Below are 288,358 nucleotides of genomic sequence, written 5' to 3'. Positions count from 1 at the left end.
CCCTTAACAAATTGAATAAATAAAATCATGAAATTTATGCTCTTAGGTCACAATGAAATTTAACTAGAAATCAACAACAGAAAGATAGCTGGAAAATCCCCTAATACATGGAGATTAAACAAGAATTAAAAATTTCAAGAAAAATTTAAAAAATTTGTGACTTCGTTCTTTAAATTGAAATATATTTGACATATAACATTGTCTAAATTTAAAGACTACACATATTAATTTGATAAATTTATATATTGTAACATGAATGCCATTTTAATGATAATTAGCACCTGAATCGTGTTACATAATTAGCATTTCTTTTTAGTGGTTAGAATAATTAAGTTCTAGTTTCTTAGCAGGTCTGAGGATTATAACACTATAGTGTTGTTTATATTCACTATCCGATGCCTCACATATCTAGGGCTTATTTACTACTTGTTGCAAGTTTATATCCGTAAACAACATCTATCCTGTCCCCTAGTCTCTCATCCCCAGTAACACCTTCATCATGTCACAAAATCCATTTTTTTTTTCATGGTGAGAACATTTAAGATCTACTGTCTTAGCAACCTTCAAGTATATATACAGTATTATAACTACTATTTTCATGTCATATTTTAGATACGTAGAACTTATTGGTCTTGTTTTACTCCTTGTTTTTATGAGTTTGGCGTCTTTAGATTCCATGTATAAGTGATATCAGAGGTTACTTGTCTTTTTCTCTCTGACAATTCATTTAGCATAATGTGCTTAACGTCCATCTGTACGGTAAATAGCAGTATAATAATTTCTCACAGCTGAATAACATTTCAGACATATATACACATATATGTGTATATATATAGTATCTTATTTATCCATTCATCCCCTAATGGGCACTTAGGTTGTTTCCCTATCTTGGTTATTGTGAATAATGATGCAATAAACACGTGAGTGCATACATCTCTTTGATATCCTGTTTTCATTTCCTTTAGGTATATACCCAGTCTTGGTATTGCTGAATCATCTGCTAATTCTATTATTATTATCATTTTATTTATTTTTTGTGTGTATGGAGCTAACATCCATTGCCAGTTTTCCTCTTTTTACTGAGAAAGATTTGCCCTGAGCTAACATCCATGCCCATCTTCTACCTTATATGGGACACCACCACAGAACAGCTTGACAAGCGGTGTATTGGTGCACACCTGAGATCCAAATCTGTGAACACTGGGCCACCAAAGTGCAGCATGCAAACTTAACAACTACACCACAGGGCCAGCCCCTTATTATTATTTTTTGACGAAACTCCATTTTGTTTTCCAAAGAAGTTGAACCAATTTCCCCTCTACAGTGTATAAAAGTTTCATTTTCTCCATGTCCAGGCTAGCATTTACCTCTTTTCTTTCTTTTTTTTTTGTGAGGAAGATCAGCCCTGTGCTAACATCTGCCAATCCTCTTTTTTTTTTTGCTGAGGAAGACCAGCCCTGGGCCAATGTCCATGCCCATCTTCTTCTACTTTATTTGGGACGCCCCCAGAGCTTGGCTTGCCAAGAGGTGCGTTGGTGCGTGCCCGGGATCCCAACCCGCGAACCCTGGGCCACCGAAGAGGACTGCGTGCACTTAACCGCTTGTGCGACCAGGCTAGCCTCTGCCTCTTGTCTTTTTGTTGACACCCATTCTAAGAGGTGTGAGGTTGTGATATCTCATTGTGGTTTTGATTTGCATTTTCTTATGATTAATCATGTTGAACACCTTTTAATGAACCCATTGTCCATTTGGATGTCTTCTTTGGATAGATGTTTATTTATTTCCTTCGCCCATTTTTAATTAAGATTGTTGGGTTTTTATTGTTGTTGAGTTGTATCTGTCTTTCTAATATTTTTTTAGATATTAACCCCTTATCCAATACACGGTTTCAAAAATTTTCTCCCAATACGTGTATTGCCTTTTCATTTTTTCAATTGTTTCTTTTGCTCTGCAGAAGCTTTTAAGTTTCCTGTAGACCCATGTATTGATATTTACTTTTGTCACTTTTTCTTTTGGTGTCATATTCAAAAAATCATTGCCAAGAACAATGAGAACTTTCTTCTGTACACTTCCTTTTAGGAGTTTTATGGTATCACTTCTTATATTTAAGTCTCTGATCCATTTTGGATTAATTTTTGTGAGTGCTGCAAAGTAGGGGTCCAATTTCATTATTGTACATGTGTTTATCCAGTTTTCCCAACATCGTTTGTTGAACAGATTATCTTTTCCCCATTGAGTATTCTTGGATTCCTTTTGAATATTAGTTGACTGTATATGTGGGGGTTTAATTCTGGGCTATTTTGTACCATTGGTCTGTGTGTCTATTTCTTTATTCCAGGCCCATACTGTTTTAATTACTATATATTTGTAGTATAGTTTGATATCAGAAAGTGTGATACCTCTCGCATTTTTCTTCTTCTTCAGAATTATGTTCGCTATTTGTGGTCTTTTGTGGTTTTGTATAGATTTTAGGGTTATTTTTTCAAAGAATGCCGTTGGTGTTTTGATGCGAATTGCACTGAACCTATAGACAGCTTTGGTAGTATGGACATTTTAGTAATACTACTTCTTCTGATACATGAACACAGGATTTCTTCCTTTTTGATTTCTTTCAGCAAAGTCCTGTAGCCTTTTTGGTACAGAAGTTTTACCAACTTGGCTTAATTTATTCCTAAGTATTTTATTGTTTTTATGCTTTATTTTATTTTCAGATGTCATTATTAGTGTACAGAAAATGCAACTGATTTCTTTCTGTTGATTTCATTTCCTAAAACTTGACTGAAATTGTTGATTAGTTCCAACAGTTTTTTTTTTTTTTTTTTTGGTTCAGTCATTGGGATTTTTTATATGGAGAATCATACCGTCTGCAAATAGCAACAATTTTACTTCTTTCCCAATTTGGATGATTTTTATTTCTTTTTCTTGACTAATTGTTCTAGGTAGGACTTCCAGTACTATGATGAATAAAAGTGGTTAAAGTGGACATCCTGATCTTGTTCTGGATATTAGATGAAAAGCTTTAAATTTTTCTCCATTGAGTATAATGTTAACTGTGAGGATTTTTTGTATATGACATTTATTATATAGAAGTATGTTTCTTCTATAGCCGATCTGTTTAGGGTTTTTTCCTATAAAAGTGTGTCATATATTTTTAATGCTTTTTCTGCATATATTGCAATGATCATATGCCTTTTATCTTTTATTCAATTAGTATGATGTATTACATTTACTGATTTGTGTATGTTGAATCATCCTTGTATCCTTGGGTTAAATCTCACTTGGTCATAGTTTATGATCTTTTTAATGTATTCTTCAATTAAGTTTTTTGAGAATTTTATTGAAAATTTCTGCATCAATGTTCATCAAGGATATTGGTGTAGTTTCTTCTTTGCAGTTTCCTTATATGCTTTGGTATTAGAATAATACTGTTCTTGTAGAATGAGTTTGGGACTGTTTTCTCCTATATAATTTTTTTGGGAGAAGTTGGGAAGGGTTGGCATTAGTTCTTAAAATGTTTGGTATAATTTGCCAGTGAAGCTGTGTGACACTGTCTTTTTCTGTGTTAGGTGGCTTTTAATTATTGATTCAGTTTCTTTACTCATTATTTCTTCCATTTAAGATTCTTTTATTTCTTCCTGATTCAGTTTTGATAGGTTGTGTTTCTAGAAGTTTATCTATTCTTCTAGACTTTATAAATTATTGGCATACAGTTTTTCAGAGTAGTGTCTTATGATTGTATATAGTTCTGTAGTGTCAGTTGTAATGGCTCTTCTTTCATTTCTGATTTTATTTATTTGAGTTTTCTCTTTTTTTCTTACTTAGTCTATGTAAAATTTGTCATTTTTAAAAATCTTTTCAGAAAAAGCTTAGTTTTCTCAATCTTTCTATTGTTTTTCTGAACTCTAATTAATTTATTTCTGCTCTAATCTTTATTATCTCCTTCTGCTAACTTTGGGTTTATTTGTTCTTCTTTTTCTACTTTCTTGAATTGTAACAATAAGTTGTGTATTTGAGATCTAATTCCATAGTAGATGCATTTGTTTTTATAAACATTCTCCTCAGAATGGCTTTTGCAGTATCCCATATGATATTTATATTTTATTTGCTTCAATGTAATTCTTATATCCCTTTTGAATTCTTTTTTGACTCACTGTTTTCTCAGAAGTTTGTTGTTTAGTTTCTACATATTTATAGATTTTTCAGCTTTCTCCTTGTTGTTGATTTCTAGTTTCATAACATTGTGGTTTGAAAATATAGTTAGTATGATTTCAATCTTTTTAATTTTTCTAAGACTTGTTTAGTTCCCTGTGCTATGATCTATCCTGGTGATCATGTGTGTTTGAAAAGAATGTGAATTCTGCTCTTGTTGAATGTACTGTTCTATATCTGTCTGTTAAGACCATTTGGCCTACAGTAGGTTCTATTCCAACATTTTCTTGTTGATTTTCGGTCTGGATTATCTATGCATTGCTGACAGTTGGGATTGAAGTTCCCTATATTATTGCATTACAATAATATTTCTATTTCTATTTCTTCCTTCAAATCTATAAGTATTTGCTTAATATATTTAGGTGCTCCAATGTTGGTTGCATAAATATTTATGATTGTCATAACTTTTTGAGGTATTAACCCCTTTACTATTGTGTAAAGACCTGCTTTGTCTCTTATTACTATTTTTTCCTTTAGTCTATTTTTTTCTGATATAACTATGATTATCCTTGTTTTCTTTTGGTTTCCACTTCCATTGAATAAAAATGACTATCCCTAATTTCTTTTGGTTTCTCTTTCCTTCCACTTCTTCTATCACTTCACTTTGATTATATGTGTGTTTTTAGAGATGAACTGAGTCTTCTTTAGGCAGCAAATAGTTAGGTATTTTTTATTGATTCATCCAGCTACTCTGTGCCTTTTGGCAGGCAAATTCAATCCATTTATATTTAGAGTGATTATTCATATGCAAGGACTTACTACCGCCATCTTTTTACTTGTCTTTTGGTTGTTTTTTATGTTTATTTATTCTTTTTCCTTCAGTTTCTACCTACCTTTGTACTTGTTGGTTTCCCAAAATGATTTGCTCTGTTTTTCCTTTTTTTATGTTTCGTGAACCTACTCTAGAGTTTTCTTGTGTCTTACATAAAAATCTCATAAATAAAACACTCCATTTCCTGCTGAGAGCAATTTATTTTCATTCACTTATAAAATCTTCATCCTTTCACTCCTCTTTTTATATTTTTGACTTTACAACTTACCTCTTTTTATGTTTGTTAATAAATTATAGTAGCTATATTTATTTTAAATATAATTTTCCTTTAACCTTTCTCCTGTAGTTAAGTGGTTAACACACCATTCTAAAATAGAATTTTAAGATAGAATTTTGGAAATAGAGTTTTCTAAATCTGACTACTTATTTTTCATCTTCACTAGATGATGTGTACTTCTTTATGTTTTCTTGTCACTGATTTGAATCTTTGCATTTCAGCTTGAAGAACAATTGTCAGCTATTCCTTTCCTGAAAGGCAGGGATAGTGGTGGTGAATCCCCTCAGCTTCTGCTTGTATGGGAAATCTCTTATTTCTCCTTTATATCTAAAAGATAACTTTGCTAGACAAAGTATTCTTGGCTGGCAAATTTTATCTTTCAACACTTTGAATATGTCATTCCATGCTCTCCTTGTGCCCAAAGTTTCTGCTGAGAAATCTACTGATAGCATGATGGGTGTTCCTTTGTAGGTTACTTTCTTTATTTTCCCTGGCTTCCTTTAAGATTCTATCTTTATCATTGATTTTTACAGCTTCATTATAACGTGATTTGGAGGTGGTCTTTCCGTATTGAAACAATAGAGTGTTATGTTATTTTTGTGAACTTGTATTCCAAGTTCTTCCCCAAGTTTTGGATGATATAGATAATATATTTTAAATAAACTCTTTCCCTGTTTGTCCCCCACTTGTTCTTCTGGTACACCAGTTATTCTTATACTTGCCTTTCTGTTAGAATCCAATAGCTCTGCAGGTGATGCGGGAGAGAAACAGACCCCTCCAGTCACAACTTGCACAATGAGGCAGTTGAAACATGCACAACTTGGCAACTTGCACACTTTCATTTTCCATCTTCTCCATTGAGAGGCCACTGCTTTCCTTCTCCTCTGCAAGAGAAGTTCCCACTAATGTCTTCATAAGCCCAGTACTTTGCAGCGTCACCTTGGGGAGGGCATAGCCTTGGTGACTTCCTCCCTCTCTGCTGCTTCCAAACTCATTTCTGTCCCACTCCAATGGCATGCCAGATTCTCCTGTCTTGCAGGATGGACCTACACAAATTCTCTATTACCCGTGGGTATCTACATAATTTTGCATTCTCCAGGTTTCCCCCAGGCAAAAGGGAGTGGGGCAGGCCCACTGAATTTCTTGGCTCTGCCTTCCCCTACTATTTATTCACCCACTATTTAATGCACAGCTGTAATGTGCAGTGGCACTTTAGTTCAGTTATAGATGTCCAATTAGTTGTTAATCAAAGGAGAGATAAAAAAGAAGGACTCATGCTGCCATGTTGCAGACATTACTCCTAAATATTTTGAATTAAATGAAAATTAAAAATATAACCTAGCAAAACCTGTGTGAATCAATGAAATCAGGAATTAGAGGCAAATTTGTAGTATTGAATGTGTAATTAAAAAAGAAGAAATATGTAGTATCAATCAAACTTTCACCTTAAAAAACTAGAAAAAGAGAGCCAATTAAATTTCAAGTAAGCAGAAGAAAAAATAATAACATTTATAAGAAAAAAAATTTAAAACAGGATATCAATAAAGAGAAATCAATAAGCCAAAATATTGTTCTTTAAAAAGACTTATAATATCAATAAGCCTCTAGTAAAAGTAGCTCAGGAAAAAGAGAGAAGACAAAGTTAGCAAATTGCTAACTCGTAAATAAAATATGGAACATTACTACAGATCTCATGGACATTAAAAGAATAATAAAGCAATGTCATGAATGACCTCACAACCACAACTTTAATATTCTAAATAAAATGGACCAATTCATTGAAAGGCACAATCTGACAAAAATTGCACAGGAAGAAATAGATAATCTAAATAGGGTACATCTATTAAATAAATTGATTTAATATTTTATAACCTTCCAAAACAGAATGCACCTGGCCTATATAGTTATGCTGTGAATTCTACCAAACATTTAAGGAAGAAATTACACAAATTCTCTACAATCTCTTTCATGGGATAAAAGCTGACAGAATACTTTCTAACTCATTCTATAGGGCCAGCATCTCTCTAATACCAAAACCAGAAAAAGATATTACAAGGGAAAAATGCCAATATCTCTCATTAACATAGATAAAAATATCCTCTACAAAAGATTAACAAGTTGAAATTAACAATATAAAAAGTATACAACATGACCAAGTAGGATTTATCCCAGATGTACAAGGCTGGTTCAATATTCAAATATTAATGAATGTAATCCTTCACATTAATAGGCTAAAGATGAAAGATCATAGGGTATTATCAATATACACAGAAAAATTATTTGACAAAATCCAGCCTCATTTATGATAAAAACGCTCAGCCAACTGGAATACATAGGAACTCCCCCAACTTAATAAACATCTACAAAAAACCTCTAGTTAACATTATACTTAATGATGAGAAAATCAAAACTTCCCCGCTAAGATTAGGAACAAGGTAAGGATGTGCTCTGTCATTGTTTTTCAACAGCATATTGAAAGTCCCAGTTAAAGCAATAAGAAAAGAAAAAAAAATACAAGACCTACTGATTAGGAAAAAAGAAAGAAAACTGTTTTTATTTGCAAATTATACGATTATCTATGTAGAAAATTATCTATGTAGAAAGAATATACAAAAAAATCTCCTGGAACTAATAAACAATAATAACAAAGTTTCAAGATATGTGGTTAATATACAAAAGTCAATTACTTTCCTATATACCAGCAATAAACAATCTTTAATATGAAATTTGAAACTCAATACTAGTTACATTGGCAACCCCCCAAATGAAATACTTAGCTACAAATCTAACAAGTATTTACAAGATATATATGAGGAAAATACAAAACCCCTATGAAAGATATCAAAGTAGAAGTAAATTAATGAAGAGATAGTTCATGTTCATGGATAAGAAGTCTCAATATATTTTAGATGTCAGTTCTCCCTAAATTGATCTATAAATTTAATGCAAACTCAACCAAAATCCCAGGAAATCATTTTGTGGACATTAATAACTGATTCTATAGATTATATGGGAAGGGAAAAACTCAGAATAGCTGACGAAATACTGAAGGAGAACAGTGAGAAGACTAACTGTACTTAGTTTCAAGAGGTACCGGAAAGATTATCATCAAGTGTGGTCTTGGTAAAAGATAGACCAATAGATTAATAGAACAAAATAGAGAGTCTAGAAATAGACTAACATAAATACAGTCAACTGATCTTTGACAAAGGAACAAAGCATTAATATAGGGCAAAGATAGTCTTTTCAAGATATGTTGCTGAAACAACTAGGCATCCATCTGCAAAAAATAAATCTAGACCCAGATCTTACAGCTTTCACTAAAATTAGGTAAAAAATAGGTTATAGACCTAAATATAAAACTCAAGACTATAAAACGACTAGAAGATATAACAGAAGAAAATGTAGATGAACTTGAGTATGGCACTGACTTTTACTTTTTTTCAAGTTAATACTTTTTTATTATTTATTGAAGAATATTGGTTTATAACATTATATAAATTTCAGGTGTACATCATTATATTTCAACTTCTGTATAGACTACAACATGTTCACCACCCAAAGACTAATTACCTTACATCACCATACACATGTGCACTATAACTCCTTTCCTCTTCCTTCCTCCCTCTCTCTTTTTAGGGAAAACCAAAGGCAAAATCTGTGGAAGAAATAATTCTCAAGAAGACTTTATTAAAATATAAACCTATTGCTCTGTGAAAGACAGTGAAGAGAATGAGAACATAAGTCATACACTGGGCAAAATATTTGCAAAAGATATATCTGAGAATATGGAGAAAAGAAAACCTTCCACACTGTCAGTGGGGATGTAAATTGGTGCAGTCACTGTTGAAAACAGTACGAAGATTCCTCAAATAACTAAAAGTAAAACTACCATATGATCCAGTAATCCTACTTCTGCGCATATATCCAAAGAAAATGAAATTAGTGTCTTGAAAAGATATATGCATCCCCATGTTTATTTCAGCATTGTTCACAGTATCCAAGATATGGAAACAACCTATGTCCATCAATTCACAAATAGGTAAAAAATATGGTATATAATTCAGCTATAAAATATGAAATTCTGCCACATGCCATGATACATAGTAATCTTTAGGTCATTATGGAAGGTAAAATAAATGTCAGAAAGAAACAAATATTGTATGTTCTCATTTATATATGGAATGTAAAAAAAGTCAAACTCATAGAAACAGAGAGAAGAATGGCGGTTGCCAGGGGCTGGGGGTTCACAAAATGGGGAAATGTTGATAAAAGTGTACAAATTTCTTGTTATACGATGAGTAAGTTCTGAAGGTCTCATATATAGCTTGTTTACTATAGTTAACATATTGTATTGTATATTTTAAAGTTGCTAATAGGTTTGGTCTTAAATAATCTCACTACAGAAAATAGTAGTCATGTGATGTGATGAATGTATTAAATAGCATGATTGTGGTAATCATCTCACAATATTTACCTGTAGCAAATCATCACATTGTACACTTTAAACTTACATAATATGTCGAATATATCTCAGTGAAGCTAGGGGAATTAAAAGAAAGAATGAAAAAACTAAACATCCTACTGCCATACACTGTAAGAATCACACCCCTGGTATTTACCTAAATGAATTGAAAACTTACATCCACATAAAGACTGGAATCTGAATGATTATACTAGCACTAGTAACCATTGCCAGAAATTGGAAGTAACCAAGCTGTTATTCAATAAGTGAATGAATGAACAAGCTATGTACATCTATACAATGAACTCTCATTCAATGCTTAAAAAAAGATATCAAGCCATGAAAAAACATGGAAGAGATCCAAATGCATATGACTAAGTGAAAGGAGCCAATCTGAAAGGACTACACGCTGCATGGTTCCATATGGTAAAAACATCAGTGGTTGCCAGGGTTTGGGGGTGAGAGGGATGAGTAGGTGGAACACAGAAGATGTCTAAGGCAGTGAAACTCTTCCATATGATCCTACAGTATGTATACATGTCATTGTACATTTGTTACAACACATAGAATGCATAATACAAAGATTGAACCCTTATGTAAATTATGAATTTGGGTGATAATATGTCAATATAGTTTTATCAATTATATCTATTTTAAGGATATTTATAATGGGGAAATTGTGTGTGTGTAGGGACTGGAGTATAAAGAAACTTTCTGCTTAATTTTGCTGTGAGTCTAAAACTTTTCTAAAACTAAAATTTATTTATTGAAAAAATTGTAAGGATAGGTTGCTGAGTTTGTAAACATTTTTTTTATTTGTGAGGAAGATTGGCCCTGAGCTAACATCTGCCAATCCTCCTCTTTTTGCTGAGGAAGACTGGCCCTGGGCTAACATCTGTGCCCATCTTCTTCTACTTTCTATGGGACGTCACCACAGCATGGCTTGACAAGCAGTGCATCAGGGCACACCCGGGATCCGAAGCAGTGAACTGGGCCACTGCAGTGAAGCACAAGCATTTAAACACTTGTGCCACTGGGCCGGCCCCGATGTAAACATTTTTAGATATAATATATGGAACATTAATATCATGAAAATAGAAAAAGAAATAGAACTATTTAGGAGTAACATTTTCAGCTATAGCTGGAATTAAGCTAGTATAAGTCTGGAGCTGATTTTATAAAGTTGATATATACGGTAAATCTAAAAGCAATGACAAAATTCTTCAAAAATATATCACAATGTTGTAATGGATTAAAATGCCACACTAGAAAATATTTCTTACTTCAAATGTGCTATAAATGAAGAATAACTGAACAGATGTAGAGAAAAAAAAGTTAACCTGGTAGAAAAAAATCCAAATATATCAATAGTAACATTAATTGTCAATGGATTAAACAACTAAATCAAAAGTTGGAGACTGTCAGGTTTAATAAAAAACATGAATTGATTATAACAGATTTCAAGAGATGTGGTGTAGATTCATCTACAAATAGTCTGAAAACAAAAGTATGGAAAAAGATGTATCACATAAACCATAACAATAAGAATGCTGGGGGGCTGGCCTGGTAGCACAGGGATTAGGTGCGTGCACTCCTCTGCAGCAGCTTGGGGTTCGCAGGTTTGGATCCCGGGCGCGCACCGATGCACCACTTGTCAAGCCATGCTGTGGCCGCATCCCATATAAAGTGGAGGAAGATGGGCACGAATGTTAGCCCAGGGCCAGTCTTCCTCATGAAAAATGTGAGGATTGGCAAATGTTAGCTCAGGGCTAGTCCTCCTCACAAAGGAAAAAAAAGAATGCTGGAGTGGCTATATTAATATCAGATAAACTAGATTTTAAAATAAAATGTGTTCCTAGTGATATAATGGAATATTGCATGATGATTAAAGGGTCAACTACATACTATTTACAATAGCATGAAAATAATGAAATATCTTTGAGTAAATTTAACAAGAGTGCTAACATACTCTGAAAATATGAAATAATGTTGAAAGAAGTTAAAGAAGATTTGATGATTTGAAAACATTCCATGTTCATGGATCAAACTTAACTTTTTAAAGATTATAATACTCCCCAAATTAGTCTACAGATTCAATGCAATTTCTATGAGAATACCAGCTGACTTTCTTTTGGAACTGACAAACTGTTCTTAACTTCATATAACATTGCAAGGGACCCAGCATAGCCAAAACTATTTTGAAAATAAACAGAAGAATATTTTATGACGTTAAAACTTACTATAATGAAGACCTGTGGTACTGTGATAGCACAATGCAAATGGGGATGGGGATGGAGACAGGGACGATGATAAGGAATTAATGGAATAGGATGGAGAGTCAAGAAATAAACCCATGTGTTCATGGCTAACTGTTTATCAGTGGAGGTACCAAGACTACTCAATTTTTTTTTTTTTTTTTTTGTGAGGAGGACCAGCCCTGAGCTAACATCCAATGCCAATCCTCCTCTTTTTTTGCTGAGGAAGACTGGCCCTGGGCTAACATCCATGCCCATCTTCCTCTACTTTATATGGGACGCCACCGCAGCATGGCTTAACAAGCGGTGTGTTGGTGCGCACCCGGGATCCGAACCGGCGAACCCCGGGCCACCGCAGCAGAACGTGCGCACTTAACCGCTTGCGCCACCGGGCTGGCCCTGTGGACTACTCAATTTTTAATTGTCTTTTCATCAAATGGTTCTGGAGCAATTGATAATGACATGCAAAAGAAAGAAGTTGAACTCTTACTTCACACTACATACAATGATTCACTCAAAAGAAATTAAAGACCTAAATTTAAAAGCTGAAACTATAAAATTCTTAGGAAACATTTGGAAAATCTTCATGGTGTGATCCTTAATAAAAGATTCTTACATATGGCACCAAAAGTACAAAAAACAGTGAAAGAAATAGATGATTTGGACTTCAAAAACTAGAGGACTTCAAAAATTTGGACTGTTAAGTTTTTCAAAATGAAAAAACGTTTGCATTTTAAGAGACAATATTAACTACATAAAGAGAAGATCCACATATTGGGAGGAAATGTTATCAAATTATGTCTCTGTTAATGTACCCAAAATATATAAGGAATACTTATAAGTTAATACTAAAAATGTAAAATACTAAAAATGTAAAATACCAATAAAAAATAGGCAGGGGTCTAAATAGTCATGCCTCCTATGAAGATATATAAATAGCCAATAAGCACATAAAAATATGTCGAACAGCATTAGTAATCACAGGGATGAAATTCAAAATCACTTTGAGATACCTGCTAGCATAGCTATAATCAAAAAGGTGGACAAGAAGTGTTGGCAAAGAGATGAAGAAACACTAATCCATCTATACTGCTAGTGGGAATGTAAAATAAAGCAGCTGCTTTGGAATACAGTCTGCCAGCTATTCAAATGATTAAATATAGAGGTATCATATGATCCAGCAATTCCACTCATTGGTAAATATTGAAGGGAAATGAAAATATTTTCATACAAAAACTTGTACATGAATGTTTATATCTCAATTATATATAATAATCAAAAGGTATAAACAACTCAAATGTCATCAACTGATAAAAAGATTAACAAAATGTAGTGTAACCAAGTAATAAAATATTATTTAGCAATAAAAAGAGATTAAATCCTGATATATGCCACAATATGGATAAACCTTAAATACAACACAAAGTGAAAAAAACTAGTCAAAAGGATCATATATATTTTAATTCTATTTCTATAAAATGCTCAAAATATGGAAATCTATAGAGACAAAGTACCTTAAATGGTTGCTTAAGGCTAGAGAGTGGTGGGTAGAGAGATATGATATGGGGTATGGGGTGTCTTTTTGAGGTTATAAAATATTCTAAAATTAACCATGGCAATGATTGATGTCTGTGAATATGAAAAAACCATTAAATTTTATATTATAAATGGATGAATTGTATAATACATGCATTATATTTTACTAAATATGTTAAAAATATGCATGCTACATCACGTATTTGTTTGGTGGCCAACACAGTATTATTTGTTGTTCCACATACTGAGAGTTGAGGGAAATGATGTTAAGCATGATTTAATGATTGAGATGTTCTTTTCTCCTCTTTCTGCAATTTAGTCTTATACTATATTGTTTTCAGTAAAATAAAAAGCAAGTGAATAGAGAGTTTGGAAGATGGTGGCATCAGAGGATCCTTAGCTCACCTCGTCTCATACACAAAACAAACCTACAAATACCAGTGGAACAATTTCCTCTGAGAAAGATCTGCACAGATCTCTGTATAAAAAGAACCTCCACAACAAGGGGCAAAACAAAGACGGGTGAAAAAGACAGAGACAAAGTCCTGCTGAGGAAAAAAAATACACCCTAGCTACAGCATTTCCCATTTGAGAGCAATCTCAAAGGTACAGAGCTTTTCTTGGAGGAGTGGGGGATTTGAGCTTCACATTAGGAATGAGAGGCATTAGATCTAGAGCAAAAGAGACAAGATCCTGAAACACTTGACTTTGAAAACCTTCAGGAATATACCCATGAAAACTGCAGAACTCCAGAAAAAGGAAAATCTGCTCTTAAATGGCCCACACACAGACTCACTTGATCTGGACAACAGCACAAAACACTAGATAGAAAAGTGCATAGTCAATTGGTAAAAGAGACTCGTTTACTAAGCCCATAGCTCATCTCAAAACTCAGGAGGAAACTAGGCCCATCCTCCCATTGAGTCACCAGTGGCAGATATTTTCATGACCTACTTTAGCAATGCTGGTAAAACAATGACAGGTGCCATTTGGAATCCTCCCTCTACCTTATTAGCATAGGGCCTCCCCCAACTCGCTACAGCAACTGAGGCAATGTGACACTTCCAGGCAGAGCTGGCAGCCTGCCCTAGAGACCTATTCCACTCAACAGTGAGCCCATGACAGATTTATGAAGCTGTCTCACAAATAGCCACACAGGGGACTGCCCCACCTACCAATGTGCCTGAAACACTAACTCACTGCCTCACTCACCAGCATATCTGAAGCAGTTGTGTACCACCTAGTCGGATAACCAGCCCACACCTGTTGTCTACCCAGTCCAAGAGTGAGATATCAACAGCTGCATACTCCCACAGCCCATCTGACTGGGGGCTAGCCCCAGTCACCAGTGCAGCAGAGGCAGCTAACTGCCACCAGGCCATGCAGCCAGCCACACTGGGTGACTTCAGTAGTTGCATGCCACTGGGCCTAGAAACCAGACATACCAGGGGCCTTCCCGCATACCAGTGAACTTGCAGCAGTTATGTGTTGCTGGACCCACAATCAGCCACACCAGGGGTCTGATTCACTCACAAGTGAACAAGTACTTCTAAGCTTCTAGGCCTCATAGCTTGCTATACTAGAGGCTTATTCCACCCAATAATGTGTGCATTCAGCCACATCTGTCTGGGCCTTGCAACAAGCTGGCCTGGGTCCAGACTGGCCTACACAAGTAGCTGCAGTAATCGCAGGCCCACCATACAGATGGAAGCACACAGCCTACACAGGGGACACCTTTGGAGTAATTGACATAGATAATGAGAGGGGAGCATTCTGCTGGGGTCCATAAGACATCTACATAAGGCCATAACTCCAAGATCAGGAGATATAACTGATCTATCTAATTCATAGAAATAAGCACAGAGAAGTAGGTAAAACGAGGAGACAAAGGAATATGTTCCAAAATAAAGAACTGAACAAACCCTCAAAAAAAGAACTAAAAAAAAAAAGCAAACAGAAATAAATAATCCACCTGATGAAGAGTACACACTATTAGTTATAAGGATGCTCACTGAACTTAAGAGAAAAATAGATGAACATAGCAAGAACTTCAACAAAGAATTAGCAAATATAAAAATGAAGCAACCAGAGCTGAAGAACACAATAATGGAAGTGAAAAATTCGCTGGAGGGAATATAGAGCAGAGCAGATGACACAGAAGAACATACCAGTGATCTGGATAAAAGAGTAGAGGAAATCACCCAAGCTGAACAAAAGAAAGAAAGAAAATTAATGAAAACAGTTTAACTGATTTCTGAAACAAATCAAGCATACTAACATTTGCATTATAGGTGTCCTAGAAGGTGAAGACAGAGAGAATTTGTCAGAGAACTTACCCGAAGAAGTAATAGCTGAAAACTTCCTATCATGTGAAAGGAAACAGACATCCAGGTAGCAGAAGCAAATAAAGCACCAAACAAGATGAACCCAAAGAGAGAGACACCAAGAGGTAGTATAATTAAAATGTCAAGAATTAAAGATAAAGAGAATCTTAAAATCTGTAAGAGAAAAGCAAGAAGTTACATAAAAGGGAAACTCCAAGATTATCAGCTGCATTTTCAGCAGAAACCTTGCAGACTAGAAAGGAGCGGCATGGTATATTCAAAGTGTTGAATGGAAAAAACCTGCAACCAAGAATACCCTATATGGCAAGGTTATCATTCATATGGAAGGTTTCCAGACAATCAAAAGCTAAAGGAATTCATCACTACCAAATCAGCCTTACAAGAAACATTAAGGGAACTTCAAGTGGAAAGAAAAGGCCACAAATAGGAATAGGAAAATTCTGAAAGAAAAAATATCACTGGTAAAGGCAAATATACAGTAAGGTAGTAGATCAACTACCTGTACAGCTAGTATGAGATCAAAAGACAAAATACTAAAATCATCTACATGTATAATAGGAGGTTAAGGGATATACAAAATTAAAATATGCAAAAAATGACGTCAAAAATATAAAACTTGGGAGGGTAGAGTAAAAGTGTAGGGCTTTTAGTATGAGGTTGAACTTAAGAGGCCATCAAATTGATCTAGATTTCTGTATACATAGGTTAGTATACATGAACGTCATGTTAACCACAAACCAAAAAACTATGATAAATGAAGAAAAAATAAAGAGAAAAAACCCAAACATAACAGTAAACAAATTCATCAAATCACAAGAGAAGAGAGGAACAGAAGAAAGAAACAGAGAAGAACTAAAAAAAACTCCGAAGAAAACATAACAAAAGGCAATAAGTACATACCTATCAATAACTACTTAAATGTAAATAGACTAAATACTCCAATAAAAAGACAGAAGATGGCTAAATGGATTAAAAACCAAGACTTAGGTACATGTTGCATACAACAGACAAAAATGCAGATCTATAGGCACTCACAGACTGAATTTGAAGGGATGAAAAAAGATATTCCATGCAAATGGAAACAGAAAGCTTGGTTAGCAATACTTATATCAGAAAAAATAGATTTTAGAACAAAAATTTTAACAAGACAAAAAGTAGGACTTTACATAATAATAAACGGAACAATCCAACAAGAGGATATAACACTTGTAAATACCTATGCACCCACCATAGGAGTGCCTAAATACATACCTAAAGCAAACATTAACAGACATAAGAGGAGCAATTGAGAGTAACACTATGTTAGTAGGGGACTTTAACACCCCATTTACATCAATGGATAAATCATTCACAGAATATCAATAAAAAGTCATTGGCATTGGGCCAGACCCAGTAGGCTAGTGGTTAAGTTTGGTATGCTTTGCTTTGCCCACGTTCAGTTCCCGGGCGTGGACCCACACCACACGTCTCTCCATGCTGTGCCAGTGGCTCACATAAACAATAGAGGAATATTGGCAACAGATGTTAGCTCAGGGCCAATATTCCTCAGGGGGGAAAAATCATTGGTCTTAAATGACACAATCAACCAGATGGACTTAAGAGATATACACAAAGCATTCCATGCAAAATCTGCAAAATACACTTTATTTTTATGCACATGAAGCATTCTCCAGGATAGATTGCATATTAGGCCACAAAACAAGTCTTAATAAATTTTAAAAGATTGAAATAATATCAAGCATCTTTTCCGATCACAATGGTATGAAACTAGAAATCAACTACAAGAAGAAAACTAGAAAAGTCACAATATGTGGAGATGAAACGTAATGCCACCAAACAACTACTGCATCAACAAATAATCAAAGAAGAATAAAAAATACCTGGAGACAAATGAAAATGAAAATGTGACATACCAAAATCTGTGGGATGCAGCAAAACTATTACTAGGAGGGAAGTTTATAGAATACAGGCCTACCTCAAGAAACAAGAAAAATCTAAGGTAAAAAATACAACATTGCACCTAAAGAAACAAAAAAAAAATAAATAAAGGACAAAGCCCAAAATCAGTAGAAAGAAAGAAATAATAACAATGAGAACAGAAATAAATGAAACAGAGAATAAAAAGACGATAGAAAAGATCAATGGAACTGAGAGCTTTTTCTCTGAAAAGATAAAAAAGATAGACAGACCTTCAGCTAGAATACTAAGAATAGAAAGAGAAGGCTCAAATAAATAAAATGAGAAATGAAAGAGGAGAAATTACAACTTACCACAGAATACAGCAGAAATACAAAATTATTGATAGGTAGGTACTTATTGTCTCAGAGAATACTGTGAAAATCTATAGAACAAAAAATTGAATAACCTAGAAAAAATGAATAAATTCTAAATTATACAACTTTCCAAAGCTGAATCAACAAGAAATAAATAATCTGAACAGACCAATCACTAGTAAGGAGATCAAAACAGTAATCAAAAACCTCCCCCTAACTAAAAGTCCAGGACCAGATGGCTTCCACAGCAAATTCTACTAAACATTCAAAGAAGATTTAGTACCTATCCTTCTCAAACTCTTCCAAAAACTTGAAGAGGAAGAGATGCTTTCTAACACATTTTACAATGTGAATGTTACGCTGGTGCCAAAAGCACTCAAGGACAATACCACAAAAGAAAATTACAGGCCAATATCATTGAAGAACATAGATGCAAAAGTCATCAAAGTATTAACAAACTGAGCATGACAATACATTAAAAAGATCATATACCATGATCAAGTGGGATTTATTCCAGAGAGATAAGGATGGTTCAACTTCCACAAATTAATGTGATACACCACATTAACAAGATGTTCATTAAAAATCACATGATCTTCTCAATAGACAGAGAAAACATTTGACAAGATCAGCATTTGTTTAGGATAAAACTCTGAATAAAATGGATATAGAAGGATAGTACCTCAACATAATGAAGACCATGTCTGAAAAACCCAAAACTAACATCATACTCAATGGTGAAAAACAAAGCTATCCCTCTAAGAATAGGAACAAGACAAGGATACCCACTCTTGTCACTCTGATTCAACATTACATTGGAAGTCCTAGCCAGAGCAATTAGACAACAAAAAGAAATAAAAGTAATCCAAATCAGAAAGGAAGAAGTAAAAATGTCATTATTTGGAGATGACATGATTTTACATATATAAAATTCTAAATAACTCACTAAAAAAGTATTAGAAATAATAAACAAAGACAGTAAAGTTGCAGGGTACAAAATCAACATAGAAAAATCAGTTGCATTTCTGTATACTAACAATGAACTAGCAGAAAGAGAAATCAAGTATACAATCCCATCTACAATCACACACACAAAAATAAAATACCTAGGAATAAATTTACCCAATAAGGTGAAAAACTTGTGCACTGAAAACTATAAAAGATTGTTGAAAGAAATTGAAGACGACACAAAGATGTGGAAAGATATTCTGTTCTTATGAATTGGAGGAAAAATAGACATAGTTAAAATGTCCATATTACCTAAAGCAATCTACAGTTTCAAAACAATCTCAATCAGATTACAATAAGAATCCTAATAATATTTTTCACAGAAATAGAAGAAAGAATACTAAAATTTACATAGAATAAGAAAAGACTCTGCATAACCAAAGCAATCCTGAGAAAAAAGAACAAAGCTGGGGTTATCACACTCCCTGATTCCAAAGTATACTAGATGCTGTAGTAATCAAAACAGCATGGTACTCACAGAAAACTACACACAGAGATCAAAGGAACAAAACTGAGAGCCCAGAAATAAACCCACACATCTATAGACAGCTAATTTTTGACAAAGGATCCAAGAACATACAATGGATAAAGCAAAGTCTCTTCAATTAATGGTGTTGGGAGAACTGGACAAACACATACAAAAGAATGAAAGATCATTATCTTACACCATACAAAAAATTTTACTCAAAATAGATTAAAGACTTGAATGTAAGACCTGAAAACCATAAAACTCCTAGAAGCAAGCACAGGTAGTATACTATTTGACTTTAGTCTTAGCAGTATCTTCTTGAATACCACTCCTCAAGCAAGAGAAACAAAAGAAGAAATAAACAAATGGAACTACAGCTAACTGAAATGCTTCTGCACGGAAAAAGAAACTACTGACAAAACAAAGAAGATATTTGCAAATCATATATCCAATAATGGGTTAGTATTCAAAATATATAAAGAACTCATACCATTCAACAACAAAAATACAAACAACCTAATTAAAAAATGGGCAGAGGATCTGAACAGACAATTATCCAAAGAAGATATACAGATAGCCAACAAGCATATGAAAAGATGTTCAGCAACACTAATTACTAGGGAAATGCAAATCAAAACCACAAAGGTATTCCCCTCACACTCATCAGAATGGCTACTATTGCAAAGATGAGAAATAACAAGTGTAGGTGATGATGTGGAGAAAAGAGAACCCTCATACACTGCTGATGGGAATGTAAACAGTGCAGTCAGTATGGAAAACAGTACTGTGAGTCCTCCAAAAATTAAAAATAGAACTACTATATGATCAAGCTATTACATTTCTGGGTATTTACCAAAGAAAACAAATTAGTGAAAATGCTAATTTAAAAAAGTATATGCACCTACAAGCTCATTACAATATTATTCACAATAGCCAGTACACAGAAAAAACATAAGTGCCCATAGATGGATGAATGGATAAATATGTGGTATTATACAATGGAATACTACTAATTCATAAAAAAATGAAATCTTGCCATTTGTGAGAACATGGATGAAAGTCAAGTGTATTTTGCTAAGTGAAACAAGTCAGACAGAAAGCCAAATACTGTATGATTTCAGTCATATGTGGAAAATAAAACAGAAACAATGATGTACACATGGATCCAGAGAAAAGATTGGGGGTTACCAGAGGGGAAAAGAAGTAGGAGGATGGCAAAAAGGGTAAAGGGCATATGTGTATGTTGGCAGATGGCAACTAGAATTTAGGTGGTGAACACAAAGTAATCTACACAGAATGTGAAATGTAATGATATACACCTGAAATTTATATAACGTTATAAACCTATGTTACCTCAAAATGATATAAATAAGTAAATAAATAAAATAATAAATATGGACCAAAAAAAGTGAACAGGAGTTTTTTATGATAGCAATCTCAACTTCTGTATCAAAATTCCACACTTTCAGTTTTTAAAGAATTCATATGGTGATAAAATACTTGTATTACCTAATGTATAAAGAGAACATAATAGGCAATATCTGAAGATAATTCAGACATTCTATCAACTTCTCCTGAGAGAAATCTATGGCAAAGATATAAATGTGTCATTGAGGTTGATTTCAGGAATTAAAACATAGGAGGAAGCAGTTGCCATGGAGACTATAATTTAAAAATTAGAAATGTAAAGATGGTTTTTATAATCATTTAAAAATAGTTCTTTCTTTACATATGAGCCTTAAGTATAATTTCAGATAGGAAGACATCAAGGAAACGTCAGAATAAGTTGCTCCAAGAACTGATTCTTCCACTAAAGCAACCTTTAAGCCCACTCACCAGCTCAGCAGCAGCCTGTGTTCCCAGTGTGGCTTGTTAATGCAGAGAGGGAAGAGATTGGAAATATGGATCTTGTCAAAAAATGATGAATTGTTCATTTTAACTTTTCTGATGGGTTCCTAAGGACCGGGACAAATGCATATGCAATTTTTTTTTTTTTTTTTTGGTCTCCATCATGTTGGAACAACTTTCTAAGTGGCGTCTATTTAAAGCACTTAAAGAAACATTTACCGGAGCCAGCCTGATGGCGCATTGGTTAAGTGCCCACGTTCAGCTTTGGCAGCCTGAGGCTTCGCTGGTTCAGATCCCAGGCCTGCACCAGACCCACTGCTTGTTAAACCATGGTGTGGTGGTGTCCCATATAAAGTAGAGAAAGATGGGCAAGATGTTAGCCCAGGGCCAATTTTCCTCAGCAAAAAAGAGGAGCATTGGCAACAGATGTTAGCTGTGGGATGATCTTCCTCACCAGAAAAAAAAAAAACACATTACCTATGACTGTCTCTGGCAAGGGGCAGCAGATGAGGTGATCAGCAGACACTCTCAAAAGGCTGCAGGATGAAAAGAAAAAAGGTATTTGTGTAAATGAGGAATCTGAAGGGTTATCACATGTTTCAGGAAATCTGTAGTATAATATGCATACCCAAGGTGGGACACACGCTCCAAAGTTCTCCATATGTTCTTCCCTAATATAATTTTCCTACCTCTCCAGAGGAAAACATTGTCTGGAATTTAGAGATTATCACTATCAAACTTATTTATGCACACACTGAAACAATGTATAGGGTAGTTTTGTAATTTGTCAAATTTTATATAACTTCTAAGTTTCTATGCAAATCATTATAAAACTTGCTTTATTTTTTGTAACTTATCCATGCTGATGCTTATGATGCTTGTTCAATAATTTAATTTCTGAAGACTACTCCATTATATAAATAAACAGGTTATTTCATTGTTTGATAAACAGCTTTATTGAGTTATAACTGACATATAAAAACAACGTGTATCTGCACAATCTCTTTCAGTAGATCATTCTTTAATTGATTACATGTTAGTATTTTAATAAGCCTGTACCCATCGGATGTGAACTCCAGGTGGGCTTCTCAGGTCCCCTTCCATCACTTATGTGGAACAAGATGGCCAGACTGGGCTAGAGTTAGATATTTTCTTTCCAAGGTTAGATAGGCTCTAATAATATTACAACTCATTAGGCTATGGTTAAATGGTTTCATCTGAGGACAGTCTTTGTTAAGAACAAAGTTCTTTGGCAAGAAGCATGAGAGGATTTTTCTCCAAAATATACTGTACAGACCTGGCTGAGCTTCATCAGGTAAAATTCAGAAAAGTGTAGAGGTCACCTTATGAAAAAGATGGTCTTCCTGGAGTTAATTTTCAACTATCAAACTTGTCCACACTGAAACTCCAGAAATTTATTCACCACTGTTTACATTTTCTGCCTAGCACTAGTTCCTATGGAGATTTCTTTCTTTTTTTTTTTTGTTTATTGCAGTAACATTGGTTTATAACACTGTATAAATTTCAGGTCTACATCATTATACTTCTATTTCTGCATAGATTACATCACGTTCACCACCCAAATACTAATTACAACCCATCACCACACACATGTGCCGAATTATCCTTTTCACCCTCCTCGCTCCCCCCTTCCCCTCTGGTAACCAGCAATCCAATCTCTGTCTCTATGTGTTTGTTTATTGTTGTTATTATCTACTACTTAATGAAGGAAATCATATGGTATTTGACCTTCTCCCTCTGACTTATTTCACTTTGCATAATACCCTGAATGTCCATCCATGTTGTCACAAATGGCTGGATTTCGTCGTTTCTTATGGCTGAGTAGTATTCCATTGTGTATATATGCCACATTTTCTTTATCCATTTGTCCCTTGATGGGCACTTAGATTGCTTCCAGGTCTTGGCTATTGTGAATAATGCTGTAATGAGCCATAAGGAATGATGAAATCCAGCCATTTGTGACAATATGGATGGACATTGAGGGTATTATGCAGAGTGAAATAAGTCAGAAGGAAAATGTCAAATACCATATGATCTCAGTCATTAACTAGTAGATAAGAACAACAAACAAACACATAGAGACAGAGATTGGATTTCTCGTTACCAGTGGGGAAGGAGGGAAGGAGGATGGTGAAAGGGATAATTAGCCACATGTGTGTGATGATGGATTGTAATTAATATTTGGATGGTGAACATGATGTAATCTATGGAGAAGTAAAAATATAACGATGTACACCTGAAGTTTATACAATGTTATAAACCAATGTTACCACAATAAACCAAAAAAAAAATTAATAATAATAAAAGTGGCAAGAGAGTGTACACTTGTGTCATTCCTGATCTTAGAGGAAAAGCTTAAAGATTTTTATCCCTGAGTAGGTTGTTAGCTGTGGGATTGTTATATGTGGTCTTTATTGTGTTAATGTATATTCCCTGTATATTCACTTTATTGAGAATGTTTATCACAACGATGTTCAGTTTTGTCAAATGCTTTTTCTCCATATATTGAGGTCATCAGATAATTTTTATTCTTCATTGTGTTAGCGTGGTGTATCACAGTGATGAATTGCAGTTTTGAACCAGACTTGCATCACTTGAATAAATCTCATTTGATCACGGTATATGATGGTTTTAATATATTGTTGTATATGATTTGCTAATATTTTATTGAGGATTTTTGCACCAATGTTCATCAAGGATATTGGCCATTAATTCTCTCCTCTTGTAGTGTCCTTGCCTAGTTTTAGTATCAGGGTAATGCTAGTCTCATAAAATGAGAGTGAAAGTATTCCTTCTATTTTTTGGAAGAATTTTAGAAGGATAGATATTAATTGTTCTTTAAATATTTGGTAGAATTCATCAACCAAGCTGTCTGGTCCTGCACTGTTTCTCTTGGGACATTATTGATTACTGATTACATCTCCTTACAAGTAATTGGTTCATTCAGAGTTTCTATTTCTTCTTGATTACGTGTGGTAGGTTGTATGTTTCCAACAATTTTTCTATTTCTTTTAGGTTGTCCAACTTGTCGGCGTGTAATTGTTCATAGTAGTCTTTTATGATCCTTTCTATTTCTATAGTATCAGTTGTAGTGTCTCACCTCTCATATATTATTTTATTTATTTGAGTTTTCTCTTTTTTTCCTTGATGAGTCTAGTTAAAGGTTTGCCAATATTTTTTCTTTTCAAAAATCAGTTCTGTGTTTCATCTTCTTTATTGTCTTTAGTTTTTATTTCATTTATTTCTGCTTTGCTTTTTTGTTATTTTCTTCCTCCTACGAACTTTAGCCTTTGTTCATTTTCTAGTTACTTATGTGTAAAGGTAGGTTGTTTATCTCAGGTTTTTGTTTCTTTATGTAGGCATTTATTCCTATGAACTTCCCTCTTAGAACTGCTTTTGCCATATGACTGAAATTTGGTATGTTGTCTGCCTTAATGTATTTTTTGATTTCTCCTTTGATTTCTCCTTTGACCCATTGGTTGTTCACTAGTATGTTGTTTAATTTACACATATTTGTGATGTTTCCAGTTTGCTTTGTGTAATTGAATTCTGGTTTCATACCAGTGTCATTGGAAAAGATGCTTAATATGATTTTAATCTTAAATTTGTTATGCCTTATTTTGTGGCTTAACATGTGCTTAATATGCCCTTGAGAACAATGTTTGTTCTGTGGTTTTTGAATGGAATGTTCTGTATTTATCTGTTAAGTCCATCTGGTATAATGTGTCATATAAGGCTAACATTTTCTTATTAATTTTCTTCCTAGATGATCCATCTATTGATGAAAGTGGAGTATTAAAGTCCCCTACTATTATTTTATTGCTGTCTATTTCTCCATTTGGGTCTGTTAATATTTGCTTCATAAATGTAGGTATTCCTGTGTTTGGGTACACAAGTATTTAGGTGTTATATCCTCTTGTTGGATTGACTTTTTATCATTATTTAATGTTCTTTTTCACTCTTTTTATAGTCTTTATTTTGAAAACTATTTTATTGCTATAAGTATAGCCTTTTCAGTGTTCTTTTGGTTTCCATTTACATAGTATATATTTTTTTCATTCTTTCATTTTCAAACTGTGTGTGATCTTACTTCTCAAGTGAGTCTCTAGTAGGCTGCGTATACATGGGTCTAGTTTTTAAATCCATTCAGCATTTCTATATCTTTTGATTGGAGAATTTAGTCCATTTACATTTAATTGTTGATAAGTATATATTTATTGCCACTTAATGTTTTGTGGCTGTTTTGTATTTCCTGTTTCCTTTCTTCTTCTCTTCCTCTTTCAGTGATATTTTTTCTTTGATAATTTTCTTATTCCTACTTGTGGCCTTTTCTTTTCCACTTAAATAAGTCCCTTTAACATTTCTTGTAAGGCTGTTCTATTGGCGATGAACTTCTTTACCTTTTGTTTGTCTGGAACATTCTTCATCTCTCTTTCAATTCTGAAAGACAACTTTTCCAGGGAGAGTATTCTTGGTTGAAATTTTTTTCTTTCAGCATTTTGGATATGCTTTGAAGATTTCAGAGTATGCCCTTCTGGCCTGCAATGTTTCTGCTGAAAAATCTGTTTATAATCTATTGGGGGTTTCCTTGTACATAACAAGTTATTTTTCTCTTGATTTTTTTAAGATCTTCTCCTTGTTTTAACATTTGACATTTTAATTATAATGTGTCTTAATATGGGTCTCTTCGGGTTCATCTTATTTAGAACTCTCTGGATTCCCTGGATCTGAATGTCTGTTTGCTTACTCAGGTTAGGGAAGTTTTCAGCTATTATGTCTTCAAATAAGTTTTTGGATCATTTTTCTCTATTCTCCTTCTGGGACTCCTATAATGTGAATGTTAGTCTACTTGAGGTTGTCACGTAAGTTTCTTAAGCTTGCTTTACATTTTCCATTATTTTTTCTTTCATGCTTTGTTTGGATAAATTCCTCTGCCTTGTCTTCAAGTTTCCTGACCCTTTCTTCTTCTTCATCTAGTCTGCTGTTGAATCTATTTAGTCTATCTTTCAGTGTAGTTATTGTATTATTCAGGTTTGTGATATTGATTTGATGTATTCTTATATATTCTCTTTGTTGAACCTTGCACTGTGTTCATCCATTGTTCTCTTGAGCTCAGTGATCATCTTTATTACTATTATTTTGAGCCCTTTAATATGTAAATGACTTAAATATATTTCATTAAGGACTTTTTCTGAGATCCTATCTTATTCTTTCTTTAGGAATATATTTCTTTCTTTCTTGACTTTTCTTGATTTTCTGTGTTTGTTTCCATGCATAAAATAAAATAGCCAGGGTCTGGCTCAGTGGCTTGGCAGTTGGGTTTGCACACTCTACTTTGATGGCCCAGGGTTTGCAAGTTCAGATCCTGGGCACGTACTGAGGCACAACTTAGCAAGCCATGCTGTGGCAACATCCCATATAAAGTAGAGGAAATGGGCACAATGTTAGGGCCAATCTTCTTCAGCAAAAAGAGGAGGATTGGCATTGGATGTTAGGTCCAGGTTAGTCATCCTGAATAAACAAACAAACAAACAAATAAATAAATAAATAAATAAATAAAAATAGCCAATTCCTCCATTCTTAAAGGGCTTGCCTCATATAAGAGAGGAAATATTTTTGACCCTTCCCAAGTTCTTGTTTATCAAATCTTTGCAATTGTCCAATTAGCCAATTTTACTTTTAGTGGCCAATTTTATTTTTATAATTGAAAATGTGTCCAGACCTGTCAGTGTCCCAAAGAGTAGGATTTCAGTCAGCAAGTAGATTCAGGCTGCTTGGAAGACAGACTCTCAGGCATCAGCTTTTAAACTATGCACATATACACACTCCTGTGGGAGTGAAAGTATAAGTTCTACTGGCTCCCAAAGCTGGGCAACCTAGAATAGTTCCCTGCATGCCAGTCACAAAAATTGGGGTGCAAGACAAGTGTGTAAGCTCCTTTCTGTGTAATGCGGTTACTTGGTATAGGCAGATGGAGAGTGCAATGATGATATCAACCAGCCTTTGTCCCTGGAAATCATCTCAGTAGGCGTGTGTGAAACCAGAAGCCTGCCCCTCAGGCTGAAGCTCCAGGATAAGCATATAGACCTTTTTTATGGAAAAACTGGAGGTGTATTTAAGTGTGCTGTTTGCACTGTGACCTGGGGGCGGTAACTGGGCAAGAATTTTCTCTCCATTTGTTAGAGTTCTGTGGGACCCCTGAACACAGTCTTGCTGGGGCATAAGAGCCAGGCTATCAAGTGCCATCACCTAGGTGATAGCCACAAAAACTGGTCACTAAATGTAAAAGCCATGGAACTAGACTTGTGTAAAATCTCCCCTTCTGGAGATACTTGCATTTTGATCACTGCAGAGCGAGAGTGATAAGATAGTGCTCACCCTTTAAGGTCTTTGGAAAGCATTATACTCAGCCCTTAGATGTGTATGTGATTAGAACCTCCCCCTCAGGCTGCAACTATGAATATAAGGTAATAGGCCTCTTCCACCAAAAGTCTGGGATCCTCAGATTGTTGCCTCTTGCTATGCCCTGGGTGTGGTAGCCAGTTAAGAATACTTTCTACATTTGTTATCATCCTGTGGGACCCATGAGCATAATCCTCAGGTGACCAGAGCCATGTAATTCAGAGGCATTTATAGGCAATGGCAATAAGAATTGAGGCTTTTCTGATTTTATGTTCCTTGCAGGAAAATACCAGTGAGCTGGAGCAAGGCAGATAGAGAGCAAAAAGATAATGTCCACAGTACTGGATCCCAGAGAACACCTACATAGACCCCCACATACATGCTAAACCAGAAGCCTACTCCTCAGGCTGAAGCTCCAAAATAAGCAAATAGGCCTTTCTCATAGAAATATTGGTGGTGTGTTTCTGCTTTCTGTGCACTGCGCATATGGGTAGCCAGCCAGGAGCTGTCTTTATGATTCTTACATCCAGGGACCCAGGAATACAAGACATTCCGGCCACAAGAGCTATGCCATCAAGGATAGACCCCTGCAAGGCAACTGCAAAAACTGGGGCACGGTATGTAAAAACAGGGGTGCCAGATGTGTGTAGAAGATCGCCTCAGATGCCGTGGCTCTGTAGCATGGCAGAGGGAGGGAACAAACATGGCACCCATTGGGAAAAAAACAAAAAATAAAACAAAAGAGTCTAGATTTTTTAAAAAAGGCTAGATTAAAAAAATAAAGAAAAAATAAAATTAAAAAAGAGTGCTTTCCAGGTGGAATGAGGCAGAAAGAAAGAGCAAAAATGGTATGCATCAGCCTCTGTTCCTGAAAAGAACCCTAGCAGGACCCAAGATGAGTGTTAAATTAGATGTCTGTTCCTCAGGCCAATACTTTAAGATGAGCAAGTATCCTCTTTCACAAAAATCCTGGAAAGTTTTCAAACAACAGCCTCTCTTCTCGATCCTGGGGTATGTGAGTCCATTCACAAACACTTTAAGAACTTTTTTGGTACACTATAGGCTTGTGGGTCTCATGTTTGCATGTACCATTGGCTTTCAAAACTGAATGTTTGGGGGCTCGTCTCTCAGGTACAGTTTGTAAAAGATAGGGTGCCCAACATAGATTTCAAACTGTTTATTTCTCAAGGAGAAGCTTTGGGTTTTGAGTTCTCTCCCAATTTGGGTCACTGAGCAAAGAGTGTGGTTTATGGTGTGATTAAGTCTCAGCCTTTCCTACAGACTTTGATATGGGATTTTCTTATTTGCTTAACATGTAGGAATCATAAAGCTAGATTTGTTTTTTTTAGAGGAAATTATAGCTATAGATTCAGTATGTATCTGGGAGGAGTTGAGTTCAGGATCTTCCTACGTTACCATCTTGAACCAGCTAATCATAGTAATCTGTTACTGCCCTTTGTATTTGTGTAGCATCTTGTCTCCTCTTTCACTTATAATTTTGAGTCCCTTTTCTTTTTCTCCTATTAGTAGAGATAAAGTGCTGTCAATTTTCTTTCTCTTTAAAGAGGCTACTCTTTGTTCATCTTCTGTATTGTTTTCATTCTCTGTATTTCATTTACTTATTGTTTAATCTTTATATTTACTTCATTTACTAACTTGGGCTTCAGTTTCCTTTTTTTTCCTAGTTGCTTGATATGTAAATTTAGGTCATTTATTTGAGATCTATCTTTTCTTTATGTAGGCATTTAATTTTATAATGTTATTTAATGTTATAAATTCTCTCCTTAGAACAGCTTTGCTGTATTGCATAAGTTATTGATTAATTTCTACTTTTGGGAATTTTCCAATTTCTCTACTGTTATTGATTTCTATTCACACCACTGTGACCTTCAAAACTACTTGATGTATTTTTTATATTTTTAAATTACATTGAGACTTCTTTTGTGGCCTCACATATGATCTATCCTGAAGAGTGTTCTGTATGCTCTTGAGAAGAATGTATATTCTGTTGCTGTGGAAGGAATATTTTGTATATGTTAGGTCTATTTGGTCAAAGTATTGTTTAAATTTGTTATTTTCTTATTCTCGCTCTTGATATATTCATTATTAAGAGTGAAGTATTAAAGTCTCCTACTTGTAATGAATTCTTATTTATTTCTGTTAGTATTTGCTTTGTATTTTAAAGCAAAGTATTTGCTTTGTATTCTGGTGTGGGGTGCATAATATTTATATTTATTATATATTCTTGATTAACTGACCTTATTATCATTATATATGACCTTAGTTGCCTCTTATGAATATTTTTGGCTTGAAGTCTATTTTGTCTGATATAAGTATAGCTCTTTTTGTTCTTTTATGGTTACCATTTGCTCGGGATATCTTTTTCCCATGCTTTCAATTTTAGTCTATAAACTTCCATAAAGTTAGTGTGAGTCTCTTGTAGCCAGCATATCATTGATCTTGTATTTTTATTCATTCACCTATTCTATGTCTTTTGACTGGATAATTTAAGCCTTGTATGTTTAAAGTAATTATTGAGAGGTAAAAACTTACTATCACCATTTTGTTAATTATTAGTGGGTAAGACTACTATTGTCAAATGCTTTCTGTCTGTTTTGCAGTTTGTTTTTTTCTTATTTCTGGCTCTCTTGTTGTCTTCCTTTGTGATTTGGTGACTTTTTGTATTTGCATGCCTTGAATGCTTCAGCATAATCTTTTGTGTATCTATTACAGGTTTTCCTTTGCAGTTACATGAGGTTGACATAAAATATTTTAAATTTATAATATCCTCAATTAAGATGACAACTTGTTTAGCATAAAGAAACTTATACTTCTACTTCTCTTCTGCTCACAATTTAGGTTATTCATGTTAATATTTACATTTTTGTATATTTAACTTAATAAGAAATTTTTATAGTTATAGTTATTTCTAATACATTCGATTTTTTACTTTAATGTAAATTTGTAAGTGAATTATACACCATTACAATGCTAGAAAAATTCATTTTGACTATATTTTTACCCTTAGCAGTGGTTTTACCCATTCAAATGTTTTTATTATGCTAATTAGTATCCTTTTATTTCACCTTGAAGTATGTCCATTAGCATTTCTTTTAAGATATGTATATGGTATTGAATTCCCTCAGCTTATCTTTCTTTGGGCAAGTCTATATTTCTCCTGCTTTTCTGAAGGACAACTTTGCCTTTTATAGGATTCTTGATTGACAGTTTTTTAAATTCTGTCAGCACTTTGAATATATCATCCTCTGTCTCCTAGCCTGAAAAGTTTCCATTGAGAAATCTGTTAGTGGTCTAATGGAATCCTTCTTGTATGTAATGAGTTGTTTTTCTTCTGTTGCTTTCAAAATTCTCTCCTTGTCTTTGACTGTTGAATGCTTAATTGTAATGCCTGTGGTCTAGCCCTTTCAGGTTCAATGTATTTGGGATCCTCAGAGCTCTGAAATCTGTGTATACATTTCTTTTCCCAAGTCTAGAAAGTATTCAGCCATAATTTCTTTAAATAGACTCTCTGTCCTTTTATCTCTTTTTATCCTTCTGGGATGCCTATAATGAGTTTATTGTTTGGTTTGCTGGTATTCCATGAGTTTCCTAGTACCATAGTCTTCTTCACCCTTTTTCATTTCTTTTGTTTCTCTGACTGGGTAATTTAAAAGGACCGCTTTTTGAATTCACTGATTTTTATTTTCTTCAGTGTAAGTCTGTTATTGAGTCTTTTATTGAGTTCCTCAATTCAGTCTTCTAATCTTTATCTTTAGGTTTTCAGGGTTTTTTGAGTTTTCAATTTCTTTGTTCTCATATTTTTCATACATAGATTTGCTTATTCCCTTTAGTTGTCTATTGGCATATTCTTGTAGATTACTGAATTTCTTTTTTTTTATTTAATTTTTTGTTTATTGCAGTAACATTGGTTTATAACATTGTATAAATTTCAGGTGTACATCATTCTATTTCTATTTCTGCATAGATTACATCATGTTCACCACCTAAATACTAATTAAAACCCATCACCACACACTTGTGCAGAATTATCCCATTTGCCCTCCTCCGTCCCCTCTTCTTCTCTGGTAACCACCAATCCAATCTCTGTCTCTATGTGTTTGTTTGTTGTTCTTATTATCTACTACTTAATGAGGGAAATCATACGGTATTCACAATAGGCAAGACTTGGAAGCAACCTAAATGCCCATCAAGGGACGAATGGATAAAGAAGATGTGGTATATATACACAATGGACTACTACTTAGCCATAAGAAAGGATGAAATCCAGCCATCGTGACAATATGGATGGACATTGAGGGTATTATGCAAATTGAATTTCTTTAAGAAGATTATTCTGAATTATTTGTCAGACAGTTCATAGATTTACGTTTCTTTTTTATTTTATTTTAATGTATTTTATTTTTATTAAAATATATTTGACATGTAACATTATATAAATTTTAGGTATAAGTGTTGATTTGATACATTTTTATATTTATAGTATAATATAGTATAAATATAATATATTTATATTTATGGTATAATTGCCATTGTGGTGTTAATTAGCAGTTCAATCACATCACATAATTATAATTTCTTTTTAGTTTTTGGAATGAATAAGTTGTATTCTCTTATCAAGTGTTGTGATTATGTTACAATATTGTCATCTATAGCCAGCTGTACTTGTCAAGGGGTTAAGATTCAGTACTCTGATCATCATTGTCAGCTTTGTTTCCCAGTCAGGGAACCACATCATCCTGTTTGTTGTCATAATGTGGTGGCTGAATGTTTCTGTGATGCTGAAAGCTATGTCACCAGGATTTAAAATATTAGCAGGGTCACCCATGGTGGGCAGGTTTAGGCAAAGCTTCCAGACTAAGACAGATTAGGAAGAAGGTCATGGCCAGCCAGTTTGAAGAAATTGGCATAGGGTTTTCACCCTATGAATAGCAGCAGAACATTGTCAGATATAGTGCTGAAAGGTGAGCAAATGGCACAAAAAGACCAGGCAGTGTTCTGCTCTGCTGTACACAGGGTCATTAGGAGTCATAAGTGACTCAACAGCACTAACTACATATTGTTTATATTCGTTATGCTGTGCATTAGGTTTTTTCGGGTCTCTTTATTATTTGTTGCAAGTTTGTACCATTAAACATCTATCCTATGCCCCCATCACTTGATAACCACCATTTTACTCTATGAATTTGTGTGTTTTTTTGGTGAGGAAGATTGGCCCCTGAGCTAACATCCATTGCCAATCTTCCTCTTGTTGCTGAGGATGATTAGCTGTGAGCTAACGTCTCTGCCCATTTTTATTTAGTATGTGGGCTGCTGCCACAGCATGGCTTGATGAGTGGTGCATAAGTCTGCACCCAGGATCCAAACCTGAAACCCCTGGGCTGCTGAAGTGGAGTTTGCAAACTTAACCACTACACCACTGGGCCAGCCCCCATGAGTTTGGCTTTTCGAGATTTCATATATAAATGAGATACAATATTTGTCTTTCTCAGTTAGACATCTCACTTAGCATAAGGTCCTCAAAGTCCAATCATGTTGTTGCAAATGGCAGGAAATTTTTTTTTGTCATGACTGAATAATATTCCATTGAAATATATACCACATCTTCTATATCCATTATTCTGTTGATGGGCACTCAGATTGTTTCCATATCTTTCCTGTTGTGAATAATGTAGTGATAAACATGGTAGTGCAAATATCTTTTTGATGTACTTTTTTCATTTTATTTGTGTATATAACCAGAGGTTGGATTGCTGGATCATATGGTAGAAATATTTTTATTTTTTTTAGGAATCTCCATATTATTTTGTGATTGAACCAATTTATATTCACAACAATAGTGCACAAATGTTCCCTTTTCTCCATATCCTCACGAATACTTATCTTTTGTCTTCTTGATGATAGACATTCTAACAGCCGTGAGGTAACATTTCTTTGTTGTTTGATTTGCATTTTCCTGATGATTAGTAATGCTGAGCATGTTTTCATACACATGTTGGCCATTTAGATATGTTTTTTGGAAAAAAAACACATCTATTTAATTCACATTTTAAAATCAGATTGTTTTTCTTGTTGTTGAGTTGTATAAGTTCTTTATATCTTTTGGATGTTAACTCCATAACTCATACATGGTTTGCAAATCCCACCCTCCCATTCTGTAGGTTGCCTTTTAATTGTTTCAATTGTTTCTTTTGCTGAGCAGAAACTTCTAAGTTGAATGAATCTCAAGTGCTGATTTGGGCATTGGTTGTTTCTGCTTTTTTTGTTATATCCAAAAATCATTGCCAAGAACAATGTCAAGGAGCTTCTTTCCTATGTTTCCTTCTAGGAGTTTTATGGTATGAAGTCCTGTGTTTAAGTCTTTGATCCACTTGGTGTTAAGTTTTGTGAGTGATATAAGAGGGGACAATTTTCATTTTTCTGCATGTATTTATCCAGTTTTCCCAACACCATGTATTGAAGAGACTATTCTTTCCCCACTGGGTGTTCTTGTTTCATTCTCAAACATTAGTTGACCACGTATGCAGGGCTTTAATTCTTAACTCTCTATTCTGTTCCATTGCTCTATGTGTGTTTTTGTGCTAGTATTATACTGTTTTTAATTACTATTGCTTTTTAGTATAGTTTGAAATCAATAAATTTGATAACTCCAGTTTTGTTATTCTTCCTCAGGAGAACATCTTCTTTCGTCTTTGGGACCTTTGTGCTTCCAAAGAAATTAATTAACTATTTTGGGTCACCACTGAAAGACCTTCACTAGTCATCTAAACTTTATATTCTGGATGATTAGCTAGTAGTTTCTGCAGGCAGGAAATGCTTCTCTGTCTTCTAAGGTCATGGGTGATTGCTGCTGCAATGGGCTCTGTGGTCAGGCAGGGCCACACTCTGTTTTCTACAATCATCTCTGGTTGGGTAGGGTCTCAGGCTGTGTTCCTTCCATGGAAGGGCAAATGCCACTTGTTGGACTCTGCAACTGGGTATGCTATAGGCTCATATTTGCAAACACTTATGATTGAGTGGGGTCTCAAGATGTGCTCCTCTTCTTTATGGTGCACCTAACTGGACTCCACACACAAGAAGGGTCACAGCTAGGATTCGTGATCGGATGGGTCTTCAGGGTGTGCTTTGGGATCAGGTAGGGATGCAAGCTGTGCACCAAAGTTGGGCAGGCTGGGCTCCAAGATCAAGCAGACCCCAAACTGTACTCCACTGTTGGGTGAGATGGTTGGCTAGGCTTCTTATTTGGGCAGGGCCTCAGCTGTACCCCTAAGTTGGGTGTGGTTGCAGGCTTTCCACTGTGGCCAGGTGAGGTTGCTTTCTAAGCTCTCTAGTCAAGTGGGTTTGCAGGCTGTGTCCAGCAATTGGGCCATTGGCTGCAGGAAGGGGTGCTTGGCTGGGCTGCAATGTACTGTAGGCTATGGTCTGAGGCTGCCTGTGGTCACTCTTTGGGCTCCTTGATCAGGTGATGCTGGAGTCTATGCTCAATATTTGGCAGGAATGCTGGTTTGGCTCCGTGCCCAAGTAGGGCTGTAATATGGGCTCTGTAGCTGCCTGAGTTCTATGGCCAGGCTTTCTTATCATGTGGGACTGGAGGCTATGCTCAATAGTAGAATATTGTGGCAAATTTGCTTCCCTGCTGAGGTAGACAGTAGGATGTGCTCCATGGCTGGTAGGAGTCTGTAGTCAGCGTCTTTGAAGGGGTAGGCCTAGTGACTACAGTTAGTAGTTGGGCAGAGCCATAGCCTGGGCTCCAAGACTAGCACAGCCTACTGACTAGGGACCCAAACCAGGCAGAAATCCCTATCAAATTCCCTATCAAACTCCCTGGCCAAATGAGTCTACTGGCTCAGCTCTGCAAATGTAGATCCACTAGCTAGAATCACTGCTTGTGTGTTACTGCGTGCACTAACATAGTCAGCCAAGATGTGAGCACTAATGCTATAAGTGCTATCCCTCTTCTCTTTTTCGATCTGATTCCCTGTCGTATCACCTCTGTAGATTCTCTCAGTATTGTCTGTAATATTAAACACAAGTGGGCCTCCAGGGAAGGGTCTTACAATGCTGAGAAGATAGACGCCACCTTGGTCTCTCAGTTTTCTAGTGGAGAAAACTTAGGCCCAGGCCTCTTGGTGTGGTGGTGTGCTGGCGTGGCAGGGAGAGAGGGGGATGGTGAGGGGCTATGTGGTCAAATTAGAACTGCTCTCTTACCCATCTAATGCAGTTTTTCTCATTTTCTATGGTCCAAAGTGGTGTTTCAGCCTCTTCCCTGGGTTATGGGATTTTCAGAATGATGTCTTTTGTATAAATAGTTGCTAGTTAGTTTTCCCATGAAGAACTGAAGCTGGGTACAATTTATTTCTCCACCTTGATAACCCAAGGTTATTCTAACCTTCTTCTTCCATAAGCAACTGGTTTTTATTCACCAAATTTTTGCATGACAAATCTGGTTCACTCATGGCCACCAACATGAACTTCCCAGTAAACTTGTATTATTATACTATCTTAGAACTCCAAACACTACCAGTTCTTAAAGGATCAAGTTCAAATTTCTAAGTTAGTAATCAAAGTTTTCAAGACTATAGTTGGTATGGAATTTTACCAGTAGAAGCCAGCTGTAGGTTCATCCACCCTGCAAAATAAGCACTCAACTTTAGCTAAACTGTGTTCCTTATTGACCAATAACTACAATATCTGTTGTACTTTCTGAGCCCTTCGTTATCTTTCCATCAACCTAAAGATTTTTAAAAATTTCCCCACAATATTTCAGCATCTAGCAGAGGGCTAGCAATGTAAACAGTGGCACCAATAAATATTTGCTCAAAAAGAAACATACATGAATAATGTTAATGCAACTAAATATTTCATATCTATAACTGAGATCACACAATAGAAAATCTAAATATTATTTCAAAATTAGAAGAAATGAAATCATATGGTCCTGACGATATCAATACATATTTGAACCAACGAGCCATTGTTAAAATATTATAAAGACACTTGGATTAATTTCAGAAATTAACTCCAACCAAGGAGCTACATACTATACAATGAATTATGCAATAAATCATAGTCTATATGTGCTGACAGGTGTAAGATGTTTTATTGAATTGAGGACAAGAAATTATGAAGCATTACTACAAAATACATACTCTCTTCCAGTGTGTCACTATTTTACTTAAAGCAATTTACTAGGGAACTATATTGTTAAAATAATAGCAAGCATTTCCCATACAGTGCTAATCTACATATTAAAAATAATCCAGGAATAATATCATTAGATTATGCTTCTGGCTCTAGATCAGAGAGATGACTTAATAATGATAATAAAGCTAATCTCTGGTAATATCAGAAAAGGAACACTACCTGTAATCTCCAATACTGCTTTAACAACGTTAGAACTGTGATTTTTACTTTTAGTTTTGCAAGTTATTTTCTTTGCAGTGTTATTCTATCTTACAATTAACTAAAGAAACTGAACCATGTATTTAACTCTGTCTTTATGGTTTACTTAATTATAATGATTTCCTGATCTTGTTATTTAACAAGTTTCTTGTAAATTAACATACAATATACAGTTATAGTTTCCCCAAAAAACAAAAAATTAAAACTTCTAAATTAAAACAAAAAAATGTTCTTAAGGAGTCTTCATGTTGGTTTAATGAAAAACAGCATCTTTGGTGTTCAAGATACAAAGGTAACAGAACATGCCCCGGGAGAAGTTGATATTGTTATCCCATGATATATAAATTAACACTTTGGAGGTTTACCAATCACAAAGCTTGTTTTTGTGTTGTCAAGATGAAATGCTATTGCTAGAGAATTTGATACTCCTGCTCATGATATGAAGCTCCCAAAGAATATTCTGTTCCTATACAAAATCCTAGGTGTAGAAAAGAGAATGCCTTATGAACCCATTGTAGGCTGGGCTGACAAAGAAATTTGATTCCAATTAAATGTAGTCCTTTGGTTCTGGTGGAGGCTGAAAAAAGGTAAGTGTTCCTTGCAAAATATGGCTTTGTTAGCACAAACCTTAATGGCCATTTTGTTCCTGAGACTTCACAGATATCAGGGACAGCACTGACTGGACATAGCACCACTTTGAAGTGGACCTATTCCTCTCCAGCTATATGAGTAACAGTAATCAGGCCTTTGTTCACCAATGGCATACCAGTATTTTGTTGCATAGGAATGGAAACTCAGATAGAGCCCGACCCCTGCATACTGCTTGCATGTCTTTAGAGAGTAAGCCCAACATCTTTACAAGGCTCCAAGACCCACAGAAATCCCCCAATTCTTCATAGCACTAAGAGCTTATAAAACCAGTCCAAAGAGTTCTGCTTGTAACCTTTTTCTGTTTCCTGGGCTTTTGGTATTTACATAAATGGGTCCAACTGTTGCACACAGAATACTCTGAGGCTTACAGTAAGAAGTCCAGAGCTAATCTAGAGCAATTGTAGAATCTGATGCATTGCATCAAAGTGTGGGAGGCAGTCTGTCCTTGATTTGCTGTTATTCATACAGTCATAGGTCATCAAGTTTATTCTTCCAATTTAAACACTTCCATCCACATTGAATATATGACACAGATATATTCTAATAGTTAAGTTGGTGATAGTTAAATCACATAGTGCCAAAGATCTCTAGGAGCAAATACTGAGACTTCCTGTCTCTTCCTATAGCAGGGATGTCAGGTGGAAATTATGCATAAATTCCCTTAGAAGAAAAACACTAGGTCAGGACCCATGTTTTCTTTTTCCACATTGGAGTCAAACTACATAACACCATCCTTCCTGTATAGTAGCTTCTCAATGATTATTTGTTGAAGAAATGGATGGGTGGGTGGATTGTTCAGTAATTAAATAGATGAGTAGGTGGATGGTAGATAGTGAGTAGGCAGATAGGTAGTTGAAGACTTATGCAGAGTCTGGAAAAATAATTAGACAATTTAGTCCCAAATACTGAGAGTAGTTTAGAGGGGGCACATTACAGACATATGTTAGTTCTAGAAATTGGAAGTTTTTCCAATTGTTCAGAACCATTTCTGGTTCTATAGAGATCTATCTGTGAGGGTCTAGTAACTAGATATTTTAATAGCATATGAAAAGTACCAAATGATCTCCTCAACACCAAAAGTGAAAAAAAGGCAAAAAAAATTTTATTATCTCTTTGCATGTGCTAAAAGAATGACCTCATTCCAAGGGCTATATTATCTATTTTTGAGAAATCACTGCTGCGTGTTAGCAGATAACATTAGGAAATACATATTTTTTTATTTTTAGATTATAGACAAAGAGAAAAATCTGAGCTCAGATGATGGTAATTTGTGTTTTCCCCCAGTAATTCACAGTTAGTTATTTTAAGAGCTTCATATCCAAGTTCATCAATTTAAAAACAAAAATTCCAGGCTCATGGGTTGGAAGAATTAATCTTGTTTAAATGTCCATATCATGCAAAGCAATCTACAAATTCAGTGAAATCCCTATCAAACTTCCTACGACATTTTCAAAGAAATAGAAAAACCTATCCTAAAATTTGTATGGACCCATAAAAGAACCTAAATAGCCAAAGGAATCCAGAGAAAGAAGAACAAAGCTGGAGGCATCACATTCCCTGATTCCAAATTATATTACAAAGCTGTAGTGTTATTGGCAAAAGAACATACACATAGATCAATGAAACGGAATACAGAGCCCAGAAATAAACCCACACTTATGTGATCAATTAATTTATGATAAAGGAGGCAAGAATATATGATGGGGAAAAGACAGTCTCCAGTAAATGGTGTTGGGAAAACTGGAGAGCCACATGCAAAAGATTGAAACTCACTACTTTACACCATAGATAGAAATAACTCAAGACTGATTATAAAAGTTGAATAGAACATCTGAAGTCATAAAACTCCTAGAACAAAACATAGGTGGTAAGCTCCTTGACATTGGTCTTAATAATGATTTTTTAAATTTGATACCTAAAGCAAAAGCAGAAAAAAACCAAAATAAAGTGGGAGTATATCAAATTAAAAATCTTCTGTACAGCAAAGAAAATCATCAACAGAATTAAAATCAACCTACTGAATAGAAGAAAATATTTGAAAATGATATATCTAGTAGGAAGATAATATTCAAAATATATAAACAACGCACACAACTCAATAGCAAGACACCAAATAATCTGATTTAAAAATAGGCAGAGGATCTGAACAGAAATTTTTCCAAAGAAGACATAGAAATGGCAGAAGGTACATAAAGAAATGTTCAACATTATTAATAATCATGGAAATACAAATCAAAACCAAAATGAGATATCATCTCACATCTGTAAGAATGACTGTTATAAAAAAATAGATTAGAAATAAAAAGATTTGGTGAGGATAAGGAGAAAAGGGAACTCTTGTGCGCTGGTGGTGGGAAAGTAAACTGATACAGCCACTACAGAAAACGATATGCAAGTTTTTCAAAAAATTAAAAATAGAACTACCATATGATCCAGCCATTCCAATTCTGACTATTTATCCAAAGAAAACAAAAAAACTATTTTGAAAAAAATATGTGTACCCATGTGATAATGGCAGCATTATTTACAATAGCCAAGATATACAAACAAATCAAGTGTCCGTCAGTGGATAAAGGTGTAAAGAATATACAAGGGATAATGATTTACCCATAAAAAAGAATACACTGCTGCCATTCCTGACAACATTGATGGACCACAAGGGTATTACACTAAGTGAAATATGTTAGACAGAGAAAGACAAATACTACATCATCTCTCTTATATGTGGAATCTAAATATATATATATATATTTAAAAAGCCAAGTTCGTAAATGCAGAGAACAAATTGATGGTTCCCAGAGGTGGAGGGTGAGAGAAATGGATGAATTGATCTTGTTTATGATTCACGTTTTTAATTTAAATAAATAGAATTTAAAGAGAATCAATTTGGAAATGGTATTGGTTCAAAGATAAGCGAAAAGGACAACAGAAGAGAGAAATCTTAGAAAAAGATAAAAACTTTGAAAAATGATAGCTCTGTAACAGTAAATCAGAGGGAAAAAGAAGGACAATATAATATATGGTCTGGTGGACAATTGGAGAAAAAGCTAATTACAATTCCTATACTTTTACATACTGGGAAAAATACTTGCTATTCACATAACTAACAAGTGCTCAGTATACAGATGCTTGGTATATAGAATATACAAAAAAAAAAAAAGCCTCAAATTAGTAATAAAATACAACCTAATAGGAAAAGACAAAATACATGAAAAGTTATTTCATGCATAAGGAAGTCTTATTGATCTGCATATGTCAAATGCTTACTTCCATTAATAATTATGCAAATTACTTTTATTTTTGAGTTTTGAAAAATTTCACATCAGATTAGGAAGAATTTTTTTTTTAATTTCCAGTATAAAAAAATATCAGTATTATCAGGCAGGTGGAATATTGGGAACTCTCATACACTGCTGTTGGAAAGGTAAACTGGTGTAAACTTTTAGGGGAATAGTTTGGCAACATCAAGTAAAGCCCAATATGCACACAGCATATTGTTTGACCCAACATATGAGTCAGGCTGGTAAATACAGTGAATTTCAGATATTTGTGTGGGGATCAAATTGGTATATTACTAACTGTGAACTTTGATCTTTTTCTAAAGGCATTTTTCAAAAAGAAAAGAAAGCTAAGAAGAAAGACAAACAGATAGGCACGAAAGAAGGGAAGGAAATGTTAAAAAGAAAAATAATGAAAACCAAAAAATAAAAACAAAAACTAGAACATGAAAGAAACAATCCTAAGTTTACTCTGAAAATGGCTTTACAATCCAATTCTTTGGATAATAAATTACATATACCAACAGTAAAAAATTAAGTTTTCAATCGAAAACTGATCTATATAGAAGATTTAAGACTATGAATTAAACTAGCTGATACCTATTTCTTCAGCAAATATTTTTTGAGAGTCTGGTGGGAATTTTTGAGTATGGAGCAAGGATGGTGCTATGTAACTTATGTTATGTTTCACTGTAGTGTAAAGTAGTTTTATGTACTCTGAATTTTGTAGTACAGTAAAGTATCTAAGCAAAATATCACCTAAACACATAAACCTAAAATCACAATCTGATTGTTTATTTCAAGCAGCTTTCCAAAATTTAGAATTAAATTGGAAGTCAGTTCAAACAATAAAATATAAAATTCCTGAACTGAGTTTACTGAGCACACATAAAATTGTTGAATAGAGTAATAGGAGTTGAAGTGATGGGGTCAGGACTGCAAGTGTCAAGGGGAAATATTTTATAGAAATGCTCCATTCCTTCATATTGACGTTAGATTTTTTTTAAGATCTCTTTTTTTGCTTTTTACATTAGATCTGTGATCCATTTTGAGTTAACATCTCTGAAAGATGTAATGGCTGTGCCTAGGTTCATTTCTTTGCTGTGAATGTCCAGTTATTCCAGCACAATTTTTTGAAAAGACTATTTTTGCTCCACTGTGTTGTTCTTGCTTTTTGTAAAAGATCACTTGACTGTATTTACGTGAGTCTATTTCTGGCTTCCTTATTTTGTTCCACTCACATATTTGTCTATTCTTTCAGTTCCAAGCTGTCTAGATTACTGTACCCTTACAGTAAGTTTTGAAGTAAAAGAGTGTCAGTCCTCTGACTTTGATTTTCTCTTTCAATATTCAATGGAAGTGTTGGCTACTCTGGGTCTTTTGCCTTTCGATATAACAATAGAATCAGATTGTTGATATTCACAAACAACTTGATGGGATTTTGATTGTTATTGCATTGAATCTATACATCAAGTTGGGAAGAAGTGACGTCTTGACAATATTGAGTCTTTTTATCCATGAACACGAAATATTTCTGTGTTTATTTAGTTCTTCTTTAGTTCCATTCATTAGAGTTTTGTAGTTTTCCTTATATAGATATTGAACACACATTCTTAGATCTATACTGAAGTATTTCATATTTGATGTTAATGTAAATGGAATTATGTTCTTAATTTCAAATTTCATTTTTTATTGCCCATGTATAGGAAAGTGATTGACATTAACCATGTATTCTGTAACTGCACTTATTATTTTCACAAATTTTATTTGTTGATTCTTTCATATTTTCTACATAATCATGTCATCTGCAATCAAATAATGTTTTATTTCTTCTTTGCCAATCTGTATCATTTTACTTTTTATTTATCTTATTTCATTAGCTAAAACTTCCCGTGTGATATTGAAAAGGAGTTCATCCTTGTCTTGTTCCTAATCTTAGTCAGAAAGCTTCAAGTTTCTCAACAATTAAGTGTGATGTCAGCAATGGACGTTTTATAGATGTTGTTTATCAGGCTGAGGAAGTTCTCATTTATTACTTGTTTGCCGATGACTGTAATCCTGGGTGTTGGATTTTGTCAAATGCTTTTTCTGTGCCTATTGACATGATCGTATGATCCTTCTGCTCCAGCCAGTTACTGTGGTGGATTACATTAATTCATTTTCAAATGTTGAACCAGCATTGCATACTGGGGATAAATTTCACATGGTTGTGATGTATAATCCACTTTACACATTGTTGGATACCAGTTCCTAAAGTTTTGTTGGGGATTTTGCATGTGTGTCCACGAGAGATACTGGTCTGTAGTATTTTTGCCTGTAATGTCTCTATTTGGTTTTGATATTAAGGTGATGACTCATAGAATGTGTTAAGATGACTTAATGAGTTATTTAGGTTCTATCTTCTGAAAGAGATTATACAGAACTGGTCCAGTTTCTTCCTTATGTTTGGTGGAATTTACAAATGAACGCATTTGGGACTCGCACTTTCAGTTTTGGAAGATTGTTGATTATTGATTCATTTCATTAATAAATATAGTCCTATTCAGATTGTCTATTTCTTCTAGTGTGATTTTTGACAGATTGTGTCTTTCAAGAAATTGGTTCATTTCAACTAGATTATCAAATCTGTGAACATCCTTGGTACTTATTATCCTTTAATGTCCATGTGATCTGTAGTGATGTCCTCTCTTTCAATGCTCATACTTGTAGTTTGTGTCCTGTCTCTTTTTTTCTTAGGCTGGCTAGGGGCTTAGGAATTTTACTGATTCTTTTCAAAGAACTAGTGTTTGGCTTTGTTGAGTTTATTAATTGATTTTCTGGTTTCAATTTTATTAATTTCTCTTCTAGTTGTCATTCTTTCCTTCTACATTTTTTTTTTTTTTGTGAGGAAGACCGGACCTGAGGTAACATCTGCCAATCCTCCTCTTTTTGCTGAGGAAGACTGGCCCTGGGCTAACATCCATGCCCATCTTCCTCCACTTTATATGGGATGCTGCCACAGCATGGCTTGACAAGCGGTGCTTGGTGCATGCCCAGGCTGTGGCAGTGGAGCACGCACTTAACCGCTTACGCCACCTGGCCGGCAGCAATTTCCTTCTACTTTTTAAAAAATTTATTTTATTTTCCTAGTTTTCTAAGTTAGAAGCTTAAGATTACTTTTATATATTTATTCTTTTCCTTTTTAAATTTTTATTATTTATTTTTGAAAAGTAAAAAATTGTATATACTTAAGGTTTACAATATGATGTTTGATATTTGTATATGTACTGAAACAATTACTACAGTCAAACTAATTGACATATCTGTCACTAACTTAGTTATCGTTTTTCTTTGGGATGTGAGAAAACTTGAAATCTATTCTGATAGAAAATTTCTTGTATTCAATACATTATTATTTACAGTAGTCACCACAGTAGAAACTGATGTCCAGAACTTGTTTTTACAATTGAAAGTTCGAACCCTCTGATCATTATTTTTCCTTTTCCCCACCCTACCTCTGGTGAACACCATTCTACCCTCTGACACTATGAGTTAAAACTTATTTTTAGATTAAATACATGTGAGATCATCTGATGTTTATCTTTCTGTGTATGGCTTATTTCACTCAGCATAATGCCCTCGTGAGTATATCTAAAATAGGAGGTTAATGTCCAATATATATAAGAATTTCATACAAGGTGAGTATATATTTTTATCCATTCATCTGTTGACACACACTTAGGGGTTGATGTCATATCATGACTATTGTGAATAATTCTGCAATAAACATGGGAGTGCAGATATCTCTTTGAGACATTGATTTCATTTCTTTTTGACATATACCCAGAGCCAGTTGATTTGGGTCTTGTCTCTCAACTGCTGGTATTAACTGTTGGGGTGCCCAGGGTGTTGTACCAATCCTTCACTCATCAGAGAGAAGCTCTGGTTTTGAGTACTTTCCCAATTGTGGGTCTCCATGCTGGGGATGGGGTTTACGGCAAGATTGTGTCTCAGCCTCTCCTACCCTTTTTGATATGCTTTCCCCCTCATTTGCCTAATAATAAAGGGTCACTTTGCCAGTTTTTAGTTTTTTTCATAGGAAATTTTTCTATTTGTAGCTGTAGATTTAGGGAAGGAGGTGTGTTCAGCATGTTTCTATGTTGCTGTCTTCAGCCAGAACCCAATAAAGAGATTTGTCTGGATGTGGAATAGTTGTCTAGATGTGGTGTTAGATATTCCTATATACATAATATATTTATTCTGCAACCGGATATATCACCATCTGAGTAAAAAAAAGTCTCTGAAGGGTCCTGTAACAATCAGCATTACCATGGCTGGCCCAGTGGCGCAGTGCTTAAGATCATGTGCTCACTTTTGTGGCCCAGGAATCAGTAGTTTCAGATCCTGGGCAAGGACCTACACCAGTTGTCAGCCATGTTGTGGCACTGACCCACATAGAAAATAGAGGAAGATGGGCACAGATGTTAGCTCAGGGCCACTCTTCTTCAAGCAAAAAGGGAAGGTTTGGCAACAGGCATTAGCTGAGGGCCAATCTTCCTCACGAAAAAAAAAATCAATGTTAGCTCTTGAACACAATTAAATGATAGGATCATTAGAGGAGATATAGTCTCATGGAAACATTTCTTAAAATATCAATTTTATTTTCTGAAAAAGTTATCTAAATGAGTGTTTACTGGATGAGATCTCTACTCTCATTTATTTAAACCTTTATTTCATAACTGTAGGGTTTAATAGATGGTCAACAAGAGCCTTTAGGAACACAAACACACAACCACACACACACAAACACACATGCCTCCTTCTAACATAGAAAAGGCCCAGTACTTAGAAAAATAATGTCTTTTCCTGTAAAAATACTAGCATCATCAACAGCCAGGAATGAATAGAGCAGTGTGCTGGAGCTGGCTCCTGCATCTTTTATTTTTTTATTTTTTTATTTTAAATTTTTTGTTTATTGCAGTAACATTGGTTTACAACATTGTAAAAATTTCAGGTGTACATCATTGTACTTCTGTTTCTGCATAGATTACATCATGTTCACCACCAAAATACTAATTACAACCCATCACCACACACATGTACCCAATTATCCCTTTCACCCTCCTCCCTCCCCCCTTCCCCTCTGGTAACCACCAATCCAATCTCTGTCCCTATGTGTTTGTTTATTGTTGTTATTATCTACTACTTAATGAAGGAAATCATACGGTATTTGACCTTCTCCCTCTGACTTATTTCACTTTGCATCCTGCATCTTTTGAGAGCCATTTTACCCATCTCTTTCCAATTCTGCATGCACTGAGATCACATTGGAAACTTAACATTGGCTATGGGGGCATACTAACACTGTGGAAACTGGCAGATACTACAAGTCAGTCATTTTTTCTCTTTCCAAAGAGCCAGTTATTTAATATTTATCAGCATATCACTGGGTGGATCAAAGAGGCTTTCTACACTCAGACTCAAAGCAGGTCAGAGAGGTCACCCACCAGACCTTTTTTTAGCTAGTTATGATCTTATTTGAGATTGTATGAAGACTTTTTATATACTAATTGTTCAAATTCACTTATAATATACTCTTGCCTTCAATCTTACTATCTAACAGGGGGAAACTAAGAGCTAATGATTCACAAAAGTCAAACTTTTCTTAATTTGAAGAAGTAGATAATTTGGAAATAAGAATGAATACAATTTCAAAATATAATTTGGAATTTGTATATCATAACAAAAGTTTTCATTTACATAACGTATAATCTAATTTAATATTAAGATGTGAGACAGAAATACTATGAGGATTCTTGTGGATTATATTAGCATTGCAGCAGAATTTAAGACAAAATGTTTCATGTTATTGAAGCAAAGGAGAAGGTTAAAACTAAAGCAAGTATTACAGAGCAATTACTGTTAGAAATGTTTTATGCTCTTTAACAATTTAAGGTATTTTATTGATAATTCAGTTCATAATCAAAATAATCTTGTACATATAGTACTATTATCTTATCTTATGGGTGAAGAAACCCAGAGATTACATTTTTGCACAAAAATTACATGTTAACAACTGTCAGAGACGAAATGAGATCCAAGCTCTCTACATTCAGAGCTTGAGCTCATGAAAATAGCTATACTCCCTGTGTAGTCCAAGTATTTACTCTACCAAATATGACATTGAATATATTACATTTAAAAATATTTTATGGAAATACTTTTATTAGAAATATTAAAGGTAAATACCTTTTTAAAATGTCCACAAATAATTTATTTTTATATTAAAAGCATAAATCTTGCATCTAAAACCTAGACAGTTTTTGATCATTTCTTAGGGACAGAACCATTTGATTTCCTCAACTCTTGGCACCCAAGATCTTTATGGCACTATTTCTCACAACCTTGTTCCTTTCTTCACAGCTAAGGATGGCTACATTTACTTTTTTTATAGAAAAACATTTCCCTGAGAATTCCAAAATAATAACACCAAAAGTCATTTGCACATAATAGCAATCAAATTTAAAATAATTTAAATATTTAAAGTAATTTAAAATTATTCCACCACAAACTATTGATGACAAATTAGACATTTTGACTTGAGCCACAACAGGAGGAGGAAGAGTGAAGGAGCTCAGAGTTGGGCTTCTTTATATCCAAGTAGGCAGGTTACCCTGGAACAGTTTATCTCAAACTAGAGCATGCTTCCAAGTTCCCTACGTTGCTTGTTAAATCACAAATTCCTGGTCCAGTAGAAGTGAGGTGGAAGCTAAGAATTTGAATTTCTAACAAGATCCCAGATACTGCTGCTGCTGCTGTTTAGGACTACTCGTCAAGGAGTTCTACGTAGAATGATTCTGTCAGCCAAAGTTTCTCATTGAACCTCCACCTGTCATTTGGTAAGTGATCAGTTAGTCGCTGAATTTTCCCCTGTGAACGCTGGTTCCATCCTGTAGTAAATGATATTGAGTAGCAGAGTAGTTCTGAAATGTATAACATTTCTGAATAATTTCTGATTATTTCCAGGTTATTGAATTTCACATTGGAAGACTTCATTTGATGGCAACCGTTTCAGAGTAAACTTGAAAGGAGAAAAGAAAAGTGATTTACCAAAACAAGCCAGCTATCCAATATCTCACCTGTCAACTTCCCAACAAAGGGAGAAAAAAATGAGAAACCCTGAAATCCTAAATGCTTTTAACAGGTTACAAGCATTTCAAGTAAATTACCTTTCCTTTCTTTTAGGCCTGATAAAATTGTTTAACAGAGACCCAAAGAATATAGGACTCTTTTGCCTCTGACAAATGACAATTCTCCTTGATTGAGCTGTCTAATAAAATCCAAGAGTGTGGCCCAGACAAACTGGCTAGATAAGCTTAGTGTTGATTGCTTTGCCAACAATGGATCAAAGAACTAAATTAGAAAAAAATATTCATTCTTGGATGCATCAGAATTTTCAAAACAATATTTTAATATGCATGCCAAGCCAAATTCCCTCTAAGACAAAGGATAGAGTGAATTCCATGTGTAAGACAATACTCATTCCCACATAGTGGTGTCAGTGCTCAGGAATAAATGCTTTCTGTGAGATTGTTTTTCTTGTCATTAAGATTCTTATTATAAAATTTTAATCAGTTCAGAATCAAGCAAGATGTTGCCAATCTTTCCATTATCCTTTTTGCAAAATCAAAAGAGACAAGGCTGTCATGCAGAATTATTTAATGACTTTACCTTCACGGTATGAATAGGATTCCTGAAGCCTGTCTTTACTCTCAGGACTTTCTTCTCATGGGAACCCTGATTTGGATAATTTACTTCTGTCAGCTTTTAACATTCAGGAAGCAGTCTCAGTATTTGCTGAAAGGATAGGAGGCATCTCAGGGCTGTAAGACTGAATCCTGGGAAAAATTTTGAGGTCAATGGGAAACAGACTGGGCATTTTGGTATTAGAGGAATAGACTTGGGCACAGGCAAGAGTAAAAATAAAATTCACTCTAACTCATAAATGATTTAAAATGTGGTGAAGGAGTATAGCATAGGAGGGATGATACCGGCTCAAGACAAGGTTGACATAAGGGAGGTCATATTGTAGAAAAGAAAAACTCTATTGTAACTTTGAGTGACCTCTGACAAACTAACCCAGCTGCATAAGCACCCTCCAGGAGATCTAACTGCTCTGTGAATTTTATGACCCCTGTTTGTGCATGTACATCTCAGCTATGATAAGATGATAACTTTGCTTTCTTGAGTTCCTTAGGAATGTGATGACCCCTGAACACAGAATCTATGCTGATAGCCATCATCAGTGAAAACTGAAAGATCTGGGTGGCACTCTCAGTCTGCAACTCAAGAAGATCAACATTCCTAAACCTTCCCCAATAACCCAATGGCCTATATAACTGCTGTAAGATTTTGTGCCCCCTTAAGATGGTTCTTTTGGACATGAGTTGGCATCATTCCTCTTGCTAGCAAGCTGTAATAAAGTCCTTTTTCTCTTACCACCTTGCCTCTTGACTATTGGCATGTCTTTTGGTGGCAAGAAGGCCCCATGTTGGGCAGTAAGAGGACATGCTGGCAAGAGCCTGTTCTTATGATTAACTGAAATAAACAAAAAGTTTTAAAAAATCAAAATATATTCTCTCTTACTCCATCTACATGCATGTCACAAAATTTTAGGTTTAAAGAAAAAAATTGGATTTACGTTTGAACTCTAACCATGTTTTACTTTCTTTTAATTATGAAAAGCTTGATACCATATAAAACAGAAAGCAATAGAAAATACAGAACCAATGAGTCTAATTTAGCTATTGTTCATATTTAATTATTTTAGCTTCCACTAGTTTTAAAATTTAAAAAAGAACGTCATGGAGAAATTAAAGTCCTCTTGATTTTGCTTTTTTGTTTCTTTTGCCTTTCACTTCTTAATTTGCTGTGTACTGGGTATATATATATACATATATATAGTTGGAGAAAAGGTAGAATCCCCCCTTCCCTTTCCCTTAAGGTTCTTATTTGGCTGGTCAAATGATTAAAAAGGCAGGCTAGCATGAGAAAATCAAACAAAGTTTATGTGTACATGGGAGAAACTCAGAAAATAGAAAGTCATTCTTATGAGTAAGTTGCTCACTTAAGTATTTTCCTTTAAAGGTGAGGAAGGTGTTCGGAGTTAGTGGTTTGGGATTTCAGAAGGGAAGAAGACAATTCACCTGGAGATGGAATTGCAAATGTTTGTCAGACAACTCTTTACAGGGTCACCTATAGAGAATGTGGCTGGAGAGACAGAATTTTTGGTAAGATGGGCTTGTTGGTGCCTTTTTTTATCACATCTATTTTACATTATATTATAGCCATCGTATGGTAGTGGCTCCTTCCTGTTACAGGCCTTCTATATTAAATTCTTTAGGCAGTTTGGGAGGGGAAGCTCAAATGTTCTTCCTGAGTCTTCTGAGCCTTTATTGTCTTTAGCTCAAAATAATCTGGATACCAGGGTGGTGCATCTTGGGGTGGCCTGCCCTGAGCACCATCAATATATAGTACATAGAAAGAGATTTTTCTTGAGACTATATCAAGGACAGAACTCCTGGGTCATAACATTTGTGCATTTTCAACTATGCTGGATATAACCTAAATGCTTTCTGGACAAGTGTTATAAATTTGTATTCCAATAAGTAGCACAGATGGTTTCTCCCCAAAACTCAAACTGTGATTCTAGAGGTTATTTCATTCATCCAAAGATCCCTGGTAGCAGTCGTGAGTTTTCTCAACACACCTCTGCCCAACAGCATTCTACACTTCCAGATCTGAACCCCGGGCCACTGAAGTGGAGCACATGAACTTAACTACTACCAGGCTACTACCATGCTACCAGGCTGGTCCCTCTCTTTAATTCTTAGTGTGCAAAATGAGAGAGAAAATCTTTCTGCTCTTTAAAGTACTTAAGGAATGAAAACCAAGCCGTCTTTGCCTGCTAGAGGATAAAACCAATATATAGGAAAAAAGGATCAAGATTTGATATAGACAGGGGCTGGCCTAGTGGTATAGTGGTTAAGTTTGTGTGTTCTGCTTCACCTGCCTGGGACTCACAAGTTTGGATTCTGGGTACAGACCTACACACCACTCATCAAGTCATGCTGTGGTGGCATCCCCCATACAAAATAGAGGAAGATTGACACAGACGTTAACTCAGTGACAATCTTCCTCAAGCAAAAAGAGCTAAATTGGCAACAGATGTTAGCTCAGGGCCGATCTTCCTCACCAAGAAAAAAAAAAGGATTAGAGGTAGACTGATAGGTGGTAATGATAGATAAATACATAGATAGATATACATAGGTAGAAAGACACATATATATCTCCTGATGATATCTGACTTGCTGAAGTCTACCATTCCTGAAGTTAACACTAATTCTATTTCACTCTCAGTTACATAAACAAATACAGTCTAATTTTTCTTTGTATAGTTTGATGGAACATGGCTTGCCTTCACTAGGAACTGACATATTCACCATGTTCTAGGTATAACTGTGTACAGTTCAGAAAGGAAAGAGTTTGATCTAAACATTTGGTTCTAAATATTTTATTTATCTCTAATATTATAGGGAATAAATCATATTTTACTCTAAGTTTGTGTTATGAGTGTTATTAGGAGATGGTAATAGCTTGAATAAACATGGTAATTCCATAATTTAATGTTGTTACTCATTATAAGGTTTATCCCAAACATTTCGCAGTTCATTTCTCCTCTGGCTAATGTGCTAAGAAGAACTGAGTGACATACTAAAGAATGGAAAGAAAAGAAAGTCTACAATAGTAAAAAGATAAACATTAAACATATTTTTTTATTACACTACTACAAAACAGGAAAATAAATAGTAAAAAACCCTAAGACAAAAGTAATTTTCACATTTTCTTTCTCTCTCTCTTTCTTTCCACCTCTCTTGCTCTCTTTCTTTTGAAAGCGTGTAGTTGAATGGTTTGTTTGTCTGTATGTCTTCACCTTCTCGAGTATAGAGATCGTACTTGTTGCATAACAGCTGTTCAGCAAAAGATAAATAAAGAAAATAAACAAATTATTAGTGGTCATTTTCCCCTTCTTAGCTAAAAAATGTTGGGTCAGATTCCCTCTTAGGTCTTACCTGATTCCACATTTACAAGCCGGATGAATACCTCTAGCACTAGAGGTGACTCAGGTCCCTTCTAGCCCTCATATATTGTTAAAACTATGTTGAAGAACAATTGACAAATATAGTTGAATACATTTAAAGTTTAAAATGTGATGATTTTATATACATATACACTGTAAAATACTTACAAGTATCAAGATAGTTAACACATTCATCACATCACATAGTTAAATAGCTGACTCTTTTTTTAATACTTCAGATTTGCTTAGCAACTATCAAGTATACCAGACCATATTATTACCTATAGTCTTCATGCTGTACATCCTCAGAATTTATTCTTCTTATAACTTTTTATTCTTCTTGTTATTCTTACATATACCCTTACCTACACCAACAGACTTACCCTTCCCACAACAACTGGAAACCACCATTGTACTCTGTTTCTGGAATTTTTTTTGGTTCCACATATAAGTGATACCATGGTATCTGAATTTCTCTGTCTGGCTTAATTCATTTAGCATAGTCCTTCAGATTCATCCATGTTGTCATCAATGGCAGGATTTCCTTTTTTTATACTATCATATTCCATTTTGTATATATACATATAATGTCTAATATACACATATATTATATAATAATATTTCATTATATGGGGATATTACATATATTATATTATATAAAATATATGCTACATATGGATACATGTGGATCATGTATAGTATCCATTATAAGTATCCATTCGTCTGTCAAAGAATCTTTAGGTTGTTTCCACATCTTTGCTATTGTGAATAGTGCTGCAATGAACATGAATATGCAGGTATCTCTTTGAGATAGTTACTTCATTTCCTTCAGATATATACTCAGGAGTGGGATTGCCGGATCATAAAGTAATTCAATTTTTAATATTTTTGAGAATCTGCCATATTGTTTCCCATAATGGAAACTATTTTCTATTCCCACCAACACTGTGTATACATTTCTTTTCTCCATATCCTTGCCAACATTCGTTATCTCTTCTTTTATATAATAGTCATCATAAAAGACAACATATGATATCTCATTGTTGTATTGATTTGTATTTCGCTAATGACTGGTGGGGAGTGCCATTTATATACTTATTGTTCATTTGTATGTCTTCTTTCAAAAATGTATGTTCAGATCCTTTGTCCATTTTTTAATTTGCTTTTTTTGATATTGAATTATATGACTTCTTTATATAATTTGAATAATAACCTCTCATTATATAAATGGTTTATGAATGTACTCTTCTATTCTATATGTTGCCTTCTCAATATTTTGATTGCTTCCTTGGCTATGCAGAAGTCTTTAGTATAATGTAGCCCCACTTATTCATTTTCTTTTTTGTTGCATATGCTTTTGGAATCTTATCTACAAAATCATGGTCAAGACAAACGTCAAAGACCGTTTGCCCCATGTTTTCTTCAAGAGGTTATAGAGCTTCACATCTCACACTTCAGTCCATTGATTTTGAGTTAAGGCATGTAGTGGTGTAAGAGGGGGATCCAGTTTCATTCTTTTGTATGTGGATATTCAGTTTTCCCAACACTATTTATTGAAGAGATTCTCCTTTTCTCGTATGTGTTCTTAGCACCCTTGTCAAACATTAGTTGACTGCATATGTGTGGATTTATGTCCTAGCTTTGTATTCTGTTACAATGGTACACATGCTGGCATATATTTATGCCAGCAACATGCTGTTTTGATTACTATAGCTTTGTAAAATAGCTTTAAGTCAGGAAGTGTAACGCATCCAGTGTTGTTCTTCTTTCTCAAGATTGCTTCAGCTATTTAGGGTCTTTTGTGATTTTAGACAAATTTTAGAATTGTTTGCTATATTTCTGTGAAAAATGCCATTGGAATTTTGACAAGGATTGCACTGAATATGTATATTACTTTGAGTATTATGGACATTTTTACAATATTAGTGTTTCCAGTCCCAGAACATAAGATATATTTTCATTTACATGTGTCAACTTCAATATCTTTCATCGATGTCTTACAGTTTTCAGTGAATAGATCATTCACTTCCTTGGTTAAATTTATTTTCAAGTATTTGATTGTTTTCAATGCAATTGTTAATGGGGTGTTTTCTTAATTTCTCTTTTAGATAGTTCATTGTTAGTGTAGAAATGCAACCACTTTCTGTATGTTTATTCTGTATCCTGCAATTTAACTGAGTTTATTTGTTCTAATAGTTTTCTGTAGAAAACTATTAGGTAGAGTCTTTAAGGTTATCTATATATAAAATCCTGTCATTGGCAAACAGAGATAATTTTACTTATTCCTTTCCTATCTGAATGTCCTCTCTTTTTTTTTTTTTTTTTGCCTAATTTTTATGGCTAGGTCTTTCAGTACTATGTTGAATAAAAATGGTGAGAGTTGGCACTCTTGTCTTGTTCCTGAAGTTAAAGGAAAGGCTTTTAACATTTTAGCATCATTAAGTTAGCTTTAGGCTTGTCGTATTTGGCCTATATTACACTTAGAAACATTTCTTCTATGCCTGATTTTTTGAGAGTTTTTAACAGGAAAGGATGTTGAGTTTTGTCAAATGATTTTCTTCATCTATTGTAATGATCAAGTATTTTTATTCCCCATTTTATTAATTATGTTTATCTATTTTATTCTATTAATATAACAATTATTGATTTGCCTATGTTGAAGCATCCTGCATCCCAGAAATGAATCACACATGATTTTTGTGTTTGATTCTTCCAATGTATTGTTGAACTCAATTTCGTAATATTTTGTTGAGAGTTTTTTTTCATCTATGTTCAACAGGAATATATTAATCTATGTTCACCTTATAGTGTGCTTGTCTGGCTTTATTGTCAGGTTAATGCTGGCTTTGTAAAATGAGACTAAAAGTTCTCCTTTTGCTTTAAGTTTTTGTAAGAGTTTGAGAAGTATTGGGATTAATTATTTCTAAATGTTAGAAAAAGCAAGGAAATAATACGTATTAGAGCAGAAGTAAATGAAATAGAGACTAAAAAGATAATATAAAATTTCAATGAACCTGAGTTTTTTTAAAAGATAAACAAAATTGATAAGCCTTTAGCTAGACTCACCAAGAAAAAAAAATAAAGGACCCAAATAAATAAAATTATAAACAAAAGAGATATTACCACTGACACCATGGAAATACAAAGGATCATAAGAGACTACTATGAACAATTATATACCAACAAATTGGACCACCTAGAAAAAATGGGTAAGATCCTAGAAACATATGACCTACCAATACTGAATCATCATGAAATAGAAAATTGACCGTACTGATTACCAGTAAGAAGACTGAATCAGTAATCAAAAATTCCTCAACAACAAAATAGCTTCACTTGTGAAGTCTACCAAAAATTTAAAGAATTCATACCAGTACTTCTCAAACTCTTCCAAAAATAGAAGAGAAAACTCTTCCAAACTCATTTTACAAAGCCAGCATTTCCTTAATATCACACATAGATTAAGACACCACAAGAAAAAAAAATATATAGGCCAATATCCTTGATAAATATAGATGCAAAAATCCTCAATAAAATATTAAGAAATTGAATTCAACAACATATTAAAAGGATCATACACTATGACCTAGTGGGATTTATTCCAAGGATGCATGGTTGATTCAACATCTGCAAATAAATGTGACATACCACACGACAAAATGAAGGATAAAAATTACATAATCATCTTGATGCAGAAAAAGCATCTGACAAATATCAACATTTATTTACAATAAAAACTCCTAACAAAATGTGTATAGGGGAACATATCTCAACGTAAGAAAGGCTATATAGACAAGACCACAGCTAATATCATACTAAATGGCGAAAAGATCAAAGCTTTCCCTCTAAGATCAGAAACAAGACAAGGACACTCACTTTCCCACTTTTTTTCAACATAGTAACTGGAAGTCCTAGCCAGAGCAATTAGACAAGAAAAAAAGACAATCTAATTAGAAAGAAAGAAGTAAAACTGTCATTATTTGCAGATGACATTATATTATATATAAAAAAGTCTAAAGACTACATCAAAAAACTGGCAGTATTAACAAAATATTCAGTCAGCTTAAAGGTCACAAAATCTATATGCAAAGTCTGTTTTATATACTCATAAACTATCAGAGAGAAAGTAAGAAAAAAATCCAATTCACAATTGTATTAAAAAGAATAAAATTTGCAGGAATAAATTTACCTAAGAGATGAAATATCTGTATGTTAGAAACTATAAGAAATAATGTAAGATTTTGAAGACACAATAAATGGATTGGAAGAATTAATATTGTTAAAATGTCCATACTACCCAAAGAAATCTAAAAATCCAATGCAATCATTATTAAAATTCCAATTTCGAGGGAAATAGAACAATTTTAAAATTTGAATGGAAACACAAAGGACATCAAATAGCCAGAGCAATCTTGATAAAGAAGAACAAAATTGGAGGCTTCACTCTTCCTGATTTCAAAATATATTACAAAGCCATAGAAATTAAAACGGTATGGTATTGGCATAAAAACAGGCACACAGATGGATCAGAATAATGAGTCCAGAAAACAAACAGTGCATATATGCACAATTAATGTATGACAAAAAAGCCAAGAATATGCAATGAAGAAAGGATAATCTCTGATAAATAATGTTGGGAAAACTGGAGACCACATGCCAAAGAATGAAACTAGACCACTATATTACAACATACACAAAAATTAACCCAAAATGGGTTAAAGACTTGAATTTAAGACTTGACATTATAAAATTGAATAAGACTTAAGCAGTAAGATCCTTGACATCAGTCTTGGCAATTATTTTTTGGATCTGATATCAAAACCAAAAGCAACAACCAAAAAAGTAAACAAGCGAGACATATCAATTTTAAAATTTTTTACATAGAAAATAAAACCATCAACAAAATGAAAAGACAACCTACCATATGTGAGAAAATATTTGCAAATATTTGTAAGGGCCTAGTGTTCAAACTATATAAAGAACTCATACAACTCAATAGCAAAATAACAAACAATCCAATTAAAAAATGGAAAGAAGATCTAAACAGACATTTTTCCAAAGAAGACATAGAGATGGCTCACAGGTGTATGAAAAGATACTAAATATCACTACCCATTAGTGAAATGAAAATGAAAACCACAATGAGATCTCACCTCACACCTGTTATAATAGCTATTACAAAAAAGACAAGCAATAAGTGTTGATGAAGATGTGGAGAAAAGAAAATCCCTAGTCACTGCTGGCGGAAATTTGAATTGTTGCAGCCACTATGGAAAACAGTATGAAGGTTCCTAAAAAAACTGAAAATTGAACTATCATATGATCTATCATTTCTACTTCTGGGTATTCATCCAAAGAAAATAAAAACACTAACTCCAAAAGATATATTCACCCTGATGCTTATTGCAACATTATCTACACTAGACAAGATAAGAAAACAACATAGGTATCCATAATGGATTAGTGGATAAAGAAATTATGGTATTTATATACAATGGAATAGTATTTACTCAAAGAAAAGAATGAAATCTTGGTTATGTGACAATGTGGATGGATCTTGAGGGCATTATGCTTAATTAAATTAGTGAAATAGAGAAAAGACAAATACCATATGATCTCCATTATATGTGGACTCTAAGAAAAAACAAATAAAAACCAAGCTCATAGATATTGAGAACAGAATGGTTGTTACCAGAAGAAGAGTGGGGAGGAAGAGTATGAGAAAAGACGTATACGTGCACTCAATAACAGAGCACCTAAATATATAAGGCAAACTTTGACAGATCTGAAGAAAGAAATAGCCCCACAATAATAGTAGGAGACTTAAATATCTATTTTCAATAACGGATAGATCATCAAAACATAAAGTCAATAAGGAAACAGCTGTCTTGAACAACTCCTCAGTCAAAATAGACCCACCAAACATGTAAGGATGTTCTAGCCAATAGTAGCAGTAAGACATTCTTCTTGAGGGCACAGAGAATACTCCACAGTCTAGATCACCCATCATATAAAAGGAAGTCAACAAATTTATGAATATTGAAATCATTAAAAGTATCTTTCCCAATCACAAGGTAATAAAACTAGAAATTAATAACAGAAGGAAAACCATGAAATTTATATCTAGATATTATATAGCATATTCTTGAACAACCAATGGGTTCAAGAAAAAATAGAAAGGGAAATCAAAAAAATATGTTGAAGGAAATGAAAAAGATAACACAGTACACCAAAAATTTATGTTACACAGCAAAAGTAGTACTAAGTGGGGATCTATAGCAATAAATGGCTAAATTAAAAGAAGAATGATTTTAACAACCTAACTCTATATCCGAAGAGAGTAGAAAAATAACGAACTAAGCCCTAACTTAGCCAAAGAAAAGAAACAAAGATTAGAACAAAAATAAAGAATAGAAAAACAACATAAAAGACCAACATAATTAAGAGTTAGCTTCTGAAAAAAATTTAAAAAAAATTGACAAACAGTTGGCTATACTGACCGAGAAAAAAAGAAAGAAGAGTCAAATAAATAAATTTAGAAATGAAAAAAAAAAGAAATGAAAGAGAAGACAAAAGCTGATATCACAGAAGTGAAAAAAGATTTTAAGGGACTTCTGTGAACAATTATGTATCAACAAATTGTACAAACAAATAGAAATGGTTAAAATCTTAGAAATATACAACCTACCAAGACTATTGCTTGTAAATATAGAACCAATAAAGAAGAAATAGAAAGCATGAAAAGACAAATATCAAATAAGAGAATTGAAACAATGATTAAAAAAATCTCCAAACAATGACAATTCTAGGACCAACTGGTTTCCCAGATAAATTCTACAAAACATTTAAAAAGAATTAATACCAGTTCTTCTTAATGACTTCCAAATATTATAAAAGGGAACACTCCTACACTCATTTTATGAAGTCAGCATCACCTTGATTCCAAAGTTAGACAAAAATATTACAACAAAAGTACAAATCAATATTTCTAATAAACATGGATGCAAAAATCCTCAACAAAATATTAGCAGATCTAGTTCAACAGCACATTAAAAGGATAATACATCATGACCAAGTAGGGCTTATCCTTGTCTTACTAGGATGGTTCAATGTATAAAACTCAATGTGATATGCCACATTAACTGAATAAAGGGGAAAAATCACATGATCAACTTAATAGGTGGAGAAAAACATTTGACAATATCCAATGCCTTTTCATGACAAAAACTCCCAACAAACTCCCAAACAAACAGAGGCACTTACCTCAATACAGTAAAGGTCACATGAAAAGCCCACAGATAACATATTACTCAATGGTGAAAAATTGAAACCGTTTCCTGTAAGATCCAGAACAAAGCGAGGATGTCCAATTTTATCAGTTTCATTCAACATAGTACTGGAAGTCCTAGTCAGAAGATTAGGCAGGAAAGAAAAATTACAGTCATCCATATAAAAAAGAAAGATGTAAAATTATCTCTATTTGCAGATGAAATCATCATATATGCAGAAAGCTACGAAGACTCAACAACAATAAAAATTTTTGAAACTATTAAATTAACTAAGTAAAGCTACATGTGGATATCAGTTTTTCCAACACTATTTATTGAAAAGACAGTCTTCCCCTATTAAATTGTTTTGGCACCCTTGTCAAAAATCATTTCACACATGTGAAGGTTTATTTCTGGGCTCTCTATTTTGTTGCACTGCTTTATATATCTGTCTTTATGCCAGTACTATACTGTTTACACTATGGTACCCTTGTAATATGTGTTGATATCAGGAAGAGTAATTCTTTCAGCTTTGTTCTTTGTTCTTTGGCTATTTGGTGTTCTTTGAGATTTCACATGAATTTTAGGATTGTTTTTCTATTTCTGTAAACATTGCCATTGGATTTTGAGAGGGATTGCATCGAATCTGTAGATTGCTTTCGGTAGCATGCACATTTTAACAACATTAGTTTTTCCAATCTATGAACATGTGATGTCTATCCATTTATTTATGTTTTTAATTTCTTTCAGCAGTATTTTATAGTTTTAAGGGTATGTCTTTCACTTCGTTGGTTATATTAATTCCTAAGTATTTTATTCTTTTTGATGCTGTTGTAAATGAAATTCTTTTCTTAATTTAATTTTCAGTTTATTCATTGCTAGCGTACAGAAATGCAACTGATTTTTTCATGTTGATTTTGTATCCTGCTACTTCACTGAATTTTTTTATTAGTTCCAATAGTTTCTTTGTTCCATCTTTAAGATTTTCCACATATGAAATCATGTAATGTTAAACATTATTTTTTTCCCAATCTGGATGACCTTTTTTATTTTTCTTCCCTAATTTCTCTGACTAGAATTTCCAGTACTATGTTGAAAAAAGGTGGTGCACAATCCGTGAAGGTAGAAAATGTCACATATATGGGAAGTCCATAACTAACATCATAGTCATGAAAGACTGAAAGCTTTTCCTTTATATTCAATAAGGTCATTTTCCCTCATTCTGTTAATGTGGTGTATTTTATTGATTGTTTTCATACATTGAATCACCATTTCATTCCACGAATAAATCTTACTTGGAGGTACTTGGACATACATATATGTATAATACTTTTAGTATGCCGGTGTATTAGGTTTGATAATATTTTGTTGAGCATTTTTCATCAGCATTTATTAGTGATATTGATCTGTAAATTTCTTTTTTTTTTAGTGTTTTTGTCTGGCTGTGATATTAGGGTAATATTGGCCTCAAAGAATGAGTTAGTAACTGATCTTTCATTTTCAATCTTTTGTAAAACTTTAAGAAAGACTAATGTTACTTTAATTTTTTTTGTAGAATTCACTTGTGAGGCCATTAGATCCAAAGTTTTTATTTTGAGGAAGGTTTTAGAATAATTGGTCCAATCACCTTCTTATAGGCCTATTAGATTTTCTATTTCTTCATGATTTACTTTTGATAGTTTCTTTCGTTGTTGTTTCTAGGAATTTGTCTAATTCACGTAAGTTATCCAATTTGTTAGCTTAAAATTTTTCAAGGACTCTCCTATACTCCTCTTATTTTTGTGAAATCACTAGTGATGCCCCCCCCTCCATTAATGATTTTAATAATTTGGGTCTTCTTTCTGTTTTTCTTAGCCCATTTAGCTAAATATTTTCACTTTTTGATCTTTTCAATAAACCAAATGTTTATTTTATTGATTTTATTTATATTTATTATTCTCTTTCATTTCTGTATGATTTAATCTTAAGTATTTCCTTCCTTCTGTTAGTTTTGAGTTTAGTTTGTTCTTTTTCTAGTTCCTTCAATTGTAAACTTTGGTTGTTGGTTTGAGGTCTTTTTTATTTTTTCATGTAAGTAGTTATAGCTATAAATTTCCCCTTTAACAACAAGAATGCTGTGTCCTGTAAGTTTTAGTATGCGTTTGATTTTATTCATCTCTAAATATTTTCTAATTTCCCTTGTGGTTTTCTCTTTTAATCCATTGTCAAATAGTGTGCTTCATTTCCACAAATTAGTAAATATTTTAGTTTTCCTTCTGTTATTGATTTCTAATTGTATTTTGTTGAATGTTACTTATTTTGTCTTTGTCTGAGCAGATATAACTAAATATTATAGATTGACTGGCTTATAAACCACAGATACTTATTTTTCACAGTACTAGAGGCAAAGAAATCCAAAATCACATTGCTGGATGATAAGATGTCTGGTGAGATCTTAGTTGCTGCTTCACAGACAGACATCTCACTATAACCTCACATAGTAGAAGGTCACAATGGAGCTCTGGGGTCTTTCTTATATGGGCAGCAATCTGGTTCATGAAGACTCTACCTTCATGACCTAATTGTTTCCAAATGTACTTTCAAATACCATCACATTGGAGGTCAGGATTTAACATTTGAGTTTTGGAGGGAAATAAACCTTCAGATATGATGTATTTTTATTTTCATTTGTCTTCAAGTATTTTCTAATTTCCTTTGTGATTTTTTTTGATTCATTCATTGTTTAGGAATGTGTTGTTTAATTTCAACAAATTTTTGAATTTTCTAGTTTTCCTTCTGCTATTTATTCCTAATTTCATTCTGTTGAGGTTGAAGAAGATATTTAATATTGTATCTATCTTTCTAAATCTCTTGAGACATGATTTGTGGCCTAAAATATGCTCTATTAGAAAAACATCACGTGTATGCTTGAGAGGAATGCGTATTCTTTTGTCGGTTAGAGTGTTTATATATGTATGGTAGGTCCAATTGGTCTATTGTGTTAAGTCTTCTATTTCCTTATTGGTCTGTTGTCTGGTGGTTCTATCAGTATCCAGATTGGAGTATTGAAGTCTCCAACTATTATTGAAGAACTGCCTACATCTTCCTTCAATTCTGTCAATTTTTGCTTCACATATTTTGATGGTATGTTATTAAGTATATAAATATTTATAATGGTTATATCTTATAGCTGTATTGAAATTTTATTGGTATACAATATTTTTCTTTGTTTCAACACATTTTCATTTAAAGTGTATTTTTTCTGCTATTACTGTAGTTACTCCTGCTCGTTTTAATTATTATTGGCATGGAATATTTTTTCCCATCCTTTCAATTTCAATTTATTTGTGTTTGGTTCTAAAGTGAGTGTTTCCCATATGTCTTATTCCTTTTCTGTTCCTTAGTTCCTAAATTACTGCCTTCTTTAGTTTTCAGTTAATTTTTTTGCAGGAAAATGTTCAAATTCACTTCTCATTTCCTTTTGTAGGTATTCTGTAGTTATTGTCTTTGTGCATACCATGGGAAGTACGTTTAGCACTCTAAAGTAGAATTTAGTAAAATAGAAGCATTCTATTTTGAACTTATACCAGCTTTACTTCAGTAACACATGAAAACTCTGTGCATTTATAGCTCCATTCCTACCACTTACATTTGTTGATCTCACAAAATTACATCTTTTTGCTTTGTGTGCCCCAAAACTTAATCTACTAATTCTTTAAGTGCGTTAGTTTCTTAAATTATTTAGAAAACAAAGAGATGAGCTACAAATCATTGTTATAATAATATTAGCTTTTATAATGGCCCGTGAATTTACTTTTCTGAGATCTTTATTTCTTCATGCAGTTTTGGGTTACTGTGTAGTGTGTTTTTATTTCAAGTTGCAGGACTCCCTTGAACATTTCTTGCAGGGCATGTATTGTGATAATGAAATTCTTCAGCTTTTGTTTATCTGAGACTCTCTTTATTTCTCCCTCACTTTTTAAAAAATTTTTTGTTTATTGCAGTAACATTGGTTTATAACATTGTATAAATTTCAGGTGTACATCATTATACTTCTATTTCTGCATAGATTACATCATGTTCACCACGCAAATACTAATTACAACCCATCACCACACACATGTGCTGAATTATCCCCTTTGCCTTCCTCCCTCCTCCCTTCCCCTCTGGTAACCACCAATCCAATCTCTGTCTCTATGTGTTTGTTATTGTTGTTATTATCTACTACTTAATGAAGGAAATTACTTTTGAAGGACAGTTTTGCCAGATAGAGAATTCTTGGTTGACAGTTTCTTTTTCCTTTTTAGCACTTTACACATAGTGGCCTTTTGAACTCCAAAGTTTCTGATGAGAAATCCTCTGATTATCTTATTGAGAATCTCTTATATGTGATGATTCACTTCTCTTTTGCTCTTTTCAGTATTTCCTTTATCTTTCATTTGCCTTTTGAAAGTGTGATTATAATGTAACTTGGTGTGGGTCTCTTTGACTTTATATTCCTTGGTGTTTTTGGATCTTGGATGTTTACATTCATGTCTTGATCAAATTTGGGACATTTTCAGCCATTATTTAAAATTCTCTTTGCATTTTTCTCTCTTTTTCACCTTTGAGTCTCTCACAATATTATGTTGGTACGCTTGATGGTGTTCCACAAATACCTTAAGCTCTGTTCACTTTTCTTTAATCTTTTTTCTTTCTTTTCCTCAGATTTAATAATTTCTATTGTCCTAGGTTCAGTTTCACTGCTTTTTTCTTCTCCCTGATTGACTCAGCCTTTGAATATCTCTAGTGAATTTCTCATTTCAGTTATTGTACTTTCAGTTTCAGAATTTCTTTTTAGAATCCTTTTTGATTTTCTATCTCTTAATTGATATTTCCATGTTGTTCATACATTGTTTTCTTAACTTTATCTATATTTTCTTTTAGTTATTTGAGCATCTTTAAGATACTCATTTTAAATTCTGCTTTTAGATCTGCCATCATGGCATTTTCAGGGACAGTTTCTGTTCTTTTTTTTGAATGGGACATATTTCTTATTTGCTTGATTGTCTTGTGGTTTTTTGTTTTGTTGTTGATAACTAGACATTTGAATAAAAAATGTGATAACTCTACAAATCAAATACTTCCCATTCTTTAGAATTTCTTCTGTTTTAAATTTTTTTTATATTTTATTTTTATAAGGTATGTTTGTGCTAAGGATCACCCCGGGGTGTAAACTTAGAGATTTCTTGGGTCTTTTTCAAGTCTGTTCTTTTTCATAGACATGAGTGGTAACTTTCTAGTTTTCTCTATATGTACAATTGCTTTAGATTGTTTTAGTATTTCTTGTCTGGTTCCTAAAAGAGAAAGAGAGAAAAAAGAACTTTGCCCTTTGACTCTTCTGTGAGTGACTTTGGCTGGAAACTGAGGGGCTTGCAACAATGGTAGGAGGTGCAGCAACAATTGCTTTGTCTGCACCTCTGAGATCAGAAGCAACAATCAGTGATCAGACTATAGTCATATTTGGAGGACTGAGTTCTTTTGCTCACCTTTGCTCCCACAGCTTCATGCAAACTGCTCCAGTAACACATGCACAGTTGCATGCTAAGAGGCTGAGTATTGGAGGCTGGGTAGCTGCTACTGTGATAAGAGGTGAAATTGACCAAATTTAATCACATTTTACCATCCAAGCCTTCCTCTGGAAGTCACAACCCTTCAATATATTCCAGAGTTTCAAAATTGTTACGTCAGGCAGATTTGCCAGTGCAAATCTTGTCTAGGTAGGGAGAGAGATTTCAGATGCTTACTATTCCACCATCTTGCCAGAATCTCTCTTTGCAATTATACTTTGAATTAAACAGCTTTTCATTTCTCAGAAATTATACATATAGTAAAGCTGGCTAACACTCCTACAACTTTGCTTATAATATATTTCAGAATAAAATAAATATATTTTCAAAGAGATAAGCTGTAGAAGTTAAAGTATTATTTCCTGTAAAGTCGCCTTAACCACTTAAATATTAGTGATGGACAACAAAATTATAAAAGTTTCCAAAGTGTTTAATAAATGTTGCAAAAATTGTAGAAATGGAAGTCTTCAGGTTAGGCAGGAAAATGGTAATGTATTCCCTTGCAGCAGGGGTGGGGGAGGTACATATAACAGTAAATTGGCAGGTACTAGGATTGCAATAGGCAAAATCTGATTATCAGTAGATTGTTTTTATAAGTGCTTTAACAGTGGCCTAGTGCCAAAAATGCAATTTCAAAAGGAAATTAAGAAAAATACAATAAAAAACAAATTCTTGATTCCACATAAAAGAAGCAAAGAAAAGTAGTGGAAGAAGTACTGCAATATTTTGAAAGCTGATACATCATTCTCCAGCCCCAAATTTTATTTTTTGGCTTTGAAATAGTCCATAAAAATTGGACATAAAGGGTAGAAGAGAAAGAGGTGACTTTCCTTTGGGAGAACAAATATGGTTGCAAAATTCATTGATGTTCTGCTTGATTCTACTTAGCCCTTTTTTCTCCTTGTAAATGGTTGTGTGGATTTTTCTTTCTACCTAGGATTCATAAATGACATTTTAAAAATATGCATCTTTATTTCAGTAGTAGGGTAAGATGGGACATAATACAGAGGTGCTTAGCCTTCAAATGTTTGCATAAGAAACTACTCCTTGAAATATATAAACATTTCTAAATACCGTAAGACACAGCTGGCTTCATATGTCAGTGGTATCTAAGACCTTCCAGAAAGAAGCAACATGAATGTCTTGTTATAATACAATCCAAAATATGAGCTGGCATTTCCAGTTCTGAGTTTTCTGATTTAGGTTCATGGTTATTTCCTTGACAGGACTGGAAAAAAATAGATGTTTTGCAGAAAACAGAAGAATGAGAGTGAGCAATTATTGACTTGAAAAGTCATTTGATGATATCAGATTAGTTCTATAGGTGGGGATTTTGAGGTTAATTCCAAACAGAAACCCAGAAGTAGGTTTGAAAATTGTTTCTTTAATCTGCTGTTCCCCTCTACTATTATGCATTGGTATTCCAATATCCTAAATTCATAAATGCTTTATTAAAATAAAATTTTCTGTGAAATAACAACAATTAAAATTTAATTGGATTAAATAAATATCAATAATGTTGAGTAAAAATATATTTTCTCTGAAACCTCTAGAGGAAAATCTATTCTGTTTTGATAAAATTGTAAAACACAGTTATAAGTAATTTATTATACAAAGAATGTCTATGATATATTTGACGCCTCATTTAAATATTGACATTTCCTTATAATATTAGGCTATAACAATTAAATATATTACAGTGAGTTGGATTCTTTAACTAACATCTCTTTTGATTCCAGTTCAAGGTCTTAACTTCCTTTACACAGCTTCTGTATTGTATATTCTCATTGAACAGATATTTCATAGCATGTGTACACCACCTTATTATTGGAAGCATAGAAACTATAAAATTTTTCCATACATTTATCAATAACTATCAAATAGCTACTTTATTGTCATCTAATTTAATCTTCAAGACTGTTTTCATATCCATCTCAGAGATAGAAAAACCAGTATCTGAGGTGTTGAATAACTTGACCAAAGTTGGATTCAAATACAGACCTGATGCCACAGTCTGTGCACCTTTCACTACTTTATGTCATTTTCAACTGAAAGATGCTTATCATTTTATTCTAAAGGAAATTATGTTAAAAAATAACAAGTAAAGGTTCATTGATGCTGAATACAACAGTGTCCCATAGAATACATCTTTTCCAAAATATTTATACATTTTATAAGAGCTTGAAAAATAAAAGTTCTAAAACTACGTTCTTACCCTTAAATCTTTAATATTATTTACATTTAAATCATTGGAGATTCAATGTTGATTTCTTAAAATCCTAATTAAGTGCTAGTTCCCATTTTCATAAATATAGAATTTAGTACTTGATAATAAATATTCAAAATATTTACAAAAAAATTCTGAATAAACCACCTATGTTGAATTTAAAGAATATTTTCTACAAGAAATATATCTCATTTGCTTCATCATTCTTATGCCTGGTAATTATTGATAACTTATCACTAGCCAAAGTTGAGGAAGACAGGAGGCGAAAAAGTCATTCAAGTCATTCAACAGCCTTACTCAGGTCCAGGGGGAGTTTTATAGAATAATTTATTTGAGTTATTAGGTAACTCCAATATATCACCAACTCATAAATGCTGAATTAGCTGAATTAGCCCATCCTTCTTCCTAGTTTTCACAAAAATGTAAGGTATACATATGTTTTTTACCTGAGGAGATTCACCCTGAGCTAATGTTCATGTCCAATCTTCCTCTGATTTGTATGTGAGCCACCACCAAAGCATGGCCACTGATGAGTGGTAAGGTCCACAGCCAGGAAATGAACCCCAGCTGCTGAAGTGGAACATGCCAAACTTAACCACTAGGCCACGAGCTGCCCTAATGTAGTAATTTTTTTTTATTGATGTTTTAATAGTTTTCACAATTGTGAAATTTTGGGCTGTACATTTTGTTTGTCCATCACCATATGTATGATTCCCTTCACCCCTTGTGCCCACCCCCCAGTCCCATTGCCCCTGGTAACCACAAGAGAGTTGTCTCTGTCCATGTGTTGGTTTATATTCCACATATGAGTGATGTCATACAGTGTTTGTCTTTCTCTTTCTGGCTTATTTCACTTAACATAATATGCTCCAGGCCCACCCATGTTGTTGCAAATGGGACGATTTTGTCTTTTTTGATTGCTGAGTAGTATTCCATTGTATATATATACCACATTTTCTTAATCCAATCGTCAGTCAAGAGACACTTAGGTTTCTTCCACTTCTTGGCTATGGTGAATAATGCTGCAATGAACATAGGGGTGCATAAGCCTCTTTGGATTGCGGATTTCAGGTTCGTTGGATAGATTCCCAGTAGTGGGATGGCTGGGTCATAGGGCATCTCTATTTTTAATTCTATGAGGAATCTCCATACCGTTTTCCACAGTGGCTGCACCAGTTTGTATTCCCACCAGCAGTGTATGAGGGTTCCTGTTTCTCCACATCCTCTCCAACACTTGTTGTTTTTTGTCTTGGTGGTTATAGCCATTCTAACGAGCTTGAGGTGATATCTTAGCGTTGTTTTGATTTGCATTTCCTTGATGATTAGTGATGGTGAACATCTTTTCATGTGCCTATTGGCCATCTGTGTATCTTCTTTGGAGAAGTGTCTGTTCATTTCCTCTGGCCATTTTTTGATCGGGTTGTTTGTTTTTTTGTTGTTCAGTTGTGTGTTCCTATATATAATGGAGATCAACCCCTTGTCAGATATATGTTTTGCAAATATTCTCTCCCAGCTGGTGGGTTGTCTGTTCTTCTTGATTCTGGTTTTGTTTGTCTTTCAGAAGCTCTTTAATCTGATAAAGTCCCACTTGTTTATTTTTTCTTTAGTTTCCCTAGTCTGGGTAGGCATGTCATCCGAAAAGATTCCTTTATGACAAATGTCAAATAAAGTAGTATTTTTTATAACTACATTTCCGACAAAAATACAGTTATTTTTTCTGTAAAGACATATAAAAATATGTATAAACGTTTTCTCACAAAATTATAAGAATTATGTCATTTTTGGATTTTGTCATAAAAGTTTCCCCCCAAAATAAGCCAGAAAATTAATTAAAGCAAGACATAGAGCTTGTATTAGAGAAAATAAAGTGGACTAAAGCCCAAACACTTTTTCTCTGTAGGTGCAAATAATTCATGCCTCTCTTTCATATATGTGCTTAAAATTATTTTAATAAATTTTAAAAATATGATAGAGTAACATATTGTCAATCTAGAAAATAATGTGATACTAAGATATACAAATATTTTAAATAATATTCTAAATATTCCCAAATACCACAATTTTAACAGCTTGTTATCTTTCTTAGGCTCATTTAAATGTATACTTTTTAAATTGTACACATTAAAAATTTATTCTATTTTAATATTCTGCACAATTCCTCATAGTATGAATTTATAATATTTATTCAACCATTGTCATATTTATTGGCATCTTGGCTGTTCCTAGTAATTTACTTTTATGAACTATGCTGCAATTAACATATCTGTACATCTGTGTTCATGCACTGGCATTTCTATGGTGCTAAGTCTCCAAATTGGGAGTATTCATTAAAAATTGATGTCCATTTTTAAATTGTATACACATTTCCAATAAAATCAACAACTCATGTTTTTCTAATAAAGCTATAGATACTTTCATATAAAAATATTTATATGTGTATACACAGGTTAGTATACACACATATTTTCTTTACTCTTTCAGTTGAGAGAGCCTATTTGCAACAAGTACTCGCAATGCCCAAATCTTGATTTTTACTACTATTTTTCAGGAAAAAGAACTAGAATTCTTTGGACAAATGGCTAGTGCTGAGAAATAGCACGAAATGAGAGGTATTCAACATAAGCTTGAAAAATCCCGTAAGGAAGTTCTAACACAGACAATAATGAACATATATCAAAAGAACACAGGGATCAAAAAAGAAAGAGCTTCCAGTCACCAAGGCTAGAATAATTTGAGCAATGAAATAAATAAGATAGTATTGGATTATAACCCAAAGTATAAAATAAATATCCACATGTCTGTATTGATATAAATAATTGAATAAATAAAAACATGGAGAATAGTAGACAAATCTCTCATGTAGAAGAATTCCAAATAATTGATGTAGCTACCATGTGCTTAAGGATGTGGAGCATAAATTCCCACTCCTAAAGTGTGGCCTGCACATAATGACTTTCTTCCAACGAGGATAGTATGGAAGAGGAGCATGGGGAAATAGTAGGTAACTATAGGGTGAAATCTGACAAACAGCACCTTAGACAGGTGATCAAGTTTAACATCAATACAGATAAACAATGTTGATAGTATCCATCCTTGATATAGAAATGAGAGAGGTCCTTTACCTTGGAGGCCTCCCTCTCAAAACCTACAATTCCAATATAATCATGAAAAAAACACAGCAGGCCAATCTTAATTGAAGGACATTCTGCAAAACATCAGACAAGTACTCCTCAAGACTGTCAGGATCATCAAATAGAAGAAAAATCATAGACAAGTGGGCCAAAGGAGGCATAATAATTAAATGTAATCTCAGTTTCCTGATGAGACACTGAAACAGAAAAAAGTCATTAGGTAACTCTAAGGAAATTGGAGTAAAGTATGTACTTTGGCTAATAATAATGTTTTAATGTTGGTTTGCTAGTTGTGACAAATGTAGCATCCTAATGTAAGATATTAATAGTAGGCTAAACTGGGTGTGGTATATAGGAATTCTCTATCATGTATGTAATGTTTCTGTAAATGGAAACTATTCTAAAATAAGAGTTTTATTATTTTTAAAGATAAGTAGCTTTTAAGATACCAATTAAAACTGAAACTTGAAAGAAAATCACAATAGCAAGAGATACTACAAAATACTTTATATATACTTTAAAGGGAGTTATAAAACCTATAGGAAGAAACTAAAAATTATATTTAATTAAAACAAGATCTTTTAAAGGAAGATCAATTTTACGTTTCTTAAGGTTGTGTAAAGCCCAATCTATTGGCTTATTACTATTTCAAATATCAGGACACAAGAGAGTTTAGTTAGACTGTGGGACTTTATGTGTGTGTGCAGAGGAGAAGGAGGCTGAATGAGGTCAAATGATTGTAAAATTTATATGATAACTTTATGACAATTTGGAAAGGTAACAGTGAAGTGTTTGCTCAAGGATTTCTTTTCTTTTTATTGTGTTAAAATATACAACAGATAAAATTTGTGTTTCTATTTACTTTTAGGTGTGTACTTTACTGGCGTCAATATGTCCATATTGTTGTGCAACCATCACCATTATACCTACAGAACTTTTTCATAATCTCTAAGTGAAACTCTACCCAGTAAACCATAATTTCCCTCATTGTCCCAAACCAATCTGGGCAAAATTTGTAGTTATCAGTGTACAATCTTTAACATTCTTGGTTAATTCCTAAATGTCTTATTTTTTCGTTCTATTGTAAATGTAATTGTGTTCTTAATTTCTTCTTTGGAATATTGTTTGTTAACATATAGAAACGCAACTAATTTGTGTGTGTTGATTTTGTGCCTGCAACTTTGCTGAATTCACTTATTTATTGTTTTGAGGATGATGTTGTTTGGTCTAAAATATAGGGTTTTCTACACATAAGATGGTGTCATCTGTGACATGATTTTACTTATTACTTATTTCTTTTCACTTCAGATGTTTTTTATTTCTTTTTCTTGAGTAAATTCTTTGACTAGATCTACTTATACTGTGTTGAAAGGAAGTGTCAAAAGCCAGCATCTTTGTCTTGTTCCTTACATTAGAGAAAAGGCATTCAATCGTTCATTATTTAATATAATTTTAGCAATTGGCTTTTTATATATAGCCTTTGTTATGTTGAAGTAATTTCTTTCTATTCCTAGTCTTGAGTGTTTTTATCATAATAGTGTTTGATGTTTGTCAAGGGCTGTTTCTGCATCGAGATAATTTTTTTCCCCTTCATTCCTTTAATGTGATGTATTACATTTACTTTTGTGTGTTAAACCATCTTTGCATTCCAGGAATAAATCCCATTTGGTCATGGTGTATGATAGATGTAAATACTACTAAACTTGGTTGGCTAGCATTTTATTGAGGATTTTTGCTTTAATATTCATAAATGATACTGGTCTGTAGTGTTTTTTTTTTCCCCCTTGTGTCTGTGTCTGGCTTTGTGTCAGGACACAGCAGTTCTCATAGTATGAGTTATAAAGTGTTCCTCCTCCTCAATATCTGGTGACAGTTTGAAAAATTGGTATTACTTTTTAAAAGTTTGGTACCATTCACTGTAGAAACAATCTGCTACCTGGCTTTTCTTTGTTAGGGGCTACTAATTTATTATTGATTCAACCTCCTTACTAATTATACATCTCTTCAGATTGTCTCTTTTTTTATGACTCAATTTTAGTAGGTTTTGGTTTCTAGGAATTTGTCCATTGCATATAGGTTATCCAATTTATTGACATACAATTGCTAACCATACTCTTGTGTGTTTTCATTTCTTAAAATCCGTAGTATCTTCCCACTTTCATTTATAATTTCAGTAATTTGAATCTTCTCTCCATTATTTTTTAACCAAGCTAACTAAAGTTTTGTGATTTGTTTAATCTTTTCAAAGAAAATTTTTGGTGTCATTTTTTCTCACCATTGTTATTCTAATCTTGATTTTATTTATCTCTGCTATAATCCTTATTTCCCTCTTTTTGTGAGTTTTTGTCTTAGTTTGTTCTTTTTATAGTTCCTTAAGGTATAAAATTAGGTTATTGATTTGAGAACTTTCCTCTTTTTTAATGTTACAGAATAGAGCTATAAATTTTTATTTTAGCATTGCTTTGCTGCATACCCAAAATTCTTTATATAGTGTTTTTATTTTAATTTGTTTCAAAATATTTTCTAATATCTCTTGTGATTTCTTCTTTGAACCATTGTGTGTTTAAGAATATGTTGTTTAGTTTTCACAAATTTTCAGATTTTCCAGTTGTCCTCCTGCTATCAATTTCTAGTTTTACTCCATTGTGATTGAAAAAGACACTTTGTATAATTTCAATCTCTTTAAATTTATCAAGACTTGTTTTGTAGACTAGAATATGGTCCCTCCTGAAGAATGATACATGTTCACTTGAGAAAAGTGTGTATTCTGCTGTTGTTGGGTAGAGGGTTCTTGTAGATGTCTGTTAAACACAAGTGGTTTATACTGTTGTTGAAGTTCTCTACTTTCTTGTTAATTCTTTGTCTGTTGTTCTACCCATTATTGAAAGTGTTGTATTCATACTTCCTACCATTACTGTAGAGCTGCCTATTTCTCCCATCAATTCTGTCAATGTTGACTTCATATAAATTTCAACTCTGAAGTTTGGTGCATGTATGTTTATAATTGGTATATATTATTGGTGCATTGACGGTTTTATCAGTATAGAATGTTCTTCTTTGTTCTGTATAACAGTTTTTGACAAAGTCTATTTTGTCTGATATTAGTGTAGCCACATCAGTTTACTTTTCATTACTATTTTCATGAAATACCTTTTTCCAGGCTTTCACTTTCACCTAGTGTGTGTCTTTAGTTCTAAAGTGAGTTTGTTTTAGACAGCATAAAGTTGGATCATGTATTTTTTATCCATTCTGAAAATCTATGTCTTTTTGATTTGGGAGTTTAATCCACATACATTTAGAAGAATTGCTGATAGAAAATATCTACCTTAGCCACTTTATTATTTGTTTTCTGTATTTCTTTTTTTTCTTTTTTTTTAAATTTTTTGTTTATTGCAGTAACATTGGTTTATAACATTGTAAAAATTTCAGGTGTACATCACTGTACTTCTATTTCTGCATAGATTACATCATGTTCACCACCAAAATACTAATTACAACCCATCACAGCTTTTTTGTTCCTTGTTTCTCCACTTACACCTTACTTCATGATTAGTTGATTTTTGTAGTGAAATGTCTTGATTCCCTTCTTAATTACTTTCATGTATATTCTACAGATGTTTTATTTGTGGTTACCATGAGGAATACCTACAAAACTCTAAAGGTATTGCAATCTATTTTAACATTATTTTTTTTTAAAGGAATTGTGTTTTTTTTTTTTCAGGAAGATTGGCCCTGAGTTAACATCTGTTGCCAATCTTCCTCCTTTTTTCCTTTTTTCTCCCCAAAGCCCCAGTAGACAGTTGTGTGTTATAGTTGTACATTGTTCTAGTTGCTCTACTTAGGACACTACCTCAGCATGGCTTGATGAGCAGCATGTAGGTCTGTGTCCAGGATCTGAACTGGTGAACGCTGGGCCGCCAAAGTGGAAGGTGTGAACTTAAATGCTGTGCCATGGGGCCAGCCCCTATAACAATCTATTATAAATTAAAATCAACTTAACTTCAATCACAGACAAACACTCTTCCACTTTACAGCTCTGCCTTCACTTTACATTTAGTTTACTTTTTTCTTGTTTACATTCATTTTGTTTTTTAAATTATAATAATATTTCTATTGCCATTTTGAAATATTTTCTATATTTTGTAGTATAATGCAAAAAAGTAACTATGTAATAGCATTATTAAATAAAATTTTTAAGGTTAAGAGAACAGTGGTACAATTATAAAATTAAAGAAATGAAACATTATTATTGTTAATTTAGGCTGGTAATGTTAATATCAACTCATGAGTTTTAGAAATAGTTACTTTCTCATTCTGTTCATTGAAATGCCCTAGGTACAGTAGCATGTCAGTAGAAATCAATGTCCAACCTCCTATGTTTTGTCCTCTTAATTCCATTGACAACTCAAATGAACCAGGGTTACTTGGAGAAATAGATAATTCCAGGTGTCGGGAAGCAGCAAGAAAGAAATATAATGAGCCTGTAGTGCCAGAAATCAGGGAAGCTTTTGATAATACATAGGATCATGTCAAAAAGACGCTGGAAGCAATCTTGAAAAGACACTGGAAGACACTTGAAGGCCCATACTAGTCAAATACATAAAACTTTGGGCATAAAAAAGAATAACTGTAAGCAATTATCTTCATTTTATAACTAACAACGGTGAGAATTTAGGATTGAGGAAAATTAAGTAATATGCTCAAGGATGTATAGCCAGCAAGAAGTAAGAGTAAATATTAAATATGAGTTTTCTTGACTCCAATCCAATGACTTTTCTAATCCAATGACTTTTGCTTCTTAATCAAAGCAATATTTAACCACAGAGAAAACTGCATGAAAGAGGAGCATAGAAAGAGATAGCTAGGAAGAGAAAGGTAAGGAAATTGCAATATAGTTTTTACTGGAATGAATGTTTTCTAGCAGGTAGTTTAATCCAACAATAAAAAGAGAGGACAACAGATATCCAACAAGTGGCTGGGTAAGTGTATTAGAGAAACCACTGAGGTACCTCTGCTACTAATATTCAGATGTCCCTAGTGCTCCTGTTCATATTCACTTTTGTATTTAAGGTTACAACAACAGTCGTTAAGTCCACATTCCATATTACCCTTCAAACACATCCCTAGGTATCCTTCACATGAGAATTCCTAAAGACTGTTATTGACTCTTCCTTAAATTCACCTTGTAATTCAGAAACTTGCTGTCTCATAACCTTTTCCAACAGGCTGCAACAAGCTTAATCACCAAAGGGATGCTGATCCTTTCTTTAATCCCACAAAGCCCCAGTAAGATCAAGTTATAAGGTTTAATAAATTGTTATAACCACATGTAGTTAACAGGATAGAAAACCAGAAAAACAAGTTTAAACTGGATACTAAATAGTAATGCTCCCAGATTCCACCATGTGACAGAATGGAATCTACTGTCCCTCACCCCACTATTCACCCTTGCTGGGAGTGCTTTTAAACATTACCTCTACTGGAATCCTGCTTCTCTCATACCCAAACATCCCTGTGATCTAGGAAGATCAAACAAAAGTGTACCTTTGACAGGAAACCTAGGTCTCATTCTTGTAAGGGTACAAACTGGGCTGACAATGGAGACAATTTTAATATTATTGTACAGATGATTTAGAGTTACCATTATCCTTTGGCATAACCAAATATCTTACTGTGATCCTTTTTCTTCAAGACTAAAGAGAAATAATATTTCAAGGAGAATCAAATATCCATATCTAACAACAAAATAAGTCACAGAAACTTCAACACTAGGGTAAGTTTTTCCCCCAGGGCTCAAAGATCCCAAGAATCATTTATTTAATTAAAGTCCAGACTTAAATTCCTGGTATTTCATTTATTCAGATCCAGAAGTCTCATGATATAGTGTTTCCTCTGACTCACTGTTTCTAGTCTCCTCTTAGCTTTTACCCCAAAGGGATGCACACACTTGCCTCCTAAAGTTGAGTTACTCTTGCCTGGTGTGATGAACATTTAGATAAGTTATCCAGATCCCCCTTGAAGGAGAGGATTGTTGTCCCAGCTGTTGAGAGTGCTGTTGGCAACTTCAATGGCAACTTAGCAGCAGAGAGCTGCCAAAGCCATGGTCACATCCTTCCCAGAATGGCCTATACTCAATGATGGTTGGTTAAAGCAATGGTACAAAATCCCTGCCATTTGGCCCACAGTGCTACCCTTATAATGGGCCATTGTATGCCAGAGATCCCCATGGGAATGATGAAGGCTGACTCTGCCTGCATTACACCTCGAATTCTCCATCCCTCAATTTCAGTCAATCCTATGTCCTTCCTCTCCCTTTCTTTGGTGTTGACCCCAAGGGGATCCCTATTAAGCATGTACACACTACACTCCTTCTCATGGTATGCTTCTTGGAGAAATCAACTTGCAACGCTCTGCTACAAGATCACTGTTAGAACAACTCTATGCCAATGTTCTTATCACAAGCTCCACGTATAGTATCCAGAATCCATGCAACTGAGAGGAAGGACAGTCTCCTCCAAGATGGAAGTACTCCAGCAGTGGTCATCTCTGAGGAAGGCAACAGGTGGCCAGGGAAGACGAATGGGATTGAAACATACTTTCTATTGCCTTTTGTCTTTTGGTTTTTTTCCTACAATGTGCATGCATGTAGATATTGAACCTTTCATAAGGTTCAATACCTATTAGATTGACCCTCATGAAATTAGCAATATTTGACCATTTTTGATGTACACTTTTCTTATAATCTTCTCTTTTCTCATAATAGGCAAGTGGAAAAACCAGATGTGACCTATTTGATGATTTTCTTTCCGTCAGATTATAATAAACCTAAGTGACCTTTACCTTCTTCTTTCCGAAACTAATCCTTGCTTTATATTTATTTTCCTTACATCTTATGCATCATAATTTTACTTTTAGACACAGAACAGAAATAGGAATCAAAGAAAAAGAGTTAGGGAGGGAGTCAAGATGGCGGCGTAGGCAGACTCTGAACTCACCTCCTCCCGTGGACACAGCCAATTTACAACTACTCGTGGAAAAATTACCCCTGAGACAGAGCTGAAAACTGGATAAGAGGAACTCCTGCAACAACGGACAGTCCTAACAGGGGTGGAAGAGGCAGAGACTCCCTTCCGGAGAGGAAAAACGCCGCCTTCACAAGCCGCCAGCGTCACGGCCGCCGGGAGCAGCTCACAGGTACGCAGCCTCCCTGGAGGCGCGGGGCCCTGAGCCGGGGAGCGCCCCCGCTGTGGGCATTGTGTGGACCCAGCACAATCGGGACCAGCGGCATAATATCTGACTTTGCTGCTACTAAAGCATTGGGGAGCACCACCAGAAAACCCGGCTCACAAAGAAACTAAAACTGGCTCTTAAAGGGCCCGCGCACAAACTCACCCGTTCCAGAAAGCATCCTAAAATCACCAGAAAGAAAGGTGCACACTGCTTTGGTGACAAGAGACTCACCTAATAGGCCCTGAGTGCATCTCGGTGAGGGGTGAGACCTCTCCAGGGACTGGGACATTGGCGGCGGCCATTGTTGTGGCCTGGTGTGAGCGTGCTGACACAGACGCCATTGGAGTTTTCCCTGAGACCTGCTAGCCCAGGGTCTGCTCCACCCGCTAGAGCACCGATTTAATCCAGCTCAGCCAGGGCAGGCAGCCCACCCTAGAGACTGGCCCCACCTAACAACAAACCCTCAGGCAACGTGTGGGCCTGCATAGATTGGTGACTGGATTTTCTGCAGCCTGGCAACTGAGCTGACTTGAGCGGGGCAGGGTGTGCACAAGGAGCGGGTGGAGAGTGTGGGGTGGTGGCGGAGTGTGTGGGGCTCCGCTGTGGAGAGACTGGGTCCGCTTGGGAGGTCGGGCGCCACACGGGCAGGACTGTGTTGACTGTGTGTGTGGACCTGTGGGCGGCAGGGCTTGTCAGCTGCAGAAGACTTGTGCTTCTCAAAGACCCACATAGGAGGTTTGCCCCACCTTCCAAAGCCTGAAACAATTGGGTGCTCCTGTGCCTGAGGCCAGCCCCACCCAGCTGCAATCCTCAGAGAGCTGACAAGAGACCTAATAGGCTAGAGGTTTACAGCAATTCTAAGGCCCTGAGCCTAACAACCTGCCACGCTGGGGGCCTACTCACTTAAAAGAAATACTGCAACACAGATGTGGTATTAGAACTTGCAGCCAACTGTGCTGGGGCTCCTCACACCTGATAAAGAGACTGAAGGGCCCACAACAACTACAAGCAGCTGAGCATTACAACAGCTGGCCAGGAGCATAACTCAGCCTCCCTGGGCGCCTATAGGGAGAGCTAACAGGCCACAATAGAAGGACACACGTAGCCCACATAGGAGCCACCCCTGGAACATTGAGAACTGAGGGAAGCACACTGGAAGCCTCCTAAGCCATCACTTACATAAGGTCACCTATCCAAGAGCAGGAGACGTAGCTGACCTACCTAATACATAGACACAAGCACAGGGAAAGAGGCAAAATGAGGAGGCAAAAGAATACATTCCAAGTAAGGGAACAGGACAAAACCCCAGAAAAGGAACTAAGTGAAACAGAAATGAGCAACCTACCTGACAGAGAGTTCAAACTAAGAGTGTTAAGGATGCTCACTGATCTGGGGAGAAGAATAGATGAACTCAGTGAGAATGTCAACAAAGAAATGGAAGATAGAAAACAGAACCAAACAGAAATGAAGAATACAATACTGGAAATGAAAAATTCATTAGAGGGACTCAAAAGCAGAGTAGAGGATACAGAAGAACGGATCTGTGAGCTGGAAGAAAGACTAGAAGAAATTACCCAAGGTGAACAGGTAAAAGAGAAAAGAATTAAAAAGAGTGAGGACAGTCTAAGGGACCTCTGGGACAACATCAAGCGCACTAACATCCGTGTTATAGGTGTCCCGGAAGGAGAAGAGCGAGACAAGGGGGCAGAGAATCTATTTCAAGAAATAATAGATGAAAACTTCCCTAACCTAAGGAAGGAAACAGACATCCAGGTACAGGAGGCACAGAGAGCCCCAAACAAGATAAACCCAAAGAGGCCCACACCAAGACACATCATAATCAAAATGTCCAGAATTAAAGATAAAGAGAGAATCCTAAAAGCCGCAAGAGAATGTCAAGTTACATACAAAGGAAACCCCATAAGGCTATCAGCTGACTTCTCAGCAGAAACCTTACAGGCTAGAAGAGAATGGCACGATATATTTAAAGTGCTAAAAGGAAAAAACTTACAGCCAAGAATACTCTACCCAGCAAGGTTATCGTTCAAAATGGAAGGAGAGATCAAAAATTTCCCAGACAAGCAAAAATTAAAGGAGTTTGTCACCAAGAAACCAGTGTTACAAGAAATGTTAAAGGGACTGATTTAAGGGGAAAAGAGAAGACCACAAATAGGAAAAATTATCTATTTCCACGATTAGAACGTAATGGATACAAATGCACAAAAAAGAAGTTGGATATGATATCAAAAACATAAAAGGAGGGAGGAGGGTAGTTAAAGAGTACAGCTTTCAGACAGAGGTCAAACTATAGTGACCATCAATTCTGTATAGAAGAAGTAAGGAATAGAGAAGGACTACTAAAACACTGAGGGAAAAAAAAAAAGTTAAAAATGGCAGTAAGTACATACTTATCAATAGCTACTTTAAACGTCAATGGACTAAATGCTCCAATTAAAAGGCATAGGGTGGCTGACTGGATAAAAACAGGACCCATATATATGCTGCATACAAGAGACACACTTCAGACCTAAAGACACTCACAAACTGAAAGTGAAGGGATGGAAAAAGATACTCCACATAAATGGCAATGAAAAGAAAGCAGGGGTAGCAGTACTCATATCAGACAAAATAGACTTTAAAACAAAAACTGTAAAACGAGACAAAGAAGGGCATTACATAATGATCAAGGGAACAATCCAACAAGAGGATATAACACTTGTAAATATCTACGCACTCCAATGTAGGTGCACCTAAATATATAAAGCAATTATTAACAGACATAAAAACAGAAATAGACAGTAACACAATAATAGTAGGGGACTTTAACACTCCACTTACACCAACGGATAGATCATCCAAACAGAAGATCAATAAGGAAACATTGGCCTTAAACGACACACTACAACAGATGGACCTAGTAGATATATACAGAGCATTCCATCCAAAAACCGAAGAATACACGTTCTTTTCAAATGCACATGGAACATTCTCCAGGATTGATCACATATTAGGCCACAAAACAAGTCTCCATAAATTTAAGAAGATTGAAATAATACCAACCAACTTTTCTGACCACAACGGTATGAAACTAGAAATCAACTATAGGAAGAAAATCAGAAAAGCCACAAATACATGGAGATTAAACAAAATGCTACTGAACAACGATTGGGTTAACGAAGAAATCAAAGAAGAAATCAAAAAATACCTGGAGACAAATGAAAATGAAAATACGACATGCCAGAATTTATGGGATACAGCAAAAGCGGTTCTAAGAGGGAAGTTTATAGCAATACAGGCCTATCTCAACAAACAAGAAAAATCTCAAATAAACAATCTAACAATGCACCTAAAGGAATTGGAAAAAGAAGAACAAACAAAGCCCAAAATCAGTAGAAGAAGGGAAATAATAAAAATCAGAGCAGAAATTAATGAAATAGAGACCAAAAACAATAGAAAAATTAATAAAACCAAGAGCTGGTTCTTTGAAAAGATAAACAAAATTGACAAACCTTTAGCTAGACTCACCAAGAAAAAAAGAGAGAAGGCACAAATAAGTAAAATCAGAAATGAAAGAGGAGAGGTTACAACAGACACCTCAGAAATACAAAAGATTATAAGAGAATACTATGAAAAACTATATGCCAACCAATTCGACAATCTGGAAGAAATGGATAAATTCTTAGAATCATACAACCTTCCAAAATTGGGTCAAGAAGAAGTAGAGAATTTGAATAGACCAATCACCAGTAAGGAGATCGAAACAGTAATCAAAAACCTCCCCAAAAATAAAAGTCCAGGACCAGATGGCTTCCTGGTGAATTCTACCAAACATTCAAAGAAGAGTTAATACCTATCCTTCTCAAACTCTTCCAAACAATTGAGGAGGGGGAAGCTCCTAACTCATTCTACGAAGCTGACATTACCCTGATACCAAAACCAGACAAGGACAACACAAAAAAAGAAAATTACAGGCCAATATCACTGATGAACATCGATGAAAAATCCTCAACAAAATACTAGCAAATCGCATACAACAATACGTTAAAAAGATTATACACCATGATCAAGTGGGATTTATTCCAGGTATGCAGGGATGGTTTAACATTCGCAAATCAATCAACGTAATACACCACATTAATAAAATGAAGAATAAAAATCACATGATCATCTCAATAGATGCAGAGAAAGCATTTGACAAGATACAGCATCCATTTATGATAAAAACTCTGAATAAAATGGGTATAGAAGGAAAGTACCTCAACATAATAAAGACCATATATGAGAAACCCACAGCTAATATCATCCTCAATGGTGAAAAACTGAAAGCTATCCCTCTAAGAACAGGAACCAGACAAGGATGCCCACTGTCACCACTCCTATTTAACATAGTATTGGAAGTCCTAGCCAGAGCAATCAGGCAAGAGAAAGAAATAAAAGGGATCCAAATTGGAAAGGAAGAAGTGAAACTGTCACTATTTGCAGATGACATGATTTTATATATAGAAAACCCTAAAGAATCCACCAGAAAACTTTTTAGAAGTAATAAACGACTATGGTAAAGTTGCAGGATACAAAATCAACATAAAAAAATCAGTTGCATTTCTGTACACTAACAACGAAGTAGCAGAAAGAGAAATTAAGAATACCATCCCATTTACAATTGCAACAAAAAGAATAAAATACCTAGGAATAAACTTAACCAAAGAGGTGAAAGATCTGTACACGAAAACTATAAAACATTGCTGAAAAGAAATTGAAGAGGACACAAAGAAATGGAAAGATATTCCGTGCTCTTGGATTGGAAGAATTAACATAGTTAAGATGTCCATACTTCCTAAAGCCATCTATAGATTCAATGCAATCCCTATCAAAGTTCCAACAACATTTTTCACAGAAATAGAACAAAGAATCCTAAAATTTATATGGAACAACAAAAGACCCCGAATAGCTAAAGGAATCCTGAGAAAAAAGAACAAAGCTGGAGGTATCACACTCCCTGATTTCAAAATATACTACAAAGCTGTAGTAACCAAAACAGCATGGTACTGGCACAAAAACAGACACACAGATCAATGGAATAGAATCGAAAGCCCAGAAATAAACCCACACATCTATGGACAGCTAATCTTCGACAAAGGAGCCAAGAACATACAATGGGGAAAAGAAAGTCTCTTCAACAAATGGTGTTGGGAAAACTGGATAGCCACATCCAAAAACATGAAAGTAGACCCTTACCTTACACCATACACAAAAATTAACTCCAAATGGATTAAAGACTTGAATGTAAGACCTGAAACTGTGAAAGTTCTAGAAGAAAACATAGGCAGTACACTCTTCGACATCGGTCTTAGCAACATCTTTTCAAACACCACATCTGACCGGGCAAGAGAAACAATAGAAAAATAAACAAATGGGCCACCAACAAACTAAAACGATTCTGCAAAGCAAAGGAAACCATCAACAAAACGAAAAGAGAACCTAACAATTGGGAGAAGATATTTGCAAACCATACATCTGATAAGGGCTTAATCTCCAAAATATATAAAGAACTCATGCATCTCAACAACAAAAACTACCAACCCAATTAAAAAATGGGCAAAAGACCTGAACAGACATTTCTCCAAAGAAGATATACAGATGGCCAACAGACACATGAAAAAGATGTTCAAAATCACTAACTATCAGGGAAATGCAAATCAAAACTACAATGAGATATCACCTCACGCCTGTCAGAATGGCTATAATTAACAAGACAGGAAACAACATGTGTTGAGAGGTTGTGGAGAGAAGGGAACTCTCATACACTGCTGGTGGGAGTGCAAACTGGTGCAGCCACTATGGAAAACAGTATGGAGATTCCTCAAAAATCAACGATAGAACTACCATATGATCCAGCTATTCCACTGTTGGGTATTTATCCAAAGAATTTGAAAACACCAATTTGCAAAGGTACATGCACCCTGTGTTCATTGCAGCCTTATTCACGATAGCCAAGACTTGGAAGCAACCTAAGTGCCCATCAAGGGACGAATGGATAAAGAAGCTGTGGTATATATACACAATGGAATACTACTCAGCCATAAGAAACGACGAAATCCAGCCATTTGTGACAACATGGATGGACATTGAGGGTATAATGCAAAGTGAAATAAGTCAGAGGGAGAAGGTCAAATACCGTATGATTTCCTTCATTAAGTAGTAGATAATAACAACAATAAACAAACACATAGGGACAGAGATTGGATTGGTGGTTACCAGAGGGGAAGGGGAGGGAGGAGGGTGAAAGGGATAATTCGGTACATGTGTGTGGTGATGGGTTGTAATTAGTATTTTGGTGGTGAACATGATGTAGTCCATGCAGAAATAGAAGTACAATGATGTACACCTGAAATTTTTACAATGTTATAAACCAATGCTACTGCAATAAACAAAAAATTAAAAAAAAAAAAAAAAAAAAAAAAAAAGAAAAAGAGTTAGCAAGTGTCTGTCCTCAACTTGTCTCCCATACAATACCACTACTAATATCTCAAGTAATAAATCCTATTTTAAGATGGCTAAAACACAATCTTCTCCCTCAAGTTTTCCCCGAAATTTCTCTTGCAATCTCCAGTCCACTGAAAGAGATTGACAATTCCCTGTACTAGTGCTTATGGAAATATTTATAATACATTATTGATCTTGTAAATAAAGATCTATCATACGTTATAGACCTCATGGGTAGACAAATCTGTCTTCTTGTTAGACTATTCATTTTTTTAAAGAAAAATGTTTGTGTCTTTATACCCCAAATTAGAATAATTCCAGGATCATAGTAGGTGATCAAAAAACAATTGCTAGGGGCCGGCCTGGTGGCATAGTGGTTAAGTTTGCATGCTCTGCTTCGGCAGCCTGGGTTCACAGATTTGAATCCCAGGTGCAGACCTACACACTGCTCATCAAGCCCTCCTGTGGCAGCGTCCCACACACCAAATAGAGGAAGAGTGGCACAATTGTTAACTCAGGGACAATATTCCTCACTAAAAATATATATATATATTGCTAAATGAATGAATGAACTCTTTATGAAATTTGGTATTATTTCATTGCATAAATTAATTTAACAAATACTTTACAATACGGATTCTTTATTCTAGTTTGAAGACAATGTGTTGTCTAAATGTGAATGGTATAAAACTATAAGTCGTTAGTGCCCAGCAGAATACCAGGCACCAGTCACCAATCCCAGGGGAGGACTCTAAATACTTCTACTCACTTTATTTCAGAATCAGAGTCACCAAAGAAATGTAACATAATAAAGTACTGATGGAAAAACACTTTACTCACATAGAAAAAAGACAGAATGAGATGATCTTCAGTAGTGTGTGCTGGTCCCCCATGGATAGCAGCTCTCTCACAGAGGCCAATGCAGGGCAACTCACTTACATGCATCTCTCTTCTGTCACAGTGGAGGAATCCTGTTTCCTCCTCACAGAAGATAGATATAACACCGGGGTTGTTCAGGTGCCATTTGACACTCAGGCTTTAAGCAGAGACAAAAAATGACTCATTGCATCTGAAACAAGGATATTCCCACACTAGGTGATAAACCTGGCACTGACTGTGTTGGCTGTTTATCTCCTGGTAAAAAAGTGTTCCAGGCCCAAGGCTCATTCTTGGCTGAATGGATATTTAAAGACTGCATACGTGAAACTGCATTTCCCAGCAATTAGCTTAAGCTAACTCAATTGTTCAATGGTCCATATAGGATAGATGCCTTGAATGCATAGTCCTAGCACATAGAAACACACTCTTTTTGAAAACATACCTCAAGAAGAAAGAGTAGCCAGTAATACCCAAATACCTACAGATTATAACTTCATTATACTTTATAGCTTCCAAATTTTATCTGTCTTCTAAGTTAAGGGGAATATCAAGTCTCCAAGGAGGCAAATTACATGACAAATGTTTATCAGGAAAATATATGCACTAGCGCCAAAGTTTAAAGTACTCTTATGCAGATGAAGTTGTTAAAAAATTTGACTACATAAATTTCTCTTTGTCTAAGTAAAGACATACTAGTCCTAGACAGTTATTCTATATTTTTTTAATTGAAAGTGTGCAGTGTGTTGTGCTTCTGGTGCATTTATCAAATTGTACATCCATTTCTATTTCTATACATCTACAAAGAGAATGTGTGTTTCCTCTTATTAGGAAGATACTCAAAGTCACAGGTTGCTAATTTCAGATGAATGTATTTACAGTTAATCTGAGAGATATGGATTTGTCACTGTTTATGTAATATATGTACATTAGATGAGTTATGCATTTGTTCCATGTTTACAGCACAAAGCAAAAAACAGGATTCAAATATTTTGTGGAAAAATAAAAGAGAAAGGAAGTAACAAAGAGAGAAATAGAAGGAAGAAAAGAGGGAGGGATGTGAAAAGGTAGAGAATTAGAAAATACTTGAAGATATAGCTACTAGGTTAGATGTAATGGAGACATGCAGTATGTCTGCAGGATAGCAGGTAAAGGATTGAGGGAAGGTATAGAGTCGGGAGAGAAGGAGAAGCTGGGGATAAATATGTGGTGATTAACTTAGTTCATCTCACTTATCTGACAGAAGCTCTAGTGCGCAAACTGGCAATTTCATCAGTATCACTGACAAAGAAGATACTTCAGAAGAAGACACCAAAAAACAGAGAATGATATGTGTGATTTTCTTCAAATAATTAAAACACATCAGCAGTCTATCTTTCTGTCAAGAAAAATAAATATCAGACTATAGATTTGGAAGGAGAAGTGCAAGCAGCTTCCTACTGTTCCATATTAACTGTGATTCAATACAAACTTTACAGTTTACTCTCCACAAAAGAATCCATTTAAAATGATCCTCCTATGTGTTTTTGCAGTTACTCTGTGAGAAGAACTAACGAAGCAAAAGGACACCAGCCAGAAGCAGTGGGGAAGAGGCTGCCTGACTGACTCTTACTTTGTAATTATTTTTCTCCTGTCTTCCATACGGGCAATGGAGGCTGACTGTTAAATGGAACTATAAAAATATATTTTTTAATGAATTAAATGAACATGGGCTAGACTTAATGACATGTGCACATGGATGGATAGTATTCACTAGTGATTTTATTATTTTATATATATGTTGGCTCACTGGATTATAGTGGAAGCAATATCATAACCAATGGTTAAAGAATTTCCTTTGGGGGTTGGCCTAGTGACACAAGTGGTTAAGTGCGCGCCCTCTGCTGTGGCGGCCCAGGGGTCAGATCCCGGGCGCGCACCAATGCGCAGCTTGTCAAGCCATGCTGTGACAGCATCCCATATAAGGCAGTAAAAGATGGGCACGGATGTTAGCCCAGGGCCGGTCTTCATCAGCAAAAAGAGGAGGATTGGCCGATTCTAGCTCAGGGCTGATCTTCCTCGCAAAAATAAAAAGAATTTGTTTTGCCATAACGTTGCTGTTATGTGTTCTAAACTATACGGTCCCAGAGTTTTTTAGAGTTTCTTAATAGAGAGAAAATTAGCATGACTAATTGATAAAAAATATAATTCAATCAGACTCATTGATTTATCAAATCACCTATCCAATTATGTCTAATACATTAAATTTATGGTATAAAATGCTCTCTTTTTTTGGTGAGGAAGATTGTCCCTGAGGTAACATCTTTGCCAGTCTTCCTCTATTTTGTACATAGTACACCACCACAGCATAGCTTAATGAGCAATGTGTAGGTCAACGCCTGGGATCCAAACCCACGAACCCCAGGCTGTGGAAGCAGAGCGTGTGAACTTAACCACTACACCACCAGGCTGGTCCCTAAAGTGCTCTCTATATCTTAAGCAGTTCAGGGAGGGAAACACTGCAAAGGTATCAAAAATGATTAAGGAGGAATTCAGTTAATTAAAAATGAATGCTACTTGGTCAAGTTAGGAGTGCTAGTAAGTGGATACTTTCTGCCTGTAACAGGTTCTTTCAGACATCCTAAATCTATTTGCAAAAAAATTAATAATTTTATTTAGTCTAGTTCCACCAAATTAGTCAAGTTGATGATAAGAAAAAAAATCTTACTTTTTGAAGGACAGAGGAATTAGGAAAATACAAGGATTGGCAAACCATTCAAATCTGTCATAGTTTTGAGGGTACCATAAAATACACAAGCAAATGGATGTGCCAGTGTTCTAAAGAACCTGTATTTATTAATAAACAAACAAAGAAATAGGCAGCAGGCTGTTCCCATAGGCAATTCTGCGAACAGTTGTAGATGGCCTTCCAAAAACAAAAGGAGATCTACAGGTCAAATAGAAAATAATGGTGTTTTAAAATTCCCTCTATTTTAAACTGTGCTTAGTAGTTATCTCTACTTCTCATATAGATATTATGGTATTTGCCTTCCAAAAGCATGTTCCATCATTGGAACTATCTGAATAATTTTATGTTCAATCAAGAAAATAAAGTTATTTTAAATATTCCAGGAATAAAGAATTAGGGCCTACATTAATGTTGGAATATCTGCTGGAGTGGGGTCAAGAAAGTCACTACCATAGACTAGGGAGGCAGACAGACATGAATATCATAGTCTAGCATAGCAATGTGAGTGTTGTCAAAATCTCTACAGAAATTTGCTTCAATTTGTACGAATCTCTGAGAAACTTCTCACTAGTCGTTTCAGTTTCTCCAGCAAAGCATCTGGTTGTCAATCACTCCCTGAAAAGCCGCTGTGTCTCCTGTCTGCCCAACAAACAGCTGCAATCATCCTTGAGCATAAAACTTCTACCTTTCTTTCATGTGAAAAAGATTGCTTGTGTTCTGCTCTTTGGAAAACTCTAACACAGGACCCTACAGAGGAGGGAATTATAACAAATGTTGCATTCAACCTATCTTCTGCAACACAAAAGAGAAATTAGAAGGCAATGGTGGTGAAGCCTTCTTGACAATAGATATTACACTACAGTTAGTACCTTTCTCACCACAGCATCCAAACATACCTCTTTTTATCAATTTTTAACTTCCAAATCAAGTCAATAATGTAATACTTTTGTCCTATTTGATGCAAACAACCCTCATGGATCCAAACTCACTATACTTTCCCCTAAAGGAAAGAAATAAAGGCTTCTAGGTTATATAATCTTCATCTTTGGTACAATTGCTCTTTCTGTTTTTTGACTTATTTAAATATAGGTTTAATTCACACCTTACATTCCGTAATGGGAGAAAGGAAAGAATACAGTTCTCTTAGGCAGAGGGAAATTCTTGGGAGAGAGACTTAGGTAAGAGCTGTCAGCTGTCAACACTCCCAGCACCCTAAGGATGGATGACCTAGGCCTTGAAGGTGGTTCTGGACCATCTTCCCAGATCCAGTACAATGACAGAGAAAGACACATGCTTGCTTCTTTAATAAGATCGGAAATAACGAAGTCTAATTATCTTAATTTTGAAGTAGTTATGAATGATATTTTGAAACAGACTAAACAAGTTTACTTAATACAATTTACCTGTGGTTTCCACTGTGTCACATATAGCTAACACAACTGAGATTTGTTGCCTATGTTCCTGATTGAAAAATGTTAAATTTCTGTGAAAATAATAAATATAAAGACACCCAAATATAAAGATACCCAAGTCCACACACCAAGTTAAGAGGTCCTTGAATTCTGTCTCACTCATTTTTTGTGTCTCCAAAGTCATCCTTCAGATTATGAGACAGTATCCCCATCTTTAGGATGTCCAATGCATAAGATAAAAATCAAAGGTAATTAACCTTCTCTCTAGAAAATTAAAAAAAAATCTCAAAAATTTTCTAATGTAAGAGACAGTACAATGAGCTGGTGAAGTTCCTAAGACTTAGAGTGAGACAACCTAGGTTTGGACCTTATTTCACCACTTATAAGGCATGGGACATTAGATAAGCTATTTCTCTATCTCAATCCATCATCTGTAAGGTAAGGATATAATAACAATATTTTAAAGAGTCGTTGGGAGGATTTATTTAAATAATGTACAAAGTGTTTTGGACAGTAGTGAACACTTTGTCACTGCTTCGTAAATCTACTCCCATCCTTCAAAGTTTACATTTATGTTTAGATCAGTGATGCTCTGCATTTGGGAGCAGTTGGGATATTTGGCCATATCTGTAGACATTTTTAGTTTCCACAGTTTGAAGATGTGGTGCTACTGGCATTTAGTGGGTAGAGGCCAAGGATACTGCTAAACATTCTACAATGCAAAGAATAGCTCCCACTAAAAAGAATTATCTATCACCAAATGTCAGTAGTGCTGAGCCTGAGAATCCCTAGTCTAGACCTAGCTATCTTCGTAAACTTTACTCCCACATATGTTGCAATAATCTATGTAAAAATAAGTCATCATTTGATGGACTCACAATTCATTCCTCAGATTCAAAGCAAAAATGGAAATGCTACCTTTCATTTTTAACTAATTCATGTCATATATTGTTGCTGTAAACCTATGGCTTCAATCAGTCTGACATGTGACTTCTTGTTTTAACACGCAAGCAGAGGAACCAACTTGGAGTGCTTACTGAATGCTAACACTTCCTTTCATTCTAGTTATTAATTTCATCAGTCAATCAACAAAGATTTACTCACTGCTGACTCTATGCCATATACTGTTGTGTATTTCTGTTAATATTTGCTTCAATCTGTTAATATTTCAATAAAAAATAATTGCTCAATACTCTCCAAAGAGTTCTTGTGTCTTACAGAGTAGAATACCAAAAGAGGCCCTATGTATAAAAATCTTATACTCTGATTGTTGGATGCATATATATTAATGATTGTTACAGCTTCTTGACTCCTTTATTATTCAATAATGACCTTCTCCGTCTCTTGATGTCATTTTTGACTTGAAGTCTATTTTGTCTGATATAGGTTTGTTGCTGCCACTGTTTTTGGTTTCTACTTGCATGGAATAACTTCTTCCATTCCTTCACATTGAGGCTATCTGCATCTTTGGAGCTGAAATGAGTTTCCTGTAGGCAGAATATAGGTGGGTCTTGGTTTTTGTCCATCCAGCCACTCTGGGCCTCTGATTGGTAAATTCAATCCATTTTCGTTTAGACTGTTTATTGATATAAAAGGACCTACTAATGACATCATGTTGTGTGCCCTCTGCTTGTTTTAAATCTCCACTGTTTCTTTTTTCCTCCATTTCTTCCTGCCTTGGTAAATTGGTAGTTTTCCATGGTGATATGTTTTGTCTCCCCTTTTTTTATATTTTGTGAATCTACTGTAGATTTTTGCTTTGTGGTTACTAAGAGGCTTATATAAAATATTTCATAGCTAAACCAGTCCATTTCATGCTGATAGCAGTTATCTGTGTTTGCCTATAAAGGATTTACTCTTTTACTTCTCTAATTTTATATTTTTGATGTCATACTTCACCTATTTTATATTGTGTATTCATTAACAAATTATAGTAGCTATAGTTATCTGTAATAATTTTTTCTCTTAAACTTTATATTATAGTTAAGCAGTTAACACATCATCCTAATATAGAGTTACAGTCTCTAATTCTGACTATTTTCACCTTTAACCACGTGTTGTACTTCATATGTTTTCATGTCACTGACTAGCGTCTTTTCTTTTTAGCTTGAAGAACTCCTTTCAGTATTTCTTGCAAAGCAGATCTAGTGGTAGTGAACCTCCTCAATTTGTTTGTCTGGGAGAGCCCTTATCTCTCCTTCATAGGATAACTTTGCCAGATAAAGTATTCTTGGCTGTCAATTTTTGTCTTTCATCAGTTTGAAGATGCCATTCCACTCTATCCTGATCTGTAGAATATCTGCTGAGCAATCTCGGATGGCCTAATGGGTGTTTCTTTACAGGTTATATTCTTTTTTCTTGGCTGTTTTTTTTTGTGAGGAGGACTAGCCCTGAGCTAACATCCGATGCCGATCCTCCCCTTTTCTCTTGAGGAAGAGTGGCCCTGAGCTAACATCCATGCCCATCTTCCTTGACTTTCTGTGGGACGCCGCCACAGCGTGGCTTACCAAGCAGTGCGTTGGTGCACACCCGGGGTCCGAACCTGTGAACCTCAGGCTGCCGAAGCGGAGCACATACACTTAACTACTTGCACCACGAGGCCGGCCCCCTCTTGGCTACTTTTAAAATTTTGCTTTATCATTGATTTTTGACAGTTTCATTTTAATGTGTTTTGGAAAAGGTCTTTTGCATGGAGATAATATGATATTCTACTAGCTTCATGCAATTGTATATCCAAGACCTTCCTCGGGATTGGGAAGTTTTCAGCTATTACTTTCTTCTCTATTTTGCTGAGGAAGGTTCACCCTGAGCTAACATCTACTGCCAATCTTCCTCTTTTTGTATGTGAGCCACCACTACAGCATGGTAACTGACAGATGAGTGGTGTAGGTGCGTGCCTGGGAACCAAACCTGGGCCACAACAATAGAGCAGTAGAACTTAACCACTAGGCCGCTGGAGCTGGCTCCAGCTATTATTTCTTTAAATAAACCCTTTATCTCCTTATCCCTCTCTTCTCCTTCTGGTATGCCAATTTTTCTTATATTTGTTTTTCTGATTGAATCCAATGGCTCTCATATGGTTTATTCATTTTTTGAAAAATCTTATTTATCTTCTTCGAGCTGAACTACTTCTATATTCCTATCCTCCGATCCCTTCTTCCATCAGCTCTACTCTGTGGTGATAGTCTTTATTGCATTCTTTATCTCATTCACTGAATTCTTTGGCTCGAGAATTTGTTTGTTTCTTTTTTATAATTTCAATCTCTTTGATAAAGAACTACTTAAACTCTATACTGAAAACTTTTAGGAAAATAAAATAGGCACAAAATAATTGCCTAAGTGAATTCCTTTTCATTTTCTCATTTCAGTGCTCCATTCTACATTTTTTTTCATTAATTGTACTTAAGACTTTTTGAAAGTCTCTTCTTGATGTAGTTCTTCTCTATTGGAAAAAGAAAATAACTTCCTCAAAATTATTATACTATATTTAGCAAATGTTTTACTTTAAAGAATTCATTTTGAATGCCTCCTACAAAAGCAAAATCAGTGCAGATGTACTTGGTGACACTTTTTAGAATAATCTATGTACAGACCAGAGGTTTCCTAACGTGTTTTCACATTATCATGACCTAATTCAGCTTTCAAAGTTACACATGCCTGATCCCCCTCCAGACCAACACAAACTAATATATTTTTCTACGATGATTTAATTTTTTGTTATCTGTTTTGTCCAATATGGTGGCCACTAGCCACCTATCACAACAGAGCACTTGAGATGTGGCCAGGACAAGTGAGTGACTGTATTTTATTTTATTTTATTTTGATTGATTTAAATTCAAATAGGCCCAGCTGTCTACTGGCTACTTGATTGGACAACACAGTTAAAGATCAAATCATGTAGATTATTTCAGGATTGAAGCCCAGGCATTGGTGAATTTACAAAGCTCTCCAGGGAGTTGGAATGTGCAGTCTAGTTTGAAACATAGTAATGGTGTGAGGATAATGAAACTATAAAATGTGGCAAATTTCTTGAAATTTTTCCAAGAAGCATTAGTTTTTCCTAAATTTCACTAAGCATTTACCATGTACCTTTGCCTCTCTCTCTCCTTCCTCTACTCCTTGCTTCTCATACTCCTCCACACTTCCAAGTGTTAGTTGCATTATCTATATATCACTTCATTTATTGACCCTGCCAGATTTCTCCGATACTAAGGGGATAACACAAGCAGACATTCTTAGTATATGGCACTGTCATCTCTAAGATCAAATTCTCATCCTTTTCCCTTCTCTTTCACTGGCAGGAGAAATAAAACCTAATAGTGTTACTGATTAAGAAATTAAGGCACCAGTGCTTTAAAATTGTTCCTCATTTGCACAAGCTTGATCCAGACGCCATTTTCTATAAGTTCCACCATGCATGTGATGAGGAATATTTTTAATAGGAACTTAACAATAGAGGATCAGTTGTCTGTCATTGCGACAGTGTGGTAAGAGGTTTTCCCTTTCCCATTTATAGGCTGTTTCATTTTAAATGGGATGCAGTATTATAGCACAGTGGTTGCAAAAGAATCTCTGTGGTCAGACCTCCTCAATTTGAATTCCAGCTGAGCCCATAACAAGCTGTGAAAATAACTTGTCAGTTACCCTTCCAATTCTCAATTACAATCTTTTTAAATTGAGGCTAAAAATAGCACGGTGGGGAGGATAGAGGCAAGCATAACACATATGTAAAAGAATACATAAGTTACATCCTCTCCTAGACCCATATTTTTTGCCTCCCTCTCTCCCACACAAATTTTTTGTGTTCAGCACTGCAAATAGTAGCATAGACTTTTAGCAGAGAAAGTAATAGGACTCATACAAAAGTATGTCCTAAGCACATAATTAATTGATTTGACTATTTGAAGGCCATTTAGAAAGCAGTTAAGTGAAAAAAGTAAATAAAAATTCTGATCTGATTTTTTGAAATAATAAGTTTTTAATTTCAAGTTGTCTTCTTTACTGACTCTATGTTACCAGTTATTATTAATAAAGCAAGGACATGTGTACTAATAACATAGACATGATTTTATTTTTAAAAACAGAACTCCATAATTCCCAGGTTTAAACAACAAGAACATTACATCCTGTTTTCATTTACATAATCACTTGGTCAAACATGTGGTAATATTGACTGTAGTAGCCTAACAATATGTTCAGATAAAATTTTCACTCAGGCATTATTGATTTATGCATACTCACATTTCCTATAGAGAGTCTTGCTGCCTTCTTACAAAGTATTCACTTTGAGGGAATTTTTTAAATGTAAGAAACTATAAATTTCAATCCGTTAATTCCATGAGTTTAGAGAATATAATTATTAAAAGTGCATGTTAATCATTACTCTTTAGTGATTTATATCACTGATAGGATAAGCTAGGATTAATGCCCTTATTTCTAGGAGATTTATATATGTGAGCAACAACTAACATCTCTTGTGAATACACCTCTGCTATTATTCAAAGCCTTTATTATGCATTGGTTGATTTAAGCATTAAGCAATTTTAAGAAATATTTTCTATTATTATGCCCATTTTACTAATGAACAAATCAAGGTACAGAGTGATCAAGCAACTTTTCCAAGAATATAGATTGAAAAAGGCAGAGCTAGAGTTCAAACTTGATACTTTCTCCATAGAATTTGTGACCCATATTTCCTAATGATGAGAATTACATCTTTCAAGAAAGATGTATTTAGAAAGATATTAGATATTAGAAAGATTTTGAAGTGTAAGGTGAATTTAGACTAACTCCAAATCTCTTATCGTTAGTTTTCTTATAAAGTAGAATTCAAAAGTTTGTAAAAGGGTTTAAGAATTATCAGTAATAAATTACTTTCAATATAATAATTGAGAAATGATTTGAGCTTGATGTGGTAAGTATAGATCTAGAGCAGGGATCTACAAACTACAGCCTTGGTCATATCTGGCTCACAGATTGTTTTCATAAATGTGTTTACTGGAACACAACCATAGCCATTGATTTACATCTTGCTCCATTCTTGCTGCAAAGCAGAATTGAATAGTTTTGACAGAGTTTTTGTCTGTATGACAGACAAAGTCTAAAATTTTGAGTATCTGTCCCTTTAGTTCAATTTGCTGACTCCAGATATGGACCCACTGGCAAGTGACCAGACATGCAAATAAAGATGACAGAATTTCATGGAATGTTTCACTATTTTCAAACAGCAAAAGAACCATATCTCTTTAAAACTATTACAGTATGTATGTATGAGCAAATGGGTCCCTAGAGATTGCTCAATAACTTATTTTTCACTTTTACTATAGAGAGAAAAAGCAAGGGGAAAAAAATTAAATCAATAGAATAGATTTTAGCATTTGGTATAAACTACTTTTTAGAAGTAAAGCACTTTACCAAAGATTGTTAAAAGAAGAAATATTTATATTGAGTTGTGCTTATTAAATCTAGTATAATGAACCTAAGAAACCTCTAATTAAGACCTATAGCTACTGCAGATTTACATCAATGTGAAATTTAGTCAAATATCTCCACCTTTATTACACTTAACATGTTAGAAGTAATAAACATGCATCTCTTAAATGTTTTGTTTACTATGTGATATATTAGATACATAACATATTTATATCTTATGTATACAAATATTTATAATTGGTGTGTGATAATATGTAGTAGGTATTTAAAATGTTACACATGCAATTATATCCTGTGTGTAGTAAAATATACACTTAAAATATTAGGGGTAATGATTGGCAGTTCAAATAGATCAGAATTAACCTCCTACAATGACACAGGAAAACTGAAGTGAAGTCATTTCTCACATTACTCCTTAGGTAAACACAGTATTTCATGTCTTGTTTCATAACTTGAAAATAACCAGTTTCTATGGATTACACCTCCCAAAAAATGATCTTTTCCTTCATCTCTTATCCTTTGAGACAATGCCTTCTGTCACTTGCACATATTTGCTGGCTTTTTCTCCCTAAAACCTGCCAACAACTCTGTAAATGGTATGTCTTAATTACAGCCACACAGAAGGTTCAGAAGATTTGACGCAGAAATTTTCTCAGCCTAAATGCTGTCCCCCTGTCTTGAGTCGCTTGCAATATTTATCAAGCATCACATTGTCTGAGAAGCTCCCTACAGTAATACTACAAGTGAACCATTGCACAAACATCAAATTAACAAGAAAATCATATCTGGTCCATAAATGTGTTTCCTATAGAACTATAGTGAATGTATAAAAACATTACCAAAGGAAATCCACTTTATATTTGTAAAATAAAGAAAATCTACTTCATTTATAGTCTCAAATAATTTAGACACTTGGGTAAGAAATTATTTATGATGTCTTATTGAGGAAGGAATTTAGGTATTTACAAATGGTTAAATGTCAGTTATATTCCCAGAAAATTGTAGTTCATAAGATACTTCCCTCCTGTGTAACAATCACGTTTAACCTCTTACCAAATTGTTAAAAGTTATGTGTGACACTTCAACTATTTTTTAACTCTTGTAAAATGTTTGAAAGCTATTCTGTTTTCTATGTGCTTCTTTACCTGGCTTGACTGTACATCCGAAAGATAGAGCTCTTAGAAGAGTGTCTTGTGTTTTCTGTTTTCAATATTTATTAGTGAAAAGGAAACCTTTGGAAAAAGTAGCGCTTCTGAGTCTATACAGAAAACTGTTTCTGTTAATTATTATGGAGAAGATAAGATCAGTTGGAAATATTTATGTTTAAGAGGTTTATTTTAAATTGCCTAATGTTACTTTGAGTGAAAATGAAAAGAAATCTTGATTCTCAACTTTCACTATTATGTCAAAATGTGTTAAATGGCAATTAAACTAATTTGTAGAATGACATGAGACTCATATTTTAACATTAAAATAAACCATCTGTATTCACTGACACAGAGTTGAGTTTCTAGTTGTCGAGTTTTCAGACTTTTATTGCACAAATATTTTCTCCTCTTATATACTATTTTATCTTTCATGTTTTTATTTTTACTTTTTGGTCAGGAAGATTGGCCCTCAGCTAACATCTGTGCCTATCTTCCTCTATTTTGTATGTAGCTCCTTACATGGTTTCATGAGCAACGCACAGGTCTATGCCCAGGATCCAAACTCGCAAGCCCCAGGCCACTTAAGCAGAGCATGAAAACTTAATCACTATGGAACTGGGCCAGCTCCTATTTTATTTTTTTAATTGTAGTAAAATGCAAAAGTAATTTTACCATTTTAATTACTTTTAAGTATAGAGATAAGTATATTGTTTATTCACATTTTTGTGAAACAGACGCTTAGAACCGTTTTTGTCTTGCAAAACTGAAACTCTACACCAATTAACAACTCTTTTTCTCTTTCCCTTCAGCCCCTGGTAACCACCATTTTACTTTCTGTTTCCGTGAGTTTGACTACCTTCGATACTTCATAGAGGTAGACTCATACAGTATTTGTCTTTTTGTGACTGGCTTATTTTATGTGACATATTGTTCTCAAGGTTCAACCTCATTCTATATTTCAGAATTTCTTCCATTTTATATATAACACATTTTCTTTACACATTTGTCCATTGATGGACCTTTGGATATCTTACGCCTCTTAAATACTGTGGGTAGTGCTGCTATGGACATGGGTGTGTAAATATACCTCTTTGAGGCCTTGCTTTTAATTCATTGGGATATATACACAGACATAGGATTGCAGAACTGCATGGTAATTCTAATTTGATTTTTTTTAAGGAACCACCGTACTGTTTTCCACAGTGACTGTATCATTTTATTTTCCAGCAACAGCATACAGGGCTCCTAATTCTTCACATCCTTGACAACACTTATGTTCTATTTTCAGTAGTAGCATTCTAATTGATATGAATCAGTGTCTCATTGTTTTTCATTGCTTTGTCCTTATGATTAGTGATGCTGAGCTTTTATCATGTAGTTTTGTATATTTTCTTTTTTAAGATTGGCCCTGCACTAACATCTGTTGCCAATCTTCCTCTTTTTCTTTTTTCTTCCCAAAGCCCCAGTACATAGTTGTGTGTCATAGTTGTAGAGTTATAGCTCTTCTATCTGAGATGCCACCTCAGCATGGCTTGATGAGCTGTGAGCAGGTCTGCCCCAGGATCCAAACGGGCAAACCATGGGCCACTGAAGCAGAGTGAGTGAACTTAACCACTACATCACTGGGCTGTCCTCTGTATATTTTCTTTTTTTTAACAACAACAAAAAAATTCAAATTAATTAATCTGTTCTTTGTATCTACAAGCTTTTTGTTGTTGATGTTCCATAGATAAGAGAAACCATATAGTATTTGTCTTTCTCTGTCTGACTTATTTCACTTAGCATAATGACCTTGAACTTCAGTGCACATATCTTTTCAAATTGGTGTTTTTGTTTCTTCAGGTAAACACCAAGAGTGGGATTGCAGGATCATATGGTGGTTCTATTTTTCAACTTTTTGAGGAACCTCTATACAGTTTTCCACAGTGGCTGCAACAATTTACATTCCCTCCACAAGTGTACAACTTTTTCTCCACATACTCAGCAACATTTGTTATTTCTTGTCTTTTTGATAATAGCCATTCTAACAGGTATGTGGTGAATCTTATTGTGGATTTGATTTGCATTTCCTTGATAATTAGTGATGTCGAACATCTTTTCTTGTACCTGTTGACCATCTGAATGTATTATTTTGGAGAATATCTATTTAGCTCTTCTGCTCATTTTTTAAATTGGATTGTTTGCTTTTTGCTAGTACATTGTATGAGTTCTTTACATATTTTGAATATTGTTTCCTAGGATATGATTTGCAATTATATTCTCCAATTCTCTAGGTTGTCTTTTCATTTTATTGATTTCCATTGCTGTGCAAAAGTTTTTTAGGTTGATGTAGTCCTACTTGTTTACGTTTGCTTTTGTTTCATTTGCTTCTGGTGTCAGCTTCAAAAAATCAATGCCAAGAACTACGTTAAGGAGCTTACTGTCTATGTTTTCTTCTAGGAGTTTTATTATTTCAGGTGTTACATTCAAGTCTTTAATCCATTTTGAGTTAATTTTTTTGTATGCTGTAAGATAGTGGTTGAGTTTCATTCTTTTGCTTGTGGCTGTGTTGTTTTCCCAACATCATTTATTGAAGAGATTGTCTTTTCTCATTGTATATTCTTGGCTCTTTTGTCATAAATTAATTAATTATATGTTCACAGGTTTATTTCTGGGCTCTCCATTCTATTTCATTGATCTATACGTCTTTTTCTTTACCAATTCTATATTATGTGATTAGTATAGCTTTGCAATACAATTTGAAGTCAGACAGTGTGATGTCTCCAGCTCTGTTTTCCTTTCTTAAAATTTCTTTAGCTATTCAGGGTCTATTGTGATTCCATACAAATTTTAGGATTGTTTGCTCTATTTTTATGAAAAATGCCATTGGAATTTTGATAGGGATGGCCTTGTATCTATATATTGCTTTGGGTAGTATGGACATATTGACCATACTAATTATTCCAATCCAGGAGCACAAATATCTGTCCATTTATTTGTGTCTTCCTCAATTTATATCATAAATTCTTGTAAGTTTCAAGGTACAAATCTTTTACTTCCCTTATTAACTTTGTTCCTAGGTATTTTATTCTTTTTCTTTGCTGAGGAAGATTTGCCCTGATGTAACATATGTTGGCAATCTTCCTCTATTTTGTATGTTAGCGGCTGTCACAGCATAGCCACTGGTAGTTGAGTGGTGTAGGTGCATGCCTGGGAACCAAACCTGGGCTGCCAAAGTGGAGCATGCCAAAATTAACCACTAGGCCACCAGGGCTGGCCTAAATATTTTATTTTTTTGATACAATTATAAATGGGATTGTTTTCTTAATTTCTCTCTCTGATAGCTCATTATTAATATAAAGAAATGCAACAGATTTTTGTGTATTTATTTTCTATCCTGCACCTTGACTGAATTTTTATTAGTTCTAACATTTTTGATGGAGTCTTACTCTTTTCTATATGTAATATCATGTCATCTGCAAATAATGACGGTTTTGCTTCTCCCTTTCGAATTTGGTTGTGTTTTATTTCTTTTTCTTGACTAATTGCACTGGTTAGAACTTCTAATACTATATTGAATAAATGATGAGAGTAGACATCTTTATCTTCTTCCCGATCTTAGACAAAAGCTTTTAGCTTTTCAGCGTTGAGTATGATGTTAGTTGTGGGCTTTATATATCACCTTTATTAGGCTGAAGTATATCCCCTTTATATCTAATTTGTTGAGAGTTTTTTCATAAAAGGATGTTGAATTTTGTCAAGTGCTATTTCTGTATCTATTAACATAATCACATAATTTTTATCTTTCATTTTGTTAATGTGGTATATCAAATTGATCAATCTGTAGCTGTTGAAGCAGTCTTGTATTTGGAATAAACCTCACTTGATCATGGTGTATGACTTTTTTTTTTTTTTAAATAATTAGAATTTGTTTTTATTCTGAGGTAATTAATAAGCCACATAAGAAATCTCCTTTTATCATTTATGGTCGATGTGATTTTTAAAAAATTCTTTTTAATTTTGGGGCTGATTATTTAGGCAATACATATTTATTACAGAATTTTGGAAAATACAGAGAATAGAAAGAAGAAACATATCAATCATATGCCCATAAAGATAACTGCTCTTTATATTTTCATATCTTTCTTTCTCTTCTTCTCTGTACAAATAAAGTTTTCAAATTTATATTCAATTCTATAAGTAATTTATCAAATCCATTCTTAGAGTAAAAACTTCAAATATTACATATAAAGATTAAAGACCTCTTTATTACCACTAAACTTAATTTCTCCTTTCGGAGATAAGTACTGTTATCAGTTTTTTTGTGTTTTTTTGTGTTTTTTTAGTTCAGAGTGAATTAGATTTTTTCTCTCTCTATTTTTTTATTGCAAAACTTTTGTTGTACATTATTGTTTATGAGTCACCATATAAGTGCATCCCTAAATCCCTTGTGCCCATCCCCCACGCCCCAGCCCCTGGTAACCATCAAACAGTTCTATCTGTCCGTGTGTTGGTTTATCTTCCACATATGTGTGATATCATGCACTGTTTGTGTTTCTCTTGCTGACTTATTCCATTTAACATAATACCTCCAGATCCCTCCACGTTGTTGCAAATGGGACAATTTTGTCTTTTTTTTATGGCTGAGTAGTATTCCATGGTGTATATATACCACATCTTCTTTATCCAATCATCAGTCGAGGGACATTTGGGTTGCTTCCATGTCTTGGCTGTAGTGAATAATGCTCTGATGAACATAGGGGTGCATAAGCCTCTTTGGATTGTTCATTTCAGGATTGTTGGGTAGATACCCAGTAGCAGGATAGCTGGATAATGAGGTATTTCTATTTTTAATTTTTTGAGGAATATCCATACCATTTTCCATAGAGGCTACACCAGTTTTCTTTCCCACCAACATTGGATTAGAGTTCTCATTTCTCCACAGCCTCTCCAGCAGTTTTTGCTTTTTGTCTTGGTGAATATAACCATTCTAATGGATGTAAGGTGATATCTTAGTGTAGTTTTAATTTGCATTTCCCTGATGATTAGTGATATTGAGCATCTTTTCATGTGCCTATTGGCTGTCTGTTTATCTTCTTCAGGAAAATGTTTGTGCATTTCCTCTGCCCATTTTTTGATTGGGTTGTTTGTTTTTTGTGACTCAGTTGTGTGAGTTCTTTATATGTTATGGAGATTAATCCCTTGTCAGATATATGGTTTGCAAATATTTTTTACCAGCTGGTGGGTTCCCTATTCATTTTGATCCTGTTTTCATTTGCCTTGTAGAAGCTCTTTAATCTGATGAAGGCCACTTGTTTATTTTTTAGTTTATTTCCTTTGTCTGAGTAGACATGGAATTCAAAAAATCTCTTTCTGGCTGATGACAAGTAGTGTACTACTGATATTTTCCTCTAGGAGTTTTATAGTTTGTCTCAGCTTCAGGTCTTTTATCCATTTTGAGTTAATTTTGGGTATTGTGAAAGAAGATGGTCTACTTTCATTCTTTTGCAAATTGTTGTCCAGTTTTCCCAACACCATTTATTGAAGAGATTTTCCTTTCTCCACTGTATGACCTTAGCTCCTTTGTCAAAGGTTAGCTGCCCATAGATATGAGGTTTTATTTCTGGACTTTCAATTCTGTTCCACTGATCTGTATGTCTGTTTTTGTAACAGTACCATACTGTTTTAATTACTATTGCTTTGCAGTATGTTTTGAAGTCAGGGATTGTGATGCCTCCTGCCTGGTTCTTCTTTTTCAGGGTTGCTTTAGCTATACGGGGTCTTTTGTTGCCCCACATGAATGCTAGTATTCTTTGTTCTATTTCTGTGAAGAATATCCTCTGGATTCTGATGGAGATTGCATTGAATCTGTAGATTGCTTTAGGTAGTATGGACATTTTTAATAATGTTTATTCTTCCAATCCAAGTGCATGGAATCTTTTTCCATTTCTCTATGTCATCATTGATCTCACCCAGTAATGTCTTATAGTTTTCATTGTATAGGTCTTTCACTTTCTTGGTTAAATTTACTCTTAGATATTTTATTCTTTTTGTTGCAATTGTAAATGGAATTGTTTTCTTGAGTTCTCTTTCTATTAGTTCGTTGTTGTTATATAGATATGTAACTGATTTCTGTAAGTTGATTTTGTACCCTGCAACTTGGCTGTAGTTGTTGATTATTTCTAATAGATTTCCAATGGATTCCTTAGCGTTTTCTATATATAAAATCATGTCATCTGCAAACAGCAAGAGTTTCACTTCTTCGTTGCCTATTTGGATTGCTTTTATTCCTTTTTCTTGCCTAATTGGTCTGGCCAGAACATCCAGTACAGTGTTGAATAAGAGTGGTGACAGTGGGCACTCATGTCTTGTTCTTGTTTTCAGAGGGATGGATTTCAGTTTTTCCCCGTTGAGTATGATGTTGTGAGTTTGTCATATATTGTCTTTGTTATGTTATGGTATTTTCTTTCTATACACATTTTTTGAGAGTTTTAATCATAAATGGACATTGGATCTTGTCAAAAGACTTCTCTGCATCTATTGAGATGATCATATGGTTTTTATTCCTTGTTTTTTTAATGTGGTGTATCACATTGATTGATTTGCAGATGTAGGACCATCCCTGTGTCCCTGGTATAAATCCCACTTGATCATGGTGTATGATCTTTTTAATGCATTGCCATATTCAGTTTGCCAATATTTTGTTGAGGACTTTTGCATCTATGTTCATCAGGGATATTGGTCTGTAGTTTTCCTTCTTAGTATTGTCTTGTCTGGCTTTGGTGTCACAGTGATGTCGGCCTCATGGAACATGTTGGGAAGTGTTCCATCTTCCTCTATTTTTTGGAATAGTTTGAGAAGTATAGGTATTAAGTCTTCTTTGAATGTTTGGTAAAACTCTCCAGAGAATCCGTCTGGTCCCGGGCTTTATTTTTTGGGAGGTTTTTGATTACTGTTTCAACCTCTTTACTTGTGATTGGTCTATTCAGGTTCTGTATCTCTTCTTGTTCAGTTTTGGGAGTTTGTATGAGCTAGGAATTTATCCATTTCTTCCAGATTGTCCAATTTGTTGGCATATAGTTTTTCATAGTATTCTCCTATAATCTTTTGTATTTCTGTGATATCTGTTGTAATTTCTCCTTTTTCATTTCTAATTTTATTTATCTGGGCCTTCTCTCTTTTTTTCCTGATGAGTCTGGCTAAGAGCTCTTCAATTTTGTTTATCTTCTCAGAGAACCACCTCTTTGTTTCCTTGATCCTTTCTACTGTTTTTTTAATTTCAATTTCATTTATTTCTGCTCTGTTTTTCTTGTTTGTTAAGATGGACCTGTATTGCTATGCGTTAGCCTCTCAGGACCGCTTTTGCTGCATCCCACATGAGTTGGTATGGTGTATTTTCATTTTCATTTTTCTTCAGACATGCTTTGATTTGTCCTTTAATTTCATCGATGATCCATTGGTTGTTTAGCAGCATGTTGTTATGTTCCACAGCTTTATCACTTTCCTGGTTGTTTCCTTGTAGTTGATTTCTAACATCATGGTGTTATGATGGGAAAAGATGCTTGTTATGATTTCAATCTTCTTAAATTTATATAAGCATGGCTTGTTTTCCAACATATGGTCTATTCTTGAGAATGTTCCATGTGTACTTGAGAAGAATGTGTTATCTGCTGTGTTTGGATGGCATGCTCTGCATATGTCTATTAAGTCCATCTCATCTAGTTTTTCATTTAGGTCCATTATTTCCTTATTTATTTTCTGTCTGGATGATCTGTCTATTGATGAGACTAGGGTGTTGAGATCCCCTACTACTATTGTGTTGTTGTTAATATCTCCTTTTAGGTCTGTTAATAGTTGCTTTATGTACCTTGGTGCTCCTGTATTGGGTGTATATATATTTTAAAGTAATATGTTTTCCTGATGGAGTGTCAATTTTATCATTATATATTACCCCTCTTTGTTTCTCATTACCTGTTTTAACTTGAAATCAACTTTGATATAAGTATGGCAACACCTGCTTGCCATTAGCTTGGAGTATTGTCTTCCATCCTTTCACTCTGAGCCTGTGTTTGTCTGTAGAGCTGAGATGTGATTCCTGGAGGCAGAGTATTTTTGGGTCTTGTTTTTCAATCCATCCCACCACTCTGTGTCTTTTGATTGAAGAGTTCAGTCCATTTACATTTAGGGTAATTATTGATATATGGGGGCTTGTTGCCATTATTTTATCTCTCTTTTTGCAGTTCTTTTGCATTTCTTTTGTTTCTCATCCCATGTGTTTTGGACTCCCAATTTAGTTTGGTAGTTTTGTATCTCTTAGTGTTCTCTTTATTTATCATGTGTGATTTTGTTCTGATTATTTAGTTATTGGTTACCATGAGATTTGTATAAAAAGTCTTGTGGATGTGATAGTCCATTTTTTGATGACCTCTTATTCCCTTAGACTAAGTCAATTCGATCCCTTTCCTCTTCCCCTTCTAAGTTATTGTTGTCACATATCATTCCTTCTTGTGTTGTGAGTTTGTGTTTAACATGATGAGGTTATATTTCTGCTTGGAGCTTACCTTCACTTGATCTTTGGTTTTATATTTAAGTGCTAGCTAATCTATTTAGATAGAGGACGGCAATTTTTCTGGTTTCATAGACCTATTTTCTTCCTTGTTGAAAACTTTGAATCCCCTTTCTCTTTTTTTCCTCAGGGATGAGGGCCTTCTTGAGCACATCTTGTAGTAGAGGTCTTTTGACAATGAACTCCCTTAGCTTTTGTTTATCTGGGATAGTTATTATTTCTCCATCATATCTGAAGGATATTTTTTCTCAGTAGAATATTCTTGGCTGAAAGTTTTTATTCTTCAGAATTTTGAATATATCGTTCCACTCACTCCTAGCCTGTAAATTTTCTGTTGAGAAATTGGCTGAAAGCCTGATAGGAAATCCTTTGTATGCTATTTTTTTTTTCTAGCTGTCCTTAATATTTTTTCTTTGTCATTGACTTGTGCCAGCTTTGCTATTATATGCCTTGGAGACTGTTTTTTCCTGTTAATATATTTAGGACATATATTTATTTCATTCACTGGTATTTCCAGCTCCTTCCCCAGGTATGGGAAGTTCTCAGGTATTATTTCTTTGAACAAGTTCTCTGCTCCTTTTTCCCTCTCTTCTCCCTCTGGAATACCTATAACACTTATGTTGGATTTCCTAATTGAGTCGAATATTTCTCAGAAAGTTTCTTCATTTCTTTTTAGCCTTAGTTCTCTTTCCTCCTCCATCTGGAACATTTCTGCATTTCTGTTCTCAATATTGCTAATTCTTTCCTCCATATTGTCAGCTCTGATGCTTATGGCTTCCAGATTTTTTTTTTATCTCCTTTATTGTGTTTTTCATCTCTAAGATTTCCGATTTTTTTTTACAGTTTCAATCTCTTTTGTGAAGAAACTCCTGATTTAATTGAAGTGTCTGTCTGTGTTTTCTTGTATTTCATTAAGCTTTTTTATGATGGCTATTTTGAGTTCTCTGTCATTAAGGTTATACATTTCTGTGTTTTCTGGGTTGACTTCTGGGTGCTTGTCATTTTCTTTTTGGTCTGGAGGTTTAATGTATTTTTGCATGGTACCTGTCTGTGTTGGCTTACTTTTCCTCATAGTGAAAATATTTGCTCACAGTTTCCTCTTGCTGCCACTGGGCTGGGGTCAAGGGCTGTGTATTCCGGCCTACCTCAATCCATGAGCACGCTTACCAGCCCCTGGCTGATCTGAGGAATGGCTGAATGGAGGCTGCTTTGGGGGAATCAAGGGAACAGCTGGAGCTGGAGCGTGGGAACAGCTGAGACTGGAGCACAGCTAGGCCAAAGCAGCTGGGGCTTGGGTGCAGGTGGGTTGAAGCAGCTGCAGCTGAACTGCCGCTGGGCCAAAGAAGCAAGGGCAGGAGTGCCGCTGGGCCACAGAAGCTGGAACTGGAGTGTGCTGGGCCAAAGACACTGGAACTGGAGTGTGTTGGGCCAAAGTTGCTGGTGCCAAGTCAGCTGGAGCCTAAGCACAGGGCAAGCTGAAAACACCGGAGCCAGGGGTGGGGTACGGTCAAGCCAAAGGAGCTGGGGATGGGGCATGGTCCAGCTGAAGGAGCTGGGGCCGTGGCATGGGGAAGCCAAGGAAGCTGGGGCCATGCTTTGGTCCAGCCAGAGCAATTGGGGCTGTGGCATGGTGGGTCCTGGGCTGCTGCTGCCTCTGATGTTGGGGCACAGGCTCTCCTCAGTGCTGGTTGGGCCCGAACACCTGAGGGCCGCTGCCTGTGGTGGTCATGTGATCATGCTGCTCCTGCTGGTGGGTCCCAGGTGCCTGGGCACTGCTGCCTCTGGGGAGGGGTCTGAGCTAAAGCACCACTGTGCTGAATTGTCAGTTGGGCGGGCCGGGTTGGGGAGGGACACTTACTTTCGCCTCCTTGATCTCAGAGGTTTCTTGCGTTGCTGTCACTCTCTGCTCTTCTGAGGGGCTAGCTTGTTGAAACTACCCTCACAACAGTTCTGCTCCCTCTGCAGGGGGATCCCCTCGGTCTGTGAGGGGTCTTGGAGAGCACCAGTTTTCATGTGGTGAGCTGCCCCTTCATCTCCTCTGAGAGCTGTATGGTCTCAGTCTCTGGGTCGCAGTCCTTGGGGAAGGAAAGGAGCACCTGTTACCCTCTCCCACTTCCTCTGAGGATTCCAGCACCTACATCCTTGGGTGCATGGCTGCCTGTGTGCCTCAGATATCCCCTGTGTTGTGTGAATATCTTCTGTTAGCATCTGCATGTCGTTTTTGCTGTGTCTTAGAGGGGGAGAGTTCAATGGAGGAAGCTCACTCCACCATGATGCTGATGTCACTCCCATGGTGTATGACTTTTAATGTGTGTTTAATATAATGTAATTTTTAATGTTGTTGAATTCAGTTTGCTAATATTTTCTTGAGGATTTTTGCATGTGTGTTCATCAGGAATATTGGCCTGTAATTTTCTTTTTTGTGCCATCTTTGTGTGGATTTGGTGTTAGGGTAATGCTGGCTTTGTAAAATGCATTTGGAAGAGATCTCCACTCTTCTATTTTTTTGGAAGTGTTTGAGAATTACTGGTATTAATTCTTCTTTGAATGTTTGGTAGAATTCACCAGTGAAGCCATCTGGTCTTGGATTTTGGTTCGTTGTAGGTTTTGGATTACTGATTCAATCTCCTTGCTAGTAATTGTTCTGTTCAGATTTTCTATTTCTTCACAATTTATTCTTGATAGGTTGTATGATTCTAGGAATTTTTCCTGTCCTTCCAGGTTGTCCAATTTGTTGGTGTATAATTGTTTGTAGTAGTTTGTATGATCCTTTGTATTTCTGTGGCATCACTTGTAACATCTCCTCTTTCATTTCTGATTTATGAGTCCTCTCTATTTTTTTTTCTTGGTGAATCTAACTAAAGGTTTGTCAATTTTGTTTATGTTTTCAAAGAACTAGCTCTTAGTGTCATTCATTATTCTATTGTCTTTATAGTCTCTACTTTATTTATTTCTGCTCTAATCATTGTTATTTACATCCTTCTACTAACTTTGGGTTTCATTTGTTCTTCTTATTCTAGTTCCTTAAGATGTAAAGTGAGTTATTTATTTGAGACTTCTTGTTTCTTGAGGTAGGCATTTGTTCCCATGAACCTCTCTCTTAGATGGCTATTGCTGCATCTCATAAATTTTTTTATGTTACACTTAAATTTTCATTTGTCTTAAGATAGATAGTTTTTGATTTCTCTTTTGATATCTTCTTTAACCCACTGGTTGTTTTTTATTCTTCAAATATTTTTGAATTTTACACTTTTCTTTGTATAGTTACTTTTTAGTCTCATGTCATTGTGGTTGGAAGAGATGCCTGATATTATTTCAATCCTCTCAAGTTTATTAAAACTTGTTTTTGGTCTAAAATATGATCTATCCTGGAGTATTCTTGATGTGAACCTAAGGAAAATGTGTATTCTGTTGCTTTTGGGTGGAATATTCTGTAAAGATCTGTTAAATACATTTGGTCTAACATGTCATTTGAGGCCAATGTTTTCTTATTGATTTTCTGTCTAGATGATGTAAATGTGGTATTAAATCCTGTACTATTATTATAGTCTGTTTATTCTCCCTTTAGGTCTGTCAATATTTGCTTTATATACTTAGGTGCTCCTATGCTGGGCTTATAAATATTTACAAATATTATATTCTTTTGTTGGATTGATCCCTTTATCATTATGTAACACCCTTCTTTGTTTCTTATTACAATTTTTGACTTAAAGTCTGTTTTTTTCTTATATAAGTGTAGCTGACCCAGTTTTCTTTTTTTTTTTTGCAAAAAATGTTTTTTTTCATATTTTCACTTTCTGTCTGTCTGTGTCCTTACATATGAAATATGTCCTTTGTAGGGAGCATATGGATAACTCTTGTTATTTTCCACCCATTAAGCCACTCTATGTCTTTGATTGAAGAATTTAGTCAATTTACATTTAAGTTAATTATAGATAGGTGTATGCTTATTGCCATTATGTTAATTGTTTACTAGCTGTTTTTGTAGTTCTTTTTTCCTTTCTTCTTATCTTTCTCTCTTCCTTTGTGGTTTGATAACTCTCTTTAGTGAATGAGTATATTTCTTTTTCTTTATCATTTCTGTATTTACTATAGTTATTTTCTTTGTGGTTACCAGAAGGCTTACATAAAACTTATATCTATAACAGTCTGTTTTAAGTTGATAATAACACAAATTTGATCCCATTCTAAAGTTCAATATATTTATTTTTGTTTTTGATACCACATTTCACATTTTTTATCTCCTTATCTGTTAACTAATTATTGTAAACATAGTTATGTTTGCTACTTTTGTGTTTTAATGTTTATACTAGCTTTATATATATTTAATCCACTACTTTACTATATATTTACTTTTCTAGTGAGATTTATTTGTTCGTATGCATTCTTGTTACTGATTAGCACCCTTTTTCTGCTTAAAGATGCCCCTTTAACATTTCTTGTAAGACCAGTTTAGTGATGATAAACTCCTTTAGTTTTCTTGTGTGGGAAACCCTTTCTCTCTCTTTCAATTCTGAATGATAACTTTGCGGGGTAGAGTATTCTTAGTTAGAAGTATTTTTTTTTTTCTTTCAGCACTTGGAGTATATCATTCCATAAAAAAATTGAGCATATATATAGAATGTTGTATACATTCTTTAAAGAAATGTCTATTAAAGTTCTTTGACCTTTTTTTTTATGAGGAAGATTAACCCTGAGCTAATATCCTATGCGAATCTTCTTCTTTTTGGTTAGGAAGATTGGCCCTGAGCAAACATGCATGCCCATCTTCCTCTACTTTATATGGGATGCTAGCACAGCATGGCTTGACAAGTGGTATGTTGGTCTGCACCTGGGATCCAAACCTGTTAACTCTGGGTCACTGTGGTGGAGCATGCAAACTTGACTGCTATGCTACTGGGCCAGCCTGGCTTTGCCAATTTATTAAATCCATTTTTCTTGCTGTTAAATTTCAGGAGTTTTCTCTAAATTCTGGATATTAATCCCCTATCAGATACGTAATTTGCAAATATTTTCTTCTATTCTGTAGATTTCTTTTCACTCTGTGGATAGTGTCCTTTCATTCATGGCAGTTTTTAAATTTCTATTTCCTATTTTTCTATTTCTATTTGTCCATGCTTTAGATACCATAGAAATCATGCCAAGAAATCATTGTCAATACAAATGTTGTGAAGCTTTGCCTTATATTATCATCTAAGAGTTTTATAGTTTTAGCTTTTAGGTTTCAATCTTTTAACTATTTTGAACTAATCTTTGTATATGGTTTAAGGTAAGCATCCAACTTTATTCTTTTGCATGTGTAATATTCAGTTTCCCAAAACCATTTTTTATAAGACTGCTGTTTACGCATTGAATGATGTGAGTACCATGTCAAAAATCATTTGATGACATATGTGAGATTATTTCTTCATTTTTTTCTATTCCATTAGTTTACATAACTGTCTTAATGCCAGTATCACATGTTTTGATTACTGTAGTTTTATAGTAAGTTTAGAATCAAGAAGTATGAATTCTCCAACTTAGTACTTCTTATTCAAGAATTTTTTGGGTATTTGAGGTCTCTTGAGATTCTGTAAGAGTTTTCAGAAGGATTTTTCTATTCTTGTAAAATGTTGAAATTCTGGTAGAAAATGAGATGTCTTTTAATTTATTAATTTATTCCTTAAATTCTTTCAGCAGTCTTTTATAGTTTTCAGTATATGTATTATATCTTCTTGGTTAAGTTAATTTCCTAAGTATTTTATTCTTTATGATGCTATAATAATTGGAATTGTTTTCTTAATTTCCTTTTCAACTTGTTTATTGTTAGTGTATTGATATGCAACTTATTATGGTGTGTCAGTTTTGTACCCTGCTACTTTGCTGAATTAAGATCATATCATCTGCAACCAGAAAAAATTAACTCTTCCTTTTAAGTATTTATGCTCCATATTTCTTTTGATTGTCTAAGTGCCGTCACTAGAACTTTCAGTACCATGTTGAATAGAAGTGGCAAACGTGGTATTCTTGCCTTGTACTTGATCTTATAGGAAAGGCTTTCAGTCTTTCACTCCTGAATACGCTGTTAGCTGTGGATTTTTCATATCTGGCTACTATTAGGTTGAGATGGTCTATAGGCAGAATTCTCTTTTCTTTGAGACAGGTTAGTCTTTTTTCTATCAAGGCCTTTAACTGATTGATTGAGGCCTAACTGCATTACAAAAGGTAGTCTGCTTTACTCAAAATCTACTGATTAAAATGTCAATCTTATCTAAAAACATTTCCACAGGAACTTCTAGAATAATGATTGATCAAATATCTGAGTACCCTACCCAGTCAAGTTAACACATACTATTAAATATCACAACATCCTAAAGGTATAATATAGTATTCTGAATTTATAATAAGTTAACTTCACTAACATACAAAATCTTCCCCTACACAGCTCCAACCCCACTCCATTTTAGTAATTGATGTCATAAAATTACATCTTTACTCATTGTATATCCAAAAACATAGACTAGTAATTGTTTTTATGCATTACACTCTTAAATCTTATAGAAAGAAAAAGTGGAGGTACAAACCAGAGTTACAATAACACTAGCTTTTATATTTGCCCTTGTATTTACCTTTACTGAGATCTTTATTTCTTCACATGGGTTTCAGTTAGTGCCTACTCTCCTTCATTTTTCCTGAAGGACTCTCGTCAACATCTCTTGCAAGGTGGGTCTAGTGGAAACAAACTCCTTCCACTTTTACTTATCTGGACGTGGCATAATTTCTCCCTCACTTTTGAAGACAGTTTTCCTGGATATAACATTCTTGGTGGATTCTTTTTCCTTAGCACTTTGACTATATCAGCTTACCACCTTATGACCTCCCAAGTTTCTGACGAGAAATCTGAGAATAATCTTATAGTAGATGTCTTGCATGTGATAAGTTGCTTCTCTCTCTTGCTGCTTTTAAGATTCTCTCTTTTTCTTTGTCTTTTGACTGTATGATTTTAATGTATCTCAGGGTGGGTCTCAAGAGTTTATCCTCCCTGCTGGTTGTTGAGCAATAATGGGTGTTTAAATTCATGCTGTTTATTAAATGGGGGATATTTTCAGCCACTATTTCTGCAAATAATATCCCTGCCCCTTTCTCTCACCTTTCCATTTTGGAATTCCAACAATCCATATTGTTAGTCCACTTGATGATGTCCACAGGTCCCTTAGACTCTGTTAACTTTTCATCAATCTCTTTTTCTGTTCCTCAGACTCAATAATTTCAAGTATCCTCTCTTCAAGTTCACTGAATCTTTTTTTTTTTTGCTGACTTTTATCTGCTGTCAAATACCTCTACAGAGTTTTTCATTGCAGTTTTTATACTTTTCTGCTCCAAATTTTGTTTTCCTTGTGTACTACCTTTTTATTAATGTTTTCAATTTGTTCATATATACATATATATTACATCCTTATGTTCTTTGAGTATTTTTCAGCCAGATGTTTTAAAGTCTATGTATAGCAAGTTTACCATCTAGTCTTTCTCAAGGATCTGTTTTCTTGATTTATTCTTTCCTTTGAATGCTTCTAAGCAGGGCAGCACACTGAATCTTAAATTTAAAAATAAGTTAAAATAGTGACAGTGTCAGGGGAGGGCCCTGTAGCATAGTCGTTAAATTCACATGCTCTGTTTTGGTGGCTCAAGGTTTGCAGGTTTGGATCCCAGGTGCAGACCTACACATTGCTTATCAAGCCATGCTATGGCAGGCATCCCACATATAAAGTAGAAGAAGATGGGCAAAGATGTTAGCCCAGGGCAAATCTTCCTCAGCAAAAACAGGAGGATTGGCAACAGATGTTAGCTCAGGGCTAATCTTCCTCACCAAAAAAAAAAAAAAAAGTAAGGATGGTGTTAAGATGGTGGTGTAGGCAGGCTCTGAACTCATCTCCTCCCATATACACAACAAATTTACAACTACTCTTGGAAAAATTACCCCTAAGAGAGAACTGAAAAGTGGGTAAAAAGAGCCCCCACAACAAAGGACATTGCTGACTGATGTGGAAGAGGCAGAAATTCCTTTCTTGAGAGGAAAAAGCCACTTTCTCTATCTGTATGCTTCATGGCCATCTGGGAGTAACTTTAATGTATGAAGTGTTCCCTGGAGGAGTAGGAGATCTGAGCATAGGAGCGTAACCACAATAAACAGCTTTTGGATTAGCACAACTGAGACAAGTGTCATAACACCTGGCTTTGCTGGTATTAACTACAATGGAGAATACTCCTAGAAAAGCTATCAGGCATAAAGGGGGGAAAAAGCCTACTTTTAAAGGGCCCATGCACAAATTCACACATTTTGGAAAGCAACCTAAAATCAGCAGAAAGAAAAGTGCACAGGCCTTTAGCGGAAAAAAACTCACCTGATAGGCTCTGGGCACATCTCAGTGAGAGGTGAGACCTCTCCAGGGACTGAGACATTGGCTGCAGCCATTATTGCAGACATGCTGACATAGATGCTGGTGGATGCCATTGAAATTCTTCCCCTGGCATGTTTGCACATGGGTCTGCCCCACCCACTAGAACACCAATTTAATCTAGCTCAACAAGGAAAGCACCCTGCCCTGGGGACTGGCCCCACACAACAACAAGCCCTCAGGCAACCTGGGGGCCTGAATAGGCTGGGTCCTGGAACCTCTGCAACAGGGAAAGTGGGTCCACCTCTGCAGGTCAGGGTGTGTGTGAGGCATGGTCCTGTGTTGGTGGAGTTGGGGGACATCTGCAGTGTGGTTACTGAGTCCTCTTCAGTGGGTTAGAGTGCATTCATGGAGCAGGATTGTGTTGATAGGGTGTGTGGCCCTATAGGTGGTGGGGTCTGTCAGTTGTAGCAGACATGCTCTTCTCAAACAGCCCATATAGGGGACTGGGCCCACCTTCCAAAGCCTGAAACAATTGGGTGTTCCCATTGCACTTTCAGCTGCAATCCTAAAAGTGCTGATAACACACTTGCAGGCCAGAGGCCTATAGCAAATTTAAGCCCCAGAGCATAGTAACCAGCCATGCTGGGGGCCTTCTCATTCAACAGAAAAATTGCAACAGGAATGTGCTCTTAGAGTTTGGAGCCCACTGTGCTGGGGCTCCCCATACATGATAAGGTGACTGAAAGGACCATAGCAGCCACACACAGCTGAGCATTACAACCAGCTTACCAGAGGGACAGCCTAGACTCTCCAAAGACCTTCAGCAAGAGCAACTTTCCCATAACAGAAGGACACATGTAGCCCACACAGAGGGGGACTCCTGGAATATTTGGACCTGGTAATGATGGGGAAGCACACTGCTGAGCCTCATAAGACATCTCTTAGACAAGGAAAACTCTGAAAGATCAGGAGATATAGCTAACCTACCTAATACACAGATATAAACACAGAGAAAGAGGTACAATGAGTAGACAAAAGAATACATTTGTCTACAAGACACAACCCCAGAAGAAGGACTAAACAAAATAGAAATAAACTAGCTACCTGACAAAGAGTTTAAAGGTTCTTTAAGATGCTAACTGGTCTGGGGAGAAGAATGGAAGAACTCAGTGAAGATGTCAACAAAGAATTGGAAAATATCAAAAAGGATCAGAAATGAAGAATATATTCCCGGAAATGAAAAATTCACTAGAGGGACTCAATAGCAGAGTAGACGATACAGCAGAAAGGATCAGCAAGCTGGATGAAAGACTAGAGGAAATCACTCAAGCTGAACAGATAAAAGAAAAAAGAATTTGAAAGAATGATGACAGTCTAGCGGACCTCTGGGACAACATCAAGTGCACTAACATCAAGTTAAGGGACATTATAGGTGTACCAGAAGGAGAATAGAGAGAGTCAAAGGGGCAGAGAAGCTATTTTAAGAAACAATATCTGAAAACTTTCCTAACCTAAGCAAGGAAACAGACATTCAGGTATAGGAAGCACAGAGAACACCAAATAAGATAAACCCCCAGAAGCCCACCCCATGACACATTATAATTAAAATGCCAAGAATTACAGATAAAGAGAGAATCATAAAAGCCACAAGAGAAAGGCAACAAGTTACATACAAATGTAATCCCATAAGACTATCATTTGACTTCTCAGCAGAAAGCTTACAGGCCAGAAGGGAGTGGTATGATATACTTAAAGTGATGAATGCAAACCCCTACAGCCAAGAATACTCTAATCAGCAAGGTTGTCATTCAGAATGGAAGGAGAGATAAAGAGTTTCCCAGAAAAGCAATAATTAAATGAGTTTATCATCAAGAAACCAGCTTTCCAAGAAATGCTAAAGGGACTTATTTAAATGGAAAGGAGAAGACCACAAAGAGGAACAAAAAAATCATTAATAAAAAGCAACAAAATCACTGGTAAAAGCAAATAACAACAAAGGAAGAAGATCAAACACCTACAAAGCTAACATGAAGGTCAGTGGACAAAAGTACTAAAATATCTATTTCCAAACTAAGAGGGTAATGGATACACGTGCACAAAAAGAGATTAGCTATCATATCAAAAACATAAAATGTGGGAGAAGGGGAGTAGAAGAGTACAGCTTTTAGCAAGAGTTCAAACTAAAGAGACCATCAACAATACAGCTTGCTATATATCTAGGTTAATATATATGAACCTCATGATAATCACAAACCAGAAACCCATAGTAAATACAGAAAAAACTAAGAGAAATAAATCCAAATATAATACCAAAGAAAACCATCAAACAACAAGGGAAGAGAGCAAGAGAAGAGGAAAGGAACAGAAAAGAACTACTAAAACACCAGAAAAATAGTAACAAAATGTCAATAAGTACCTTCTTATCACTAGCTACTTTAAATGTCACTGCACTAAATGTTCCAATCAAAAGGCATAGGGTGGCTATTCTGATAAAAAAGCAAGATCCAAGAGAGTGACATCAGCATCGTAGTGGAGTGAGATTTCTTCATTGAACTCGCCTCCATTAAGATATAACAAAAAGGACATTCATACACCAACAGAAAACATTCACACAACACAAATGATGTCTGAAAAAACCCATGCAGCTGTACTTACTTCAGCTATGTAAGATTGAAGGTGCTGGAACCCCCAGAGGTAGTGGAAGTAGGTAGGAAGATCTCCCCTCCTTCCCCAATGACAGTGACCCTGAGACCCAGACTTTGCCACCCTTGGAGAGAGAGAGGGGCCCTCTGTAAGAAAACCATTGCTCTTCATGTACCCTCACAGCACATGGTGAACTCCCTCATGGAAGGATCTGAACTGCTGTGGGGGTGTATTCATCAAGCTAGCACCCCAGAAAAGCAGATAGCAAGGGGGAGTCAGAAGCCCCTGGTATTGAGGAGGTGAGTGTGTGTACCCCTCCCCCTGACTAGGCACTTCAGCTCAGTGCTACAACCTCAGCTCAGTGGTGCTCTAGCTCCGCCTAGCACCAACCACAGTAGCTCCAGCCTGGTCACATGCCGGCCTCTACCCTACTGGCCCCAGCCATATGCTGGCTCCCACAGTCTGGCCCCTGCCACTCCAGCCTCTACTGCCCCAAACCAGTGGTCCTGTAACTCCACCAAACTTTAGCCCCAGTGGCTCTGGCCTGGCCACATGCTGGCCCCTACCTATCTGGCCCCAGCTACTCACCAACTCCCACTGCTCTGGCCACTGCCACCCTGGTGCCCACTGCTCCAGCCCCCCACAACTTTAGTCCCCACTTTCCCAGCCCAGCCATCTACTGGGCCCTGCTGCTCCAGCCTTTGCCTCTCTAGCCTGCCTTTGCACTGGCCGCCACTTCTCTGACCCCAGCTGCTCTGGCCTACACCACTCCACCCTAGCCATGTGCGAGCCCCCGGCACACTGGTCCCCGCCACTTTGACCCAGCCCTGCACTGGCCCCCTCTGATCTTGCCTGCATTACCTTTGTCCCCACTGCCTCAGCCCAGCCACACACTGGCCCCAGCTACTCTGGCCCAAGCCGCCCCAGTCCAGCTGCACTCCAGCCCCAGGTGCTTCAGGTCCAGCTGCTCTGGCCCACCCACTCTACAGCTCCAGCTAACTCAGCTCAGCCGTGCTTCAGCTCAGCCAGTCAGCCAAAATTCCTGCAGATCACAGTGGGCTCAGAACACACAGTTCTTGACCCCCATCAAGGGGCAGCAGGTGGAATCCATGACCAGATATTTTCAGAATGAGGAAAAATAAGCCAATACTTGCAGGCACTATGCAAAATGTCTTAAATCTTCAGAACAGAAGGAAAATGACAAGCACCAGAAATCAATCCTGAATGCACAGAAATCTATAACCTAAATGACAGAGAATTCAAAATAGCTATCATAAATCTCAATGAATTACAAGAAAACATAGATAGATAAAAGTACATAAAATCAGGAATTCCTTCACAAAAGAGATTGAAAGTAGAAAGAAAAACCAATCAGAAATATTGGAGATGAAAAACAATATAGGAGATGAAAAATCTGAAATCCCTAAAGAAGAGAGTTGATAATATGGAGGAAAGAATACTAACAATATTGAAGACAGAAATGTAGAAATGTTGCACATGAAGGAGGAGAGAGAACTAAGACTGAAAAAAATGAAGAAATTCTCCAAGAAATATCCTACTCCATTAGGAAATGCAACATAAGGATTATAGGTATTCCAGATGGAAGAGCGAGTGAAAAAGGAACACAGAGTTTGTTCAAAGAAATAATAACTGAGAACTTCCAAAACTTGGGGAAGGAGCTGGAAATACAAGTGAATGAAGTCAGTAGATCTCCTAAATACCTCAACATGAAAAGGCACTCTGCAAGGAATATAGTAGTATAGCTGGCAAAAGTCAGTGACAAAGAAAAAATTTTAAGGGCAGCTAGACAAAAAAAATAAAAAAAAACATACAATGGAATTCCTATAAAGCTTTCAGCTGACTTCTTGACATAAATTTTACAGGCTGGGAAAGAGTGGAATGATATATTCAAAATTCTGAAAGACAGAAACATTCATCCAAGAATACTCTATCCAGTGAAAATATCCTTCAGATATGATGGAAAAATAATAACTTTCCCAGATAAACAGAAGCTAAGGGAGTTCATTGCCACAAGACATCCACTACAAGAAATGCTCAAGAAGGCTTTCATGCCTGGAGAAAAAACAGTGAGAAAGAGGATACAAAGCTTTGAGCAAGGAGAAAAGTAAATAGACCAAACTAGAAAAATTTCAGCTCTCTATTGGATTGGGTTAGCAAACAATTATAAAATCAAAGATTAAGAGAAGGAAAACACCAAAAATAAATACAAGCCCATAATTTTAAACACAAACTCACACCGCAAGATCAAATAAGTGACACAACAACTTAGTAGGGGAAGAGGAAAGGGTATACATGACTTAGTCTAAAGAAACAAGAGGCCATCAGGAAATGGTCTATTTCATCCACAAGAGTTTTTATGCAAACCTCATGGTAACCACTAAACAAAGAACAGAGTCACGCATGATAGATAAAGAGAAAACTAAGAGAATCACCTTACAGAACTACCAAATTAATGGATAGGCTGAAACACATGGAATGAGAAACAAGGAAATGCAAAAGAACCAGAAAATGAGCGAGGAAATAACAACATTAACCCCTTATATAAAAATAATCACCCTAAATGTAAATGGATTGAATTCTCCAATCAAAAGACACAGAGTGGCAGGATGGATTAACAAGCAATACCCAAGAATACGCTGCCTCCAGGAAACACATCTCAGCTGTAAAGATAAACACAGTCTCAGAGTGAAAGGATGGAAGACAATACTCCAGGCTAATGGCAAACAAAAAATGCAGGTGTTGCCATACTTATATCATACAATGTAGACCTCAAGATAAAACAGGTAATGAGAGACAAAGAGGGGCAATATATAATGATAAAAAGGACACTCCACCAAGAAGATGTATCACTAGTAAATATATATGTGCCCAACATAGGAGCACTAAAGTACATAAAGCAACTATTAACAAACCTAAAAGGAGATGTTAACAACAATACAACAAAAGTAGGGATCTTACCCTAATTACATCAATGGGTAAATATTATCCAGACAGAAAGTTAATAAGGAAATAGTGGATTTAAACAAAAAACTACATGAGATGAACTCAATAGATATATAGAGAGTACTTCATCCAAACACAGCAGATTAAACATTCTTCTCAAACACACATGGAACATTCTCAAGGATAGACCACATGTTGGGAAACTAAGCAAGACTACATAAATTTAAGAAGATTGAAATTACAATGAGCAAATTTTCAGACCATAATGTTATGAAACTAGAAAACAATGACACAAAAAAACTGGGTAAGAGACAAAGATGTGGAGACTAAACAAAATGCTACTGAACAACAAATGGATCATTGAAGAGATTAAAGGAGAAATCAAAAAGTATACGGAGACAAATGAAAATGAAAATACATCATACCAACTCAAATGGGATGCAGCACAAGCAGTCCAGAGAGGAAACTCATAGCAATAGAGGTCCACGTTAACAAACAAGAAAAATCCCAAATAAGTCCCCTTAAACTACACCTAACGGAATTAGAAAAAGATAAACAAAGCCCTAAGTCAGTGGAAGGAGGGAAATAATAAAAATGAAAGCAGAATTAAATGATATTAAAACAAACAAACAAACAAACAAAAAAACCCAGAAGAGATCAATGAAACAAAGAGCTGGGTCTTTGAGAAGATAAACAAAATTGACAAACCCTTAGCCAGAGTTACTAAGAAAAAAACAGAGAAGGCTCAAATCAATACAATTAAAAATAAAAGAGGAGAAATAACAACGGATACCACAGAAATTTTAAAGGATTATAAGAGAATACTATGAAAAACTATATTCCAACAAATTGGACAATCAAGAAGAAATGGATAAATTCTTAGAGTCATACCATCTCCCAAAACTAAACCAAGAAGAATAGAGCATCTGAATAGACCAATCACAAGTAAAGAGATTGAAATAGTAATCAAAAACCTCCCAAAAAACAAAAGTACAGGACCAGATGACTTCTCTGGAGAATTTTACCAAACATTCAAAGAAGATTAATACCTATCCTTCTCAAACTATTCTAAAAAATAGAGGAAGATGGAACACTTCCTGACACATTCTATGAGACCAACATCACCCTGATATCAAAGCGAGACAAGGACAATACAAAGAGGAATACTACAGGCCAATATCACTGATGAACATAGAGGCAAAAATCCTCAACAAAATATGGGCAAACTGAATACAGTAATATATTAAAAAGATCATAGAGCTTGATCAAGCTGGATTTATACCAGGGACACAGGGATGGTTCAACATCCATGAATCAATCAATGTGATACACCACATTAACAAAATGAGGAATAAAAACCACATGATCATCCCAATAGATGTAAAGAAGGCATTTGACAAGATCCAACATCCATTTATGATAAAAATTTTCAATAAGTGGGTATAGAAAGAAAATACCTTAATATAATAGAAGCCATATATGAGAAGCGCACAGCCAACATCATAATCAATGGGGAAAAACTAGAAGCCATTCCTGTGAGAACAAAAACAAGACAAGGGTGCCCACTCTCACCACTCTTATTCGACATAGTATTGGAGCTTTTGTCCAGAGCAATTAGGCAATATAAAAGAGTAAAAGGAATACAAATAGGCAATGAAGAAGTGAAAGTCACTGTTTGCAGACAACATGATTTTATATATAGAAAACCCAAAAGAATCCATTGGAAATCTATTAGAAATAATCAACAACTACAGCAAAGTTTCAGAGTACAAAATCAATCTACAAAAATCGGTGGCATTTCTGTTTGCTAATAAGAAACTAACAGAAAGAGAAAACAAAAAGACAATCTCATTTACAATTGTAACAAAAAGAATAAAATGTCTAGGAATAAATTTCAGCAGGGAGGTGAAAGACCTATACAATGAAACCTATAAGACATTACTGAAAGAAATTGATGAAGACATAAAGAAACAGAAAAATATCTCATGCACATGGATTGGAAAAATAAACACAGTTACAATGTCCATACTACCTAAAGCAATCTACAGATTCAGTGCAACCTCAGTCAGAATGTCAATGACTTTCCTCACAGAAATAGAACAAAGAACAGTAATATTCTGACGGGCGTGAGGTGATATCTCATTGTAGTTTTGATTTGCATTTCCCTGATAGTTAGTGATTTTGAACATCTTTTCATGTGTCTGTTGGCCATCTGTATATCTTCTTTGGAGAAATGTCTGTTCAGGTCTTTTGCCCATTTTTTAATTGGGTTGTTAGTTTTTTTGTTGTTGAGATGCATGAGTTCCTTATTCATTTGGGGCTACAAAAGACCCCGAATAGCTAAAGAAATCCTGAGAAAAAAGAATAAAAGCTGGAGGCATCACAATCCCCGACTTCAAAACATACTAAAAAGCCATAGAAGTCAACACAGCATGGTACTGGTACAAAAACAGACACATAGATCAATAGACCAGAATTGAAACCCCAGAAATAAAACCACACATCTATGGATAGCTAATCTTCAACAAATGACCTAAGAACATAAAATGGAGAAAGGAAAATCTCTTCAATAAATGGTGTTGGGAAAATTGGACACCCATATGAAAAAGAATGAAAATAGAGCAGGTCCTTTCACCATACACAAAAATTAACTCAAAATGGATCAAAGACTTGAAAGTGAGACCTGAAACTATAAAACTCCTGGAAGAAAATATAGGCAGGACACTATTTGTCATCAGTCATAAAGGGATCTTTTTGAATCCCATGTCTACTCAGACAAGGGAAAAGAAAGGAAAAATAAACAAGTGGGACTTCATCAGATTAAAGAGCTTCTACAAGGCAAATGAAACCAAGATCAAAATGAAAAGGGAACCCGCCATCTGGGAGAAGATATTTGTAATTCATATATCTGACAAGGGGTTAATCTCCATAATATATAAAGAACTCACACAACTGAACAACAATAACAACAAAACAACCAAATCAAATGTGGACAGAGGATATGAACAGACACTTTTCCAAGGAAGAGATACAGATGGCCAACAGGCATATGAAAAGATGTGCAACATCACTAATCATCAGGGAAATGCAAATCAAAACTACACTAAGATATCACCTTACACATGTTAGAATGGCTATAATCACCAAGACAAAAATATAGCAAATGTTGGAGAGGTTGCAGAGAAACGGGAACCTTAATTCATTGTTAGTGGGAATGCAAACTAGTGCAGCCTCTATGGAAAACAGTATGGAAATTCCTCTAAAAATTAAAAATAGAAATACCATACTGCTCAGCTATCCCAGTACTAGGTATCTATCGAATGAAGCAGAAATAACAATCCAAAGAGGCTTATGCACCCCTATGTTCATTGCAGCATTATTCACTATAGCCAAGAAGTGGAAGCAACACATGTCCCTTGACTAATGATTGGATAAAGAAGATGTGGCGCATATATATATACACACAATGGAATACTACTCAGCCGTTAAAAAAGACAAAGTCATCAGATTTGCAACAACACGGATGGACCTGGAAGGTATTATGTTAAGCAAAATAAGCCAGAGAAAGAAAGATAAACACTGCATGATTTCACTCATAAGTGGAAGATAAACTAACACACAGACAGAAGTGTTTGGTGGTTACCAGGGGCAAGGGGGTGGGCATAAGGGGGAAGGGATGCGTTTATACAGTGAATCATAAACAATAAGGTACAACTAAAATTTCATAATGTTATAAAATATTATGACCAATAAAAAAATTGAAAAAAAAAAACAAGACACATGCAATTGATGTTTACAAAAGACACGCTTCAGACCTAAAGACACTCAAAAGAGACAGTGAAGGGATGGAAAAGATACACCATGTAAATGGCAATGAAAAGAAAACCAGACTAGTAATACTTATCTCAAACAAAATAGGCTTTAAACAAAAGGTGTAACAAGAGACACAGACAGGCACTGCATAATGATCAAGGGAACAATCCAACAAGAGGATATCACACTTGTAAATGTCTATGCCCATTACATAGAAGCACCTAAATATATAAAGCATTTATTAAAAGACATAAAAGGAGAAATAGATAGCAACACAATAAAAGTAGGGGACTTTAACACTCCTCTTACACCAACGGATAGATCATTCAAACAGAAGATCAATAAGGAAACATTGATCTTAATGACACATTAGACCAGTTGGACTTAGTAGATATATTTAGATCATTCCATCCAAAAACCCCTGAATACACATTCTTTTCAAATGCACATGGAACATTCTCCAGGATAGAGCACATATTAGGCCACAAAACTAGTTTCAATGAATTTAAGAAGATTGAATAATACTAAACACCTTTCCTTACCACAATACTATGAAACTAGAAATCCACTATAGGAAGTAAATTGGAAAAGCCACAAATATGTGGAAATTAAACGAAAGGCTACTGAACAATGATTGGGTCAATGAAAAAATCAAAGGAGAAGTCAACAAGTACCTGGAGACAAATGAAAATGAAAATACGAGATGCTAAAATTTATGGGATACAGCAAAAGCAGTTGTAAGAAGGAAGTTTATAGCAATACAGCCCTATCTCAACAAACAAGAAAAATCTCAAGTAAACAATCTAAAAGTATATCTAAAGGAATTTGGAAAAAAAGAACAAACAAAGCCCTAAATCAGTAGAAGGAAGGAAATAATAAAAGTCAGAGCAGAAATAAATGAAACAGAAACTGAAAAAAAAAAAAAAGAAAAAAATCAATGAAATTAAGAGCTGGTTCTTTGAAAAGATAAACAAAATGGACAAGTCTTTAGGTAGACTCACCAAGAAAACAAGAGAGAAGGCACAAATAAATAAAATCTCAAATGAAAGAGGAGAACTTAAATGGACATCTCAGAAATACAAAGGATTATAAGAGAATGCTATGAAAAGCTATAAGCCAACAATTGGATGATAAAGAAGAAATGGGTAAATTCTTAGAATTATACAACTTTCAAAAACTGAATCAAGAAGAAGTAGACAATTTGAGTAGATCAATCGCCAGTAAGGAGATGGAAACTGTCATTAAAAACTTCCTCAAAAATAAAAGTCCAGAACGAGATTGTTTCCCCGGTGAATTCTACCAAACATTCAAAGACTTAATATCTACTCTTCTTAAACTGTTCCTAAAAATTGAAGAGGAAGAGGAGCTTCCTATCTCATTCTATATGGGCAACATTACCCTGATACTAAAACCAGACAAGGACAACATAAAAAAAGAAAATTACAGGCCAATATCACTGATGAATATCAATGCAGAACTCCTCAACAAAATACTAGCAGATCGAATACAACAATACATTAAAAAGATCATACACCATGATCATGTGTGATTTATTCCAGGGATGTAGGGATGGTTCGACATCTGCAATTCAATCTATGTGATACACCACATTAATAAAATGAAGAATAAAAATCACATGATCATCCCAATAGATGTAGAGACAGCATTTCACAAGATACAGCATCCATTTATGATAAAAACCTTGAATGAAATGCATATAGAAGGAAAGTACCTCAACATAATAAAGGCCATATGTGACAAACCCACAGGTAATATCATTCTCAATGGAGAAAAACTGAAAGCTATCCCTCTAACAACAGGAATCACACAAGGATGTTTGCTCTCTCCACTCCTATTTAACATAGTATTGGAAATCCTAGCTAGAGCTATCAGGTAAGAAAAAGAAATAAAAGGGATCCAAATTGGAAAGGAAGAAGTGAAACTGACACTATTTGCAGATGACATGATTTTACATAGAGAAAATCCTAAGGAATCCACCAAAACCTTTCAGAAATAATAAACAAATACAATAAAGTTGCAGGATACAAAGTCAACATACAAAAATCAGTTGTATTTCTATACACTAACAACAGAGTAGGAGAAATAGAAATTAAGAATACTATCCCATTTATGATTGCAACAAAAGGAATAAAAATTTAGAAATAAATTTATACATAGAGGAGAAAGACCCATACACTGAAAACTATAAAAAATTGTTGAAAGAAATAGAAGAAGACACAGAAATGTAAAGATATTCTGTGCTCTTGAATTGGAAGAATTCACATACTTACAATGTCCATACTTCCCAAAGCAATGTACATATTCAAAGCAATCTCTATCAAAGTTCCAGTGACACTTTTCACAGAAATAGAACAAAGAACATTAAAATGTATATGGAACAACAAAAGATCCCGAATAGCTAAAGCAATCCTGAGAAAAAAGAACAAAGTTGGAGGTATCACACTCCCTGACCTCAAAATATACTACAAAACTACAGTCATCAAAACAGCATGGTACTGGCACAAAAACAGAGACATAGATCAATGGAACAGAATCGAGATCCCAGAAATAAACCCACACATCTATGGACAGCTAATTTTTGACAATGGAGTCAAGAACGTAAAATGGAGACAGGAAATTCTCTTCAATAAATGGTGTTGGGAAAACTGGACAGCCACATGCAAAAGAATGAAAGTAGCCTATTATCTTACACCACACAGAAAAATTAACTCAAAATGGATTAAAGACTTGAATGTAAGACCTGAAACTATGAAACTTCTAGAAGAAAACATAGACTGTACACTCTTCGACATCAGCCTTAGCAGCATGTTTTCAAGCACCATGTCTAACCAGGCAAGGGAAACAATAGAAAAAATAAACAAATGGGACTATATCAAATCAGAAAGCTTCTGGACAGTGAAGGAAACCATCAACAGAACGGAAAGACAACCTAACAATTGGGAGAAGATATTCCAAACAATATATCTGATAAGGGGTTAATATCCAAAATATGTAAAGAACTGATACATCTCAACAACAAAAACTAACAACTCAACTTAAAAAATGGGGAAAAGATCTGAACAGACATTTTTCCAAAGAAGATATAGAGATGGCCAACAGGCACATGAAAGGATGTTCAACATCACTAATTATCAAGGAAATGCAAATCAAAACTATAATTTCACCTCATGCCCTTCAGAATGCCTACAACTAACAAGATAGGAAATAATAAGTGTTGCAGAGGATGTGAAGAAAATTGAACTCTCATACACTGCTGGCAGGAGTGCAAACTGGTGCAGCCACTACAGAAAACACTATGCAGAGTCCTCCAAAAATTAAGAATAGAAGTACCATACAATCCAGCTATTCCACTGCTGGATATTTATCCTAAGAACATGAATGCAAAAATATATGTGCACCCCTATGTTCATTGCAGCATTATTCACAGTAGCCAACACTTAGAAGCAACCTAGGTGCCCATCAAGGGAGGAATGAATAAAGAAGATGTGGTATATATATATAGTCAATGGAATACTACTCAGCCATAAAAATGGATAAAATCTGGCCATTTATTAGAACATTGATGGAATTTGAGGGTATTGTGCTAAGAAGTAAGAGGGAGAAAGTCAAATACTATACGATCTCACTCATAAATAGAAGTTAAAAATAACAACAAACAAATACACAGAGACAGAAATTGGATTGGTGGTTATCAAAGGGGAAGGGGGTTGCAGAAGAGGGTGAAAAGGGTAATTAGACACATGTGTATGGTTACGGATTGTAATTAGTCTTTGAATAGTGAACACGAGGTAATCTACATAGAAATAGCAACATGTTGTACACCCTAAATTTATATAATTTTATAAGCCAACGTTACGGCACTAAAAAAAATAAAATAAATTAAATATAATAAAGAGACTGATATAATTAACAAATATAATTTAAATTGAAATATAATTCACATACTATAAAATTTATCATTTTAAAGTGTACAATTCAGTGGTTTTATTATAATCAGTTGTGCAACCATCTTCACTATGTATTTCAAAATTTTTTCGTCACCCCAAAGGAAACTCCATCCCATTAAGGAGTCAGTCCTCATTCTCTTCTTCCCCTACCCTCTGGCAACCACTAATCTGCTTTTTGTCTCTATGGATTTGGCTATTCAGGACATTTCATATGAGTGGAACATCAGCTTTTGTGACTGGCTTCTTTCATGTAGCAAAATATGTTCAATATTCATCCACGTTGTAGCATGATCCCTTTTAATGACCGAATTATATTTTACTGTGTATATATATCATATTTTGTTTTTATATTCATCTGTTGATGGGCATTTGGACTTAATTTTTTTATACTATTTGGCTATTGTGATCAATACCTGCTATGAACAAGTTTCTGTGTGAATGTATGTTTTCAATTTTCTTACCTAGGAGTAGAATTGCTACACCCTATTAAAACTCTATATGTATCCCCAAACAGCCTCAAACAAAATGACTCCAGCCAACAAGATTTGGAAAAGAAATTAATAGAAAATTGATTTTTCTCCTTATTCTTTTGAGATATATATATCATCAATAACGAGCAAACCCACATAATGTTTTAATTCTAATAGATGAACCATAAGATCTTTTGCCAAGTAGTGGTTAGAAATACAGTCTTCCCGTTTCTTTTTATAAGGTGATGATCATTAGTGGCTTAAAAATTGTAAACATTTCAAGTGTTCAAATTTTAGATCATTGAGCTAGGTAATCGCTATATCAAAATAAGAAGATAGGATTCTTTAATCTTTTTATATTCATATTTTTATTTTGAAAACTATTGATATCTGTCATGACAACTTTATATATTAAAATAAAGTGCAATTCAGAGCCTACTTCCTTTCAAGGACATAGTCTTGCCTACATCACGAGAGAAGCTAAAAATAAAATGTTGCACAGAATAGTTCAAGGGCCTCCTACATTATTTGATTTCATTGCTCTTTGGTTAAAGAAAGGCTAGAAGATCCCCTTGCAAGAAAGTCACTCTATACTGCAAGGGTTTTTAGAGTCAGAAGCAAATAAACAAGAAAGATAATCATTTGATCTTTTTTTTTTCTGCCTCCACAGAACGCTGCCGCACACTATCTAGTGTTGAGAAATAGGGGAAGCCACTGCGGCTGATAATGTGGTCAGTAGAATAACTACCATGAACTATGTCTGTGCCATAACCTCTGGAATTTGGCAATGTGTCCTTGTACAGAAAAAGGGACTGCCAATGTGATTAAGAACCTTGAGGACAATATCTTATATTATTTACGTAGACACAGTGTAACTACATGGGCCCTTATTTCAGAGCGAAAGGAAATTACGTGGTTACAGAGCTGCAATATTGCTGGCACTGAAGATGGAGGGATAGTGATATAAGCCAAGAAATATAGAGGGTCTCTAGAAGCTGGACAAAACAAGAAATGGGTTCTCCCCTGCAACTGAACAGAACAGAATACACACATTCTCCCCTGGAACAGAAGGAAGACATCTTGAATTGTACCCAGTGAGGTCCACCTTAGACTCTAATCTCCAGAACAAAAATATAATAAATATATGTTGTTTTAACCTAATAGTAATTTGTGATAATAGTGATAGAAAATTAACACAGGTGGAATTAAAAAATTTATCAGCCTGGAAGGGACTCACAAATTATTTAATGCTGCATTTCCTAAACTATTCCAGGAACAAAGAAGTTTGAGATTGTATATTCTAGCCCCATATTAACCAGTGACACTAAACAATAATCAAGGGGTAACTAAGAAATCCTGCATAGGGAAAAATGTAAGCCAGAGTACCTCGTAAATAATCTAACTTCTGTGTTTTTTTGTTTATTTGTTCTTTGATTTTGAGAACATCTCTTCACACCCCTCAGATTTCTCAGAACATAGTTGGGAAATGCTGAACCAACCCCACCTGCTCAGTTGAATACCTAAGGCCCAAAGGGAAGAACGGATTCACCAATATGGCACCTTGACAACACAAAGACGCACCCTGACCCCACTGTCTCCATCTGGAACCCTATCCAATGTGGTATGCTGACCCACAGTTCCCTGGTGTCTGAGTTTATGAAAATTAGACCTCTGGTGAAAGAAAGTATGGAAGAATCAATCAAATAACACTCTTAGCAGATAAAATCCTTCACTCAAAAATAATATGACTGTTTTAGCAGTAAATATATTTAATTATTTAAGTTAAAAGTGTTCAATAAACTATTAAAAATTTACTTTTATATTGAAAAGAATAAAGCAACAAAATATTTGACACAGTGATTTAGCATGTTCCTAAAAACACCTAATTCGAGCCGTCAAAGGCCATCGTCACGAATTCTATTTTTCGTATATGCTCAGTTTAGAAGGAACGTTCAGTAATGTTTTCCTTTACAGTACTTAAATAATAACTTCTCCATTCCTACTGCTTTTCTAAGAATTTCTTTCCACTGTCCTTTGATATTTTTTGTATATATATATTATCCACATCCTTTTCTAGAATAGATAAGTGAAAACTTTTTTATACCAATTCGGTTTTTTAATAAAAATAAAGATTAAAACTAATAAATCTAATAGTTCACTGCCAAAGACTGTGCTAAGTGCTTCACATTAAGAACCCCTTTTAAGCTTTACAAGAAGTGATTAAGGTAAATATTGTTATCAATATCCCTATTTTACAGATGAGTCACCTGAGCCACGGAGAGTTTAGAGACTTTATCCAAGGACACACAACAAGTGATGGAGCAAGGATTTGAAAATATTCTGATTAAACAGTCTCCTTATAGAGGACTGAAAATGCCTTTTGGAACTCATAATACCAGAATTTTCTGAAAATTGCATGCATTTTCTAAACACTGTTGATAACCAACAGGTAAGCAAGGTGAAAAACAAAACAGAACACACTCCTGCACTTAAAAATCAAAGCCACAAAACTGAAATTCTTGCACTTTTCTCACAGAAAAATCTCCGAAGCCACTACCACTTAGCTCATCCCTTTACTGGCAGTTTACACATACTTTTAACAAGATTGGGCATATGGCTTTCCAGCACACCATAAATTAGAAGTAGCAAATTAGAAGAGAAGAATTTGTTAGCATAAGCATCACAGAACAGCAAAATGTGAAAGATTTTAAGTCAAGCAAAAGAATAAAACTACAAAAATGGGCAAAATAGCTCATTTATAATTTGTAAGGAAAGGTATTTACTAATCATATTGGAGAAAAGCTTTTAGAATCAATTAAAAATGCAAATATGTTTTTATTTTTTATAATAATCGTATGAAGTACACATTCAGAGTTTTCATGTATATATTTAGAACAAATGCATAAGTGAAGAAAAGACAGCATTACGCCGTATTATTGCCATAGAAGAAAAAATATTCTATGCTTTTTAAAAATATGCATTTTTGAAATAGTGACAAGAGTAAAATGACCTCAAAAAGCAAGAAAAACAACAAAATGAATACTTCAGAACAGTCATAGAGTGTATATGACAAAGTAGTAGATTCTAAGACAAAATAGAAAATTCTATTTTCCTTTATAAATTCAACTTATTAATAAATAAAATAGTTGTTTACAGGGAAAAAAAAAACCTTTGTATTGAAATTTTGTTTTCTTTATCAAAAGGGTTGATTTTTAAATGTGTAAGTGGGACCTAAATCAACAGAAGACACTTCCAGCAGAGTGATCCATATTTGAAGGCCCTTTGACTTGGGAAATGCAGTCAGGGAAAACATACAGAGAGAATCACATTGTTTTTATACAACCGGTGATCTAAACCTGGAAGACTGTCCATGGTGAATTAGCACTAACTCGTTATCCAGGATCTGAGAGGAATTAATGCCACAAGAAATAAGCATTGTGTTGATCTTGTTGGCCAAAAACATCACTCTCTTTCTTGAAAAAGTGAGACGACATAATACGATGAATTTTGTAAAACCAGAAGACCACTAGTTTTTCCTTCATGATTTCTTAGTACATATCACCCATAATCTTGTATGAAAAATGTCTAAAATCCTTTCATGAGCTCCAGTGTATGTAAATAAATAAAGTGGAAAAAAGATTGAAAGAGAAAATGTGATCTACACTTTGCTTTCTCCTTTCTCCACCTCTCTCACCACCTTGCCTCCTCCCCACAAATAATACAATGCCAATTTTCCTGAATTACATTTTTATAACTTCCTTCAAAGGAAATATTTCTTACCTTCAATATACAATTCTCCAATAAATATATTCATAAATAAATGTAAACCTTAGACAGAATTGCCATTCACATCTATTTCTATTGTCCCTTTAACTCATCCATTTTGCCCTTTATAATCTTCCAATTTGTTCTTTATAATCACATCTCCTGCAGCTTCAAAGTTTTACCTTTCTTCCTAAGAATTATTAATTCCCTACTAATTCACCTCCTCAAATAAATTTAGAACCTTATTAATTTGTATATTTTAAATATTTACTGTGTTCCATGAGTTGAGGTTAAGGAAGGTGATAAGTAATTTCTATTTTCCAAGTATGTCCACTGTTTAGTTTTCAAGTTAATCTTCTTATGTGAGTTCTACTACTGTCCCCATTTTACAGATGAGGAAATTGTGACTCAGACTGGCTAAGTAATTTGTCAGTGGTGACTCAACCAGTGGTGAAGCTGGAGTCAGGACCCATGTGAGACTAAGTCCCAACTCTTAACCATTATTACATTGCTTTTAATAAACATTTTCTTCTTGAATTTAATTTGTCACATGTGGAGCATATATTTAATAATATGTGAATACTATAAAGTTTATAAACATTACTTAAAAAATCAAAGAGATTTAGTTATAATATCAATTGTATCTGAGTATACATTCAGTATTTCCTTTACTAATCTGATAGTGAAAGACAACTTATCAGTTACCTCTTGTCACTAGTTACAAATTTTGTTTTTAATTGAACAGATTATAGAATAAATCAATAAATCCATGTGCTTTACAAGGTAGAGTAGCAAATATACCATGAATTTTATAGTCAGGTCACAGTCCTCTTAGAGAGAGGTAGACATTGGTGATTGTTTAGGCAAAATAGAGACTGCTAAGACCATGTGAACAACACAGCTAAACAGAGAGTTAAAAGGATCTGAAAAAGAAAGAAAGGAATTCAGGTTTATGTATGAAATAAAGCAGTAATGGGCTAAAAGTGGCTGGGACTGGGAAAAAAGGGCCATAATACTAAGAAAGGCCATTGCTACATGGAATGGGGTAGCTAGGGCAATATATCCTGTGACAAGAGTTGATAAGAATTAGAAATGTATATTTAAGTGTGCTATCTAGTGTGTCATATGTCTCTTGCCTTGTCTGTCAGATCATCAGTAAAAGTACTAATACTCGATAACCTTGAGTCGTAGTTGCTTTCACAGCAGATACGTTTCAGGATGGGGCAAAGGAGAAGAGACTTTGTCCCTTCTTTGGTCAGACACAACAATGGAGATCAAGGGGTAACCACAGGGAACAGAGGACACAACTTCAATGAACGCAGAAAACAGAGCAGTGGTGATTCTGATATTATAACCCCCTCAGATATAATGACATAACATGTTCTTAAAAGTAATCTTGAATAAATGAGCATGTGCAATCTACTAATTTACTGACTTAAAAACAGCCCAATGAAACTCTTTTTGACTGTTAAACCTGTTATTGCCCATAATGAAAGACCATATGTACTGATCATAACATATCGTCTTAAATTTGACAGGTCACTAAAAATTCATGATACAAGGATTTTTAGGTATACTCAACACATTTTTCATTCAGAAATATGATTGGTTGTTCTCGATGCTGTGAATAATATAAATTGAGCTCATACTTGGAAGAAATTTAAAAAATCAGGCATCCTTGAATTTCAAGCAGAAACTTATTCTGGTACATTCAAAGGTATGTGGATTTTATGTATAATTTGGCATACTTTCTATTACACTTTTTTGTTTCTTTGTATTTTCTGTTTAACAGATACAAATTTATTCCACATTTCTAATACTTTATGCTATCTAGAACTAATTACTTCTTGAGTTGGACCATAATTGAATTAGTCTTTCATTACTTAAATGAAATTTTTATTTTTTATTTTAATTTATTTATTTTGTGAGGAAGATTAGCCCTGACCTGACATCCAATGCCAGTTCTCTTTTTTTTGCTGAGAATGATTGGCCTTGGGTAACATCTGTGCCCATCTCCCTCTACTTTATACGAGACACCGCCACAGCATGGCTTGACAAGCGGTGTGTTGGTGCACACACAGGATCCGAACCTGCGAACCCTGGGCCACCAAAGTTGAGCACGCACACTTACCCGCTACCCCACCAGGCCAGCCCGAAATTTTTACTTTTTAATGCAGCAAAATGTTTGTCTATATTTCTTTAAATTTTAGTTCCAGACCACCAAAGTACTTTCTCAAAGCAAAACTCATGGCAAATATTTATTTTAATTACTTATCAAAGTTAAAATAATATTTTCAGGCTATAACTTACTACATTGAAAAAAAATTTAAGTATCTCAAATAACTTATTTTAAAATAGAACCATCAACTAAATATCTTCTTCATATTTTTCCTTATTAATTCATTGAAAAAAAACACAGGATAAAGACAACCTTATCGTGGTTCACGTATCAGCATTAATACACATTATATTCACTTTCTATTAAAAAACAAGTTTAGGTTTTTCCACTTATGGTTTTAAAAGTGAGTCAGTAATTTGGTTCAGGATGCAACGTGTATTTTTTAGGATGTTTGTGATTTCCTTTATAACTCGTGTCTAGTTTATGGAGTAATTACAATGTAACATCTAACAAAAAGAAAATGCTATTGACTACAAATAGAATCGTTTAGGCAGAAATCATTCCAAATTCATTGAAGAATAAAAGAATAGTAGGATCAAGGAAAATTAGAAATCTCTCTTTCTGGAAGAGATTCTGTTCAGCAACAGCTTTTGCAAAGTGGACACCTGTAGGCCAGAGGTGTTATTTGAGGGACTTCCCTAAAATCCAATAGGGTTAGAACATCTAGGACTAAATCCTAGTCCCTTCTTAATCTATTTTGGCAATTTACTCAATGTCTTTTCTCTGATGATTAGTCCTTGTTTTTAGCAGTAGCCATTCCCAACAGACAGTGCAAGAAATACTTCTGTGGCTCCTTGTTCTGAAAGTATAAATTACTATGCAATAATGGTAAATAGCTTAATGATCTGAATGTTTGGAGCCAACCATGTTCCTTTAATCATTACTTACAAATTACATGTAGCTTCTATGACTCTGGGTGAAATATAGGCTGGACAAGTAAATGAAAATGGTATTCTAAATTACGTAATGAGAGATAATTCATTTCTGTAAATTTGTTTAGCCCTTCTGAATGAAAAGTATTTTTATACTACTGACTTCAGAAATAAAGCAATGTACTGAGAACTAGAAATTATATATGAATGAAGTAACTTCATAAAGAATGGTTCTAAATTTTTTACTGAGTATTTTTAGTATTTTTCAATGAGTATTTTATAATGAGTATTACATGTATTTTATAAAGTACTAATTATGTGCATGTTTGAGATGAGATAAGAAAAGCAGGTTTTCACTTATATTTCAGGACCATCAAGAAATGGGGACCTGGATTTTGTTTGCCAGCCTCCTGGGTGCAGCCTTTGCTATGCCCGTGAGTATAAGTGAACGTCCAATTTCACAACCTTGGGAATAAAAATCTGCCTCATAGTTGGTAGACTTTAGAATTTAAAACAGCACAAGATCACATATCCTCAAATGTCTCTATGGTTAAGACAAACTTTGAAGAGCTTGTTATAAGAGAACAGATTCTTGGATGCCTCTGCCAAAGATTTTGATTCAATACAGCTAGGGTGGGACCAAGGACTCTGCATTTTAACAAGAACCCCAGGAGATTCTGTTGAAACAATTAACTTGTGAATATCATACCCTATCTCTAGATGGAGGAAAGTTTTGTAAGGGATCCTTGAAAGGGCTCCAGAGAAAGTGCTTAAGCAGCTTTATGCAAATACTACAAAAATACCAGTTTTCTCTAAAACCCAGTTTGTCATAAGTGTCCAAATCTCTTCCTGCCCCCCAAACTCCACTGTTGTTAACCTTCAGAGGGGAAGATTTCTGTGTTAGGAATGCCTTTCTTGAAACATTTCCTGTTCTCAGAGGCCTCATGCCTTTGAGTTCATCTGCTATGACTTCCATGCAGTTATCCAGAATTCTACCTATGCCCAAAACATATGGATATGTTTTACACTCAAATATGCCAAGGACCAGGAAGTATGACCCATTCTCTCTAGACATAGGTACCCAAGGTCAGAGAGCTTAGATCACGTGCAGGCAAAACAGGATATCCTTCTACTTTTTGGTGGCATAAAGAGCTGTTGATACAACCAGAAGCCAGCAAAGCTTGCATGTCTGCCTCCTCTCTTCCTTTCTTACCCACAAGAGCAAGATTCTACGCTCTACCTTCCTGAAATCCTGTGTTGTGGCAATTTGTAGTCTCCTAAGGGGCCCCTGCATTGCAAATCCAGCCCCTTTTCCATTCCTCAGTTCAACACTCTTACTCTCTGATGGCTTATAGCAAGAAAGTATAAGAAAGGTAGTTACCTGACTAAAATAGTTCACACTCCGATGAGTGAATAAACTCTCTTATGAAATATGAGCATTTAAAAAAAAATAAAGCCTTAGTTAGCTTGATGTCTGAGGATGATGTTCTACATGATTGTCTATCCTCTTCCTCTCACCCACTCTAGGGGCAGTAAGAATTCCATAATGCAGGCATCATTATGGCCCCACATTTGAAAAGACAGTCTTTGTTTAGATAATCATTCAGCTTGCTTTTATTTTGACTTTTAAAAATTTTTTGCCATAAAATTGTTGACAGCATAACAAAAATTGGCATAAGCTTCATAAATCAACCCTTTTGTTTTCCACGGGATTTAAAATGTTTCTACCTTACTGAACCCATCTTGTTCTCTCATACATCAATAATTCCTACACAATTGTTTCTTTTGTTGTTGTTGATGTGTTGTTTAATTTGCATGCCAATTATGAGAAATCCCTTTGATAGTAAGTATTTATTCACCTTGTGATCTGTAAAGAAAGGTATTATCTTCTTGATGGTGTTTTACAATTCTGTAACAGAAACATACCTCTCTCCCCAACATAGAGTGAGTTTTGTTAACAAGGAAAATGGTGGGTGGGATAGGGTAGGAATCACTGACAACATTGGGCATGGTGGGGAGGGGGTCTTGAAGATCACTGGAGAGTAAATGTGTGCTAGTTTCTGTTTCCAGGTCTCCCACCATAAGACTACAACTCCCGGGAAAGTCATTTATTTGTTCTGGACGTCTTCAAAATAGAGAGCTCCTCTCTTACACAGTGTACATGTTCAAACTAAAAGCAGACCTCGTATATATTCTGCACTATGTACATTTTTAAAGTAGCTTCAGGGGCCGCCTGGTTGTGCAAGCGGTTAAGCGCATGTGCTCCGCTACGGTGGCCCAGGGTTCGCTGGTTCAGATCCTGGGCACACACTGATGCACTGTTTGTCAAGCCATGCTGTGGCGGCGTCCCATATAAAGTGGAGGAAGATGGGCATGGATGTTAGCCCAGGGCCAGTCTTCCTCAGCAAAAAGAGGAGGATTGGCAGATGTTAGCTCAGGGCCGATATTCCTCACCAAAAAATAAATAAATAAATAAAGTAGCTTCAGTCTCTCTTAATGTGAACAATTGCATATTGACTTAATCTCTTCCTCTCTCTTTCTCTCTCTCCTTCTTCCTCTTCCTCTCTCTCTTTTTCTTCTCCTTTCCCCCTCCCTCTAAAAGCTACCACCTCATCCTGGGCACCCTGGTTATATCAACTTCAGCTATGAGGTAATTTTTCTCTTTACTAATTTTGACCATTGTTTGAGTTAACACTGCCCTGGGCTCTGTAAAGAATAGTGCGTTGCTTCTTCATTCGAGATGTTTTTCAGTCCCACTTTTTCAGTTCCCACTACCTGCTTCCTGGTGTAAGCCCTGAGCGGTCGCCTCAAGCCTGCATTGCCCCAGCATAGCCTACCTGGCCTCTCTGACTCAGTCTCTCCTCCTTACATGGCTATAAAATTACCCATCATGAACTACTACTCAGGGGGGCTGCATGGTAGGACAGAAAGTGAAACCTGGCTGAACAGCTTTGTTCTATCCCAGCCAGTAAAATGTGGGGATCAGGTAAGATGTTATTTAAGATCCTTTCCAGCTGGAAAACTCCTGATTCTAAAATGTTCACACTCTATGTGTTTCATTTGTCTTTACTGAAATGTTAATGAAAATGACATTCTGCTGAGTTCACACATTCTTCAGAGCAATGGAAAGCGTGAGATTTCTGTAAACTGAGTTTGAGGATCTCCTCAACTCCATACTAACCATGTGACCCTGGGCAAATCATTTTCTCTCTCTAGAACTTCGGTTTCCTCATCTGGAGAATAGAAACAGTTATAATACCCACACTTCAAAATATTGTTTGGGGAGCAACATAGTTGAAGAATATAAAAGATACTTGCTCAAGAGTTACTTGAGCAAAGTTGGTAATTGTTTGTTGTATTGATTTCAAATGCTGTACTGAAGCAGTTCCCAGACCTGAGGTTAAACAAGTATATTGTTTAGAAAGGAAGGAATTTCTTCCTTCTTTCATAGGTTCAGATGACAATCTATGAATCTGTTTACTCATACAAACTGTTAAATGTTTCTTAACTTACAGACTGTTACAAACTGTCAAATAAGTATTTGAGCAAGCTTTTCCGGTAAAGCTTAAAATGTTGACATATTTGACCAGAAAACCTGTGTTACTAGGATAAGGGACAGTGTTTCTGCCTCCTTTATTTTTTCATTGTGACATCAAATCAAAAAAAGATATAATAATCTTATGTTATATTAATTTTTCTGTTTTGTTTTACTCTTGCAAAGATGAGCAGGAGCTGTGGAATTAACAGAATGACTACTTTTGTAACCTCAGTCAAGTCATGAACCTCTTTAACTCTCCATAACCTAGTCTGTAAAAGTGAGGGTGATGACAGTTGCCTCAGCGTATGTAAGAAAACATAAAAAATGTGTGTGATTGACGTAACGTAGTGCCTAACACATAGGAAGCAACTGACAAATGTGTACTTTATTCTTTCTTCCATAGGACTCATATTTTCAGGGTATCAATATTGACAAGATTTCATTAGAGACTGTATAATTCATGTAACTAAATTAAAACAAATGTATCCTAATGTCTCCTTCCTTTAAGGTGCTTACCCCTTTGAAGTGGTACCAGAGCATGATAAGGCAGCCGGTATGTAAATTTTTGTTCTTTATTCCCTTAAAATATTAAGCATGAATTTCAATTCCCTTTTTAAGTGAAATAACATATATACAAGCCACACACAGACACTAATGGGAAATATAGTTTCTAAAAGGTCATATCTGTGTACACAGAAATTCTTGCACAGGAAAAAATGAATAAATATTCATATTGTCATAATAACAAAGAAAACATTGCTACTTCTCCAGCTGGAAGTCAATGGAGCCAATGGTAAACCTGACTCTTTGTTTCTCACCAGTACACTTCCTATGGTTACGAACCCATGGGTGGATGGCTGCACCACCAAATCGTCCCCGTGCTGTCCCAGCAGAACCCCTCAAATCACGCCCTGCAGCCTCATCACCACATCCCCATGGTGTCAGCTCAGCAGCCCGTGGTCCCCCAGCAACCAATGATGCCGATTCCTGGACATCACTCCGTGGTTCCAACCCAACACCACCAGCCAAACCTCCCTCCGCCTGTCCAGCAGCCCTTCCAGCCCCAGCCCGTCCAGCCGCAGCCTCACCAGCCCATCCAGCCTCAGCTTCCTGTGCACCCCATCCACCCCCTGCCGCCACAGCCACCTCTGCCTCCGATATTCCCCTTGCAGCCCCTGCCCCCTATGCTTCCTGACCTGCCTCTGGAAGCTTGGCCAGCAACAGACAAGACCAAGCGGGAGGAAGTAGTGAGTATTCTTTGAAGCCACTATAACACCTGTGAAAATGGTAAAGCAAAATTGGCCCCTACATTCTAAGTTCTCAAACAGTCTAAGGTCTAGAGTTCCTGTAACTACAGGTCAATGATTCTGTTAGTCCAAGCATGTTTTGTAACTTAATTTTATAAATGAGTTTATTTATTTACATGGCATATTTATGGTGGGTTCAAAATCTATATTTATTTTGAATTCTAGCCGCAATATAGATAACTGAAATACATTCATTTTAAGGCCAACTACATCAGGGAATATCAGTTCTCCTTATTTTTCAGTAATTTGACAAGCAAGACTAGGCTAGAATTACACTGAAAGGTAAAAAGGAGTAATTTTAAAGGTGGAGAGATGCAAATATCAGAACAGTCTAAAAAAATGGTAGATGGAAAATCTGAAGACCTAAAGTAATGTTTCCTGTGTTAGGTATTTAATTTAGTGTCAATTTTTATTGTAACTTGGGCACAGCTAAACTAGACAGACTAAATTTTAGATTCCACTTCATTTCTAAGATTAAATAGATAAAACTTTTAAGAAGAATTTTTCACAGTTTAGCTCAAAATCTCCTTCCATTATAAGAAGCTTTTCCAAATGAACGAGAAATCACCGATAAGGTGATCTTCATCCATTCCCATAAACCCTCAGTGCTGTGTATATGAGTTTATTTAATTCTACAATTTATAAATGCAATCAGTGATTTTATACTTAGAAGCAGTGAGGAGTGAGGTAGAAATTATCTGGATGAGTAGCCAGGACACATGGTTTCTAGTATTAGCTTTGCCCCAAAGAAGAAAATAGTATGATGCAAGCTATTTCACATTTATGGGTGCTTGTTTTCCTGTCTCTAAAAAGGGGGGAAGTGACTGGGTCAGTTAATTTTACAATAAAATTACAGACAATAAAATAATTTTCTATCAAATATTATATTATATGCAAATAGAGTTTCATAATTCTGAGTATATTTACGAGAAATATGGGACAGCAATTTTGAAAATTGATTGAATCCCAAATATTGTTGTGTTTATAATTGTTTTAGTCTAAGCTACATGTTCTCTCGTTATAAAGAAAATATATTTTTTCATTCATGTATTAATAAATAAGGCCATGGACTTTACAGTGTGTTCACAATATGTCAAAGCATATTTATGGAAAGATGATTTGGAGTAGTTTAAACTCTTTAAAACTTAGTTTATGCATATGTAAAATAAGACTTTAAATGTATATCTTCTAAGAGTTGCATTTGGAGAATAAAATAAAATGATTAGTTGAGAGTCCTGCAGGGTAGGTACTCAGAGAAAGATAGCTATTATTATTTTAATATTGTACAATAGATTTTAGGTATTTGGAAAGCAGGGACTACCTTCACAGGCACCTCATATCTAATGACAATGAAATACGGAGCTTTCGGAGAATATAGAGTTCAACTTAATTTGTAGCATATTTTTTCTGTAAAACTGAAGCTGTATACGTTGTTGTACATAGCACTCTTTAGAAAAATTTGTAAATTACTTTAAATATTCCTTTTGTTTTTTATTTTTCAGGATTAAAAGATCGGAAAATGAGAGAACTAAACTAGATATTTGAGTTGCTTTTAGGAATGACACAAGAACACAATGATTTGTGCCTACTGTCAGTTTACTAGTAAATTCTATAACTAAAAATAAGTATCATTAGAAGCCAATAAAATGTTTTAAAAATTATCTGTGTACTGTTTTTTAACTAAATGTAAAATTTCATGTTACTTAAGAGAACATACAATTTGCAACCTACAAATTGACAGTTTACTAAGCAAAGAACACTATTTCTTTTCACTGAAAATTGATTCTAAAACCTCATATTGTTTTTTCTGTTAGTTTATACATGAATTCTAATAGTTGATAAAGTAAAAAAAAATGACTATGTACAGTCACTGAACTCTTAAAAAACATATAACAAAATGAATTAAGACTTGGAACACTGGTTTTATACTTCACATCAATTATCAGAATCTGAATTTTGATTCTACTTATTCAACTAAAACACATTTTTAAATGAAATTATGTGATATACTTTTTTCAAAGAAAACTTTTAAATAAGGGAGCTTCAAAAATATCATATACATTTTATATACAATTCATTTCTTTCACTTCATAGTCTTTAATATGATAAATTTTACTTCATAACCTTCAAAATATTAACAGATGCATATAATGGACTCAAAATGACTTTTCTTTCCTTCTCATATTTACATTTGAATTTTTTTTTCTCCTACACCCATACAGAATTGTAAACATTCTTTGCAGGGTTTATATTACACCGTACCCACAGTAACTTTATTCCACTACTTTTATGATTAAGGGTAATCACTTAATCACTTTCTGTAGTGAATAAACATAACTTACTGGGAAAATGTTGATATTGAAACAAATAATTTGATTTTTTAAAAATTTAGAGCCAATAAAAAACACATGAAGGCTTTTAGTAAATTGATATTGGGAAATTCTCATCAAAACAGTAAATATATATTAATCACTCTCTAGGGCAAGGAAAAATTTCATGTCCTGGTAAAAATAGTAAATCCCCATCATTAAGGAATCTAGTATCTATCAAAGGGATACAATAAGCTCAAAAATAATGACAAGAGAAGGTTGAATAGTATTAACACTATAACAGAAGTTTAGTCAAAATGCTCGGGAAAATATGCCAGACACCATTAGCTAGCTGTCCAACAGCTTTCCTCACCACTAATTCCTTGCCGGCAGAGCTGCAATTAGTCCTAGTATCTGTCCTTCTACAAACTCAGAAGAGATAAGCCCTTTCTCCTGTCCCAGAGAATGAACATTCTCTCCTCCATACTAATTATGGCATATTCCCCTGGCCAGTGACTGTTTTGGGTATGGGTTGTGGTGAAACTATAACAACAAATGAGGCCAAAAGGGAAGTTCTAGGAGGGGAGGAGCTTCTGGAGCTTATGTGAGGATGTGATACCTAGAGATGTGACTGCTATCTTGTGACTACTCTTGGTCAAGTGGCATCTACTTCCTAAATGGCCTTATTATATTTCTGAATTAACCAACTCTGGGAAAGTCAACCTCCAGATGAATGACACAATGTTTTTGCATGTTAGTTTTTTTTTGTGTGTTTGTGTGTGAGGAGATCAGCCCTGTGCTAACATCTGCCAATCCTCCTCTTTTTTTGCTGAGGAAGACTAGCCCTGGACTAACATCCATGCCCATCTTCCTCCACTTTATATGGGAGGCCACTACAGCATGGCTTGCCAAGCAGTGCGTTGGTATGCATCTGGGATCTGAACCGGTGAACCCTGGGCTGTCGCCAGAGTGGAGCGCACGCACTTAACACCTTGCGCCACCAGGCTGGCCCCCCATGTTAGTGTTTTTAAATTGTAGGTCATAATCAATTAATATATTATGGCATCGCCTCCAGGGTTGTCATACATTTATGCCAAGATAAGAAACTGTCTCTTTCAATGACTCCAAATTTTTCTGGCGAGGATTGAGAAGAATTACTTTGTCAATGACTTGCTTGAAGATAATCCTCTTGAAAATATATATATATATTCCTTATCAATAAAATGTAGTTTTATGTACATATATGTATCTCCTGCAGTGTACTCCAAAATATATGCTTTCCTATGTGCCTTCCTCAGCTCCTGAAAATACTTCCCTTACATTTATTACTATTGAGAAACATTTTAAGGACTGAGTTTAAGGTCAAGACCTCAAAGGAAATATAAAATAGAAAACCGGATTAATAAAAAAATAAACTAAGAGATACTGCCATGAATGTCTTGGAAATCACAAGAGAAACACCATTTTAACCAATTTCTCACATTTCTAGACCTTAGTATCACCTAGTTGTGTTTAATTTTGCTATATGAAAAATTAGTCATTAGCCTATGTTTGTTGTGCAATTCTTGTTAATTGGAATTTTTCCTTATTGTTAGGTGATTTACTTTCTAATTCCTTTTCCTCTGTTATAAACTGAATGTTTTTGTTCCCCCTTTCTACACCTAAAATACATACGTTTAAGCCTTAACTCTTCTATATTTGGAGATTGGCCTTGAAGGAAGTAATTAAATTAAGTGAGATTATAAGGGTGGAGTTCTGATCTCATAGGATTATTATTATTTTTTTCAATAAGAAGAGACACCAGACTGCTCTCTCTCCCACACACGCAAACACAATGCAAGAAAAGGCGATATAAGGGAACAGTGAGAAGGTGGTCAACTGTGAGCCAGGAATAATTCTCAGAAACCAGATTGGCCAACACCTTGATCTTAGACTTCCCATACTGCAGAACTATGAGAAAATAAGAATCTGTTGTTTAAGCCGCTCAATCTGTGGTGTTTTGTTGTGGCAGCCTTAGCTGTCCATTTGGTATGGAGCCTTATCAGCAGGGGTCATTGGCCAATACTTAATTGTTCAAAAATAACTGCTAGGAAGTATCTATCTTGTTGTCATCTGAAATATCTGACTCTTCTAGAAGATAAATAATAATTGAGAATAAGATTAGGTAGAAGTGGTAAAGGATGAAGTGGTGAGGACAGAAGAAAGGAATGGTTATTTGGGCCCCAAAATATTTACATCAATAAATCATACCTGAATAGTTTATCAAAAAAATGAAGATCAATAAAGTCCCCTACAAATAACATAGCCCTTTGTTCAGAAAAAAAAAAGAAAGGAAAACTCCCCAGGAACAAATATTTATTTTCTTCTTGCTAATCTAACAAAAAATAACAGTGTCAAAATATCTCAACATTGTCAGAACACCTGATCTTATTTTTCAAAGAAATTTCCATGCTTTCAATTTGTGGAATGTGGGTTTCTGAAATCACTTAAGCTTCCACACAAATGCAAAAATGGCTTCCTAATGTGGTTAGGTGTGTAGGTTCTGCAGGTAGATTGTCTAGGTTCACAATCATGCCTTTTGCTTATCTCCTGGGAAATCTTGGACAAATTTCTGTGCACCTCAGTTTTCTTGTCAATAAAATGTAGTAATATCCATCTTTGACTCTTGCATGTAAATGAGCCACATTTTGACACAGAGTCAGTAGTTAATAAGAGTTGGCTACAATTCTCACATTTAGAAAGAATCTTCTTGTGGTTCTGTAGACCCCCCAAGGGACCACTACACAGGTAGAACCAAATATGATGCAGAATTTGGGCACAGCAGGGAAGTTTCCAATGCAAAAGTTTCCAAAGTCTAACTCACTTCTAATTTATCAATGAGCCAATTCTGACATATAGTCACATGAAAACCTCACTTGCTGATTGTTACCATGCATGATGCCTTAGGAACATGATCACATATCTTCTACCACCTGACACCCCCAGATACAGTCCTTCAAAACCTCCCATGCTACAATGCCAGCTCTAATGCTGGAATGCTCAAGCTGCAAGATTTCCTGGGATATGTTGAGAATTCCTCCACATTAAGCAACTGTTTTTTTCCACTTTGGTTTCTCCAGTAAGCAAGCTTCTTGAGGTAGATTTAGAAAAGTATCTGAAAATTGATCAGTGTGTTTAATATCTGCTCAAGGAATTATCATCAGCTTTAAAAGTCTACTGATTCTGTAATGTGAAATTATTAATAATAATAATATTAAATATTTATCAGTCTCCTATTATATTCCAGGCATTGTTCTAAGCAAATGATGTGCATTATCTGAGTTAGTACTCACAATATTATTGAAGTAGACTTGTCTCTATCCTAGTTTCTAGAGGGTGTGTTGTCTAGAATTTATACTTTAGAAGGAAATAAAGCATTGTATAAAACATGCACAGACTCTACCTGATTTTGAAAAAAACACTGTTTGAAGTGTAAACTATGTTTTTCTTTTGCCTCTAATATCCTAATTTAAATAATGTGCATCTATTTACAACGGCAAATATCAATTCAATTTGATCAAAGTCGCAAAGCTTTTGTCACTTAATTTTTGCTGCCTATTTGACTTTCCAAAGATGTACCAAGTAACTAATATTAAATCAATCAACAGAACCACTATCTAATAACAACTTTACCACTGCATGGAAAAATTGCCTCTTTTGGTTAAGTGCCACAGAAGAGAAAGAAACTTCTGCAAAAATGGACAAACGTGACCACACTAATTCTGGAAAAACCTACTAGGTTATCATTGTCATGGTAATCAGATAAAGCCATCTATCCTAGCTGTTTGCAGCAGCTCAGATGGTCCAGAGGCAGACATCTAGACTTCTTCAGAGAAAGCTGCAGTAGGAAATGATGTCAAGTCTGATAATCTAGTCTTCACCCTCACATATTTTCCTTCCCAGGTAGCCCAATGAGTGCAAACTTAAGGCACATGAAGAGATCATTACAAGGAAAACTCTGAAATCAAAATGAATGGCCAGAAGAGTAATGCTGTTGATTTATCCTTAGCATGGCATTGAATCAGGACTAAGTGGCTAGAATACAACCTCTTTACCAGGCAATCAATGTCCAGATTAATATATGTGAAAAAAATTCACATATCTTGATAGCTTTCTGCATTGTATCCTCCACAACTGTAAACTATTGAGGCAATATGTCAAACTGGCACATACCAAAGCATCCTAACAAGAGAAGGGAATCATTTTTTGTACAACTGCATGCAAAAACAAATGTTTATAAAGTCCCATTTTCCTCCTGGATGAGGAACTTGGGCTCAACCTGGTTTCTACAAAGAATTTTTGTTATTCTGAAAATAGGTACAATAGAAGCACTTAAAATCTATTTCTTTTTAAAGACAGTTTCATATTTTTGAAGTAGTTCTCACACATTGCTGAAATGTGTTCTTCCTATCAGTAGAATTTACAAAAACAGTTTGAAAAAAAAGGAAAGTGAGTAAGTAGAGACTGCCTTTGTGGGAAAACAAGCTGCAAAAGCAGTTTCTACCCACCACTCCCATTTTGAAGTATGGTTTTGATCTCCTTACTGGTGATTGGTGTATTCAAATTCTCTACTTCTTCTTGATCCAGCTTTGGAAGGTTGTATGATTCTGAGAATTTATCCATTTCTTCCAGATTGTCGAATTGGCTGGCATATAGCTTTTCATAGTATTCTCTTATAATCTTTTGTATTTCTGAGGTGTCTGTTGTAACCTCTCCTCTTTCATTTCTGATTTTACTTATTTGTGCCTTCTCTCTTTTTTTCTTGGTGAGTCTAGATAAAGGTTTATCAATTCTGTTGATCTTTTCAAAGAACCAGCTCTTGGTTTTATTAATTTTTTCTATTGTTTTTTTAGTCTCTATTTCATTTATTTCTGCTCTGATTTTTATGATTTCCCTTCTTCTACTGATTTGGTGCTTTGTTTGTTCTTCTTTTTCCAGTTCCTTTCGGTGCCTTGTTAGATTGTTTATTTGAGATTTTTCTTGTTTGTTGAGATAGGCCCGTATTGCTATAAACTTCCCTCTTAGAACCGCTTTTGCTGTATCCCATAAATTCTGGCATGTCATATTTTCATTTTCATTTGTCTCCAGGTATTTTTTGATTTCTTCTTTCATTTCTTCATTGACCCAGTCATTGTTCAGTAGCGTTTTGTTTAATCTCCACGTATTTGTGGCTTTTCTCATTTTATTCCTACAGTTGATTTCTAGTTTCATACCGTTGTGGTCAGAAAAGATGCTTGGTATTATTTCAATCTTCTTAAATTTATGGAGACTTGTTTTGTGGCCTAATATGTGATCAATCCTGGACAATTTTCCATGTGCCTTTGAAAGGAACGTGTATTCTTCGGTTTTTGGATGGAATGCTCTGTATATATCTACTAGGTCCATCTGTTGCAGTGTGTCATTTAAGGCCAATGTTTCCTTATTGATCTTCTGTTTGAAAGATCTATCCATTGGTGTAAGTGGAGTGTTAAAGTCCCCTACTATTATTGTGTTACTGTCTATTTCTGTTTTTATGTCTGTTAATAATTGCTTTATATATTGAGGTGCACCTACATTAGGTTTGTAGATATTTAGAAGTGTTATATCCTCTTGTTGGAGTGTTCCCTTGATCATTATGTAATGCCCTTCTTTGTCTCTTTTGACAGTTTTTGTTTTAAAGTCTATTTTGTATGATACTAGTACTACTACCCCAGCTTTCTTTTCATTGCCATTTGCATGGAGCATCTTTTTCCATCCCTTCACTTTCAGTTTGTGAGTGTCTTTAGGTCTGAAGTGTGTCTCTTGTATGCAGCATATATATGGTTTTTTTTTTTTTTATCCAATCAGCCACCCTATGCCTTTTAATTGCAGTATTTAGTCCATTGACCTTTAAAGTAGCTATTGATAAGTATGTACTTACTGCCAATTTTTAACTTTTTTTTTTTCTCTCAGTGTTTTAGTAGTCCTTCTCTGTTCCTTTCTTCTTCTACACAGAATTGATGGTCACTTTAGTTTGACCTCTTTCTGAAAGTTGTACTCTTTAACTCCCCTCCTCCCTCATGTTTTTGATATCATATCTAACCTCTTTTTGTGCATATGTATCCATTATGTTCTTATTGCGGAAATAGATAACTTTTCCTATTTGAGGTCTTCTCTTTTCCCCTTAAATCAGTCCCTTTAACATTTCTTGTAACACTGGTTTCTTGGTGACAAACTCCTTTAATTTTTGCTTGTTTGGGAAATTTTTGATCTCTCCTCCCATTTTGAATGATAACCTGGCTGGATAGAGTATTCTTGGCTGTAAGTTTTTTCCTTTTAGCACTTAAAATATATCATGCCACTCTCTTCTAGCCTGTAAGATTTCTGCTGAGAAGTCAGCTGATAGCCTTATGGGGTTTCCTTTGTATGTAACTTGACATTCTCTTGCGGCTTTTAGGATTCTCTCTTTATCTTTAATTCTGGACATTTTGATTATGATGTGTCTTGGTGTGGGCCTCTTTGGGTTTATCTTCTTTGGGGCTCTCTGTGCTTCCTGTACCTGGATGTCTATTTCCTTCCTTAGGTTAGGGAAGTTCTCATCTATTATTTCTTGAAATAGATTCTCTGACCCCTTGTCTCACTCTACTCCTTCTGGGACACATATAACACAGATGTTAGTGTGCTTGATGTTGTCCCAGAGGTCCCTTAGACTGTCCTCACTCTTTTTAATTTCTTTTCTCTTTTACCTGTTCACCTTGGGTAATTTCTTCTAGTCTTTCGTCCAGCTCACAGATCAGTTCTTCTGTATCGTCTACTCTGATTTTGAGTCCCTCTAATGAATTTTTCATTTCCAGTATTGTATTCTTCATTTCTGGTTGGTTCTTTTTTATATCTTCCATTTCTTTGTTGACATTCTCACTGAGTTCATCTGTTCTTCTCCACAGATCAGTGAGCGTCCTTAACACTCTTTATTTGAACTCTTTGTTGGGTAGGTTGCTCATTTCTGTTTCACTTAGTTCCTTTTCTGGGGTTTTGTCCTGTTCCCTTGTTTGGAATGTATTCTTTTGCCTCCTCATTTTGCCTCTTTCCCTGTGCTTGTGTCTACGTATTAGGTAGGTCAGTTACATCGCCTGCTCTTGGATAGGTGACCTTATATAAGTGATGCCTTAAAAGGCTTCTGGTGTGCTTCCCTCAGTTCTCAATGTTCCAGGGGTGACCCCTATGTGGGCTATGTGTGTTCTTCTGTTGTGGCCTCTTTGCTCTCCCTGTAGGCGCCCAGGGAGGCTGAGTTATGCTCCTGGCCAGCTGTTTTAATGCTCAGCTGCTTGTAGTTGTTGTGGGCCCTTCAGTCTCTTTATCAGGTGTGGGGAGCCCCAGCACAGTTGGCTGAAAGTTCTAATACCACATTTGTGTTGCGCTATTTCTTTTAAGTGAGTAGACCCCCATCGTGGCAGGTTGTTATGCTCAAGGCCTTACAATTGCTGTAAGCCTCTAGCCTATTAGGTGTCTTGTCAGCTCTCTGAGGATTGCAGCTGGCTGGGGCTGGCCTCAGGCACAGGAGCACCCTATTGTTTCAGGCTTTGGAAAGTGGGGCAAACCCCCTGTGTGGGTCTTTGAGAAACACAAGTCTTCTGCAGCTGACAAGCCCTGCTGCCCACAGAGTCAACCCAGTCCTGCCCCGTGTGCACGCCCTGACCTCCCTAAGCGGACCCAGTCTCTCCACGGAGGGAGCCCCACACACTCCGCCACTGCCCCACACTCTCCACCTGCTCCTTGTGCACACCCTGCCCTGCTAAAGTCGGCTCAGTTGCCAGGCTGCAGAGAATCCAGTCACCAATCTATGCAGGCCCACACATTGCCTGAGGGCTTGTTGTGGGTGGGGCTAGTCTCTAGGTTGTGTTGCCTGCCCTGGCTGAGCTGGAATAAATCGGTGCTCTAGCAGGTGGGGCAGACCCTGGGCTAGCAGGCCTCAGGGAGAACTCCATTGGCGTCTGTTTCAGCATGCCCACACCAGGTCACAACAATGGCCACCACCAATGTCCCAGTCCCTGGAGAGGTCTCACCTCTCACCGAGATGCACTCAGGGCCTATTAGGTGAGTCTCATCTCACCACAGCACTGTGCACCTTTCTTTCTGGTGATTTTAGGATGCTTTCTGAAACAGGTGAGTTCGTGCGTGGGCCCTTTAAGAGCCGGTTTTAGTTTCTTTGTGAACCACCTTTTCTGGGGGTGCTACCCAATGTTTTAGTAGCAGGCAAAGTCAGATATTATGCCACTGGTCTCGATTGTGCTGGGTCTACAAAACGCCCACAGTGAGGGCGTTCCCCGGCTCAGGGCCCCGCGCCTCCAGGGAGGGCTGCGAACCTGTGAGCTTCTCCCGGCCGCCGTGAAGCTGGCGGCTTTTGAAGGCGGCATTTTTTCTCTCCAGAAGTGAGTCTCTGCCTCTTCAACCTCAATTAGGATTGTCATTTGTTGCAGGAGTTCCTCTTATCCAGTTTTCAGTTCTGTCTCAGGGGTAATTTTTCCACGAGTAGTAGTAAATTGGCTGTGTCCACGGGAGGAGGTGAGTTCAGAGTCTGCTTATGCCGCCATCTTGAGTTTGCCCCCTTCTATTATCTTTTTAGAGTCTATTTTATTTATTTCACTCTGATCTTTATTATTTCCTTCCTCCTACTAACTTTGGGCTTCATCTTGTTTTTTTAGTTCCTGGAGGTCTAAAGTTACGTTGTTTGACATTTTTCTTGTTTATTGAGGTAGGTTTTTGCTGTCACATACTTTTCTGTAGAACTGCTTTTGCTACATCCTGTAAGTTTTGGTATTGTATTTCCATATTCATTTATCTCAAAGTATTTCACAGGTATATTTTGATTTCTTCTCTGACCCTTTAGTAGTATGTGCGTTAATCTCTGCATATTTGTGAATTTTCCAGTTTTATTCTTGTAACTGATTTCTAGTTTATACCACTGTCATCAACAAATATACTTGATATGTTTTCCATCTTCTTAAATTTATTAAAACTTGTTTGTGGCCTAACATATAATCTCTTGGAGAATGTTTCATGTGTGCTCGAGAAGAATGAATTATCTTGCTTTTGGATGAAATGTTTAGTATAGATGTGTTATATCCTCCTGGTCTAATGTGTTGCTTAAGCCCGATGTTTTCATATTTTTTTCTGTCTAGATCATCTATCCATTGATAAAAGTTGTGTGTTAAAGTCCTTTATTGTTATTGCATAGCTTTCCATTTCACTTTTTAAGATTTGTTAACATTTGCTCTGTATATTTAGATGCTCCAATGTTGGGTGCAGCAATATTTACAAATGTTACATTCTTTGTTGAATTGAAATCTTTATAAGTATACAATAACACTCTATGTGTCTTATTACAGTCTTTGTTTTAAAGCCTATTTTGTTTTATATAAGTATAACCACCTCAGCTTTCTTTGGTTTCCAAATGCATGCAATAATCTTTTTACATCCTTTCACTTTCAGTCTGTGTGTGTGCTTACATCTAAAATAAGTCTCTTATGGACATCATGTAGATTTATCTTGTTTATTTATCCTTCAGCAACTCTATGTGTTTGATTGGAGTGTTAAGCCTATTTGCATTTTTCTGTAGTGGTATGCTTAGATTCCTTCTTGTTTAATTTTTTTTTCTGCTGTGGGTTTTTGCTTTGTGGTTACCATGAGGCTTACAAATAACAACTTGTATATATAACAGTCTATTTTAAGTTGATAATAACTTAAGTTCAAACACATTCTAAAGCTCTCTCCTTTTTACTCTCCTATCCCCTACATTTTATGTTTTTGAAGTCACAGTTTAAATATTTTATAATGTGTATCCATTAACAAATTATTGTAGATTTGGTTATTTTTACTACTTTCGTCTATTAACATTAATACTAGGTTTACATGTGATTAATCCACCAGCTTTACTACATTAGATTATTCTGAATGTTACTATATATTTACATTCATCAGTGAGATTTATACTTATGTAATTTTTTTCTGTTACTAATTAGTGTGAACTCATTTCAGTCTAAACAAATTAAAATATCTTTTAAGACTGGTCTTGTGAAGATGAACTCCTGTAGCTTTTGCTTCTTTGGAAAACTCTTTCCTTCAATTCTGAATAACAACTTTGCAGGATGTAGTATTCTTGGTTGTAAATTTTTTTTTTCTTTCAGCATTTTGAATATATTATGTCACTCTCTACTGGCCAGCAAAGTTTTTGCTGAAAAATCTGGGATAGTCTTATGGGAGTCCCTTTGCACATAATGAGTTGTTTTTCTCTTGCTGCCTTTAATGTCTCCTTGTCTTTATCTTTTTACATTTTAACTATAATCCCTCTTCATTTGAGTCTTTTTGGGTTCTTCTTATTTGGAGTTCTCTGGGCTTCTTGGACCTAAATGTCGGTTTCCTTCCCCAGGTTAGGAAAGTTTCCAGTCATTATTTCTTCAAATATTTTCTTCCCCTTTCTCTAACTCTTCTCCTTCTGGGACACCTATAATGCAGATTTGATCCACTTGATGTTATGCTATAAATCTGTTAAGCTATCTTCACTCTTTTTTTTTTTTTTTCTGTTCTCATTGGGTGACTTACTCTGCCCTGTCTTTGAGAAACTTATCCCGTCTTCTGCTTTGTCTAGTCTGCTGTTGAACTATTCTGGTGTATTTTTTAGGTCAGTTATCGCATTCTTCCGTTCTGTGACTTCTGTTTGGTACTTTTTTACATATTCTGTCTCATTGTTGAAGTTTTCACTGTGTTTATCTATTCTTCTCCTGAGCTTAGTGAGCAATTGTATGACTGTTATTCTGAATTCCTTGTCAGTTAAATCACTGATCTATGTTTCATCAAGGATATTTTCTGAGGTTCTATATTGTTATTTTATTAAAACATATTTCTTTCTTTCTTTATTTTCCTTGAATTGCTGTATTGATTTCTTTTCCTTAGATAAAACAGCCACCTCTCTTAGGCTTGAAGGAATGTCCTCTTGTAGGAGATGAATCACATCATTCAACTGTCTTAGCTCTTTATTGTCTCACAAACCTTTATGGTTGTCCAAGAAGCCTAGTTTGGTCTTAGTTCCTCCTGGTATTTGAGGGTGTACCAAAATCTATCAATGTCCCAAAAAAACGATTCTCTGTCAGAACCTCCATTCAGGTTGATTGAAAGCCAGACCTTCGGGCAGCAGCTTTTAAAGTATGCAAATATATACGGGCATGTGGGACCACACATGTAAGTTTCATTGAATTCCAAAGCTGGGTGACCTCAAAATGTCCCCTGGAAGGCAGGCACAAAAGTCAGGGCTCCATGCACATATACAAGCTCTTTCCAGGAGACACCAGTGATCTAGAGTGAGGCAGAAGGAGAGCATAAAGGTGGTGTCCTCTGGTCTCTGTTCCCTGAAAGCATCTCAGTACACTTCTAGATGTCAAACCAGCGGCATTTCTCTCAGTCCAAAGCTCCAGGACAAGGAAATGGGCCTCTTTCACAGGATGAAGAGGTATGTTTCAGTCTGCTGTCTGCACTGTGCCCTCAGGTGCCCTCAGGGCGATGACTGGCCAGGAATAGTCTCTCTGACTTTACAATCTCATGGGACACAGGAACACAAACCTTGCTGGCCACCAAAGCCAGGTGGTCGAAGGGTGTTCCCTGGACAGCAGCCACAAAGAACTGGAGCACCAGACAAGAATACTGGTGTGTAAGATGTATGTATAAGTTTTAGTCCAAGAGACACTAGTGCTCTGGCATGTGGGAGAGAGAGACCTTTAAGATAGCTCCCACCCTCTGAGATCTCTAGAAAAAAATTACAGTCACTCACATGTGTTTTAATTAGAAGCCTGCTCCTCTGGCTGCAGCTATAAAAATAATTTAATAGGCCTCTTTCACAAAAAGAACGGGCTCTCAAACTGTTACCTGTTGCTATGTCCTGGGAAATGTAGGAAGTTCAGAACTCTTTCTCCTTTGATTATAATCCTATAGGACCATGAGCATATGCCTGACTGGCCATCAGGGTCAAGAGATCTATTGGTGTCCACTGGTGTCAGCTGCAAAAATCAGGGCTCTAGATGAGGTTATAAACTCCTTTCTGGAAGATACCATTGTCCTGGTACAAGATGATAGGGAAAGTGTGAAGATGACAATCATTGGCATTCTCTGAGAGCATTCCATAGCCCTCTGCATGGCAAATCAGAAGCCTACCCCTCAGGCCAAATCTCCTTGACAAGTTAATAGGCCTTTTTGACAGAAAGACTGTGTGTGTTTCAATTAGCTGTCTTCCCTGTGTCTTGATGGTGGTAGCCAACTAAGAACTGTCTCTCTGATTGTTACAGTCTCACGGAACTCTAGAATACAAGTCCCTTCACCACCAGAGCCAGGTGATCAAGGGGAATCCCCTTGGTGGCAGAGACAAAAACAGGGGCACTAGATACATGTAAATTCTCCCTTATGGTAGATACTAGTGCTCTGGAATGTGGCAGATGGAGAGCACAATGATGGCACCTTCCAGCTGGAGTGAGGTAGACAGAGATTGCAAAGACGATACCCACCAGCCTCCATCCCCAAAGAGTATTCCCCCAAGCTCTAGATGCCTGTCCCTCAGGGAGACAAATTAAGAAAAGAAAATAAGCTTCTTTCATAGAAAATCTGGGTACTTTTCCAACAGCTTCTTCTGTGCTGGTCCCTTGGGTGGGTGGATCTGAAGGAGACTTTTAAGAACTGTTTTTCAGTGAACTATAGTCTTGTGGGTCTCGTGGCCTCAAGCCTTTTCAAAGCTATATTTTCAAATCTTGTCTTTCAGGTATGAGTCTTAAAAGTTGGGGTACCTGATGTGGGGTTCAAACTCTTTATTCCTCAGCGAGAAGCCCTCGGTTATGGGACCTCTCCTCATTGTGGGTTGCCATGCCAGGGATGGGATTTATAACAAGATTGTATCTCAGCCTGTCTTACGTGCTTAGATGTGGGTTTTTTCTTATTCCCCCAATGTATAGGAGTCATTCAGCTATTGGGTTTTTTTTTTCTTTTTTTTGAGAGGAAATTTTTCTATATGTTGCTTTTCATTTGGTGTGTCCTCAGGAGGAAGTGAGTTCAGAATCTTCATATGTCACCATCTTGAACTGGAACAGTTTTATCATTTTGATTAATTAACCCTTTTAACAATTTATAATGTCTGTGTTTCTTCAAATAGTTTTTGACTTATCTCTGTCTGATATTAGTATAGGCACTCAAGCTTTATTTGGTTACTATTTACGTGGAATATCCTTATCCATCCTTTCACTTTACCTTACTTATTTCTTTTGATTTAAAGTAAATTTCTTGTAGACAGCATATTCTTAGATCATGTTGTTTTTTAAATCTATTCTTATAACCTCTACTTTTGACTTGAAACTTTAATCCATTTTTGTTTAAATTAATTAGTAATAGAGGTGAAATAATTTCTCCCCTTTTTGTATTTATTTTCCATATGTGTTTTAATTTTTTTTATTACACAGTTGTTCCATTACTGCCTTTGTTTTTGCTAACTTTCTGTAGTGTACCATTTGATTCCCTTCTCATTTCCTTTCTATATTTTCAAAAGATATTTTACTACAGTTTCTAAGGAAATTATTATTAACATCTTAAACTTATGACAATTTAGTTTGATTTCATATCAATTTAGTTTCAGTGGCATACAAAAACTCTGCTCTAACACAGCCTATTCCTTCTCCTACCCAATTTTTGGTGTGGTTGTCACAAAATAGATTTTATACATATATTCTCATTAATGTAAATTGATAATTACTATTTTATGTATTAGTCTTTTATACTATGTAGGAATTTAAAATAGAAGTTATAAACCAATAATACTGGCTTTTATGTTTACTGTGTAGTTAACTATACAAGCATTGTTTATTTCTCCATATGCTTCAAGTTACTGTCTAGTGTCGTTCTGTTGAGTTATAAAAGATTCCTTTTAGTATTTCTTGTAGGGAATGTTTATTAGCAACAAATTCCTTTAGATGTTTTAATTTCTTTTTTATTTTTAAATCATAGTGGTGGTGAATAGAAAATTCTTGATTGACCATTTTTGGTTTGAGCACATTAAAAATGTTATCCACTGCCTTCTGGCCTCCATGGCTTCTGACTAGAAATGTGTAATTAATCTAATTTAGTGTCCCTTGTATATGATGAGTTTCTTCTATTTGTTGAAAAAGATTTTCTCTTTTTCTTTGGCTTTCCATAATTTAACTATAATATGTCTTACCGTACATTTCTTTTCAACTCTTCTTCTAGAATAGGTAGAGGCCCTTGAACATTTACATTTATGTGACATATCCAATTTGGGAATTTTTTGAGCATTAACTTTGCAAATATGTTTTATATACCTTTATCTATCTTTTCCTTGAATTCCTACTATGTATATCTTGGTATATTTGATGGACTCACACAACAATCTTAGGCTTTGTTTATGTTTCTTGATTTTATTCCCTTTCTGCTTCTCAACTTAGAGAATTTCATTTGACCTATCTTTAAGTTTCTGTATTCTATCTTAAGTCTTCTCAAATCTGCTGCTGAAATCTATTAGCCTCCCCAAGACATCTCATTTAGATTTTTGTGTTGAGTATTGATGAATCTTAGAGATATATGTATATATTCATATACATTTCCTAATTTTTATAATGCTAACAAACACAAGTCAAGTTAAAAGGTTCTAAAGTGTATGTGCATTCCCTTATTGACAAAATATAGCCACTGGGGCACCAGCAGAAGTAAATCAATCACATACTATATGTGGTTTAGCTTGCTGGTGATTTCAGGGATCTCCTCTATCCAAAAATCTGGAGGACTGAATACAACTTCTATCATTAATACCAATGGTTTTGCTCATTTTCAACTATTGTCAGAAAAGGTATATTTTAAATTAAACTTTTTATTTTGAGATAATTGTAGATTCACATGCACTTGAGATATCCTTTGTACCTTTCACTCAAGTAATCTCAGTGATCACAACCTGCATAACTATAGTGCAATATTGGAAGAAGAAAATTTGCTTTGATATAATCAACAGACTTAATTACATTTCAACAGTTTTGGATTTACTAATTTGGATTTGTGTGTAAATGTTTCGTTCTATGCAATTTTATCATTATGTGCAGTTTTGTGTGATCACAACAGTCAGGATACAGACCAGTCTTATTGTCTTAAGTGTTCCTCAGGCTACTTGCTTATAGCTGTTCCCATTTCCCTCCCTGCTCACCAACTATTTTTTTTTTTCGTAAGGAAGATAAGCCCTGAGCTAACATCTGATGCCAATCCTCCTTTTTTTTGCTGAGGAAGACTGGCCCTGGGCTAACATCAGTGCCCATCTTCCTCTACTTTATATAAGACGCTGCCACAGTATGCCTTGACAAGCAGCGCATCATTGCCCGCTGGGGATCCGAACCTCTATAATCGTGTCATTTCAGGAATATTAGGTGAACAAGATCATACAGCATGTGGCCTGGTAAGACTGGCTTTATTCAGTGTAATGTCCTTAAGATTCAGCCAAGTTGTTGCATATATCAACAGGTGGGTCCTTTTGATTACTGAGTAGTATTCTATGGCATGACTGTCCACCCCACGCAGTTTAACCAGAAAATGCATTTGTGATTCAATGCAACTTCTATTAACCACAACTACACTAAAAAATGCAGTATGATTTGATGGAAAAGTAGACAAATTACCTAGATTTTATTAAGACACCTCCACGAAGAAGTGAAAAATTGAGTCAATTTGTGAATTCTAAAAATTAACTTAGTAAATATTTAAAAATAAAGCTTGTATGGGTGACACAGCCAGGATTATTCCAGATATGAATTTTCTGTATAACCATCTAAAAAAATTACTGAATTTGTCACATGGAAGATATCTATGTATGAAGTAAGTGGTGATAGTTTAAAGAAGCTATGATTATATCAGGTTTTATTCTTCTGGCCGTTTTCTCCTTCAGAACTTAATAGCGAGCCTAGGGGAATTCAAATGCATTTGACAATACATTTTCAACTATTGTCAGAAAAGGTATATTTTAAATTAAACTTTTTATTTTGAGATAATTGTAGATTCACATGCACTTGAGATATCCTTTGTACCTTTCACTCAAGTAATCTCAGTGGTCACAACCTGCATAACTATAGTGCAATATTGGAAGAAGAAAATTTGCTTTGATATAATCAACAGACTTAATTACATTTCAACAGTTTTGGATTTACTAATTTGGATTTGTGTGTAAATGTTTCGTTCTATGCAATTTTATCATTACGTGCAGTTTTGTGTGATCACAACAGTCAGGTATACGTATACCTTTTAAGTAATTTACTCAATGTGATTGGTTTTATTGTGTTAGTCATTGTTCAGCTCAGGGCAAAGTCCTGGAGTGAATTATTACCCTGTTGTTCTTGCTTTGTAACAGTCCTTAAGAGCTACTGCTATGTTCTCCAGTCCTCAAAGTAAAGCAGTGCAATTCATGTCATCCATAGATAGAGTTAGCTTTGCCACCAGCTTCTCTGCAAGTTTCACACCTAAATTCATCATGTTTTCCTTTTTAGTGGGAGTTGCTGCTGCTCTTCTCATTTTATTTCACTGCACTGGCCACAGGTAGACATTGTGTCCCTGCTATTTGTGTGGCACAGCCAAACACTTCCAGATGAAAGACAGAAAAAAAGTGGATAGTGCCTTTAGCTGCTTCAATCTTTTGACATGGAAAGTGGAATAGATAGGGAAAAGGGAAAGAAAAAGTTAAAAGACTTTTTTAACCAGAGATGATAGAAAGTTTGGCTTGGCCAAATATTTTCTTTGAGAAATATTTCCTAAAGGGTATTCATAAGACTTGATTTTATTTAATGCATTAATTTTTTAAAATATTATTTTATTTTTATATACTTGTTAACGTTGAATACATCATAAATGAATATTGTTAAAATTTTCTAATGCTCCAACATGGTTTGTACCTTTTAAATGTCTCAATACTGAGTCTACTATTTTTCTTTAACAAGGAGCAACAACTAATATCAATTTCTTGTGTGTATTTCTATTCTTCCAGATATGACGCAAGCATTTATAAGCATATGTTTGTGTTTTCTCTTTCTTTCTATGTATTTGTATACCCATGTTTATACAAATTGTAGTGAAAGATTGATACATAATTGTTTTATACTTGACATATCTTGCAGGTAGTTTTATATCTATGTAGATAGTTTTCACTTTTTTATTTATTTATACATTTTTAATAAAAATTATATAATTATAAATAATTATTCTAAAATTATATAAATCATTTAAAGTGTCTAAGATGAGTTGATATACATATTCATAGGGAAGTGATTACTACGAAAATGCTAATTAACATATTATCTCCTCACAGTTACCATTTTTTGTGTGTAATGAGAGACCCTGAAATATACTCTCTTAGCAAATTTCCAATATACAATAGTATGCTATTAAGTATAGTCAACATGTCTGTATAGGAGGCCTCTAGACCTATTCGTCCTTCATAACTACAATTTTGTACTCTTTAAGCAACATCTCGTTATTTTCCTCACCACCACACCCACTCCTAGCCCATGGTAAACATTGTTCTCTTCTCTGCTTCTATGAGTTTGACTTTTTAAAAAATTTTAGATTCCGCATATAAGTGATATCACACAACATTTTTTTTCTCTCTCGGTCTGGCTTATTTCACCAAGCCCAATGTCCTTCAGGTTCATTGATACTGTTTCAAATTACAGGATTCCCTTTTTTCTTGTGGCTGAATAATATTCCAGTGTGTGAGAGTGTGTGTATGTGTAAGTGTGTGTATCACATATTCTTTATCCATTCATCCATTAACCCACTTGGGTTGTTTCCAAATCTTAGTTATTGTGAGTAACGTTGCAATAAACATGGGAGTACAAATATCTCATTGTGATCCTGTTTTCACTTCCTTTGGATATATACTCATAAGTGAGATTGCTGGATTACATGGCAGTTCTATTTCTAATGTTTTGAAGAACCTCCATACTGTTTTCTATAATGGCTGTGCCAACTTACATTCCCATAAACAGTGTACAAGAGTTCTGTTTTCTCCACATCTTTGTCAACACTTGTTATATTTTCTCCTACTGATAACAGGCATTCTAACGGGTACGAGGTGATATTTCACTGTGGTTTTAGTTTGCATTTTCCTTATGATGAGTGAAGTCGAGCATCTTTTCATATGCTTTTTGGCCATTTTATGTCTTCTTTTCAGGTCCTTTGCTCATTTTTTAATTGGGTTTGTTTCTTGCTATTGAGTTGTTTACATTCCTTATATGTTTTGGATTTTAATTCCTTATCAGAAATGTAATTTTCAAATATTTTCCCCATTCTGTAGGTGGCTTTTTCACTTTGTTGATTTTTTCTTAGCTGTGCCAAAGCTTTTTAGTTCGATGCAATCCCATTTGTCTATTTTTGCTTTTGTTGTCTGTGTTTTTTTGTCATATCCAGAAAATTATTGCCCACACCAATGTCAAGGAGTTTTTAACCTATTTTCTTCTAATATTTTTAGGGTTTCTGTTCTTACATTTTAAGCTTTTAATCCCCTTTCAGATGACTTTTGTATATAAAGTGAAATAAAATTGCAATTTTATCCTTCTATCTGTGGAAAATCAGTCTTCCCAATACCATTTTTTAGAGATTCTCCTTTCCATAGTGTACGTTTTTGGCACCTTTATTAGAGATCAATTGACCATCAATGTGGTGATTTATTTATTTCTCAGTTCTGTAGTCTGTTTTATTGATCTACATTTCAGTTTTTGTACGTGTACCAAGGTGTTTAATTATTATAGTTTTGCAGTATGTTTTTGAAAATCAGCTTCTGTGTTGACTCAAATGTTGTACTTTTCCTCGAGATTGTGTTGGCTATTTGCAGTTTTTTTGTTTCCATATGAATTTGAGGATTGTGCTTTCTATTTCTGTGAACTATACTACTGAGATTTTACTAGGGATTGCATTGAATCTGTAGATTGCTCTGTAGTATGGACATTTTAACAGTATTAATTCTCATAGTCCATGGATACATAATATCTTTCCATTTGTCTATATCTTCTTCAATTTCTTTCATCAGTGTTGTAGTTTTTGGTGTACAAATTTTTAACCACTTTATTTAAATTTATTCCTAAGTGTATTGTTTTATTTTTCTGATACTATTGTGAATGAGATTGTTTTCCTAATTTCTTTTTCAGATAGATTATTGTTATTGTGTAGAAATGCAACTGATTTTTGTATTTGATTTTTTATCTTGAAATCTTTTAGTTCCAACTAAAAATTTATTTTTTAATTTTTTGGTGGAGTATTTAGAATTTTCTACATATAAAATCATGTCATCTGCAAAGACAATTTTACTTCTTCCTTTCTGATTTAGATGTTTTTTATTTATTTTTCTTGCCTAATTTCTCTGGCTAGGACTTCCAGGACTATATTGGATAGAAATGTCAGAGTGAGCATACTTGTCTTGTTCCTGACTTTAGAGGGAATGTCTATAGTTTTTCATCTTTTAATTTGATGTTAGGAGTATGCTTATCCTATATGGTTTTTATGAGGTTGTGGTGCATTCCTTCTATGACTTTGGTTTTTTTTTTGAGAGTTTTATCATGAAAGGTGTTGAATATGTCAAATGCTTTTTCTGTAACTACCCAGGTGATCAGACAATTTTTATCCTTCATTGTCTTAATGTGTTGTATCATATTGATTTCTTCTTGTACGTTAAACCAGCCATGCATCCCAGGGATAAATCCTACTTGATCATGGTGTACAATCCTTTTAATATGCTGAGGAATTTGGTTGCCTAGTATTTTGTTGAGGATTATTGCAGCTGTATTCATCAGAGATATTCATCTCTAATTTTCTTTTCTTGTAGTATCCTTTTCTAGCTTTGATATGGGGGTAATATTGGCCTCATAAAATGAGTTTTGAAGTGTTTCCTGCTCTTTAATTTTTTGGAAGAGTTTGAAGGTCTGGTGTTAATTCTTTGAAATGTTTGAGGGAATTCACCAGTAAAGCCATCAGGTCCCGAAATTTTATTTGTTGGGTGTTTTATTCACTACTGATTAGTAATGAAAGTTTTTTTCATGTCTGATTTAGTCTCCTTATCTTGTTACTAGACTTTCAGATTTTTTGTTTTTCCATCATTAAGTGTTGGTACATTGCATATTTCCAGGAACTTATTCACTTTTTCAAGATTGTCCAAAATGTTGGCCTATAAATGTTTATTATAATGTCTTAGGATAGATAGTATTTTTGTAGTATCAGCTGTAATGTCCTCTCTTTTATTTCTGAGTTTATTTGAGTTGTCTTACTTTTTTTTCCTAGATAATGTAGGGGAAGGTGATCAATTTTGTTTTTCTATTCAAATAGTCAATTCAGGTTTATTGAACTTTAAGCTTTAGTTTTAATTTGTTGTTCATTTTCTAGTTTCTGGAAGTATGAAGTTAGGTTGTTTGAGAGCTTTCTTTTTTCTTAATGTAGACATTTGTTGCTGTAAAATTTCCTGTTAAAATTGCTTTAGCTGCTTTATATAAGTTTTGGTATGTTATGTTTCTATTTTCATTGGTCAAGATATTTTTTGATTTTCGTTTTGATAGCTCTTTGATTATTAGTTGTTCAGAAGTATTTTGTTTAATTTCTACATGTATTTGAAATTTTTCATTTTTCCTAATACTATTGATTTTCTAATGTTATTTCATAATGTTATTGATTTCCTAATATTACTGACATCAGGTCAAAAAAGATACTTGATATAATTTTAGTCTTTTTGAATTTTAAGACTTTTTTGTGGTCTATCATATGATCTATCTTGAATAATATTTCATGTCCATTTGAAAACAATGTATATTCTGCTGCTGCTGGATGGAATGTTCTGTATATGTCTGTTAGGTCCATTTGGTCTATAGTATTGCTCAGATCTTCTGTTTTTTGATAGTCTCTCTTGAAAATTTTTGACTTAAATTCTATTTTGTCTGATATAAGTATAGTCAGTCCTGCTCTCTTTTGGTATTGTGTGCATGGGGTAACATTTTTCATCCCTTCACTTTTAACTTATGTGTGTCCTTACTGCTAAAGTGAGGATCTTGTAGGTAGTTTATGGTTGGATCTTGTTTAGTTGTTGGTTTTTTTTATTTTTTTTTATCTAGTCAGATACTCTTTGTGTTTTTTGATTGGAAAATTAAATTTATTTACACTTAAATAAAGTATTAATAGGTAATGATTTACTATTGATATTTTATTTTACTGGTTTCGTAGGCAGAGACAGACCTAATGGCTTCCATTTGGCCTTTTCTGCCACAAAGTTTGTCACTCCACTGATCAGGGAACCAATGTGGAGATTATGCTGGTTGCATTTTCTATTGCAATTATACATTCTGGAATGAGGAAATAACCACAGGATGGATTCGCAGATCCATGAAACCTACTTTGAGATGAATCTGAGCTAAAAGTCCATTGAACTCCTCAACTTCATGAGTCCCTACTCGGACTTGTGGACCACTGTGATGTTTTTGGTGTCCTGTAGTTAATGTCAGTTCAGAGCCAGTGTGCAGTTTTTCCCTGAAGATCTGATTATTTAATTTTCCCCAATGGTAAAAGTACTGATAAAAGGCCATAACTCACTATGCACAAGGTTTGGAGAAAGATTAACAACATAAATTTTCGGTAGTGTAGTGGAATCTTTCCTCAAGGGGACCCAGTCTCTCTTCCTTTCAAGAGGTTCTGGTTCTGTAAGCTGACTCAAGTCTGAGAACTGCGTGAAGGACCGTGATTCCCTGTTTTTAGGATTATAGTTACATTTCTATTCACTTGCCCTAAAATAATTACTTGTACACAAGTCAAGAAAGATTTTACTAAACTCCTCATTTATTTCTCTTATGGGAACACAAAGATGAATTAGCCAACACCATCGGTATCTTCAATTTAGACTATTCTGATTGCTGGTTTGATTTTGCTGTCCATTACAGTTACCATGCCCACACTGTGGTGATTAAGTGTCATCAGTTGGCCCCTGTCAATTAGGATCAAATATCCCCATTTTTTTTTAAGAATCAAAGTTCAGTGGTATTAGTTCCCACAATAACTCTGACCTACAGAGTAGAGAAACCACAGAACTCATTAAGATTACTGGGGCTGCCCTTATAAATTTATTTCTCACAGTTGTGGTAAAAGATTTGATCTCTGGAGTCTCCCAAGTTGGTTTAGTAGGTCTTCAAATATAAGCCCATTCTAGTATTCCAGTATCCTTAGACTTTGTCTCCCTTTCTCTATAGCATACTAAGGCAACTGTGGAGTTTCAATTTGATTTAGCATAGACCACTTTTTAATCTTGTTTCAGTCAAACAACTGGCTTTTGACAGAGTGCTAAGTACATTGATGGGGAACAAAAGATTTCTTCAACAAATAGTGCTAGGACAATTGGCTATCCATATGCAATGAATGAAGCTGGACTCCTGCCTCACACCACATAGGAAATTTAACTCAAAGTGATTCAAATAACTAGATGTAAAGCTGAAAATATAAAACTCTTAAAGGAAACGTAGCATACATTTTTGATCAACTTAGCTTTGACAATGGGATCTTAGGTACAGCGCCACAGCAAAAAAATGGAAAAAAATATATAAATGATTTTGACTTCATTAAAATTAAAATATTTTGTGTATCAAAGGATATTGTCAAGACAGTATAAATACAAACTACTTTATGGGATAAAATATTTTCAAATCATAATTCATAAGGGTCTTGTTTCCAGAATATATAAAGTTTATAACTTAACAACAAAAAGACAAACAATCCAATTTTAAAATGCTCAAAGAATTTGAAAATCTTTCCTCCCCCTCCCTCCTCCTCCCAAAGAAGATATACAAATGTCCAAAAGCACATGAAATGATACTCAATTTCAATAATCATTAGGAAAATATTAATCAAAATCATAGTAAGGTACCACATTACTTTTACAAAGATGGCTACAATTAAAGAAAAAAACAAATAACAGATGTCGATGAGGATGTGGGAAATTTGGAACCCTGATGCCTTGTTGGGTGGGAATGTAATATTGTATAGTCACTGTGGAAAGCAGTTTGGCATTTTATTAACATATTATGTGTAGAATTACCATATTATCTATCAATTCTATCTATAGATATACATTAAAATATTAATAATACAAGATGTTGAAATAAGAAATTTTATATAAATGTTCAGGTCAGAATTATTAGAATATAAGGAGAAACAATCCAAATGTCTATCAAATGATGAATGGATAAATACAATGTAGCATATCCAGTCAATGGAATATTATTCAGCCACTAAGAGGAATGAAGTTCTGATAACATAGTACTAAGTAAATGAAACCTGATAACGTTATGCTGAATAATAAATTCAGGACCAAAATGTTAAATATTGCATAATTCCATTTATATTAAATATACAAAAAAGGCAAATCAATACATACAGAAAGCAGATGGGTGGTTGCCAAGTGCTGGAATGACAGGAAAATGGAGATTAATTACTTAATGATTAAGGTGTTTTATTTGAGGTAAAGTGTTTTATAAGAAATAGTGATGGTGTTTTCAGATAACATGAATAATTGTTCACTAAATGCCACTGCAATATTCACTTTAAAATACTAATATTGTGCTATGCGACCATCAGCTCACAGGAAAAATACATATGATGTATGGGAACTGATGACTTAGGGAACTGGAAAAGCTAGTCAAGCAGACATTTTTCAAGTGTAAGTATGAAAGTAGGAATTACATATTATTTTTCTTTTATTTTCCCTTACTTCAGGGCATACTTATCCTCTACATATACTATAAAGTAAATAAATGTTCAATAAAATTTACACATATCTGAATGTATGCAGCAGTCTCTCACGCTGAATATATGTGTCCCTTATCTTTTGGTCCTCATATTTATGTAATAGTAGACATATGGACAATACCTGTGGTAATTTCACATGTTTCTTTACACCAAGAGTCAGGCAACATTTCTTGTAAAGGACTACATAACAAATGTTTTTAGGCTTGGATGGTGATAGAGTTTGTTACAACTACTCAATTCTGCTGTTGGAATGTGAAAGTATCCATAGACAATACTTTAAAGGATGACTGTGTTGTGTTACAATAAAATCTTATTTATGGACATTAAATTTTTTAAGTACATAATTCATATATCATGAAATATTATTCCTCTTTTCATTCTTTTTAACCATTTGAAAATATACAAAATATTCTTGGAACAAAACAGAAATCATAAAACAAACAAACAAAAAACCTCCACAATATCTGAAATTTAAATAACACTGGGTGGGTTTAATAGCAGAAAGAGAATGGGAAAAGAAAATGTTTTGAATTTGAAGATAGATTCACAAATTTACTCAATAAAGATAAAAGATACAAACAAATGAACAGAGATTCAGAGATCTGTCAGAAAATATTACAAGGTCTATTATGTGTATAATTGAAGACCTAGAAAGAGAGGCAATAAGGCAAAAAATCAAAGAACTAAAGGACAAATATTTCTCAAATTTGAAGAAAGACATAAATTTATAGATACAAGAAACTTAGAGAACACTACTGAAGGAAATTACAACTAGTGAAATCACAGTCAAACGGCTAAAAGCTAAAGAAAGAGAAAATATCAAAAGCAGAAAGAGAAAACTGACAGGTGAAAAACCAATTTGAATGACTGCTTACCTCTAAGTAGAAGTGACGGAAGCCAGAATATAATCTTTAAAGGGCTAAAAATATCCTGTCAAATCAGAACTATATGTACTGTTACAAACATCCTTAAATACAAACTAATTTATTGCCAGATAAATAAAAATACAATTTTTTTCCTTTTAAAAAAATACTATTAGCTTGACAACCTGACAAAAGCAGACCACAGGTCAGTATGCTGATCCCAGATATATGTTGACTGAAGTAACTAGCTAATTGACAAATATTGTCTCTGCTTTTTTTGGCCTAAAGGATTAACACATTTTTCGTTCAACTGCAAATTACTTGATCTGTGGTTCCCTGTAGGTCATAAAACAAGAGTTAAGTTCCCAAATATTTTAAAACTATCAGCGTTCTATCAGCAGGAAAAAGAAATCTCTTCAGAGGTAATTTTGAATGGTTTTCTTTTGATAGTTCAATGAATCAGAGCTCATAAACAGTGGAAGCCTGGTGATTGTAATAGCATTCAGTGTAGTCCTATAGCTAATCCTAAATCAATATGTATTTGTGGGGACTGATTATCAGTAGCATGTCCCACTCATCCAGTTTTTGTTGTTAAATTAGTACATAATGAAATGTGTATGAACATAGATCATAGAAAAGATTCTGACAAAAAAGGGAAAAAATGAGATAGATTATATCCTCTTAAAAAACACCAATATTTTCTGGAAATTTTCATTAAATACTATGGTAAAGTGAATAATACACCATAAGTGTTCAATCTGAACTCCACTCACTTTTGACACGAACTATTATGGAAGGAAGGTATTTCCTCACCTGTTGACATTAGGCTATGGCACGTAATCTAACTTGGCAATGGTAGGTGGGTAAAGATGGCAGTGTGCAGTTTATAGCATATGTCTTAAGAGGCCGTAGTCAATTCCACATGCTATTCATGCACCTCTGCCATCACTGTATATCCCCAGGAAGAGCCTCTGTGCCAGCCTGTTCTAAAAGTAAGTGTACATGAAGAAGACCTGACTGAGGAACCACGACCTACAGGACTGGTAGTGTGACCAGTCAAACAGCCTGAACTCTGCCTAGATAAGCCAACCCCACTTGACTCACAGATCAATAAGAATAAAAGATGGTTGTTTTATGCTGTTAAATTTCAGAGTAATTTGTTATGTAGCATTAGTGTAGTAATAGCTAACAAATACAAACACAATCCTACATTTAATATAACACAACTATAAGGTACCACTTTTTCTGTCTGTATGCACGTGTGTGTGCATACACATGGGGAAGAAATTCCATGTTTGTTTCCTTTTTAATGATACTCAAAATAAAAAGGTGTCCCAGTGCAGAAATTTTGGTCCCTCAAATCTAAGATCTCCTTGGCATACTGGAAGAATGATCATATGAAGTATCTACACAGTAATGATGACATTATCTGCCAAGCTAATTAAAAGCAATAGGTTGGGCTCAGTATGTCTAGATGCTTAAAAATATTCTTCTTTCTAACAAAGTTCAAGTTATAATCATACGTTAAACTGTACACTAGTCAAAGTATCTAACAAGAGTGTTTACAGAATCAGAGAGCATCAGCACTTTTTTACAAAACTTTTAAAACACTATGTCTTTATGTACTGCATTTTGGTAGTGACACGAACCTTACCTGTTACCCCCATCTCTAATCCGAGCAACCACTGACCTGTTCTTCATAAAGATGACACCTCTTAAATTACTTCTTTCTTTCATGGTGAGAATATTTCTACCTGTATAGATTATTTATGCAGGAGATTTTTATAACTGTCTCAACAATAGGAATTCTTTATTATTATGTTTAGATAAAAAAGATTTCAATGTACAGTCACTCCAAATAAAAACAGCTACTAAGATTTTTGTTTTTTTTCAACCAGTTAACTTTGATAAGATTCAAACTTTTCCTCAAGAAGTTAATGAACTGTCACTTTCTTTGAAATGAATGAGTAAAAGTGCATATACACTCACGGATGTCGTGGTTTACATAACCACCAACTGCCATGGCACCTCCAGCAACAGAATCATGGCTACCACAAATATGTGACTCATGTTTATATTATTCATAACTACTTTTGGAAAACCTGGATGAGGGCAGAGTGCCAGCTGTCGTGTACTTCTTCCAGCCTTCTGCAAATTTAATGATATGGTCATTCACAAAATGTGAGTTGCATTAGAACAGCCAGGTAAAGAGGCAGCATGCAGCATTCACACAGGAACTGAACTATGTGATAGTCCAATCAAAAATAATTTTTCTAAAGAAAACACAATTAAAATGATGAAATAACCACAACATTTAGCCACATCAAACAGACTGTTGTTTTTTTGTTGTCATATACATATTATTGACATCAAGAACATGTTCTTCATTAATCTCTTTGTTATTAATTTTCTTTGCTTTTTCCAATTAATTTTCTTTACTTTCTTAACTTTTTTGCATAAATAATGGAGATATAATTATTTTCACCAAGACAGGATAGAACAAGTAATTTAAAAGGTGTCATCTTTATGGAGAACAAGTCAGTGGTTGCCCAGATTAGGGAAGGGGGTAAGAGGTAGGGTGTATGTGATTAACAAGGAGTAGCACAAAAAAAAGTCCTATGTGGTGATGAAACAGTTCTTTATCTTGAATGTAGTAATGGATATGACAATCTATACATGTGGTAAAATTGCATAGAACTACATACACATTCTCACACATAAACACACACATTCACACTCACACATTTACAAAGGAAGGCACATATAAAACAGGTGAAATGTGAACAAGGAGTGTGGTAAAGTCAACAGTATTGTACCTGAGTTTGATATTGTGCTATAGTTATGTAAGCTGCTACCATTGGAGAAAGCTGAGTAAAGGGTACTTGAATACTCTCAATACTATTTTTTTTGCCAATTCCTTTGAGTCTATGATTAGTAAAACAGGAAAAGTCCAGGAAGCTATCAATTTCAAAGGCATCGTCTCAAGACAACAATATATAATTATCAGCCATTGTGCAGTGATTCAAATATTCAGGAGGAGCCAAACAGACAAGGACTTAAGTGTCAGCTTCATTATTGACTAACTGTGTGGCTCTAAACCAGACGTTATCTATGTATCTCAGTTTCTTCATATTTTGAATGGGAATAATAATATGACCTACCTCTTAGGATTCTTGCAATTATTAAATGAAATAATACATGTAGAATGTCCAGGGTTCATGATAATATTGATAAATATTGGTTGTGATGTTTAATTTTATGTGTCACCTTGACTGGAGCACAGAGTTGAATAATAGTATTCATAGTATGACTATAAAGATGTTTCTGAATGGAATGACCAGTTGTATTAGAAAACTGAGTAAAATAGGTTGCCTTCCCTAACAGGAGTGGGTCTCACCCATTTTATTGGGGTCCTCAACAGAACCAAATGTCTAAATGGGGGAGAATTTAGTCTCTCTGTCTGGCTGTCTTCAAGCTGGGCCTTCAGTCTTCTCCTGCTTTTGGACTAGGACTCAGACTGAAACTTACAACATCAGCTCTCCTGGCTCTCAGGCATTTGGGTTCAGACTGGGACTTACTATATGCCAGTCTTATTAGTAACAGTGTTCTCCTGCAGGAAGCCAGTCAGCAATGACTAGGAAAGGTAACTGCTTTTTCAAACACCCAATTACAATGAAAGGCATACAAAAAAGACAGACACACATGTTCATTTAAAGAAAAAAATCTCTACAAGCCAGCCCTGAAGAAACACAAGCCTCTTATTACTTGACAAATAGCTTAAAACAACTGCTTTAAATAAGCTCAAAGAACTAAAGGACAGCATGGAAGTGAACTCAACAAAATAGAGTAAATCATCTATGAACAAAAGGGGAATATCAATAAATATATACAGATTATAAAAAATAGAAATTCTTGAGATGAAAAATACAACTGAATTGAAAAATTCACCAGAGAAAATAAATAGCAGACCTAAACAACCAGAAGAAAGAGTCATTGAATGTCAAGACTGGGGCTTTGAAATTATTGAGTCTGAGAAGTAAAAAGAAAAAAAATCAATAAAAGTGAAGAGAGCCTAAAGTACTTATGGGATACAAACAAGGGGACCCATACATGCATTACAAGAGTCCAAGAAGGAAGAGAGACACAGAGAAAGAGAAAGAAACAGAAAGTTTACTTCAGGAAATAATGACTGAAAACTTCCTAAGTAGGAAAAAGATATATAAATACAAAAAGCCCAATGAATTCCAAGTAGAATAAAATCAAAAACACTTATGCTAAGACATAAACAAAGAATCTTTAAAGCATCAAGAGAAGCTAATAGTCATGCATAAGAAATTCTAGGGTCATCAGTAATTAAGAAAGTTATTAACAGACATCTCAGAAGTAATCTTGCAGCCCAGAAAGTAGTGTGGTGATATATTTAAAGTGATGAAATAAAAAAAATAACTACTGAGAATTCTATATGCTGCAAAACCCTCCTTCAAAAATGAGGAAGATTTTAAGACATTACCAAGTAAACAAAAGCCAAGGGAGTTCATTGACACTAGAATTGCTTTACAAGGAATGCCAATAAAGTCCTTCAAGTTGAAGCAACAGGATATTAGACAGTAACTTGAAGTCTACAAGTGGATAAAGTTCTCATGTAAAGGTAAGTATTTTGACAATGACAACAACATGTATCATTTTAATTTTGGCTCAGAACTCCACTTTTATTTCATTTATAAAATTTAAAAGAATAAAATATAAAATAACTATACATTTTTGTAAAAGGGTACACAATAAATAACGAAGTAACTTGTGACAATGATAGCATAAAGAGGAGGGGGCAGAACTGTAAACAATTAGAGTTTCTGTATGTAATTAAAGTTGTTGTTAGTAGTTTAAAACATTATAATAATTTTGAAATGTTTTACATAATCCCAATGGTAATCACAAATAAAATACAGAATATACACAAAAGGAAATAGGAGAGAAATAAAAATGATTCAGTAAAAATATTACTAAACACAAAGAAGACAGTTATGGAGTAAATGACAAACAAGATGCTATATAGCACATAAAAAACAATGAACAAAATGACAATGGTAAGCCCTTCCCTATTAGTAATATAAATGTAAGTAGATAGAAATTTCCATACATTCTTATATGTGCTGTAAAAGCAGCGTTAAGAAGAGAATTTATACCTGCAAACACTTACATAAAAAAAAAGATCTAGGAGATGGTGTCAAGATGGTGGCATAGGCAGACCCTGAACTCACCTCCTCCCATGGACATAAGGAGTTTACAACTACTCTTGGAACAATTACCCTTAGGAGGGAATGGAGAACTGGATAAAAATATCCCAACAACAAGGGTCGGTGGCTGCCTGAGGTGGAAGATGATGAAATTCCCTTCTGGAGAGAAAAAAGCCACCTTTGAGCCTGATGCTTCATGGCTGGCTAGGCGCGATCCTAAGGTAGAAGCCTTCTCTGGAGGAGAGGGGGATCTGAGCAGGCGAGCATAACCACAATAAGCAGCATTTGGACTCAGCACAACTGAGACAAGTGTCATAACACCTGGCTTTGCTGGTTACTAACAACAACAGGGAATATCCCCAGAAAAGCTATTGGACATAAGAGGTGGGAAAAGCCTGCTTTTAAAGGGCCCATGCACAAATTCACCCATTTTGGAAAGCAATCTAAAATTACCAGAAAGAAATGTGCCCACTCCCTAGGCTCTGGGTGCATCTCAGTGAGAGGTGAGACCTCTCCAAGGACTGACATTGGTGGCAGTCATTATTGTGACCTAGTACAGGTGTGCTGACACAGATGCTGTCAGATGCCATTGGAGTTCTTCCACCAACCTGTTAGTGCAGGGTTCTGCCCCACCCACTAGAGATCCTATTTACTCCAGCTCAGCCAGGGCAAGTAGCCCACCCTAGAGACTGGTCCCACTCAACAGCAAGCCCTCAGGCAACTTGTGGGCTTGTACATGGGGCACATGGAACCTCTGAAACCAAGTGACTGGATTTTCCTTGGCAGAGCAGTGTGTGTGTGAGGGGTGGGCCTGCATTGGTGGAGTATGTTGGGCCTCTGCAGCAGGGCAGGCCATTTCAGTGGGTTGGTACATGTGCGTGGGGCTGGACTATGCGGACAGAGTGTGTGCCCTGTGGGTGGTGGGGCCTGATGGCTGCAGCAGACTTGTGCTTCTCAAACAGCCACATAAGGTATTGACCCCACCTTCCAAAGCCTGAAACAATTGGATGCTCTTACACCTGGGACAGGACCCACTCATCTGAAACCATGAAAGAGGTGACAGTAGGCTTGCAGGCTGCAGGCCCACACCAATTGTAAGCCAGTGAGCCTAGTAGCCAGCCATGCTGGGGGCCTATTGACTTAACAGGAAAACTACAACAGGAATGTGGTATTAGACCTTGCACCCCACTGTGCTAGAGCTCCCCACACCCAGTAAACTGACTGAAAGGACTATAGCAACCACACAGCTGAGCATTACAACAAGCCAGCCAGGGGGACAGCTTAGCCTCTGCAGCACCTGAAGCAAAAGCAACCCTGCCACAACAGAAGGATACATGTGATCCAACACAGGGGACAGTCCTGTGACATCTGGAATTGGTGATGAGAGGAAGCACACGGCTGGACCTCATAAGCCATCTCTTACATAAGGCCACCTCTACAAGATTGGGAGACATAGCTGACCTAACTATTACATACATATAAGCACAGAGAAAGAGGCAAAATTAGAGGCAAAGGAATACATTCCAGGTGAGGGAACAGGCAAAACCCCAGAAAAGAACTAAGCAAAATAGAAATAAACTATCTACTTGACAAAGAGTTCAAACAAAGTCATAAAAATGCTAACTGATCTTGGGAGAAGAATGGACGAACACGGTAAGAACTTCAACAAAGAATTGTAAAAGATGAAAAACAATCAGAAATGAAGAATATAATCTGAAAATGAAAAACTCACTAGAGGGACTCAATAACAGAGTAGATGATATAGAAGAATGGATCAGTGGGCTGGGTGAGAGACTAGATGAAATCACCCAAGCTGAAGAGATACAAGAAAAAAGAATAAAAAGAATGATGACGGTCTAGGGAATCTCTGAGACAAACATCAAGTGCACTAACCTCAAGTGCAGGGACATTATAGGTGTCTCAGAAGGAGAATAGAGGGAGTCAAAGAGGCCGAGAAGCTATTTGAAGAAATAATCACTGAAAACTTTCCTAAATTAAGGAAGGAAACAGACATTCAGGTACAGGAAGCATAGAGAGCACCAAACAATATAAACCCAAAGAGGCCCACACCAAGACACATCATAGTTAAAATGTCAAGAATTAAGATAAAGAGAGAATCCTAAAAGCTGCAAGAGAAAGGCAACAAGTTAAATACAAAGGAAATGCCATAAGGCTATTGCTAACTCCTCAGCAGAAACCTTACAGGCTAGAAGGGAGTGGTACTAATATATTTAAAGTGCTGAATGGAGAAAACAAACAGCCAAGAATACTCTGTCTGACAAGGTTATCATTCAGAATGGAAAGAGAGATAGAGTTTCCCAGACAAGCAAGAACTAAAGGAGTTTATCACCAAGAAACCATCTTTACAAGAAATGCTGAAGGGAATTAAGTGGAAAAGAGAACACCAAAAATAGGAATTAAAAAAATAATTTAAAAAAAAGCAATAAAATCACTGGTAAAGGCAAATATACAAAGAAGGCAGCAGATCAACCACCTATGAAGCTAACATGAAGATCAAAAAACAAAAGTACTAAAATTGTATATTTACATAAGACGATAGTGGATACATATGCACAAAAAAGAGTTTAAATATGATATCAAAAACATAAAATGTGGGAGAAGTGGAGTAGGGGAGTAGAGCTTTCAGCAAGAGGTCAAATTAAAGAGACCATCAATTTAATGTAGATGGCTATATATGTAGCTTATTATGTAGGAATGTCGTGGTAATCACAAACCAGAAACCCATAATAAACACACAAAAAATTAAGAGAAAGGAACTCAAACATAATACTAAAGAATGCCCTCAAACCTCAAGGGAAGAAAGCAAGAGAAGAAGAAAGGAACAGAGAAGAACTATTAAAACACCCAGAAAAAAGGTAACAAAATGGCAATAAGTGCCTTCTTATCAATAGTTGCCTTATATGTCAATGGACAAAATGCTCCAATCAAAAGGCATAGGGTGGCCAATCAATAAAAAGACAAGACCCATATGTATGCTGCATACAAGAGAAACATCTCAGACCTAAAGACACTTACAATCTGAAAGTGAAGAGATGGAAAAAGATACTCTACGCAAATGACAATGAAAAGCTTGAGTAGCAATACTTGTCTCAAAAAAATAGACTTTAAAAAAAACTATAACAAGAGACAAAACTATAACAAAGAAGACAAAGAAGGGCAACACGTAATGATAAAAGGAATAATACAACAAGAGGATATAACATTTGTAAATATCCATGAACCCTACATAGGAAGACCTAAATATATAAAGCAATTATTAACAGACATAAAAGGAGGAATAGACAGCAATTCAATAATAGTAGGGGACTTGAACACTCCTCTTACACCAATGGATAGATCATCTAAACAGAAGATCATTAAGGAAACCCTAGCATTAAATGACACATTAGACAAGTTGGATTTAGTAGATATATATAGCATATTCCATCCAAGAACCCCAGAATACTTATTCTTTTCAAATGCACATGGAACAGTCTCCAGGATTGATCACATATTAGGCCACAAAACAAGTTTCATTAAATTTAAGAAGATTGAAATAATACCAAGTATCTTTTCTGACCACAATAGTATGAAACTAGAAATCAACTACAGGAAGAAAACCAGAAAAGCCACAAATATGTGGAGATTAAACAAAATGCTACTGAACAATGACTGGGTCAATGAAGAAACGAAGGGGAGAAGTCAAAAAATACCTGTAGACAAAAGAAAATGAAAATATGACATGCCAAAATTTATGGGATACAGCAAACGTGTTGTAAGAAGAAAGTATATAACAATACAGGCCTACCTGCCTCAACAAACAAACAAACAAAATCACAAATAAGTAATCTAATAGTGCACCTAAAGGAATTAGAAAAAGAAGAAAAAAGGCCCAAATCAGTAGAAGAAAGGAAATAATAAAAATCAGAGTAGAAATAAATGAAACCGAGACTAAACAAAAAAGAAAAAAATAATGAAAATAAGAACAGGCTCTTTGAAAAGAGAAACGAAATGGATAAGTCTTTAGCTATACTCACAAAGAAAAAAAGGGAGAATGCTCAAATAAATAAACTCTCAAATGAAAGAGGAGAAATTGCAATGGACACTTCAAAAACAAAGAAGATTATAAGAAAATACTATGAAAAGCTATACACCAACAAATTGGATAATAGAGAGGAAATGGAGAAATTCTTAGAATTATGTAAATTTCCAAAACTGAATCAAGAAGAAATAAACTATTTGAATAGACTAATCACTGGCAAGGATATCAAAACAGTAATCAAAAACCTCCAAAAAAATTAAAGTCCAGGACGAGATGGTTTCCCTGGTGAATTCTACCAAACATTCAAAGAAGATGTAATCCCTATTCTTCTCAAACTCTTCCAAAAAATTGAAGAGGATGGGAAGCTTCCTAACTCATTCTACAAAGCCAACGTTAACCTGATACCAAAGCCAGACAAGACAACACACAAAAAGAGAAAACCACAGGCCAATACCATTGATGAACATCAATGCAAAACTCTTCAACAAAGTACTAGCAAATTGAATACAGCAATACATTAAAAAGATCATATGCTGTGATCAAGTGGGATTTTTTCCAGGGATTCAGGATCGTTCAAAATCTGCAAATCAATCAATGTGATATACCACATTAACAAAATGAGGAATAAAAATCACATGATCACCTCAATAGATGCAGAGAAAGCATTTCACAAGATACAGCACCCATTTACGATAAAACCCCTAAATAATGGGTTTAGATGGAAACTACTTCAACATAATAAAAACCATATGTGACAAACCCACAGGTACTATCATTCTCAATGGAGAAAAATTGAAAGCTAATCTTCTAAGAACAGGAGTCACACTCAGATGCCTACTATCACCACCCTTATTTAACACAGTATTGGAAGTCCTGGCCAGAGCAATCAGGAGAGAAAAAGAAATAAAAGAGATCCAAATTGGAAAAGAAAAAGTGAAACTGTCACTATTTGCAGATGACGTGATGTTACATATAGGAAACCCTAAAGAATCCAGCAAAAAACTTTTAGAAATAATAAATGAATGTGGTAAAGTTGCAGGATACAAAATCAACATACAAAAATCAGTTGAGCTTCTATACACTAACAAGGAAGTAGCAGAAACAGAAATTAAGAATACAATCCCATTCACAATTGCAACAAAAAGAATAAAATACCAAGGAATAAATTTATAAAAAGAAGTAAAACACCTGTAGACTGGAAAATATAAAACATATCAAAAGAAAGAGATGATACAGAAAAATAGAAAGATATTCAGTGTTCTTGGATTGGAAGAATTAACATATTTAAAATTTCCATACTTCCTAAAGCAATCTACAGATTCAGTGCAATCTCTATCAAAGTTCCAATGACATTTTTCACAGAAATAGAACAAAAAATTCCAAAACGTATATGGAGGAACAAAAGACCCAAATAGCCAAAAGAATCCTGAGAAAAAAGAACAAAGCTGGAAGCATCACACTCACTGACTTCAAAATATACCACAAAGCTATAGTAACCAAAACAGCATGGTACTGGCACAAAAACAGACACACAGATCGATGGAACAGAATCAAGAGACCCAAAGTAAACCCACACACCTATGGACAGCTTATTTTTGACAAGGAGCCAAGAACATACAGCAAAGAAAGCAAAGATTCTTCAATAAATGGTGTTGGGAAAACTGGACAGACACATGCAAAAAAATGAAAGTAGACCATTTTCTTACACCATGGGCAAAAATTAACTCAAAATCCTTTAAAGAATTGAATATGAGACCTGAAACCATGAAAATTCTAGTAGAAAACCTAGGCAGTATGCTTTTAAACATCAGTCTTAGCAGCATAGTTTCAAGTGTAATATCTGACCAGTCAAGGGAAATAATAGAAAAAATAAACAAGTAAGACTACCTCAAACTAAAAAGCTTCCGACAGCAAAAGAAACCAGCAACAAAATGAAAAGTCAACCTAACAATTGGGAGAAGATATTTGCAAACCATACATTTGTTAAGTGGTTAATTTCTAAAATATATAAAAAACTCATACAGCTCAACAACAAAAAGGTAACAATTCAATTAAAAATGAGACTGTTAGATCTGAACACACACATCTCCAAAGAAGATATACAAATGGCCAATAGGCATATGAAAATATGTTCAACATCACTAATTATCAGAGAAATGCAAATCAAAACTACAATGAAATATCACTTCATGCCCATCAGAATGGCTATAACTAACAGGACAGAAAATAATAAGTGGTAGAGAGGATATGGAGAAAAGGGAACTCGCATGCACTGCTGGAGGGAGTACAAACTGGTGCAGCCACTATGGAAAACAGCGTGGAGATTCCTCAAAAACTTAAAAGTAGAAGCACCATATGATTTAGCTCTTCCACTGCTGGGTATTTATCCAAAGATTATGAAAACACAAATGCAAAGATATATGCACCCCTATGGTCATTGCAGCATTATTCACAGTAGCCAAGACTTGGAAAGAACTTACGTGCCCATTAAGGAATGAATGGATAAACAAGATACAGTTTATATACACAATGGAATACTACTCAGCCATAAAAAAGATGAAATCTGGTCTTTTGTGACAACATGGATGCATCTTGAGGGTATTATGCTACGCAAAATAAGTAAGAGGAAAAGTCAAATACCACATGATCTCACTCATAAATAGAAAATATAAACAACAAGAAACAAACACAGAGAGATAGAGATTGGATTGGTGGTTACTAGATGGGAAGGTGGAGAGAGGAGGGGGAAATGGGTGATTAGGCACATGTGTATGGCAATGGATTGTAATTAGTATTTGGGTGGTGTACATGATGAAATCTATACAGAAATCAACATATAAATATGTACACGTGAAATTTATATAATGTTATAAACCAATGTTACCACAATAAAAAAAGGAAAAATACAAAAATAAACTAATTAATTAAAAAAAATCTAGAATTAAAAAATCTAACTTTACGCTTGAAGGAACTAGAAAATAAAGAATAAACTAGATCCCAAGCTTGCAGAAGAAATGAAAAAATAAAAATAGACATTTAATTAATACATAATAGTAAAAAGGTGGTTAAAATCAATGAAACCAAGAGTAGATTCTTTAAAAAGATAACTTTAACAAACCTTTAACTCTATTATTAAAAAACAAAGATAGAAGACTATATTGAAATGAGAAATGAAAAAGAAAACACTGCAGCTGATCCTACAAAAATAAAAAGGATTATAAGAGAACACAATGAACAATTTTATGCCAATATGTTAGAAAACCAAGAGGAAATAAGTTCTACAAACAGAAAAGTTTGAAGCTGAATAACAAAGAAACAGAAAATGTGAACAGACCTTGTAACTAGCAAGGAGATTGAATTAGGGATCAAAGACCTTCCAACAAAGAAATCCCTGGGATCAGATGGTGTCACTAGTAATATGAACCAAGAATTCAAAGAACAATTGCATTGGTTAAAAAACTTTTTAAAATTGAGATATAATTAACATATAATATTGTATTAATTTTAAGTGTACAACATAGTGGTTTGATATACGAGTATATTGAGAAATGATTGGCACAGTAAGTTTAGTTAGCATCCATCACCACATACATTTTCTTGTGATGAAAACTTTTAAGACTTACTCTCTGAGCAACTTATACAATACAGTATTGCTAACAATAGTCACTCATATCATTATTATGCCCATAGTATTTGTCTTATAACTGGAAGTTTGTACCTTTTATTCACCTTCACTCATTTCACTCATTCCCCAACCCCACCTCTGGCAACCATGGATCAGTTCTCTGTATCTATGAGTTTTTATTTAGTTACTTATTTAGGTTCCACATAAAAGAGAGGATATGGAACTTATCTTTCTCTGTCTGACATTTCATTTACCATAATGCCGTCAAGGTGCATCCATGTTGTCACATGGCAGGATGGGAAATTTTCTTCTTTTTTACCACTAAATAATATTCTGCCAATAACATATATAATGCAGAATATATATATTGTGTGTACTATATATATACACACACACAAGGATGGATCTATATATTCATTCTAAGACATGTGAAGTGATATCTCATTGCAGTTTTGATTTGCATTTTCCTCATGATTAGTGATGTTGAGTATCTTCTCATATACCTATTAGGATTTGCACATATTCAAAATGTTTATACAAGTCATCTGCCTACTTTTAATTGAATTGGTGTTGGGATGTATGAGTTACTTATATATATTGGATATTAACTTCTTATCAGATACCTGATTGCATATATTTCTACCATACATAGGATGTCTCTTCATTTTGTGGACAGTTTCTTTTGCCATAAAAAAGCTTTTAGTTTGATGTAGTTTTACTTGATTCTTTTGCCCTTTTGGTTTTTTCTTTTGGTGTCAAATTAAAAAAAAAAATTCTGAGACAGTGACTATGAGACCACCCTATGTTTTCTTTGATGAGTTTATGGTTTCAAGTCTTATGTTCAAATCATTACTCCATTCTTAGTTAATTTTTGCATATGGTTAGTGTTCCAGTTTCCTTCTTTTGCATGTGACTGTCCAGTTTTCCCAACACCCTTTATTGAAGAGACTGTCCTTTCTCCTTTTATTCTTTGCTTCTTTGTCACAAATTAACTGACAAATATGCATGGGTTTAATTCTAGACTCTCTATTTTGTTCCATTAATTTATGTGTTTTCATGTCAATACCATACTGTTTTTGATTACTACAGCTTTGTACTATAGTTTGAAATCAGCAAGTGTGTTGTCTCCAGCTCTATGTTTTTTCTCTCAAGATTGCTTTGGCTATTGGGGTCATTTTGTGGTTCCACATATATTTTAGGATTTCTTATTCTATTTCTGTGAAAATTGCACTGGAATTTTGGTAGAGGTTGAATTGAATCTATATATTGCTTTGGATAGTATGGATATTTTCACAATATAAATTTTTCCAATCCATTATCCCAGAATATCTTTCTGTTTGATTGCATCTTCTTCAATTTATATCGTTAAATTTTTACAGTTTTCAATATAGTGTTTTTCATTTCCTTGGTTAAATTTATCCCAGGTACTTTATTCATTTTGATGTATTGTAAATAGAATTGTTTTCCTAATTTCTCTTTCTAATTGTTTATTATTAATGTAAAAAATGCAACAGATTTGTGCATATTGATTTTTTATTCTGTAACTTTACTGAATTTGTTTTTCCATTTTAAGATTTTTTTTGATGTAGTCCTTAGGTGTTCTGTATATAATATCCTGTAGTCTGAGAATAGAGACAATTTTATTTCAACCTTCCTGAATTGAATGCACTTTATTATTTTTCTTGCTTAATTGCTCTTGCTAAGGCTTTCAGAACTGTATTGAATGAAAGTGGCCAGAGTGGGCATACTTGTCACATTTCATGACACAGATAAAAATTCTTCAGTTTTTCATCATCAAGGATGATATTAGTTTTGGGTTTGTTGTATATGATCTTAGAGGCGTTCATTCTATATTCACTTTGTTGCAAGTTTTTATCACAAATGTATGTCGAGTTGTCACATGCTTTTTTTTGCATCCACTGGGCTAAGCATATAAATTTTATTTTTCCTTTTGGCAATATATTGTCTCACAATGTTTTATTTGCAAATGTTGAACCATTCTTGCATCTTTGGAATAAATCCCGCTTAGTGGTGGTGTAGGATTGTTTTTCTGTATTTTGAATTAGCTTATTAATATATTTTGGAGGATTTTTGCATCTATGTTCACCAGGGATATTGACCTATAATTTTTTTTTCTTCTATTGTCCTTGTATAGTGTTGGTATAGCGTTGGACTTGTAAAATTATTTTGGCAGTTCTTCCTCTTGTATTTTCTGGTAGAGTTTGAAAAGGATTTATATTAATTGTTCTTTAAGTATTTGGTAAATTCACCAATGAAGCCTCCTGGTCCAGAATTTTTGTTAGTTGAGAGGTTTTTAATTACTGATTCCATTTCCTTATTAGTAATTAGTTTGTTAGATTTTCTACCTCCTTATATTCTGTCTTGGTAGGTTTTATTTTTGTAAGAATTTATCCATTTCTTCTAGTTTGCCCAACTTCTTGCCACATAATTGTACATAGTTCTCTCATAATCCTTTGTATTTCTGTGATATCAGCTGTCATGTCTATTCTTCCTTTTTGATTGTTATTTAAGTCCTCTTGCTTTTTTCTTGATCAGTCTAGCTAAAATTTGTCTAACTATTTAGGAAAAAACAGTTTTCATTTCATTGATCGTTTCCTTTGTCTTTTTAGTCTCCATTTCCTTTATTTCTTTTTTTTTTTTTAATTTTTTGTTTATTGCGGTAACGTTGGTTTATAACATTGTAAAAATTTCAGGTGTACATCATTGTACTTCTATTTCTGCATGGACTACATCATGTTCACCACCAAAATACTAATTACAACCCATCACCACACACATGTACCGAATTATCCCTTTCACCCTCCTCCCTCCCCCCTTCCCCTCTGGTAACCACCATTTCCTTTATTTCTACTCTGACCCTTATTGTTTCCTTCCTTTTACTAACTTTAGGCTTCATTTGTGCTTCTTTTCTAATTCCTTGAGGTGTAAAGTTAGGTTGTTTATTCGACATTTTGTTTTCTTAATGTAGGAATTTATTATTATGAACTTCTCTCTTAGAACTTTTGCTGCATCTCAAATTTTGGGACATTGTATTTACCTTTTCATATGTCTCAGGATTTTTTTTATTTCTTCTTTGACCCATTGGTCGTTCAGTAGCCTGTTGTTTCATCTCCACATATTTTGTGTTTTCCAGTTTTCTTCTTGCAATTTAGTTTTATACCATTGTGATTGAAAATATGCTTTATATAATATAAATCTTCTTAAATTTCTTAAGACTTGTTTGTGACATGATCTATCCTGGAGAACGTCTCATATGCACTTGAGAACAATGTTTATTCTGCTGGTGTTGAATGGAATGTTCTATAAAGGTCTGTCAATTTTATCTATTCTAACATTTCATTTAAGTCCGATGGTTCTTTATTGATATTCTGTCTGGGTGATCTATCCATTGATAAAAGTGGTGAATTAAAATTCCCTGGTATTATTGTATTGCTGTCTATTTCCCCCTTTAATATTTGCATTATATATTTAGGTGTTCCTATGTTGGTTGTATACATATTTACATATGTTATATCTTCTTATTGGGTTGACCCCTTTATCATTATATAATGACCTTCTTATCTCTCATTACAGTGCTTGTCTTAAAGTATATTTTGTAAAAACTTTAGGTATAGCTACCCTAGCTTCCTTTTGGGTTTCTTTTTCTTTGAAAAGCTTTCTCTATCCTTTCACTTTCAGTCTGTGCATGTCCTTAAAGCTGAAGTGAGTCTCTTGTAGGCAGTACATAGTTGGTTGATGTTTTTTATTGATTCACCCATTCTACATCTTTTATCCAGAAAATTTAAATTTAGTTAATTCACATCTGAAGTAATTCTTGATAGTTATGAACTTACAGCCATTTTGTTGATTGTCTCCTGGGTTTTTTGGTTTGTTTTTTTGGTCATTTCTTAGTTCATTTATTCTTCTTTTGCTCTCCTCCTTAGTGGTGTGTTGGTTTTATTTAGTGATATGCTTATTATTTTCTCTTTATTTTTTGTGTATCCACTACAGGTTTTTGTTTTGTGGTTACCATGAGGCTTACATAAAACATCTTATATTTATAATAGTTTATTTTAACTTGAGAATAACTTTGAACACATACGAAAGCTCTACCTTACTCTCTCCACCTATATTTTATGTTTTCAATGTCAAAATTTAACCTTTTATCTTGTGTGTCCATTAAATTTTGGTAGTTATTTTCTGTTTACTTTTGACATTTTAACTTCATAATAATTTTATAATTGTTAAACCCACCACCTTTACAATATTAGTTTATTCTGAATTCAACTATATATTTACTTTTACCAGCAAGATATATTTTCATGTGTTTTTCTGTTACTAATTAGCCCCATTATTGCAGCTTAAAGAATTCCCCTTAGTGTTTTTTATAAGGCCAATCTAGTGGTGATGAACTCCTTTAGCTTTTGGTTCTCTAGAAAATTCTATATTTCCCCTTCAATTCTGAAGACCAGCTTTGCCAAGTAGAGTACTCTAGATTGGCAGTTTTTTTTCCTTTTTTCCATTCATCAAGTCATTAGTGTGAATTCTAATCCAATATGATTAGTGTCCTTATAAAGAAGAGATTATGACAGACTTGCACAAAGGGATGACCATGCGAGGACACATGGAGAAAATGGCAATCTACATGCCAAGGAGAGAGGTCTCAGGAGAAACTAACCCTGCCAAAGCCTTGATTTCAAACTTTTAGACTCCAGGATTGTGTGAAAATAAATTTCTGTTGTTTAAGCCATTCTATCTGTGGTACTTTTTATGGCAGTCATAGGACATTAATACAATGAAGCATCTAGAGTAGTCAAATTCATATAGATAGAATGTAGACTGGTGGTTGCTGTCACTGAGGAGAGGGGTAATGAGGAATTATTGGTCAATAGGTATAGAGTTTCAGATTTGCAAGATAAAGAGAGTTCTGGATATTAGTTGCGCAACAATGTAAATGTACTAACACCACTAAACTATATACCTAAAAATGGCTAAGATGGTAAGTTTTATGTTGTGTATATTTTACCAATATTGAAAATAAAAATAAATATCAATATGTAATAATTTAAGAGTAAATACTTTCATAGGTTTCTTAATAAATAAATATATATATATGTATATATATATACATATACATATATATATGTATTTGGTGAGGAAGATTATCCCTGAGCAAACAGCTGTGCCTATCTTCTTCTATTTTGTATGTGGGATACTGCCACAGCATATAGGTCCATGCCTGTGATCTGAACACGTGAACCCTGGGCCACCATAGCGGAGTGCACACTCCGCTACCCTATGGGGCTAGCTGCAATAAAACAAAAATAAACAAACACATAGAGACAGAGATTGGATTGGTGGTTACCAGAGGGGAAGGGGGGAGGGAGGAGGGCAAAAGGGATAATTCGGCACATGTGTATGGTGATGGGTTGTAATTAGTATTTGGGTCGTGAACATGATGTCATCTATGCAGAAATAGAAGTATAATGATGTACACCAGAAATTTATACAACGTTATAAACCAATGTTACTGAAATAAACAAAAAACTAAAAAAATATATATATTTTTAAAAGCTTGCATATCTCATATGGATAGGGTTGACATAGACATTGCTGTTTTAAATGTAGGTATTAAAATAACATACAAGGGAGAGAAAAAGAGACTTTCTAAACAATTTGGGAGTTCGTTACACAATTAGAAATTTAGGGTCTTTCATAATTTATGCAAAATCAAATAAAACCCAAGCACACTCATGATGATATTTTCTGTTTGCCCAACTCTCCCACAAAGCAATTTAAAATATAAAAGATCTGTTATTCTGCCTCCTGACTTGTACTCTGCAAGACTGATATTAATGGACTATATCAGAATAAACTGGTTGGGTTTGAAGCAGGACATAAGGAAACAGGAAAATCAAGAGGTAAGAGTATTTATTTTCCTACCCTATCCCTGCTTCTCCATACTTTGCCCTGGCTGCAATGCTCTCTGGGTACTTTTCCTAGGTTTCTTCTAGCCAAGGTTGGAAGTCACAGGGCTCAGGTATCATTGGTCTCCTTCTGTGTACATGTAGTAACAGCTTCCTCATGCTGTTAATTGCTGGGTGCTTCATAACACCCTATTGGTTCCCTTAAACTTGTTTAGTTTATTCTGTAAGTAAAGTCTTTTGAGTGTAGTATCTATTTCCTGGTGGAATCCTAACTGATATAATGCCCTACTCTGAATCAGTAGCTAAGGTAGGTGAATCCCTCATCTTTTGAAAAAAAAGTTGACTATATTTTATATTTTGCTCAGCCATCAAAATGGCATCATAACAGTGACACTGTTGAAAGTTATGTACATAAGTATTTAACAAAATACAATTTCATATTCAAATTCTTCCATCATACTTGACATTCCATTTTCTTGCTCAAATACTGTTACTCTGTGGATCTAATTAAAGTGGCGCCAACAAGTAAAGAATCCACTGCAGTGTCGGTTCTTCCCATGCAGAGTGGTACCCACCTGGCAAAGGGGATCTCAGCAAATGCACAGCCAAGGTGCTCCACACACGTGAGGATTTAGCCTCTTTATGTTACTTTCACTGACTTAGACTTTTCTTTACCAAATATTTCAGTTAGTTGTAGAAAGGAGTCATTCAAAAAATATCTTTAAAGTTATTCATCTGAAATTGCTGTCATTTCCCATGACAACTTTTCTCCAAATCCAGGCCATAAAAGCTTCTAAGAACTTTATCCCAGAAATTTAATTTAGCTGACACCATAATGGTAAAATTTTAATATAAACACGTGTTTGTAAAAAAAAATGTTAGAAAATTTCTAAGAATGTGTTAAAGTGATCAAAAGAGAGGAAATAAATCTCATCAGTTTTCATTTCCAAATGGAATGTCATCTTTCAAGAAAATGGGAAGTCCAGAAACCCTCACTTATTAACAAGGACCAAATTTCAATAAACAAATTAGCCTTACAAATTGTGTACAACTTATCAGAACTCAAATGTATCCCATATTCATATCAGTTTGCCACTTTTAGTAATTAACATGATGCATGCCATAGAAAAACTGAACAACAATAATGTACAGCTGAAATTTATATAATGTTACAAACCAATGTTACCTCAATTTAAAAAAAAGGATGAGGAATAAAAGATCCTAATAGTTTGTTGTAGATCTTGGTGGTCTTAATTCAATATTTTGTGAACACATAGGACCTTTAAATGTATTTACTCTCCATCATTTCAGAGCTTACAATCTAAAACAAGTCAGGCTAATTATCTCTTGTCAATAGCAATCCTTGTCAATGGCAGCCTAGACAGACTACCAACACACCTGCCCCCCTGGGCTGCCTGGGAGACTTTTTTTTTTGTGAGGAAGATCAGCGCTGAGCTAACATCTACCAATCCTCCCCCCCCACCTTTTTTTTTTTTGCTGAGGAAGACTGGCCCGGGGCTAACACCTGTGGCCATCTTCCTCTACCTTATGTTGGATGCTGCCACAGCATGGCCTGACAAGCAGTGCATTGGTGCACGCCCGGGATCCAAACCCGGGCAGCCAGCAGTGGAGCACGTGCACTTAATCGCTATGCCACGGGGAAGGCCCCTCTAGATATTTTTCAATGTCCTCTGTTGAGAATCACTGGCTTAGGTTATCTAGAAAAACAGGTTTTAAGATTCTTATTGCCACATGATGCTGAACAGAACAAGTTCTCTTACATCTCTTATACCCTTAGAAGTTTCAGGTTAACTGAACACTAGGTTACAAAACAAAAGGTGTTTCTGAAAACTTGCAATACATCACCTCAAAGTCACCTGATGTAAAGTGCTGAATTGTACTCTTCAGATTTACTTTTTTTGGTGAGGAAGATTCAGTCTGAACTAACATCTGTTGCCAATATTCTCTTTTTGCTTGAGGAAGATTAGCCCTAAGCTAATATCTGTGCCCACCTTCCTCTGTTTTGCATGTGGGTCACTACCTCAGCATGGCTGACAAGTGGTGTGGGTTCATGCCTGGGATCTGAACCTGCAAACCCAGGCCACTGAAGTGGAGCATGCCACACTTAACCTCTAGGCCATAGGTCTGGCCCCAAGCAAAATCTTTTAAAGTCATAATTCTGGCCCTTAGCAAAGAATAAGCCACTTCTGCAGAAAATGAAAGTCCACAGGGAATCACAGGGGTGATGTCCAATCTCAGGACTGCCATTTTAGGTTGTACAATAAATATATTTCAGGGCCTTCCACAAGAGAATTAAGCATGACCAAGAGATAAATTCACAGAGTAAGGGAGCTCCCCAAGGGCTTAAGAGACCGGGCTCTTTACTTTGATTTCTCATGAAACAATTCACTCAAAATCCTGTGAAAAGGCTGAACTTTGATAACCATTAGTTCCGTCTTTGAAAACTTACCCCTGTTCAACTCTGTTATCAGACACTGAAATCAAACTCTTTGTTGTTTCCACACTGAGGAGCTACCAAAGGGCAGAATAATTTGCTTTTCCTAAGACAAGGTTCTCCAAATTCTTTCACTCAATATCAGATCCTGACTAGCCCACAGAACAAGAAGGTCACTTAAAGCTTTTCAACAACTTTTTCCACTACCTCTCAGGCCCTTGATGGAGGATCCTTCGGTGACTGCCAAGAGGAATAGGGATATTTTCCCCAAAAGAAACCAAAGTGGAAACAGCACTAATGAAAACCTTACTTCTGAAGCAGCTAAGCAGTATCAATTTGCCTTCTACTGTCAAAATTACGAGTTATGCAACTTTTTTTGTTTTCTCCTAACCTAATATTTGAATACCAAATTGAGGCACTACACCAGATCTGAGCAGCTACAGTAGAGTAAAGTAAATCTTCTAACACTCTTATAAATAGTCACCTACAGTCCCTTCTCATCACTCGCCAGGTTTCTTTGTTTCATTCTTTCTTTCTGCGGGATAATATATTTTTAATATCACTAACGTCTACATGTGTGTAGTCTTAATAAGATACATAAAATGCTGTTACATTTTAAATTGAAATATTTGGGATAATTATGAAATATAAATAATAGTGAATCTTCAGGATATACCAGAACCTTTTAAATTAAATTTCTAGATTTATTTGGCTATTTAAGTTTAGTTTATAGAAATGTCTCTATAAAGTCATCAATTACTCTAATGCTTAGATTATGACATCTTTTTTTTTGGTTCTTAACACTGGATATATTTCTTCTTTTTGTAACACATGACTTGTATCCCTGAACAGGGACAAATTTAACTCAAAGTAAAAATTAAATACTTGGAGAATTCTTTAAAAAAGACCTATTTATTTCACATATATCTCAATAAGCCTCCTACACAAGACTGGGTTGCTGGCCAAAACTCAAGATTGCCAATGAGGTAGACAACACTAAGCGTATAAACAGCTCCCTCAATCTCCAGTGCCTCTTTACAACTTCACAAAGTTAAGCCTAAAAGAAATCAAAAACAAAGAAACATAAAACCTCCTTCCAAATTGCCTTCTTAAAGATCCATAAATTCCAAATACAGCTGATGTTGCAGCTTTTGCTTTTTCCTTTGGCCAGAAAGCCAAGGGGGATGGGGTCTGCTCAGTTGGTTAGTCTACTGAAGCTTAGATACCATCTTCTTTTCCTCACTGGGGGCTTCTTGGAGCTGACACCATCTAGATGGCCATGCTGTCAGGGTGGATGTAGTCTAACACAAAAGCTGGGAACAGAAACTGTATTTCATTTGTTACCCAGACTAGAAGGCAAACATAGTCTCAAACAATGGGCCAGGCCTGTTGTGTAGCCTAGCGTGGTTGTCTTATAGAAACACATCATCCTAGGCAACATTTTTAATAGAAAACTGGCTGAGAATAGTACTGCTAGGTTTCCATATTAAAAAGATGCATACTCTTTTTCTGTTTTGTGTGTGTGTGGGTGTCCTTCATTGAAATATAATGCACTAGCTGAACAGTACTGAATTCATAAGTGCACAACTCAGTGCATTTGCCAAAATGAACTCACCCTATAATGACTACTCAGAACAAGAAGTAGATCATTAGCAGCCCCCAGAATCTCCCTCCCAGTCTCTACTCCCTAAAAGTAATGACTATTTTCACATAAAATCAATACAATAATGTAGTTGACGCTCTGTCTGACTTCTTTCATCAATATTATATGAGACAGTCATACACATTGTTGCACATAATGGTACTTCATCTTCATTGCTTAAAAATAGTCCATTGTTTGAATAAAGCGTGATTGTTTTCCTTTTATACTTTTGAGAGACATTTTACCAACCTAAGTCACTAATGAATAGTGCCAATATGAAAATTCTAGTACATGCATTTTAGTGAACATAAGTGAACATTTCCTTTGGATATATACCCAAGAATAGAATTGCTCCATTATAGAGAGTACATATATTCCACTTTAGTAGATACTGCCCAAGAATTTTCCAGAGTATTTGTACCAACTTATATTTCCACAAGCAATATATGAGAATTCCAATTTTCCATAATAACCCAATACTTGCTATTGTCAGGTCTCTTTTTAAAATTATATCCACTCTAATGGTCAAGCAGTGGTATCACATCGTGATTTTAATTAACATTTCCCTGATGACTAACGAGTTGGTGCACCCTTTGCATGTACATTTGTCATTTGGATATTCTAGATACTCCTCTCACACATGCCAATGATCTTCTGGCTTATCCAGCTTTACTATGTGCCTCATATGGCTTCTAGGGATACCCAGTACTGCAAAACTGACATTTAAGTTTCTGAGTACCTGAAAGAGACAAGGATATAGTTATACTGTGTGAGGATGGTGGATGTGAGAGGAAAAAAGACATTGTAAGCAGTATTTCTTAATATTACTTTGGTTGTTTTCAAGAAGTTCAAGTAAATTTCCTGAGTTATTTCAAAAATACTCCTGGTTGAATGGACAGAATTCTGTTGACTTTTCCAAAACTAGGACACACATGGGTCACAGGACTCATCTCCAGCCCTCTGAAGGTGTATTACTGCTCAGCAAGCCTATAAAACCTGTCAATCCACATTATTTTGGTCTTCCCAAAAGAATAGTAAACAAAGTAGCATGAAGGGTGTACATGCTAACATTTTAATATGCTATAATAATGTCTCTTCCTGAACAATCTTCTCTGGTTTTGCACTTCACGTATGTTTCATCATCTTTCTTTGGCTTTGTTTCATGTTATTCCCTAAATGAGAGGAAATGTGTCAGTATCAGAGACAAGCTCTTGCTTGAAGATTTACTTCCGAAATTAGTAGATTCATGGACAATTTCACAATGGTGTTTCTTTTTGGCAAAATCACACTTCTGAACTATAAACTCTGAAATACTTTTCTTGAACCATTCAAAGAACAGGAAAAGAGAAAAATGCTTGATTTGCAACCCTTGAAATAAACTAGATGTTATATTTTTCAAATAAAATAAGGATCTACATTAAAAAAAATTCATGTTTTTGGCAAGGAGGTTTTTCAACCATCCATCATTCAAATTCAGTGGAATATTTCCTGTAGTACGTTTCCCCGTGGGGCATTAGCAAAGTCAAAGTCTGTGGTTTTCAGGTTTTGGAGTTGCTTAGGCTTACACTGTTTGCTGATCATACAGTCAGTCCAGCTGTACCTAATATGAGTCACAGCTGCAAATCCTACTTACAAATTCTCAATTTCCATTTCTATGTGAAACAAGTGGCCAACTGGGGAACTTAAGAAGTCCTTGGTCCACACTGGACAGTTTACATAACATTTGGCATTGGACATAGGCCACATATCATGCAAAATATTTATTAGTCAGTTGCATGCAAATCAGTTCAATATTAACTACCTTTGGAATAAGAGCCATTTGGCTTTATAACAAAACACGTTTTTTCAGGGGCAACATGAGGGAGAGGCCAGGTATGTAAGAAAAATGAAAAACCAACACTTAATCTTCCATAAATTTTTCTGGCCTCTATTTCCTTATTATCCAATGGGCAGATTCCAATATGTTGACCTGACATTGGAGAGGAAACATATTCTTCAAAGCAGTAAAAGAAATTCCCATATTTAACAAATAGAAATTGCTTTGTTTTACAGGCCTCTTCTGAAAATAACCACAGGAAGAAATAGGATATACTCTTACTGAATCCAAATTCTAAAGTACTTCTGCAGATTCTGCAGAGTGAAGACAAAAGAAGAAATTGTGACTTTCCCCTTGGGATAATGGTTAGGATGATATAAACATGGCTAGACTCGCTGATGACATATTTGTCATTGACTAAAGCATTATGAGAGACAGAGGAGTTAGTGAAACCAGTTTCTACCACTTACGAGGTTACCATCAGAAAATATAGGAGTCTGATCTTTCCATGGTAGTATAAATGAAGCCAAGGTCTTTATTGCTTCGGTAGCATTGTGGCAAAACTAAAATGCTAAAGTTTGCAAACAAAGCAACAACAACAAACTGCGAATTGGGGAAAAAAAAAAAACAAAAGAAAGAAAGAATTTGTAAGTCTCTCTGGTCAATAAATCAGGACTTCACCAATTTACAATATTTTGATTTTTACATGGTAACCAAAATTATTTTCCCTTTTTTGTCTACCCCCATTAACGATAGCTTTTCTGTTGTATTTTTGATTTTCTTTTTCGGGTGAGTGATTTCAGGATGTATCACATTATATTGAAATAAGTATGCCATAGAGGTCAGGAGATAAGGTTCTTCTCCTACAGTTATTTTGTACCTATGGCAGGTCACTCTAAATCCTTGAGGCTGTTTCCTCATTCATAAAATTAGGATAATAATACTTGCTCTGGGAAAATCAGATGGCATAATAGATGTAAAAGTGCTTGAAAATTCTGACATAATATCGTAAGCTACAGATGATATAATTGTCCACATAGACCATTCAAGAGACTGTACAGATAAATTATCATTATCAATAAGAGAGTTCTGCAAGACGGTTGAAATAATTTCAACATACAAAAATTAAATTGCATTTCTATAAACTCGCAGTCAGTTGTTATAAACTGTAATATTAAAATCAGTGCCATGTAAAAGTATGCATTATAATACATAATATATAAAATAATACATAAGTACAATGTAATTACATATAATATAGATATCATAAATATGTAATTGTATTTCTTTATAATAATTAAAAATATATAACAGATAATGTCCATAATATGTTGTTCAAGAAAAAACTCTCAAAATATGCTACATTTTATGTATAAAATTATACATTTTTTAGTTGTTGAAAGCCATTAACGCCCCATACAAGTTATTTGTGTGTTATTAGAGCTTGGCAATGATGCCTAACTTATAACATTCTAAGCAAGTGGAGAAATATACCATGTTCAGGAATATGAAGAAAAATATAATGATGTTGTTTCTCCACAATTGTATATATATTTGATTAAATTTCAGTCAAAATCTCAACTGATTACTTTTCATGCAAGTTGATCAGAAAAAGATCAAGAGTGGCTAATATTTTACCAAAGGAAAATAATCAGATAGAGAGAATTGCTCCACAAATGTCCTTGAGAATGTACAAGAGTGAAAAAATAGACCAAAAAAGAGTCTGGAAAAGAGTAGAATTCAGCTACAGAGTCACATATGTATGGAATTTTAATATATGACAGAACTTGCATCCCGGAATAAAGAACTTCAATTATGCAGTCAATTTGACCAATCATTGGGATGGAGGGAAAGCCCACTGATGTATCCTAGGACTTAGCAGAAGACAATCATTTTTTGCATATCACAGAACATGAGAGCACTCCTTGAAAATGGGAGCAACATGAAACTTTCATTGCAAAAGACAATCTTTGTAATTTTCTAATAAGTTCACCATAATTCAGATGAAATATAATTATAACATTCACTTATTAATGCATCTATTTTAACTAAATATACAAAAGGTGCCGTGTCTTAAAAAATGAAATTTACAATAAAGATTCAATAGACAATTGAATGGTTTTTGTTTTTATATGTTTATAAATTTTCCCGAGTGTTATTTTTTTCTCATTGTTATTCTTAAAAGGGTTAAGTATTTCTTTGGATGCCTAGCTCTGAGGCTCTGTCAAACAGAGAGAATAAAAAAGAGGTACTATCAGGTTAATATTGTTATCAATAGAGAGACGTGCAGCAAGTGGAAGTCATAGTAATAACCTTGTCCATATTCCCTAGACCCACTCTGGAGGCCATTAAAAACTGTGCAATATTTGAGATTTTACCCCACTTGCAGGCTAACAAATCACCCTTGTTTCATGGATGCTGGCAGAAGATATGACACTCCTAAGTCAGAAGCAAAGGACATTTTATTATTTACAGCAAGAGTAGCCAAAGAATCAGCATTTGTTTCTGTATTCCAATTCCCACGCGTAACCTAAAGAGGGTTAGGTTATACCTGCCCACATGTGTTACATTACAAGAGAGGAACCTGGGCTTAGGGAATCTGACTCTTTTATATGGGAAGCAAGCCTGCCTGATCTTTGGCACAGGAGGAGGCATTATCTTTATTATACTGGGAAGCAAACAAAACTGCCTTTTAGTCAGATTTTATGGGCACACAGTAGAAGTTCAAAGAAGTTTTGCTTGCTGTATGATTAAATGAATGAAATGATGATGTTGAGAGATTTTGTCTCACTAAATTCTGTTTCTCAGACTTCTTTTTTATGGAAAAGAGGCCAAATTTATGCCTAGATCCTCTCTACAGGTGTTGATATTGTCCCCTAGTCTCTTACCTCAATTCTCTTGCAGACTTCTAGCAACTTTAGTCCACTAAAGTATAGTCCCTAAATTCCAACTGAGTGAAAATTACCTCTTTGTACCCTGGGAGTGAGTCCAAAAGTGGAAGGATGTAAAGTATAGATCTAGCTGAAAACAATGCATATACATAGGAGAACAACCACAGAAGAAAGTCACTCAGTGCCATTAATTCTCATGGTTCCCTGTCCATTTTCTCTCAATAAAAATTAGTTCCCCAAAGCCATTGCAGCAACTCCTATGAATTAAAGGAAGTGGTGAGAAAGAAAAAAAAAATGGATGCATCTTTTCTATCTAATATGATCTTGTTTTGTAGTGGAGCCAGTACCTATGTTATATAAACATGATGAACTATAGCATTTTGTTCAAAGATAGTAAAGAAAATCCTGAATAAACTAATGATGTTTAAATGGAGAGATTTAATTTTATAAAGATATATCTTCCCCAAATTATTACATAAAAATAAATTCTTGTTGTAATTTGTGGGGAAGAACAGAATGAAAAAAGAAACTCTCTATCACTGGAAGAGGAACACAAAATAATCCTAGGCTAAGATTAGGGTCACTGTCTGCTTCCAAAGTCTAAGGTAAATATGGAGTGCCTAAGACAGGCTTAACCATATCAACAGAGGCTGCATTCCCCTAAAAACATGTGTAATGGCCTGCTTATCTGTGTTATCCCCAAATTCATATGTTAAAATCCTAACCCCCAATATGATAGTATTAGGGGGTGGGGCCTTTGGGAGGTTATTAGATCATCAGGGTGGAGTCCTCTTGAATGAGATTAGTGCCTTTGTAAAAGAGACCCCAGAGAGGTCTCTCACCCCTTCCACAATGTGAGTAGACAAGGAGAAGATAGCTATCTATGAAGAAGCCTGTCATAAAAACTTGACAATGCTAGCCCCTTAATCTTGGACTTGCAGCCCCCAGAACTGTGAGAAATAAATTTCTGCTGTTTTTAAGCCATCAAGACTGTGATATTTTGTTATAGCAGCTCAAATAGACTAAGGTAACATGTTTAGGGGATGTCCTTTGCATCAGCCTACTCTAAAAAAGGTGATGTGAATAAGGAATAATAATCTGGCTATAAGGCTTAGGCAAAGGGAAAAGGCAAAGGTAAGATGGAATTTCAAGCTAAAATTGGTGGGAAGAAGAGCTTTTCATTTAATAAACATGAAAAAATAAAAACATTTGGAGGCAAAAGTTTGGAGTGAGGGTATGTTCCAGTAGTTAGGCATAAAGTGAATTGAAGGCATACCGTATACTAAACATGCTGTTGAATGTTTTAAAAGCACGTTTTTCATTCAATGGGCATAATGTAAATTGAACACTATTATGATCCCTATTTCACAGAGGAAGAAACTGAAGATTGGGGCAAAAAAGCAGTGTTCCCAGGTTCAAAAATCTAGTAAGGCTAGATCTAGCATTTGAATCCATTTGGGCATTCATGATTTTATTCTTTCATACCTCTACCCATAAGTTATATTTTGCTCATAGTCAATGGCCAGGCACTGTTCTGAAGACCAATGATAGAACAGTGAACAAAACACAAGCTAGGTCAGGTTCCTACTTTCCTGGGATGCATGTTAAAAATTGGATTTAATGATAGAAATAGACAGTACAAAAGCAATAAATAAATTAGCGCCTCAACCTTACTACTATTGACATTTGGAGAAAAAAAAAATTCTTTGTTGAGAGGCTGCTCTGTGCATCCAAAGATGTTTATCAGTAGTTGTAGTCTATACCCACCAAATATCAATTATATGCCCATGGTACTCCCAGTCATAACAATTTAAAAAGTCTCCCCATTATTGCCAAATGTTTACTGGTGGGCAAAATTACACAGTTAAACCACAGAATTAAATAATCTTTATAAATGCAGCCAATGATATGTGGTATAAAGAAAATAAAATTTGGTAATATACAGAGTGATAGGGGATTAGCCACTGATAATGTCAGAGAAGAGAATTCCAAGGATATGTTCCTCCACAAAGCGAACTAATGAGCTAGCAAAATCTGTCAGTCAACTTTTAAAGAACTCTGGGACACATTAAAAAATTTACAACAAGCAAGGTGACACTTGGCAAAGGAAGAAGCCTGCTCTTTTGTGGTAAGAGAGTGCTGTAACCTTTTAAACAGCCTGCCTAGTAACCCCATATCACAGATTAGCAGTGGCTGATTTCCTCTCAAAGAGGATGATAGACAGCACCACTGTTACATGATGTTAGTGGCAGAGGGAGCAAAACTGACCTTATTCTCAAAGAATTTTAGTGGAAATCTCAATCTATCTGGTGATTCCCCTAAGGACAGATGAAGACTTTTATGTGTTCTGATTGACTTAGAGAATTTCCAATATTGCTACAGCTTCCTGGACAAATTTTGCCAAAAGCATTTAAAGGCACAGGTATTGGCCACAGCACCTGTGAAAATCAGTAAAGGGAATTCTCATTTTAAAATGGAGTCAGAAAGCCAGAAGGGGAAGCCATCACACAGTACCAGTCAAAGTCAGTTAGAGGAAAGATAGTCAATTACAGATCCCAACAGAAATTCAACAGGAAGAATCATCAATTACCGACCTCAACAAGAAGAAATGCACATTGCATCCTAAACAGAAATCAACTACTCCAGCAACTCAGCCAGTGAGAAACCATCATCACCATGAACTCTTGCTTTTCTCCAATAGACATTCATTCTAGACAACACCTCTTAATTTCCTCATTTTCTCTATAAAATAACTTTCCTCTCTGTTGATTGTTGGATTTGCCTATGGATTTTACCATAGAATATGGGTCCTGAATTGCAATTCTTTGGTTTTTCCCAAATAAACTCATTTTTTGGTTAAAATTATTGGCCACTTTGAGTTTATTTTTAACATCAGTTAATGATGTCAGAAGTGGAAGACAAAGGAGGAGACCTCTGAGATACAAAAGCCCCTGGAATTGAGATACCCACACCAGCCCCTTGTGCTCATCACTTTTTTTAGTTGCTACTTATTTTTGGTTTGATGAGTCCTGTCTTGGTTTCTGAGCTCTGCATTTCTTGCATTTTGTGCTCTCTAACTTTATTGAGGAAGAGGAGAAAGCTTTTTTTTTTTTTCCTTTCAGAGAAGGACTAGAGTCCCTTCAAAGAAGGCTTAGAGTTTCTTCTGAAAGGTTTCATCCTAGCTTCTGTCCTCAAAGGGAAAGGCTTTGTCTTTTTATGGGAAGAGTTAGAGCCACTCCCTGTGAGTACTTGACTATCTTCTGAGGTGCATGGTAGCAAGTTTCCTTTTGGGGATTCACTTTTGGGGATTTTCTTTTGGTTTTGAACTTTCTTTGGTTTTGGATTCCTCAAAGAATCAATTTGAGCTTTCAGAAAATAGGAGATGGTATCTTAGTGTTACCCAACCAAGTGAGTCCATTTCTTGGTGAGTTTATCAAACTGCACCAGAAGTAGTCATCACACAAAGCTTAATTTTATTTGCAACATGCACTAAACAAATGGAGATATTAGGGAATAATAACACAAAGCTATGCCTCCCCAAGTATGGGGAGGTGGGTACCTTTATTTGGGGTTGGGAATGAATATTTAAAGGCGAAGTTTCATCATCACATCTAGAAGTGGGCATAAGCTTGAACATGTGTGGTTTGAATACATGTTTTTACTTACATCACATGATGTCAAAATGGCTGCTTTGCCCCACCCAGAGGAGGATAATTTATGGTGTTAATGAGGGAAGGCTACTTTAGTACAACTCTCTGCTTGTCTGCACAAGTGTAATTCTTGTGTTTGAAGTCTGGACTGGTCTGGTCGAGTTCACAGTGGTTGGCTCCAACATGGTTGCTTCTTAGAGCTTCTTCCTGGAAAATAGCTGAAACTACATAAGCTCAAGACCCCAAAGTCATAAGCAAAAGAAATATTTGCACTTTTCAACAAGACAAGAGAATTTGGTCAAAGAAAACAAAGAAAAAAATGTTAGAGTTTAGACAGTACAAGAGAAGCAGGTTGGAGTCCATGGCTGGTGACACTAGTGATCTAAAGATTCTGAGAGCAGCCCTTCTTCATGGACCCTGGCCAGATTTATGTTTAAGAACTTTGGGAGAGGGTGAGGTCAGCATCATGGCGGAATGAGCTTTCCCGTGAACTCTTCCCCTGACATGATACAACAAAAGAAACAGTCACAGACCAACAATGGAATCCCAGACAGTGAAAAGCTAGAGCCAAAAGATCCACACTGCTGCACATCTGAGAGCAGAACGTGCTGGGCCCCCGGAGGAAGTGGGGAGAGGTAAGGAGAACTTCTCTCCCTCCCCATCAGATCAGCGATCCCTGGTCCATGAGGCTCCCAGAGAGGGGGGAGGGGCGGTCCTTGGTGGGGAAACTGTAGCTCCTCGGACTCTCTCAGCCAGTGGGAAACTCCTGCACAGAGGACTCAGAAGAGCCACAGGGCTACCATCAACATCTGAGCACCCCAGAGAGCGGATAAAGTGGGGCAAACGAGAAGCCTCCCACGTCAGGGACCCAGAGGGCAAAAGAGAGAGCTCCCCCTTCCCCACAAACTGGACCCTGCAGCTCAACTGACTAGACCAGACCTAGCGAGCTGAGTAGGACCAGACCAAGAGATCTGCAACAGACCAGACCAAGAGATCCGTGACAGACCAGACCAAGCGATCTGCGGCAGACCTGATCAAACAACCGGACCCGTGGATCGCAGCGGGGAGAAAAAAAAAAACAGACTGCGAATCGCAGCAGAAAAACTGGGGCAGAGCGCAGGGGGCTTAGACTACACAGCCCTTTACCACCAGACAGTGCTGGCAGGTGGAAATTGCAACGAGAGATTTCCAGGATGAGGAAAAACAAAACCAACACAGGAATGGCAATGCAAAAATATATGAAATCCCCAGACCAAAAACAAAATTACAAGCACCCAGAAATCAACCCCGAAGGCACAGAAATCCATAATCTAAATGACAGAGATTTCAAAATAGCTATCATAAAAACACTCAACGAAATACGAGACAACACAGACAAACAATTCAATGAGATTAGGAGTTTCTTCACAAAAGAGATTGAAATCATAAAGAAAAACCAGTCAGTGCTGATGGAGATGAAGAACACAATGGAGGAGATAAAGGAGAATCTGGAATCTTTAAAGAACAGAGCTGACAATATGGAGGAAAGATTTAGCATGTTAGAGGATAGGAATACAGATATACTCCAGATGGAAGAGGAGAGAGAACTAAGACTAAAAAGAAATGAAGAAAGACTCCGAGAAATACCTGACTCTATTAGGAAACGTAACATAAGAATTATAGGTACTCCTGAGGAAGAAGAGAGTGAAAGAGGAACAGAGAGCCTATTCAAGGATATAATAGCTGAGAATTTCCCAAATCTGGGGAAGGAGCAGGAAATACCAATAAGCGAAGCCAACAGGACACCTATATATATTAACAGACAAATGCCTTCACCATGACACCTAGTGGTAAGGCTAGCCAGAGTCAATGACAAAGAAACAATATTAAGGGCAGCTAGACAAAAACAAAAAATAATGTACAAAGGAACTCCCATCAGGCTCTCAGCAGATTTCTCATCAGAAACTTTACAGGCTAGAAGAGACTGGAATGATATATTTAAAATACTGAAAGACAAAAACTTTCAGCCAAGAATACTCTATCCAGCAAAAATATCCTTCAAATATGATGGAGAAATAGTAACTCTCCCAGATAAACAAAAGCTAAGGGAGTTCATGGCCATGAGACCCCCCACTACAAGAAATACTCAAGAAACCCCTCAGGCCTGAAAAAAAGAAGAGAAAGGGAACACAAAGCTTGGAGCAAGGAGAAAAGTAGGTAGACAAACTCAGAAAAATAGTAGATCTTTACCGGAATAGGTTAGCAACCACTTAAATACTAAATAAAGGAAGAAACTCACCAAAAATAAATTTAACCTCATCACTGTAAACACACAGCCACAACACAAGATAGAATAAGGTATAACAAGAACAACTTAGAAGGGGAAGAGGAAAGTGACCGAATTGACTTAGTATAAGGAAATAGGAGGCCATCAGATAATGGACTATCTCATACACAAGATTTTTTGCCCAAACCTCAAGGTAACCGTTAACAAATAATCAAAACAAAACCACATATTATAAAGAAAGAGAAAACTAGAAGAGTCATAAGACAGAACAACCAAACTGAATTGGCAGTCTGAAACAAATGGGACAAGAAACAAAGGAAATGCAAAAGAACCAGAAAATAAGAGACAAAACAGCAACATTAAGCCCTCATATATCAATAATTACCCTAAATGTAAATGGAGTGAACTCTCCAATCAAAAGATACAGAGTGGCAGGATGGATTAAAAAGCAAGACCCAACATTATGCTGCCTTCAGGAAACACATCTTAGCACTAAAGAAAGCACAGGCTCAGAGTGAAAGGATGGAAGACAATTCTCCAAGCTAATGGCAAACAAAAGAAAGCAGGTGTTGCCATACTCATATCAGACAAAGTAGACTTCAAGACAAAACGGGTTAAGAAAGACAAAGAAGGGAAATATATAATGATAACAGGAACACTCCATCAAGAAGACATATCACTTATAAATATATATGCACCCAACATAGAAGCACCAATGTACATAAAGCAACTATTAACAAACCTAAAAGGAGAAATCAACAACAACACAATAATAGTAGGGGATCTTAACACCCACTTACAACAATGGATAGATCATCCAGACAAAAAGTCAATAAAGAAATAGTAGACTTAAATGAAAAACTGGACGAGATGGACCTAGTAGACATATACAGATCACTCTATCCAAAAACAGCTGACTACACATTCTTCTCAAGCACGCATGGAACATTCTCCAGGATAGACCATATGTTGGGAAACAAAGCAAGCCTCAATAATTTTAAGAAGATTGAAATCATAACAAGCATCTTTTCAGACCATAAGGCTATGAAACTGGAAATGAACCATGAAAAAAAAACTGAAAAAGTGACAAAAATGTGGAGATTAAACAACATGATACTGAACAACCAATGGATCATTGAGGAAATTAAAGGAGAAATCAAAAACTATCTGGAAAGAAACGAAAATGATAACATGCCATATCAAACCATATGGGATGCAGCAAAAGCGATCCTAAGAGGGAAACTCATAGCGACACAAGCCCACCTTAACAAACAAGGAAAAGCCCAAATAGGCAACCTTAAATTACACCTAACAGAACTAGAAAAAGAAGAACAAATAAAGCCCAAAGCCAGCATAAGGAGAGAAATAATAAAAATCAGAGCAGAAATAAATGAAATTGAGACCAAAAAAACAGTAGAAAGGATTAATGAAACAAAGAGTTAGTTCTTCGAGAAGATAAACAAAATCGACAAACCCTTAGCCAGGCTTACTAAGAAAAAAAGAGAAAAGGCTCAAGTAAATAAAATCAGAAATCAAAGAGGAGAAATTACAATGGATACCACTGAAATACAGAGGATTATAAGAGAACACTATGAGAAATTATATGCCAACAAATTGGACAATCTAGAAGAAATGGATAAATTCTTAGACTTATACAACCTCCCAAAATTGAACCAAGAAGAAATGGAGAATCTGAATAGACCAATAACAAGTAAAGAGATTGAAATAGTAATGAAAAACCTCCCAAAAAATAAAAGTCCAGGATCAGATGGTTTCTCCAGTGAATTTTACCAAGCATTCAAAGATTTAATACCCATCCTTCTCAAACTATTCCAAAAAATAGAGGAAGATGGAACAGTTCCTAAGTCATTCTACGAGGCCAGCATCACCCTGATACCAAAACCAGACACAGACAATACAAAGAAAGAAAATTACAGGCCAATATCGCTGATGAATATTGATGCAAAAATCCTCAACAAAATATTGGCAAACCGATTACAACAATACATTAAAAAGATCATACACCATGATCAAGTGGGATTTATACCAGGGACGCAGGGATGGTTCAACATCTGCAAATCAATCAACGTGATACATCATATCAACAAAACAAAGAATAAACACCACACGATCATCTTAATAGATGCAGAGAAGGCATTTGACAAGATACTACATCCATTTATGATAAAAACTCTCAATAAAATGGGAATAGAAGGAAAATATCTCAACATAGTAAAGGCCATATATGACAAACCCACAGCCAACATCATACTCAACGGGGAAAGACTGAAAGCCATTCCTCTGAGAACAGGAACGAGGCAGGGCTGTCCACTCTCACCGCTCCTGTTCAACATAGTACTGGAGGTTTTGGCGAGAGCAATTAGGCAAGAAAAAGGAATAAAAGGAATTCAAATAGGTAACGAAGAAGTGAAACTCTCACTATTTGCGGACGACATGATTGTATACATAGAAAACCCTAAAGAATCTGTTGGAAAACTATTAGAAACAATCAACAACTACAGCAAAGTTGCAGGGTACAAAATCAATTCACAAAAATCATTTGCATTTTTGTATGCTAATAATGAACTAACAGAAAGAGAGCTCAAAAAGATAATACCATTTACAATTGCATCAAAAAGAATAAAATACCTAGGAATAAATCTTACTAAAGAGGTGAAGGACCTATACAACGAGAACTACAAGACATTATTGAAAGAAATCCATGATGACATAAAGAAATAGAAAGATATCCCATGCACGTGGATTGGAAGAATAAACATAGTTAAAATGTCTATATTACCTAAAGCAATCTACAGATTCAATGCAATCCCAATCAGAATCCTAATGACATTCTTCACAGAAATAGAAAAAAGAATACTAAAATTTATATGGGGCAACAAAAGACCCCGAATAGCTAAAGAAATCCTAAGAAAAAAGAACAAAGCAGGAGGCATCACAATCCCTGACTTCAAAACATACTACAAAGCAATAGTAATCAAAACAGCATGGTACTGGTACAAAAACAGACACACAGATCAATGGAACAGTATTGAAAGCCCAGAAATAAAACCACACATATACGGACAGCTAATTTTCGACAAAGGTGCTAAGAACATTCAATGGAGAAAGGAAAGTCTCTTCAACAAATGGTGTTGGGAAAACTGCACAGCCACATGCAAAAGAATGAAAGTGGACCATGTGCTATCGCCATTCACAAAAATTAACTCAAAATGGATCAAAGACCAGAAGGTGAGACCTGAAACTATAAAACTTATAGAAGAAAATATAGGCAACACACTATTTGACATTGGTTTTAAAGGAATCTTTTCGGATGACATGCCTACCCAGACTAGGGAAACTAAAGAAAAAATAAACAAGTGGGACTTTATCAGATTAAAGAGCTTTTACAAGACAAATGAAACCAGAATCAAGACGAACAGACAACCAACCAGCTGGGAGAGAATATTCACAAAACGTACATCTGACAAGGGGTTGATCTCCATAATATAAAAAGAACTCACACAACTGAACAACAAAAAAACAAACAACCTGATCAAAAAATGGGCAGAGGAAATGAACAGACACTTCTCCAAGGAAGATATACAGATGGCCAATAGGCACATGAAAAGATGCTCAACATCACTAATCATCAGGAAAATGCAAATCAAAGCAACACTAAGATACCACCTCATGCCTGTTAGAATGGCTATAATCACCAAGACAAAAAACAACAAGTGTTGGAGAGGATGTGGAGAAACAGGAACCCTCATACACAGCTGGTGGGAATGCAAATTGGTGCAGCCTCTATGGAAAACGGTATGGAGATTCCTCAAAGAATTAAAAATAGAGATGCCCTATGATCCAGCCATTCCACTACTGGGAATCTATCCAACGCACCTGAAATCAACAATCCAAAGAGGCTTATGCACCGCTATGTTCATTGCAGCATTATTCACCATAGCCGAGAAGTGGAAGCAACATAAGTGTCCTTCGACTGACGATTGGATTAAGAAAATGTGGTATATATATACAATGGAATACTACTCAGCCATATAAAAGACAAAATCATCCCATTTTGCAACAACATGGATGGGCCTGGAGCATATTATGTTACGTGAAATAAGCCAGAAAGAGAAAGACAAACACTGTATGATCTCACTCATATGTGGAATATAAACCAACACATGGACAGAGAAAACTGGACTGTGGTTACCAGGGGCAGTGGGGGTAGGGGGTGGAAACAAGGGGTGAAGGGTGTCATACATATGGTGATGGACAAACAAAAATGTACAACCCAAAATTTCACAATGTTAGAAACCATTAAAACATCAATAAAAAAAAATGAACTTTGGGTTTCCTACATAAGCATTTTTAACTAAGTGGGCCAAACTGACTAAGAGTAGTCCAGAATTGCAATGGCCATTTTGGAACTTTCAATCTCTCCAAACTCTCTTTCTTTAAAACCAAATTCAAAGACCGTGGCTCTACAACTAAGCAAAATGAATGGTATTTCTATTTTTGTTGGTACACAGAGGTTCTGGATGTGCACAAAGCTCTAAGGTGACTTACTACAACATACCTTGTCTAAATTAGCCAAACAACTGAAATATCAGACAGAGAACAAACTGGCTTCTGAAGTTTTGTGTTCCTCTTCCCCTCCTTTGTCTCAGGCATCATCTTGTTTGTCCTCTCAGGCTCCTTAGTCTCATGTCTGCCCCAGCAGCCAAATTGTGCTCAGACTCCACCTCTGGCATCATCTTCCTCTCCTCTGCTGTGCAAAAATCTGCCCCTTTAAAATCAGGCCTTCTGGAGGATTTGAATTCTAAACCCCTAATTACTGTTTCTAAGTTAAGTGGGTCAAATAGGAAGTAGAAAGAAAAAATAGAAATTATTTAAAAAGCAATTACCTAGAATTTTTATGATAGATAAAATGACTAAAAAATGGCTCTAAATAAATTCTTACAGCATCCAAATAAAAATCTTTAGTAAAAGATTTTGGTCATCTGAACAAGTAAACTTAACTTACTCCATCTGCCAGAAATACAATTTAGATCCAACTATTCTTCTGAATTTTATATAACTGTACTCGATACATAAGTAAAGTTTTAAAGTGAAAGCTATGAGATCTCTGTTTATGTCTATCTATGTGTAATGTATGTATGTTATAGAGATGTGATACTTTTCTACCTCTGGATGGTATTGCTTAGTTTAATTTGTAAAATAGCTCTATTTAATTGGTGTGAAATTAATCACTTATTAAGGATACCTAAACCAGAAATATAATGGAAATTGACTCAAATTTTTTCAAGTTTATGTAATCTAGGATTAATCTTTAGTAAATAAAAACTAGCTTAATTCACTTGGTTTAATTGAAACAAGCATATCTTTAGAGTTATCAATACAGAATAGAATGCAGATATGCAGCTTTTATTTTACCTAAGTTTATAAAGCTCATATTATAGCTGTTAGAAAATTTTTCAGCCAGAAGTAACTTAAGATAATGGTTGGCTATTTAATGTCAAATCAAAGCATGATTGTTAAAAGCAAGTAATTTAAATAAATGTAAATAAGATCAAAACTTATACCAAATTAAACTAAATAATAGACGGTCATTGGAATAAATAAATCATCTCCAAATAAGATGAACATTATTACAAAGCTAATGTTTCTCAACTTTTGGCTTCTGTTGGAGAGAAACTAAAATATATTTGAGTATATTAGTGAACATTTTTTATGCCATACTAAGAAACTTTCTGTGAAAAAGTCATATGTTTCTAGAAATTTATGAAAGATATTTATAAATTCACCAAGTCACAAAATGTCAATATAAATTGCTTATTTCTTAGTTTTTCACTAGGAATGAAAGATTGTAAGGGTTAATAATTCTAATTGCTATACGTAATAATAAGGGAGACTTCTCAATATGCACAGAAAGTAGGATGTGTGTTTTGATGAAAGAAAGTGTAGGAAATGGAAATGCATTTTGTTGAAAGAAAAGAAAGTAATTTTTTTTCCTAAAGAGAGGCTGATTATTTCAGAATGGAAAAGAGAAAAACACAGAATAAAATCTAAATGTAAAAAGAAAGTGTAGAAGTTTAATGGAAAGAAATCTTGGGAAATAATTTTAATGTGTGTTTGGCTGGCTAATATTAAAATGAATTTATTAAAATGAGTTTTAATATAAAAATAAGCTGATGCAAAATTATAATTTGGCTCTCTTTTCTGTTGAAAGGACAACGTTTTCTTGGGCTATGGGTTTGCTTTTGATATCAGATAGTGAAAACTTCTTTACCTTGGAGTAATATGTCAAAAAACTTTTCTATGTTATTTCTATCAGGTCTTTAACTACTTAAGAGACCTGAGTCTTCTTTAAAGAAGTGAAGTATTGCTTAGGTTTTACGCAATGGTGTTAATGAGTTAAGTTGTTAAAAAAAAGTTAAATATTAAAAAATTTAAGTATTACTTACAACCATGTAATATTTTGTATTTGCCTTTGAAACTTTTTATTGTTAATTTAGTCAAATAGACACAAGTATTATTTTGTAATGATCTATGATCCAATTTTGTTGAGTCCTCAAAACTTTTAATATTTTTGACAATCTTCTCAAAGTATTGAAATTCTAAATGAAGTCTTCTTGACCTGGATGTAATTTTGGGATTTTCCAGAGGGCACCTGGGAAATCTCAAAAGATTTCTTCCCTCTCTTTATATTTAGGCTTATTCGCTATGTCAAATTACATGAGAACCATTGTCAAACAAGTGATCATAAACTTTTGTAGGTTATATTTTATAGGTGAATGCTACTAAAAAGTGTTCTAGAAATAGTTTAAACTTCTTAAAAATCTAATATATCCTAACATAATGTTATTATGTATAATTCTAGTAATTATCTAAAAATGTAAGTCACAAAAATACTGAAATTTTCTTATCAATTACATTTACCCATTTTGTCTATTACAGACATTTATTGTTTTATTGTTTATTGTTACCATTTACAGACAGTAAAAGTTAGTGAGGCTTTTAAATATATGTTTTATATTCAGAGAGATTCATGGAAAAGACTTTGACAACAACTGTAGAATACAAGTTTTTGTATTTTATCAAATACAAATGTTAAGATCATAACGCTTAACTGTGTGAGAGTTTCTGGAACTTGATTGGAGGACTTATTTCTTTAGCGTTATTTTTTCCCCCATCTGTAAGAAGCCACTTTTTCTCTTCTCCTTTGAGTTATCAATAACTTATGACAATTTGGTAAAGTGCATTTTTGCAACAAGTGCTGAAACGCTTATCTTTTTGTCTCTTTTTATCTATCTCCTCAAAATTTGGAAACTATTCAGTATTGTTTTCACAACAATATATTTGCATGGGTTCAATGAAGGTCTGTTATGCTTATAACCAGACACAATTGGAAATATTGGCTACATTACCAAGGCTGTGACTAGAATGCTATGTTCAAGAAAAATGTACATAGAGATGTCATCATCATGGAGCATGAGAGGATGTCTATGTCTCTCCGCTTTAACCTGCAACAAACAAAACATCCATAACCCAACAAAAGCTACATTGTAGAACACACCAGGGCACCTGAAAGATCCACAGATTGATACAAAGATGGGTGAATTGGAGCACATAAAGAAGCCTAAACAGAAGAATAGCAAAGGCAGGACTCAGGATCCTGGATCCCCAGCTGCAACAACTGAGCCAGTCCCAGAGCACTTGGTTTGCAGCAGTTGAGGCACATGTGTGACTCCAGCCAGCCAGCTATGATGGCACCTGTGACCATGGGAAGCAGAATAGCAGCAGAAGTGGAGCCTCAGGATGCTGGAACCCCTAGCCACAACTCAAAGCTTGGTAGCAGCAGTGGAGATGCACTCAGGCCTCCTACATTCCAAGTGCAGTGACATTTGCAGTCACAAGGTAACAAGCAACAGCTCATACAGTGCCCCACATCCCTGGCTTCCTTCTCAACTTCTCCCTGCACCCGTCACTGCAGATCCTCTGATCTAGGTGATCCTGGACATGGCTGAGTCATCATTCACCTCTTTGTCCCTGATGGAAAAGGAAGCAACTGCAGTGACACCAGAAACAGGAAGCCATCAGTGACCCCCAGAAGCGTAGGTGGTGATGATGAATGTACCAGTGATATGCACAAATAGAGGTGGTGGAGGGTGGAACATGCCAACCCTTGAATATAAATTGAGGTAGCTCAGGTAAGAGAAACCAAAAAATAATGCTATATCACCACCTACTGGAAAACAAAACAATGTCTTCTATTCTCCAAGCAGTTGAAAAATTTGAACCCTAAAAACGAAGCTACATCTAAATAAGAACATGTTTCCTGCAACATTAGCAATGAGCCACAAGAAAAATACAAAAACAAAAAAAAGAAAGATCAATTAGCTCAAAAATAAAATCAATGAACAAAAATAACAAACAAAATACTCTATGAAAGAGATTGAAACTATAAAAACTTCCAAACAGAAATTGTGGAGCTGTAGAACAAAATAAAAGAGATTAAAAAAATATATGAGAATGCGTTAAAAATAGAGCAGATTATATAGAAGAGTGAATTAGTAAGCTTGAAGATATAAACCTCAAAATGATGCAGGAAGGAGATGAGAGAGAAGTAGCACTTAAAAAATTGTAGAAATTCTATAAGAACTATCAGCTCCATTTCAAAAGGTATCATAAGAGTAACGGCTATCCCTAAAAGAGAAGAGAGAGAGAAGAAAGTAGAGGACTTAATAGCTGAGAACATCCCAAACCTAGGAAAGAACTGAACATATGATCTATGAAGTGAATAGAATACCCAACTATCTCAGTGCAAAAAGATCTCTAAGACACATGAAAACAAAACTGTCAAAAATCAATAACAAAGAAAGATATTAAAAGCAGCCAGGATGAGAAAGAAAATCTGCAAGGGAGTCTCCTTTAGGCTATCAGAACCCTACAGTCCAGGAGAGAGTGGAAGAATATATTTAAAATATTAGAAGTTAAAAACCATCAGCCAAGAATACTTTAACCAGTAAAGTTATCTTTCAGATATAAAGGAGAAATAAAGACTTTCCCAGACAAATAAAAGCTGAGGGAGTTTATTACCCCCAGATCTGCCATACAAGAAATTTGAAGGGAGCTCTCCTACCCGAAACTAAAAGGCAAAGTTACCTAAAACTTTGAGCACAACAGTAAATAGAATCAGAAAATTGCAAATCTTTGTTGGAATAGAATAGCATAGAGTTAATTATAAAATAAAGGCTAAAGGGAAAGGAAGCATTAAAAGTAACTACAACCACTTTTATTGGTAACAAAATTACAATACAAAATAAATAATTTGTGATACAAAAACATAGAAGGAAGAGGAAAAAGACAAAACCTGCATTAAGGAAATGAAGATAAGAGGCTATCAGCAGAAAAAGGACTGTCTTATCTTTGAGACCATTACATCACAGAAAACCACCAAACTTAATTGGCAGACAGAAGTACAAGGATGAATAAAAAACAAAATGTAGAACAACCAGAGAGAAGAAGATAAAATGTCTATCAAATTCTCATATATCAATAATCACGCTAAATGTAAATGGACTTAATTCACCAATAAAAAGACACAGAGTGGCTGAAGGAATTAAAAAAAACAGACCCAAGAATATGCTGCCTCCAGAAGACCCATCTCGAATATAAAGACAAACAGAAGCTCAAAGTGAAGGGGTGGAAGATCATACTCCAAGAAAATGACAACCAAAAGAAAACAAATGTAGCCACATTTACAGCAGACAAAATAGACTTCAACCCGAAAAAGATAACAAGAGACAAAGAAGGATATTATATAATTATAAATGGCAAAATCCATCAAGAAAACATTACATTTATTAATATATATGCACGTGACATAGGAACACCAAAGTATATAAAGCAACTATTAACAGACTTAAAGGGAGAAATTGACAGCAACATAATAGTAACATTGATCTTTAATACTCCCCTTATATCAACACCCAGATCATCAGATTCCTGACATTCCTGACAGAATGTCAACAAGGAATTATAGTTAAGGATCGACAACTAAGGATCAACCTTAAATAAAACAGACCACACAAACTTTATAGTTATGTATAGAACATTCAATGCAAAAGCAATAGAACACACATTCTTCTCAAGTGTATATGGAACATTCTCAAAGATAGATGATATTGTGGGAAACAAATTAAGTGTCATTAAATCAAAGAAGATTAATATCATATCAAAGATCTTTCCCAACTACAAGGGTATGAAACTAGAAATCAATTACAAGAAGAAAGCTTGAGATGTCACAAATAAGTGGATACAAAACAACATGCAGCTGAACAAATAATGGATCAAAGGAGAAATAAAAAAATCCTGGAGACAAATGAAAAATAAAACATAACATACCAAAATCTCTGGGATGCAGCAAAAGTAGTACTAATTGAGAAGTTTTTAGCAATACAGGCCTATCTCAAGAAATCAGAAAAATCTGAAATGAATATTGTAACATTATACTAAAAGAACTAGAAAAAAAGAAATAAAGGCCAAAATCAGTAACAGAAAGAAAATAATAAAAATCAAAGCAGAAATAAATGAAATAAAGACTAAAAAGATGATAGAAAGGATCAATAAAACTAACATCTGGTTCTTTGAAAAGAAAAATAAAATTGACAAACCTTTAACTAGACTCACTAAGAAAAAAAATAGAGAATTCTCAAATAAATATAATAAGTCAAAGAGGAGAGATTACAATGAACACCACAGAAATACAAAGTATAAAAGAATAATATGAAGAGTATGGCCTGATGGCATAGTTGTTAAGTTTGTGTGCTGTGCTTTGGCAGCCTGGGGTTTACAGGTTCAGATCCTGGGTGTGGACCTACACACCACTCATCAAGCCATGCTGTGGTGGTGACCAACATACAAAAATAGAGGAAGATTAGCCCAGATGTAGCCAGGGACAATGTTCTCAAACAAAAAGAGGAAAATTGGAAACAGATGTTAGCTCAAGGCCAATTTTCCTCACCAATAATAATAATAATAATAATAATACTATGAAAAGTTATATGCCAACAAATTGGATAAACTAGAAGAAATGGATAAATTTCTAGTATCATATAATCTTCTGAAACTGAACGAAGAATAGAGAATCTGAACAGATCAATCATTATTAACGAGATTGAAATGGTAATCAAAGTCCTCCCTGAAAGCAAAAGTCAGGATCAGACAGCTTCTCTGGTGAATTCTAACAAATATTCAAAGAAGATTTAGTAATTATCCTTCTCAAACTCTTCCAAAAAATTGAAGAGGAAGGGGCACTTCCTAGCTCATTTTATAAGGCCAATATTACTCTTATACAAAACCAAGATAAGACAGACTTAAAAAAAGAAAATTAAAGACAACACCACTGATGAATCTAGATGTAAACATCCTCAATCAAATCTTAGCAAATTGAATACAACACATTAAAAGGATCATACACCACGATCAAGTGGGATTTATTCTAGGGATGCAAGGATGATTCAACACTCACGAATAAATCATGTGATATATAACACTAAATAAATAAGAATGAAATTCACATTATTATCTCAATAGATGAAGAAAAAACATTTGATAAGATTCAGCATCTATTTATAACAATACCTCTCAATAAAATGAGTATAGAAAGAAAATACCTCACCATAATAGAGATCACATATAACAAACCCACAGCTAATATCATACTCAATGGTGACAAACTGAAATCTTTCTCTCTGAGCACTCCTAGGAGCAAGACAGGAATGCTCACTCTCTTCACTCACTAAATACAGTATTGAAAGTCTTAGCCACAGCAATTAGACAAGAAAAAGAAATAAAGCGTATCCAAATTGGGAATGGAGACATAAAACTGTCACTATTTACAGATGCCATGATTTCATATATAGAAAACCCTAAAGAATCCACCAAAAACTATTAAAAATAATAAACAAATACAGCAAATTTGCCAACTACATAATCAACATACAAAAATCAGTTGTACTTCTATACACTAAACAAACTAGCAGAAAGGGAAATCAAGAATAAAACTGCAAAGTAAAACTACAACCACAGTAAAAAGAGTAAAATACCTAGAGATAAACTTAACCAAGGATGTGAAAGATCTGCACACTGAAAACTAAAAGATGCTGTTGAAAGAAATTGAAGACACAAAGCAATGGAAAGATATTTGTGCTCATGGATTAAAAGAATTAATATAGTTAAAATGTCTAAATTATCCAAAGCACTCTACAGATTCAATGCAATCCCTATCAAAACACCAATTATGTTTTTCACAGAAATAGAACAGAAAATCTTAAAATGTATATGGAACAATAAAAGACCCTGAATAACCAAAGCAATCTGAGAAAAAAGAATGAAGCTAGAGGAATTACACTCCCTGATTTTAAAATATATAGTGGAAAGCAATAGTAATCAAAACAGCATGGTACCGGCACAAAAACAGACATACATCGATGGAACAGAAGTGAAAACCCAGAAATGAACCTGCACATTTATGGACAGGTAATTTTTGACAAACAAGGCAGGAATATAAAATGGAGAAAAGAAAGTCTCTTTAGCTAGACAAATTGGGAAAACTGGGCAGCCACATGAAACAGAATGAAAGTAGACCATTATCTTACACCACACAGAAAAATTAACTCAAAATGGATTAAAGAGTTGAATTTAAGATCTGAAACCACAGAAACCAGTACATAGGCAGTATGTTTGTTGACATCACTCTTAGCAGTATCTTTTTGAATATGTCTTCTCAGGCAACGGAAACAGAAGAAAAAATAATAAGTGGGACTACCTCAAACTAAAATCTTCTACACAACAAAGGAAACTATTAACAAAACAAAAAGACAATTTTCCAATTGGGAGAGCATATTTTCAAATCATATATCTGATAAGGGTTAATATCCAAAATATATAAAAAATTCATACAAATCAACAACAAAGAAAATAATCTGATTAAAAAATTGGCAAAGGATCTGGACAGACATTTTTCAAAGAAGATATATGGATGGCCAACAGAAACATGGAAAGATGTCAACCTTAATAATTATTACGGAAATACAAATCCAAGCCACAATGAGATATCACCTCATGCCTGTCACAATAGCTATATTTAAAAAGAGAAGAAATACCAAGTGTTGCAGAAGATGTGGAGAAAAGGGAAAACTTGTACACTGCTAGTGGGAATTTACATTGGTGTAATTACTATGGAAAAGAGCATAGAGATTTTTCAAAAAATTAAAAATAGAAAGACCATATAATTCAGCTATTTCGTTTCTTCATATTTATCCAGAGGACACAAAAGCACTAATTTGAAAAGATATATGCAAACATATGTTCATTACAGCATTATTCACAATAGCCAAAATTTAGAAACAACGCTGAGTGCCCATCAACAAAAAGAAATGAATGAATAAAGAAGATTTGGTATGTGTATATATATATACACAATGAAATAGTACTCAGACATAAAGAAAATATGAAGTCTTGCCATTTGTGACAACATGGATGGATGTTGAGGGTATTATGCTACACTAAATAAATCAAAGACAAATATCATATGATTTCACTTGTAAGGGGAAGATAAACAAAAAAAGCCATAGATACAGAGAGCAGATGTGTGATTAGCAGAGGGAAAGGTGAGATGGGGATAGGGCAAAAAGGGTAAAGGGGCACATTTGTACAGTGCTGGATGGAGACTAGACTCTTGGTGGTGCATACAGTGTAGTGTACACAGGAGGTGAAATATAGTGATGTACATCTGAAATTTGTACAATGTTATAAACCAATACTACCTTAATATTTTTAAAGGACGATGTACATAGACTCAGAAATGACCAGACAGCTCCAAGGAACTGCTTAAAAAAATCAGCCTAGTACTTTGCTTACTTCTCAGATTTCAGTAAGTAATCCTGTAGAAGAGCTTTTGTGGTCTGTCACTATATTTGCTGCATTTATGTAAATAATAATGCCATATTTAATACAAACAAGTTAGTTTTATTATGATTATCTTTAATAATGGGGTAATTGTGGACAGAAACATTATGTTTGTGCATTTGTAGATATTAATTCTAGTCTTATTATCTTTAACTTTTTGTTATACACTGTAAGCAGGACTGGATCCTAAATTCTAGTTTCATTAAATATCTGGCAATAGTACTTCAAAGTGACATTTCCAATTTTACTGCCCCTGAAATCTCCTTGGAAGGGACTATGCTAGGTTCCCCTTACTATCCAGATGGCAGCCAAACTTCAAGACTTGTGTCTTGGGTACACATCTTTTAAGCTAATAGCTTAAAAATGCTCCACCTGACCTTTAGTCTTATATAAATGCTGGGGACTTCCAAATAAAATTGATTACAAAGAGAAGCAGCTGACCTCTAAAGCAGGTAGCTTTCCCAAGATGATTGCATCAGGGCTGCATACCCTCTTCTTACTGTTTTTTCTTTCTTATCTCCATCTCTTTGTGAAATGATAAGCTCCTATCCACATTTCTCAATCTCTTGTGAAAAAGGGAAACCTCTCTGATTGCTGATTTACCATCAAAGCCTCAATCTATTAGGATAATAACTCCTTATTTCACCCTATAAAAATTTCACTGGAATTCTGGATGCTATTGTATGTTTAAATTGTTATGCAGGTCCATTTACTAAGCCAACCTAAATTCGTTATTTCCTTTAATTTAACCCATGCTTGGGAGAGAAAGATAGGATCTTATGAATATTTGTATGATAAATTCTGTAGGGTGACTAATGCAAATGGGATCATTTGTACACTTTTGGTATACACATATACTTAGGCAATCTCTCAATATGTAACAACACAATGTCTGAGCTTTGATTAAATTGTGGTAATGCCTCTATGCCAGTGAATGGTCCATAAATACTGTTCTTTATGCAGAAGACTTATGTACACCCCTAGTTACATTTTGATGTACAGCCCTTTATGCTTAGGTATACCAGTCTCGACAGCTGGAGAGTATGAGGACGGTGTCCCTTTGACACATTCACCATCCTGTTCTCCCTGCATAACCAATTATAAGCTTCTCATTGGTAAATTCCACCAAATTTCTATAATCACCTCAAAGGAGAAATTCCAGAAGGCATGCGTAAATCTGGGTTTCCCTTCATAGGGAGAGTTTTCTTTCTGTGGAGCCAAGTAAGTGCCAACAAACATGATCAGAAATCTCTCCCTAACATTAGAAGATTTGGCTGATTTCACAGCCAAAGCAGTTGGAACCCAAAAATAGTCACTTAACTCACTGGGCAGGGTACTGTTCTAGATAAGTGTATAGTTCTTGATTACCTACTTGCTGAGGGAGGAGGTGTCTGTACAGTAACAAACACTTCCTGGTGCACATGAATAAACACCTCTGAGGAAGTAGAGACCCAATTACACAGAATCAGAGATCAAGCACATTGCCTGCAATAAATTTTACCCAATAACCCACTGCCTTTTGATTTATGCAGCTGGTTGCCCTCCTGTCTGGGTTCCTGGTTAAGAAGCATCATACAAACTGGACTTGTTGTATTGTTTTTAATCCTGCTTTTTGTACTTGTTAAACTCCGTACCTATTGAATATTTGTAAACATGATGTACCTAATAAGGTGATGTTAGTTCAACAATTTGAAATTATTTCTGATGCTTACCACCTCAAAAAACTATAGACTTTGAATAACAAATTCCTGAGAGTTCTCCATCCTAACTTTCTCTGTTACTCAAAATACAGCGAAAAAGTTTTCAACTGCTGTGAGCTTTCTCTCCAAACTGGGGAATGATAACCAGGAGAGGTCCTTCCTGGCATCAAGGGACAAGACTACTATGTGCTGAGAACCTGGCTCTTGATCAATGACATTTTGGAGAAAGATCTTGATCAAAAGGGGCAATGTAAAAATGAGTAAAGGGAAACTTCATTTAAAAGAAGTTAGGAAGCCAGAGTGGGGAGCTCTCACGCAGTTTCACTTAAAGTCATTTGCAGGAAAGATAGGCAATTACAGACCCCAACAGAAAGAAATCATTAACAGAAAGTATCATCAATTACAGACCACAGCAGGAAGAAATGCACATTGCATCCCAAACAGAAATAGACTACTCCAGCAACTCAGCCACAGAAAAACCATAACCACCCTGAACTCTTGCTTTTCTCCAAGGGACATTTCTTCAAAACAATCACTCCCAATTTCTTCCTTTTTTCCTATAAAGTAACATTTATTTCCTTTGATTGTTGAACTTCCGTATGGCTTTTCTCATAGGCTGCAGGGCCCAAATTGTAATTCTTTGTTTTTTCCTCAAATAAACTCATTTATAGTTAAAATAATTGGCCACTTTGGAGTCACTTTTTAATACATCCTAAAGCCACAGACAACACTTGGGGCAAGCAATAGACAGACAAAAAAATCTGGAAAGAAAGACACTAGGAAATGAGATATGTGCAAGAATTATGTCTTTTAAAAGCTCCTGCAGAAACCAAAGTACACAGTCACATGTACAGTAGTAAAGCAGAGTACATACTCATAACAGAACTGAGAAGACCCTGAGCTTTTCCTCTGTCTGACCTTCAGGTTAAACACAATTAGAAAATGAGTGCTAAGGCAAGATGGTAAACAGTCTAGGTATTAAAAATATTCTGTAAATCAATGAAAATCTGCATACTGGAACAGTGTTTTTTCCTATCTTTTTCTATCTATTTATCTATCTATATATCATCTATCAATCTATTTATTTACTTTGGGCTCTAAGCATTTAAAATAACTCTGTCAAGTCACTAGATGACAAAAAAGCAAATGAAACACAAACTTCAGGGCCTACATACAAAAAAACATAATACAGTCTTCAAAAAAAAGCTTGGAAAAATCACCACACAAACCAAAACACCTTACAACAGGAAACAATAACAAATTTTAGAGAAGTAGAAGAATCTGATTTACAGATTTACTGTATTATAACAGTCAAAATATCTATTTTTCAAGAAAAATTTATAATGCATGCAAAGGAACAAAAAATACACCATTTAGACAAAACAAAAGAAATAATTAATGGTCCTAGAGAAAGATAGGCATTAGACACATCAGACAAAGATTTAAGTCAATTGGTTAAATATGCTAAAAGCTAAAGGAAATCATACACAAAAACAAACAAAACGAAACAAACAGCAAAGATTAGAGGAAACAGGAGAATGATGTCTCACGATGTAGAAAAAACTAGTAAAAATCATGATAATAAAAATTATAAAAGGAACCAATTAGAAATCCTGGAGCTAAGTGTTATAACTAAAATGAAAATTTTACTGAAGAGACAACAGCAGATTCGAGCAGGAAAAAGAAAGAATCAGTAACAGAAGATAGGTCAATTGACATTACTGTATAAGAAGCAGTAAAAGAAAAATAAATAAACACAACCTGGAGATCTTTGGGACTCTATCAAGTGCATTAACATTTGGATAGTGGGAGTTCCACTAAAAAAAGAGGGAGAAATTGCAGAAAGAATATTCAAGGGAATAATAGCTGACAACAATCCAAGCTTGAGGAACTATATGAATCTTCACATCCAAGAACCTCAATAAACTCCAAGTAGAATACACCATAAGATATTTACACCAAGAAATACCAAACTATAGAAGGCAAAAAATAAGGAAAAAATTTCGAAGAAAGACAGAAGCAACTCATTACATAAAGGAAATTGTCAATAAGATCAACAGCTAATTTCACCTCAGAAATCATAGAAGCCAAAAGGAAATGAGATATCATATTTAAAGTGCTGAAAGAAAGTGCTAAAAGAGAAGAATCCCATCACAAAAGAATTGTATATCTTGTGAAACCATCCTTAAAAAATGAAGGAATAATTAAGAATTCTGCAATAAACAAAGCAAGTTTTCTCTAGTAGACTCTGTCATACAAGAAAGCTATAGGTGGTCTTTCAGGTGAAAGGCACTGTTTATACTAGTGCCTTTCTAGTATAGATAGTTACTACAGTAACTATAAATAGTCACTATTTTTACTAAATAGGAACTGAAAACTATATTAAGAAATAAATAATGATAGGAAAAGTACATAGACAAATATAAAAGACATTAGTATTACATATGTTTGTAACTCCTGTTTTTCCTTCCCTGTGTAATATGTAACACAATACATAAACAATAACTATAAAGTTAGGTTAATAATGGACACATTATGCATAAAGAAGTAATAGGTGACAATAACAACACAAAGGTATGTGGTTGCAAAATAATAGAATGTTTGTATACTATTGAAACTGCATGGCCATTAATTCAAACTTGAGTGTTATAAAATTAAAATTTTTAGGGTAATGCACCGGTAACCATTAAAGAAAAAGCTTAAAAATATATAGAATATAAAATCAAAAGTAAATCAAAACAGTACACTAGAAACATAAACTAGTATTGAAAGAATTGTACAACAAAAGAGAGAAATACATAAAGAAAACAAGTATAAAATTACAAAAGATCTGCCTAATAATTACTCTAAAGATAAAGGATAGAAGTAGACAGAGACAAATAAGGAAATAGAGATCTTGAATAATACTATAAACCAATCCTAACCAATAGGCAAAAATAGAATATTCTGTCTACAAATAGCTAAATACAAATTCTTCCCAAGTGAGCTTCAAAAATTCTTCAACCCAATGTTAGGGCAAAATCACTGTAATAAAATTGAATTCATACAAAATATCTTTTCAAACCATATGGAATGAAACTAGAATCAATAACCATAAGGAAAACTGAAAAATTCATAAATATAAGATAAAAACATGCTCTTAATCATTATGTCTACTAAGAATTTGCAAGACAATAGTTTTAAAAAATGAAACAAAAACACAACATATCACAGAGTAAAAGTAGTGATCCCAAGAAAATTTATGGCAGTAAATGCATACAAAAAGAAAAAAATGTGAGAGAGAGGGAAAGAATCATGTCAGTAAGATGAAGAAATAAGAAGTTCTATGCATCAAATGCCCCATGAAAATATTAAATAAACAACTAGAGATTGAATAAACTAACTTTATAGAAGCTTTAGAAACCAGTTAATAAACTACACTAACCAAGAAATTGCCCAAACAACAACAAAAAAGCCACATTCAAAACAAAAGAAATTGTCATAGTGTTTTTACTTGCCTTCACCCAATCCTCTTCACAGCATGATACACCATGGCCAGGTCAGGAGGCAGCCACCCAATTTCCTTTTCCTTTGCTCTCACTAAAATTAGTGGAAATTTTTAAAACTTTCTGGCCTATCTATGGCTGCCAAAGGAAGTAATTTTTGTCTCACCTGACTTGGAACCCAGAGAGGAAACAATAGCACAGTGTGGTTCTCTGGTTGACAGAAATCATGGAAGGCACTGAAACACACTTTGACACATGAAAACTGCAAGGGACTGCAGTCACACAGAATAGAACACCTAAGTATCCAAGAAGAAGCTAGGATGAGATACTATGGAAAGTTAAGATATTTCAAGACAGTGAGTTGAGGAACTTAGGGGGAAAAAATGGCACACATATGATCCCAAATAGGACACATGGCCAGGAGAGACCTGAAAGAACTCCAGGCACTCCTTTAGCCAAAAAACACCAAATAAAACAACATGACCCAATGTAGTTGTATGAAAACTCTAGAAACCAGTTAAGAAGCTGTAGCCACCAAGTGAATGTCTAACCAAGAAGAAGTTTCATGCAGTATGGTAGGACATTTTGTGGTGTTATTGTTCACTCATGCCCCACTCCCTCTCAGTTCACCATGGTGTCTTCACAAGAATGACACCCAGTTCTCAGTTCCTACCATGAGATGGAAGGAAAAGAGTAGAAATTGTTTGCAGCATTCTGACTTATATCAGGCCTACCTCAGGGAAAGGTGTCTGACACAGAGCACTGATGGAAATGGTAGTATAGTTTGAGTATCAAGCTAGAGATTACTGAAAGCAGTGGTGAGTACCACAGCATGTGAGAGCTGCAAGAGACTGCAGAATCAGAGAGAGTGTGGGGACAAGATATTATAGGCAGAAAAATAAAATAGAACAAAACTAGTCTCAAAGAAGCAGCATAGATGACAGTCTTAGGGAAATTAGGACATATAAAAGCAATCATATGTCCAAGGGAACTAAACAAAATACATGTAAACAGGCACAAGGAAGACACATCCCCAGAAATGACTTGAAGGACCTTGACTCTTCAGGCCAGGCTGATTAGTGATGGTCTTCCCCTGCATGGTAACAGGCTGCAATGCCTGGAAGATGCATCTGTTTTTCAAATGCCTAATTTTTAACAAAAGATCACAAAGCATACAAAGAATCAGTGAAACATGGCCTATTTGATGGAATAAAGTAAATATCCATAAACTGACCCTAAAGAAACACATGCCTTGAACTTACATGACAAAGATTTTTAAAGAACTGTCTTAAATATGCTCAATGAGTTAAAAGAGAATACAGATAGAAACAAAACAAAATCAGGAAAATCATGTAAAGAGAAAATGAAAAGTCTAATAAAAAAATATAAACCAGGGCCAGCCTCGTGGCTTAGCGGTTAAGTGCGCACACTCCACTGCTGGCAGCCAGGGGTCGGATCCCGGGCGAGCACTGATGCACTGCTTCTCCGGCCATGCTGAGGCTGCATCCTGCATACAGCAACTAGAAGGATGTGCAACTATGACATACAATTATCTACTGGGGCTTTAGGGGGGAAAAATGTGTGTGTATATATATGTGTGTGTATGTATATATATATATATATATATATATATATATATATATATATATATATATATATATATAAACCATAAAGAAAAACTAACAAAAATTCTGGAGTTAAAGAACACAATGATAGAACTAAAAAAAATAATAATAATAATACAGAGTTTGAACATGCAGGTAAAAGAATCAGTGAACTTGAAGACAGATATTAGAGATTAGTCAGTTAGAGGTACAAAAGAAAAAGATTAAAACTGTTAAGAAAGCATGTGGAATGTTGGAAAATGTCAAGTAAATTAATATACTTATAATAGGATTCCTAGATGACGAGAGACAAAGAAAGTGGCAGAACTTCTTTAAAATATAATTGCTGAAGAGTTGCCAAATCTTGGGAGGGGTATGGACATTCAGACATATGAAGTTTGAAGAATATCAAGCCAGATCAACCCAAAGTATCACAAGACATATTATGACGAAATTGTCAAAAAGTCAAAGATGGGATAATACTGAAAACAGCAAGATCAAAGAGGCTCATCACATAAAAAGAAACCCTATAAAGTTATCAGTGAACTTGTCAGAAAAAATCTTGCAGACCAGAAGAGACAGTAATGATATATTCAAAGTGTCAAAAGAAAAACTGTCAACCAAGAGTACTTTACCTAGCAAAGATGACCTTCAGAAATAAAGGAAAGATAAAGACAATCCCAGACATCCAGAATCCTAGTGAATTCATCACCTAGGCATTGAAAAAATACTAAAGAGAGTTCTTCAAGTTGAAGGAAAAGGACAATAAGTAACGTGAAAATATACAACAGTGTAAAACTCAATGGTAAAAGTAAACATGTAGTCAAATGCAGAATATTCTAATACTGCAATCATGGTGCAAAAATCACTTTTAATTCTAGTGTAAAAGTTAAAACACAAAAGTATTACAATTATAGCTACAATAATTTGTTAATGGATGTACTATATAAAAAATGTAAAGTGTGACATCTATAGCAGAAAATGTGTGGGGGGGTATAAAAGTGTAGAGTTTTTGTATACAACTAAAGATCTTAAGAGCTTAAAATAGATTTTTCTAAATATAACATAAGTTTATGTAAACCTCATGGTAATCACGTATAAAAACCTATACATGACACACAAAAGATAAAGAGAAAAGAATCACCTGAAATTTATACAATGTTATAAACCAATGTTACTGCAATAAACAAAAAATAAATAAATAAATAAATAAAAATTAAAAAAAGAGAAAAGAATCAATGTATACTAATACAAATATCAACAAATTACAAAAAAAAGATGATGAGAAACAGAAGAAAGGAACAAAAGAACTAAAAAACAGAAAACAATTAATACAAAGGTAATAGTAAGATTTTTACCTATCAATGATTGTGCTCTATGTGAATGTATTAAATTCTCAATCCAAAAGAAAGAAGAGTGGCTGAATGCATTAAAAAACCCAGAATGCAGCCATAGGTTGTCTAAAACAGACCCACTTTAACTTTAAGAAAACTCATAGGCTGAAAATGAAGGATTAAAAAAGATATTCTGTATACTATAAAGCAAAAAAGAGCAGAGGTGGCTATGCTACTGTCAAACACATAGACTTTCTATTTGTCTTTTCAGTCAAAATCTGTCACAAGAGTCAAAGATGATCACTACATAATGACAAAAGGGTCAATTAATAAGTGGATATAACAATTGTAAATGTACATTACAATAATAATGGGAGACATTGACTTTCAACAATGGGTAGATCATCTAGACCGAAAATCAATAAGGAAAAAGTAGACAAGAACAACACTATAGACAAACGGACCTAACCGTCATATATAGAACATTCCATCCAACAGCAGCAGAATGTTCCTTCTCAAATAGAAAAGGAACATTCTCCAGGAAAGAACATATGTTGGACTATAATGCAGTTTTTACAAATTTAAGAAGATTGAATCATGCATCTTTTCCAACCACAATGACATAAACTAGAAATAAATAACTGTAAGTAAATTGGAAAGTGAATAATATATGGAAATTGAACAATACACACCTGAAAAACAAATGGGAGAAAAGAGACGTCAAAAATAATTTTTTTTAAACCTTGAAATAAAACAAAAATGAAAAAAACAAAATACCAAATTATGAATGTAGCAACAGCAGTTCTAAGAGGGAAGTTCATACCAACAAATGCCTACGCCAAAAAAAAAGGAAAGAAAGATCTCAAATAAAGAACCTAACTTACACATCAAATATTAGAAACACAAAAACAAGCTAATCCCAAGGTTAGCAGAAGGGAGGAGATTAAAAAAAAACCAACAGAGAAGAAATAAATGAAATAATGACTAGCAAGACAATAGAAAAAAATAATAAAACTACTAGCTGTTTTGTTGGGAGAAAAAAATAGACAAACCCTTAGCTAGAATAACCAGACAAAATAATAGAGAATACAAATAACATTAATGAAAACGGAGATATCACAACTCATATCACAGAAATACAAAATACTATAGATCATTATCAACAATTATATACCCCCAAAATGAATATCCTAGAGGAAATGGACAAATTCCCAGAAACACAAAATGTACCAATACTGAATCATGATGAAACATAAAATCTTAAAACAACTCAATAATGAATAAGGAGGTTGTCGGTAATCAAAAACCTCCAAACAAAGAAAGCCCAGGATCAAATGACTTCACAGTTGAAATCTATCAAACTTTGAAAAAAGAATTGATATTATACTTTTCAAACTCTTCCAAAAACTTGGAGTGAATTCTTCTAAACTAATTTTACAAGGTCAGAATTACTCTCATACCAAAGGCAGACAAGGACAGTACAGTAAAATGCTCATACAGCATGATAAAGTGGGATTTACCCTTGGGGTGCACAGATGGTTCAATATATGAAAATCAAACCTGATACACTACATAAAGAGAATGGAGGATATAAATTATATGATCACTTAATGTAGATAATGGAAAAAGCATTTGAACAATTTCAATATATTTTTATGATTAAAAAAATTTATAGCCAATTAGGAATAGAACTGTACCCTCAACATAACAACATGACAAACTCACAGCTAACATCATCCTCAATTATGAAAAAGCTGATAGCTTTTTCTCTAATATCACAAACAAGACAAGGGTGCATACTCTCACAACTTCTATGCAACATAGTACTGGAAGTCACAGCCAGAGCAATTAGGGAAGAAAAATACAAAAAAGGCATCCAAATCAGAAAGGACAAAATAAAATTTTTATATGATACTATATAGAAAACTTGAAAGACACAACCAAAAACTTTGAGAATTAGTAAATAAATTCAATAATAAAAAAGATACATATTCAATAACCAAAAATCAGTTGTATTTCTGTACACTAACACAAATTCTCTGTAAAAGGAATTAAGAAAGATAACATCAAGAGGAATAAAATACTTAGGAATTAGTTTAACCAAGCAAGGGAAAGATCTTTACACTGAACAGTATAGGATATTGATTTAAAAAGTTGAGAAAATACAAAAAAATAGAAAGCTATCCAGCATTTATGGATTGGAAGAATTAATATTGTTAAAATGTGAAAAATCTCCCTAACAGTGGTCTTGTCATTGATTTTGGATACAACACCAAAACCATAGGCAACAAAAGCACAAATAAACAAGTGGGACTAGATCAAATAAAAAGGCTTTTGTACAGCCAAGCAAACAATCAACAAAATGAAGAAGCAGGCAACAGAATGGGGAAAAATATTTCTAAATCACCTATCTGTTAAGGGGTTAATGTACAAATATATAAGAAACTCATACAACTCAATAGCAAAAAAAAAAAAAAAAAAAAGCCACAGAAAAACACAACTACAAAATTGGCAAATAATTTAAACAGATATTTTTTCCCAAGAAGATATATAAAAGGCCAACAGGTATATAAAAAGTATTTAAGATCACTAAATGATTAGGAAAATACGAATCAAATGTACAATTAAATATCACCTCACTCTTATTAGGATAACTATCATCAAAAAGACAAGAAATAAGTGTTAGATGGTTGTGGAGATAAAAAGAATTACACTGTTGGTGAGAATATATTTTACGAAGGCATTATGGAAAACAGGAATTAGATTCCTCAAAAAAATTAAAAAGTGAACTACCATAGTCACCAGCAATTTCACTTCTGGGTACATATTCAAAAAAAGTGAAATCAATAACTTGAGGAGATACCTCAACTTCCCTGTGCACTGAAGCATTATTCACAATAGGTGAGACACGTACACAGCTATGTGTCTGTTGATGGATTTATGGATAAAGAAAATGTGGTATATAGATATTTCATATACTCATACTGTGGAATACTAGCCATAAAAAAAGAGGGAAATTCAAGTATTTGTGACAACATGGATGAACTGGAGGACATTATTTTAAGTGAAATAAACCAGAAAGAGAATGACAAATACTGTATGATCTCGTTTATTTATGGATTCTAAAACATCAAACTGATATAACAGAGGGCAAAGCGGTGGTTTCTAGGGGTTGAGGGTGGCAGATATGGAAAGATATTGGTCACAGTACACAAATTTTTAATTATAAGATGAGTAAGTTCTGGGAATCTAATGTACAGCATGGTGACTATAGTTTATAATACAGAATTTTATACTTGAAATTTATTGAGAAAGTAAATCTTAAATGTTCTCACAAAATGGTAACTATATGACTTGATAGATATGCTAATTAATTTGACTGTAATAATAATTTCCCAACAGTACTTATATTAAATCATCATGTTATATCCCTTAAAAAACAAAACATGTTGGGGCTGGGCCAGTGGTGCAGTGGTTAAGTTCAGGCCCTCTGCTTCAGCGGCCCAGGTTTGGAGGTTCGGATGACAGATGTTAGCTCAGGAACCATCCTCCTCCCCCAAAAAATAAAAATTAAAAATAAAACATGCCATACAATCTAAACATATACAATTTTCATTTGTCAATCATACCTCAATAAAGCTTGAAAACTAAAGTCAAAATAAAAAATATATATATATTGCCTTCTAGGATTACACGTGTATTTTAAAAATTTAGGAAATAAAAGTATGCACATAATCAAGGGGTAAGTATGTAGGTATTTGTATATATATATATATACACACACAAAAAAATGTAATCAATATACAATTTCAATTTTATAATTTGTCACTTAAAACTATATATGAACATTACACTATAGTATTATAATACTATATTATAATACATATTATATTATATTATATATAATATATATATATATAATACTATATTATATACATATTATATTACATATTATATTATGTATACATATATATACATACATATAATGTATACATATAATGTATACATTATATACATATTATATACATATTATATATACATATATAATATGTATATATTATATACATATTATAATACAGTGTTATAATTCTATAATAGGATAGTTATAATTCTATAATTACAGTGTAATAATTCTATAATAGGACAGTGTTATATTCTATGATAGGACAATTCAATAATTAAAAAGCATTCTATAATAGTTATAGACTGATTCCATTCTTTCTTTGAGTTTATTAACAAGGGTGTAATTCACATCCTTGAAGATGGATTTTGAGATACATCCTGGATTATTTTCACAGGATGTGGTCTTATGGGGTGTTGTCCCTCACCCACAACAAAAGACTGTAGGCATTTGTACCTCCAAGAGAATAACTTAGTGCTTCTTTCCCTACTCATTCACCAAGAATAAGTATTATACATTTTTCCTCTATGTTAATGTTAATATAATATTGTGTTAACTGATATTAAGTTAATTTTAATGCTAATTGAGTTAATTTTAATATTATAAATATATAATGAATCATAGATCTAAATAGAAAAACAAAAGTTAAACTTATAGGGGGAAACATAAAGGAATAACTTTTGAGATTTGAGTAGGTTAAGATTTCCTAACATAAAATGCACTAACTGTTAATGAAATTAATAAAAAATTTGGTAAATTTAACATCATTAAAATAAAAAAAATTCATAAAAAGGCACTATTACTAAAGTGTAAAAGCAAACAACAGAAGAAAAAATAATTACCATAAATAAACTTAATAAAGGACATCTATTCAAAAATATATTTTAAAGTAATTTATATTTAATATATTTTACAATAAAAATGTGCACATTTTTAAAACTCCCACGAATATATTACAAAAGAAAAAAGAATAATAAATGGAAAAAAGTTGTAAACAAGCAACTCACAATATAAAATATTGTGATGGTCAACACAAATAAGATGGTCAAAGGGTCAATACTCAAATGAAGAGATGCTCAAAAAATGAAAATTAAAGTGATATCAAGATACAATGCAAGCAGGAAAGTAGAGGAAATAAATGATTTACATATTGAAATCAAAGACAGGCTATGAAAGTGACAACAAAAATGCTACAAAAACTATGAGTGATTTAGAAAGTTTTCAGGATAGTAATCAACACACAAAATCAGTTATATTTCTATATAAAATTAAGAAGTGGAAAATGTAATTTTAAAAAATCATACAATTTATAATTGCATCATTAACACAGAACACTAAGGGATAAACTTAACAAATATATGCACAGCCCAAAAATTGAAAACTAAAATAAAATTATGGACAGAAAAAAATAAATTAATTGACTCAATGTAAATCCAACCAAACTTCCAGCAGGAGTTCTTGCTACACATGAAAAACTGATTGCAAAATTTTTGGAAATGCAAAGAAGCTAGATTAGACAAAACAGTTTTAAACAAGAAGTTAGAGAATGTGTATTACTAGATTTGACAATTTACTATAAAGCTACAGTAATCCAGATAGGTGATATTTGCATAAAGAAAAATCAGTGGACCATAATAGACAATCCTCAAACAGATAAATACATACATAGTCAATTAGTTTTCAAAAAAGGTGGGTGCCAAAACAGTCAAATGCATAGAGACAGAAAATAGATAAGTGGCTACCTTGGGATGAGAGATTAGGGGAAATAAGGGGAGACTACTAATGGGTACAGAGTTTCTTTTTGGATTGAAAATGTTCTAACTGATTATGGTGACTGTTGAACATCTCTGTGGATATACAAAATGACTGAACTGTAAACTTTAAATGGGCAAATTGTATTATATGTGAAATCCATCTTAATAAAGCTGGTTTATTTTTTATGCTTAAGTAATCACTAGCTAGCTAATTTTTCCCAATCTTTTTTAGTTCAATGACCCAAGACATCAAGAAAGAATTCACAATACAAACACTACAAAACAAGTCAACTTTCTCCTGGGACACACCATAAACATATATATGTTATCTTAGTCTATCAAATGTATTTGGATTCCCGCGATACTGCCTATTGTGTCTTTGTCCTTGGATGTAGCTTTCTAAGCCACCAAAACATCACCATTGTCCTTTCTAATTCAAGGTGAGCAAATCTAGGCAAGAAAAGTAACATTTTGGATTTTGTTTATTTTATTCAATGAACACAAAAGTCAGCTGCTTTTCAGCCATAATAATATTAAAAAATGCACAATGTATAAAAGTTTAACAAGTCTGCAAAAATACAAACTATTAGGCTTTCCTCTATCATGTTATTGCTTTGAAAGGATTTTTTTCTTTCTTCTAATATTTCAAGGGTACACTGACTGGAGCCTCTCAGAACAGAGGCTCCTAAACAATGTGGAAAAATTTCTTCCCCAGGCTTCTTTGTGTCTGTATTACTCATTTCTTCCATTTCCATGAACTTTTCTCAGGATTCATACTAATTTTTTTCTCATACACATGCACATTCATACACAAGCTCTCCAGACCTTAAAGCTCAAATCCATATAATGAGTTTGAGGTAGGACACAAAAGCTGAAGAAAGGAAAGTTCAGATGACTATGGGAATGTTCAGATGACTATAGTATTGTTTCAAGGTTATAAGTCATAAGGATTTGGTGAGTGGAGTCAAGATAATCATCTATCAAGGTGAGAATTTGGTGGTGGAAAGCTAAGATGAATGCACCAGAATTCAGCATGAATAGAGTCTAAGAGAGTTATTGGATATCATCAAGTGAACCAACACACAAATTACGGGAGTTCCTAGAAGAGAAGAGTGTGGAAGGTGTAGAAAGAATATCTGAAGAAATCATGGTTGAAAACTTCCCAAATTTGATAAAAGATATGGATCTACACACCAAGTATCTCAATGAATTCCAAGTACGTTAAACTCTATAATCTCGACACGACACATTATATAATTAAACTGTCAAAAGACAGGGAGGTAATCTTAAAAAAGCAAAAGAAAAGCAACTTGAAACATTAAAACATTCTCAAAATTATCAGCACATTCTCAACAGAAACTTTGGAGGCCAGAAGGTAGGGGAATAAATTGTTTAAAGTCCTAAAACAAAAACAAGAGCATATTAAGTAAGAATTATATATTTGGCAAAACAGTCCCTCAAAACTAAGAGAGAAGTTCAAATATCTGTGAATAAACAAAAATGAAGGAGTTTTATAATTTTGAAATACATCAGAGCACTCTGTTCTTCTTAGTAAGACCTACCCTTAGAAGAAACTAGTTAACCACAGCCTAATTTGCTGGGGCGTTATCAGAGCCTAACTGAACCGGATGAAGATAAATATCCAACTCCAGTTAGCTCTAGTGTTTCATATAGAAGAAGGAAAACACCCAACACCAGCCCACTCAAGACATTCTCACCCACCTGCTGAGGGAGAAAAAAAAACCTGAGAAACATATTTGAAGTTCATAGTCCAGAGGCATAGGCTTGCTAAAAGACTGAGACCTAATTATAGGACTACAAAATGATTCCCCTCCTCACATGACATTACTCTTCACATTAGAAAGGCCCTACTTACAGCAGTTTTTTTTACCAAGTACATTATGTCTGGCCATCAGAGAAAAATTACAAGGTATGTAAAAAGAGAAAAAACACAATTAGAAGAGACAAAGAAAGTGTCAGAACCAGACATGGAAGGGAAATTGGAGTTGTCAAACCAGGTTTTAAAACAACTGTGATTAACATGCTAAAGGGCTCTAATTGATAAAGTAGACAGTACGAAAGGACAAATGGTCAATGTGAGCAAAGATACAGAAATTCTAAGAAAGAACCTAAAGATATATTAGAGATTAAACACACTCTAACAGAAATGAACAATGACTGTAATGGGCTTATGAGTTGACCAGACCCAGCTGAGGAAAAAACATTATGAGCTTGAGGATATCTCAATAGAAACTTTTAAATCTGAAAATGAGAGAGAAAAAAGACCAAAAAAATAAAGAACAGAATATCCAAAGACTGTGGGATAACTATAAAAAGTGTAACAAATACATAATGGGAATGGTGAAAGAAGAAGAAAGAAAGAAAGTACCAGAAGAAACATTTGAAAAAATAATGAGTGAGAATTTCCTCAAATTAGTCAGACACAAACCCACAGATCTAGGAAGCTCAAAGAATCAAAGAGGATAGAGCCAAAAAATCTACACTTACACATATTTTATTCAAACAGCCTTTTCTCTCCAACTCATTATTTATATTAAATGCAGAAGTGGTAGTGGTCCTTAACCCTTAATTTTTACGTATGGAAATAGATTTACTGAGCAGATGTGTTATTTGATAACATTTTGATTCTGAGATAGAAGCAGTAGTTGAATTAGATCTCATACACTGAAATCACCATTAGTCATACTATTAAGCCTGCACAGGAGGTGGCAGCAGGAGAAATCAGGGAAGTATGAAATGTGAGCCCAACGCAAACACGTGAGCCACATCCTAATAAAGGAAAACGATGTTTTGGCCATTCTTTTGGAAGGAAAAAAAGGCTGAGTTTTAGTGACCTAAAAATAAATTGCCCAGATACCATGCTAAATTAGATAGGAAACCCAAAACAGTCATTGAGTTACTATGGTGAATTCTATGTCAAAAGCCAAATGAGTTCAAGGGACAAAAGAAAAGAAAATTTTAAGATGTTAAGGATTTATTTTGGGGGGTGTGAAAAATTTTAGGTCTCCAGGTATTCATTGTTCGCTCATTCACTCACTTATTCATTCAGTGTGTAATTCATTCAGTGTATAATTACAAGGGAGGCACTTTTCTATATCTTGATCAGATACCACTGAATAAGCTAGGTCCAGAGGAGGAAACAGACAATAAAAAAGTAAATCACTTATAATTTCATATGATGAGAAGTGCATGAATAGCTTCCTCCCCTCCTTACTTTCCTTCTTTCTAAATAATCCAATCTAAGAGCCATAATGTGGGCCACACAGGGTATGTGTCTGCACAGGGTGGAGTACCGGTGGTGACCCAGCAGAGTGTATCAGAGCACAAGTGCAGTGAATAGGGTATTTGCTCAAATTGGCTGCTACTGGAGTTTAGAAGTGGCATGAGGAAGCCATCTACATGGGGTTGGGGGGCAATGGTGCTGGCCTGGTATGGGGAACACTCAGTTAATAAAAGAGGGCATTTACAAGTTTGTTATTTTTAAAGAAAGCCTTTCCAGAAGTCCCCTACATAGCTGAGCATGCGCACACCATTGGCTCTCTCACGACTGCTGCCTGACCTGGTCTCCTTCTGCTGAATCTGAAAGTGCCACTGAGGACTCCAACAGCCCTTTCAGCCACTGCAGACCCCCTACATTGGTCCCCACAAAGGACCACATTGTTGTCAATGTTGTGGACCCCAGCACCCTGAGCCAATGAGACATCACACCCCACAAGACCTGATCCTACCACACACCCATGCACCTCTAGACTCTAGACTCAGGGTCACAACATGCTCCAGCATTTATTCACTTGTAGGTGAATGATTTCACTTACCAAAGTCAGTCCATAAAGTCTGGAAGAGGTGACTGCTTCTTCAGATGCACAGACATCTATGCAAGACTAATAGGATCATAAAGAATCAAGGAAGTGGGACTCTGGCATGCCAAAGGAATATAGTAAACATCTAGTAACTAGTTCCAAAACATGGAGATTTATAAATTACTCAAAAAAGAATTCAAAATAAGAGTTGTAAGCGTTCTCAGAGAACTACAAGAGAAGACATATAAAAAATTTAATGATATTAGGAAAACAGTACAATAACAAAATGCGAAATTCAACAGAAAGAAAACATAAAAAGAACCAAGCAGAAATTTGAAGGCGAAGATCAGAAAAATTCAATAAAGAGCTTCAACTACAAACGTGAGCAGGCAGAAGAAAGAATCAATGAGCATGAAAGATCAATTAAAATTATTGAATCAGAGAAGCAAAAAGAATGAAAAGGAATGAAGAAAAACTACAGGACTTCTGAGTTATCATCTAGAAAAATAATGTGTTTCTCATTGGAGTCCCAGAGGGAGAAGAGAAGGAGAAAAGGACAGAAAGCTTAGTTAAAGAAATAATGGCTGAGAACTTCCCAAACCTGAAGACAGATTTTGACATCCAAGTTCATGAAACTGATAAGTCACCCCAAAATATCAAAGAGACGTTCTCTGATACACATTAAAATAAAAGTGGATTAAAGAAAAAGACAAAGAGAATTAAAAAGCATGAAAAGAAAAAAATAAATATCTTGTACAAGGTAACCATCATAAAGCTATCAGTGGTTTTATGAGGAGAGAGTTTGCAGGCAAAAAAAGAAAGGCATAATATAACCAAAGTGCTTACAGAAAGAAACTGCCACATTTGGAGAATGTGGATATTGCTAGAGAAATTGGAGATGATCTCTAATAAGCAGGCAATTTCTCTTTCCAAAACACTGCTCCTTATATAAATCTTGACATATTTTTGTACATGCTGTTTGGCCAGAAATTTTCAACCCAGATTGGTAGTCACCAATGGGTGTTTCCGATCTTTGTTCTTAATTAGGAGAGTTGAAATGAGAGAATTCTGTACTTTCAACCCTTAGCTTCTGGTAACACCTTGCATCCAATACAGTAATTATACTAAAGATTATATATAACAAATACATAACCAGCAATACTCTCCACAGTGAAAGTTTGAAAGGTTTTCCTCTAATTTAGGAACAAGAGTTTCCTCTTTCACTACTCTTATTCAATGTTAGACTGGAAGTCCTACCCAGAGCAACAAAGCAAGAAAAAGAAAGAAAAGTCATCAGAATTGGAACAGAAAAAGTAAAATTGTCTCTGTTTGCTGATGACATGAATGTGTGTATAGAAAATCCTAAATACTCTTCCAAAAAATTGTTAGACCTAATAAATGAATTAAGTAAATCTTCAGGATGTAATTGTATGCACTTAAAAATGAACTATCTAAATGAGAAATGAAGAAAACAATCCTATTTACTACAGTATCTAAAACAATAAAGTACTAAGAAATATATTCAATCAAAAAGGCGAAACATCTATTTATTGCAAACTAAAACATTCATCAAAGAAATTGAAGACAAAAATAAATGGAAATATATCCTGTGTTCTTGCATTGGAAAATCTAATATTATGAAACATTACTGTTTCATAATGCCTGTTACACAAAGCATTCTGCAGATTTAAGGCAATCTCTATCAAAATTCCAATGGCATTTTTCACAGAAATAGAAAGAAATTTAAAAAATTCGTATGGAGCCATGAAAGACCCTGGATAGCTAAAGCAATCCTGAAAAAGAAGTACAAAGCTGGAGGTATCACACTTTCTGATTTCAAACTATCCTATAAATCTATAATAACCAAACAGTATGTATTGGCATAAAAGTAGACACATAGACCAGTGAAACAGACTTGAGAGTCCAGAAACAAACCCATTTGTATATACTAAACTAATATTTGACTAGGGAGCCAAGAATACTCAATGGAGAAAAGATAGTCTCTTCAACAAATGATGTTTGGAAAACTGGATATCCAAATGCAATATAATAAAATTGGACTCCTATCTTACTCCACATGCAAATAAAATAAAATAAAATAACTCAAAATGGATTAAAGACTTAAATATAAAACCTTAAACAGTAAAGTTTCTAGAAGAAAACAGAAAAAAAGCTCCTTGATGTCTGTATTGGGAGTGATGTTTGAGATGTGACATCATAAGCACAAGCGACAAAAGCAAAAATCAATAAGTGGAAGTATATCAAACTAAAAAGCTTCTTACAGCAAAGGAAACAATCAACAAATTAAAAAGATAATCTACAAAATAGGAAAAAAACATATTTGTAAACCATCTGTCTGATAAGAGGTTTTTATCCAAATTATACATGGAACTCATACAACTTAATAGCAGAATTAACAAGCAAATATTAATAATAATCTAAAGAGACATCACAGTTTAGTTTGGATAGATATGGGGAGTTAGTGAGAAATTCAAAGTCAAGGTAGACCACCTGGGGAACCAAAGATAACTTGATTCAGATAGAAACATCTGAGGAACTAGAGAGATATCCCAGGCAGAGAGATACAGCTGGGGAAGTAGGAATACTTTCCATGTTAAGAAAGACATACCTAGGGAACTAAGGTGACATTCTTGGTTAGAAGAGAGAATCCTTTGGAAATAGGGAGATAACCCAGATCAGGCTAAATACACCTGGGAAATTAGTGAAATATCTCAGGTCACACTGAATATACCTGCTTATTAAAGATACCTCCAAATCAAGGTATACATACCTGAGGATTAAAGATAAAACCTAGGTCAAAGTAGAGATGCTTGGGCTATTAGAGTGATATCCCATGTCATACTAGACATAACTTGGAATTAGAGAGACATTCTGGTGAGTGTACAGAAAACCTCACAATTAGTCACATGTCACAGGTAGGGTAGACACATGGGAAATTCCAAAAATATCACAGATCAGTGTAGACACACTTAGGGAACTAGGGAAATATCCCAGGTCAGCATAGTACTCCCATTCTTGAGAATTTCCTTTTTCTGAAGTCTGCTTTGTCTAAAATTGATATGACTCCAGCATTCTTGTGACCTTGTTAGAAGGTGTATTTTTCTTCATCTGTTTAATTTTTATCCATATGTGTCTTTATAATTAAAATGGGTTTCTTGTAAACAACATATAGTTCTGTCTCTTTTTTTGATCCACTCATACCTTTAATTGGTGTATTTACACTATTGACATTTAGAGTGATTATATATATAGGTAGGTTAATATCTATTATATTTGTTACTGCTCTCTATTGTTGCCTTTGTTCTTTATTTTTATGTTTCTCCTCTACTTTTTTTTTTCACCTTTTGTGGTTTTAATTCAGCATTTAATAGATTTTTATTTTCTCTTTTTTCTTAGCATATAAATTATACTTTTTTTAAACTCTTTTTTTAGTGATTGTTCTAGAGAGTGATATATACATCTGATTTACCCAGATAGACTTTCAAATAACACTATACCACTTCAAGAGTAGTCAAAATACCTTATAATGACAAAATATTTCTATTTCCTTTCTTCCATCCCTTGTATCACTACTGTCATTTATTTTACTTATCATAAACTATAATCATTGAATACATTGGTGCTATTATTATTCTGAACAAACTATCTTATCTGTATAACTGAGAATAAACAAAACAAAATTTTTATTTTCCATTCATTTATTTCTTCTCTAAATTCTTCCTTTACTTATGTAAATCTGAATTTCTACTATATTATTTTTCTTTTTTCTGAAAAACTAACTTTAACATTTCTTATAAGCCCGGTTTACTGGCAAAAAATTCCCTCAATTTTTGCTTGTCTCATAATATCTTTATTTTTTCTTCACTTTTGAAGGATAACTTCACAAGGATGCAGAATTCTAGGTTTCTTTTGTCTCTGTCTCTCTCTCTTCCTCAACATTTTATGTATATTATTCAGTTCTCTTCTTGCTTATATGGTTTTTGTGGGGATGTCATATGTAATTCTTACCTTTACTCCTTTATAGTTAAATCCTCCCTCCAACACCTTTCAAGATTTATTATTTACCTTTGATTTTCTGTAGTTTGGATATAATATGCCTAGGTGTGGGTTTCTTTAGCATTTATCCTGCTTGGTGTCCTCTGAGCTTATCAGATTTATGGTTTGGTGTCTAATATTAACTTGTGGAAAATTCTCACCTACTCTTAGATATTTCTTCTTTCTTGACTTTCTCTCTTCCTTCTCCTTCACATATTCCCATTATACGTATTTTACACCTTTTGTAGTTCTCTAGCTTTTGGATACTCTGTTCTATTCTTTTTCTCTTTACTTTCCAGTTTTGGACGTCTCTATTGACATAGCCTCAAGCTCTGAGATTTTTTTTTTTCCCGAGTGGAAAGAGAATGAGATTTCTTGATGGGTTTGTGAAAGAACTTGGATATTTCCTCAAAAGTTTGCCTGCAAAGTACAATACATGAAGAAAGAAATGATAGAGTGAAAACTAGGCAAATGAATAGAGAGTCAATAAGTATGGACAACCAGTGTAATGCATTACATTTTCAAGTTCTTTTTAATCTCTGAAGTATCTCAAATAGGTTATATTTCCCTCAGTTTATACAGTAGTTCCCTCTTATTCACAGTTCCATGGTTTAAGTTACCTGAGCAGTCTGGAAATATTAAGTGGAAAATTCCAAAAATAAACAATTTGTAAGTTTTAAATTGTGTGCTGCTCTGAGTAGTGTGATGAAATCTCACAGTGCCCTACTTCATCCCACCCAGGATATGAATCATTCCTTTGTCTAGTGTATCCACACTGTATATGCTACCTGCCTGTTAGCTCCTGCATTAGAAAAAACATAGCGTATATAGGGTTTGGTACGATCCATGCTTTCAGTCATCCGCTGGGGGTCTTGGAGTATAGCCCCTGCAGATAAGGGAGGACTACTGTATTTAGGTAATTCAAATATGCAAATGGCATGAAATGATAAACTTGAAGTATTTCACTATTATTGAGTGTTAGAATACATAGGAGCTTGAGTGAGAATTACAGTAATCCTAATTAACCTACAAAGTTCAATTCCAGTGCTGCCTCTTTACTGGTCTCCACTGATTCTCCCTTCCCTTAAGTTCTCTGTCAGAAATATCCAGTTCCTCTCTTTATCCTTTCTCTTTTGCTCTTTTGTTATGGTTGTCTGTGTGTGAGCTTTTTCTCCTTACTCTAACACCATGTGTCTTAGTCATTTTATTTTATCCCCTGTTTTTACAAAACATAGAGTCTTGTAAAATGCAAAAAAAAAAAAAAATGTTCTTAATACACTCCTGAATCCCTACAGATTATGCAGTAGAGAAAGTTGAGTGTTGAAAGCTTCATTCAAAAGGGAAGAGGACTTTCTGAAAACCATCTGCAGGATTGTGACTCAGTGACTCTCTAAAAAGAAGAAGAAGTTTTATGCTTAAAAGATAAATTACTCTACTGGAGCCACAGCCTGCAGAGTCACATGATACCCACATATATTCAGTAAGTATTGAGAATGTATGGTCCCTCAGCCAACACTTACCACCATATAAAGGAGGAGATGTGGAATGAACAGGGATGTTAAATCCATAATTTTCTAAAACGTTCTCAGGATAAATTCTTTTACACTATAGAGTTTCTACCTTTTCCTTAATCTTCAAATATTTGATTACGTAGAGTCAAGTTAGGAGTATTTCTCTATCAAAAACAACCAAAGACACCGTTAGAGAAATCTCAGTGATTTAAAAATTTCTCTGCGCTCAGTGATCAGCACCAAAGCAAACTTGAAAAAATACCTTAACCTTCTGGATACTAAAACTACTTTACCTTTTCTTTCATTTTTCACTTTTCTTCCCTATTGAACTATTTGAGATCATATATTCTTTGCCTTTCATTCAGATAACAGCCTTTATTTTAACCCATAACCATTAAGTTCCAATAGCATTGCCCAATGTACTGTTGGAATACCAAAGAATTTTTCTTTTCTAGTCCTGAATTAAACTTCTATAAAGATCTAGTCCAATTCTTTCTAGACAGATGAGAAAACAGGTCCCAGGGACAGGAGGTAACTTGCTTGCTCAAGGGCATCCAGTGACAGAGCCAGACTCAAATATCACCTACTCTATACCTCTCCCTTGCTTCTCCCATGGTCTCATCATTCCTTTCTTCGTGGGAGGACTAGCAAGGTTTTCACAGAATCTTTCTTATCCTGTATATAAGGTATCACATAAACTCCAACTGTTTCTTTGGTCTTTTTTTACACCTTTTTTGTATGGATGAATGTATTTTATATCTCCACACTTATTTTGTTTTATGTAACAAACACTGAGATAATGCTTGCTGTATATTGGACACTGTTCTAAGCATTTTACAAATTAATTCTCTTAATCTGCATAATAACCTTATGAGGTAAAGGTGATTATTTTCCCTATTTTATGAATGAGGCAGAGAGAGTTTGGGCAACTGGCCATACACCACACAGCTAGTAGGAAGAAGAACAGAGATCTAACAGCCCTGGGCACTGGCTTTAGGTTTCCGTTATCAATTGCTACGCTTTCTTTCTCCAAGTTTTTGCTATTAAGTATACTATAATATTAAGTATATTAAGTATAGGGAGAGAGTTTTACCATAGTGGTGGCTGCAAAATCATCTGGACAAAAAATATATATCCTTTCTGCTATATTTGTTCATGAACCTTCTTGTGTTTATGAGAATAATAAAGTTAGACAAATGTCAGCCTTGTCTGGATCCCTTTGTCCTGGCTCCCTGCAGCTGCCTCTACTGACAAAACCTTCTTTAGGCTCAGGCCCTTGATATCAAGCAGAACCTTTGTCAGAACCTGCAGAGAGACCACCTAGGAGCTTTAATGAAGTTTCATTGCTAATAAAGCAGTATCCACTCACTCAACACATTTCTGGATCCTCTCCAATATGCTTGCATAGGAAGTGTTTATAAAACACCTTTGTAGAGCTTGGTTTTCACAAGGAGAAATAGTTGTTAGAATGAAAAAAACCACCCAAATAAACATAAAAGTTCAATATGGAAAAGTACAAATTGCTTACCTAGTATGTATGTGTGTGGGTAAAGCTGCCAATTTAGCAGATAATTATTCATTTATGGTGAGGCCATCAGATCAGGAGATGAATGCAATTGAAAAGAGAGCTTGCTACAGTTCCCAAGAGGAGGGGGCACACCATATCACCCAGGGCCACATGGAGAAATACTAGGGTCCATCAGGAGACAGAGAAAGCAAAGGAAAGACATTGGCAAGAGTCTTTATTGTGTTTTCCAATGGAAGGAATGGCCAAGGCAGTGTAAGCAGGCTTAGAATTGGCTAGTGTGAATAATTTCAGCAGGGTCAGGGATGTAGGGCTGTCTCTAGAGTTTGGTGCCTACCTTAGGGTGATTAGAGCAGGGGAATAGTGGTTTGGAGTATGAAAGGCCAGTAAAGGAGGTGGTTAGGGAATGTGCTTTAGATTGGCTAGTTTGCATATGAAAGGCATGCCTGAAGGTGGGTTGTTAAATATCTTCAGGAATTAGCTAACTTTGGGAAGATGATTTCCCTCTAGACTCAGCAAGCCTTCGGATGTCAAATCATCTGAAATAAGAAAATGAAAGGGCATGGTTAATAGCACTTCACATGTCATCATAGGGTTCACAGTTCAGAGGTCTCCCCCACAAAACTACGGGCTTCTTACTTATCTTTGTTGTCTAGGACTTATCACCTCTGGTAGTTGCTCAATAAATCTGACTCCTGGTGCCACCACTTACTAGCTTCATGACCTTTGGGAAGTTACTTAACCTCTTTGTGCCTCAGTTGCCTAATCAGTCGAATAACGATAATAATAATAAATAATAATAATACTAACTACATATGATTGATATGAGGATTGAATTAGTTAATATTTATAAAATTCATTGCAAACACCATATAAGTCTTTGGTTTTCAAAATGTCAGTTACGTTGAACTAAAGGCCTATCTACTTTATGCAGGGAATGGGAATGATGAGCTTTTTATGAATGACTTCTATCTTTTAAGGTTGTGTTAGTGTTTTTTCCCACTAAGATTTAGACTGTGTTTGTTTATTGGAGCTGTAAATAATTCTTGGGCAAATCACTACTTTATTTTTTTTTTCTCTCTCCCAAAGAGAGAAGACAGCTCTGGTCAAACAAATCCTATTCCTATCATCTCATTCCCTGGAAGCCAGTCTTCACGCCAATGGAATCAGAGAGGGGATACTGGGGGAAAGATGAGGGGAGAGGTGGAATAAACTGTCTATGGCTTGTGGATAAAACAACCCCCCCAACTCAATCCCCTAGTATAAGCAATCTGTCCAATTTCAAGTCTGAGTTTAGGATTTGGTCTTTAGAAAGGTGTGATAGAAGGACTTGAGAGCTGACTCCATTTCCTGAAAATGAATTTGCTTTCTCCCCTCCCTTCTCACTTCCACCCCAAATATTCACAATCTTTCACATCATGAACCTTAAGGCTGGTGTAGAAAGACTCTCTTTGAGGTTGAAGAGTCTGTGAGTCTAAGACACAAAATTAGAAAATCTCTAGGCTTGCCGGAGGGTAAACCCAAGGATCAGCTGGCACAAATTAATATTAGTAACAACCACCTTATTTACCATAAGTCAACAAACAAACACATTAGGATATGGGGTGGGAAGGGTCTCTTTCAGGTAGGAAACAAAATATGTATTTGGGGGTAACCAAAAAGAATAGCTTTTACTACCTGGAGTTTCAAATGAGAGATGGAACAATGACCTGAGAAAAGGAGCTGGTAGAGTTTATATAGGGATGATTCATTTCAGATACTAACAGAACTTCAGGAGGTCAGGAAATATAGACAAGAGACCCTCAGGGCTCCTAAAGGGAGAACCGGCTGGGGAGAGATGCTACTGACATCTAGCGATGGAGACTATGGCTGCTGCAAAACATCCTACAGTGCACAGGACAGCCTCCACAATAAAGAATTATCCAGCAACAAATGTTAATAGTGCTGAGTTTGAGTTCCTAATTTAGTAGTATTTTGCTCAAATCATTTCATGAAATATTAATAGCTCCAAGAAATAAGTATCATCCTCCCTCTTTTGTTGCTTACATGAGGATGGGAGCCTGCCAATGTCAAAAGTGACTACAAAGCTGACACTTTACACTCTAGACCCAACTGCCTAACTCCAAACCCTGTAATCTTAGACAGTATGCTATATACATGGCCCAGAAACCCTGTAAATAATTGAGTGTGTGTGTAGGAAGACTGAGGAAAAGAGTTTTAAATTTTAATGTCATTTTTTAAATTTGCTTAATTTTTGAAATCTTTGTTGAAGTCAAGATTCTTTAAGGAATGGAGAAAATTCAGTCAAAGCTATACGTGCAGAGATGGATTGCCAATTTTCAAAGAATAAATATACAAACAAATTGCCTTAATGCTAAAACCATATCATGTGTAATTCAGTCTTTGATGATTTACAAGTTACCTTCAGCCCTAGGGTTCCCAACATCCCTTTCCTTGTACCTAGGCTGATTTAAATACTTTGAGGCATTTGGGATTATTATAAAGAATACAAAGTGAAGCATATAATATGTGAAAAGTGCATTGTCCATGCAATGGATAATGCTTAGGAAGAGATAAAGAGAAATAATGAATAAAATGATAAAAAATTGATGTGTGAATTCAGGATCTACATCAACAGCAGGTGCCTCTAAGTCTAATTAATGTTTATTTAGGTGAACACAAAATATTTGAAAGCTTAAAATCCACACATGGGGAATGTCCCACTGGCCAGACTTTAGGAAGAAGCCACAAATTTACCATATATGGCACCGGTGAAAAAATTTTAAACCATACCAAAAACCTAAGTGGCTATATGAATATGATCAAGTTTCTACTTCAACTAACCCTAAAGGCTGGACCATGCCTGTCATTTTGAAATTGGCTTCATGACCAGTTTATTTTTGAGGTTGAAAAATGTGGCGCTCAGAATAAGTGTCCTTTTAAGTCTTTACTATATTTGTTGATGTCCTGTTTGGAATGGAGTTCACTGCATTGTCCATCTTGTTTATTAGTTTCCAGCAAGGGTCAATCCCAGTGTCATCACTCTGGTAGAACTTAATTTCACACTGACATCTTGGTCATTTGAAAAATGTGATTTCTTCTTGTGACTAAATTGATTCTCCACCACACTTCTTTTAATGCAGCCTGTTCTTATGTAGTGATAAGAAGATCAAACATATCAGCAAATAGAGGAAATGATCAATATTTTATGCTAGACTTACATGATGCAAATTTTCCAATGAAGCTGAAGTTGGCAGAAATTAAAACATTATCTCAAACAAAGAAGCAAAACTTTTAAAGAAACAATCTGATAACTCTGAAATTTGCTGCAAAAAATAGGTAGATAGCTTAATATTACTTTCAGTGTTCAGCTGGATATTAAGCCCAGTATGGACTAGACAATCTCTCAAGTTTGGCTCATCTCAGACAGTAGCAAGCTGCAGGACATGGAGCAAATGCTTTCCTTCTCTGATTCAAAACAAAACAAAAGTGTATGGAAGTGTTTAATGGGATACAGGAAGTGATTCTTGGAAACTAAAAAAGGCCTATAATTCTATTATATACTTCTCAGGAGTAAGGAAAAAAAATCTATTTGGCAAACCAATATTTAATTCTCCATACAGTAATGTCTTTTAATAACATTGACTTCAAGTAGATATGGTACTCCTTATTAGTAAATATTAGATTGAAAAAAGCTCTGTTAATTTCCATAACCCTTATATTTAAAATACTAAAAGTCAGGTAGCTATATAGTTTATTTCTTTCAAATGTTTGCCCAGTAGAAACTAATTTTCTCAGCTAAAGCTATCTGACTTTTTTAAAAAACAGAGTTGAGTTTCAAAATGGCCCATCAACTATGACTTCCAGATTACAAAACAGTATATGAGCCAATATTTAAAGGTTAAGCGTGGACTTCAGGTGAACACCCTGACTATCTTTTTTCTGGCTGAGTTCTGAAGAAAATTGAACCTTAAATCTGAGTATCAACAACTTTATAATAGAAATAAATGAATCTTTAGTTCAGAAAATTTCTCTGAAGGTTGCATGAGTTGATCTTGTTTCAAGGTAGCACCTCCAAATGCAGTCAGAAATATTAATAATTTTAATATTCAAAAAGTATCTTACCATGCACCATGTGTTTGCTACCAGTTTGAAAGAGTGAAGTGGAACAAAATAAAAACAGATCATGTTTTGGGAAAAACGAAGGTAAACATGGGTGGTGCCCATCTGGAAATACAAAAATGGAGCCACTGTGATTTCCTCTGCAGTCTCCCTTCTGTTTGTATTTCTCTTCAAGACCTGCCTTCAAAATAGCAAAGAAAAATATGAGAAATGAGCCTTCTCCTACTGGGCGATTTGAAAAATAAACTATGATCTAAGGGTTACTTTGTTATCTTCTGTGGAACTCCTGGTTTATATATTGCTTTTGCTTTTTGTGCTGGGACATCATCATGTTTATATTTTATTTTTATTTATATCCCTATGGCCTGACACTCCTTGGGTTTGAAATAAAAGATTACTAACTGTATGTAAACGTCTTTCCACATCCAATATGTTATTTTATTTTTTTAAATGTTTTCAGTAACTTTATTGAGACGATAATGGTTTATAATATTGTGTAATTTTGAGTGTACATTATTGTTTATCAATTTCTGAATAGGTGGGTGCTCACATGGGCCTGGAGTGTGCTTGCTCTGGCATGCAGATCTGCTGCAATCTCTGCTTGAGGCCCTGCCAGCTGCTGTGCTTAGTGGGTGGGACTACTTCATGGTGTTGGAGCCAGGTCCATTCCTTGGGGCTGCAATGGCACTATGGGTTCCTCTCAACCAGCAAAGTGATCAGGAGTGGACTAAGAGTTGCAGTCATGTCTTCCTACGGTTGCCCTGGGGCACCTCCCCACTTTCAGCGTGCTGACGCCAGGCCAAAAAGCATTTGTGTGCATGCACACGGCTGCTGAGAGAAGGCAGGGAGTGCTCACCCATCTCCACCACTTCCCAGAGGGTCAGTCAATCCATACTGTTGTGCTGTGTGGGCTTCCCGCATGGCTCAATGAATGTCCATTTGATTGTAGTTCAAAAGAGGAAGAAACAAAGTGAACAGCTCACTCCACTATTTTGCTGACATCACTACCCAATAAACACTTTTAAATCATCTTAGTGGGAATAATTTAATTATGGCAGCAAGAATCTTTAAAATGTGCATCTTTAAAATACTATAAAATATAGTAACATGAGGATTAGGGAATTTTAAGCCTAAACTCACACCTATTCTTTCCCAAGTTCCATCAGTGTTGATTGGTGTTCAGAGGATTACAAAGCAAGGAGCAACAATGCATATTTTGAAACCAATTCTGATTAATTCTATTAGACTTAATAATTTTAGTCTCCCATGGCCTTTTCTTTCTTTGAAGGACCATGTGTTGCTGTTTGTTTTTTATACTCACTCTTCCAGTCTCCATGGACTGTCTCAGACGGCTGCCTGCTTATTTGTTAATCACTCCCCAGCAGCTTCCAAATTCCTGTAACAAAAATTAAGGAAACTCAAACCTCCACCATCCCTTTCTTTTTTAGGTCTACATCCAATGTTCCTTCCCATCCCAAACTCCAAGAGAAAATTTTATATGGTGATGAGAACCTGGTAAAATGTTATGCACATGATATCAATTTCTGGTTCTATTTTTCTGATAAAATGGAAATATGACATGTCTTGGTAAATAAAGAAGGCATAAAAGGACAACCTACTAAGTAATAAACAATAATATGTGGGCTTCTTTAGTTAGTAAAATGGGGCTGAACTCAAGAGTAAATACTCAAGACATTTTTGTAAATCAAGGGCAACAAGGAACTCTGAGACATATTGGCTTCATATTCTTTGGAGTTATCTGGGCAGCAGAATCTTTGGCCTATCCAAAAAACCTAAAAACAGCTTATGGCTCTACATGACAGCATTTAGGTAGTGACTTTCCAGTAGAACATGTCACAACAGTCCTAGTGCAGTATAGAAAGGGGTGTTTAAATTCCCAAGTGAAAAATGTGTCTAGACTCCTGAAGGTCTTCCCTTTGTGGCAAGCCCATCTTCCACAGCAGAAGAAAGAGTTGCAAAAGGTCACAGAAAGAAAACACTGTCTCTTACAGACCACCACTTCTCAAACTTTAATGTGCATGGGAATCACCTGGGGATCTTGCTGATTCTGCTGGTCCAAACTAGAGCATGAAGAACAGCATTTCTGATAATCTCCTAGTTGGTGTTGATGCTGCTGGTGCATAGCCCACACTTAGAGGAAAATAATGGTGTATTTCTCACTGGAGTTTCTTCTCCAGTCCTTTCTCTTTAATTAACAAAATGGCCCACTGAACAATATAAGATTAGAAGACTAGAAATTGAGACACTAAAAAGTCCAAACAAGTGGACATCAGAGTGAAAATCTAGTAGTTTTTCTCCTTTTGCTGCTCTTTTGATCAGGAAGACAGCTCCTCAGCACCATTCTCTTATGTCTTATTGGCCAGAACCAGGTCACAAGGCTGTATTTAAGTGCAAGGGAGTCTGGAAAAGATAGTATCTGGTCTTCCCAGACACTTCCCTGGTCAGCATATTCTGCCATTAAGGGGAATGGAAAAGGGAATGACTGTTAGTCAGACAGTCTCCTGCACACTGCTGGGCTCCACTCCAATTAAAAAGACACAGCCTTTGAAACTATACTTTAAAGATGCAACCACTCAATGTCACCAATTGTCATGCAAAGGAGGAGAACCACTAAAGCAAACAGTCTTTCTAAAATTGTCCACCAATAAGTATACTGCATTTGACCCTGAGTTTCCTAAGTGAAGAGAGGGAGTGACAAAGAGGTCTCTAGGAACTCAGACTGATTTTAGGGTTGGGGCAATGGGTTGACCACTTTCCAGGGCTTCATGGATTCTAAACTCACTTAGCATTCATTCTTACTCTGGGTTGCATGTTAGAGTTACCCGGGGAGCTGTAAAACAAGATTGATGTTTAACTGCCACGTGCAGCAATTTTAGTTTAGTTTGTCTAGGATACAGTGTGAGAAGCAGAAATTTTAAAAGCTCCCAGATGAACATAATATGAAGCCGAGGTTGGGAGACACTGCCCTGGAGCTATGCTTCTCATTTGTAATGTGTTCATAAATTACCTGTGAATTTTGCTGAAATGAAGACTTTGATCCAGCAGATCTGTGGAGGGGTTCAAGCTTCTGCATTTCTAAGAAGAGGTTGTTGGGGATGCTGCTGCTGCTGGTGAAAGTGGACTTCACTTTGTCTGGCAAAGTCCTAAAGCAAAAGTACTCAAAGTAGGGTCCTTGGACCACTGCAGTCTGAAAACTATTTGTCTGTATTACATGACAAATAGAGAATTTAACAGTACTCAGTTGCAAACTTTTATAGCAATTTGACAATGCTGAGACACTTTAAGGGCCTAATTTTGTATTTTGCAAAAGTAAAGCAGATTGGAACAGACTGGAGCAAAACATATGTTCTTTGCATGAGCAAATCGATAAAGCACCAGCTTAGAGGATAATCCCTTCCACTAACATGCAAATTTGAGGGCAGAAATCACATTTTTTTTAATTGATGTTTTAATAGTTTATAACATTGTGAAATTTGGCGTCGTACATTTTTGTTTGTCCATCACCATATATATGTCTCCTTTCATCCCTTGTGCCCACCCCCTACCCCCATTTCCGCTGCTACCCACAATACAGTTTTCTCTGTCCATGTGTTGGTTTATATTCCACATATGAATATAAACCAACACAGAAATCACATTTTAACCACTGAATGCCCAGTACCTGTCCACAAAGGGCTCTTAGGATATGTTGGTTAAATGAGTAAATGAAATGAGTGAATAAAATGATGGCCATCTGGTTGGATGTTAGGGATAGATTTGAAAAGATATAGGCCTCATCATATGTACACTTCCATAGGCAGAGAAAAAGTCTGGAAAGTTAGGGGGGGTGCATTAAAATTTAATTTGGTTTCACACATATGCTGAGAGCTTCTACACTTTACTTTGGAGACATAAACATGGGCAAAATGTTGCCCCGAATCTCAGAAATCTCAATTTCCAGAACAAATACAAATGCCCAAAAGGAGGAGAGAGAAGCAAGATTTAGGATCTGGAGGAGTGGTTATAACAAGGCAGAAGGTACTGAGACAAAAGTCACAGAGAACATCAGGGTATCTTGATTTTGCCATTATGGGCAGGTGATTTTTGGAAATGGAATGTCAGCCTGGAAAAAAGGTACAAGGTCAGGATGGAAATTATGAAGTAATTTGTAAGACTGTTACTGAAAATTTCAATTATGTGTATTCTCCTGGAAGAATCAGAGTTGGCATCTCACAATGTCATCTATAGGCCAATTCTCAGTACATTTGTAAATTTCTTCTATTAGAGCCTTTCAATCTATCCTGGTGAAGAATATGAATATGAGTCTTCATTGTATGAAGATATGTTGGAGGCCTTGTCCCCAGGACCTCAGAATGTGACTTAATTTGGAGTCAAGGTCTTTACAGAGCTAATCAAGTTAAAATTAGTTCATTAGGGTAGGTCCTAATCCAATATTTGAACAGAGGCAAACACATTAGGGAGAACACCACGTAAAGATGATGAATCTACAAGCCAAAAGATAAAGATTGCTAACAAACCACCAGAAACTAGCAACAAGTCATGGAGCAAATTTTCCCTCACAGCCCTTGGAAAGAACCAACTCTGGTGACATCTTGATCTGAGCCTTCTAGCCTCCAGAATAGTGAGACAGTAAACTCCTTTTGGTTTAGCCATCCAGTTTGTGTGACTTTGTTACAGCAGCTCCAGCAAACTGATACAATGAAGTATAAGAAAAGATAATATAGATAGAATCAATACCCGGGGAAGTTTATTTGTTGTCAAATTAAGACAATGCTATAATTAAAATAATAAGTATTAGTTAAGAACACATTTTGTGAGGAAAGATGTGAGAAAGTATTCTCTTAAAACTTTGATTGTGATAAATCATGCTAGAATGGGTAGAAAATTCAGTCATGAACAAATGAACAAAAGGCTTGCTTGGAAATTTTTAAAGATCTATGATGGATAATATAAAGATCCTAAAGAAATATGAAAAACAGTTCTTTCTGATTAGAAATGCAGAGCAGTTTTACCCTTGAAGCAATGTGCCATTACTAAAGCAGATAATAGATTCCAAAAAGCCACATGGGAGGGAATATAGGGAGTAGGAAAATGAGGAAGAAGCCAAATAGATGAATAAGGGAAGAAAGAAGAACAGAGAATATCAACACATAGTGCATAACCAGTTCTTGACAAATGCGTCAGTAAGTACCAGGCCAGCTTTGCAGTAATACTGAGTTCAGGGCGATTATCAAGATGGGTTTAACTACTTCAGAAAGACATTTTTAGGACATTGAGTTTGTGAAATTATCCTATTTAGTCTTTTGTCATTAGGATTTTTTTTAACATATAAAACTGCATTTCATCAAAAATAGAAAAAATGCTCTATGACTATTTTTTTATTTTTTTTGGTGAGGAAGACTAGTCCTGAGCTAACATCCAATGCCAATCCTCCTCTTTTTGCCAAGGAAGATTGGCCCTTAGCTAACATCGTGCCCATCTTCCTCTACTTTAGTTGGGATGCTGCCACAGCATGGCTTGACAAGAGGTGCATTGGTGCATTCCCAGGATCAGAATCTGAGAACTCCGGGCCACCTCAGCAGAGTGAGCACACTTAACTGCTGCACTGGGCTAGCCCCATCTATGACTTTCATAACCTTCTTGGTAGTTAATCTTTGATGTGGTGAAATGAATAATATAAAATTAAACCCAAGTTTGAGATAGAAATGCTGTTCTATAATCACCCCACCGATAGATACCTACAATAAAAAAAAAAAAAGTTTGAAGAAATGTCAAAAACACAGACAGAAAAACAATGGAATTGGAAAATGTGGTGAAACAGAACAAGGACAAAAGACCAATCCTCATAAGCTATGTCTTTTAGACACTCCACAGATGAATAAGCTTTCACTGAGCAACTATTCTGTAAGTCTGTGTTGGGCTCTATTTGAAACAACAAAAGTTTCTGAGAGGTGATAAGGACAAACCTAAAAAAATATCTAGAAAAACAAACCAGTTTGTGGAATGTGTCCTTAGATGGTATAAACAATTAATCAATTCATTTCAAATTAATTCAATGATAGTTACAGAGTTGTGTCTGTGTACCATGCACTATTCAAGCCTCTGGGGAAATGGCTTTAAAGAAACAAAACAGTTGCCTTCATACAGTTTAGATTCGGTGGAGACACTGGAGAGGAAAGAAGGCAATAGATATATAATGCATAATATGTAAACGTTACCAAAAAAATAATAAAGCTAGATATCTTAGTCAGTTTGGACTGCTATAACAAATACTATGGACTGAGTGACTTAAAAAATAAACATTTATTTCTTACTATTCTAGAGCCCCAGAAGTCTAAGACCAAGATGCTGGCAGATTTGATAGCTTGTGAGAGCCCTCTTCCTGGGGTTCAGACGTCTGTCTTCTTGCTGTATCCTCACATGGAGGAGAGAAAGATCATCTTTTCCTTATCTCTTCCTATAAGGGAAGTTATCCCATTCATGAGAGCTCTAACCTTATGATCTAATTACCCCCCCAAATGTCCTACCTCCAAATATCACATTGGGGATTAGGAGTTCAACATATGAATTAGGGAGGGGGGACATATTCAGTCCATAGCATCAAATAAAGGAACACGGTAAAGGAGCCGGGGTAGTGCTTTTTATACATGGAGGCCAGAGGAAACCTCTCTGAGAAAGGGACGTTTGAGCAGAGATTTGAGAAAGTAAAGGAGTGAACCACGTTGATATTTGGGGGAAAAACATTCCAGGCAGAGGGTACAGTATGTGCTGAGACCCTAAGATGGAAACATGTATAGATATTTTAAAAAAAACAAAGAAGCCAGTGTGTCTTAGGAGTGATAAGAGTAGAGGTCAGACTGATAACAGAAGAGGGTCAGAGCGAATACACCAAGGCGAGAATTGTGGGTGTTATGCTAGTGAAATGAAAGTCCATTGGAGGGTGTTGAACAAACGAGGTGGTATGCTGTGTATCAGCTTTTGAGAGGCAAACTGTTCACTCCATCCTTCAACAATATTTTTGAAATTTATACTCTGTGCCAATAAATAGGCATACAAGAATAAATGAGAAACAGCACTTTTGTTATTATTGTTATTACATATCCTTATCATCAAGATCACGAAGCAGCTACATTATCATGACCATCATTATCATCATCTGATCACCATCATCATCATTACCAACATCAGTATCATTACCACCATGGTCAATATCATCATCATCATCATCATCATCACCACCACCGCCATCATTATTGTAAAAATAAACAGAAACTTCATTTAAAATGGAGTCAGAAGGCAAGATGGGGGAGCTCTTATGCTCTACAATGATAGTAGAGCACAACAAGGAGAAGAAAATCTTTCTCTTCTTGCCCAGCAATCGGTCAGTCAGTGAGAGACGGTCACAACTCAGCCAAGGAAAAGCCAAAATATGCTGAACTCCCAGTCTCCTCCAATGAACTCTTTGTTATACAATAGCCTTCTCAACTTCCTCTTCTCCTCTATGAAAGAGTTTCTTCTCCCCTTGTTTCTTGCCACTTATATGTGGCTCACCCTTGTTACAAATCTTAAATTGCAATTCTTTGTTGATCCTGAATAAACCCATTTTTTTCCTGAAGAAAAAGTTGGCTGTAAATTTGCTTAATGTCAATATTTGGTGGCTCATATGAGGATCCAGAGAATACACCTGATGACCCTGTGGCTGCTAAGCAAAGAGGTGCAGTGCCCACAAAAGAGTCCATTGGGATTGCTGCTTTTCTTGCTGACCTAGATGAAAGTCAATCTTTCTCTTGGAACTGTGCTTCCATCCTCTTTTCATTTTGAAGTTTTCCAGGATCTATTCAGGATTTACTATAAGGCTTCATCCTTTTCTGGTTCAGGCCTTATTTTATCTGCAGTACTCAGTAGGCACTTTGTCCTAACTATTGAATGGAACTCTTGCTCCATTGGAACTGGCTGCTCAACCTTTTGTCCAATTTCTCTGGGAATTAGATGGTTTCATAGAATGGCACTGCTCAATCTTTGGTCCAAATCATTTGGAAAGAAACTGTTCTATTGGAACTGAGCTGTTTAGCATTTGGCCTAGATCCTTTGGAATTGAGCTCTTCTAGCAGAACAGTGGTTTCAGCCCCCAGTATAACTCCTTCAGGATTAGGCTGTTCTATTAGAACTGTACTGTTCTGCCTTCGCGCTCACCCCTTTGGGATTAGGCAGTTCCCTTAGAACTGTGCTGGTGTTAAGCCTACAAGCTGTTTGAGCTGTTCTATCTGTTTGAGTTGCTATCTGTTTAAGCTGTTTGTGCTGTTTAGGCTATTTGAAAATCATTAGTTTATTCTAGAGAAAAAACCCTGGGGAATGTGATCCCAATTATTTAAATATTTTGAGGGTTGCCCCCCCAACAGAGAACACAGCCAATTTTATGTTTAAAAACTGCAGTGATGCACATTTCTAACTAAATGGACTAATTTAACCAAAGGTAATTTAGAACATCAATGGCCTCCTTGGGGCATTTTGAACTCCCTAAACTTGCTTTTCTAAAAACTAAATTGGACAACTATAGCTCTGCAATATTCAAAACTGAATGGAACATCTATTTTGATTGGTATTTTGAGACTTTCAAAGATTATCAGGAGTCTAAAATTGGATCTTCCCAAATACAATTTTAAGATTAACTGAGGCAAACAAATGATTAAAGAAAGATAAAGTGGATTCTGAAGCCCCATGTATCTCTTCCTCAGCTTCTTTGTCTCAGGCTCCACCTCTGGTACCATTATGTTCCTCTTTCCTGGATCCTTGTGCCCAGGCCCTGCCTCTGGCACCATCTTCCTCCTTTCTTTCTATACTACCTTTACCTCCTCTATACTCTCAATTTCCTCATACTAACTTGGTCACTCAACTTCCCCTTTTCCCTGAACCTCTTCCCATTCCATCTTCCTCTGAACTATCAGAGCTGTCTCTTTAAAATTAAGCCCACTGAGGATCCAAAGTCTCAGCTCTTAATTTATTATACTCCCAGCGCTAAAGCTTAACTATGATCCATAGTCAAAGATTTTCCCAAAGTAACCAAAGATCCTCATATATTTGCTGAGGAATTTAACATTGTCATTAAAACTTATTGACCTTGTTTCTCTGACATATATCAGCTAGTTCATATGTTTTTCAGTGAAGGTCAGGACCAGCAGTGGATGAAAGCTGCTAATTGGGAAATCTTGAAAGATGTCTAGAATAGAAGATAAACCTGCTGACCTATTGTAGGATCAGACATGGGCAATTGCTAGGGCATTCCCAAAACCTGTTGAATGAAGCAAATTTAAGCCTCTGGGGAAAAAAATTCCAATGAATGTATTCATGACAATAACAATTAACTTAAGATTATTTTTAAAGAAAATTCTGGTCTTCCTTCAAATGTTGGTCCCACTTGAGTAGCTTTTAACTCTATTTTTTAATGGGCTGAAACGGTACCTTTCCTGTCTACAAAAAAAGGTCCAGGATGGAATGGGAGACTATGTCCATTTCAGATTTAGTTAATTTGGCCAACCAACTCTTTTATACCCTAGATAAGTCACCTAAAAGAAAGATCACTGACATTAGTCTTAGCAGTATCTTTTTGAATATCATGTCTCTTCAGGCAAGGAATACAAAAGAAAAAATAAACAAATAGGACTACATCAAACTAAAAAGCTTCAGGACAGCAAAGGAAACCATAAACAAAGTGAAAAGACAACTCACCAACTGGAAGAAGATATTTACAAAACTTATATTTGAAAAGGAGCTAACAAGCAAAATATGTAAAGAACTCATACAATTCAACAACAAAAAAGTTAACATCCTGATCAAAAAATTGCCAGAGGATATGAACAGACATTTTTCGACAGTAAGTTCAAAAAAAAGAAAAAAAGGTTATTGTTATGTATATAGCAATTTAAATAAAAATAAATCTATTTAAACTGAAAAAAAAGACAAACAAATGGGTAAAAGGCACACGAAATGATGTTCAACATTACTAATTATTAGGGATATGCAAATCAAAACCACAATGAGATATCATCTTACACCCATCAGAGTGGCTATTCTTAGAAAGACAAGAAATAATAAGTGTTGGAATAGATGAGGAAAAAAGGAAACTCGCATACACTGTTGGTGGGAATGCAAACTGGTGCAGCCACTAGGGAAAACAGTATGGAGATTTCTCAAAAAGTTAAAAATAGAAATACCATATGATCCAGCTATTTCACTTCTGGGTATTAATCCAAAGAACATGAAATCAATAATTCAAAAAGATACGTGCACTCATATGTTCATTTCAGCAATATTCACAATAGCCAAGATGTGAAAGCAACCTAAGTGACCATCAATGGATGAAGGTTAAAGAAGATGTGGTATATATAAAGAAGATGTGTGAAGGTTAAAGTAATATTCAATGGACTACTACTCACCCATAAAAAGATGAAGTTGTGCTATTTATAACATCATAGATGGAGCCTGAGTGTATTACGCTAAGCAAAATGAATCAAATGGAGAAAGACGATTACTATATGACTTTATTCATATGTGGAAGATAAACAAACAGATATGGAGAACAGATTGGTGGTTACCAAAGGGAAAGTGGGTATGGGAGGTCTAAAGGAGTAAATAGGCACATATTTATGGTGACCGATAAAAACTAGACTTTTGTGGTGAACACAATATATTCTAGGTAGAAGCTGAATATAATGGTGTACACCTGAAATTTACATAATATTGTAAACCAATGTAGCCACAAAAAATAAATTAAAAAAAAGATTACTACAATTATTCATCTTCAACTCCACCAAATGAAGGCCCCTAAACAAATAAAAATTCTCTAAATTTCTGGTATAAATGCAAAGATCCAGGACGTTGGAAAAGAAATTGTTACAAATTTAAGCACTTTAGGCCACTGGTCTTTCTAAAATCTCAGATCTACCCTTTTGGGAACTCATAAACTCTTACCCTTTGAGACGGTCACAGAACGTCCAATGGACTTTGCTTCTGCCTCTTTTGACCCACAGCTCATAAAAGGAGATTGTGGGTCATAAAAGGAGATTCCAATATTGTGGTAAGGAACACTTAATTCTTTCTATTAAAAATACCCATGTTTTGGTAGAACAATTTTTTTACAGTGTTCTGCAGTGAGACAAATACCTTAAACACCATACATTGGGGCTGGCCTGGTAGCGCAAGAGGTTAAATGCACAGGCTCCGCTTTGGATCCCAGGTGCAAACCAATGCACAGTTTGTCATGCCATGCTTTATAGGGTGTCCCATATAAAGTAGAGGAAGATGGGCACAGAAGTTAGCTCAGGGCCAATTTTCCTCAGCAAAAAAGAGGAGATCAGCTCAGGGCTGATCTCCCTCACAAAAATAAAAAACAAAACAAAAACCAACAAACAACAACAAAAAAAACACACCTTGCAACCTGGAGAGTTTGTGTTTTGGAAAATACATCGCCAGAAAGACTCTTTTCAACCTCACAGGAAAGGCCTCTACCAGACACTATTAACTAAACCTTGTACTGCAAAATCCAGGGAACAGATCTTTTGACTTACTTGATGTGTCTAAAGAAAGCACCAAACTCTGACCAGGTCTGCACATCATCTGTTTAACTTAAAAGTAAAGATTTCCTGTTGGAGTAGATTGCACCTGATGAGACAGCTTCACAAGATGTCCAGACCAGGCCTGTTGGAAATTTGTCAAACATTTGATGATGACATAAGACTTCAGATGATCTCCAATGTTGATAATTCTGATAACATATGGACTTTTGAAAGGAAAAATACCTGAGAGCTCTTCCTCCTACACCTCCTTGTTACTCAATGTGACCTCAATATGTTTCCAATCTGTGCATTTTCTTTCTAATGTGGGACATGACGCCTAGGAAAGGTCCTTCCTGGCCCTGAGGGGCAAGAGGCTGACTCCATCAGCATTGCTTTCAGAGAAAGATTTCAATCAAAAGGGAGAAATCTGACAATTAATAAACAGAAATATCATTTAAAATTGAGTCCAGAGGCCAGAGGAGGAGCTTTCATACCTTACGATAATTACAGAGACCAAAAGGGAGAAGAAAGACTTCCTCTTCTTGCCTGGCAAGAGCTCAACCAATGAGAGACAGTCACAACTCAGCCAAAGAAAAGCCACTATACACCAAATTCCTCTTCTCCTCTATGGAAAGAGTTTCTCTTCTTCTTGTTGCATGGGACTAGCATGTGATTTGCCATGGTTGCAGACTCCAAATTGCAGTTCTTCACTAATTCCAAATAAACCCATTTTTACTGGAGAAATAACTGACTGTCTACCTTTTTAAGGTCAGCATTACCAATAGTACTCTCATTACCACACTCACCATCATCATCCTTACCAACATCGCTAACATCAGCACGACCATCATCATCATCAACCTCCTCCTCAAAATGCTATTAATTATTACATATTCAGTGTTCAGTACATATTTCCAGTAATGGGTAAGATCCAACACCTTTCTTTACAGGAGAGCTAGCTCAAGAAGGTCATAGTTAGAGGTACATCTGACCTGCATGTAGCTCCCAGGGCACACAAGGTGATCTGAGTTGTGAGAAATACTCAAAAGGCCAAGCCACATTCCAATGCAACCTGTGCCATACCACAGCAAGGCTGCTATCTGACTAGCCAATACTCAATTGGGCAACTTCTTGTGACTGACCCATTCCTTGCAGATAATAGAGTTTCTCAAAAACTCTGGCCTCCTGCCCGCCCCCCCACACACACAGACTTACAGTTTCTTTTTGGGTCTCCCTTAAAGGAAAGACTGAGGACTAAAGCAAAGCAGTTCCTCCAGGACAGGAAATCAATTACTGTTAAGATAAAAAACTATAGATAATTAAGCTGTGGTATGATTCTAGGGTGGACCTTATTTTCAGGAATTTAATTTCAGAACCAAATATCTTCTCCAGAAATAAAAATGATTTCAGAGTCTTTAGTGCTTCTAGTATATCCTGTTGATTGCTTCCTATGTTATCTGGCACATAGTAAGCGCTCATTAAATCTTCATCAAAGTAAGTTGTTTTTCCTACTACTATCTCCACAACAGCAATCACATTTTCTACCCTAGAGCACTGCTATTGAATAGTAAAAAAAGATGTTACATTACTGAAATACAAAAGTATTTGAAATAAGATGCAAAAAAAGGAAATTCCATGAAAGAAATGAATAGAGGTATTACAGGAGTCAAAACATGAACCATATCATTTCAGGAATTGTCCTTTAAAAAAAGAAGGGACACTGCCTTTTTTCAAATATGAGCATTGTGATTCATCCCAGTGTTAATTATCAAGGAAAAATCTGTGAATACAAGGAACTTTATCCAAAAATCCATCACCGTGGTAGGTACTGTCAAGTCATCCTTAATTAGAAAAAAAATACTGTGATAAAAGGAAATATATTACCAAACTTGGGTAATAGAAAGGGAGAAAAAATAAGAGGATAAGGAGATGTGTTTGATGTTTTGCTCCTGCCAAGAAGTTAATACCTGTTATTGAGTTGACAGTTTCCTTTATAAATCCTATCACTCATGTAAAAGTCCTTTCTGGAAGCAGGTCAAAAGATTTGAAATTATGCTGTCATACACTGTACGACAGCTATGCATAGAATGCAGCATGAATGCTAGATTGCTTATGATGAGAAAGATAGCAATGCCAAGCCTATAACAGGCGTAAAACTCTAAGAGTTTGCAGGGGTCATAGATGGTACCAACAGACTGCAAGTTTTATGCCCATAGCCACAATAATCTCTTGAATTTTAATGGTTTCTGCATATATGCAGAGGTATGAAACTATCCTCAAAGTATGAAACTATCCCCAAATTGTGCATAACAGAACTCTTTTGTTTCTTCTCTGCTCTAAAATCCTGTATAACAGGGGTCCCTTTTGTACCTTCTCCCTCTTCCTCCAGATTAACTGCTTTGGAATTGACTGGGCCTGTCATTCTGCCTCTGGTAACTTGGGGGATAGTATGTACCTTCTCTGCTCCCTGTACCATGAGAGATTATTAAGGGATTATTTAATAAATAACTTTCTGAGTCCCACAGAGGGAATTCTTTCTTTATCTTAATGCAGCAAGATGAAGTCTTGTACATAAGGAAGTTCATCATATTTCCCAGGTTTTTTACAAAACCATTCTAACTACAAGATAGTATAATAATCCAGTGGGCTGTTAAATGGCCAATGCTCATTGGATTCTAAAGAATACTGTGGCCATGTAGTATTACAGTAGCAAATAATCTTTTTCTTAAACATAGGCTCATAACTTTAATTAGACCATCTTTCAGAATCAGCCCCAATGGGCTCCCCTTGGGGACAGATGGTGCATTCCTCGTTATGACACAAGAGATGGGCAGACACAGACATACTATGCGTGATATCAGTCACATGTTCTTTGTGATATAACACATTTTTATGTGTGACATCACTCCCATTGTTATGTGTGACGCTCATGTTTATGTGTGATAGGACTCACATTTCATGGGTGTGACATCATTCACATTGTGTGTGATATCACACCAATTTTGTATGACATCACTCCAATTTAGCATATGAATCAACTATTGTTATGTGTGACATCACTCCCAAGGTATGTATGATGTCACACCAATTCTCTGTGGCATCATTCTGATAGTGTGTGACATCACTGTCCTGGTGTTTGTGTGAGACTGCTCACATTGTGTGTGACATCACACCAACTGTTATGTGTCACACCTCTCCCATTGTTATGTATGACACCATTCCCATTCTGTGACATCACTCCCATTGTTATTTGTGATAACATTCCCACTGGTGTGAGATCACTACAATTTTGTGAGTTACATCACTCCCATTGTTTGTGCTACATCATTCCCATTGTGTCAATGGGACATCATTCCCATTGCTTTTATGTCATCAGTGTCATTGTTTGTGGGAAATCCCTATCATAGTCATGTGTGACATAACACCATTTATATGTGTGACATCTCTCCCATTGTTTTGTATAACATCACTCCACTTTTGTGACATCACTGCCACTGTGCCACAATAGAAACTGGGAATTTGAAATCAAATCACAATAAGGGAGGTTTATAACCTCCAACTTGCTAATCAAACCCAGACTTGCTTTTGAGCAAATCTAAGCTCACAAGTTATACTTAAGGCTAATATAGCTTCCAGTGATTTGCATGGGTGAGAAATGACCCAGACTAGGGGCAGACTCTCTAAATCACTCTAGACAGAAATAGTTTGTTAACTCATCACAATGCACACTCAAATTACCAAGTTAAGGCAAGCTGGAATGAGACCATCAGCAGGAATTATTGGGATGGAGCTACCATTTCCAAGTCTGTATTCTCCACATTATTTGCATCAAAATTAAAATCCAAGAAATTTGCCAGGGGACTGATGAAGCCTGACCATCAGAACACTTTAGAGGGGAACACAGCATGACTTTAAGGCATTATTTATTATTTGTATTTGCATATTTCCCCCCAAAGCCTGTGGTTTATCCACAACATCTGGATTTCGTCATTGACTGGAAAATTTATGAGAGCCCTTGTACTGTGAGGCAATGGGAACAGAAAATTATGTTGAAGGATTGTTATCAAGACTTTGGACATTGCCAAATGGCATGTTCTTTTCTGAGGAACATTCAGGATGCAAATAAAAATCAAATAACACTTCTTTCCAAAAGAATAGGCTTAAATTGCTTGTTTTCTTTTCTCTTGCTTTTAACTTGAACTGGGCTGCAAAGAGTTATGAAGACATCAATTCTAGTTGCTCTTCTAGGGCAAAGAGCTTTAGCTTGAGTTTGAAAAGGAAAATTGTTACTTTCAGGAAAATGCTTCCCACCAGGGAGAATTCTAGAGTGAAGTCATGTAAACTTCCTCTTCCTCCTTGGGGATAGTTGTTATACACAACATTAGAGAAGATGATGATGATGTAACAGTGTTACAAACCCTTAACACCCCCATTGCACAGGCACCAGCCCTTGCAGCTGCCACCCCAGTGTCACCCCTGCTGGAGGCACACTCAGTACCTGAGGCAGATGCTCCAGCCTCCTATGAGGGGAGAACTGAAATGGGCCCAGGAGTCTTGGGTTGGATTTCACCCTCCTGCATTAGGCAAGGAAACCAATTTTGCCAGAGACCCCCAGCCAGAGCTGAGCAATATCAATTAAGACAGTATCCAGTAGGGGTTAATGCCCAAGGACAACCGGCAGGATTCGTGTGGATGCATATCCTCTTCTCTACATCTGATTTATTTAATTGGAAAAATAGTAATCCACCTTATCAAGAAGATACCCGGTGGATGACAGAATTGTTCTCTTCCATCTTTGACACCTATCACCCATCATGACAGATATTCATATTTTAATGAGTGTACTCTTAACAGGAGATGAAAAGAGATTGATAACAGACAAAATCAGAGAAGAAGCTCACTGGCTCCATCTAGAGGACTCTTTCAGTACACTTGCGTCTAACACAGCTGTCCCAATAGTTGAACCAGCCTGGGATCCTAATGATGCCATGGGAAGAGTCAGACTAGAACGTTAGAAGAGATGCATCTTAACAGGCTTGAGAACCAGAGTTCCTATGAAAAAGAGCCTAAATAAAATTCAGGAAATTCTGCAAAAACTAGAGGAAGACCCCTCTGAGTTCCTAGAGAGGATTATCCAAGCTTATAGATACTATATGGATGCAGATTTGGAGGCCCCTGGAAATCTTAGAACGGTTAACTTTATAGGACAAAGTGCTCCAGATATCAAGAAAAAGTTACCAAAACTAGATCGAGCATTAAGGATGAGTCCCTACCAGGCTGCAGATATTGCCTTTAAGGTATACAACATGGAACATCAGATGAAGCAAGAAGATGCCAAAAGGAATGCTGCTTTCCTGGCTGCCACTTTGAGTGGGTGAAATTCAAACTATGCAAAAGGAAAACCAGGTCAATCAAAGAGAGGTAAGCATCCCCTGGAAAAAAACAATATGCTTATTGCAGAGAGGAAGGATATTAGTAAATGGAATGCCCTGAGAAAATAAAGGAAATACTAATGATATGAGAAAAGAAGCTGCCCAGATTCTCAAGGCAGGGGCTATTCTGATGAGGATTGAAGAGGCCCAGGTGCTCCTCTGGACGTAAAACACTGCTTTCAGATTTCCCCAAAGAAGCCCCAGATGCAACTGACAGTGGAGAATGAGCTGATTGACTTCTTAGTTGATGCTGGCACCACCTATTCAGTCTTGAACACTAAATCTGCACAGAAAACATCAATATCAACCCGATTCCCTGGAGTATCTAGTGATATCAGAGATCATTCCTTCTTACAATGCTTAGAGTGCCAGGTGGGGGATTTAACCCTGAAACATTCTTTTCTGTACATGCCAGAATGGCCCATCTCACTTCTGTGTCTAGACCTTCTTTGTAAATTGAATGTGCAAGTAACCTTTGCTTCAGGACAACTTGATATGAGTTATTCCAGAGCAGTCTCTAAGTTTGCAGATGGCCTTGCTGAAAATTTTGGTGTCTGAACTGGAACTATTATTACTTGAAATATTTGAGAAATTAAGTCTCGATAACATTGGCAAAGAAGACCCTGAGGACAGAAAGGAATGTCCAGCCAGTTTAGATACCCTTAAAAGACAACAAAAGAAAGCCCAATCTGAAATAATATCTGCTAAAACAGTACATTCAAAAGGACATATAGACTACTTTCAAAAGATTTTTGGAGGCAGGATTAATCAGACCCTGTTAGTCTCCATATAACACCACCAGTCTTCCAGTTACAAAGCCAAGTTCTAATGAATATTGCTTTATTCAAGGTCTGTGTTCCATAAATTAGGTGGTTCAAGATTTGCACTCTGTGGTGCCCAGTGCTTATAACATATTAACAAATATACCAGGAGAATATGGTTGGTTTTCAGTGTTGGACTTAAAGGATTTGGTTTTTTGCATGCCATGAGCAAAGGAGGCCCAACAGCTGTTTGCTTTTGAATGGCATGATCCAGACACACAGATGACTCAACAATATTGTTGTACTGTCCTTCCCCAGGAGTTTAAGAACTCTCCCACTTTATGTGGGGAAGCATTGGCCATAGATTTATCATCTCAGACTATAGGAAGGTCAGTTGTTATAATATGTGGATGACTAATAGCAAGCCCCACTTATGAAAAATATCTGGCCAACACAATTAAAACTTTGAACTGCTTAACAGAATGCAGACATAAGGTCTCTCAAAAGAGAGTCCAGATTTGTAAACAGAAGTTCATATGCTTGGTATTTACTATATCCAAGGGAGAAAGAGAGTTGTCAGATCAGAAGAAGGTAGTAGCCTGCTTGAGTCCTCCAAAAACTCATCTAAATTTTGAAACTTTTTAGCAATGGCAGGCTTCTGTTGAATTTCTATTCCTAATTATGCACTCATAGTAAAACCCCTGGGTAGGGCTCTGAAAGGTTTAGATTCTGAACCTTTGGATTGTATAAAAGCACGCCAGCTAGTATTTAACACTTTTAAGGCCAAGCTGACCCCAGCCGTGGTCTTAGGACTGCCACACCTGGACAAGCCCTTTAGTATCTATGTGTATGAGAGACAAGGCATAAGTGTAGGATTATTAACTCAAAAATTGTGAATAGCCTCTAGGCTGGTGACCTATTTCTCTAAACAATTGGATCAATTGGTGAATGGATAGCCCCCTTGCCTCTGGGCAGTAGCAGCCACATATGCCATTCTTCAAATGGCTGAAAAGTTTACTCTAGGTCAATCCACCATGGTATACATACACCACCATGTCCTCACATTACTGTAGCAAAAAGATGGATACTCACTCACCTTGGGTGAATACCAAGCATCCTTCTGGACAATCAAAATGTGAGGTTAAAAGCCACTTAAAATCTAAACCCAGCCACCTTGCTTTCCGAGGAACCTCACAAGCTTTGGAGTATGATTGCTTACAGATTATGGAAGTGCTTTATTCTAGCCAGTCATACCTGCAGGACCAGCCCTTAGAAGAATTCAAACTGGAACTTTTCACTGATGGTAGCAGCTTCATGGGCCAAGGTAAGAGGCTTGCGGGGTATGCATTTGTAACCTTACAGAAAGCCCTAGAAGCCAACGAATTATCCCCAGGGACTTTAGCCTAGAAGACTGAAATCATCACTCTCATTAAAGCCTTACTTTTACTATGAGGAAAAAGGGTAAATATCTATATGGATTCCAAATATGCATTCCCATGGAGAAATCTGGAAAGATTTCTAGCTGCTGACAAAAAAAGAAATTAAACATGCTCCAGAGATATTACAATTATTAGAGACAATTTATGAATCTTTTCAGGTGGCTGTAATACATTGCCCCAGCCACAAAAGGGTGAAACCTCCATACTGAAGAGAAATTGACTGGCTGACCAAACAGCTAAAAGGGCAGCAAAAACAGGATCCCCAGCTATGACGGGCTCCTGGCTCCCCCAGGTAGATTTATTGTGTTATCAGCAAATGTACTCAGAAAAGGACATGAGTCAGGCAAAAGAATGGGGTTTCATCTCTTAACATTCTACAGGTTGGAAAAGTAATGCCCGTGGAATAATTTTAATTCCAGAGGCCCTTCTGTATCCAACTTTAAAACATGTACATGACAGTACACATTATGAGAGAGATGCTACCTTACACTGGATCCAGAAGTGCATCATGGGACCTAATTGGCAGAAAATTGTACAAGTGACTAAAAATCACATGACTTGTGCATAAAACAATGCTGAGACAACTCCAGGACCACCAAACATGGGAACCCAACATAAAGGCAACTCGCCTACTGAAGATTGGCAAATCAATTTTACACAAGTGCTGCAAATAAGTGGAAACTTCTGGTACTACTGGTGTTTGTGGACACCTTCTGTGGGTGACTAGAGGACTTTCCTATCTGAATTGAAAGAGCATCAGAAGTACTCCAGATTTTATCAAAAGAAATCATCCCTAGATTTGGCCTGCCTAACAATATACAAAGTGACAATGGACCTGCCTTTATTTCTCAAATAACATAACAGGTTTCTAAGGTGCTTCACCTCGAATGGAAGCTACATTTTACATGGAGACCCCAATTAACAAGAAACATAGAGAAAATGGACCATACCTTAAGAAAGAACGTTGCAAATATATGTCAAGAAACACAGTTAACCTGGGATAAGTCTTTACTCCTTGCCCTGTTACAGATTAGGGTTGCTCCCTGAAGTAGGCTTACGTAAGCCCTTTTGAAATTTATATGGCAGACTATTTCAGGCTTCGTCTTTCACAGGAACATCTCTTGACACTGTAAGAGGTATCACAATTACAATTTATGTTAAATCCTTAAGTTCTATACTAACTTCTATTCATGAATTTGCTTCCAGCAGGTCAGCCTACCCTCCTGATATGCCCTTGCACCCTTTCCATCCTGGTGACCAAGTCCTTTTAAATAATGATGTACACCTGAAATTTATACAATGTTATCAACCAATGTTACTGCAATAAACAAAAAATTTAAAAAATTAAAAAAAAACAACTTGGAGAGAACAAGGACTGGAAAATCAATTGACCACCAAATGGAGAGGTCACTTTGATGTGCTACTGACCACCCACTTGTCCATCAAACTCACGGGAGTCAAGCCATTGATCCATCACACCCAAATAAAGCATGCCTCACAAGTCAAAGAACCAGAGCTGCCCAAAACCTCTATGTGGTTGTGCAAGCCTGTAAAGGATTTAAAACAAGTATTTCACAAATCTGCTTAATCTATACATACTGGTCTTTCTACCCGTCACCATGGGCTGGGAAGATAGCTCCTTAGTATGAATTTCCCAAGCTGTAGCTTCTTCCACCAAGGCAACTGACTGCTGGATTTGTCACCCAAAGCCCTACTCAGTACGTGATCATGGTGACCCTATGGTGATGCCAGCAGTCAATTTTTCAGATAACCCTGATTTTACTATAACATGTGACAGATTCTCCAGATGTAACCTATAAGATCAGATTAGTTGACAGGGTATCTCCTGTCCCCTGTTTCTTTATCACATCACCCACAAAACAGCCTATAATGCATTCTTGGAAAAGATGTAAAGATGAGTGGTCATATAACCCTCAGAATCTGACAGATGATGATGGACAAACTGAACTTACCTGTTTAATTGATAGCATTCACCCCTCACTTCCTGTCTCACCCTCTGATCAATCAAAGATGTACAAAAATGTCTTCAAAGCATAGATCCACTCAATTATGTTGAGATTGTAATCAAAAATATAAAGTGTACTTTTAAGGATTCCCTTCTCCTCTGTCAATTTGCAGATTGAATCTTTCCTCTTGGACACCGCCTCACACTGACCCTTTGTTGACCAGATACTATATAAAATACCTAAAAATGAGGTCCTGAATTTTAACAATATGACTGGTATTCTATATGCCCCCTTAGGATATATCTTTTTCTGTGGAGCCAATCTAAAGTCCTGAGCCTACAATTGCCTTAGTAGCTGATGTATAGGAGGTACCAATCTATTAGGACATTTATTACTCCTTTCTCTGTATGTAACTCAAGCAAAACCAACGAATGGATGAGTTCCCTTAAATTATTTTCCTAGGTAAGCTGGTGGCCCATCAGCATGTATTGTGAAATTTATCACATACTCTTATGATTATAGCTAATGAGACCACCAAATCTTTCACAAATTTACAGAGGTCCCTTGATTCCTTAGCTAAAATAGTGCTAGATAATAGAATTGCCCTAGATTATATACTAGCAGAATAAGGGGGGGTCTGTGTAGTGGCCACTTCCTCCTGCCATTCTTATATTAATACTTCTTCACAAATAGAAAGTAGAACTATCAAAATTAGGAAACAGGCTACAAGGTTTGGACAAACCATAGAACATAAGAACTCCTCTTTCAGATTGGTTTTCTATTTTGTTTCCTTGGATATCCTCAGGCATCCATTCTACACTAGATGACATCATTAATATGGGTTTAACCATACTCATATCCATCTTAGGCATTTATATAATTGTGAAACTAACTTTATGTTGTATACACCAAGGGTACTCAGGATTTAAAAGGGCAACAAAGAGACAATTGCCAGTACTTAAACTTCCAGTGAAAAGAAGAATTAAGGGTTACTTTCATGATCAAGTCAAGTTACTCCATTCCATAAAACCATGATAATGCCGCAATACAGCAGGAAGTAACCAGATTTGAGACAATGCTCCTGATCCCATAAGATTGTGGGTGGAAAACTGACAGTGGGGAGGTGATGCCAGCTCCACACAAGCCTGACTTAGGGAAGCCATTTTGCAGAAAAGGAAGCGTATTGTAACTATGAATAACCTCAAGTGATTAACCCAGCTGGACATACTCTGGCTTGCATGTAGGCTAGACAATAAATAACTGAAACATAAAGAAAACTGCATGCAATATGACTTATGATCACTGCGTAACTTTATAATTCCCAGCTGTGGTAAGATAGTAACTTTGTTCTTTTGAGTTCCTTGGAAATGTAGCAACCCCCAGTCTATAGCATCAGATGAGCAACATTTCTGACTCTCTCCTCCAAGGACCCCTGGAGAGAGATTTTGTACTGGCATCCATCATCAATGACAGCTGAAATGTTTTATGTGGCATCCTTCAGTCTACAGTCCCAGATAGTCAACATTCCTGACCCCCACATCTATAGCTAACTACCCTATGTAACTGTTTCAAGATTCTTAAGACAGAGTATTCCCATTAAGACAGTTCTTTAGGACACTGGTCCACTGTCTTCCACTTAGCTAGTGCTTTACTTAAGAAAAGTCCTTTCTCTACCCCTGTCTTGCTTCTTGATTAATTGGCTTTTGTCTTGTGGTAAGCAGATCATGCCCTTTGTGTGGTAACACATATATGCAAATATAAGTACACACCCAGTGATTAATCAGAAAGACATACCCCTGAGCTGGAACAATAATGTGTTTATACAAAGATTGGAAACATACTTTGCATATATTCAACATTTGTAATAATTAGGAACTTGATCAGAGCTACCAGTTCCTAATTTCATGTCACAACTTAAGTCTAGAAGGAATTGGCAAAAACTGACATTTGTATTTACACTTTAAATCAAGGTAAAGTTAAATTCAGAAACCAATACAGGTATTGATGGTTTCTCCTACAACTGAAACATAATACCCTTTTATGTTATTATTGATTAGCTTAGAATGATTTCTTGCAGAATTGATTTTCCATAACATGTCTCTAGAATTCTTAGTTTTGACTTGTCATTTTTGTGTTCTTCTAGAGGTCTAAAACAATGTATGTTAAAGATCTTAAAAAGTCAGACATAGCCCCCAAACCTACTCTCTTATAAGACACCTTGTTGACATGTTATCTTATCATTATCAACAAAATTTTTCCTTTATTCAAAGAAAATAAAATAAAATGATAGATGACTGGAAGAGAAAATAAACCAGTATTCAGTCTAACTAAAGACATTTCTATTATGTATATATATCATATATATACAAGTGAAAGAATACATCTTCCAATTAATTGACTGTATCTGGTTTGCAAAATAATCTTAAAACTTAATATTTTCATTATTAAGTTATTAGGCCTTTCTGTTTGCTTACTAATCATTATCAAAGAAAAAATATTTCAATATTAGATATATCTCTGTGAAGTATTTTCCAACCAGAAATTTTAAAAATCTTCAAAATAATATTAATTATAATTCCAATATAAATTTTCTATAAGAAATACATTATAAGTATTAATTATAAAAGTATTAAGAATATTTGAAATTAAAATTTATTTAGATTAAATTGAGTCCCTAGGTGCTTACGTAGAGTAACTTTTATTTGGTTTATTCAAAAGAATAATTTATTTTACAGAGTTCTGGTTTTATAATGTGTTCTTAAGAAAAAAATACATCATTGCTTGATATTTACTATTAATCTAAACAGAATAAAACTCTTTCACAAAAATCATGAATATACAAATATTATTTTACATTATGATGAAAAGAAAACAGAGTACTAGCATTCTATGAAGAATAAATCACACTTTATGATTTGTAAAATGCACTAGCATATTTAAAAAGCATTTTGTCAATTTCACAGATGTTTCAGCCTTCCAGTCTTGTACTCAGGACAAAAGCACAGCTTTTGGAAGCAAATGTTGTGACTCAGATGACAAGTAGAATATGCCCCTGAAAACAGCCCCAACAGTGGCTCTATCTCTCCTGGCAATGTGCTATGCCCTGTAGGACTGGTTTGACAGAGAAAGCAACTAAGGATGAAACTCTGGCCAATTTCCATTACCTCCTGGGGACTTTTTCCAAGACCTGTCTCTGGGGGAGCAGACTATCCAAGACTCTGACTTTGGCATACAAAAATAGAACAGACACTCAGACAGCTAATTAAAGTACACTAAATATTTTACCAGAAGGTAAGGAAGTCTTAGAGTATGACTATACTATGAATAGTCAGGAAGGATAGAATAGTAATGATGTAGGTACAGAGTATAGAGTTGTTTGATTTTCCTGGTAACTTGGCTTGAATTGTAAGTCCCAATGTCTTCCTATTTTACCTCAGTAACTATTACAGAATTTTCATTTTGAGGGCCATTATGCCCCTCTTTGTTATATTTCTCCCCTGTTTCTATTAGCCTGTCCCAGGTTTGAAATGTTTTTCTTAGCTTCTATAATTCTGGAGCACTAACATCCTCTTTTATGAGTGCCCCAGACTCATAAAACAGCTTTACAAAATTTCTAGAGATAGGACATATCCTGAACTATCAGTAAGCTATACAGGGTCCACTTGAGGGGAACTCAAACTGAGACTGCATGTTCCAAACATGGAAATTCAATATATTTAAAGAAATGTTAAGGTAATTCACAGAGATTTGTCCATGAAATGCAATTCTACACCAAGATCCTCCAGTACAAAACACAGCCACTAAGTTTATGATAGTTTGTTACACAGCAATAGAAACCTAACATAGTTACCCTCTTTCAGTTTGTGTTCTCAATAATCAAACAGAGGTAATAATACATACGTTGTAGAGTTACCTGGAGGAATAAAAAGAGTATACTTAACATGCTTTTAGTGTACCTGACTTAGAGTAGGCAGTCAATAAGTATCAATAATAACTCTGAAAGTCAAGATAAAGAGTCAGTTGCACCCTCTCTTTAACACAGACAGGATATGAAATTAGCATAAGACCACAAACTAAATATAAGTTTGAATTAAAGTATTATAAAGCAAAAGTTAAATCAAAATAAGCATGCACTCTATAAAGCTTATAGACAAAGCTACTAACTAACGAAAGAAGTTCCAAGAGCTGATTTTAGACCAGTGGTTTGGAATTGGGTAGGCATTTTCTCCTAAGAACAATGTTGAGACGTGATGATTATGGCCAAAACTACTAAACCCCATTAACTTTTTAGGTGCTTAACTGTCTTCAGGAGTACCCAATCACAACAGGTAACAGCTTTTTGAGGATAAAAATCTTTCTCTTTTATACGACACTTTTTTCTCTAAAAAGAACTTATATCTTTGTTGCATTTTTAATCGATACAGCAACATTTTGAGGTAAGCATAACAAGGCAGAGATAGTAAGCTCATTACTAAGGATTTGTGCTAAGCCAAGGGTCCACATACCTGCCTTCCAACTTACATCTAGGATAGAGTCATATGATCAAGTTATGGTCAATGGAATTCAGGCATCAGTGATGCACGCCATCTCCAGATCAGGCTTACGAGATCTCCTTTTCTCTCATGTCATTCCGTGGAGCAAAGAGATTAAACATGATGGTGTGACAAGATGGAAGAAGCCTGAGTCCTTGAATGTCTGCATGGAAGTCTGCCCTTCAAACACCTTGTTCAATCCCAAAGCCAACAGAAAGTAAATTTTTATTAAGCCGCAGAAATGTTCAGATTTTTTTTCCAGCAATTAGCTTTTTGTTGTGGCAATTAGCCTACCCTAGCATAATTTGAACTTCATTTTGAGGTGCTGCTGTAACCAACATCTAGTATATGTAGAATAAGTTTAATCATCAGGTAACAGGCAGAGAGGAAATAGATATTAGCAGCTGGAAAGATGGGTGACGTTTTATGCAGCAGTGAAACATTTACTAAAATTTTCACTAGTGATGACTCGAAGGCAGACACAGAACCTTTAGAATTAAAATTTAGTAGAAGTGGATGCTGTTGACTTCATTTAGAGCAAGAGATTTCAAGAGAAAGGGGTGGTAGTGAGAAAATTTCAATTCTGCAGGCAGAATTGAAAGAAACAGGGATTCTTGAATTTGAGCCTAAAAGGTTGGAGAAATATAATATAGCCAACAATATAAAATAGAGAAAGACTTGGATTGTTAGTGTGTGCAGGCCTCCATTAGCTGACTAACTTTAGAGGTTATGGTTACAGTTATTTGTGGCTTATTTCCACTGTTAGATTGTAAGCTCCATACAGAGAAGAGCTGAGTTCATTTCATCTTTGTGACTAGTCTTAGAGCAATATCAAGCATATAGAAGTATACAATAACTATTTTTTGAACAATTGAAAAGCATTGATATTTTAAGTGAGATAGAAATAGGATACAATGTCAGATTGGGAAGTGTCTTAATTTGGGTTCCCCCAGGAACAGATGCTGAAGCGAAGATTCATTGGCAAATGGTATATTTAGGAGAGGTATTAATTTCCTGTTGCTTCTGTGACAAATCACCACAAATCTCACAGTTTAATGCAATACAAATTTATTATTTCACAGTTCTAGATATCAGCAGTCCAAAATGGGTCTCACTGGGCTGAAATCAAGGTGTTGGCAGATCTGCATTACATTAGGGGCTCTAGGGGAGCTCTAGGGGAGAATCCATTTTATTGCCTTTTCCAAGTCCTAGAAAGCACCTGAATTTCTTGGTTTGTGGTCTCTTTCTCCACTTTCAAAGGCAGCAGCATAGCATGTTCAAATATCTCTGTGGCTTTGTTTCCATCATCATCTCTCGTTTTCTGCACCTGACTTCCCTGTCTCCCTCTTTCCCGTATAATGAGCCTAGTGATTATATGGGACCCACATGGATAATCCAGGCTAATCCCTAGTTTAAGATCCTTAATTTAATCCACACATGCAAAGTCCCTTTTGCCATGTAAAGTACAATATTCACAGATTCTGGGAGTAGGACATGGACATCTCTCAGGGACCATTATTCTGCCCACCATAGAAAGTGACAGCAGAAAACACTGGCACGGGAGTGAAGAAGTGAGATAAGAAATGGAAGGAAGTCAATAAAATGTGAGTTAACAAGGTAGCGATCACCAAGGGCAACTGGGCTCAGTCCTGCAGGAAGACCCTACAAGACAGAGTGATTGCATACCAATTGCTCATCCATCACCATTTGAGGGCATCTCTGATGGTCTTAAACCTGTGACACTTCTGGGTTGCCCTGTTATGGCAGTGTTCTCCCATGACCAGAGAGAAATCACCAGGAAGAGAGCTTCAGGTGTTGTTCTCAGGCATTTGCCATCAGCAAGAAACAACTTCTGGAATCAGCTTATCTGACCATATCCCTTTTCAGAGGAGCAGAGGACCAGAATGATGGAGGGATTACCCAAGGTCACATGACCAAAGAAGAACACTGACAGTGGCTTCCACTTAGTATCTCTGTCTCTTATGTGTCAAGCACTGTATCGAGGGCTTGACACGTGCTCCCACATTTAGTCTTCATAATCTTTGACATAAGCATTAATATTGTCCTAACAATCTTAGCCAAAATCACACTCCTGGGAGTAGCCCTTAATACAATAAGTGGCTGCTAGGTGGAACAGAGGTCTATGGAGCATAGGTTTGCAAACTACAACCCAAATCTGTCCTGCCAGCTCTTTTTGTATGGCTGATGAGCTAAGAACTAAATGCATTATTCTAGTTGTAGTCTTGACCAGCCTAAAATATAGCAGGACTATCACATCTTTAATTGTAGATCTTATACTTTTTTAATGCAATACAAGAAAACTTTTACTTTTTTGGAAACTGTCTTAGCAAGTTAGCTTCTATTTCCAACTTATTCTTAGTTAAAACACATATATACATATTTTTAAGTTGTATCCCCTCTCTATAGGATTTATACAAGTGGTGATTCTCCATTTATCTTTAAAATTTGTTTGTTATTCTTGTCACAGTTTATTTTGATAGATTCAGCCCACTGATCAAGGGAACCCAAATCTTTATCTCTAGCTCTCAGTCACTCTTCTTTGTTTTACAGCTAACTACGAGGCACCTTGATTTGAAGGGCGTGCCAGCACTTAAAACTCAACATAGTCAAAATAGAATTCATCTCCCTTCAGGCCATGCCTGCATGTCCTCCTTTATGGTCTCCAGGCTATGATGATCTGAAGGACCATATCATGGTCACCTTCTCAATGGAACCCTATATCCTAATGCCTGCTGTGCTCTCCAGCAGGTATGAGTGTACTCACTAAATTTCAAAGGAACTAAAAAAGAAGGGAAGGAGAGGTAGGAAGGGGAAGGAAAGGAAGGAGGATAGGGCAATTTCACAGTCATGGGCCCACTTGAAAAAAGTAAACAATTTCAAAGACAGATTATGAAGCATCTTAGTTGCCTTCTGAATTAAGATATAAAGAGAAGGTTACAAATCCTTAGCCTCATAGTATTATTTACAGAGTAATACTATAGCATTACTGTAGTATAACATTATAAATTAAAACTTTATTATTTAAGCTATATTTAAAAAATCATTACTCTAGAGTAAATAATTTCCAATTTTATCAATGTGTTCACAATAAATGTTAATTATTAAAAGGTCCCAGAAATAAGATAAGTAACTGTAAATAAATTCATTTGCATATTCGTTCTCACTTTTGAATATGACAAATTCCCTAAGGGTCATTTATCTGGGGGCAGAAATCTTTGGCCTGCCTGACTTCCCCAAACCTACAATCCAGAAAATTCCCATGGCTTCCAGCTACCTACAAAGTATCTCTAAACTTATGGTGATTCTCTACAGCTTGCAAGTATTTTCAGAGAGAAATCTCAAATTCCGAAGATGATTAAGGGCAAATATTTTACCTTAAAAAAGTGCTGAGACTCAGCACTTGTGAAAGTCTCATTAAAACTGTCAAGAGACAAAAGTCTCCCCTAAGGTGGGGCAGAGGAGATATTGGCAGGCCCATTTTGAGCTCTAATCATGTATATGCATCCCCAGAGTAATCATTTTTGGTCTCATATTTTGCATTTTAATATCTCAACAGCAAATTAGAAAGCACATCCAAATTACACCACCAGCCACTGCAACTAGCCTTAACTACTGTTATGACATTAAATGCCAAAAATATCCCATAAGAAGTGAAATAAATGAAGAATCTATAAGGGTGACAGCTACCAAAAATAGCAACTCTATTGAATAAATTTCTTGTTCAAAATTATCCCATGAAATTGCACTTTTTATTTCCAACTTCTTCTCCAGACTTGTGTTTCCTATAGCTCTTTCACACTGTGGAGGAAATTAACCCCCTGGAAATCATATAATTTTGCTTTATTGGAATGTTGCCAGGACTATAGCCATATCCATCTATGAGACATGTGTTTGCTATTGATGCTATGAGTCTCCTGGCTTAGTGTGTCCCTTTCCTTTCTCCCTGTTCTACTTCAATACAGGTACCTCCTGAATTATCATCATCAAAAATAACTTTGACAGAAGAGGGATGCTCTTTTGTTGAAAGTAAACTGTACCTTAAAATAAGGCAAAATTAATAAATAGGTACTAAAAAGTCCAAAGTTACAGCTATGTCTGTAGTCAAAACTTCTAAAGATTCAAAAATAAACTCAACTGGTATCACCAAATACTTTTTCTATGTTCTTCAAATTTTAATACAATTATTTGAGAAGAAAGCTAAACTATGTAAGTAGATCTTCAGTTTTGGACATTAATAAAATGTTGTTAGGTCTCTTTAAAAATGGTTAAAAAAAAATTACCTACATTTTACATTTCCCTTCTTCCCTGTTGGGAACTATAGAGACAAAAGGATAAATAAAATGTAGGTTTAATGTTTCTCTATTAATGTGGTTGTTCAGAGTAATAAATAATACGGCAATCATTAAGAATTTAACAGAGTATATTTGCTACTTGAGTACGGTCCGTGGATCAGCAGCACTGTTAGGCAACTACTGGGAAATGCAGAACCCTCAGGCACCACATGGGACCTAGTAAAGCAGAATCTGCATTTTAACCAGGGACACAAAGAATCTAGGTGGACAGATGTGTGAGCAGCACTGAATTACAAGAAAATAAGAGCTCAATAAAAATAATCAATGTTGCAGCTCAATAGTTGAAAAGAAGGTAATTAAAAAATTGGCAAAAGAGCCAGCCCTGATGACCTAGAGGTTAAAGTTTGGCATTCTCACTGCTTCAGCAGCCTGGGTTCATTTCCTGGTAGTAGAACCAAACCACTCATCTGGCAGTTGCTATGAAGTGGTTGCCGTATACACAGAAGAATTAGAAAGACTTACAACTGGGATATACAACCATGCACTGGGGCTTTGGGGAGAAAAAAAGAGTAAGGTGGCAACAGATGTTAGCTCAGGGTGAATCTTTCCCTGAAAAACAAAATGGGCAAAAAATCTGAATAGACATTTTCCCAAAGAAGATAGACAAATGGCTGATAAGCATACGAAAAGATGTTTAACATCTTTAGCCACTAGGTAAATGCAAGTCAAAACCACAATGAGATCACACTTCATACCTATTAGCATGTCTGTAATGAAAAATGTAAATAATAATTGTTAATGAATGTGTAGAAAATGGAAACTTCTTACATTGCTGGTGGGAGTGTAAAATGGCACAGAGACTTTGGAAAATGGTCTGACATTTCCTCATATAGAATACAAATCAATAATTCCACTCCTAGGTACATATCTGATATACATGAAAACATAGGTCCACAGAAAAATTGTACATGAAATTTCATTACAGCATTATTACCAACAGTGAAAAGGTAGAAACAACCCAAATGCCCATTAATGGATGAATTGATAAAAAATATGTCATGTGTAAAATGGAATATTATTCAGCCTTAAAAAGGAATGCCACAACAGGGATTGAAACTTGAAAACATTAAACTCCATGAAAGAAGCCAGACACAAATGACCAAATATTGTATGATTCAATTTATGTAAAATATCCAGAATAGGCAAAACTCTAGAAATTAGATTAGTGGTTGCTTCGGGATAGCTAGATAAATAGGGTGTGTTTGTGGAGGGAGGTGAGAGCTAAGAAGTATGAGGTTTCTTCTTGAGGGGATCAAAATGTTCTAAAATTGATGCTGGGGACTACAAATTCTGTGAATATTGTGAATATACTAAAAACCATTGAATTGTCAAAAAAAAAAAAATAAACCAGTGAATTCCTCTGCTGCCAAACTTTCATGTATTTCCTGCCTAGCAGGAAATATGATGTCCTGCAGACTAGAACAAAGAGAACTGATAACAAATGATTTGTGCTAAACAACACATCACTGATTGGGCACTTCCTATATGCAGGGTCCTATGTTGGTCCTGCAAAAATTTTCCGTTGAAATTCTCCCGATAGCCCTGGGAGTTAACTACTATTATTATAACCATTTTACAGATGAGGAAGCTGAAACATTGGAAATCTACCCAAAGTCAACTGGCTGGTGGGCATTGGTGAAGGTTGGATTTGAACCCAGGGGTCTGGGAGCAGAGCCAGGAAATAATCTTCCTCTCTTTCTGGAGTCCTTCTATAAGATACTTTGGCAGTTTGTTAACTGTCTTAATCAACATGTAGGTGGTAAAAGAGCCCCAACAGGAGTGATGAGAGGTGAGAGTTATCCATGCCACTCTTAACTGGTATTCTCCAAGCCCTAGTGCTGGTTGACTAAAGATGGCCATTGTTTTATAATTTTTCTCATTATGTCAGTAAATATATTGTCTTATTCTGATAACCAGCTTCAATCTTATCCTTCTGAATTTTCGAAAACTTAAAATATTTTGGAAAAATCAGCCAGCTCTTTTTTATTGGAAAAAGACTTAGTCAAACAAAACTACTTATTGTCAGAAATGCCTTGAATGAATAAAGGCCTAGTCAAATTCCTCATAGGATATGTTTTCATGAGTGCTATATAAGAAAAAATTTCATGTGTGATCATAAGACATGTATCTGTAAAAAAACTCCTGTCAAATTAACAACTCTAACTTGATTATTTAAAATCACAGCTAACACGTATGTAATACTATGTATAGTACTCCTTACAATGTGCTTCAAATTTCCACATTTAGTATTCACAGTACCCTGTAAGGTACTTAATATAGTCCCATTTTTAAAAAGATTAAACTGAATAATTAAGATTTTCATAGCCAATAAATGGCAGAGCTAGAGTATAAAACCAGACAGTTCATAATCTGCACTGCTACATCTTACTAATCTTTCTTGATGGTCAATGGAAGAAAAAGCTATAGCCTCTGCTACTGGAGATTACTGGGCAAACATTTAATGTGACATGTTGGAATCAAGGAAATTTCATAGTTTCAATAATTTCCACAGTCTCAAAGAAGAGTTTTGTCAGAATGTGAATTTTGTTGCAACTTAGGTGAACTTAAATAGGTTGTTTAAACACACAAAATAAGCCATACGGGTTACTCAATGTAAGGATGCCAGATGAATTACCAAGAAAAATATGGTCTACATAGCCAAGAAGTCATCTCTCTTTATGATCAAATGCTATTGCTCATGTATGCATGGCATGAAATTATTCAGAAAAAAATGTAAATAGTATTGTCAACTAGTCTATTTATATTCCTATTATAATTTCAAACAAATTCATGGTTTATTAGATATTTTAGCATACCCAGCAAATAAGTATTTTTATGGAGAATTATTACAAAGCTAAGTAAATAAAAACTCCATAGTAACAAATCATGATCAAGTAGGTCTTATGCCAGGAATTCAAGGAGGTTCCATATTAGGAAAGTTATTAATGGCTTCTCTATATATTTATATTAAAGTAGGAGGAAAAAAATCTTTATATCTACAGATGCTAAAACACATTTTACAAAATTTCAAAGCCTTTCCAGATTAAATGAAAATTATAATATTAATGTCAAAATAGACAGACACTGTTTACCTCAGTCAAAAATATCTATCATAAATTGATAGAAATTATTCTTGCTTAACAGTAGAAAGTTAGAAGTGGTCTCATTATACTCAGAAGCAATACAAAGATGGCCACATTCAACATCATATCAGAAATATTCAAAAGTAAATATATGATGAGGCAGCAGCCCCATGGCCTAGTGGTTAAGTTCAGTGTGCTCTGCTTTGGGGGCCCAGGTTCAGTTCCCAGGTGTGGACATACACCACTCCTTAGTGGTGATGCTGTGGCAGTGACCACCATACAAAATAGAGGAATATTGGCACAGATGTTAGCTCAGAGTGAATCTTCCTCAGCCAAAAAAAAAAAAAAAAAGGAGAAAAGATAAAAAGGAGGCTTAAATACAAAAAAAAAATTTTATGCCAAACTATTGTTATTAACAGATAATTGATTTCTTATCTACAAATCCAACTGTGTTAATTTAATGTTTATTATAACTAATACAAAAACAATAAGGTCATGAGATATAAGACCAACATATGTATGACATCAACATCATGATGGAGTGAGTTGTTCCCTTTGTTTCTTCCCTCTAAGTTACAACCAGTGGAACATCTATTGACCAGCAAAGGACCCTCTGCACAGCACACCAGAATGTCTGAGAGATCCACGTATCCACACATCTAAAGGTGGGTAGAATGAAACTCTGGGAGGCAGTGAACTATGGGAGTAGCTCCCTCCCCTCCCCCAGTAACAGCCGTCAAAAACACAGATGCTCTCTGCAGTAGTAGTAGTGCCCTGACCTGAGCTTTCAAAAAGTACATCAACATGCACCAGCTACCAGAAGCTACAGGAGCAACAATGACACTCATAGCTTAGTTCCTGCCCCCCAACAGTGGTGGGTGGCATCCATGACCTAAGGATCCAGGAAAAACAGTAGTGAAGGTGAATCAGCTTCTTCCCTCTCCCCAGGGAGCAGCTACTCAATCTTGATCTTTCCAGCAGCAAGTGCTGCATCCAAAATGTGGATACCACTGACAGGGGCAGTGGTACCCTGACCTGAGGTTTCAAAAAGCACAGCTGTGTGTACCAGTGGCCAGACACTACAGCTACAACAACAGCACTCCTGGCTTAGCCTCTTCACCTCCTCCAGCAGTGGCAAGAGGCGACTGCCGTGAGAGGCTTCAGGAGCAAAAGCAGAACACATGACCCAGATCCCAGTGGTGGCATCTCTGACACTGCCACTTCCAGTAGTGGGAGCTGTGTACAAGACCATGGGCCCAACAGCAACAGTGACACCTGTGAACCCAGCACCCCGGGCAGCAATGCTGCCAGGACCCCCAGATAACCCAGGAGCAGCAGTTCAGGTAGGGCCTGTGGCAACATCATCCAAGCCCATGGAGAGATCACAGAGAGCCAGTGGGGGAACACAAGACCCAGGAGACCCTGGAATCATGTGAGGTGCTCTCAGTCTGTGACCCTGTTGGCAACACCAAAGACTACAGTGACATTGGAAGCAGCAAGTCACCAGCAACCTCAGGGACACAAGCATCACAAAGAAGGCACTGACAACACCTCTGGTAGAGGTATTGGAGGGTGAAAAGTGAAGACTCTCAAATAAAATCACAAGCAGCTCAAACTCAAACTAAGAAAGGTATTTACTACAACAAACGAGCTGGCAAAGAATCAACTCATCAAACTTCATGAAGAACTATAGTAACATGGTAGAACAGAAAGAAAATGAAAACTTTCTAGTGGGCCGGCTCCGTGGCTTAGCGATTAAGTGTGCGTTTTCCACTACTGGTGACCCGGGTTTGGATCCTGGGTGCACACCGACACACCGCTTCTCCGGTCATGCTGAGGCCGCATCCCACATACAGCAACTAGAAGGATGTGCAACTATGACATACAACTATCTACTGGGGCTTTAGGGGAAAAAAAAAAAATGAGGAGGATTGGCAATAGATGTTAACTCAGAGCTGGTCTTCCTCAGCAAAAAGAGGAGGATTAGCATGGATGTTAGCTCAGGGCTGATCTTCCTTACAAAAATAAATAAATAAATAAATAAATAAATAAATAAAATAAAAATAAAAAAATAAAAAGTTCTAAAAAAAAACAGAAAAAAACTTTCTAGAAACCAACTTGAAATCACAGAGGATTACAATATAACTGATGGAAAATTCAAAATAATTTTCATGAAGAAATTCAATGAGCTATAGAAAAACTCAGAACAACAGTTCACTGAGCTGTAATAAAATTAAGGAAGATGAGTATTTCACCAAAGAGCTTGAGAATCTAAAAAAAAGAGAGAGAGAGAATTCTGGAGATAAAGAAAACTAGTGAGATGAAAAATAAAGTAGAAAATAGTGGAAACAGAGCAGCTCACATGGAAGAGAGAATTAGCGAGCTCAAAGATACAAATCTAGAAACAATTCAGGAGGAAAAGTAGAGTGGACTAAGATTTTTTAAAAACATAGAATTTCCTTGAGAAGTATCCTACCCAATTAGAGAAAACAACATGAGGATAATGAGTATCCCAGAGAGGGATAAGGGAGCAGAGAACTTTTATTCAGCAAAATAATAGCAGAACTTCCCAAACATGGGGATGGAACTGAATATACAAGTACAGGAAGCTAATAGCACTCCTAACTATTTCAACACAAGAAGACCTTCTCCAAGGAGTATTATATTAAAATTGTCAAAATTCAATGACAAAGAAAGAATATTAAGGACAGCCAGAGAGAAGAAAGTAACTTACAAAGGAACTCCCTTCAGGCTTTCATTGGATATCTCAGCAGACACTCCATAGGCTAGGAGAGAGTGGAATGATATATTTAAAATATTGAGAGACTGAAATTAGCAGCCAAGAATACAGTAACCAGCAAAGTTATCTTTTATATACCAGTGAGAAATAAAGACTTTCCCAGACAAGTGAAAGCTGAGGGAGTTCATTGCCACAAAACCTGCATTACAAGAAATGTTGATAATAGCCTTCCTACTTGAAACAAAAAGGTGAAGTTTTTCAAAGCTTTGAGCAAGGTGAAGAATAGACAGATGCAATCAGAAAATTGGAACTCTATATTAGAATAAGTTAGTAAATACTTAATTATGGCATAAGACTAAAAGGAAATAAAGCATCAAAAGTAACATTAAACACTTCAATTTGATAACAAACTCACAACATGAAAAAAGGATAATTTGTGATCATAAAAATGTAGAAGGGAAGAAGAAAAGGAACCTGCCTAGGTTAATGGAGGTAAGATGTTTTCAGCAGAGAATGGACTATCTCATCTACAAGATCTTTTACATAAACCTCACAGTAACTACAAAAGAAAAAAAAAAAGAAAAGAAAACAGAAAAAAACCTCAGAACAGAGCCACAAAACAAAAATAAAGAGGAAACTGAGAAAAACATCAGAGAAAACCACAAAACTGAAATTGTAGAAATAGAGGAAAAAGAAACAAAAGTATAGAACAACCAGGAAACAAAGATGAAATGGCAGTATCAAGTCCTCATATGTCAATAATCACTCCAAATATAAATTGATCGAATTCACCAATCAAAAACAGAGTGGCTGAATGGATTAAAAACAAGACCCAACAATATGCTGCCTTCAGAATACTCATCGCAAATATAAAGACAAAATTGGCTCAAAATGAGGGGATAGAAGGTGATAATCCAAGCAACAAAAAGAAAGCGGGTGTAGCTATACTTGTAGCAGACGAAATAGACTTCAAGCCAAAAAGGATAACGAGAGGCAAAGATGGACAATGTATAATGATAAAAGAGACAATCCTGCAAGAAGACATAACGTATGTTAATATATATGCACCTAACATAGAAGTACCAAAATAACAATTAACAGCTTAAAGGGAGAAACTGAAAACACAATAATAGTGGGGGATGTTAGCAATGGATAAATCATCCAGAAAGAAATTCAACAAGAAAACATTGGCCATAAATAAAAGATTAGACCTGATGTATTTAATATATATATATATATATTATTATTATATAGTAATGTGTATAATATATAATATTATATAGTAATTATACGGGTGTATATACATATATACAACATTCCATCTCAAACCAGCAGAGTACATACCTTCTCAAGTGCACATGGAACATTCTCAAAGCTAGACCATATTTTGGGAAAAAAACAAGCCTCGGTAAATTTAAAAGAAATTAAAATTACATCAAGCATATTTTCTGACCATAATTTTATGACAATAGAAATCAACTATAAGAAAAAAGCTGGAAAAGTCAGAAATATTTGGAGACAAAAACATGCTACTGAACAACTATTGAGTCAATGAAGAAATTAAAGGACAATTAAAAAAATACCCGGTGACAAATGAAAACACAACACAAAACTTATAGTATGCAACAAAATCAGCAGTAAAAGAGAAATTTATAGCAATACAGGCCTACCTCAAAAAGCAAGAAAACTCTTAGATAAATAAGCTTACACTACGCCTAAATCAACTAGAACAAGAAGAAACAAAGCCCAATATCAGTAGAAGGAAGGAAATAATAAAAATCAGTGAAAATAAATAAAGTGGAGACTAAAAGGACAAGAAAAAGGACCCATGAAACTAAGACATGCTTCTTTGAAAAGCAAAAAAAATGACAAATCCTTAGCTAGACTTGCTGAGTAAAAAAGAGAAAAGTCTCAAGTAAATTAAACCAAAAATGAAAGCGGAGAAATAACAATGGATACCACAGAAATCCAAAGATTTTTGAGAATACTATGAAAAGTTGTATGCCAACAAATTGGGTAATCTAGAAGAAATGGATAAATTTCTAGAATTATATAGTTTTTCAAAACTGAATGAAGAAGAAATAGAAAAGCTGAATAGGCAAATCACTTGTAGGGAGTTTGAAACAATAATCAAAACCCTCCCCCCAAACAAATGTTCAGACCAGATGGCTTCTCTGGTGAATGCTACCAAGAATTAAAAGAAGGTTTAATACTTGTCCTTCTCACACTATGCCAAATTTGAAGAGGATGGGATGCTTTCCACTGATTTTATGAGGCCAACATTACCTTGATCCTAAAATCAGACAAAGATAACACAAGAAAGGAAAACTACAGTCTAATATTGCCGATGAACACAGATGCAAAAATCCTTATCATAATATTAGCAAATCAAACACAATACATTATAAAAAACACACACACACATGATCAAGTGGGATTTATTCCAGGGATGTGGACATGGTGCAACATCCAAAAATCAATCAACTTAATACACAACATTAACAAAATGAAGAACAAAAATCACATGTTCATCTCAATATATGCAGAGAAAACATTTGACAAGATCCCACATCCATATATGATAAAAGTTGTCACTAAAATGGGTATGGAAGGAAAGTACCTCAACACAATAAAGGCGATATACAACAAAGTCATAGCCAACATCATACTCAATGGTGAAAAACTGAATGGTATTCCTCTAAGAACAGGAACAAGAATGCCCACTGAAAGTCCAAGCCAAAGCAATTAGGAAAGAAAAAGAAATAAATGGGATTCAAATTGTAAAGGAAGAAATAAAACTGTCACCATTTGCAGATGACCTGATTCTATATATACAGAACCCTAAAGAACCCATGAAAAAACTATTATAAATAATCAACAAATATAGTAAAGTTGCAAGGTAAAAATCAACACCCAAAACTCAGTTGCAGTCAATAACAACAAACTGGAAGAAAGAGAAATCAAGAATACAATCCCATGTAAAATTGGAAGAAAAGAATAAAAGCTATAACAATGAATTTAACGAAGAACTTGAAACCCTTATAGACTGAAAACAATAAGACACTATTGAAAGAAATCGAAGATATTAAGAAAGGAAAAGATATGCCATGCTCATGGATTGGAAGAATAAACAATTAAAATGTCCTTATTACCTAAAGCAATCTACAGATTCAGTGCAATCAGAATTCCAATGACATTTTTGATGGAAATAAAACAAAGAATCCTAAGATTTATATGATACAACAAAAGATCTCAAATTGCCAAAGCAATGTTTAGGAGAAACAACAAAGCTGGGGGGATCAAATTCACTGAATTCACAGGAACAACACAGGGCTGCCCACTCTCACCACTCCTGTTCAACATAGTACTGGAGGTTTTGGCCAGAGCAATTAGGCAATAAAAAGGAATAAAAGGAATCTAAATAGGTAATGAAGAAGTGAAACTCCCACTATTTGCAGATGACATGATTGTATATATAGAAAACCCTAAAGAATCTGTTGGAAAACTATTAGAAACAATCAACAACTACAGCAAAGTTGCAGGGTACAAAATCAATCTACAAAAATCAGTTGCATTTCTGTATGCTAATAATGAACTAACAGAAAAAGAGCTCAAAAAGATAATACCATTTACAATTGCATCAAAAAGAACAAAATACCTAGGAATAAATTTTACCAAGGAGGTGAAGGACCTATACAATGAGAACTACAAGACATTATTGAAAGAAATCCATGATGACATAAAGAAATGGAACGATATCCCATGCACGTGGATTTGAAGAATAAACATAGTTAAAATGTCTATATTACCTAAAACAATCTACAGATTCAATGCAATCCCAATCAGAATCCCAATGACATTCTTCACAGAAATAGAAAAAAGAATACTAAAATTTATATGGGGCAACAAAAGACCCTGAATAGCTAAAGAAATCCTAAGAAAAAAGAACAAAGCAAGAGGCATCACAATCCCTGACTTCAAAACATACTACAAAGCAATAGTAATCAAAACAGCATGGTACTGGTACAAAAACAGACACACAGATCAATGGAATAGAATTGAAAGCCCAGAAATAAAACCACACATATACGGACAGCTAATATTCGACAAAGGTGCTAAGAACATACAATGGAGAATGGAAAGTCTCTTCAACAAATGGTGTTGGGAAAACTGGACAGCCACATGCAAAAGAATGAAGGTGGACGATCTACTATGGCCATTCACAAAAATTAACTCAAAATGGATCAAAGACCTGAAGGTGAGACCTGAAACTATAAAACTCATAGAAGAAAATATAGGCAACACACTATTTGACATTGGTTATAAAGGAATCTTTTCGGATGACATGCCTACCCAGACTAGGGAAACTAAAGAAAAAATAAACAAGTGGGACTTTATCAGATTAAAGAGCTTTTACAAGACAAACAAAACCAGAATCGAGATAAACAGACAACCCACCAGCTGGGAGAAAATATTTGCAAAACATATATTGGACGAGGGGTTAATATCCATAATATAGAAAGAACTCACACAACTGAACAACAAAACAACAAACAACCCAATCAAAAAATGGACAGAGGAAATGAACAGACACTTCTCCAAAGAAGATATACAGATGACCAACAGGCACATGAAAAGATGTTCAACATCACTAATCATCGGGGAAATGCAGATCAAAACAACACTAAGATATCACCTCACGCCTGTTAGAATGGCTATAATCATCAAGACAAAAAACAACAAATGTTGGAGAGAATATGGAGAAATAGAAACCCTCATACACAGCTGGTGGGAATACAAACTGGTGCAGCCTCTGTGGAAAACTGTATGGAGATTCCTCAAAGACTTAAAAATAGAGATGCCCTATGACTCAGCTATCCCATTATAGGGAATCTATCCAACGAACCTGAAATCAACAATCCAAAGAGGCTTATGCACCCCTATGTTCACTGCAGCATTATTCACTATAACCAAGAAGTGGAAGCAACCTAAGTGTCCCTCGACTGACGATTGGATTAAGAAAATGTGGTATATATATACAATGGAATACTACTCAGCCATAAAAAAAGACAAAATCGTCCCATTTGCAACAACATGGATGGGCCTGGAGGGTATTATGTTAAGTGAAATAAGCCAGAAAGAGAAAGACAAACACTGTATGATCTCACTCATATGTGGAATATAAACCAACACATGGACAGAGAAAACTGTACTGTGGTTACCAGGGGCAGTGGGGGTGGGGGATGGGCACAAGGGGTGAAGGGATACATATATACGGTGATGGACAAACAAAAGTACACAACCCAAAATTTCACAATGTTAAAAACCATTAAACCATCAATAAAAAAATATATACTACAAACATATTGTTACGAAAAATAGCATCGTATTTGCACACACGAAAAAAAGGCACACAAATCAATGGAACAGAATTAATATCAGAAATAATATCACACATCTATGGACAGCTAATCTTCAACAAAGGAGCCAAGAACATACAATGAAGGAAGAAAGGTGATATATAGAAAACTGGACAGCCACAGGCAAAAAAATGAAAGTGGACCGTTATCATATATCACACAAAAAATTAACTTAAAAAGGATTAAAGATGTGAATGTATGACCTGATGCCAAAAACTCCTAGAAGAAAACATAGACACTACATTTTTTGACATCGGTCTTAACAGTGTCTTTTTGAATATCATGTATCTTCAGGCAAGGGAATCAAAAGAAAAAATAAACAAATGAGACCATATAAAACTGAAAAGCTTCAGGACAGCCAAGGAAACCATCAACAAAATGAAAAGACATCCCACTAACTGAGAGAAAACTTTTGCAAATCATATATCTGATAAGGTGTTTATTTCTGAAATATATAAAGAATTTATACAACTCAACAAAAAAAAGTTAACAACCAATCGAAAAACGGACAGAAGATATGAACAGGCATTTTTCTAAAAAAGATATACAGATAGCCAACAGGCATGTAAGAAGATGTTCAACATCACTAGTTATTAGGGAATTGCAAATCAAAACTACAATGAGATGTCACCTTACACCTGCCGGAATGGCTATTATTAAAAAGACAAGAAATAGTAAGTGTTGAAAAGACTCTGGAGAAAATGGAACACTCATCCTTTGCTGGTGGGAATGCTACTGGTACCGCCACACTGGAAAACAGTAGAGAGGTTTCCCGAAAAAATAAAAATAGAAATACCATATGATCTAGCTATTTCACATCTGGATGTATGTCTAAAGTACACAAACACACTGATTTGAAAAGATATATGCTCCCCTAGGTTCATTGTAACATTATTCAAAATAGCCAAGATTTGAAAGCAACCTCAGTGCCCACAAATGGACAAAGGAATAAGGAAGATATAGTGTATATATACAATGGAATAGTACTCATCCATATAATAGATGAAATTGTGCCATTTGTGACAACATGGATGAACCTTGAGGGTATTATGATAAGCAAAATAAGTCAGACAGAGAAAGATAAGTGCCATGTAACTTCATTCATAAGTACAGAGAGCAGATTGGTGGTTATCAGAAGGGAAGCAGGTGGCAGAGGGCTAATGGAGTAAAAAGGCACATATGTATTGTGGTGGATGGAAACTAGACTTTTGATAGTGAACACAATGCATCTTTACAGAAGATGAATTTAATGTTCTACATCTGAAATTTACACAATATTATAAACCAATGTGACCTCAATAAATTAAATAAAAACAAAAAAAAAAAGACCACTAAAATTCTTCATCTTCAACTCCAGCAATTAAAGGCCCCTAAACAAAAGAAAAATTCTCTTGGTTTCTGTTATCCTTAAAAAGAGCCCAGAGTCAAAAACAGATTGTTACAAATTTGAGTACCTTAGGCCATTGGTCTTTCCAAAATCTCAGATTTACTCTTTTGGTACTTTTACACTCTTATGCTTTGAGACATTCACAGAACATCCAATGCACTTTACTTCTGCCTCTTTTGACCCGAAGCTCATAAAAGGAGATATACTCTCATATTGTGATACTCTTAATTACTTCTATTAAAAACAACCATGTTTTAATAGAACAAACTTTTTTTTTTTTTGAGGAATATCAGCCCTGAGCTAACATCTGATGCCAATCCTCCTCTTTTTACTAAGGAAGATTGGCTCTGGGCTAACATCAGTGCCCATCTTCTTCTATTTTATATGGGACACTACCACAGCATGGCTTGACAAGTGGTGCATAGGTGAGCACCTGGGATCCGAACCTGTCAACCCCAGGCTGCTGAAGCAGGGTGTGTGCACTTAGCTGATACACCACCAGGCTGGCCCAATAGAGCAATCTTTTTTAGTACTCTCCAGTGAGACAAAAATCTTAAGCACCACACCTTGCAACCTGGAGATTTTGTCTACTGGAAAAGACATCCCCAGACTCTCTTCAAGCTTGCTGGAAAAACCCTTACCAAATATTGTTAACTAACTCTGGTACTGCAAAACTCTAGGGAATAGACTCTTGGATTTATATGATGCATCTAAACAAAGCACCAAATTCTGACTGGATCTTCACCTGGTGATTGAAATGTAAGGATTTCAGTTGAAGTAGATGATATCTGATGAGATAGATTTCCAAGGTGTCTGGATTTCACTCTTTATGACAAATTTATAGTACCAAAACAGTATTTTATTGGCATAAAAAGAGACATATGGGTCAATGGGACAGAATAGAGAGCCCAGAAATAAGCTCATGTATATACCATCAATTAATTTATGACAAAGACAAGAAAAATATGCAGTGGGGAAATGATAGTCTCTTCAATAAATGATGTTGGGAAAACTGAAGAGTAACTCAAAAAGAATGAAACTGGACCACTATCTTTCATAATACACAAAAATGAACTCAAAATGAAATAAAAATTTGAATATAAGACCTGAAAACATAAAACTGCTAGAAGAATACATAGGTGGTAAGCTCCTTGACATATGACTTGGTGAGAATTTTTTGTATTTGACACCAGAAGCAGAATCAACAAAAGTGAAAATATAGAGGAAGTAGTAGAACTACATCAAACTAAAAAACTTTTGCACAGCAAAAGAAACAATCAATAAAATGAAAATGCAACCATGGAAGAAAATGTTTGCAAATCATATATCTGATAAGGGTTAATATTCAAAATAAATTTAAAAAGAAAAGCTCTTACAACTCAATACTAGAAAAGAAAACAATGAATTAAAAAATTGGCAGAGGATTGGAATAGATATTTTTCCAAAGAAGACAAACAGAGAGTCATGAAAAGATGCTCGATATCGTTAATCAACAGGAAAATCAAAACCAAAATGAGGTACCTTACACCTGTTAGAATGGCTATTATCAAAAAGATATGAAATGTGTGTTGGCGAGGATGTGGAGAAAAGGAAACCTTGTGCACTGTTAGTGGGAATGTAAATTGGTACAACCATTATGGAAAACAGTATGGAGGCTTCTTAAAGAGTTAAAAATAAAATAAAACTACCTTATAATCCAGCAATTCCACTTTTGGGTACTTATCCTAAATAAATGACACTACTAACTCAAAAAGATACATACACTCCATATTTTTTGCAACATTATTTATAATAGCCAAGATATGAAAACAACTTAAGTATCCATCAATTGATGAATAAATAAAATGTGGTGTTTGTATATATCTATAGAAGTATGTATATTTTATATATATATAATATTATATAATGTTATTTAGGCTTAAAAAATAAGAAATAAGAAAATCTTGCCATTTGTGACAACATGGACTGATCTTGAGGGCTTTATAGTAAGTGAACTAAATCAGATGGAGAAAGACAAATACCACATAACTCATCCCAGTTATGCCATATAACTGACCCCAGTTATAAGTGGAATCTAAAAAAACACACTCAAAAAACAACAATAACAAAATCTCATAGAAAACAGATTGGTGGTTGGCAGGGCCAGGAATTAGGAGTGCGTGATGTGGGAGAAGTGGTCAATAGGTACAAACTTCCAGTTATAAAATCAATAATTCATGGGAATGTAAATACAGCGTAGTTACTATATTTGATAATACTTTCTTGCATATCTGAAAGTTGCAAAAGAGTAAATCTAAGTTATTGTCACAAGAAAAAAGTTTGTAAATATGTATGTGACAAATGTTAACTAGAATTATTGTGTTGATCATTTCATAATAAATACTAATATGAAAGCATTGTGTTGTACATCTGAAACTGACAGAATACTGTATGTCAATTATATCTCAATTAAAAGAAAGTGAATATTTCAGCAGAAATTGAGTTCCTGAAAGGATTAACTCCTTAATACACTGCTAGATGAAGAACGGTCTAAAAATCTACAGACCACAGGAATCTTCATCCCCACTAAAGAGCAAATGGGGAATAGTTAACTTTATTTAACAGAATAAATCCGTAGTGTCATCACTTCAGTGGTATGATGTTTTCTAAAAATTTAACACTTCTCCCTGATTTCAAAGTGATATGTGTTCATTATAGAAACAATTAAGAGTTTTCAATGTTAAAAACAGAAGTGTTGGGTGTAGTGTCTGGGTGAGTGGGAAAGTGGACTGACTGCCAATAGGTATGGGGATTTTTGGGAAGTGATTAAATGTTCTGGAATTAGAAAGTGGTCATGGTTGTGTAATATTGTGAATGTATTAAAAACTACTGAATTGTACACTTTAATGTGGTAATTTTAAATTATAAGAATTATTATGTTGTGATAATTTTTATTATCACAATAAAAATCATTCAAAAAACAGAAATATGATTTTTACAGATGTACGTTGCCA

General features: G+C 35.3%; 1 protein-coding gene across 1 annotated transcript; it reads left to right on the top strand.

The window, feature by feature from the left end:
- Window positions 1-134,848: 134,848 nt before the first annotated feature.
- On the top strand, window positions 134,849-259,049 carry LOC101408148 (amelogenin X-linked). The gene is made up of 6 exons (XM_087427834.1): window positions 134,849-134,902; window positions 137,071-137,118; window positions 138,410-138,457; window positions 138,515-138,559; window positions 138,828-139,253; window positions 258,672-259,049. The coding sequence occupies exons 1-6, from the start codon at window positions 134,849-134,851 to the stop codon at window positions 259,047-259,049; spliced, it is 999 nt and encodes a 332-aa protein (XP_087283960.1).
- The last annotated feature ends 29,309 nt before the right edge of the window (window positions 259,050-288,358 follow it).

The sequence above is a fragment of the Ceratotherium simum genome, chromosome Y, assembly GCF_057802395.1.
Source record: "Ceratotherium simum simum isolate JZ-2026a chromosome Y, ASM5780239v1, whole genome shotgun sequence".
Lineage (NCBI taxonomy): Eukaryota > Metazoa > Chordata > Mammalia > Perissodactyla > Rhinocerotidae > Ceratotherium > Ceratotherium simum.
Note: the sequence above shows the minus strand (reverse complement) of the source record. Positions and strands in the feature narration are given on the sequence as shown.

Coding starts and splice junctions, on each gene's coding strand:
- LOC101408148 (XM_087427834.1), top strand. CDS start 134,849: ATGGGGACCTGGATTTTGTTTGCCAGCCTCCTGGGTGCAGCCTTTGCT. Junction 138,458..138,514: donor ACAAGATTTCATTAGAGACT/GTATAATTCATG, acceptor CCTTCCTTTAAG/GTGCTTACCCCTTTGAAGTG. Junction 138,560..138,827: donor AGAGCATGATAAGGCAGCCG/GTATGTAAATTT, acceptor GTTTCTCACCAG/TACACTTCCTATGGTTACGA.